Source organism: Eumetopias jubatus, unplaced genomic scaffold (assembly GCF_037043125.1).
Source record: "Eumetopias jubatus isolate StellerSeaLion01/CBP00866 unplaced genomic scaffold, mEumJub1_p1.0 scaffold_4, whole genome shotgun sequence".
Classification (NCBI taxonomy): domain Eukaryota; kingdom Metazoa; phylum Chordata; class Mammalia; order Carnivora; family Otariidae; genus Eumetopias; species Eumetopias jubatus.
Window position 1 is genome coordinate 92,979,230 of NW_028274810.1, and position 244,338 is coordinate 93,223,567.

Here is a 244,338-nt window from a genome sequence, read left to right on the forward strand (position 1 = left end):
TCATTAAAAGAAGAACAGGGGCGCCTGCGTGGCTCAGTCGATTAAGCGGCTGCCTTCGGCTCAGGTCGTGATCCCAGGCTCCTGGGATCGAGCCCTGCATCGGGCTCCCTGCTCGGCGGGGAGTCTGCTTCTCCCTCTTCCACTCCCCCTGCTTGTGTTCCCTCTCTTGCCGTGTCTCTCTCTCTCTCTCTCTCTCTCTCTGTCAAATAAATAAATAAAATCTTAAAAAAAAAAAAAGGAAGAACAAAGGTTGACCACCCCTGTTGTAATATAATCCCATTATTTTACAAATGGGAAATGTAGCCTGGACAGCTAAGTTCTCTGTCTAGTATCCCAGGACTAATGAGAGGCAGGCAGAGCAGTTGAAGGCGCTAGGGCGGAGCTGTTTCATCTACACTGTGCCGTAAGAAAATGGGATCTGGGGGTTTTGTTTCCCTAGGAATGTCTTCTGGATCTATGTCAATAGCTCAACTTCTTGCTGGCCGGACTAAAAGCTGATTGTGCTCATGAGCTTTGTACTCCTTAGTGGCAAAGGTCATAAAGATGCCACATCAAGGAATTGTGTTCTCTTGTCCCCTGAGTAGTGGAGAAGACTTTGAGCAGTCTGGATGGTATTCCTGGGTGCTAGAACCTGCCCTAATATCGATCTTGGGCTGGCTTCCTCCACATCCATTACATCCCTCCCCTACTGATTAACAGCTGTGAGACTCAGGGAATGGATGCAGCTCCAAGCCTCTGATCACTCTGTGCAATCATGGCAATCCTGTGCCCTTTGCCAATGATTGGCTCCAGGATGGCAGGTCTAGGGCAATATGGGTCCATGAGACATCAGAGAATGTTTGCCAGGTTCTCAATGTCTCAGTCCTGTTCATTGTGAACTAGAAACACCTTGTTCTGGGATCTATGGGCAGCCCTCATGCAGTCATGAACTAGACCATGTGTGTGAAGTAGGGTAGAGAAAAATCCCGGAGTCCTGACTGCCCAGTCTGCAAGCCTCCATTGTCCAATATGGTGGCAACTAGCCCCATGTGGCTATTGAGCACTTGCCATGTGGTTAGGCCAAATTGAGATATGGTGTCAGTCTAAAATACATGCCAGATTTTAAACGACTTAGGATGAAAATAAAAGAATGTAAAGTATCTCATTAGTAATTTTTATATTACGTGTTGAAAGGATAATATTTTGGAAATATTGGGTCAAGTAAAATTGTTATTAACATTGATTTCACTTGTTTCTTTTTACTTTTGTTAATTTGGCCTAGAAAACTATAACTTACATGTGTGGTCTGCGTTCTGTTTCTATGGGAAAATGCTGGTCTAGACTTGAAGTTTTGTGAGCTGGGAGAATCTCACTGGATCGTAATAATGGTTCCTTTACAGGAAGGTGAGAGCATAGAATAAGGAATGTCTATGCTCCAAAACAGGTAATTCTTGAGGTTTACAACAGCGAGTTCTCATTCTTTTGGCTGGAAGTAGAGGTCAAAAATTAGACATTTTAATGGAAAATGTGAAACATACACAGAAGTAGAGAGAATAATGTAATGATCCGCCATCTCCCAGCACCAATAAATGTCAATGTACGGAAGACCATTTTCACCTATACCTCCTCAAAACGTGCTGAGTTATCCTAAAGCAGAGCTCAGATGCCAAACCCTTCCATTTGTAAATGCCTCATTACATATTTCTAAAAAACAAGATCTCTTCTTTTAGAAAATATAACTATAATACCATTAACACATTAAAAAAACCCTTATTTTAAGATTTTATTTATTTATTTGACAGAGAAAGACACAGCTAGAGAGGGAACACAAGCAGGGGGAGTGGGAGAGGGAGAAGCAGGCTCCCCGCTGAGCAAGGGAGCCCGATGCGGGGATTGATGCGGGGCTCGATGCGGGGCTCGATGCGGGGCTCGATGCGGGGCTCAATCCCGGGACCCTGGGATCATGACCTGAGCCGAAGGCAGACGCTTAATGACTGAGCCACCCAGGCGCCCCTGTGATTAATATTTTAATCGTTGAGTAAACAGACTGCCTTCCATAGTGTGAGTGGGCCTCATTCAATCAGTTGAAGGCCTGAATAGAACAAAAAGACCAGCCTCCCTACACAAGGGAGAGTTCCCAGCAGACTGCCTTTGGGTTGGAGATGTGCCATCAATTCCGCTGGGTCTCCAGCCTGCCAGGCCATGCTGCAAATTTGGGACTCACCAGCTTCCCTAGTTTTGACAGGCAATTCCTTAATAATCAATTGATTAATACTATTGATTCTGTTTCTCTGAAGGAAACTGATACAGTGTCACAACAAATTTTTATATAAAAGGTTTTCTCCCGTAATAAAAACAATACTTGCATTTTTTTGTTTGTTTGTTTTTGTTTTTTTTGGTGCAAAAAGGTGGTTTTATTAAAGCCCAGGGGCGGGACCATGGGCAGAAGGACCTGCTGCCCCGGGGTTGTGACGGGTGGGAGTGTTTTGTTTTTGTTTTTGTTTTTTTTTACAATACTTGCGTATTAAAGGAAGCACCCCAAGACAACCACTGCTAACATTTAGGTGCATTTTATTCCTGCCTTTTCAAAAAAAAATTTTTTTTTTAATACAGGTGTGCTCTTTCTACGTAATTCTGTCCTCTGCCTTTTAATTTTAACATCATAACAAATTGCATTTCCTTGTATTATGACTAAACTTGTAAACATTATTTTTTCTGATTGTAAAATAAAAGTAATACATGCTTATTGTAGAACATTTGAAAAATATAAAAAGTAAAGAATGCATGAAAAGTCTCCTATAACACTACCACACATTAATATATATTTTTTTAATACATTCTAGTCTGCTTTCTCTTCGTGGAAACTTTATAATAATAAATTTTTCTGTTTTTTTTTTAAATTTTATTTATTTATTTGACAGAGAGAGACACAGCGAGAGAGGGAACACAAGCAGGGAGAGAGGGAGAAGCAGGCTTCCTGCCGAGCAGGGAGCCCGATGCGGGGCTCGATCCCAGGACCCTGAGGATCATGACCTGAGCTGAAGGCAGACACTTAACGACTGAGCCAGCCAGGTGCCCCACATTTTTCTACTTTTTTTTAACTTTACAATCTGATTTTTAGAGAGCTTCATAGTAAAGTATATCATATAAATGTACCATGGTTTCTCTTACATGCATATTACCCCGTTTTTGAATTGTAAATGTAATTTAAACTGTAAGTATATAAAACATACTAAGCAGAGATTTCATACATCACCATTACCCTCTGGTTGGACATTTAGGAAGACCCAGTAAATATTAAAAATACCAAATGGTTTCTCCTTCCTATCAGGTTCCTGCAAATCTGGTTCCTTTGTCCGGTTTACCCCCAACCTCCTTCTTTCTAGCCCAGCATTCCATACTCACTTAGCTATATATTTGTCTTCGGGTGCAGGATGTGTGAACGATAACAGCGGGGGATAAGTTGGACGCTTGCCTGAGATCTCGGGTCTCAGACTTTGTTTTACAGGCAATGGGGAGCAAGCAGAGATCTTTGAATAACAGAGGGCCTTGAGCAGATCAGATCTGTTTTTCAGAAAGATCGGTCTGGTAGGAAATTCACAGGAGGTGCACACAGGAGGTGAGGAAGGCAGGAAGTCTAGGTGAGAAGTTTTTCCATTAAGTTAAATCGAGAGTCAGCAAACAGTGCAAATAGAAATAAGACAGATGGAAGAAAGACCTTGCAGAGAAAGAAGGGACAAGACTTGGTCATCAATGAGGAGAGAAGAGTTTGGTAAGGAGGCCACTGGCAATTGAGGATGGTGAAGCCATGTAAGTAAAACCCTGCCCTTCTGCCCCACAGACCCTGCAAGGCAGACAGCTAGAATCTACTCCCAGGAGGTTCCCCACCTTACTATAGGCAGCCAATCACAAACAGCTTACAGTCAAGGGGATGGTGTAAGACATACTATTCCTGCACTCTCCACGTGTACCTTCTCTTCCACTTTGCCTTTCTTTTTCATCTTCCAGCCCTCAGCTCCATCTACCGCAACCCCTTGTGACTGAGCCTAAGAGACCTATTTCTTTTTTTTTTTAAGATTTTATTTATTTATTTTGAGCGAGAGAGAGAACATGAGCAGAGTGGAAGGGCAGAGGGAGAGAGAAGTGGACTCCCCGCTGAGCAAGGAGCCCAATGCAAGGCTCGATCCCAGGACCCCGGGATCATGACCTGAGCCGAAGGCAGATACTTAATGGGCTGAGCCACCCAGGTGCCTGAGACCTATTTCTGTCCAACCAATACTGATAGGTTCTTGCAGATCTTTGGGGCAGTATGTTAAGAGACCTGCCTTCTCATCTCTTTCCAGGGTTGACAATGGGAAGGAGCAGAGAGAGTGCAGAGCCCAGAGAAGCCCACCCTGCCACATAACCAAGAGAGGAAACATATAAAGGACCCCGTTTGAAATTCACAATGTTAATCTCCACTTGATGCACTGCCCTTTTAGTGACACAGGTCTTGTCTGCTGTTGGACAGAGGGTGGCGTGTTCTCAGCAGGTGACATCATCGCGGTGATGGAAGCAATAATGGGGACGATATTTGAGTCTCCGTTCTTCTACTTACGCTGTGTGTGGCCTGAGGATTACCAGCACTGTTGCAGCTCTGCCTGAGCTTTCTCTTCAAGATCAAGTTCTGCTTTCTGATTCAAGCAGTTGTCATCTTTGCCAAGAGGCTGTGTCTGGGGTCGGGGGGGGTGGGATCCTTGACCAGATCCTCACCTTCGTCAAGGTGTCTGTTGGTGGAGATCGTCCTTTTCTCTGGCTTCACGATTCTATGTGGTAGACACCACACCAACCTCTCAGTTGCCCTTGGTCCCGTCTTACTGTTTCCCAGAGGAGGAGGCTTCCTTGATGGGGGGCTTTGGGAGAAGAAATGGGGAATGCTTGGCTCAGTGCCATCCTTCCTTTCTTCCCGCTGTCAACACACGTTTTCTTCTGTTCCTCCATGGGTCTCCCCCAGTCCGGCGCTATCTCACACTGGGTGGGTAAGTCTGCCTCGTTCTGGAGGGAGGAATTAGAAAGACCTGAAGTCGTATACATAAAGCCAACATCTCCATAATCAGCTCTACTGATCATAAAATGATATTTTCATCTCCACCTACTTGATTCCTGTGTCTTCCCTTCGTTTTGTTCCAAATTCAAGCAGGGAAAAGTGGCATGTTATTTCGTGGGCTCTTCCCAAACCCTAAGAGCCCCTGTAGAGACACATCTAATATGCCTATAATCAAATTAGAGAATTGGACCTCCCAATAAATAGAAATAACACATAATTCATTTTAAGTCTAACAACAGAGACAGCACATAATTCATTATAAGTCTAGCGATGAAGTGATGGGATTTCAAAAAAAAGTTGTGTTCTTCCAAACTGTAGCTAAAATATTTACACGGGGCCCTGGTGATATGCAGGCGGTGGTTTACAGAGCACAGCCTGTTCAAACCAAACAGTTGCTCTGTTCCTGATTTTGGAAACTCGTCAAGGAATCAGTGTTTACTTAGACAACTTGGGCCCCAAGCGGCTCTTGTGTAGGCTGGATTCAATCCAAGGAGAAGCCATGGCCCGGGAACATTCCTCCTTCTCCCCTGACCATTGAAACTCAGACCTCTCAGCTCTCCAGAGCCCTCTGGAGGGCATCTGGTCCAGCCTCTGGTCAACCCGTCCAGTTCCCTGGCTGGACTGTATAGACGGAGTTCTGTTTTAAAATTGGCCCCTTGGCACCCAACCTAATGAGTAATCCTATGTGTGAGTGTCTTATTCATTTCTCTCTCAAAAGAGAGGGTGTAGGCTTCGGGGCAAAGGATTTGATGTTTAATATGTGGATGCCTTGAATTAGTCTGGTGCATAATGCAGGGGTGGGCCAGCTGTGGGAAACAGACCACGGAGAACCTAGGAAGGTCATGTCTGAGTGTCCAGGAAATCAAGTTTCGACTCAGAGTAAGAAAACAATCACAACATTATTGAAGAACAATGTGTGCAAGTATAAGGATCAACAGTAATGCATGGGAAAAGCACATGCCATGTTACCTAGGCTCTCAATAAAAGTAGTAATTGCTATGGATGTTCCCATTGAGATAATTTTGAAAATGAATGAGATCAGTATGTGGGTAGGCCCTGTGGCAGTGATAATGGCAGGGTGAAAGTAGCAAATAGCATTTGTTTCTGTGTGCTCCATTCTTCTTTCTATTTGGCAACTATCTTTCCGCAACCTTAAATGGTTCGATCAGACGGTCACGCCCCCCGCCAGTACAGTGGTGGACAATGACTTAGGCCAGACCAATCATGGTACCAATCTTTCCTTCCGATGTGATTGGTCCCAGGACAGACCTGTTACACAGGCAGGGCCAATGAGAATCCTTCTCTGAGATTTGGAATCCTCCTCTCCCCCTGAGGTACATTGGTGTAATGGAACGTGAGACTTGGTGTCTGAAGGTATGGATTCTGGCTCATGAAGTTGGGCAAGTTTTTGTTTTTGTTTTTGTTTTTACTTCTTTGAGCTTCAGTGTCTTCCTCTTAGTATATAACGGAGTAAAACCTATCCTGCAGGGTTGTGAGGATTAACGAGAATAAAATACATACATACAGTGCTTGGCACATGGTGGACATCAATGAACGACTTCTGTTGAGAACATTCATGATAAAAAACAATACTCTAACCCTCCCCACTCTCCCATCCTGCCTGAGTGATCTTCACTCTGTAAAGCACTTCCAAATAACTGTAGTTGGGGGATCCCACTTTTTAGTTGGGAGGGGCCATCCTTAATTTTCCCTGACCCTTGAACTCTCTGGAGAGTACAGATGGGATGAGAGAGTAAAACCTTAGGATGGAAAAGTCATAGTCCAGCCAGTCCATTGATAACAGGGGCCAGGATCCAGAATTCAAGAGATTGTCTTCAGTCTAGACGCTAGATCCCTGCTACCTGATAGAACTTTCTGCTATGTTAGAAACATTCTATATCTGTGCTGTCCACTACAGTAACCACTAGCTGAGTGTGACTGTTGAGCACTTGGAATAGGACCAGGAGAGCAAGGCACCAAATTATTTTATCTAAATTAATTTAAACTTAAACGCCCACACATGGCAATGGCTACCATGATGGACAGAGCAGCTGTGGATGGAAGCTGGCTTTGGCAGACACCGAGGTGGGTGAGAATGATACCCAGTGTTTGCGCGGGCAGGAGCTTGAGCGAGAAGGGCTAAGACTTGGGAGCATGTGGGTCTCCAGGGTTGGGGCAGTGGGTAAAGGCAAGTCATCTATCTAGTTAGCAACTGAGAACTATACATGCTGGTTTCTGGGCTCTGTGTGCCAAACTACAGGACTTCTGAACACTATGTCTGATAATTGTCTCGTTAATCTGTAAATTGCAAAGGAATTTATTTATTTATTTATTTATTTTTTAAAGCTTTTATTTATTTATTTGGCAGAGAAAGAGCGAGAGAGGGAACACAAGCAGGGGGAGTGGGAGAGGGAGATGCAGGCTTCCCACTGAGCAGGCAGCCCGATGTAGGGCTCGATCCCAGGACCCTGGGACCATGATCTGAGCCGAAGGCAGACGCTTAACGACTGAGCCACCCAGGCGCCCTGGACATATATTTTCTAGTCCACATCTTCTGTGTATCATAAAAACTTTTCTGTGTCATCATATTCCTTGTATCGTTTTCAATAATTGTAAAATATTCAACTGGCCGCACTCACTGTTATTCATAGGACCATCCCCTAATTTTTGTATTTTTTAGGATGTTTCCAACTTCTTTCAGAATGATGCTGGGATAAGTGTCCTGGTGCACATAAGTCCCCAATGCCCCCCACATATTTTTGTGTGGCAGGCAGCGGAACATTAGCTCTGAAGGCAGGCAGACCTGGGTTTAAATCCTGAGCCTTCTTCACTTGATAGCTACATGACCTCCAGTGACATCATTCATCTCCCTGGGCTCCAATTTTTTAATCTATAAAATGGGAACAATAATATTTGCCTTTCTGGGTTGGGTATTTGTAAATTGCCTCCCATACTGCCTAAGACTGAGGAGATGTTCAAGGAATTACAACACTATTATATATTTTAAAAATTATAATTATTTTTGGGGCACCTGGGTGGCTCAGTAGGTTAAGTGACTGACTTGATATTGGCTCAGGTCATGATCTCAGTGTTGTGAGATCGAGTCCCACATCAGGCTTCATGCTGGGCGTGGAACGTGCTTGAGATTCTCTCTCTTCTTTTTTCCTCTGCCCCTCCCCCCTCTAAAAAAATATATATATAATTATTTTTAGGAAGTTCACTTACTGGTATTCTTTTTTTTTCTTTAAATTTTTATTGTTATGTTAATCTGGTATTCTTTATAGTCTAGTCAGAGGACCTCCAAATTTCAAGAAGTTTCCTGATTTGTTTATGCTAATGAGTCTCTTGGCTGGTTGCTCTTGATTGGACCAGGATCCCCAAGGGCTTAGATGCTGGGATGCCATGGGTCCCTAAGTGGGGGCTGTGGGACACTTGGGGAGGCACTGGGGGAAGCTGCAGAACAGGCTAGGGAGGTGGGTGGGAGGGAGATCTGTCCTTCACCTACTAACCAAATGCACGATCCTCCCCTTAGGCTGACTTCCCAGAGCTCTTCTCTTCCCAAGGCCATGGGTGGTGTGACAACTGAAAACAAGAATGTCAAAGTGAGGGCAGAGGAGGAATTTGGAGGTGCTGGTAAGATGCACTTTCCTGCCGGAGTTGGCAGCTGTGGGCATACAGATAAGGCACGGCAATTGGAATTCTGCCCTCTGGGTGGTTTTAGTCCCACCTGAGCTACTGAGAGCAAATCATTAAGCCTCTGTGAGCTCTGTTTTCCTTGTTGGTTAAATGGCAAATAATAATAATAATGTCCACATGGAATTATGAAGCTCACATAATAAAGAAACCATAGCTTTCCTCCCCAGGCACAGAGCACCTGCTGCGTACAAGGTTCCAGGGCGCGTGGTGAGTGCGCATGCCCTTCTCCAGATGTCACAACAGTTCCCAAAGGTAGGCATCATTATTTTCACTTTACAAGGAGGAAATCAGGGGGGCGAAGGCCCCTGCTTACCTCCCGGGCTCCCCCCTGCTTTATAGACTGTAAAGCCCTGGACGTGGTAATTTGTTGTTTTGATTCTCTGGAGTTCTTCTCAGCCCATTCCCTGGAGATTTCTGCTAGAAAGTTCTAGAGGACTGCACAGTACATTGAGCAAATTGATTTGACTTATCCTTGTTGAACACCTGCTGTGTGCTAGGCATGGTGCTGGGGATTCAGCAGTGAACACCACATACAAATCACCCTCAAAGAGGATACATTTTTATGTGGGAAGACTAACAAATAAACCAAAAACGAATATGCCCTGTGATAAGTACTGGGAAGAAAAATTAAACAGGGAAGGGGGTTGAGTGTGGTTGTATGTCCAATGGTCAGAGAGGGTTCTGTGATAGGGTGACAGTTGTGGTCAGCAGCAGAGCATTAAGGTCCATCTATAGAACGTAATCTGTGTCAGGACAGACCCTGAGCTCTTGCTCATTCCTGTAGCTCCAGTCCCCAGCAGAAGTTCTGGTTCCTGGTAGGTCCTCAATAAATATTTGGTGATTGAGTGAATGAACAAGCAGCCATTGTCTCAGATGTGCTGGGGAAATGTCCACTTTAGGCTAGGCATGGGCTTTTCAATTCGGTTCCTACCAGCCAGAGCATACGGAGGACCTTCTGTATGCCAGGCGCTATTCCTGCCTCCGTGGCTGCACAATGACCCTTTCCCTTGGAGCTTCCAATTTAGCGGTCTAAAAGAGGAGGGAGAGAGAGAGAGAGAGAGAGAGAGAAAGAGAGAGAGAGAGAGAGAGAGAACACAAAAGAGAATAAAGGAAGAACAAAGGGTTAAGTGCAAAGAATAAGGGTTTCAGGATCAGGAAGGACTTCAGCAAATGTATTGCCTGACTTTTTTTCTTGGTGCAAAAAATAGCTAGTTCTGCTTTTTGGACTGGGACTCGCTGAGTCAGGGGTTCAAAGAGAACAGCATGAGGATGGGAGTGGCAGATGTCATCTGCGGCAGATGGTGATACCCCAGGGACTGAGTGTGGCCTTGAAGATGCTTCCCTCCACCCCCTCTGGCTCAGGAATCAAGGTCAGGGGCAGACAACCAAGCTCAGTTCCCTGGGGTCCCCATCCCATCCTCTCAACCAGGCCAGCCCTTCCCGACAACATCACCCGTGTTCCACCCTTGGACTCCACACCAGGCTCAGCAAAGTCTCAGAGGCCAAGGGTGTGAGAAGAATCATCCCAGCATCTGTTATTAACTATTATTTCCATTCTTTTGGCCGTGCTTCCTCCTTAGCCCTGAAGACGCTGGGTCATTTTTTCTTTCTGCACAAATGACCGACCGATCTGCCCGGGCCTTTGTTCAGCCTCACAAAAGAGGATGATTATGAAAAGAACAGATTTTGAATTCCATCTTTACCCCAGATGACATAGTCTTGATCCCTAAAATAACTCCAGATCTCCTGGGTGGAACTGGTTCGTTCCTTTTCATCTTGCTATTTTGCAACTGTTTATGGAGACCATCACCATAGTGATATTATCAGAGCAGGTCAAATGAAACTCCAAACCCTTGGGTTGTTATTGGTTTTTCCTTTGTACCTCGGAACATGACTTTTTCACCCCAAACCAGCTCTTTCATTTCTTATAAACACTTAAGTTTTCAGCTCCAAGTCAGAAGCAGCCCCTTCTGACTGATTCCCAGCAGTTAAAATCACAGAGGTGGTCCATACTGGGATGACGGGTGGAAGTACTTGAGCTGAGTTTCCAAATTGGAAAGCATATTTACCAGAAATCTCCTTTCCTTCAGATAAAACTTGGGTCAAAGTTTCAGGGTGTTGAAAGAGGCACTAAATAAACTAAGAATCTGAAGGATTCTTTAGTGTTTGGTCCAAGGAACATGGCTACAGAGTTCAACAAATAAACACAGCTGCTGTGGGGTGAGCTTATAGCAAATGCTTATCTTCTTGATTATTTTTTTTTAATAATCATCATCTTGGACAAAAGCCTTTATTATAGCATTCTTATGCACTGCCGGTGGGGTTGTGAATTTGTATGACTTTCCTAATCGAGAACTTGGCAATGGGTAGGAGGGGCTTTGACAATGTGCCCTTCCTTTGATGCTAACTTCTACTCGTGAGTTCTAAAGAAATAATGAGGGATGTGGCCAGAGGAGTACACACAAAGATGTTCATTGCTAATAATGGTGAAAAATTGGAAATGACCTAACTGTACAACGTGAGGAGGTTGCTTTTAAAAAAAATCATGAGCTATCCATACAATGGATACTAAGGCACATTAAAAATTATGCCGTAGGAGAATCTTTAATAATGTGTGAAATATTTGTGATGTGTTATTAGGTGGAGAAAATGCAGGTTGCAAAAATATGCCATTTTTGTAAAATATTTATATATGTGCAACAGACAAAGATAGGAAGAATAGGTTCTAAAGAGACAGCAGTGATAGTTTCTTGGGTATTTTTCTTTTCTTTTTTTTTTTTTTTGGTGCTTTTATCTGTAGTTTTTCTACAATGAGCAGGTATTTCTGTAGCCGGATGCTTAAAATGATATTTGAAGAATAATAAGCTGCCATGCCTTCTCAAATCATCTCTCTGATGGTCCTACTGGGCAGAAACAGAGTCTTATTCCTGGAGCCTCCTTGCATAAAGCTCATGAGATGGGAGGTCCTCAATGATCTGTTATTGTGGTTGGAATAATGAATTCACTATATGGTCGTGGAACCCATAAATATTTAGCCACCATGGGTTTTCTGCCTATTCGGAGTTTAAGGTCACAGATCTCCATGACTGACATAACTAGGTGTAGAATGCGTGGACACCATAATAAGACTGGCAAATGTGTTTACAAAATACCCAGACTCGTTTGATGTTTGGTGAGAACAATGAAGATTGTTGGGGGATATGGGATAAATATGAAGAGCAGAACTATGAATATCATACTATATGCCACAAGCTGATTGCTTATCTTATTTAAATCTCACAACAACTGTATGTGGTAGGTATGATACCCTATTTTATAGCTGTGGAAACGAGGATATGGAGGTTCAGCCACCTAACCTTTCAACATCACGGGGAGAAAGAAGATGCGTTTATTCAGCAGAGAGCCCAGTTTATGATTGGAATGGCGGAGGTAGAAAGGGAGATGAGGATGGAGAAGGAAGACCTCTACATTTATAGCATGGTCCCAAGAGTCTTTTACCAGACTGGTAAACATTTAGCTTGCTGGCTAGGGAAACGGAGAATAATTTTAATTACCCACCTTCGAGCCCCTGGGGATGATGTTGATATAAAAATGAGGATTCTAGGGTGTCCTTATAAATCACCCTATAATCAACCTCACTCGCTTTGTGGCAAGTGGTGGAAGCTTTGCAGTAATATATAGCGCGGATGTGCCAGAGAGTAAATTATACAGAACCCTAGAATCTATCCTCCTTATGATCACCACTCAAAAACATCTAGACACTTCTTTGTTTTGGGGTGATGTGGAAGAAGGAGAAAAGCAGAGACTTTGGGGTCGGACAGACCTCTCTTCAAACCCTGGCTCACCATCTGTGTAGCTGTGTGATTTTTGTCCCTCATCCCTGGCTCTACCTCGAGATACCTATGGAACTTTCACACTTTTAGGGAAATCCTGCTTAAATCGGTCATCCCAAACACCACCTGCTATACTGGAAGCTATCATGGGGAGCTCTTTAGACCTGTATTAGCCAGGATAATGCTAGCTGCTGAAACAAACAGCCCCCAACTCTTAGTGGCTTACAACCATACAGGTTTATTTTCTCCCTGAGACAGTCTGATTGGATGTTTCAGTGGACTGTGCTAGGAGGGGATTCAGGCTTCTTCCACTTTGGAGTCTTCCCTCACATCCTCTGCGTTCAGCTAGCAGATGAACAAAGAGAGAGAGATTGAGAGTATGGCACAAGTCACAAGTGGCAATTTATGGCCATACCTGGTGCTGGCTCAGGTCACTTCCTCTCACATTCCACTGGACCAAACCCCATCACATGACCACAACCTCTGTCAAGGGGAGCTGGGAAAGACAGACTATGTTTGAGCCCAGGAAGAAGTAGAAAAGGTGGACGTGTGGCCTGCCTGTCCCACCTACCTGCAGCAATCACAGGTAGTGTAGGGCAGAGAGTGGAAAGTCATCCAGATGAAGCCCAACAGAACTGTAATGGCAGCTGTCCAGGGATTGGTGCCTGACGGAGAAATCTGGCAATCAGAGTTTTCTTGATCCCTACAGGTTTTAAATGGGGCCAGACCTTATAGGATCTTAGATCAAGTATATCTGATCCTGTCTGGCTGTTTTAAGCTGTGAAACGGGCAGCACCAATGAATGTTAGAAATGGACAACATCGCGACTGGCATTGCTCTGGGCCCCTGTGCTGAATCAACCTGACACACCGTGCCCTCCGCTTTCCTCCTTTGCATTTTGTCCCACATCCTCCTGCTTTCAGACCTCGTGATTCATTTTCCCTACTTTCAGTTCACTTTACCTGCTGGGCCAGATACTTGCTGTCACTTCTCCGCCTTTGACCTTTTTGGCCAGAATCTGGAGTCTTTCTGACTATAGTGGCATGAATTGCCTTAGATAAAATAGGTCACCAGGTCTAGCCTGGTCCTAGGAGTCAACAATCTCAGTAAAGGTCCTCTTATGCTATGCACTCCATTGAGTCCCCTGAACAAAAAAGAAAGCTAATATTTGTGTTTATGTATTTAGGAGGATTGAAGCTTGTGTTAGTGAAGAGAATGTCATTTTCTTTCAAAAAGATTTAAGGTCCTATATGAGGTTAAACAATGCTTTTACATGGCTCTGAAATCCTTTTCTTTTTTTAAAGATTTTATTTATTTATTCGAGAGAGAGAGAATGAGAGATAGCACGAGAGGGAAGAGGGTCAGAGGGAGAAGCAGACTCCCTGCCGAGCAGGGAGCCCGATGTGGGACTCGATCCCGGGACTCCAGGATCATGACCTGAGCTGAAGGCAGTCGCTTAACCAACTGAGCCACCCAGGCGCCCTGAAATCCTTTCCTTAAATGGTATCTTTGGGAAAGCAGGATTGTTTTATTTTATTTTTTAAAGATTTTATTTATGTATTTGACAGAGAGAGACGGTGGGAAAGGGAACACAAGCAGGGGGAGTGGGAGAGGGAGAAGCAGGCTTCCTGACAAGCAGGGATCCCGATGTGGGGCTCGATCCCAGGACCCTGGGACCATGACCCGAACCGAAGGCAGATGCTTAACAACTGAGCCACCCAGGCGTCCCAGGATTGTCTTATTTCAATCAGGTCTGATTTATTGGGTCTTTTGTAGCTAGTGCACTCTGTATCCTGAGACACTTTTGCCTACCAAATGTCATGAAGTCTCTCTCATGCTTTCTTCTAGAAGTTTGATACTTTTAGCTTGTCTTTAAGATTTTATTTTTAAGTAATCTCTATACCCAATGTGGGGATCAAACCCACAACCCCGAGATCAAGAGTTGCACACTCCTCCAATGGAGCCAGCCAGGCGCCCCAGGTCTACGGTGCATTTTGAGTCTATGTTTATGTATGGTGTGAGGTATGGGTCAAGGTTCATTGTTTTCTGGGCACCTGAGTGGCTCAGTTGGTTAAGCATCCGACTCTTGGTTTTGGCTCAGGTCGTGATCTCAGGGGTGTGAAATGGAGCCCCATGTGGGGCTCCAGGCTTAGTGGGGAGTCTGCTTGAGATTCTCTTTCTCCCTCTCCTTCTGCCCCTCCCCCTGCTTGCACGCGTACGCACACTCTCTCTTTCCCTCTCTCTCAAATAAATAAATCTTTTAAAAAATGAAAAAGATTCATTGTTTTCTACATGGATCTTCATTTGATCTGGCATTGTTTGTTGAAAATACTGTTCCTTGCCGCTTGAATTACACTGGCATTTTTGTCAAAAATTATTGGAATGTATATGTGTGGGGTCTAATTTTGGATTATTCTATGTCATGGATCTGTGTGTCTATCCTTCTGCCAATGACACACTGTTTTGATTTCTGCAGCTTTATAGTAGGGCTTGAAATCAGGTAGTGTACATCTTCTGCCTTTTATTTTTCTTCCTCAAGATTCTAAGATCTTTGCATTTCTATACACCATTTTTAAAAAATCTGGTTGATTTTTTTTTTAAAGATTTTATTTTTTTGACAGAGAGAGACACAGCGAGAGAGGGAACACAAGCAGGGGGAGTGGGAAAGGGAGAAGCAGGCTTCCCGCAGAGCAGGGAGCCCAATGCGGGGCTCGATCCCAGCACACTGGGATCATGACCTGAGCCGAAGGCAGACGCCCAATGACTGAGCCACCCAGGCACCCCTCTTTTTTCTTTTTATTAAAAAGATGTATTTATTTTAGAGAGAGCAAGAGAGCAAGCACGAGTTGGGGGAGGGGCAGAAGGAGAGGGAGAGAGAGAGAATCCTCAAGCAGATTCTCCATTGAGCGCAGAGCAGGGCTTGATTCCGGAACCCCAAGATCATGACCTGAGCCAAAATCAAGAGTCAGATGCTTAACCGACTGAGCCACCTAGGTGCCCCTCCATATACATTTTAAAACTGGCTTGTCAATTACTAGAAAAAAAAAACTGCTGGGATTTTTAATTGGATTGCACTTAATCTACAGATCATCAGAATGAACATCTTAACAATACTGAGTCTTCCAATCCATGAATAGGGTACATCTATTTATTTAGCAACTTAATTTCTCTCAGCAATGTTTTCTAGTTTTCAGGGTACACAGGACTTGTGCATCTTTCATTAAATGGATCCCTAAGTATTTTTTGTGTTTTGATGTTATGGTAAATGTTTTTTTTTAAAGATTTATTTATTTATTTGAGAGAGAGAGAGAGAGAGAGAGAGAGAGCACCAGGGGAGGGATAGAGGGAGAAGAGAATCTTAAGCTAAGCAGACTGCACTGAGCATGGAGCCTGACATGGGGCTTGATCTCATGACCCTGAGATCACAACCTGAGCTGAAACCAAGAGTCAGTTGCTCAACCAACTGCACCACCCAGGCGCTGCAGTAAATGGTTTGTTTGCTTGTTTGTTTATTTAATAATTTCTATGCCCCATGTCGGGCTCAAACTCACAACCCTGAAATCAAGAGTTACATGCTCAACTGACTGAGCCAGTCAGGTGCCCTGGTAAATAGTATTTTTTAAAAAATTTGATTTTCAATTGTTTGTTGCTCTGATTCATTATTCCAACATTTCACTAGACTGGTCCCTCAGTCCTGCCACTCTACCAGCTCCTGCGTCATTTCTGCATCTGGTTTAGTTTAATTTGCAACACTGCAGTGTCTGATTGGAATGAGGGATGAGCACTTTGGAGGAGTTGAGGTTTGCATCCTGGATGACTATGCTTGGAGGTTCTCTGGCTCACCATCTGACAGGATTCATTCACAGAGTACCATGTCCGGTACTATGCTAGTTGTTAGTGAGAGGACTCACAGCCCCTGCCTCAAGGAACCCAGAAAGTTGTAGGGGCAAACTGAAAGTATAAAGGTGTTCAAAGTATAAGGTTTCCAGATGAACAGAGAGCAGGAGGTCCCAAACTCAGCTTTTGAGGGGATTGTCAGGGAAAACTACATGGAGGAAGGGTCAGCCTCAGACACATTGTAGAGGCCCATCCCAAGCCTGGTGGGCAGCTGGCTGGCCAGCTTAATAAACTAAACATGAATTCTTCCAAATATGCATATAAAAACTCCAACAGCTGGCCCACATGTGAGAGGCCTTTCTGTAACTCTGAGCAAGACCCCACAGATGGTCAGAATACAGATAGTTCTGGTCCAGCAGAAGGCAGCTGTGAGTTCTCCCAGGTACCTACCAGAAAAGCCAAAAAAAAAAAAAAAAAAAAGCCCTAAGATGATGGTGTCTAACCTCAGACTAAGATATCCTCTTGGCACTGACTTTGGGGATGTATTAAAAAGAAGTGGATTGCTAGTGGTCTGTTTACCTTCCCACTTCTTGCTACATGTTCCTTCAAGATGCTAAGGGGTGGAAAAAGTTGATCTAAGCTGTTTAACCAAGACTGCCTCCTCTACGAGTCACACAATGTCGTCTTCAAAGGAAATCAGGATTTTGTTTTGCCTGTACCCAGTCCTGCTTAGGGTTCCAATGACTGGAAATTTCTGAGACCCAAAAGGAGCCTTATTGTTTTGCACGAGCTTACCCAGAATGCATGGCTGTATGACCGTCTTCTGGTTGCCTTTTTTTTCCCCCCTATTCTCCACCATCCCTTTCTCTTTCTTCTTGAAACAGTACCCAGATTTCCCCCCATCATCAGGGACAGTTCCCCTCCCCCATGATCCCTGCCAGCCTCAGGGGTGGGCTCATGACTGAGGCCAAGAGCATGGTTGAGACTGCTGAAGGAGAGGGCACAAAATAGGAGATAGCCCACGATTGATCCTCAAGGGACCCTGTCATTTAGTGGTTGTGTAGAAGACAATGAGTCTGCAGAGAACACAGGAAGGAACAGTCATAGAGGTAGGATTAAGACTAGGAGAGTCACGCAATGTCATGGAAGCCAATGGAAGAAGGTACTTCAAGGAGAAAGAAGTGACCAATAGTGTCAAATGATCCTGGGGAGTCAGAGGGAGTGAGGGTTGATCAAAACCCATGTTTTTTTTTTATTTTTAAAGATTTCATTTATTGGGTGCCTGGGTGGCTCAGTTGGTTAAGCGACTGCCTTCGGCTCAGGTCATGATCCTGGAGTCCCAGGATCGAGTCCCACATCAGGCTCCCTGCTCAGCGGGGGGTCTGTTTCTCCCTCTGACCCTCTTCCCTCTCATGCTCTCTGTCTTTCATTCTCTCTCTCTCAAATAAATAAATAAAATCTTTAAAAAAATAAAGATTTCATTTATTTATTCATGAGAGACAGAAGGAGAGAGAGAGAGACAGAGAGAAGCAGAGGGAGAAGCAGGCTTCCAAGGAGCAGGGAGCCCGATGCGGGACTCGATCCCAGGACCCTGGGATCATGACCTGAGCCGAAGGCAGATGCTTAACCATCTGAGCCACCCAGGCACCCAAAACACACGTGGTTTTGACATGGAGGTATGGGTGACCTTGGGGTCATTTCAGTGGAAGAGTGATGGAATAGAATAGGAAGTTAGGAAGTGGGGAGAGGAAATCCTGACAACCGTGTAGCTGTGGGAGGCAGGAGATGGGCAGTAGACTAAAGGGAGTGTGGCATTCACGTACGCTTTTCTTTTTGTTCCCTTAAACATAAGATGGGAGACACTTAGGTATGTTTAGAAGCACAGCAATCCCCTAGTTGAGAGGAAGTAGTTGAATAATCTGGGAAGAGACATCATGATTGAAGTGTAAGTTTCCTGCGAACAATAGAATCCCCAAGAAGGAATATTGTCTATAGCATTTCCCAAAATTACTTGATGGACCGGAGAACTCCCTTCATGCAGAGTTTATTTTGATTGTTGTTCTGCAGACAGCACTGAGGCCCAACTTAGGGTAAGGGCCCATCCCCAAATTGATGAGTATGACCAGGGCCATACTTTGGCTTCAGCCAGTCAGGACCCTCCCCTCTTGAGCCGGGGATGGACTCAACTCTACCCAAACTAAAGGTCTGAGAATGAGAAAGGGCTGAGTTGCAGAAAAGAGAGAGTATGCGTAAGTGGGAGATACCCCAGAGCCAGCTGAATGATGGGGAAGATGGAATCACCAGGTGGAGTTCCTTCCTTCTGATACTCTTGGTAACAACATCCTTGAATCCCACTGAAACTGTAGTATATGGAGTTAGAATATTCAAGGAATGTGGTTTACACCCCTTGTCTATAGAATTCAGCGTGGCGAGGGGTTAAAAGCTGACTAATTCTAGGGTTCTCTTGTGACTCCAAAGACACGGTAAAACATCCAAAACCCTGTTAGTAATCCAAGAAGATCCCCAACTCAGGAAGCAGGCCCAGGCTTGTTAAATCAGAGGTGATTTAGTTGCTGAGCGAGCCCCAGTCCCCTGGGATAGTGTGCCTTTATGAACCCCATTATTTCCAGCTGTGGGGACTTAATTGAAGAAGGAAAGAGAGAAGCCATGTTGGGCAAGCTTCTGGGTAATGCCTCCTTTAATGTGTCCTGTATTAGCTGATGAGCATCACAAAAGATTCAGTGTACAGTGGAAGGCGGTTTCTCTGAGGTCCTCAGGATTGCTTCTTCTTTCCCTGGGTCATGGTACAATTTGGCTCAGGGCTTCCCTCCCACTCTGCCTCAATTCAGCAAACACTTACGGACACCTACTATGTGTAAGTTGCCTTGCTGTGTGCTGGAATGTAGTAGCATCATCTTTTGGCACTGACAAAGCACTCTCCTACATTGGACCTCAATTTAGTGATTCTCAGAATACACTCTGAGTCAGAAAGACCAGAGTGAGGACAGATTTATCCACGCATTATCTGTGTGACCTTAGGCAAGTCCTTTCTGAGCCTCCGCTTCCTTTTCTATAAAAGAGTAGTAATAGAAGCTCCTAGCTCAAAGGATTGTTGGGAGGAATCAGTGAGGCAATACATGGAAAAAGCTTAGCACATAGTAAGCACTCATTTTTAAAAAAATATTTTATGTTTATTTGACAGAGAGAGAGAGATAGCGAAAGCAGGAACAGAAGCAGGGGGAGTGGGAGAGGGAGAAGCAGGCCTCCCGCCGAGCAGGGAGCCCGATGCGGGGCTCGATCCCAGGACCCTGGGATCATGACCCGAGCCGAAGGCAGACGCTTAACGACTGAGCCACCCAGGCGCCCCAGTAAGCATTCATTTAAAAGTAACCATATTTTGTTGGTCGTTCTTGGTCCACGTATTCACACAATAATCCATCCTATGATGTCGATATGATCTCATTTCTTAGACCTCCACTGAGCACCTTTTATGTTCCAGGTGCTGAAGACCCATAGTATCCAAAAGAGCATTTAGATACAGAAAAGGAGGCGTCAAAGGAAACTCAGAGGAAGCGAGAGCACCAAGAGAGGTGCGTCAAGGAGAGTGGCCAATGCAGCTAATACCAAGGAGTCAGCTGAGAGCTGAGGCCCCATAGTGACCACTGGCTTCCGCGAGTTGGTGGGTGGACCCAGACTGATTTGAGAAATTGGAGCTGATGTGAGAACAGCAGCTACAGAGAACTCTCACAACATTTTGATGTGACGAGGAGCAAACAAATGGGGAGGCGGCTGTAGGGAGACGTGGGATCAAGGAGATTTTTGTTGTTGAAACTTTTTTTTTTTTTTAGGATACAAGATATTGGAGCGTGTTAAGCAGGTGGGAATGATCCAGTACAGAGGGAGACACTGATGTTTAAGGAAGGAGGAATCCAGGGTGCAAGTGGAGGCGTCAGCTCTGATAGGTGCACAAACCCTTCATTCAAAAGCCGGAAGGCGGAGAACGTAAGGTGCGCAACAGGTGGTAGAGCAGAGGGTTCTGATGGATTCTGTCATGTCTATGAAGTATGAGGCAAGCGCATCTGCTTCGAGTGAAGCATGAGAAGGGGACCGGGGCGGAAGACTGAAAGATCACGCTTGCAGGGTAGCAAGGGGAACTGAATACAGTGCGGAATTAGAGGAGGATTGCTAGCCAGGGCTCATTTGAAATCTGTGGACATCAAATTAAGTGACACCGGTCACCTTCCATTTTCCAGCGATGCTCAGATGTTCCGATGCAGGCAGAGTGTAGAGGGACTAGCGGGGCTTAACTAGGTTTGCACAAGTTAGAGGAAAAGAGAGGGGCAAAGGGTTAGTGGTTTTTGCAAGGAAGTGAGTGTAGTGATCATTACTAAGCTGGGTGAGGAGGGAAGTGAGCATAAGACGGAGGATAAATACAAGGATCTGGCAGGGTCAAAGGTTTGCAGGGCTTGACGAGGTTGAAGAAATGCTTGCAAGTGGTACCATAGTAATGAGGTTAAAGTCAGACTTGAGACATTTGAGATGGAGTTTTCTGAGACAGTGCAATTTTGGGTTAGAGCAAGTCCAGGGTAAGACCGTGGGAGTGGATACGCAGGGTGGAAGGAAGGAAAAACTCATTGGTAGGGAAGAAATCAGTGGGGAGTCAATACTATTTCTGATGGATTATGCATATGGATGCTGAAGTCATAAAAAAAGGTACTGGAGGGGAGGAGGTTAGTTCATGAGAGCAAAAAGGAAGGGTGGCAGGTGGAAAATACTATAGCATGAACTTCAAGGGGGGTTGGGTTTTTGAAAGAGGAGGGGAGGAGAAACTGTACTAAAAATATTTATGGTGCTTGTCTGTCTTGGATTCTGTTGGGATTTGAACTATGAAACACAAAAATAATTTGCCATTTAAAAGAGCAAGCTGATGCAGAGAAAGAGGGACAGAGACCACCAGGATGGACCCCAAGCAGGCTGAAATGTTGAGGGAACAGGGCTATAAGCAAGCTGAGGATGAAGGACCGCAAAGAAGGAACATAGCAGATGCATCCAAAGAAGCAGAAGTGGGGCTGCATGAGAGAGATGGTGTAGCCTGCCCTCTTCTATAATATAACTTAACTTTCAGAGCAGGGGCAGGGACTCCGTGCAGGGAAACAATGGGATCAGACCTAGGGTTATGAATGTGGGCTTTGGCTGGCTTTGAACTCATTAGTTAAGATAAGTTAAGATCTCGAGCAAGTGACTTAAGTTCCCTCATCTGTGAAATGGGACTAATAGTACTGACCTTACAAGGTTACAGTGAGGATTAGATGAGAATATACAGGTAATGCATTTTGAACGGCAAGGTTCCCTGTCAATCTTATTTTCTACAAATAAACAATTCAGGGTTATTTCTTTCCCAAACCTTTCCCTCATGCCCTGATCCCCTGCCTTCAAGGAGGGATACCACCTTCTCTTGGTCCTCTTTCTACCTCTCCGGTCACACCTTCTCCGTCTCCTTGCTGGTCCCTCTTTACCACCTTTACCTCTTCTCTCTAAATTCATCTCCTAAGTCAACTCACCTAGCTATCTTGCACCTTAAGTACCTTAAAATAGCATTTATTAGCTGACAGTTCTTATAGCAACTCCAAACTCTTCCCCAGCTATAGACTTCCATGTCTGATTACTTACTAGACATTTCCATTTGAACCTCCAATAGGCATCTCAGAGAACTTGCCCCAAACTGCCTCTTACCCTCCCCCACCAAAACAAAACCAAACCAGACCCTGCTTCTCCTACAATCTTCCATAGACCAATAAATGGCAAATCTTTTCGGTGTTGATCATCTTAGCATCATGCCTGACTCCTTCCTTCTCGAACCCACCACCAAGCCATCAGCCAATAACCAGAATGGGATTTTCCCTTGCCCCCCTCTGCAGCTATTACCCATGAACACACCAGGGACTGTCCCCATTGGGTCTGTGCCCTTGCTGGTTCTTGTCCTTCCTCTGATCAAATGTTACTTTCTAAATTAGCCTCCCGGGGGCCTCACTTCCCTAATCTGCGGGCCAATTCCCTCACTGTGAGTTCCCTCCACATCTCTAATCACCACCTGACACTATGTTTACTTCATAGCTGATGGTCTCCCCTCCAACAGTTCAAGCTCTGCAAAAGCATGCACTGGGACTGTCAAATTCACTGCTCTATCCTTAGAGCCCAGAAGAGTGCTCAGGACACAGCAGGTGCTCAATAAATGTTTACCAAGTGCAAGAATTCCTAAGTGCCACTCTCTTCTCTGAATTCCGGTTACACAAGCCTTAAACACTTACTTGTATCGATTTTTATGCCCCTGGCAGTTTTTATTTGACTGAGGATGGGGGGGCCTAGGACACGGGTGTGTGGCCATAATTCCGCCATTTGTGCAACCCTTTACAGTTTACAATCCCCTCACAGGTGACCTGATTTGATTCTCACAAAAGAGAGTGAACAAGCCAGGCAGGGTAGGTATTACCAGCAAGGCTTAAAATCCCAGTTCTCCTGCCTTCTAGACCAAGCTCAACGGCTATGTGTTGAATGGAGAGAGTGAGAGGAAAAAGGAAAAAAAAAAAAAAAAAGAGTCACTCTGTGGAGTGAGGCAGCCCCACTGGGCAAATACGCTGGTTCTCTGTAGCACATCTCGCAAACGCCTAGCATTTATTGGTCCAGTTTTCTAATCTCTACCTGTGCGAGCCACACAGCTATCCTGCAGCAGGTAGCTCTGGGGGCATCTTCCCGTCTTGTGCACCTCTGCTTTCTTTCGGTGCCTCCAACAAGGCCTGGTATATGGTGGCTGCTCAGTGCGTGGAGTGGCCCGAGACGCCTTTTTTAGGGATGGGGCTCCGGTGCGGCGTCTTGCTCCCGGTCCTCCATGTAGCAAGCGGCAGCGCCGGGACCCCACCTCGGGTTCGCGCAGCCGCTCTCTCCGGGATGCGCCCGCCCCGCGGCAGCACCAGTTCCGGGTCCGCGCGGGAGAGCGCGCGTGCACCGGGCGGGGAGGGCAGGGCCTGACCCCTCCCAGCCCCAGAGCCTTCCGCGTCCGCGCCCGGGACGTCCGCGCGCACGGTCCCGCAGCCGCCCCCCCTTCTGCAGCCCCAGGGCCCGAGGTGGGGCGTAGGGGCGGGCGGAAGCCCCCCCTCCCCGACCAGTCCCTGCGTCCCGGGCCGGCCCGCCCACCCCTCCGGCCGCTGCGCCCCGCCCCGCTTGCAGGCCCCGCCCCACACTTCCCCCTTCGGAGCTCCTCCCCCCGCGCGGCGCTCCATACTTGGCGATCGCCGCGGCCTTGCGCGCTCATTGGCCGAGAACCGGGTGCGTGGGGGCGGGCCCGGGCCCGGCCGGGGCGGGGAAGGAAGGTGGCGGCGGCCCGGCGCGGGGGGAGGGGGGCGCTGACCCGGATGTTCACTCCTGGGCACCCGGGGAAGTGGAAGCGCCGGGCCCTGCTGCTGGGGGGAGAGCCACAGACGCCGGGACCGGGACCGCCGCCGCCGCCGCCACCATGGTAAAGGCCCGACGTCACTCTCTCCCAGGCCGGGGGGCCCCGCCGGAGCTCTCGTCTCCCTTGTCCCCACCTCCCCCCACCCCTAGCCCCGGGCCCGGGCAAGGGTGGGTCCCCCGGGTGGGGGAGGGGTGGGGTCCCGGACCCAGGTGGACACCTTCGCTGTCGTCTCAGGAGGGGGCTGCCGGCACCGGCCGCTGGTCTGGGCAGCGACCCTGCCTCCCTCTCCCAGCCCCCGCCCTTGGCTCAAGCTGGAGTCCCACTGTCCGCCAGTCGGTCAGGGTAGTCTCCCCTATAGCCCAGGCTAGACCCCCCCTGGACCGTGGTCCATGCCAGGCACCCCCTCCGCTCACCCAGGGGGCGGTCCCCCTTCCTCCTGCCCACGGCCCGGGCCAGGTCCCCTTTCCCCGTCCCCACGGCCGGGGTAGGCCGTCGTTTCTCCCTCCCGTGGCCCAGGCTGGGCTCCCCTCCCTGCGTTTCGGGTTAGGCCTCTGTTCCTCTCCGTTTCTTCTCCATGGTTTCAGTCTGGACCCCAGTCAGCCCCTACTCCAGTGGCCTCAGTCTAGATTTGTTTCCCCGCTCTTCCGTGGCTTCAGCTTGAATCTTCTCTTCCCCCTTGGCCTTGGTCTGGACCTCCCTTCCTCCGCCCGCGGCCCTGGCCTGGACGTTAACCCCCGCCATCCAATTCCCCAGACTTCTCACCGCTCTTAGTGTAACCTGCGTCAGCTCCCCTCGGTCCCGGGCTCTACCCTCCTTCCAGGGCCCTGCTCTCTGCCCTGCCTCCGACCCGTGTGGTCCCTCCCCTCTATCCCGGGAGAACCTTTGCCGCCTCTGGGAAGCGAGGGGAGCTCTCCTGCCCGGGGGAGGAGGAGGGTGGTCCCGGGGCACAGCCTTGGCAGGTGGAGGGTTGCCTCCTCTTGGGGAGGCCGCCTGGAGCGAGCGAGGGAAGGGCGGGCACCTGTGTGCCCGGAAGGCAGGAAGGCAGCGCGGCGCTCTGCAGGCCCTTTCCGCGGCCGCTGCCTCCTTGGCGAGGGTGCGGTGCCTGCGGGGCGTCGTGCTGGGGCCTGAGTGGGAGCCGAGAGATGAGGGTGGGGGGAGCCGACAGGACAGGAATGAACGCACAATCGCCCTTGTGAGGCTGCAGCCCTTGAGGGGGCCGCTGGGCCGCGAGGCCAACATAGGGCCTGGACACAATGCACCCCAGCAGGCGCAGCCTCCCTTTCCCCCTGAACTGTCAGCTCGTGAGGGTTGGAACTGCTGATTATGGAGGTGCCTCGGATCAGGTGAGCCAGATTCCGAGAAGGAGAGAGAGCATGAGAGAGCGAGCGAGCCAGCTAGTTCCGCTCGTGGTGTTTTGATAATGACGGCCTGTGCTCTAGGTTCTCTGCATGGCTTGAGGTTTCACCTAGGCCTCCACAAGTTCACTTACCTCCACTTTGCAGCCTTCTGCAGGATAGGCTCACCACCCAGATTGGAAGGGCCAGAGGGCTTCTGCCTTACATGGTCAAGGAACCTTTGGAGATGGGCTAACCGAGCTCAGGCCATCCACCTGCTCCTTCTGCTCAGTGCTGGCAAGTGTTTGCATGTGAACTTTGGGCCCCGAAGTGTTTTGAGGATCTCAGTTTCTTGTTTAATGAAGTGTTGTGGCTGCTGAACCAGGATGACTAATTAAGAGTGGCTAAGTTTTTTCTTGCTGCCTTCCTGCATATTGATTTAAAATGTGGCTTATGCCATTTTTAATGCTATTGGACTTCTACAATGTTTGTGTTGTCTGGAGGTGGCCCCACCCCAGGCCTGGGTGAGGAAGTACTCCAGGACAGTTTTGGGTGTGAACTGTGAAAGTGGAGTGAGGTTTTATAAATTTGATCTTAGGGCAAAAGCAGGACAATGTGGGTCCAGTGGCCAGGTGGGACTGCTTAGGGCAGCGTATCTGGCAGGGAGGGGCATCTTGGCTTAGTCCTGATTCTCCAAAGGTAATGGGAAATGCCCATCATGACCCAGGAGGAGGACAGTGACATATGCTTCTCAGGAGTCCTGTATTTGGGTTTCATTTGGACAGTCTGAAAACTGTGGAAGGGATGGAGGAAAAGGTCTAACATTTCTTGAGGACTGCTGGGTGCCTGGCACCATGCTGAGCAGTCCACCTGTATGAGCTCCTTTAACCGGCATAGAGCCCTTGGAGATAGTTGCTGTCCTCCTTTTACAGGTGAAGCTGCTGCTTAGGACATGGAGTAACTTAAGGTGTTGCTCGGTCGGTGAAAGCACATCTGGCAGGCTCTAACCTCCATCCTCCCCATTGTCCCAGGCTGCTTCTATGGCGAAGATAGAAAGGACACTGTTTAGAAAACAGAATAATGGGGTACTCAGGGATGGCAAGGGAGAAGCCGCGTTTACTGACTATTGGTTGTGTTCTGGGTCCTTTACATAAGAGATCTCGCCTAGCAGTGCAATAGTCAGATGGTGGTAGAGGCATATCTGGCTCTGGGCCAGGGCATGAGCTCGTTGAGGGCAGGGGGTTTTCTTTTGGGTTTTCCATGGTTGCACCCCTGGGGCCTAGAACATCACCTGACACTGAAGGAAATGGCTTGGAGTGCTCTTTTTTGGGGTGTCTATATGTCCGTGAACTCAGCCGCTTTGATTTTCATACTTGTTCTCTCAGTAACTTGTTCTTAGTATCCCCTAGGCTTATAAGTAATATCTGACTGCTTATTGTCAAATTGATCCCTTACATGGATACTCTAATAATCCAGACTAGACAGTTGCGCTGGGACACGAGTGGTGGTGTGGGGTTGTACAGTAGGTAAATGAACTAAGGCCAGTGTGGTTTTTATTTTCAGTAGGTGTGATGGTAGAGAAAACAGCTAGCTCTCTGTTATCCATGGAGGGAAATAGCAGTTTGAGAATCTGAAATGTGTTGGACTTTGGAGTAAATTCCATGATTTTTGTTGGCTTCAGTTAAGTGCACAGGCAAATGAAATTTATTTGCCTGCATTCCCTTAGTAGGTAACAGTCTTACCGCTGTAAACTCTTTACAGTTTCAGAGCACTTTTCCTTACACAGCTGTAGCTTCTAACTCGGGAATGAGTGTTTCAACTTTTTTTTTTTAAGATTTTATTTATTTGAGAGAGAGAGAGTGAGAGAGAGAGAGCACAAGAGGGGAGAGGGTCAGAGGGAGAAGCAGACTCCCTGCTAAGCAGGGAGCCCGATGTGGGACTCGATCCCGGGACTCCAGGATCATGACCTGAGCCGAAGGCAGTCGCTTAACCAACTGAGCCACTCAGGCGCCCAGTGAGTGATCTAACTTAAGAGTTCTGAGTCCCGTGCCAGCTGGTGGAGCTGTAGTGGTGAAAGGACAGGCAGACCCCCTCAGGAGTTGTGCTCCAGCTCACAGATGGTTTTGCCTGACAGGAGCTGATAGGAGAAGCCTGTCGCATTGTTGGAAGGTGAAACAATTTAGTTGACACTGATGCATCTTGGCTGGGCTCCCGGTGTGGATGAGAGACCCGTTCAGCCCAGACCCCACACTACATACAGCCTGGTTCATTTAAACCCAACTAGCCTTTTCGGTGGAATGCTTGAAGAAGGTAGCCAACAATCGATAGCTTGAGACTGAGATGATAAATTATAGTTTGAAAGCAGATATTCCTATTTATAACTCGGAAGTCCAGTGCTGCTTTTATATTCCATGGGGGAGAGAAGAGGACCCGTGCCTGACAGCCCAGAGAGATGGGAGCCTGGCAGGTACATAGACCGTCGAGACTCCTGCTTCCCAGGCTGGGGAATGCTGGCCAATAGGCAAATACAGAGGCACCTTAGCGGGGGTCCCGGAAGCTACAAGATAAGGTTAATTTTGTGTATGTTAAGTGTCTTCTCTGCACAGCTTTATGTTGACGCAATGATGAACAAGACAAGGGTCCATCCCTCCACAGCTTACATTGTTGCGGGGGGAATGTCGCTCTTACCTAAATTTAAGGGGGAAGAGCCTTGTTGATGGGAGGGCAAGCCATTTGCATGAGACGTGGCAGGAGATTTAAGAGAAAGTGGGGGCTTGTGCCAGGTTTCACCCCCAGACCTTTGGGAGTGTGTCTGTTCTTCCCGCTGCCGTAACTGTGGAAGCGAATTGCACCGCACACCGCCTGTTTGTTCCTCTGCGCACCAGCAGCCCTCGTACCCGGAAGTGTAACCTTGTGGCGCCGTGGGAGTCCTGCCCTTCTGACCTGCGTAGCTGCCACTGATGGAGGATCTACTGTGATCCAGAAACGTGGCTTAGATGATACCTCCTCCCCCATTTTACTTACACAGAACCTGAAGCTTGAGAGGTTGAGTGACCCATGTGAGTGGCGTGCCTGGGACTCAAAGCTAGGTCCCTCTGACTCCTGTGCTGGACACTCATTCTGTGTCTCAGAAGCTGTGAGCAGAAGGGTCCGTAGCACAGGATCTGGGCCCGTTGCTCTTTGCAGCAGATCCCAGCATTGAGAGTGGGGCGTGGAAGGCCAGAGGATGCAGTTGCAAGGTCACCCACATTAGGACCAGCTAGAGCGATGCCATTTCTAAACCTAAGCTTTTAGAGAGTTGTGTTTCCATGTAAGGAGGTGGAGATGTACGTTTTTAGGGCACCAGCCACATGCGTGAACTCTGCTCTGCTAGGAGGATCCGTGCCTCAGCCCCACCAGGACGGCTCAGCCTTCGGAGGGAGGCAGCACAGTATAAGCAGTTAGGACACAGAGCCAGACTGCCTTAGGATAATAACAGGACCTCCTCATAAGGCTTGTTTTGAGGATTAAGTGAGACCGTACGCGTGAAGTCCTTCCAACAGCATCTGGCATGTAATTATATACTCATTATTATTATCCTTATCACCACATTCAGACAGTGTTCAAAGGGTATGTGGTGAGTCCCTCTGTTAGCTGTTAAGTGGAGGAACTGGGTTTTCTGACTCCAGATATAGACCCCTTTCCTCTACTCCTGACTGCCTGCCAGAGTTTGCTTGGCCTTGAACCAGTGCAAGGTGTGGGGTGGTTAGCGGGAACCGTGAACGAAGAGCTTCCCTGATAGAGCCCGAGGCTCTACTTCACCCCAAATAAAGGCTCCCTGTGCACGGGACACTGCGTGTTGTCACAGCCTGATGCGGTCTATCTCCAGTTTGGATGCCTTGTCTGTGCCTGGTGGAGCCCCTTGTGAACTGAGTCCTTGCGTTCTTCCCAGGCTGGAAGAAGAGAGTCAGGGGGACAGAGCATGTGAGCTCCGTGACAGCAGGGCCCTTGTCTCTTTGGTTCCCACTAACCACCCCACACCTTGCACTGGTTGCCTGAGAGTGAATGTGTGGTGAGAGCTGAGAGTGGTTGCCCTTTGTTTGCTGCCTGCTCCTCGGAACATGGGCTTTGGAGTTGGGCGTGTGTGGGTTGGAGTCCTGCATCTGCCACTCAGCTTCTGATCTGAAGTGGGGGTTCTCATCTCCCTCGATCTCAGTTTCTTGATCTGTAGCATGAGGGTAACATTTTATAGGGATACCGGGAGAAAGATGGGGAAAATTGTAAGCACTTAATCCAGTGCTTGGCACACAGTAGGTGGCAGCTATGATTATTAAGTCTTATCCTGCGTACTGGAATTAGTAAGGGACACAAATAGCCATAATCCCTGTCCTCTAATCCAGAAAGCGACACAGGATGCTTCCAAAACGTTGAGTGCAGCAGGAAGGACATAGTATAGAAAAGGCTTAATTAGCATGGGGAACTTGTCTGCTTGGCCTGCATTCCACTTCCTCCAGGAAGCCCTGCAGACCACTTCAGCCCACAGGCAGCTTGGGTGGGGGCTGGGTGTGAAGCCCGGCAAGACTTTGCCCAGGCAGAAGGACAGGGTGGGGTGCAGTCAAGGAGAGGCCATTCTAGGCACTGCCTGGAACAAAAGCACAGTTCAGGGGTACAGTCAGCCTTGAGTTTGGAGACCAGCCACAGAGTAGACAGAGTGAGTGGGGGGTGCCTCAGTCCCGGGAGTCAGTTGGGGAGTGCCGGAGTTGCTAAGCTAAGGAGTTTGCATTTGATCTGGGACAGTGTGGAGCCAGTTAAATATTTGACAGGGCAGGTAGAAATTTGAGGAGGCTGGCAGAGTTGTGGTATTTTAGGAAGCGTCATCTGGCTGTGGTGTGCACAAAGGCCCCGAGAGGTGAGAGATGGGAGGGAGGCATCCGCCAGCACCAGTCTATGGGGTTATGAGGGTCCCAGCCCCTGTGAGGCCATGGGTATGAAAAGGAACACATGGTTGAAAAAGATAAAGATAGGAAAGCAGAGTGAGATGCCATGATTTACCGCCTCTGGAGCTGCGGGGGATGCTTCTGCCCCCAGAGCTCCCTGGTTAGGCATTCTGATAGGATGCTTATCATTGATCCAACTGCTATTTCTGGTCAGTTTAAATCCTAGACAGTAGTGTCTGCAAAGCCTTGATATCCTATTAACCACCGAGCAGGGATTTTAGTCTGGTTACCCCAGCAGTCCTGTACCTGCGGGTGGCACCCAGTTCTCCTCTCCCGCGGCCTCAGGCTCTGGGCAGACAACCTCCTAAGACAGCCAGTCAGCCGAGGGGGGTGGAGGCTCTGCATGGTGGCTGGAATTTTTTTTTTTTTTTTGAGATTTTATTTATTTATTTGACAGAGAGAGACACAGCGAGAGAGGGAACACAAGCAGGGGGAGCAGGAGAGGGAGAAGCAGGCTTCCCGCGGAGCAGGGGGCCTGACGCGGGGCTCGATCCCAGGACCCTAGGATCACGACCCGAGCCGAAGGCAGACGCTTAACGACTGAGCCACCCAGGCGCCCCTGGAATAGTTTTTACTGACTACTTTTTTTAATACCCAGAGCAACCCTTTGAGGCAGGTTCTCATGTTACCCTCATTACGCAGGTGAGTGAGAACCTAAGCCTGACTCTGCAGTCTGACCCCAGAGCCCATGCTCTGGCCCCTCCGCGCTGCTGCCTCTGAGCTTTTTTTCCATCCAGCCATTTGTTCCATGGATGCTCACGGAGCCATCAAACAGACCTAGTAGAGTATGAGTCTTACGTGGAGGAGGCAGATGGAGACAGGGAAAGCTAAGATTCTGACAGCCTGGGGCACAAGCAGAACCAGCGTGGTGGAAGTCCACAACGGAAGGGCTTGAGCTTCAGGGAGCCACTCGCTTTCCCTTCTCCCTTCTCCCTGCTTTCTCCTGGTCGCACCCCATGTCTGACATATCTGGAAACCTGTGGAAGGGAGTCTTCCTCTGCAACTTTCTAGTGATAAGTCTCCAGTCCAGTAGCCCTATTTCTTTCAAGACATCAGCCCCAGTGACTCGCATCGACCTGCCCCAGGGTGGAATGAGTCTGTGTGTGGTAAGTGTAGATGGTGCCTGGCACTCCGTAAGTACAGCAGGAGTGTTGGCCATGTCCTGATTGTTTTATGAATATGGATGCTTGCAAGGTGGTGGCTCACGGAACCTCCCAGGGTTCTACTGAGAGCCCAAGAAGTGGAGTCCCCTGCTAAAGGCTGGCGGTCTTAAGGGCTTGCTGCCTGGTGTTTTCTGGCCATGAGGATCTTACCACACTGCAGACTGCCGGCAGTCGTTGCTCCTGGCTCAGCCCCTGAACGTCCCCACTCACCGCTTCAGCTGCTTGAGAAGGCTTCCTGTTCAGCCCTGAACTCCTCGGGGCCCTTCAGAGCTAGGATCTGCTCAGAGACCGTTATGTTAGTATTATCTGGGCTTAACTGTTTCAGAGGTTTCTCTAAGATTCAGGCAGAGGACGCACTCACCATTTACCAGGTGAAATGTCTTTAAAATATTAAGGTTATGAAAAGATGCTTTTGCATGTACTCTTTCTGCTGGGCTGAGGAGCAAGCAGCCTCCCAGTGGAATTGTGTGTTTTCTGGTGGTAGCAAATGCCCTCATCCTTATCTGCACCCGTGATCAGTGGACGGAGGGTTCGGGATTGGCTCACTCACAACACAAGGTTCTCCACAGTGAGGCTTTGGCCCTGAAAGGGGTATGTCTTGATTTCACAGGGATGGGCTTCCTGCATACAGAGTTTTGTGCTAAAAAACTGAGAGGGGAAGCTTTTATCCACCACACCCTCCTGGTGAAAAATCTGATTTTAGGCACTGTGGTCACTGAAGAAGATACTCTTGAATTTCTCTCTGTCTCATCTCTGGCTTTGATTTTTTTTTTTTTTTTAATTTAAAGATTTTATTTTTATGTAATCTCTACACCCAATGTGGGGCTTGAACTTAGAACCCCAAGATCTAGAGTCGCATGCTCGCGACTGATCTGGCTTTGTTTTTATCAGTCCTTTCCTTCTCTGCAGAGCACAGCTTGTCTCCTCACCTCCTGGGCAGCGTGTGGTTGCTGGAGCTGGATGTGGACCCGTCACTGAGGAACACACACCCCTCCACAGCAGGGCCGGACTCTTTGCTCTTTCAGAATGTCCACCACCGGCTGTCCTTGCTACCTTGCCTATCCTCCAGTCCTGACAGCTCCTGTGTTCAATCTCTTTCGGCCGTGGCGGGTGTGGACCTCTGGTCACCCTGAGATTTGAGCCCTCTGGCTTGGCCTTCAGGAGCGCCCTTGTGCAGCGGGAATTGGAGGTGCCCGAGTCAGCAGTCTTCATCCCGTAGGTTATTAGGTATTCCCTCCTGGGTTCTCCATGAGTCTGGAAAGTGCCTGCCTTCTGCCGCTGTCTCTGCTGTATGCGCACAGTCACTGCCTTTAATTCTCTCAACCCAACCCTATGACGGTGGTTTTCTCATTGTCCCGATGAGGAAACTGAAGCTCAGAAAGGTTTAGGAGCTTGCTGAAAGGCCCCCAGCCAGTTAGTGGCAGAGTTAACGTCCCGCCGCGGGCCCATCCCACTCAGAAGTGCATGCTTATCGAATTCTGCCATCCCGCCTGTCCCGCATGGACTCACCAGGGTGCTTATTTTATAGATGAGGAAGCGGAGGTTCACCTGCAGGTCCAGCCATGGTGGCTGAAGTCTGGGTTTATACCTTAGAAGGTTTTGTTGGTTCAGGCTGTTAAAAGGAAAGTGGATGGATCTTTCTGAGCTGTGGTCTCTTTTTGGAAAGCTACCTGCTAAGCCTTCAAGTGGCAGGTAGGTCTTAGCCTGCCATCAGTAGGCTCGCGTCTTGGCTTTTTGCGTAGGACAGTGGTTCTTTGTGCATATCCTGGTGATTGTGACAGCCTCCCACTGACAACTCTTGGTTGAACAAAACCTTGCAGGACTCCCTTGGCATTTTCCTGTGAAGCCCCAGCCCGGCCCTGGGCGCCACACGCACGGCGGGTTGCAGGGCCTCTGAGGGGAAGAAGCATGGTGGCCCATTTCAGTAGTTAATTTGACCTTGAGCAGCTTCAGTTGGTGACCCTCACAAAGCCTCAAGTTGTTTCTTATCCTTAGGAAGGAAGATTGAACGATAAGTGCCCCCTCAGTGTGAATGCCATCGCAGTGTTCTGCTCTCCCCGGCACACGGGCCATTGCTCCATAGTGTTTGTTGAACGAAAGAATGTCTAGTAGGCCCTTAGCAAATGTGCGTCTGGCTGTGAGGAGTTAGTGTTGGGTTCCTCCTTGTCACTGTCACTTTAGGTAGAGGTGACAACGGAAGGAGCTGAGCAAGGCCCCCCTCTGAGATTGGGTCAGTGCGCCCTTCAGCTGTTCAGGCCACCCTGGTGTTGAAGGTTGTCTGAAGGCACTGGTGGGATCAAGGCTTGGTGGGAACAGTGATCCTAATGGCTCTTACCTTCGCTGGTGGCTCTGCACAGGGTGGGCACTGAGCACTTGGTGCAGAGTCACATGACCGGCCTGGAGTTCCCGAATGATCCCGGGCAGTCTGGATTCCGGAGCGCAGGGGTGGTGAAGGGCAGGGTCTGGAGCCCAAGTTCAGATCCCAGCCTGCAGATGTGGGCGGCTTCCTTCACTCCCTGACTTATTTTCCTTGTTTGTGAAATGGTAAAAATGAAAGCATTTCTGATGGATTTTTCGAGGGTTAAATGAGTTAATACATGTGAAGCCCGACACGGTAACATTATTATTGTGGATATTAAATTAGTAACGAGATGGTGGTGTTATCCATGCCATGGACTCTTCACGTGCTGTTAGAGCCGGAAGAGACGTCAAAGTGGAAACTCCCTTTGCTTTGTGTTGGAAGGAGTTTAGACTTTGTGTTGCGGCTTATCTCGCAGGGAAATGTTCCTTCTCCCAAAGCTCACCGGGAAACTCTGTCAGTTACAGTCCTTGCCCTGATGCACCTGACTATCCATGAACAAGTTGTTTGAAATGGTGCTTTTGTTCCAGGTTATAATAAAAGTCACTCTTCTGGAAAATGTCTGAGGTTTTTGTTTTTTTTTTTTATTTTCCTTTCTTTCTCATGGCACGAGTGGCCAACCATGGAGTGCCAGTCACATTTGGTATCCAGGGCCTTGAGGGGAGCAGGGCATGGTGCTAATCAGTGATGCTTGCACCTCGTCATTCCTACCCCCTTGCACCCCCACACTGTAGTTATTTTCTGAGCCATTTTCTTCTCTTCTGAGAGGTTCATAGGTGCTCCCAGCTTCTGCTAACCAGTGCTGCATTTGTGAGCTGCCACAGACCTGCAAGACTTCACTGCCTCAGGGGCTGAATGTTTTAAGGGCATTTGTCGATTTTAAGGTAGAGTGTTGGGGTTTAGGGAGAAAGGAGGCAAGATAAAAGAAAATGGGCGGATAAAACACTTGTTGGAAGGCAGCCTGGTAACGTATAGTGGAAGGAGACTCCTGGCTCTGATTCCTACTCTGACTGCCTATGAGCTGTGTGAGCTTGAACTAGTCATAGTCACTTCATCTCTCTGAGCCTCAACTTTCTGAGCTGTGAAATGGGCATAATAGCTGCCTCTTCACAAGAACAGTGTACGTGAAGTGCTGTCGTTCAGGCCTCCTGTGTAAGCAGTTAATACAGATTCATTGCTGTCTTTAGGAACTTCATCATTCATCATGTAAATTAGCACCATTCCACGGGGAAGAGAATTGAGTTGAATCTAAAAATCCCTGGATTGAGGAAACCATCTATCTAAAAAGCAGATGTAATGATGACACTGAGGGGAGGCCCTGACTTTCTGGCTTCCAGGGGCCTTGCTCTTGGACCGGAAAGTCCTCTGCACATCGGCTTAGAGGATTTATCATGGGTGGGGAGTTGCACTGGGCCAGCCCGTGTGCTGAGCACTATGGATACCATCTCAGGTAATCTGTACCATAGCCCCATTTTGATCGTGGACTCCCAAAACGTTTTTGCAGATATGGAAATGGAGGCCTAAGAAGATAAGAGGTGTCTTGTACAAGATCACACAGCTAGCAAAGAACAGAGCTGGTCTTTAAACTCGGTCTTCTGACTCCAGGTTCCAGCCGTTAGTACTCAGGGAAGGCTGGTCCGAGGATGTTGTTTTTGTGTAAGAGGAGTCTTTATGCTGATGGTTCTAACCAATGTTCTTTAGTGCTTTTGTACATTTTGCAGTTCAAAGCACACTGTGTGTTAGATGGCTGCCCCTGGTTCTGCTTTGATGACTTAGAGTTCATCTTAAGATGCTGCAAGAATGAGGGATGCCTGGGTGGCTCGGTCAGTTAAGCGTCTGCCTGCAGCTCAGGTCATGATCCCAGGGTCCTGGGGTTGAGTCCTGCCTTGAGCTCCTTGCTTAGTGGGGAGCCTGCTTCTCCCTCTCCCCCGCTCGTGCTTGCGTGCACTCTCTGTCTCTCCCCCCCACCCCCACCCTGGCCTGGCCCAAATAAATAAATAAGTAAAATCTTTTTTTAAAAAAAGATGCTAAGGAATGAGCTTGCAGTGGTTGTGGTTTTTCATTTAAAAGGGAGCCTTGTTTCCCACATAGTAACTGCTAACCTGTAGTCAGGGTTTGGAATCACTGCTGAGACCCTGAGCGCCCTATAGTCTTTCTTTCTGCCTGCCCTGTCTCCTCTGTTCTGTGCACATCCAGGTGGACTCTGAAATAATGCAATGTGGGGATATAATAGCTGTTATATATATATGACCAAGCTAGCATTTGAATTCGGGACCAGCGTACTCCATGCCCTGGCTGTGTTACACCTGCAGTGAGGGCCAGAGATGAGCAGAGAGGCTATAGTCGTCTGCTTACCTACAGAACCGACGGAATTAGTCCATCCCCAAGAGGTAAAGCCAATCAAAGATACTGGAAGAGGTTCCTGAACTCAGAAAGCTGAGAGCGCTAGGCTGTGGATGTCAGCACCTGTCTGCAGGATGGGCCTCGGTCATGGTAGGTTCTATTCCTTCTTGTCTTATTTGGCACTAGGTGATAGGCCTGGAAAATGGGTCCAGTCTTCACATTTTCTTAACAACCTTGATTTCTTCATTTTTCCTTTAAATCACTTCCTCCAGAAGTGATTAATGTAGAATTCCTTTGTCCTTTTGCCTACCATAAAACTGGTACCATAAAGCTGTAAGGCTTTCTTCCCTTTTGGCCACAGACTGTGTGGTTTCTGAGCTTGCTGAATTCCAGATGGAGAGCGCACAGGAGCATCCTGGGAATTTTCCCCAGGATCCTGCTTTTATTTTGATTCCACAGTATCTGTTTGGTACATATTGATTGTTGGGGAGGCATTTCTTGAAATAACAAGCGAGAACTGGTTGCCATGGTCCCCAAGGAAGGGCCCTCCCATCATGTGACTAATTGGCAGAACATGGACACATAAATAGAGTGTTGGACCTCCATATGATGAGCTCAGAGTGCCTTGTGAGCCATTGAGTTAACTGATAAAATCCCAGGAATTGAATTCCGTAACATGCCAGAATCTCTCAGGACAGGAAAGAAACAATTTCCAAGCCTCAGGTGCTGGGCTGTGTGTTGTAACAGTACCAGCAGATTCTAAGTCAGCGGAAGCATTCAGCAGGCCCTCCGAGTTCAAGAAGGCACTGGCATCTGTTGCTCCCTCCTTTACTTAGCACTGAACATGTATTATCCTTGTGAGTTCCCAGATTTCTCCTAAGAATGGGATCCTGTGAATTTAGGACTTTATGTAAATCATAATTAGGGAAATTTAGAGACCTTACGTAAAATTGCTAATAAATGACAGAGCCGGTATTTGAACTGGCTGCTCTGACTTTTAAGCCTTTGCATGTAACCTCTGCCGTCATGGAATTTTGCAGCTCACGTAGGGCTTGAGGCTTGTCCAAGATGCTACAGTAAATCATTAGCGCAGTTGGGTGAGAGTCCTGCGTCTGACATGCTAGAATCTGTACTCTACCAGTAGGCTCTTGTCTTTTCTGCTGCAGAAACTTGAGCGTGTTTGGAAACTCATCTTTGAACATGCTTCTCTAGTGATACGTGCAAAGATCACACTTTCCAACATGACATTGTGAGAGAGCTTCGTGGCAGTAGGGTAGACCAGCCCACAAAGCCAGCGCCCTTAATTGAAGAAGAAATCTAGGGACAGGTCTGGACTAAAACCTAGGTCCCTTTGATTTTAGCTCCTGCTTCGTTGCCGTGTCTGTAAGGGACCATGATCACAGTAGCCAGGCACTGGGGAAAGTGGATGTCCAACAGTTGGTTGAAAATGGCAGTACAGTAGCATAATGATGTATAACACAGCCATTAAAATGTGACTGTGTCTGGACGGCTGGGTGGCTCAGTCGGTTGGGCGTCTGACTCTTGATCTCAGGTCCGGTCTTGTTCTCAAGGTTGTGAGTTTGAGGCCCCATGTTGGGCTCCACACTGGGTGTGGAGCCTACTAGAAAAAAATATGTGATAGAGTTGAGTAAAGCAAAGCCCTGAATCAGTCTGTTCTGTCCTCAGCTGTCTAGAATGTTCGCATTAGAATTACCTCCTTGGGGTTTTGAGAATTCAGTAAATGACCGGCTTGCAGGCACTTTACTGTGTCTATTAGTTGCAGTGGATATTGATGATTTACATACACACATGTATGTATGTTTTCCCCTCCTTAGAGTCACTTCCTTACAATAAATCCTCAGGAGTGGGTTGTAGGGCTAAGGAGGACAAGTGTTTTTCTCCCCACACATTCTCCCTGTCAGTTCACCCTCCCAGGTGCTGTCCTGACAGCCTCTAGCTCCAGGCTGCCCTCCCTGCCTCGCCAGCTTCGATTCCTCAGCCTGACTTCCCGTTCTGGCTAAGCTGAGGGAGCTGCTTGTCTTCCCGCAGAAATGTCCTATCTAGGGTTAGCCTCCCTGGATTTTGCCACAGCCATCTCCATATTAGACCCGTTAATTAATTTTTCTTTAAATTGCCTCTTTTTTTTTTTTACCTGAAGTTATTTAAGAGAGAAACTGTGTCGTTACCATAAATGGAAAACCAGTATCCGATGCCCCACGTAGAAAGTATACACGGAAGTAGACGCCTCTAACTTCTGATATAAGAGATGCTTATCTGTGGACTACCTAAAATTGGTGGCCGCCAGAATCTGGCTGCTTTCTGCCTCTGGGCGTCAGCTTGCAGATCCCCCCCCTTCCTCCTTTCTTCTGCTGTCCATCCCGCTTACCCTCCAGGGCCTGGCTCTGTCTCATTGTGGCCACCAAGCCTTCTCTGACTACCACAGCCCTCTACATCCTGTCGGCGCATCCATCCATCCATCCATCCATCCATGCAGAAGTTTAACAGTGCTCTGTGCTCTGCTTGGAGGTGGGCGTCATTCAGGTACCTCCCGTATCTACACGGAGATCATTCAGAGAACGAACGGGGTACAGTCTGTCAACAGAACCTGTTGGGTGGAAGATAATCTTTGTGTAAGGGGGTGTGTGCAGGTGCAGTGAAGAGGGTGTCTGGCGGGGGGGGGGGGCACTGCAGGGGTCCCAGGGAGAGGCTTGTGCTGGAATCCAGATGGAAGGACTGATTTGCCAGGAGGACAAGTGGTGGGACATGGCAGGCAGAAAGAGCAGTGTGTGCAGGAGAACGTGGCATGTTCGGAGGGACTGGCACTAATTTAGTTGTTGGAGCCAGAAGGATAGGGGTGGGAGGCTTCGATGCCACCTGGCAGGGCTCACTTGTGAAGGAGGCTCTGATGTCACCCTTGTCCATTTCCGCGCCCTCTCCACACCCTGACCGGGCCTACAGCATGACTGCCCCACGCGGTTTACCAGTAGTCTTTCCCCCCTTGAGTAGTAGTCGCTGGTGGTTCGTTGCCCATCCCCCTCCCCCATCATTATTTGCCGAGTGCCTCCTGTGCTCTGTGCCAAGTCCTGGGGCACTCGGCCGATCGAAAGGGGGACCCCACCTTGAAGAGCTCACAGCCTGGTGGGGGAGACACATGGCCATCTGGGTGGGCGTGAACACCAGTGGCAGGGGCCCTGGGAAGCTTCCTGACCCCGTTCAGGGATCCCTTTGGAATGTGACAGTATTATTTTTTAAAGTTCATGGTGTTATTCCTTTTATTAAAAAAGTAATTATGTTCATTGTAGAAAAGTTGGGAAGTATAGAAAGGAAGGGGAAAAGTGGCCTACCAGCAGCTCCGGTTAGCCTTTTGGTGTTTTGCTTCAGTGTCTTTGTCTCTGCATGGTTTTTAAAGGTTTCTCATGGATTGCATTCATACTTCTGTGTTATTTGTATGTCATGCTGTTTTTCACAATAATTTTCTTGTTATAATAATGTCATGAACATTTTAGATGATGAATATTTCAACTGGCTCAGACTGTCATTTGCTTAACCGTTCCCCTTATTGTTGGATAAGTAGGGGTTAATTTTTCCTTAATGTTGAGCTGCAGTGAGGGTCTTCCTACAGGGCTTTTTTTTTTGGTCCTCCTTATTTGCTTATTGCATGCTATGACTTTGTTCCTATAGGTTGTGTCTGGGGTGTGAACTCTCTCCTTGCCTGTGTGATTGTGTCTTGAGGTAGGAACTCTCTCCCCGCCTGCGCAGTTATGTCCTGAAGTATGAACTCTCTCCCTTCATGTGTGATTGTGTCCTGAGGTATGAACTCCCCGCCCGTGTAATTGTGTCCTGTGGTATGAGCTCTCTTCCTACCTACGTATACACACAGTCAGTTGCCGTTGCTTGCAGTTGTCATTCTATGAAGTCACCATGAACAGCCAGTTAGCAAATCCCGAATCATTGCTCCTAGGAGAAATGCAGGCTACAGTTCCTGGGATCCTCTGGTCACAACGTTTTTGTCATCTGATTAATGCATAACCGGAAAGACAAATACTGCATGGTATCACTTTAAATGTGGGATCTAAACAGATAAAAGTGAAACTTAGTCGAACAGTGGTTGCCAGGGGCTGGGGCAGGGCGGAAGTAGAGTTTGGTAAAAGGGCACAGACTTTCAGCTGCAAGATGAATGAGGTCTGAGGATCCAGTGTGAAACATACAAGGAAAAAACCTCGTTTTATGTGTGTTTCTAGGTAAGGACACCTTTTGATACAGTTGGTTCTTTAACATTGCAGTCAGGACCAGACCAGCACCAGCAGCACGGTAACTCACGTCTGGATGAAGCTCCTCTAGCACGTTCTCCTTAGCGCACACAGCCTTCTTGTACTTGGGAACACTGGACAGCACTAGGCTGGGGCGCCATTTTTAGACCTCAGAATCAACAAAGAGCAGAGAAATGTGGGAAAGGTGACACTACAGAGACCACAAGAGGGACTCTTGTTGACAGTGCAGGAGCTGAAACCAGGAGGCAGAGCGTTGCATTGTTCCTCCTCAGATTGTGCACATTGGGCAGTTCAGAGTTTTTGCCATTCTGTGCATGTCTGAGAGTGACTGTGGAAGTGCCACGAGTATTGACCTGGTTTACAGATACGTTTTAGTGAGTAGGCGAATTTGCAGATGTGGAATCCGCAGATAGTGAGAACCAACTGTACACACAAAGTGCCGAACGAACCTAGTGTGTGGCCGCGTTGTGTCTACCTGGTGACATAGAGGTAGTTACGGTGACGTGTTTTTTTTATTTTTTAATTCAATTAGCCAACACATAATACATCATTAGTTTCAGATGTGGTGTTCAGTGATTCATCAGTTGTGTATTAACACCCCGTGCTCATCACATCACGGGCCCTCCTTCATGCCCATCTCCCAGTTACCCCCTTCCCCCCACCCCCCTCCTGCCCAGCAACCCTCAGTTTGTCCCAGAGTCAGGAGTCTCTCATGGTTTGTCTCCCTCTCTGGTTTCTTCCCAGTTTTCCCTCCCTTCCCCTATGATCCTCTGTGCTATTTCTTACATTCCACATGGGTGAGACCATATGATAAAGTGATGATGTTTTAAAAACAAGATTTTAGGGTTGCCTGGGTGGTTAAGCGTCTGACTCTGATTTTGGCTCAGGTCATGATCTCACGGTTGTGAGATCGAGCCCCGAGTTGGGCTCCATGTTCAGCACGGCATCTGCTTGGATTCTGTCTCCCTCTATCTCTGCCCCGCCCGACCGCACTCATGCTCTCTCTCTCTTTTGCTCTTTCTCTCTAAAATCTTAAAAGAAAAATAAAAAATAAGTTTTTAATAGGCTTCTTCCACAAATTTTGATTTTTTTTATTGTTGTTTGTTGGGAGGGGAATTGGGGGAAAGCATACTGCTTGCAAGTATTAGATCCATAGGAGTGAATCTTTCTCAAAGTCTGAGAAGAGTTGAGTGCTTGGTTGGGGGCTTCTGCCTCTTGGAACGAGTTTGACTCCAGTGTGATCATAACACCCTTGTGTCCCTGGTGGTTGTAGTTGAGCGTTTCATTCCTAGGACCTTTCAGGGTGGGTGGGTGCAACTCCAGAGCCCTGCTTCCCAGCAGTGTCTTCAGCTACACATCCAGCATCTGATGCTGGTGTGGAAACAGAGGAGGGGAAGCATAACAAGGTATTTTGTGAATCCAAATTATACTTGCAACCAAAACAGCCCGAGGCTCTGAGGGGGACCTCCCCCCCTGACCCCCGGGAGTTTAATGGAAGCATGCGGCAAAATAGAAAGGAAGGTCTGATTGTGACATCTGCATCGCTGAGGCAGGAGACCCAGATTAAACATTCACAGTTAGCTCAAGTATCAGGAGCAGAGGAAGGCTACCTTGACAGCAGTTTTGGGGCGGGAAGACTGTTGGCTCGTGCTGGATGAGCTTGGGAGTGGGGCACGTGGAGGCCCTTGGCTGCGGGTGCTCACTTCCTGTGTAAGAGCTGAGCTACTGGTGGGGCTCCACACCTCTGTTCCTCTCACTGTTTCACCTTGTCCTCTGGTACGTGCTTTAGCCTGTTGACAGGGTGAGCCCAGCGTGGTGTGGGATGGGTTTCCTTCCTTGGCCATCTACTAGCACACGGTGCCATATTTTTATGCTACCTTGATCGTTATTTATTTAATGTTTTTCTTTAAATTGACTTGAGCCTAACACCTCAGTCTGCTTTCACCTCTTTCTAAGCAGAAACATCTGTAAGGTCATGTTTGAGGTGCTAGTTACATTTTTTTTTCTGTGCGTGTTAAAAATCGGTAAGCACTGGATTCCATTTGTCCGTACCCCTCTAAAACCTCAGACCCCAGGGATCTGCACAGCACACGGGAAATGGTGCAAGGGCGGCTCCAGGACCGTGGAGCCCTGAGTGCAGGCCACGTCTTGGCCCCTAATGGGCTGTGTGATCTCTGGCAGGGGAATTTTCTTCATATTGGACTGTTGAGCACCAGGGTCCCTCCAGGTGCGAGAATTGTGGGCTGTGCTGCCCAGCCCCTCAGACAGCAGCTCGGGACTCTGACCTGGGCCTGTGTAATTCATTTGCTCAGAGAAATAGAGATTTAAAAATATTGCAGCTCAGGAACATTTTGTCTTCCCACGTGCTTCTCATTTTTATTTGGGTTTCAGCCCTCATGACTTGTTAGCCAAGGAAGCAGCTTGGTCTGGTACAAAGAGTAAGGCCTTGGGGCCTGGCGGCATCCTGAACCCTTGCGTCCTTCTGGCCTCCCTCTCGAATGCGGCAGGCCTGTCATGCTGTGGAGGAGGCCGGAGGCGCAGACCACTGTGGTGTGTGACGTGGCTGTCGTGGTCAGTGTCACCTCTCGCCCAGGAACAGAGCTGTTCTGGGACACAGATGTCAAGGTCGGCTCCTGGAGCCAGACCGCCCGGGTTTCTGTCCTTGTCCCTCCGTTTTCAGCAGTGTAGCTTTGGGTGTCCTTTAACCCTGGGGCTGGTGCCCCATCATAGTGTCTGTTGGAGGGTACACTGAATAAAACAGGTAACGTGCCTGCCGTCATACCTGGCACGTGGTAAGGGCTCCAGGCATGCTGTCATTGGCTCTGGTGTCAGATGGGTAGTGGTACCTGGGGTACAGTCAGCACTCAGTAAACAATCACTTGTTTTTCTACTAACACAGTGGCTGGAGGGCTGGGACAGGCAGTGCTGGCCTCTGGGAGGAGAGGACATGATGATTTTCTACATTCGACTCTGGTTGGACCTAGAGACTCCACTCCCCCGCCCCTTTAAGATTCCGTGCGCGTAGCTCACCGACAGGAACCAGGCATTGGAAGCGGCCATCGGATCACCCCGCCCCGGCAGAGCCAGTACCCAGAGCTCTCCTCTGAGTCCGACCTTGAAAGAATTGTAACTCAGCTTTGGAATGGGCAATACAATCCCAAGATTAAAAATAAAAACCCTTGCACACAGTTCTGTGTAATGAACAGTCTCCCTCCTGTCTTTGCCCTCATGGGCCCATCTCCCCCAGCCTGCCTCTCCTTCCTCAAATCCGTGATCCCACACTGGTAATATTTCCAAGTCTCTCTTTGTTTTGTTGTGTTTATCAAGGCATTATTTCCATGCACTGAAACTCACCTGTTTTAAGTGTACAGTTTAATGAGTTTCGGTTATAGTCATGTAGCCACCACCGCCACGTTTGTAGACTAGTTCCCTCCCCTACAAAGTCCCTTGTGCCCCTTTGTGTCTCTCCCCCTGCTCCCACCCCATCCCTGGACAACCACTGGTCTGTCTTGGCACTTTGGTTTTGTCTTTTCTGTACATTCATAGAAACAGATTCACAGTACATTTTGTTTTTAAGATTTTATTTATTTGGGGCGCCTGGGTGGCTCAGTCGTTTAAGCGTCTGCCTTTGGCTCAGGGCATGATCCCAGGGTCCTGGGGTCAGGCCCTGAGTCAGGCTCCCTGCTCAGCGGGAAGCCTGCTTCTCCCTCTCCCATTTGCCCTGCTTGGGCTCTCTTGCTCTCTTGTCAAATAAATATTTTATTTTTATTTTTTAAAAGATTTTATTTATTTATTTGACAGAGAGAGAGAGCGAGCGAGGGAACACAAGCAGGGGCAGTGGGAGAGGGAGAAGCAGGCTTCCTGCTGAGCAGAGAGCCTGATGTGGGGCTCTATCCCAGGACCCGGGGATCATGACCTGAGGCCGAAGGCAGACGCTTAATGACTGAGCCACCCAGGCGCCTCCAATAAATAAATATTTTTTAAAAATCTTTAAAAAAAGACTTTATTTATTTGAGAGAGAGTGTGCACAAGTGGGGGAGGAGGCAGAGGGAGAAGCAGGCTCTCCACTGAGCAGGGAGCCCAACTGGGGGCTCAGTCCCAGGACCCTGGGATCATGACCTGAGCCGAAGGCAGATGCTTAACCAACTGAGCCACCAGGCACCCCAGTACATTGTCTTTTGTATTTGACTTCTTTCACTTAGCATGACTTTTTTGAAATCTATCCACGTTTTGTGTATTGAGATTTTGTTCCTTTTTATTGCTGGGTAAGATTCTGTAGTATTCCATGGTATGGGTATATCACAGTTTGTCCATTTACCAGTCTGTGAACATCTGGGGTTGCTTCCAGGTTTTGGCTGTTATGAATGATTCTGCTATAAATCTTTTTTTTAAAGATTTTATTTATTTATTTGACAGAGACACAGCGAGACAGGGAACACAAGCAGGGGGAATGGGAGAGGGAGAAGCAGGCTTCCCGCCGAGCGGGGATCCCGATGTGGGGCTCGATCCCAGGACCCTGGGATCATGACCTCAGCTGAAGGCAGACACTTAATGACTGAGCCACTCAGGTGCCCCTCTGCTATAAATCTTTCTGGGTAAGTTTTGGTGTAGACGTATTTATTTTCTTAACTCATTTTTCTTTTTTAGGCATTAACCAATAAATACAAGTAAATTCTTTACCCCCCCCTTTTTGTAAATATAAAGGGTGGAGTATTATAAAAATGCTTCTGCACTCTGGGTTTTATTTTGAAAGGGCCTCACTGCCAGATGGAAGGTGCAGATGAATGTTCAATTTGGTCATATGTCCTAGGGTGCCAAGTGGCCTTCCTGGCTCCTGGAGGGGGTGCCAGCCTGCTGGGACCTCAGAGAAGGTGATGGAGGTGGGCGTAGCTGCAGAGAGGGTTACTTTCTGGGCCTTCTTCCATGTTGCAGGTCCTCTTGCTCGGTGGACCATTGAAAGGGGCGAGTGGGAGGCTGTGCTGGTCTTAGGTGGGGTCACATGAGTATTTTGGCATTAGAATTAAATTGTAAAAGAAATTAGCTTGTGCACTGAGCACATCCTGTTGCAAAACTACAGGTGCTTAGCAGAGGCAAACTACTGGGCTTTTGATGGTCCTTCTGTGTAAGTGACCCTTGGTGAGTGGACCACTGACCTATTTTGAAGCATGTTCAGTTTACTGATGCGAGTTGACACTGGTGCAAGTTATGTGTTTGCCCAGAACACATGTAATTAAACTGTTTACTTTCACCTGTCCCTTGTCCTGTGGCCTTCTAGATCCCAACACCCTCACTCCCCCAGTAACACATTGTTTGTAACTTTTTGAGGGAGATTAGGCTTGTTAAGAATATGCAGATTTGCATTAAAAAAAAAGAAGGCTAATGAGGTCTTTTCCTGATCTTCTGGTAGTGCTATTAGCAGGCAGTAGGATTTAGGAAACCAGATCCACTGGGTAAGAAATTAAACAGTGTTTAAGGATGTTTTCTGTGCTGTCCGCTGGACTTTCCATGATGCTGGAAATGTCTATATCTGTGCAGTCCAGCAGCCACCAGACACATGTGGCTCTTGAGCACTTCACATGTGGCCAGTGTGATTGAGGAACTGAGTATTTCATTTTACTTAATTTTTAATGAACTTAAATAACCAGTGTGGCTCGTGGCTTCGGTATCGGGCAGCACAGGTCCAGGTGAATGTTGACTCCCCCTGAAACGTTTCCTTTAACTTAAAACATTATTCTAGATTATAGCCATAGGGCATGCCGTTAAATGATTTAATGAAGTAGACTGGGTGGATATGTTGTTTCATCCGCAGCACTACTCACATCTGTGCGCTGTGCCCTCTGTTGATAAGGCACAGAGCTAGGTGCCGTACTGGGCGATCAGAACTTAGCCAGCTCAGCTGACCTTCCTTAGGTCTATTTCCCCATCTGTGCTGAGGGTGTTGGACCAGGTGGACTAGATTTTGTATTTTATCCTTCATAACCATAGCGCTTATTTATTGAACAGCCCCGTGTGCCAGGCATGGGATTCGAGACAGTAAATAAATGTGTTGTCTCATTTAAATGGAATGATTTTTAACCTTTGTCCCAAGGAGATTAGTTTCATAGATGAGAACATGGAGGCTCGGCGGAGTCATTACCTGGAGCTGTGTCGCCAGTGGACTGTAGAGTTCAGATTCTCACTCAGATCTGCCTTGTTCTAAGCTCGTTTTCAGTGAAAGCTTTATTTATGCAACATTTATGTTAAAAGATCTGTTTTCTTAAACATTTATAACTTTTTTTTTAACCCTTGAGTAAAAGTTCAATCAGGTTTTTTAAGAGAGAGGCTTCATAGCAGTGCTGAAGGTAGAGGTGAGTGGCTGTGAGGGTTTACGAGTGAGGTGAGCAGGTGGTGTGGGCGGAGGCTAGCCCATCCGGCAAGCTTTGTCCTCCTCCATGCATGGCCATGAAAGGCTTGCTTTGAACACACTCCCCCTGGGATGCCCATGCTCAGCTCAGCTCAGGTGAAGCTCAGCCTCCACCAGGAGCTCCAGGGGATGGCAGTGGGTTGGGGGAGAAGAGGAAGAGGCAGAGCTTGGTCCTAAAACATTCCCTTGCTCCCCCCGTATGCCATGAAGCAATAGAGGCCCATGGCAAGGCTTGCTGTTTTGGAGTCGAAAGTTGACTACCCATCTGCTTACTGGCTGGGCAACCTTGTGCAAGTCATTCCACCTCTCCAAGCCTCTGAGGTTTCACTCCCGCACCCACCAACAATCCTTGTGGAGGCTCTCCTGTGAGCCACACTGTTCTGAGTGCTGAGGACGCAGCAGTGGATAAAGCTCTGCCTTCATGAAGCTTGCATTATTCTGATTGATGGTGAGCTCTCCCACTCATCCTTGAAATAGGAGCCCTCATCTCAGCAAACTGCCTCATGGGGTTGTTTTGAAAAGTAAATGAGATACCCGACTGACACAGCTCTTGGTGCCCTTCTCCAGAGATGACCGGGTTTCCTTGAGGATTGTTAGCTGGAGTCCTTGGCTGCCTGCAGATGGCCTTTAGTAGCTATTCCCAAGGGCCAGGACACTCTCCTGCTGCTCAGAGGGCCAGGTGATGTGGGTGAAGCCCCTAGCACAGTGCTGGGCCTGGGGTGGCCTTCCAGGGTATGATGTGGCTTTCTTCCAACACCTTTTCCCTTTTTTGGATAAAGAAATTCTACCATGTGGGAACTCTGAAGTAGAGGCTGGAAGGCTGAGCCAGGAGTGGTAGGGAGTTTCAAAAAGAAGTAAGTCAAAGCATATCTCTCATTCTTTTTTTTTCTTTTTAAAGATTTTATTTATTTGAGAGAGAATGAGAGAGAGAGAGCACGAGAGGGAAGAGGGTCAGAGGGAGAAGCAGACTCCCCGCCGAGCAGGGAGCCCGATGCGGGACTCGATCCCGGGACTCCAGGATCATGACCTGAGCTGAAGGCAGTCGCTTAACCCACTGAGCCACCCAGGCGCCCTCTCTCATTCTTTTTAAAAATACTTTAACTTCGTATTTTTCTCACTACAAAAGTAATGTGTGACTTGGAAAACGGAACCATCCCTTAATTCCACCCTCCGATAGTGGTAGGACCGTGGGGTACATGTTTGTCTAGATATTTTCTGCGTGTGTGCTTAAACCTTTTTGAAAAATTGTTCCACCTCTGCAGATGGCTATTCAGTCTGCCTTTCTCAGTGTGCCTTTCTGTCCTTCAGATCCTGTTTTCTGGGCACAAGGGTTCAGGGTACTTCATTGAATAGTCTCAGTCTTGTCCCGAGGCCAGGAAAAAGGGGAGCAAACATCCTCTGAGACACTGGCCTGGAATGTGGACCCTGGTTGGAGAGGGAGGCCTGTGGAAGGCTGGGCAGAAGTAGGGGAACCCAGCATGGGTAGCCCCCTTCCCCCACCCCACACCCACTCACACAGCCTCGTACAGAAAGGCACAGCGCTTGACTTTGCATCCTGGCTTTTTCTGACCAAGTGGAGGCTTCCTGTCCTTTGAATTTATAGCTTAGAAGTGCCATCTCCACATGGTGGTAGGTGGAGAGCCTGCCTGTGTCTTTCAGAATTGGGCTTAAAGATGGTGAAATCGACGTTCATTGGCTGTTTTCTCTATCAGTTGTTGCACGTCCTCTTCAAAGGATCTCTCCACATTTTTGGATTACAGCATTATACAGATAGGCTTTCAGACCCATCAGCTTGTTTTCCCACATTTGTGGAGGTGTTTCTTTACATTAAGAGACAGTGGTGGCATAGAATAAGGACAAATGCTGTGAATGCCTGAAGTTATTAAAACTTAGTTATAAAACTATTAAGCTGAACCATATGAAATTGCCATCTTTGTGGGCCAACAATGGTTGGCTTTTAGCGGTTTCATATGGTTCAGTCTCCTAAAGTTTCATTGTGAGAAGTTTGGATCATAGAAGGAATAGTCATTTATAACAGTCTTATTTTTTTTAATACGTGCTTTCATTTCTCTTATGCACGTGGATTTTGATTAGTGATGGTCATAGGCCACACATAGTCTTTTATCTTCCTTTTTTAAAGATTAACATGACCAGGCATGCCTGGGTGGCTCAGTCGTTAGGCGTCTGCCTTTGGCTCAGGTCACGATCTCAGGGTCCTGGGATCAAGCCCTACATTGGGTTCCCTGCTCTACGGGAAGCCTGCTTCTCCCTCTTCCACTCCCCCTGCTTGTGTTCCCTCTCTTGCTGTGTCTCTCTCTGTCAAATAAATAACATCTTAAAAAAAAAAATATGACCAGACTGTGAGCTGCCCCCCTCCCCCCATTTGTTAGAACAGCCTAAATCCAGACCACAGACAACACCAGACGCTGGTGAGGACTTGGAGCAACAGGAACTTGAATTTGTTGCTGGTGGGAATGCAAATGGTACAGGCCCTTTGGAGGAGTTCAGCGGGCTTTTACAGAACTAAACATACATTCCAGCAACTGCGCTCCTTGGTATTTACCCAAAAGAGTTGAAAAATTAGGTCCACACAGAAACCTGCACGTGGGTGTTCAGAGCAGCTTTATTCATGATTGCTAAAACTTGGAAGCCACCAAAACGTCCCTCAGCAGGTGAACGGATACACAGACGGTGGTCCATCCCAATGGAACAGTATTCAGCACTAAAGAGAAAGAAGCTGTCAAGCCATGAACAGACACGGGAGTCCTACATGGCATGTGTTAACTGAGTGAGGCCAGTCTGTAAAGGCTACGTTCTGTGTGATTCCAACAGTAGGACCTTCTGGAAAAGGCACACTGTAGAGACAGTAAAAATGCCAGTGGTTGTCAGGGGTTGGAGAGGGAAGGCTGCACAGGTGGAGCACGGCGACTTTGTAGGGCAGTAGAATGACTCTGGTGGATACCTGGCAGTGAACTGTGGGACTTAGGGTGATAACGATGTCTCCGTGCAGGTTCATCATTTAGTACCAATGCACTGCTCTGCTGGGGGCTGTTGGTAAGGGGAGAGGCTGTGCCTGAGTTAGGTGGGAAATCCGTGCCTTCTGTTCAGTTTTGCTGCGACTCTAAAACTGCTCTAAAAAGTCCATTAAAAATAACTTTTGATGACCTAAGACTTTTCCCCCAAGAGCAGGAAGTCTTCATAGCCGTCCTTCCTTAACGGCTCCTTAGAGCAGAGCAGATGGACATGTCCCTAACCTCCCTGATGTCCGTCTTTAGGTTGCTTCCAGTTTTTCGCATTCTGAACAGTGTTATAGTGACTGTGGTCCCTTATGCAGTTTTCCTTGGATTTGGATTTAGATTCTTGTGTAGGATGGACCCCCAGGGGTAATATTTGTGTGTCCCAAGTGGGAATACTTTCCCAGCCCCTGACAGATACTGCCAAATTGTCTTCCCACAGGGTCAGGCCGAGTCATAATGCCACCAGCAGTACGAGGGTCCGTGCATTGCTTCCTTGCCGGCCTTGGGTGTTTTTCTCCCTAAATTGTCTGATTTCATGAGCAATGAGTTGTACCTCGTTTTCCGTTTGTTTGGCGGGGTCGGCTGTGTTTGCTGGTGGTGCACTCTGCGTCCCTTCTCCCCACCGGTGAGGTGTGTGTGTCTGCGTGCTCATAACGAATGAGAGAGTTATCAGTAAGTAGTAGTGTCGGACCAGAGCTGCCCGAGTGTATGCGGTGGGTTACATGGTGCCCTCCGAGCCTGCCTCTGAACCATTGTTGGGGGGATTAAAGGTGCCTAATTAGTGCGGATCAAGCTGGAAGCAAGCGCTGTGGGCCTTGTCTGCAGTCCCTGGGGCCCAGTGGTCATTTCAGTAGCATCTTCCACCTTCAGCTGTTCTGTGAACTCAGCCGAAATTTGATCACATTACAGTATGGCTAAGGGGCCTAATTAGCCGGAAACCTCAGGAAATTCGAAAATTAAAGAGTCCATTAATCCCAAGGCCCCTCCTTTGGTGAAGGGCTCCAATTCCCCTTTGGTTTGCTTGATTTTCCTGCTGTGCTTTAGCTCCAACAAGACTTAGATAGAGTGACAGCCTTTCTGTTGGAACTTCCTGCCTTTCTGGGGTTAAATGGGACCCTTTAAACCTCCCCTCGTCCCTGCCGAAGCCAGGGAGCTAGCTAATCTCCAAGTAATAGTCTGGAATGCTGGTCATTGTTCCATTTCCTGGATGAAAATCCTCCCGAGCACCCAGTTAAGGTGAGTGTCATGACCCTCATTAGTGCCTCTGACCCTCCTGTGACCTGGAGGAGCAGAGATGACCTGTGCAGTGGTGTCCCTTTGCCCAAGTTGTGTCAGAGACTAAGCACCCTCATTCCTTGTCCCTTTGAAATGTTGGTGGTTCTGTGTTGTGTTTTAGATTCCTGTGGTCTGAGCAGTTCTATGTTGCGGTAGACTGCTCCTCCCTTCCCAGGTTGCCCATGCAGACAGCCCGAGTTGAGATGCTCTAAGGACATCACCTGGTTGGATGGGCTGATGCTTGGCCAGGCTGGGCCTGTAAGTTGGAGTAGCCTTTCTGTACAGCGCCGTTGTGGCCGGCACGGTAGGTCTGCATTCCATCCAAGGCAGTTTATATATCAACTAAGGGCACCTGCGTTCAGGGGAACTGAAGACTGGGATCTTGAGGCTGGTATTGTTGGAAAGATGTTCCGGTATGACAGCCTCTGTATGAAACGGAGCTCTACTGTGCGTGTGTGCACGGTGTTATCTTCCTACAGAATACCTGATCCTGTCTTGGATTCACGGCTGACCCTCCTGAGAGGTTTTATTAATATTCAGAGATTACTTTTGTATTTTTTGTTTATTTCTCAAAGCTCTTCTCTCTCCAACTTGTTCCATCTACCATAGTAGCAGATTATTTGGTTGCTCTTAAAGTTATGAGCCTTGCATTTAAGAACCCTATAAAATGCAGGAAATTGATCTTTATTTTTCTCACGTAAACAGTCTGAGACTGAGCTCTCCTCATGGCTTGGAGAGAAAGAGTCTGGTAGCCTCTGTTGTGCTGGACGTGAGCATGTCCGTGGTCCTTGGAGTCAGCCAGCCCTTTTGGAAGGCTTCAAGACGAGCGGCATGTTCGGGCATCGGGGCTGTTCTCTTCTTTGTCTCTAGCTCCTCGGTGACTTTTACAAATCCAAAGGCCCACCGTGGCAAGTGGATGATAGGAGTGACCTGGCCAGGCCGAAGAGACCCAAGATGTGGCAGGGCTCTGACGGACAGGAGAGCACATGCTGTGCGTGTCCTGCTTGTAGTAAATGGCCGGAGTAGCACAGGAAAAGCCACGCATGTCGACAAACAGCAGCCCCAGCCTGACATGGCCAGATGGGGTGGGGTGGGGTGGGGGCGGCTCCTGCTTATCTGGGCTCCCGTTACCTGCTGGGCAGACCCGTCAATGGGCATGCAGAGGTCCTTTGAAATCAGCCTCTTTCAGAGAATAAAGTCTGTTTATTGAGTCAGATCATAGAAATGGAAGCTGAATGTCACCAAAGTCTCGGATCCATGAGCCCTTGGGGTCCCAGGCACCCTCCTGGGCAATTGCTGGCTGGTATCGGGCGCTTTAGCCACACTCCCCTCTCCTTAGCCGGGATCCAGCCCAGCTTTGGCCTTGGCCATTTCTTAGATGCCACCTGTTTGCTCTCTGCCCGGGTAGCCCTGCCTGCTTGCCGCTGCTCAGGAGGCGGGGGTCCCTCCGTCTGCCACTCTGTCCCTTGGAGCTGCTGGTAACCAGCCCGGAAGGCTCGGGTGGGCGGGCCCTGGGCTTCCTGGCTGCTTGGTCTGCAGTTTGGCTTCCTCTTTGGGCCAGTTCGGTGAATTCATAGTGTGAACTCGGCGGTTCAGCCCGCCTTCCTGTAGTGGGGCTCTGTCTGTTCCTGCTGCCGGCTGCCGTTTGATGCTGCGGGAGCTTGAGGCGGTGGGGGGCGTTCTCAGCCATTCATGCAGACGTGCGCTGCCAGAAATGGTCGGCCTCCACCTTGCAGTCTGTGCACTCCACACCTCGAGCGATCACTCTGAAGTCATTGGGAGAAAATTGGGGCCCTTTTCCTGAAACCCATTATCGAAGGCTTTGGTGTTGTGGTAAAAAGGGCAGGTTAGCAGCCTGGATCCCCTGGCCCGCCGCCTTGTGACCTGGGGCGGCTTCTCTCCAATCACTGAGCTCCCTGCTCCCTCGGGATGATCACGTGTGCTCCCACGTGTGCTCCACAGGGTCAGCAGCATGGAGCAGAGATTGGGCGTAAATGTGTAAGGGAGACAAAACCATTAATAGTACTTAGTAATCTTCGATAACTTTCCAAAATAAAGCAGTAGGAAACCCTTTCCAAATGTCATTTGCATAACATTTTGTGGAAAAGTTTCTCAAGATGAGGGTGTAGCTCTTACAGGGTGAAACAGGAGACCTCATAGGACCCACTTGCTCTTGGGGGGGTGCGTCTCATGTGGCTGGTGCCTCATTCCTTGTCCCACGTGCCGGGAGCCTCCTCCTGGAGTGCGGGTGCGAGTTGTAAACATGCTGTCTTTTGAACGGCTTTCCTAGCCAAGGCTTCTCTGATTCCTTCATTTGTTTCTAAGCTTTCATCTGGGACCCTAGGGAGACAGGTGCCACGAGATCCGGTGCCTGCTCTCCAGCAGCTCCCGTCCACGTGGGAGACGGTGTGCAATCCAGGGAAGCCCAGAGAAGCAGCACGCACAGGCTGGTGGTCCACAGCACAGGGGCTGGGGCTGGCTGCCTGGGTGTGAAGCCCACAGACCCTCTCTGTTCCTCACTCTCCTCCTCTGTAAAATGGCGATGGGGGGCGTTGTATGGAGGATGAATTAATGCATCTCACATGCTCCTTGCTCTGTCCCAGGAAGGGCGCAGTAACTGTTTGTATTAGCATTGTAAGAGGCATTGATTCAGCAAATAGTCACTCATGTAGTGACCAACACGAAGTCCCTGCTTTGTTGGGACGAGACAGATCATAAACACGAGCCTTTCCAGTAGTAAGTGCTGTGAAGAAACAGCCGGTGATGTGCCGTGGTGCCCTCTCCCGTGGTGCCCTCCAGGTGAGGTGACAGTGCGGAGAGGGAGCCAGCCATTGCGGACCGGAGGGGGCCAGCCGGTGCAGGGGTGCCGAGGTGGAGGAATGGAAGACGGGTCTGCTGCTGAGTTGAGCCACACAGGGCCTTATGCATCAGGTTCTATTCTAATGGTAACAAGACTTAAGGTTTTAAGCAGGAGAATACTGTGATCTTATTTATGTTAAAAAAGGTTATTTCAGTTGCTGCACGGATGAAGGATTGTGAGAGGCAAGGGTAGAAGCAGGGTGACAACAGCTGGGCTGCTCAGTGAGAGAGAGGGTGGTGTCAGGGAGGTGGCCATAACTGGGGTTGGGTCAGGGTCACATGATGGGTAGGTTGACATTGATGCCAACCAGAAGGCACCTAGGGTTTGCTTGCATTTGAGTGATGTTCACCCATAGGGCTGGTCATCACCAGGCCTCACCCCATCAGGACATGCTGACTCCACATCCAGTGCTCTTCCCACACCTCTCTGCAGCCTCTTACCATCATCCTGGCTGTATTCATGTGGTGGTGGAAGGCTCTCTTGGGACTGGGAGCCAGCTTGCAGCCTTTTCTGTTCTTGGTGCTCAAGCAGATAAGGGTCATCAGCTTGGGGTGCCTGGGTGGCTCAGTTGTTAAGTGTCTGCCTTCGGCTCATGTCATGATCCCGGGGTCCTGGGGTCGAGCCCCGCATTGGGCTGCCTGCTCCGTGGAAGCCTGCTTCTCCCTCTCCCGCTCCTCCTGCTTGTGTTCCCTCTCTCGCTGTGTCTCTCTCTCAAATAAATAAATAAAATCTTTTTTTTTTTTTTTTTTAAAGTATCATCAGCTTGTTCCCTGACTATTCACTGACCATGAGTTAAACACTGTGCCAGACCCGGGCAATACAAAAGTGACCAAGAAGAACATTACCCTTGCTCTCTTGGAGCCTACAGCCTAGTGGGGGACATGGACACCAACCAGGTAGTCATGGCGCCTGGAGGGAGGCATGCTGCCACGAGGCTGCAGTAGGGGGCTTGACGTCAAGAGGGTCAGGAGGGGCTGGGCTTGAGCTGAGAAAATAGCAGTCCAGGCAGAAGGAACCACAACGTGCAAAGCCCTGTGGCAGGAAGGAGCTTAGTGAGTAAAGAGGGACAGAAGGAACACAGTGGTGGCAAGGAGCAGGGTGGGAAATGAGAATGGAGAGGTGGGCAGGACTCCACTTCTAGCCCCCAGTGTGTGTGTGGTGGGGTGGGGTGGGGGTGGTTATCTTCTTCCTAGGAGACTTTGAAGGGTGTAGGCCATGGGGCTGATCAGGTGTGAGTCCTAAAGTTTGCTCTGACCCAGGTGTGGAGAAGGGAGGGTGCCAGAGCAAGTGTGGGTCAGGAGACTACTGTGGTACACCAGGGGACACATGCTGGCTTGGGCAAGAGGGGGGGGTTGGTGTTGGGGTTGGAGAGAAATAATACTTGTAATAATAAATGTTGCATAGCCTTATTACTGGCATATAGTAGATGCTCGGTAAATGTTCTCTATTTGCATAACGGATAGGCTTTGGTGAGGGAAAGCCCTGAGATTCCTTTTCGGTATGTTGAGGCCTCATACTTGAGAGTTGTAGAGTCCTTCAGAGAAGTGGAGGCAATAGTAACTGGCTGATGTAGGGAGGCATTATTTGCTCATCTTCCCAAACTGGCAGGTGCAGAAGTGTTCTCACCTCTGGTCCCAGCCTTGTCACTGAGTAGCTGTGTGTCCCGGGGCGCGAGCGCTTGCCTCCCCGAAGTCCACGTCCTCTCCTGTAGAGTGGGGATCTGTTGTCTGCCTTACAGCTTTGTCGGGGGGTCCGGTGCCTAAGGGGGGAGCACTTGGCAGGCTCTTAGGTGCTGCGCACATGTGAGGTGGTATTGGTAGTATTTTAGCCAGCGGTAGATATTCCTTTCCATCCTTCCACTGCATGTTAGTTGCGAGTAGGAAAAAAACTTCCCCGTTTTGCCAGTCACAGGATTGTGCCCTTGCATTCTTAAAGACTTCTTGTATGCCGTCTGTGGCAGTAAGTTCTTTCCTCTCTGCCATAGTCTTCCCTTCCCTGTTCTGGCCTCTGCACCGGCTGCTTCCCTTCTTTGTGCCACAGTCCAGCCTCCAGATCTCGTGGTGGCTCCTCCTTAGGAACTCGCGCTGACCTGGTGGGCATTTCTGAGCAACTCAACTGCTGAGGGTATTGATAAGTTCTTGGATTGAAATGTCGTTAAGACCTTAAAGTGAGACGGGAACCACTGGTAATAATGAAAGGAGCAATAACAGTCCCTCCGCATAGCTGGTTTGGGGCATATCAGCCTGCTCTGTGGAGTGACACGAATTGAGCAGTGATCATTTTTGCAAACTTGATGATTCAGCAGAGTCTCCCTGGCACCAGATGAGAGCAGTCCTGGCATGCAGGGACGAGTCATGTAATAGCAAAGAGAGTTCTTAAAAATAATAGACATCCCTTTCGGCGCACCTGGGTGGCTCAGTCGTTAAGCGTCTGCCTTTGACTCAGGCCATGATCCCAGGGTCCTGGGATCGAGTCCCACATCGAGCGCTCTGCTCGGTGGGAAGCCTGTTTCTCCCTCTCCCACTCCCCCTGCTTGTGTTCCCTCTCTCACTTTGTCTCTGTCAAATAAAGAAATAAAATCTTTAAAAAAAGATAACACATCACTTTCTATTATCCAAAGATAAATATTAGAGGTGGTGTCACTGGGGTTTTTCATAACCTTTTGTGGACTCTTGACTGGTCTTTTCCAAAACAAATGCAGTGAGTGCATTTGAGATACTTCTCTTCCTTTGCCCCTTTGTCCTTCAGAAGTATGACATCTTCCAACACAAGCCTCAATACCAGTTGGCATTGCGAAGTGTAAAAGGATGATTTTTAAGGGCGTTTGCTACCAAAGGTTCTTGTACCAGCTTGTCTCTTTCTGGGCTCTGTTTTCTTGTTTGTCAAACAACCAAGTTGATCCTTGATAATCTCCAGGTGATCTTCCTCCTGCTTCAGGATGCACCTATTCGAGGCTGTAGAGACACCCTGAAGTGTATAGTAAGTAAAATGGACTTTTTGTATATCAGATCCACACTTTAAAGGACCATATAGTGAGCTTTTAAAAAATTTTGGAAACTAAGAATTCCTTGTGCATGTGATTAACCCTGGCAGGCAGTCTGTTTGGAGGTCGGGAAGGACTAGAATGCTCCCATGTTTGGTGAGTCCGGAGGCGCCATCAAACATGGTCTTGCTTCGAGATGCCTTGCTTTCGGCCTCTTTGGAAGCGCTCCAGCCTCGTTTTGTGAACACACACTTGTTCTTCACTGGTCCAGACTGCAATCCACAGCAAAGCCATCACTGTTACCTCCCTAGGCCCCCTGAAGTTGAGCCCTGGCCCATTTGGGAGAACTGGGACTAGGGGAAGAGCATATGTCTGAAAACCACCATACCACTTTTGTCAGGATCTAGGATGCCAGAGTGGCAACCAGAGTCTTCTGAAGTAAGTTCCAAAAAATGGATTGTTCCTAGGTGTGGCTGCAGGAGGAGGGGGCCCTAGGCTTGCTCCCAGGACTGTCAGCATCAATCTGTCTATGAACTTGGACTGAGTTAGGGACAGCTGGGGGATAATTGAACCAGGTGGATCAGGTTTCGAGTGTGGACGAAGATACTGAGAACTGCCTCGTAATCATTTCAATGTGAGGCGTGCTCCCTCCCGCCTGGACCTTTAAGGATGCCGAAGTAGTTGAAAGGGAGCAGCCGAGAAAGAGGAACATGGTGATACCTTGTCTGTCTTCACCTGGAACTTGATCTGAAAGGGAAGTGGGGATCGTGGAAGGGGCATGGGCCCTGGAGTTGGGCAAACCTGGTTCCAATCTTGCGTCGACCTCTTCCAGGCATTGTGGCTCTGGGGGAGCTCCTGAACCTCATTATCTTCCTTTCACCTACTGGGGAGTGAGAAAGAATTGACTCTGTGTGTGTTACGTGCCTATCGGGGTGGGCATCGAAAAGTGGTCGCTGCTGTTGTGGGCCCCCTGGAAAGAGTGTGGTTGTTTTAATGCCGGTCCTGTGCCAGGAGCTCCACCAGGCTCCCATTTCATCCTGACAGTCTCTGAGGTTGGGTAGTGGTAGTCCCATTGCACAGGTGAAGAAACTTGCGTGCGTGGGGGCGGGTGGGTTTAAGTAACTCACGTGAAAGTTTCATTAGAACTGCCGGGGACCGGGCCTCCTGAGTGGCTCAGTTGGCTAGGTGTCCGCCTTCAGCTCAGGTCATTATCCCGGGGTCCTGGGATGGAGTCCTGCATCGGGCTCCTTGCTCAGCGGGGTGTCGGCTTCTCCCTCTGCCTCTGCCCCTCCCCCCGTTTGTGCTCTCTCTCTGACAAATAAAATCTTTAAAAATAAATAAAATTTGAGGAACTGCTGGGGACTGATTTTACTGTCGATCCCTAGGGCTAGCTAGCACACAGATCTTTTTTCTTTAAGGACTCAAAAATGATAATAGTCATGATCTCCTTCTGATTTAGCAAATTGTAGAAAATTGGAAACAATAGCAGAGTATATAAAAATAAGAATCACCTTAATCCCATTACTTAAGACAAAATACCTGTTATTTTGGAGTACTTCTCTCTGGCTGTTCATGATCGTTATTTACTGTTGTGGTGGATATATAAATAGATAACTGTTGTGTTTTTCTTCTGTTCTCTTCTGGGTGGCAGGATAGGATGGCAGTTAAAAACCTGGCTTCCGGAGCCAGGCCGTGTTCATATTCCAGCGCTGCCACTTACCAGCTTCGTGCCCCTTGATGAGTTTCGTAACTTCCCGGTACCTCGGTCCTCATGTCTAGGAAGTAGGATTAATAGTGGAAGCTATTTTATAGGCCTGTTAGGAGCAAATGAATTAACACTAAGCACTTAGAACAGTGTCTGGGACACCGTAATCAGTAGAACTGTGGTTAAGATCATCATCACCGTTTTTGTGTATTGTTACTTTTTCTTCATAAACCGGATTTTAGCTGTTTGCTAACACGTTGCGTAGACCTAGCGTGACGCACATTGAATACCTGCTGCTGCCTTCATTATTTGAGCATGCTAGTGGAGAGCTCAGGAGCAGGGGCCGGTGTCCCTGTGTCTCCAGTCTGAGACCAGATGCAGAACACTGAAGAAGGCCCTCCCCGTTTCCTCAGCTCCCGTGCCAGATGGGATTCATGTCCTGTCACACCAGGGCATTTCTTTTTCTTGGCTGTCGTCAGAATTTCCAAGCCTCAAGACCCCACTTTGCTCTCTTACCCCTGGTTCCGGCCCTGGAAAATGTGGCCTTTCAGTCCTGCTTAGTGACACACAGTGTACTTTGTGCCTGTCGGCCGCACCTCAACTCCAGGGTCAGGAGGTGTGTGGTGGTGGAGCTGCTGGGGTTTCATCTGCAAATGAAAACCACCTGGCCAGCTGCTAGGGTCAGATGGAAGCCAGATGGGGGAAGTGGGGAGGGGGCCGCGGGCGGCCTGGAGCAGCGTCCAAGTGTCCTGGCATCTCAGCTCGTCAGGGGCTTGTTTGCAACCCGGCATCTCTCCAGTGCCCAGACAGGTCCGGGCGGGGGGGCAGGATTCTCCCACCCGGGCCATGGCCAGCCTGAAGGATGTGACCCCGAACCTAGAGAGGCGACACGCATGTCAGATCAGACGGAAGAAGGGGAGCAACAGGTGGCTAAGTGGCCATAGGGCTGGAAACTGTAACTGTCAGGCCGAAGGGAGGCGGCAGGGAAAGTAAACAGCAAAGTTAATGGACTCCACATGGTACACGGGCAGGAGAGGTTTTTGGATGAGAGCAAGGCCAGTGATTAAACTGAGAGACACTGAAAACAGTCTCCCCCCCCCCCCCCTCCTGGAAATGTGTTGACTAAGTGACAGTTTGCTGCAGAGGAGGGAGTAAAGCTGGTCTGGTCTTCAGGCCACTTCTCAGGCGAATCATTTGCAGTTGAATGAAGGGAAAAAGCATTTATGGAAGGTAAGAGATAGCAGAGCACTTTGCATGTCCTTTGGTCTGGGTTGTCCCAGTTGCCGCCAGGATTTGATTGGTGGTTCAGGGAGGGAAAGGGGGGGAGTTTTTACCTCTGGGCCTTGTGGGTTAAGGGGGTTGGTGGAGTGGAAAGTGATGTGTTCATTTCAGTGTCTAAACACTCGTATCTGGGGGCAAAAAGAGTAGAAAAATATTAATTAGATACCCTAACGGGAGGACGGAGGAGAGTGGCAGTAAGCCCACCCAGATTGATTTACAGCTAGGAGTAAAAGTTCTGCCTCGCAAGGGAGAAATCCCCTCGGAGATAGAAAGTGCCAGGAGAGAAGGGTGTTCTGGATGTTTACTTTCGCCTTTGGGGCTGCCCCAGCGTGCCTTTCCCTGCCAGCAGCTAGGCTTGCTGCTGACCCCACGGGCTCTGCAGCCCCGTCTTCTGTTTGATTACTTGGAGATTATTTGGCTTCCTCTGTCTATAGACGCGGGGCCCCTTAACACTCGCTTGGCTGGTAGGTTGGCTGGCTATTAACTCTCTAAAAGGAAAGCCCACCCACACCATGCCTGGGAGGTCCTCATGCGCCCAGCACCCTGGAGCTGGAGGCTGTCTGTGTTAGCGCCGTCTCTGCCCCCTCTATCCCTACATTGAAGAAAGCTCTGAGGATAATCAAGTGACAGGGCCCTAGTTAGAGCGCTAACATCACACCTGTTCTAATTCTTAAACATTAAATGAACTTTGTGCCGTAACTACAATTAATCGCACGTTGCTTGGTGGCACCAGCTTGTCAGTGTGGCTCAGCGTTCTGGTTGAGGCCGCCAGGCAGAAGAGCGGAGGGCTTGTGAGCTCCTGGGGCTGAGTTGATGTGGGCCACCAAGCTATGCCCTGTCCCGCCAGTTCTCAGCTGAGCTCTGCCTGGACTGCTCTGCCCCTGACCTTGGGGTGGCGTCCCGGGGGCATGGCTCTTCAGGGAACCTGCCAGCTAAAATCATGGAGCTGGACTGCTGTGTCTGCAGAACACTCTTGGGAAGGCATGAAGGTCTGTGGCTCCAGCTGCCTTCTAGGTGGTATCGGGCTTCCTCAAGGACGAGGCCTGCTCCTGCCCAGGGACCCTGTCAAGGCTGAGGTTTAAATTCAGTGTGTTTTTCTCTCCCGCTTGAAGACAAAGCAGCAACAACTACAAAATCCTTATTTCTCAAAGGGTGATAGAAGTTTCACATGCTCCTAGCAGAGATTATTCTCAGTGCGGGCTGGGGAGGCGGCACATCTCCTGGGGGGCCCACTGTGATCTGGAGTGTGGTGGTTGTCATTTTTTGATCGGTGGGGTTGTCCTTTGGGAAAGCAGAGTCAGCATTAGAATTTTATGTCTGGAAAATAAAGCCTGGTTTCTACACAATACAGACCCTAGAGGGTAAAGTTAACGAAATCCACTTGGCAAATGGGTCATGGATATTTTAGAGGTTGAGGAATACCTCTATAAAAAATTTGGAAAGTTCAGAAAAACAGGTAAAAGGAGAAAAAGAATCACTTAATTTCCCTACCCAGAGAAAGACACTACTAACATTTTCATATATTGTTTCTCTCCAGGATTTTGGCATTTTTTTCCTCAGTTGAGATTAAATATGTATATACAACTGTGCTCATTTAACATAAAATACATCATTTTCCCATGTTTTAAAGGACTTTCTCTGCAAACATTGTAATGGTTACAGGCTATTTGATCATTTTCTCTTTGTTGGGGAGGTTATTTCCAGTTTTTTGCAACGTAACAGTGGGCATCTTTGTGCATACATTTGAGTGATTTCTTTAGGGTAGATTTTCCTAGAAGGGAAGGAACACTTTAAAAGCTTTTGACACATAATTGCCAATTACTTTCTAAGAGAATTGTACCTCTTTCCAGTCTTCCTTGGCACCCAGATTGCTTTTCTGTTCTGTTGTCCTTGTGCCCTTTATGTAGTGTGTTTTCTGCTGCTCACCTTCTCTTCCACATGGCTGATGTCTTGTTGCTCCTTTTCACTTTGGCCCATCTCTCTTCACCTTCGAGTACTTCCAGGGAGTAACATCGTGTCGTGGCAGCTTTAACGTTTCTGTTGGATGAGAGCAGTGTTCTCCGTGTTCGTGCACACAGCACATCCTGAACCTCGTGTGGTATGTGGGCCCTTTTTTGGGCCAGCACTCCGTCTCCGGGCGGTCCGGCCCGAGCCTCATGAATGGCTGCTCGCGGCCAGTTCTTCGCTGCGCCCTGTGCACAGGGGGACTGACCTCTGCCCCCCCGCCCCCAACTCTCACTCTTGGACGTTATCTGAGCAGCCCCGCGTGCGGGACGTTTGTCCAGTGATTCCTCAGGGGCCGCCAGCTTCCTCTGCTCCTTCCACGTGGACTTGCCAAGTGCTCTTGAGAGAAGCGGGGTGCGGAGCTGCGGGCTCTTCCCTGCCCCTCCCAGCAGAGGCGGGACAGCGTTGGCGGGGGGCGAGCCCCACAACACTGTCGGCACCTCTAGATCTGCCGCTGTTGTGTTTCGGGTTTTTGCAACTGCTTTACAGAGGTATAATTTACATATCCTAAATCTCCCTGGTTTTGAGTGTACGGCTCAATTTTGTACATTTTTTAGTAAATTTACAGAGTGGCAGAGCCATCACCACAATCCGATTTAACAACATTTCCGTCACCCCTAGAAAGATCCCTTGCACCCATTTGCGGTTACTCCCTGTCCCCCCCCTCCTGCCCCAGGCAAACCACTGGTCTCTCCTTCTTTCTGGTCTGGACGTTTTGTGTATATGGAATCATATGGATTGTTTTCTGGGGAAATTATTTGATTCTTGAAGTAATGCTTGTTGGAAAACATCTGGAAAAATGGAAGCCCCATGATTAGTGCTGGTTACCTTTGGGGAGCGATGTCCTCTGGGTGGTGGGATCGTAGGGGAGCTTTGTGCTTTCTGTAATGCTTGACTTGTTTACGGAGAGCCTGTATCCCATTTACAGTCAGAAGGAAAGGGGCAAAAGGCACATATTTCAATTGTGGAAAATGCAAAAAAGTATAAAGAGGATGAAAAACTAACAGTCCTGAGAATTCCCCCCTTGGGTCTAGAGCCGCTTTTACTTTGGTGTGGGTTTTTTTCCCCCCAGTCTCCTCTGAGCGTATTTTTAAAATTGAGCTCCCATATTTTAAATTTTGCATCCTGCTTGTTCATACTGGCATCACAGGAACCCTTTTCTCACCTAACTGAAAACTTCTGGATGATCGTGTAGGGGGTCATTTTATGGTTCACCATAATTTAAGTACACTGAGCACTAAGGTCAGTTTTCCTTTTTGCCACTGTAAATAATGTCGAATGAATGAATGTGTGAAAGCTTTGTGTCAGACCTTTGCAAAATCCCTGGGGCAGGGGGCTTCACACCTGAAAAAAAATGGTTTTTCTCCAGTTTGCAGCTGTTTTTGCAAAATTGCTTTCTAGATTTCTTCTCTGGTTTTCGCCTACTCCTTGAAATTATTTACTTGGCTCCAGGGATGAGGTTTAGATTTCTAGGAAGTGACCCCTTTATGTCAGGTTGGGGTTGCGAGGTGGACAGTGGCAGGGAGGTGAACGGAAAAGCCAAATCAGGACCTCCAAACATGGCAGTGCCCTTGGGAGCCAGGATGTAGTTTATCTTATATCTTAACAAAATCTTGTGTTTATAATCTAGATAGGGCTGAGGCACCTAGTGTTTTCTGTAAGTAATCCTCTTTTGTTCATCCTTAGTTTTCAGTAAAGGTTTGTTTGTGTGTATGGGTGAGAAAATGTCTTAGTTGTTTTAAGAGGGTCAATCCAAAGAGATTTTTGGTCCTGTTCAAGCCAGAGTTGCCAAGGGCTGGGGGGCGGGGGCGGGTGGCACATGGAAACCATCTGTGAGGGCAGCTCTGGGAGCACGTGGACTCCAGGAGAACCGAGGAGCAAGTCCTTTGATGAGCCAGAATCTGAACAGAAGTTTTTAACCTGGGACGTTTGGGGTTGGGAGGAGGAGGGTCTGTGAACCCACTAGCTCCTTATGCACACTCTTTCTCTCAGGAGGGTGTCCTTAGCTTTCATCACTTCATCTCTGGCCTCACGAGGGGCAGCACCGTGAATGCCCCAGAGGGACTGGTGTCTTCCTTAACAAGCAAGGGACACCCACACTGCAGCCCCCGCATCTGCTCTATGTGATCTTGGTCACAGGTGACCCAGCTCTCTGCACCTCTCCTTGCTCCTTGTGAAGTGCCCAAGTGCTGGGCATGTTGGAGGCACTTAGATTCACATCAGCGTTCTTATTTGAATTTGAGCTCCTAGAGTATTTAAAGGAGCCATGGACCTGAAATGGACCTCAGCCACCTTATATATCTCTTCCACCCTGAGTCGGGTGATGTTAATGTGGTTCTGTTACACCGTGTCCTATTTATTTTAAAATAAGGAATAGATTTTTAAAAAAATCATTTAATAAAAGCAAGACGTACTCGTCATATAAAAGGATATAATTATTAGGTTCTTTTTGAGGGGAGGAAGGCCATGAAACCAAACCAGTGCTGGCCATCCAGGCATTTACCCTTCTGTGCACTGACTGAAGGCTTTTTCCAGCGCAGTTGGTGTCGTTAGTTACTGCCACACCAAGGGAGCAAGCAGTATTTTTATAACATGTAGAGGAGCCAAGCTAAAGCCAGAACCAGTGGAACTTTCCTAAAACAAACCAGAGTTGGAGATTCTAGAGCGCCCGGTGGCATCTTGGCAGGAAACCAGCAAAAGCAGAGCTTATCAAGTTGAAGAGTTCTGGTGGTTTTTGAGGACCCTGTGTTTTTTCAGTCCTTTAAGCGCCTGGCTGCTGCAAAGTTTCATGTAGGGGTTCCTTTTGCTTCTTCCTTGGGGGAGGGGGGAGCTTCCCTGGCTTGAATGCAAGTGGGAGAAAGTTGCCTAATGTCCTGAAAACAGGCCTTGAAGCCTGTAAGAGCCTGGTTTAGTTGGCAACTGGGGCTTAACACACGGGGATGTTGCCTGATACAAATTTGTGTAAAAAACAAAAACAAAAACAAAAACCCATACACACACTAAAAACTTTTTATTATGGAAAATTTCAGGCATATAATGAACCTCCGATTACCTGTTGCCCTGGCCAATCTTGTACCCTCTCCACCCACTCCACCCTCCCTCAGCTTAAATTAGTTCGAATCAGATCGTCTGGTTTAAGTTTAATGAGCAGTCTGGGCAACCGTTCTGAGAACAGAATTTTCCTACACTCTGTACTGAAGTCTGAACGAAGAGTGAGTGATTGCTGGCTTTTTTTTTGGGGGGGGGGTCAGTTTAAAACTTTTTTTTTTTAAGTTTAAAAACCCTTTAACTTTTGGGGCACCTGGGTGGTTCAATCAGTCAAGCGTCTGCCTTCAGCTCAAGCCATGATCCCAGGGTCCTAGGATCGAGCCCCACATCGGGCTCCTTGCTCAGAACAGGGAGCCTGCTTCTCACTCTGCATGCAGCTCCCCCTGCTTGTGCTCTCTCTTTCTGTCTCTCTCTCTCTGACAAATAAATAATATCTTGAAAAAATAATGCATGCCCCTTATAATTGGAAATCACAGCATTTACAGAGATGATACAGCCCCCAACAGGGCCCCATCTGGAGAGACCCACGTGATGGTTTTGGAGGGCTCCTGTGCACGCCTCGCTTGTGCTCTTGTGCAGTGTGAGGCTGCCACCTCCTTTGCCTTTTGCTCTGGGGCCCCCATCAAGCCACCCCTCTCCCAGCGTCCCCATTGCCTCTGACACTTTGGAGCCTGGGGAAGGTCTGAAGTGAGCAGTTCTAGAGTTCTGAGTTCCGAGTGTGGGGGGCAAGAGGGATGAGCACGCCCATCACCACCTTCCAGTTGGTGGCTTGTTCTCTAGACACGTGATGGGTACCCACCAAATGAAGTTAAATGACTGTGCTACACCCCACTCCCACTGGGTCCACAGAGCCTTCTGCTTCTGCCTTGAACCCTGCCTCGCCTGGGGCTGGCTGGGCAACAAAACCGAGTCCCACAGGAAATGGAGTGCCCCTGAGTGCACCTCCCACACTCCCTCTACTTCCAAGAAAAGTCCCCACGCAGATGAACTCCTGTGTGCCCTGTGTCCCTGCCCTCTGAATGCGGGGGAGGGGACAGACCCCAAGTTCTGGCCGGGACACGCAAGCTGCACGAAATGAAGAACATGCATGGCGAAGTACCCGGGATTCAGTCTTTTAGAGTTTCCAAACCTGCTTATTATTTATATTATGTATATTTTTAAAATTCATTAGCTGTTCTTTGAAAGCATGGTTTTTAATGTTATAGCCTATCTTAAGGATGACCTAGAGTGGAGCTGGATGCAGTAATACCTGTTGGGACACTAATTCTGAGTCACTCCGCCTAGGGGACCTCAGTGTGGATGTCTGTAGACTTGTCCTCCTTACAGTGTTGATTGGTGTAAAAACCACACGTCCTAGCAACATGGCAGCTTGGATCCAGCGGTTGCCATCCAGAGCAGCCGGCCTTAGGCTGGATTGGAATTTACCCTTTCACTGTGAGGAAGGTTGGATTGAGCTGCCAGGGTTGGATTTCAGGAGAAATGCGCGATGTACATAAAGAAGCAAATTGTTTTTACATCATCTCTCCCCGCCTCTATTTCTAACACGTATTCGTGACAAACGTATCTTTTGTTAAAGCATTTCCTGGGTGATTATATCTCCAAGTACTTCCTAAGTGGTTTATTGGACTTGTCAATAACGGGTGTGTTTTTTACTTCAGCTGTGGGAAAGGTGGTAGCAGCCCCCGCCTGGGCCTGTCGTGCTCTCCTCTGTCTGGGCACAGGCTGTGACGGCAGCTGGAGAGGCTGCTGAGGTACTTGCCGCAGGACCTTGACTCCCTCGACCAACAGACACAACACAATAAAACAGCCCCAGGTGCTGCATCTAACAGGAGGTTTGGAACGAGTGGCGCACGCTCAACACTCCCTGAGTCGGTGCAGCGGACCCCGGGTGGCACCGGATGGAGGGGTGGTGTCAGACCCGTGTCCCAGCCGGGGTGAGCTGCTCTGTGGGCGAGGTCGCAGGCGTGAGGGCCGGCTTCAGGCATTTGAAGGGACGCCGTGTGGCCCGGACCTGGTGCGTCTTCGGCCGGTCTGGGGGGTGGTGGGCAGGCCTGTGGGTGGGTAGAAGTTGCAGGTGGAAGAGCAGCTGTGTGGACAGGTGAGTTCTCCCCTGTGGTGGTGATCAGGCAGAGGCTAAAGGGCCCAGAGCCGTGGGGGGGGGTTTGTGACGGGGGAGGGAGGCTCCGGGCTCACTAAAACTGACCTTGTGGATTCTGTAAGAACAACAGATCTTTAATTCAAAGACTTTTACTGGTTGATGTCATCGTTTCCCACATTAACGCAGATGTGGATGGTTTTGCCGTATGGGAGAGGCCGTCTAAGGTTAGTTTTATAACTCTTATTCCTGTGGAATGGGGCAGTTTCTTGCTTTATCTCACTTTTCCGATGTGGGAGTTTTGGGGATACCTTCCAGGAGACGTGTTGTTTCCCACCTCCATTGGGCTACCCCAAGGCTAGAGGACCTCTTTCCCACAGGATTCTCTTACCTGGGGTGTGCCACCGTGTTCCCCGTCTCTTTGGACTTCAGTGGTCTTGGGCAGAACCTGCTGATTTTTACGTCCTGCGAGAATGCATCCCGGCTGCTGAGTCAATCTGTGTTGCATCCCTCTTTGGAGATGGTTTCTACCCCTGCCCCCTTACTCCGCATTTAATCTTCCTGTGAGAATCGGCTAAAGCTGTTTCCCCCAATCGGATGACCTCCCAGCGTTGACCAGCTGCCTGCGGTTGGTTATAAGGGAAACTACGAGAAAGAGAGTGGGCAGTTCTTGCTGATGACCTTGAAGGCCGCTGAGGGCCTGTCAGCTTTTGGTGGGGAGCTGGGGAGACATCCGTGTTATTACCTTCTTTGAACAACACGGTGTGCTGGAGAACTGATACCCTAACTTGGACGGTCTTACGTGACCCCTTCTTGTGCTGAGTCTCACTAGTGAAGGGCACAGGAAAATGGAAAAGGGAGCACAGCTCCGCGTCTGGGTCCCCCTTCCACACATAAGTTTGGGTGAGCCCTGTGCGCTGTCTGAGCTTCATCTCCCTGGAGAGCAGTGGGAGGCGTTGATGGTCACTTTTCCAGGGGCCTTGGGGGGCTGCTCGGCACTGAGATGCCTCGAAAGGTCTCTCTTCGCTCGGCATGCTCTGGGTTTCCTTAAGCTTACTTCCTAATTGAATTTTCTCATTCAGACCTGCTTTCCTGAAGCTGTCGGGCAGCAGGGCACTTTTGAGGTGGTAGAAATGTGACCGGCTCTCTATTTTTTATTCTTTTCTCCCAACCTGATTGGGGTGTAATTGAAGTACACTAAGTGGCACATAGTTAAAGTGGACAGTTTGATCCTTGCTGTTTGTTTTATGATAACACGGAACATCTGCCTCCCCGCGCTTGCCTTCCTCCTGTGTCCAATCCTGCACTCCTGAGCTTTCCAGAAACCTCTTAGGAAGCAGGGATTCCAGCTGGCAGAGCTGCAACAAGTGTTTCCATAAGCATTCCCACGATCCTTTAAGTGAGGAGTGTGACCTCGGAACCATGTGCCCGTCCCCCCCCCCCCGACAGAGGAGGAGGTGGGAGGTGAGAACGATACTGGGGACGCCTGTGCTCCCCGTCGGGGGCACGGCCGGAGAGCTGAGCATTTGTAGGCCGTCCAAACGCTGGCGTTCTCCTGGGGCTCCGGGGTTAGGCGGGGAGGAGAGTGAATTGATTTCTACCTTCACGTTAGAGCAGAGAGAACTCGCCAAACAGCCCCCTCTGCTTTTCTGAGCTGTCTTACGGGGCCTCCTGTTCATTGGGGGCACGGAACTCATGAGCTAAGTATAAGAAATTGGCAAACGAGGGGCGCCTGGGCGGCTCCAGCGGTTAAGCATCTGACTCTTCATCTCAGCTCAGGTCTCGATCTCAGGGTTGTAAGTTCAGATCCTGCGTTGGGCTCCTCTTGAAAAGAAAAGGAAATTGGCAAACTAAGGCAAAGAGGCTTTCTCTCTGTGTTAGGAAGCTCTCTCACCAGTGAGTTTTCAGGCTTGCTTTGCTGGGGCCCCTGGTACACAGTTCCTTCAGTTTCCCCGAGCTGGTGGAATGCAGGGGATTCCGAGCTTCGGGACACCAGGAGGGTGTTGTCTCGCCGTGACCGGGCCTGGGCTGTGTTCCGGTGCCCGCTGGGTTCAGGTCCTAATCACTTCTCCAGTTGTGGAGATCCTCCATTCCGGATCAGGTCTTCGTAAGCCCGTGCTGAAGGAGCATGTGCTTCTTAGGCTGGCTGACTCTGCATTCTGGTAGAGTCAGTGACCGACGTTACCGATGTTTATTTTCTTAGAAATTAGTGAGCACCCCACCAGAAACCTTGTTTAGGAAGGTGTTTCTCCTGGGCCTCGGGGGCACACCGTGTAGCTGTGACCGTCATCTTTATCTGCAGGTGAGGAAGGGGCCGGCACTGACTAGAGGTGGTGAGGGCAGCTACGTCCCAGCCCCTGAGTTGGTCAGCGCCCTGTCCTCAGATTGCTCCCCAGCCTGCTCGGGGAAGCAGGTTGTGAGGGCCTTTGGCCTGAGCCACAGTGACATTTCTTACATTCAGGAAGCCCTTACCGACTTAGGGCTTTTATGATAAGACTCTCCGCTTTTCGTGAAAGCTCGCAGTGGATTTATACGTCTGGATGAGAAACAACTTTATCTACCATGGGATGGGAAGACCCTGGTCTGAGAAATCGAGCCTTCAGGTTCATAAAGAACTGTCCTGTAAGCCGCCTTTGGGTTTCCACGTCATGGAGGTCTGTGCTGAATTAGGCCCCAGCATCAAGCCTGAGCCAGCCCTGCTTCGATGTGACGGGGAGTCCATGGGGCTGTGCAGGCCGAGCCCTCCCTGGTGCTCACGGTTGCCGCCATGCTCAAGAAGCCCAGAGTCCAGCACTGTGTTCTAGGGGTTGGCAGGAGGCCAGAGAGACCTCGATTTTGAGTTTTAGATGATATCCTTTTATTTTTTTTCCCCCTTCCTCTTCTCTTTTGACTTGACTGGTAAAATTTATGGAGCACTGACTACATCCCATGCATGTGCTAAGTGCTGTACACGGAATACCCCCACTTGATCCTTCAGATAACAGTATGAAGGATGTGCCATTACTACCCTCCTATTAGAGCTTAGGAAACCTGAGGCCCAGGATGGTTTGGTAACTTGTCCAGGGTCATGCAGCTGGAATCTGATGCCCTCAGGATTTGAATGCAGACCACCTCTCTCGAACCTGTTCCTCAACCGGAGTGTGACACCACCACCCTCACTTGCCGCCCAGCTGGCCAAAGTGGATATGAAATAACCAGCTCCTCTTCTTCTGGAGGCTTGAAAACCAAGAGGTGGCAGGGGTCCTTAGGAACAAAGCATGGTGGCAGTAGGTGCCTGGCTGGCTGCCGAGCACTTCGGGGTGGTGCTTAGGCACACCAGCTTTGGGGTCAGAGAGACCTGTCTTTGAACCCCTGCTTTGGCACACTCACACGTGTAACCTCCCCACGCTCCCTGGGGGACAGTTTCCCCTTCTGACAGGAGTGCTAGTAGTGACCTTCTAGGATTGTGTTTTCAGATTCAATGAGATACTGGCATTATGATCGCTTGGAGCAATACCGTAAGGCGTTTTAGCTGTTACTATGAATGCATTTGAAGCCGCGGGTCCGAGCCCGCCGTGGTGTAGCTGCTCAGTGGAGACTGGTAGTTGAAGCTAGCGACTGTATGTGGGGGGGGCACTGGCGCGGGGGATGATGGTCACCGTCACGCACGCTGTCGGGCTTTAGTGGTTCCTGGTCATCAGAAAGAGATTTTGGATCTGGAAGTTGCTGCTTCCCTTCCTTTCATTCTTGGCTACTCATTGAAGGACGTTCAGCTCCTTACTAATCCACCAAGTTTCTTGAGACAGAGCACTGAGCATTCGGGTGAGGGTGGAAGGGAAAGGAGAGATTGGAGCTTATGAAAATGTCTTGGTGGCGAGAGACACACCAGCTCTAAGGAAACGTGTGTGTTGACGGAGAAATAGTTTTCACTCCTACAGATCGCTTTCATCTAGCCCAGAAGAACCAAAAAGAAGTGACCTGGCTCTGATTTGATTTTCAGGCTCTTGTTCCAGGCTACCCACTTGCAAGCGTGCGTTTTCATTCCATATAGGAACGTTTGATTCTTGTGCGCTCTGGAACTAAATGCTGTGTAAAAGGATGGTGATGGTATCTTTCTTGATGGAGTACTTAATATATCTGAGGAACTGTGCTACTTTCTTTTCAGATACTTTCTGAGGCGGTCCTCAATACTGCAAGGTAGGTACTAGTGATATTCCCATTTAACAGATGAAGGAGTTGAGGCTCAGGGAGGAAGGACTTGTTCAATCTTTTTTGCTCAGAAGAGGCAGGTGAAATATTTACACTCTTGTCTGTCTTACTTCCAAGGTCCTTTGTGCCAGCCACTGACTGGCAAGGTTGTCTGTTGTAGGTCTTAGATATTGAAGCCAGAAGGCCCTGTTTTTAGGCATCTCTCTGCTTAGCTGGTCCTGACAGCCAGAAGGGAGGAGCTTTGAGACCGGTCCGAGGTTAGATTTGCAAACTTATCACAGGTTGGTAACATGTCGCATTGTGCTTCATTGGCACGAAAGCACTTGAAAGCTTTGGTGATGTGTTTCGGGGTGCTAGGGGGCCAGCTGTTGTTTCAGGACTCTGTTGTACTTGTTGTTCCCGTGGTGGACAGTGTAGAGACTGGTCCCTAATAAGGAGCTGCCCTTGAGTTGCACAGGGCAAGCAGAGGTTGGAGAGTCTTCCATATTTATTCACATCTGAAATAGGACGTCAGGAACCCAGGATAGAAGTGGGCCAAGTGCTTTCCTTGATGGGTAAGCATTGTGTTCATCTTTTCCTCGAGCCTCCCTCTGGCCATAAGTCAGAAGGCTGCACTGCCCCCTTGTAGATGAAATTCTTGGATTGAGGGAGCCTTTATTTTTTCCAAATGCTTTAAATCTTGCTTTTCCATCAAGATTTGTCTGTTTGCACCGTTTGCAGGTCAAAACCAAGGTCTCCCCCACACCTTTGGAAGCCATGTACTCCTGTCATTGGTGCAAACCCGTGGCAAAATGTTCAGTTTCATCCAGGCCATCTTATAAATCAGCGTGGGAGAAGGCGTATGTGAATTGGCTGCTTCTGCTATGAAAAAGGGAGTCTCCTCTTAGCCTTCATCAGTGAACGTGTGGGTGATGTTTTTCTCAAACTTTTCTTTTTTTAATTGGTATTTGGAATACGGTGACATTCTGCTCTAATTGTCTTCGACTTTCATGAAAGGCTTCATGACTTTTTTGTGCCATTGAGGTAGAAATGGACAGCATGTAAGACTTCCCTTGAAGATGTCTCAGGATTGCCCCTAATTACGTGTGTAACTACTAGCTGACAAAGTGGAAGGATTAGAAGCTTGTTACGTGACACCAGTCAGGAACGTGCAGAGTGGCGGCTGTAGACATCTGTGAAGCGTTAATGATCAGACAGTAGGTAATGGCACCTCGCACACCTTCTGAACGGGTCCAGGAAACCGTCAGCCAGAGAAACTGTCTGAAAAGGTGTTAGTGTTTTCGAGAAGTCCACCCATCAGTGATCGTGTTTGTGAGAGTAGAGTCTGTAATCCGACGTGGCAGGAGATTTCAGAATTTGGTTATAGATAGAATTGTTCATAACTGGCCCAGCCTGGGAGAAGAGACTCACCCTCACTGATTTTGTGAGCTGGCAAGCCATCTCCAAAAGTCATTTGAAATTAATTTTTTTTTTTTTAGTTTGGGTTTTTTAACATTTTCTAGAGAGTGTTCGGTCCTGGGAGGCAGACCTGTGTGTGTGTGTGTGTGTGTGTGTGTGCGCGCGCGCGCGCGCGCGTGTGTGCGCACGCATGCATGCTGTGTCCTTCTCTGTCGTACAGTGCTTGGAATCTGGGACCAGTCACTTTTCTGAGACTTCGTTTACCATCTGCAAAACCAGGATGAGAGTACCGATCTCATGGAGCCGTGGTGAGGCTTTCCCAAAACCCACATGTGCAGGACCCGGTTCCTAGTAGGCCTCTAAGTTTGGATTCTTAGTGTTTTTGATAAAGAATGACTAATTTGGAAAATAAAATTATATGGATGCTATAGAAGTGTTGTTTAAAACACCATTATTCTAGGGCACCTGGGTGGCTCCGATGGTTAAGTGTCTGCCTTCGGCTCAGGTCATGATCCCAGGGTCCTGGGTTGGAGCTCCACATTGGGCTCCCTGCTGAGCGGGGAGCCTGCTTCTCCCTCTCACTCACTCGCTCTCTCTCAAATAAATAAATAAAATCTTTTTTAAAAATAAAGTAAATAAAACACCATTGTTCTAATAATACAGAATAGTAGTAAAAATAGTGGTTTTGGGGGGGGTGAATCTATCCCCAGTCTTGAATTTTGATTTAGGATTACACTGTAAGCAGACAGCACTAAACTTGTATAATGAAGAGACTTGTTTTCTGGTCTTGGTTCATTTGCTTTTTAGTTATGTGATAAGTCTGACTTCGTTTTCTAAGTCCGGGCCTCAGTTTTTCTTGTTTTTAGAAGAAGTGGCTGATGAGATGGTTTCTCAGGCTCCCTTCAGCTGAACATTTCTCTGATTCGGTGTCTTATAATCTGGGGAGGTAGAGGGAGGCACACCCAAGATACCGTGCCCCGCTTCCCCCAGCTGGGGCATTAGCAGAGCCAAGAGCAGCGCGTAAGCAATCTGGCAGACCCTCCTGTCAATTGTCATCTGACATGGGGTGTTTCCCTGCGTAAACACCCCCTCTGCTGCGCGGGGCAGTCCTAAGGATCCAGCAGCACTTGCGTTTGAGTTGAGTGTGGATCGCGAGCCTAGTTCAGCGCATAGAAGAGCGGCCAGCGAGCTTTCTGGAGTATGCGCAGGGGGGTCGGGGTGTGGGCAGGGGAGGAGGCTGCAGGAGGAAAAAGGCTTTTGCACCCGCCGGGGTGGGGGGGGTGGCGGAACACCGGCTGCACCTGGGCTTCCTCCCCTTGCTGAGCTCAGCCGTGTAGAATGTGCTCCCACGCTCGGGCCTCCTTCAGGACTCGATTGAGGATTTTTGCCATTCCACCAAGTTTACCAGATAAACTTTGATCCCTGCAGAGAAACCATTCTGTGTTCTGCAGTTAGAGGTTTTGGGACCGTACACACTGAATCCGATATCCAGAACCTTTTTTTTAACCCACGCTCCGCCTGCTGAGCGTGATCATTTTGGATCTTTCCCTCCCTGAAGGGATGTGTAAGGGAACCATCAGCTGATGGCTGTTGTAGTATTTGACACAGAGCCTATATAGAGGTTGCTAAGTTTTGCTCTGGAATTAATGTACCAAGGAGGGAGGCACTTGGAGATTCTCACTGCTGGGTGGGGAGTTGTTCCATTTGTCTGCTTTCGATGGCCTCAGGTGGGCTTGGGAACAGCAGTAAATATAGAGAAACTGGATTGGTGGAGATACTCCTTGGTGCTGTCCTGGCCAGAGGGCTTCAGAAAGACAGCCGAACAGGGAGAGAATAGTACAGAACAGAAAAAAGATCTTTTTGGGGTGAATATGGAATTTGATCCACTCTTCCTGTCTTGGGTTTAGGGGAGCCACGGGTCCCCTGTGCTCCATCCTAAACAGGGCGGGGGGCACGTGTGGGGTGAGAGTTGCGGGAATCTGCCCTCCTTTGTTGGTGCTTAATGACTTGGAAACGGAAATAACACTCCGCCTACCTTGCTTGAGACTCCTGGCAGCCTAAATGGAAAACCTGCGTCAAATGAGCAAAAAATCAGGGAGGAAAGGGCCCATGAGTCCCCACAAACTGTTGTGTGAAAGTCCTAGCAGATAAGCCATATGCTTTACACTCTGGGAAGACCCCTGCCCTTTGTGGAGGGTGGGCTGTCGGGAGCTGGTGGGGCAGACGCCGGGCCAGACACCCTGCCTCATTCGCACCCGTCCTGTGGCGTGGGGAGCGTCGTGAGCTTGTGCCTCAAAGTTTCAAGCGCCAAGGCTCCAAGGGATTAAGCGGTGACTGATGTAGCTCCACCCTGCAGGTGAAGTGGGAGAATAGGACTTTTTATTGTTACTAGAGCACATCTGTGCCTTCAGAGCCTTAGACTTCTTTGGAAAAAGGTGTGGACCCTGACCTTGGAAAACTGTGTGCACATGTGTGCACACACACCTCCCTTCATGCATATACACCTCTGCCTTCATACACACACCCTTCACACACACATGCATACGTATACACCCCTGCCTTCACACACACACACACACACACACACACACACACACACACCCTCTACCCCTACTTTCTCTCACATAGACATATACACGCCCCTGCCTTCACACAGACACACAATCACACCCCTCCACAAACTGTCAAGGTGCTCACAAGCAGCGGGGCAATGACTATACCCCAGGTTAAGAACCTGCGATTTATTCCTTCCATCAAAGTTGACTTGGTTTTGGTTTTGCTTTTTTAAAACAAGAGTAGGTTTCCAGTTTCCACACCCAAAGTAGATTAGAAGCAACATATTAGATGAGGGAGTGTAGTGCAGAAAAGAGCAGAAAAATGTAAAAGCAGACACAGGGCCATGTTCCGGGAATGGTTGCTCCTACTGGTGTCCCTCTGCCCGTGAGAAATGGTTTAACTGTGCTCACTGCTCTGTCCTCTCTGTAAACACACAGACCCTGTAAAACACCTTAGAAGGCTTCCCGTCTTTCAGGATTAAAACAGTTGGTACTCGGCTATCCCTGTAGGGGCTCCCCGCTGCTCCGTGGTCATGGGAGGAGCGGCATGGCCATAGTTCCAAGTGTTAAGCAGGGTGGTGTCATCCTTCTTTTCTGCTGCTTTTTCCTGGAGACCTTCTTCTGTGGGTCTCAAATTCCTGAGGGCAGGGACCACGTCTGACTAGTCCAGCCCTGTGTCCCCAGGACCTGCCCATCACACGGTTGCTCAGTGACTGAACGAAGTGGAAAGACAGCATGGCGTGCGGTAGGAAACCTCTCTGTGTGAAGATACGGGCTCACGTACTGACTTTGTGACCTTGCCAGACTTTCTCTGAACCTCATTATTCATCTGTAAGATGAGAGGGCAGGACTTAGGTGAACTCAAAAGGTCCGTCCTGGGATCCTAATAGAATTGTTTTAGAGCAGAGACTTAACAAAAGGCACCATGTTTCTGGAGTGATCAAGGTCACCTGGGCCCCGCCACCGAATCGTTTGCTGTAAAATGGTTTCTTCGTGTTGTGTGTTTTTTTCCTCAGTTTTTAGAAAAGGACATGGATCCAGCTGTGATGAAACACAGCAGACCCCCGACGGTTGAAGGAGGCTTGATCTGCCACACGGTCTTTCACTGTGACTTTGATTCGCTCAATAGAGGGTATCGGACTTTGCCGTGGGAAGGGAAAGTCGGCCAGAGGGAATGCCTGTGTTTGTGTCTGGTGAGCCATCTCCCTCTGTGCGCGACCCTCGCCGCCGTGTCCCTCCCGGAAGATTCAACCAGGCGGCAGTCAGTCAGCAGAAGAAACACTTTTCTTTTTATTAACCCACATGTGCAGTTTTCCAGAGTGACCTACAGATGAGTTGTGGGCTGGGCTGGCTGGTGACACTTTCCCCATGTCGCCCCCAGCACAACTCGTTCCTGAGCCACGTGGCAGAAAACAGATTCGGCTTCTACAGAGTCGCTTGTTGGGTCACAGATTATACAGGACAAGCCATGGTTACGTTAGCCTCCATAAATTGTGGGAAATCAGCCTGGGCTGCAGCACAGTTTACCTTTGTGCTGTCTGAAGTAAGACCTTGCTAAGCCTCTCGGGAATGTAAACAAGTGAAGGTCTTGATGAACTTGAGAACGGACTGTAGAGGCCTTGAAGCTTTGGGTGGTTGTTTATGTATGGACAGATGCTATTAAGTGCAGATCTGCCTCGGCCAGCCACTAGAGCAGGCCAAGCCGGACTTCTCAGAAATCCACGCAGTTTGCGTTACTGCTTATCCTTGAGATTATAAACTGTGTGTTTGAAAAGGGCACATGGAAACCATATACATGCAAATGAGGCTTTGACACTGCCTTCTAGCAGGTGGCTCTTGCTAGAAAACGGGAGTCCTCTCCAACTTCTTGGGCTTCCTCCCCTTTCCAGTAAGTTCTGTCCTCCTGTCCTGGCCAGACCGTCCTCCCACAGTCACTAGAGACGTCCTCCTGTATCAGTTACTGTTGCCAGCTAACAGAATCACCCCGAACCTAGTGACTTAAAACAACAGTAATCATTATGTCCGGTGCTTTCCGTGGGCCAGAAATTCAGGAGGGCTTGCTTGGGTGGTGGTTCCGGCTTGGGGTCTCGAGCTGTTGCACTCAGACAGCTGAAGGTGGGAGAGGGGTATCTGGGGGGCTGGCTGAGAGTCTCATAGTCCCTCCGTGTGGCTCTCCTGTGCGGGCTGGGTTGGGCTTCCTCACAGCATGGCCGCTGTAGGGCCGTCGAACTGTTTACATTGCAGCTTGGGGCTCCAAGCCCAAGTGTTCAGCAAGCAAGGTGAAAATGAATCGTCTTTTATATGGCTTGGCCTCAGAAATCACATCATCAGATCTGCTCTTCTCTGTTGATAGAAACAGTCGCCAAAGCTCTCCCATTTCCAAGGAGGGGTTGCATAGACTCCACCTCTCAGTGGGAAGGGTGTCAAAGTCACTCCTCGTGAGAGGAACATGCCGGGTGAGAGAGCTTCTTATGGCCATTTTCGGACAATGTAATCTGTTTAACCTTCTGAGATACAAGGCTCTTCCTGTCATTCATCTGTGGAAGGATATTTAGGGGCTCCTAATCCCTCTGAAGAAGTAGATTTTAAAGTTTTCAAGGCCAGAGAACATGGCACAGAAGGCTTACCTACAAAGGAGACACCACTGCTGGGAGACAGGAGGTCTTGGGCCTGGGCCTGGAGCGTACTTAGAAAACTGCTGCCCTCTGAGCCGTTTGGGGGGAAACCAGCCTGACTGTAGGCCCCTCGAGACAAGGCCCTGGTCACCTCCCACGGCCACACCTTCCTCCTGCGTGGGCCTCGCTGGGCATGTTTATCCCACTGCGCCTGCAGAGCTCCCCGCCCCCCCGCCGCCCGTATCTGTGCACTCCTGGGTGCATGCAGCCAGTGATAACCAGCTCAGGTACCCTTCTCCTGAGAAATCTTTTGAGGTTTCCTATACTCCTTAGTATCATCTTTACTGTAACTTTGTTCGCTTTGTGGATAGGTGTGTTCATTGTATTAGACTTTATCACAGGTTGGGACATGTATTTTCATTTCTACCTAGGGGCTGAATAAATTGATGAGTATTTCCAAAGTGGTCTGTGCCCTTCTACCTCATTTAATAGGGCCGGGTTTTACTGCATGCAAATGATGGACAACCCTGGCAGGTGTCTGAATTCCCTAGGAGATTTTTCAAGCTGTAGTGTTTTATTCAACTTATTATTCTGAAAAACTGTTCTGTTTTAGTCTGTTTTAACGGTGGTTTTACTTGTTGTAGGGTGATTGAAGCAGTTTTGTGCTTTTTCTTGAATTCATGTGAAAAACTAGCAGAAAGTGAAGCTTTTCCTAAATTGGTTTATATGCTTAAGTGCGCACACCCAGAACACCTGTCCCAGCCCCGGAGAGCCTGGCCTGAAGCGGGGTAACCGTCCCCTCCTGTTCTTTGATATCCTAACAAAGACTCTTCCTCGATTTTTTTTTTTTAATATGAATTTTGACCACAGCGTTGAGTTCCTGAAGACAGGGACTTTGTTTTATTCACCATTCAGTATCAAAAACCATTCAATATCAAAAACAGTGCTTATCGTGCACCTGGGTCGCTCAGATGGTTGAGCATCTGCCTTCGGCTCAGGTCATGATCCCGGGGTCCTGGGATCGAGTCCCGCATCGGGCTCCCTGCTCAGCGGGGAGTCTGCTTCTTCCTCTGTCCCCGTCTCTCTCTCTCTCTGTCTCTCATGAATAAATAAATAAAATCTTTAAAAAGAAAAAAAAACAGTGCTTATCACCTAGGAAACACTCAAGTACTGATTGAATGACTAATTGAATGGGCAGCGAACTCTGGATAGTGAAGTGAAATGGGTCATTCTTTTCCTATTTTCCTTTCAGCCTGGAAACCACCACCCGTGGGAGGTAGATTTGGTGAAGCACACTGTCCAAAGGAAGGGTCTGGGAGCAGTTCAGGGTTTGAAGGAACCATCCTGGGGAGAGAGCCCTTAGTCACAGGGATGACTGTCCACACAATAAATAGAAAGCCAGTTAGGGGCAGGAACCAGGGTGGGAATCCCACCCCCGCCTCCCACCCCCTCCATCACTGTCTTTCTGGGGTCACACCCCTGTTGTTGCCCATAGTCCTGGAGCATCTGTGTTTTCTTCACTCTCCGGTGCTGTGTCCTGTCTGGACCCCTCAGGGTTTGGGATGATTCCCAGGTGAAGGGCTCCAGTTCACTCTGATTTTAACTTTTTATAAGCTGTCATTAAGCTTCACCAGGTTGCTTTGCTTCTGGGAAGCGTTTAGTCATTTCCTAATTTAATGATAGATGTCCTTAGCCCTAGAAATTTATAATGAAACATTTCCAATTAGAATTCATTGGGATTAATGCAAAACAGGAGTTAGAACATTTTGCAATAGTATTTATTTAGTGTTCTCAAATAGATCCAGTCAGACAGAGGACTATGGGGGAGGGAGCCTTTATGCCTCCGGCGCCCTTGGGGGGAAGGTTGTGAGCAGCATACTGGTTTGGGGCTTGGCTTGTGAGCAGGCTCCATGGAAGGTGGATACAGTATCTTTTCATGTTGATCTTTCCGGCCAAGTTAGGACTGGCTCTTCCTAGATAATACACTGCTCAATTTCTAGTTTATCTCCTCCGACTCCCTGTGTGTTCTATGAAGGTTTCAGTGTAGCCAGGTTTATTTCTATCTGATTTTGTTTTTTGTTCTCAGGAAGATTATTATTATTATCCAGTTGAGAATATGTCTGAAGACCAGAAGTTTTTAGGGGTGATGAGTGGTCTTTGAATTAGAATTATATATAAAATGTTTCTGTGCATGTGCAGTTTTCTGGAGCCTTAGCTTTGATCAGAGTCTGGGAATCTGCAGTCCCCCAAAATGATTGTTTTATTTTTAGTTTTTAAAAAGATTTTAGGGGCGCCCAGGGCGGCTCAATCTGTTGAGCATCTGCCTTCAGCTCAGGTCATGATCCCTGGGTCCTGGGATCGAGCCCCACATCGGGCTCCCTGCTCAGTGGGGAGCCTGTTTCTCCCTTTCCTGCTTCCCCTGCTGTGCTCTCTCGCTCTCTGTCAAATAAAATCTTTTCAAAATTCTTAAAAAAATAAAAATAAAAAGATTTTTTTTTTTTTTTAAGTAATCTCTACACCCAGTGTGGGGCTCTAATCCACAACCCTGGGATCAAGAGTTGCATGCTCCACCAACTGAGCCAGCCAGGTGCCCCCAAAATGAGTGGTTTGTTTGTTTGTTTGTTTGTTTTAGAAAGAGTGAGAGCATGGGTGAGCAGGGGGAGGGAGGGAGAGAATCCCAAGTAGACTCCCCGCTGACATGGAGCCCAATGTGAGGCTCAATCTCAGGACCTTGAGATGCTGACCTGAAAACAAGAGTCGGATGCTTCACTGACTGAGCCCCCCAAAATTGGTGTTTTAAACCAGGGTTTTCGGACTTGACTCTGGCATTTGGGGCCAAGTTGTTAGGGTCTGTTGTCTGCCTTGTAGAATGTTTAGAAGCATCGCTGGTCCCTGCCCATTAGATGCCAGTAGCTCTTCCTCCCCCAGTGAGGACAACCAAAAAATATCTCCATACATTGCCACATGTCTCCTGGGGGTTTGTGGGGAAGGCAGAATCAACCCCAGTTGAGAAACACTAGTATGCACCCTTTTTTCAATAGACATGATTTTTTAGTTTTTGGTTCACGGGAAAATTGAGCAGAAGGTACAGAGTACCCATATATTCCCTGCCTCCACACATGCATGGCCTTCCCACTACAAAACAAGCCTTCCCCACCAGAGTTACAGCTGCGGAACCTACAGTGACACATCATACTCACTCACTCCTTAGTCTCCACTGGGATTCACTCTTGGTGTTGTGCAGACTGTGGGTTTGGACAGATTGGTAATGATGCATATCCACCGTGAGAGTAGCATGCAGAGTAGCTTCACTGTCCTAAAACTCCTCCCCTTCAGTCCCTGGCGACCACTGATCTTTTGACTGTCTCCATAGTTTTGCCTTTTCCAGAATGTCACATAGTTGGAATCATACGGTATGTAGCCTCTTCAGACTGGCTTCTTTCACTTAGTCATACACATTTAAGTTTCCTCCATGTCTTTTCATGCTTGATAGCTTATTTCTTTTGAGCGCTGAATAATATTCCAGTGTCTTGGTGGACTACACATTGTTTATCCATTTACCTGCCAAAGGACATCTTGGTTGCTTCCAAGTTTTGGCAGTTGTGAGTAAAGTTGTTATAAACATTTGTGTGCCAGTTTTTGTATGGAAATAAGTTTTCAGCTCCTTTGGGTAAATACCAAGGAGTGCAGTTGCTGGATCGTATGGTGAGACTATGTTTAGTTTTGTAAGAAACTGCCACACTGTCTTCGAAGTTGGTTGCATACCATTTTGCGTTCCCACCAACAGTGAGTCAGAGTTCCTGTTGCTCCACATCCTTGTCAGCAATCAGAATCCTGGATTTTGGCCATTCTAATAGGTATATAATGGGATTTCATTATTGCTTTAATTTGCATTTCCCTGGTAACAAATGATGTGGAGCATCTTTTCATATTATTTGCCATCTGTAAGTCTTCTTTAGGGAGGTGTATGTTTAGGTTTTTGGCTCACTAGTTTACATCTTTTAACTAGTTTGGAATCATTTAGGGTGTTCTCTTCTGGCACGGTCGTGGGGGTAGGGGTGGGGATACACAGCTGTTTATGGAGTTTGAGCACAGAGCTCCATTTTATAGCAACAGGAAAGATTTCAGGGTTGGGTTGAGTGGGGCAAATGTAAAATATATATATTTTTTTAAATGTTTTTAAAATATTTAAAACATGTATTTATACACATACACAGAAAATAGTCCCAAACACATACTGCTGTATATTAAGAATGTCATAGATATTGAGTCATTGCAACAACCCTATGACTGTCCCCATTTTATGGATACATAGAGGCTTGGAGAGGTTAAGAAATTTGCCCAAGGTTATAGTTAATGAATGGCAGGACTGGAAATCGAATATAAGTCTCTCTAGTGGCAACTCAGTTTGTCTGTGTTCTCAACCCTTGAAGTGGTGTGAGAATGTCTTCCCATGCCAGCAGGCCAGACCCGTATCACCGTGGCATTGGCCAGCATAGAATACATGGCACCGGTAGGGAATTCATGGTTGCTAGAATGTTTCACCAAACAGAACAAGTGCTACACCATTTCTGGGGTGAGTGAGTGTGTGTGTGTCTTTGTAGGGTAGTAGCCACTTTGTTGTGTATCCCAGAATAAATTGTCCCTGATAACCACCTTCAACAGGGGCAGGTTTGTTGTTTCTTTTTTAAAAAAACAGCCTGCTCTGTATGTCCAGTCAGTTACATGGGAATGAAATAGCCTCCAGTTAACTTGATGTGTTAGTTGTTTGGTGAAATAGAGTGGGTCCTTGTTCCATAGCCTGTTTGTGGTTAATACCCCTGGAGTGTAGATGGTCATAATCAAAGGTTCTTTTTCATTAGTCAATTATGACATTTCCAGGATTACTTTATGTATTTTATGAAGATTCTTTAGTGTGTTGATTTCGGTCTTTCAAAAATTTGAGATTGGTCTGGGCATATGAGAACGGTGCCTCTGATGGGCAGTGTCGGCTGCCTCAGCTATACTTCTCGGGGCGGGGGGTGTGTGCCGTGGTCTTCTCTGCTCTGCCGCGGCCACCTTACTCGCCTTTGTTGTCCTACCTCCTGAGGCCTAGCCTTTTGTGTTGCAGCCCGCTGGGTACTGAATTTACTCTCACTTTACCCCCACTCCGTTCCTTCCTCCTCCTCCCGCCTCCATTATTGATCACATGTTGATGATGACTGGCCTGTGGTGGCTCTGAGTAAATATTTGCAGCCTGAATGTCCAGTGAGACGAGTCCTGGGAGCACACAGTGTGGTCTTTATCCTCCTGGGCCCCTGCAGCAGCAGTGACCCCAGTTTGCTGCACTTGTCTGCTCTGCAGCTGGAGCCACCTCTTCACCGGAGATGCTCCGGGTCTCGGTTGCCTTTGCAAGGGACTCTCACCTGGGGATACGTCCCAGGCTTCAGTTGAATGACAAGGACTTTAACCTTAGTGCACATCTTGCCACTTGTTCTTTGCCTGGCTTTGTCCCTGGCCTGGAGCTCATCGAGGAACGTGGCTCGAATGTCCAGGACAAAGCCTAACTTGGCTCGAATGTCCAGGAGAAAGCCTAACTTGCTGCTCGAGCATGCTCCCTTGCGGGGCCGATCAGGAGGTAACACATTTGCATCTCCCGTGGTCCGTTGAGTTGGAAAAGGAAAGCCGAGGGGGCTTTGAGGTGTGGTTGGAACTCCGGCCCACTTGCCACTTTGAGTATCTTCCACACATCTCCACATGAGATAGATGGTACTGTCACAGAGCCCATCCCCCCACTCTCCAGGAGAGGTGTTGGAGGGCCCACTGCGCCCTGCTTGGTGTTAGAATATCCGGGGGGTTGGGGGGGAGAATACCCTGGGCAAGCTGAAACTGCAAGGACGCTTCCCCCCTCCCCCCCAATTTTATTTATTTATTTGAGAGGGAATGAGCACAAGCTGGGGGGTAGGGGAGGACAAAGGGGGAGGGAGAAGCAGGCTCCCTGCTGAGCAGGGGGCCCTTGACAAGGGGCTCGATCCTAGGACCCTGAGATCATGACCTGAGCCCAAGGCAGATGCTTAACTGACTGAGCCACCCAGGTGCCCCAAGGATGCCTTTTAAAAAGGTTTCAGTGTTTCTGTTGGCAAAATGGCCCAGAACTTCTGTTTCTCTTTTCACAGAGTGACCAGCAGCTGGACTGTGCCTTGGACTTGATGAGGCGCCTGCCTCCACAGCAAATCGAGAAGAACCTCAGCGACCTGATCGACCTGGTACGAGCTTTGTTCATATGGTTTCCTTTGGGCTGTGGCTCATAATTGATTGACTCTGTGTGCCTTTTTCCATGCGGTGTTCCAAACCCAGAAGAAACCTTCCACCACCACCGAGTTCTGAGAGTCCTCCTTTCTGTTGTCTCTCAGAGCCAGCTGGGTTAAGAAAGCCCAAGATGGGAGCTCGGAAGTTGATCTGTGTCCCCTTGCCCCAGCTGCATGTTTTCAAGTCTCCAGAAGCTTGCATTTCAACATGGGGAGGAAGAGGCCACACACACCCAGTGGGCATTCAGCAGTGCCTGGTGCCAGGCTTCCTTCCTTTGTTTCTTTGCTGTTGTGGAAGTCCCTCCAGCCAAGATAGTACAAAATCTACCCTATAAAATAGTTCACGGGGCTTCACTTCCACTTTGACCAGTACAAAACACAAAAGTCAGCTGTCAAAGAGCTCATCACATCTATTTTTTAAATCTATATATATATTTTTTAAAGATTTTATTTATTTATTTGAGAGAGAGAGAATGAGAGATAGAGAGCACGAGAGGGGGGAGGGTCAGAGGGAGAAGCAGACTCCCTGCTGAGCAGGGAGCCCGATGTGGGACTCGATCCCGGAACTCCAGGATCATGACCTGAGCCGAAGGCAGTTGCTTAACCAACTGAGCCACCCAGGCGTCCCTATATATATATATTTTTTAAAGATGTTATTTATTTATTTGACAGAGAGACACAGCGAGAGAGGGAACACAAGCAGGGGGAGTGGGAGAGGGAGAAGCAGACTTCCCGCAGAGCAGGGAGCCCGATGCGGGGCTCGATCCCAGGACCCCGGGATCATGACCTGAGCCGAAGGCAGACGCTTAACGACTGAGTCACCCAGGCGCCCCTAAATCTATATTTTTTTAAAATTCAGAATAATTGGTCTCAAAAGGATGCCTCAGATTAACTGGCACCGTAATATTATTTGAAATGCCTCAAAATATTTAGTAAAATCCATAAAGCTATGGAAAATATTGAAAAGAAGTAAGATAAACTAAAATCAGGCCCCAAGAGGCCAACTGAGTTACTAGCTTATTTGGCCAGTGCGTTCCGGCTCTGGTGCCCAGTCAGTCCTCTGTTGGGTTTGTTGCACCCGTCTCCTGGGAGGTGATGATGCGCGGCCAGCCATGGCTCGGTGATGAGGTGTCTTTTGCAGAATGGTTTGAAAACGTGTCCGTATGCCATAGTGACGCTTCATTCCACCGTCTGACTTGAGAGTGATGGTACTAGGAGAAGCATTCTTGCAGGAGACTCGCATCATTCAGAGAGAGGACCTCGCAGCTGTCCACGGCCTGTCGTCACAACCGCGCGCGTCCTTACAGGCACCGCCGGACGGGGTGGGGGTGAACGCGCCAGCCTGTGCTGGTGACACCCCCGCAAGGAGGAGAGGCAGGTTTCTTGAGGTCAGTGGCCCTGATGAGAAAGGCAGCCACGGGCCCTTGTGATGAGAGGAAGGTAGACTTAAAGGCGTGATGGGTCCCGGCTGACACGGCGTGTGAGGTGAGTGTGAAAGGAGAGAGCGTAGCCGAATGGGGTGAGAACCAGAGTCCGGGAGGTGCCGTCAGCGCCCGCGGCCGACGGAGTGCAGCGAGGGCTGTGATGGCAGGCCCCGTCTGGAAGGGCGGTGGCCCCTTTGCTCCAGCTGCCCGCCGTTGCCCTGTGGGAGGACGATCCTCTGTGACCTGTGTTCCGAACTTTCTGGAGAAGCCGTACTTTGGGAGTTTGAGTGAGACCTCCTGGTTTCTCAGCATCGGCCCAAACATGGGATTGGTTAGATCTGGTTTTGTATAGCATGTGAGTTGGGGGATGGGGCGGGTTAGGTGGGGGGTGTGGAGCGAAAGCAGTCTTCGCTAGGAAATCCTTTTTTTTTTTTTTTACAAAGATTTTATGTATTTATTTGACGGAGAGAGACACAGCGAGAGCAGGAGCACAAGCAGGGGGAGTGGGAGAGGCAGGCTTCCCCCCGAGCAGGGAGCCCGATGCGGGGCTCGATCCCAGGACCCCGAGATCATGACCTGAGCCGAAGGCAGACGCTTAACGACTGAGCCACCCAGGCTCCCTTCGTTGGGAAATCCTGACGTACACAGTTTGGAGAGTCGCAAGGGGTCCTTGCAGGTCAGAGGGAGGGCTTGAACTTGGGGTTGTCACGTGGTCATTGTCACCATCCCCCACTCGCTGAGCCTGGTGCTCACTGCACCGTGCCGCGCAGTTTGCTTGCTTGGCCGGATATGACTCCCAGCCCTACAGGGCAGCAGCCTGGGGAGTGCTGTATTGCTTCACGTTTCTCTTGGTCAGAGATTTTTGCTTGATCGTATGTGGCAGAGATGGGCGAAGGCCGATGGTGGGATCCGATCCCTAATTGGGTCAGCGGCAGAGGCTTCTTTGTCTTTAAACTCAGCATGAAAGCATGCTTGGCTGAGTTTAAACCTAGTGTGCCAATTTAGCTATTACTGTATTTTGGAAATCAACCAAACAGAGAAGAAATGATGAGTGAATTTTTCTCAGGAGACCCTTCTTTGGTGTTCAACGGGCTGTTTTGTTCTTATGGCAATGGAAGTGTGTTTTCTCTGTGATCCCCCTGGTCAGTCTTTATCTCGGAGATGGGCACAGAGCTGCTTTTATGGGAACCCGGTCAGCTACTGCCTCTGCTGGGTCTGGCACAGGTACTTGGGCCCGGCCGGAAAGCCGCAGCACTGATGGTGAGTGAAGGAGAACCTTGGGAGCTGTCTCTCACCTCAGCCACACACCAGGTGCTCCCCCAGGTCAGCCCTGGCATGCAGTTTGCAGAGGCTCCTTGGGCCCCGCTCGAAGTACCACACTGTTCCTGTCGCTGAGGGGGACGTGCTGTGTGACCTCCCACAGGTTACTGTCAGAATGCACTGCCTTTTCCCTTGCAACTTTGTCTTCTGCAGAACGTGGCTGGAGAGGAGGATGGAGGCAGACCTAGGTTGCGGGTTTGACAGCCAACACCTGCCGTGTGCCCAGGACTGAGCTGGACGAGGTGGTTTGTGTTAGTGCTTCAGCGGGTTTTCACAGTCCCCCTTGAATGTACCTAGGACCACTTCACCTCTTTTGTATGATTGAGACTCTCAGGAAGAAGCCAGGCAGCCCCAGGAGTCCCAGTTCCTTCTGCAGGGGTAACTCTGCTGGGCCCCTTTGCGTGACTCGCTCACACCCAGAACAACAGATTAAATGTGGTATGTCTTCCTGATGTGTCCGTCTAAACTGTTAGGGGGCAAAGTGTTAAATAATTCATTAGTAATCTGAAATATTAAAACATCTCCTTTATGGAGAATAATTTAGAGTTCCTGTAATTAAAAACAACAGCAGCAGTTCTAGAGACCTGAAAGACAGCCCCTCCTCAGAGCCGGACCACGTGGGATTAGCAGTTCACTTTTGTCCATCACTCCGTCGGGGGGCTGGAGAGGCGCCCACTGCCCCTCGCCAGGTTGTGTGGAGGCCAGCCTTGGGCCCCTTCTACCTCCTGAGGCTGAACAGGAGGCCATAGTAGATTACCGTCCTCCAGAATGGGCTGGGGAATCGGTGTTCTCATTAATATTTTAATTTGAAGTATGATGAATGTCAGAATGGAAATGGAGCATGGCTCTTCCCCGAATTAGGATCTGGTAAAGCACACCTCGTTAAAACTCTACTGACATGCTTCAAAAGCCACTTTTTGATTAAAGGCCTTGCTTCAAGGTCCCTGCTCTGCACCATAGTGTATGAGGGGCATTTGGGCTGGTTTTGTACAAGGTCCTATGACCAGTCCTAGAAATTACTTCTTTGAATGTTTTCCTTTCGTTGCTGCTATTTTTCTTCTCTTTACCCTGGGAATGACGGGGGTTTTTTGTTTTGTTTTTAACTGGGTCTGCAGAATTCCGTCGTTCCTTTCAGAGTTGGTCCATGCTGAGTGTACTCCTGTGTCTCTGAAGTTCACTTGCAGTTTTATTTCTTCCCAGAGCTGTGACTGCAGAAAACTCACACCATTCTGGGTCCATCTAGGAGCAGTGGGTCCAGGCCTTTGTTTCACGTAATCTGGGATCAGTCAGATGTTTTCAGAGCAGCGAATGCACTGCTCGGTACAAATTGGAGTCATTCCTCCCATGCTCACCTGCCTAAAATAATGAAGGGGAGGTAGTTGTTTTCAAGAAAAGTCTCCAATTTTAAGACTGACAAGAATGTTAGGATTTGCCAGCATTCTCCGTGAAGGGAATGGCCACACTTAGATGTTGGAGCCAGAGAACCATAGGGGAATTTATCCGGTCCACCAGCGGTCCAGTTACAGAGTCGTAGGAAAGAGAAATGCGGCGTATGCTTAGCAGCCAGGCCAAGGCAGCCCAATTTATCATGCCAGATGAGCTTTCCTTCTCTCTTTTCTTTCCAGCATCAGAGCTTTTGCTGCCTTGGGATTATGGTGCATGCTGGGATTGGTGGGAAATGACCTTCCTTTGCAGATGGCCAGAACATCATTTTATTACATATTAATCCCATTGTACTACAGTGAAGCCAGCTGAAATCTGTTAAGCCATTTCAAAAATACCCACTTGTCCATGTGGGCCAAGAATCATATGATGTTTAGATGCTCCCTTGGCTTCCTACACTTTGACCTTCTATGGCTTTACTCTGCACACTGGCAGTAATAGCCAAAACTTGGCTGGGCTGTATTTTGAGCCCTGAGCTGAGGAAGGAGTTTGTTTCTGCAAATTGGCATCCAGCAGGCCATCCGTCCTTTGCCCTTTTTAAGAGCAGACCAAAAATAGCCCTAAATCTGTTTAACCAGTCAGGAGAGTCTTTGCCTGCAAATGTTAGTTGTTTCATTTTTAATTCGTTCTCTCTGCTGTAGCCACCCAAAGGTCCAGCTCGTGGGTGTCCCCAGACCTTACTCAAGTGTGGGAGAGGGCATCAGCTGGGAAAGCCCCTGAACCATCCTGGCCAGGCCTGTGGGTTAGAGGTGCTTCGACCGGGGAGCTGAGAAGCGTGGTCGGTTTTCATGGCAGCATATCCTTCTTCGTAGCAGCCAGAATTGCCCTCCAAAAATAGAAAGGGCCACCTGGGTGCGGGGTTTTGCCCTGCCGGTTCGGCAGGACCTGTGTTTCGAATGGCTTGCAAAAACCATTGACCTCTTGGCAGCGCGAGGGCTGCAGGGAGCATGCGATTCTTCAGGCCTGACCAGTCAGAAGGCTGGAGTGCACGGGGTGTACTTGGTCACTTGGGGCCCAGCGGATAAGCTTTAAGTCTCCAAGAACCTGCACTACTCCATGAAGCAGCCGGGGGAGCCAAGCTCCACACATTTGTGATTGCTGAAATGAAGGCGAATATTGTATTTCACGGTTCATTAATATTGTTATCTGTCTGGTTTCTGCTAAGCATTGTTATTCAGTTTTCAGTCCTTAATGGCAGAACCAACGAGTTCTGGAAATTATTCTCCCAGTGGTAGGTGTGTGGAATGAAGTACCAAACTCAGCTCTGTCCCCAGGTGATGAAGACCGTGCTGGGTGTGGGGACCAGGGTCCTGCAGGCCAAGATGATCCAGTTTATCTGTGCTCAGCAGTGACGAGGCTTGTGTTTTCTTCCTGCCTAACTTGCCACTTGACCTTCACCATTTAAAAGTGGTCTCACACTGGCATTTTTTCCTTTGTTTCAGAGTCGACATTTAAAAGTCTTCTCCTTTCTAAAGGGGTCTCAGCTTAAGTGGGTGACAAGTTAATGGGTTCAAGCCCACATTTCCTGAGCACCCCCTCTGAGTCAGGCACTGTGCTCAGCCCTGGGAAGAAATGCAGTGTTTATTCCTTGGTGTTCTTTCCACAGGAGAAAATGCCAGGATCCTAAAACTTGACCCCTGAGGAGAATGACCTTGGCTGGGTTCTCAGCCCATTGGTCTTCACTGGCTCATCAGCTCCAAGGAGGGCTGTCAAAACTTAACTTTTTCTACAAGAATTTCACATCCACTGTTGGTCAAATGCTCTTCCAGGTGCTGGCGATGCAAGATGAAAGGCCTGGCTCCATAGACCTGGCATGTAGTGGAGAATTTAGGGAAGACTTCCAGAAGAAGGAAGACTTGGCTGAGGCCAGCTTGGCACTCTGTGTCTACCAAGCAGATACCCTGCCGGCACATTTGTTTGTCTTTACTTTTGAGTGAAGGTGGTCCAAGCTCTTTAATGGTTGTGCCCAACCAGCAGTAAGTGTCTGCCCTCTCCCCTGACTCTCTGCTGGCAACCTTCATCTGGCCTCTCCCTCTGTTCCCCAGGTTCTTCCGCCAGAGCATTCCTGACAGTTGAGCAAATACCCATCTTTGGAGTTTGGGGGGCAAATCCCAAAGTGGCTGCCTGGAGTAGAGAATTTTATGTTTCTTCTCTTTAAATAATTACATTTCAGTGTGCAGCATGCCCACATGTAAGACATTTTAATATAAAAAGAATGCTTTCTGCACTGAAGCCTTAAAATCAAGTTGAGGCTCAGGGAAGTTGGCCTTTTCCCACCTGAGGCTTGGTGAGTGGGCCTCCCAGCTGGGCGTCATCTTCCCCCCGCCGGGCACCCATGAGCTGGGCTGTGGGTCAGGGGTCCCCCACTGACATACCATGGACGCATGGGCTGGGGCTGGTGCATGGTGGTTTTGGAGCCCTGTGCCAGACCCCATTCGCTGGTACTAAGGGCAGTTAATGTTGGGTGGGGGCACTTGGCTTCCGGCTTCCATTCTCCCCGTTCGTCCTTGTCCTCAGGTCTGCCCAGAGTCTGCGGGGAAGTTTTCTCTCCCAGGCCGGATATTGTCTCTGGAGGAGGAGCAGGGAATGGATCGAATAATTGGTAATTATGCAAAAGCCCCCGCACAGTCTCTGTTGCACTGATGTTTCTGAGCATATCCTGAGCTTCCCTACAGGCGACACTGAGCTGCAGTTCCCATTTTACAAGGGGAAAAGCATTCCAGCCAAGGGCCTCCAGCAGTATTTTAATGAACTCCATTCCTTGGAAAGTTGTGGTGAGCCTTTTCATGCAAGTGTTTTTGCTCTTTGAATGGACTGCAGCTGTGGGGACTAAAAGCAAGGGAGGGGAGAAGGCAGCCCCTGGACCGAGGTGCTGAACTGGCCCCCTGTTCCCCGCCCAGGGCTGCCTCTCCAGAGCGAGATGGCCCTGCATGACCCCAGCCTGTTGTGGAGGCGAGGACCCTGACACCTAATGGCGTGGCCTCCTTGTAAATGAGGACAAAATGGCATGATTGGCTTGGAAGGGGAAGTGGGGCTCCCTGGGGTGCCCTCCCCTGACCTGCTCCCTCATAGATGCGCCCTGGGGAAGTTATTTGAAATTCTGATGAGTTCTCTTATATGCAGAAGAATGGGCCCTCATTTGATCCAATTAAGAATGAGATGGATCACCTCCTGCGCAAGCAGCCCAGACAATTAAAACTTGAAGGAGAAAAGTACGGGGGGGGGGGGCGGGGGGGCATTTGCTTTCCTTTGTGTGCATGGGTTCCTTGGGGAGCCATGACTGTTTCCAGGAGACTGGAATGACGCGTCTGCCGGTCCTGAGCAGATCTAGAGCGGTAACGGCAGATGACTCATTATGGCCAGGGGCTCAAAATGCTCCAAAACTAGGTTATTTGAAAGCAGTCTGCTGTCACGGTAGATGTCAACCACCCAGTTCACTTCTGTTGTTTTTCCGAGGAAATTCTAAAGTTCTAAATAGAAATTTTGTGTTTGGGCTCAGATTTAGAATTTGACTCTCCCTTCTTTTCATTCTTCATAAAGTCATTTTAGGATGAATGAAAGTCATTCTAAAGTCTCCCTAAAGTCATTTTCAGTGAATGACATGGATAAATAGCTTGAATGGAGCCCCATTAGATGTCAGAGCACTGATTTATACGGGCTACTTTATTATACTTTTGTCACCTGGTTTAATCTTCTCGGCCACTCTGTAAGGTGAGTGGGCAACTCCCCTTTTATAGCTGAGGACGGTGAGGATGTCCCACAGTGGACGTGGGACCAGGGGAAAGTCAAGTCCAGCTGTTGCTTCAGCGTGCTGTCCACAGGATTACGGTCTTCAGGATGAAAACCTGATAGTATGTCATTTCTTCTATGTGCTGCTAAAATTATCTTTTCAGGTGAAACTGTAAAAGAAATTTGTGATGAGGGCAGGCTAGGGGCCATGGAACTTGTAAGTGCCTCAGGAGAAAAGCCTCTGTAAACTTCTCTTCCTGCCTCTTCTGGTTGGAAGCTCCATCAGAGCTACCTGATTGTGCTTGGCCTGCTGTTGGGAGCCATGGACTCAATGGGAATAGTGATGTGGAGTGAAACCATCAGTAACTGACCTTCAGCGTGCGCACGCGCGCGCGCACACACACACACACACACTGTGCCCTGTGTGTGTGTTTGGGCAGGGGGTGCTCTTTAAAAAAGTGTTCTGTCCAAACACAAGTAGCAGGCCACTATTTCTTCTTTTAGTTAATAAAGCAAATCTAGAAATTTTAGGAAAAGCAAGTTCTTGCACTGCAGGAGTTAAAGGGATGGGGCAGGAAGGTGACTACCTTTAAATCAAATGTACCAGCATCAGCACACAACCCAGTGTAAGGCACTTGGAATATATAAGGCACCTGGGGTGGGAGGGCAGGATCCCGTTGGAGGCCGCTGGACCGCGGGAGCAGCTGGGCACGGGCTCCCCGGGTGGCAGGCGGGCCGTGTGTGAGCTCAGACCCGAGAGGCAGAAGCAAGCGGAGTCGGCTCGCTCAGCACTAGGCCCCCTCACGGAGGCGCTTAGCATGTAGTATGAGTGATATTCATGTTTCGATGGGAAGAAACAATGGATTATTCTATCAGATTGCTGAAACAACTAAAGACGTTGAAGGCAGACAAGCTAAGAATCTCTTGCTCGGCCCGTGCTCATCCGCTCACGGACTAACACGAAGCGGACAGGCAAGAAGCAGAGGGAAGCCTCAACGGTATTTGGTGCTGAGGTGGGGGAGGCCTTGTTCCTAAGGCGTAGAAACTAAAGCCAAAAGGATGGCTTATGACCACATGCAATTTTAACTTAAAGGCTGAAATCAGTGAAAGGACTGAGAACAAACTCTGAAAAGTGTTTGCCACTTATGACAGTGAATGTTCCTCCCTAAATCTTGAGAAAGTGCCTTCTGAGGCTGTCACTGTTGTTCCCATCGGACAGAAGCAGCAGCAGGGGGCGCCTGGGTGGCTCAGTCGTTGAGCGTCTGCCTTCAGCTCAGGTCATGATCCCGGGGTCCTGGGATTGAGCCCCGCATCGGGCTCCCTGCTCCGCGGGAAGCCTGCTTCTCCCTCTCCCCCTGCTTGTGTTCCCTCTCTCGCCATGTCTCTTTCAGTCAAATAAATAAATAAAATCTTCAAAAAAAAAAAAAAACAAAAACGGCAGCAGGGGCCTGGGCATCTTGACCAAGGTCACCAGGTGGCCATGGTGGAGCCAAGCTTTGCACCCAGGCAGTCCAATTCCAGAGTTCCCAGCTACTGTGTGTGGATGCCTCCACTAGTAAGAAAAGTGGGAATACTTTGGGCGCCTGGGCGGCTCAGTCGTTAAGCGTCTGCCTTCGTTTGGCTCAAGTCATGATCCCAGGGTCCTGGGATCGAGTCCCACATCAGGCTCCCTGCTCTGCAGGAAGCCTGCTTCTCCCTCTCCCACTCCCCCTGCTTGTGTTCCTGCTCTCGCTGTGTCTCTCTCTGTCAAATAAACAAATAATATCTTTAAAAAAAAAAAAAGTGGGAATGCTTTGTTAGGACATAGAGCCAGGTACATAGACAGGTGAGTCACAGAGGGAGCAGTGCAGATGTCTCTTACTCATCCTCTGTGTCCTTCTCGGAGGAGTGCAAAATGAAACAGGATAGGATGGCTGGAAAAGTGGCCTTCATGGATGACCTGGCTTTCTGCTCAGTGGATGGATCGAATTTCTTCTGGATGCAACCTGCATGTTGCCTGACTGTCGTGAAATTGGTCAGCTCACCTTAGTTGAGCCTCTTGAACAAAGACCGTGAGCAATAGGGAGAGCATGGCCCACTCTGCCATCTAGGAGCTTTGCCATCCATGTTGTGTTATTAAAGGTTCTGGGAAGTCCTGCAGTTAAAAACATTTCCTTGGACCTAGCCTTTCTCTAACTCACTTTCTTGGAATCCACTTTGGAAAACATTCGTTTCCTAGAAAGGTTTATAACCTGCATATCAAATGACCTGGATTCTAGACCCTTTTTGGCAGTGGCCGTGTGATGTTAGCCAAGTTTACAAGTTTTGTAATTGTTAGGTAAAACAGCATATAAAGAACATAGCTTTCCTTGTGGTTTCTTCAAATAGAGAACTGCTTCAGAGAACTTACAGCTCTTTTTGTAGTGGGGGAAATAGGAAGGTAGGAAGAAAGCACTGTGACATTAAGCAAATCTTACCGGAAGCCAAGGACCCGGGTTGTAGCGTTGGTTCTGCTACTAACTTCTTTGTGATCGGCAGGTCTCTCTGGGTCTGTGAAGTGAGGGCCAGATGGTCATAATCTCAGAACCCGAGTCCCATCGTCGTGGATACCGTTATGTTGAGGTCCCTCCTTTCAGGATCCCCTTTTGCTGGCAGAAGCGGCATTGATTTCTGTCAGGTCTGTGACCGAATAACTTGCCGTGTACGGTAAAAATGTAGAGAGCCGAGCAGATGGGGCCTCTGGCAGATGCCCCCCTGCCCTGGGGTGGGGCTCCATTGCTTCTGCAGCTTACTTCCGTGGGTGGATCGAGGCTGACTGGGACTTGAATCCTGATGAGTCACCTTCCAGCTTTGAGAGCACAGGCAGGTCTCTTCACCTCCAGAGTTTGCTCCAGCATACGAGATGGGGGTAAGAAAACCCCATTCCTGGAGCACTTGGGAGGGTGTGGGGATATACGTCATGTGCCGACGTGCATGGCAGGTGCTTAGTAAATGCTGGCTGATTCCTCCTTCACTGGCTTTCCAGGACCTCTTGTAACCCTGGGTTCTGGCAGCCTTCCCGTGTTTGCACAGGTGGACAGTACCAGTCCTGACTCTCACGAGGGTTTAGAACCCAGTGTGCCAGTGCAGGGACTTGGTGTATTTAAGCTGGGAAGGAGGCGGTGAGGAGGCCCTCCACTTAGGCATCTGAGATGGTCCTGAAAACCATTTCCTCACCTTCTGTGAACTCTGACAGTGGGCATGCCTCTGACGGGATGGAAAGAGAGATGCAGGGAGATGCCATCGCTCTCGACCCCAGGGTCAGCAGAGGAGGTCCGAGACCGGTGTTGTGGCCAGGAAGGACAGCTGTCATTCCGCAGAGTGGGGTGATGGAGTGTCCTGCCTCTCATCCCGTCCTGGCAGAGGGGGGCTCCCGGCCTGTGTGTCCTATCCTCTCCCTGGGGACTTTGGCGGGTACTCTGCTCCCTGCTTCAGCTCCCTGAGTTCATAATGCTCAGAGTCCTTTGGAAGCCCTGGTGGGGGAGCTAAACAAAGTGGCTGCATGGTGGGACGGGTGGGGGGTGGGATCTGTCCAAGGACCGGGCAGTGGATCCCGCAGCCTCCCTGCTCACTCGAGCTTGTCGCCTTCACTTCAGTCCTCCACAGGTGCCACACAAGCACGTGGACGTCATCCAGGACAGGCCACCTAGGACCTGGGACCCTCAGGACCCCACTCTGTAGTCCAGTTTATTGCTCTCCGTGCCTCGGCCTCCTTCCATCCCATCAGGATTGCTGCTGTCTTGTCCCAGCCTGAACCTCCATCTCCAGTCACCCCCGCTCCGCACTGCCAGCGTGACCCCCAGGCACCCCCCCCCCAGATTGAGAACCAGCCCCCAAGTCCACGTCTGCAGCTCCTCCATAGTCACCCAGCAGTGGGCCTCCCCATCCCCTGGCTCTTCCCCTTCAGCCTCCCCCGAGTCTGTTTCTCATAGTGGGGAGGCTATGTTAGCACCTCACCCGCTACCGCCTGTTCTTGCCCTGCTGCAGAAATATGCCTACGAGGGGCCACTAGCCACGGCATGGATGTTTGGGCTGGGCTTGCGGCAGAGTGCCCATCTATTCGGCACATTTCCTTGGACACAGACTGATTATTTAATGATCTCCCTGCTCTCCATATACCCTTTATGTGTCAGGCTACAGAAGCCTGTTTTAGTATGCTTGGAGATGGAGCACCTGTAAAGTTCTTGGCTGGGAAGCGTTGGGATGCCTGTGAGTCTGACACTGGGTGCCTGATAACGTCTGGAGCACCAGACCCAATATGGGTGAGCGCCTGGAAACCGGAAGGCCCCGCTGAGCTGAGCTCTCGTCTTCACCATGGCTGAGCTGGGTGACTTCTGAACCACGGCTTCCTCACCTCGGGGGGTGGGCCTGATGTCACTGCCCTTGCAAACTAGAGATGGTGTGTGTAAACCTTCTAGCACGGTCCTTGGCTTAGAGTAGGTAGCTGTCTGCGATGGGTTCTTGCCCCAAGTCTGATGCAGCCATCGTGCAAATGAATGAAAACTCTGCTGGTTGCCTGGTTTTCAGCTGCCAAAGACTTTTCTTGACCCTTCACATACTTAGTTTCTTTAGAGCACACACCACATCTTACAGATGAGGAAACAGAGAGGCTTAATAAGTTGGTCAGAGCCTCACAGCTCATTAGTAAGTAGCAGGGTCAGGATCAACCCCAGGTCCATCAGACTCAGATGCCCAGTTTCCTCCTGCCATGCTGTCTGTGCCCACGGCTTCTCCAGGAATAGCTTCCTCCTTGTCACTGCAGGTCCCTGGCTGACCTCTGAATGCAGATATCGTCACAGTCTTTAGCACCCGCAAGAGGTTATTCAGTCTTCGCAGAGTGGAACTTTCCCCTTCCCACGTTGAAAGGACAGCCTGTTCTAGCCTTCCATTGTTAGAGATGAAATGCTGGTGGAGGTGGCCATGGTGGTGATCACATGACCCCAGGTCCGCATGCCACCACCAAGTAGCGCTGTTGCCTGGTCCCTTTCTGTTTGGAGGGCAGAGGCAGGTTCCTTCCAGCCCCCGAGAGGCTTCCCATTGCTTGCATGAAGGAGTCAGTGCTCTAGAAAAGGTGCAGGGGTGAAGAATGATTCCACTCTCCTTTTTTGGGTCACTGGACTCATCAGGGGGGACACTTTTTATTCATTAGTCAGGCGGTTTGCGGTTGCCGTGTTGCCACATCTGTTGCTGCCTTCCTGGGCCTGTTGCGCTCACAATTAAGGTTCATTAGAGACCCTGTCAATCACAACAGGCGCAGAACCTGCCTTTGAGAGGCCTCGCAAAGGGGCTGTCCCTGTGCCGTCCCCTCTGCAAATGATCCCCAACCAGATTCTGGATGTATTATGTGCAGGAGAACCGGGAAGGACGGCACTTGTAAAACTCCAGACTCTCGGGTCCTGGGGGGCCTGTTACCTCGTGTGTAATTGAAACCTTCACGCCAGGACCAGAATTGATGTTACAGATGGTGCTGGTAGGAGTTGTGTCAGATGGAGGTCGTAAGTATCTTGACGGCAGGCCACTCGAGGAGAGATTTGGGGCCAAATACAGAAGAGATTTAATTATCGTTAATCTCCTTCTCTCCTTTTTCTGGAATGTGTAGGCACACTTAATTACTACTGACTGGAAGCTAAAATAACAGTCTGGGTTCAGAACGAAACGCTTTAGGAAATTTGCCCCAGGCTGGAAATGATTATTCTTCCTACAAGTGGATTTCCCCTCCTCCTGACCACGCCGAGTGTAAGGAGGGCATGAGGGATGTGCTTCGGGCCCTGGAAAGTCGCTTACTGCTCCTTCCCCAGCATTTGCACGCCTTGTTTCATTGACCTGCTGGAAGCCCCACCTCCAGGCTGCCTCACTCTGCGGGCCAAAGCGCTGCTTCATGATTCTGCACTGTTCGCGCCCAGGGCCCTCCGGGTCCAAAGCACCTGTGGAATGTAGTACCGCTCCTCCGTATCTCCAAGGTCCACATGGTGCCTGGCCACATCGTTGGTGCTAAATAAGTAGTAGCTGGACTGGCCAGTAAACCCACCCGTCCCAAGCTCTGAGATGGGGGGCTCTCCCTCTATACCTTCTAAGCCATGTAGTCTGAGGAGGGAGAGGAAAGGGGGCAGAGATGCCTTGAGAAGCTGAAACGTCACTCAGGAGGCCTCAGCCCCATGGGGTCGGCACTGGTGGCCCCAGCAGGGGCAGGGCACAGAGGGGCAGCCAACCGAGAGTCCCCCGGGTCTGGCGCCCCCTAGGGACGTAGGTGACCTTGACGAAGCCGCTTCAGCTCTCTGTGCCTCCGTTTCCCTGTGGGTGCAGTGCGAGGAGTTGTGACTTCACCTCCTTCTCAGAGGGCAGGTGGAAGGATTAAGGGGACGTGCTGGGGCATCGCGGGGTGCACGTGAGGAGCGCTCCATGGGTCGCGTCAGCTGCCGTGACGGAGCGCGGGCTTCTGTGACAGCAAGGAGCGAGTGCAGGACAGAAACAGGGACTGGGGCAGCTGGCCCATCGGCTGTCCTTCTAAGGATATCCCTCGTCAGAGCGCCCTGCGTTTTCTTGTGTGGCAGGTGGCGGGCGAGTGCTTCTTGATCGGGCTCGGGGAGGTGGTGCTGCTTTCCAGCGCGGAGCCGGGCCGTGGGGCGTGCCAGACCCACTCACAGTGACGAGGGGCTTGAATGCCCTCCCCTCTAGTACTTGACCTCTCGGGTCTTGGCAGCGAAGGCAGGAAGCAGGGTATGTGGCTTGTGGAAGAGTCCAGCACAGAGGCAGACCCCAGGAGCACTGGGTGCAGCTCGGGCTGGCTAGAGGCCGGCAGAGACATGGTTCCAGGTGCCCAGGGTAGTCGCTTCTAAGGAATGCCACCCACCCCTATCCAGCCTGTTAGCCGAAGGCATGTTTGTCATTTAGGGCAGTTCGGTGGACATTTATTGCCCCTGGGTTACTAGATTATTGTAACAGCCTCTGGACCTCCCTGCCTGTAGTCCCCCACCCACCCCTTCTCACTGTCGGCAGCCAGAGTAACCTTTCCAAAATGCAGTTTTCATCATGACCCTCCACTGGCCTGACTTCACAGTGTCATCAGGATCAAGCCCAGAGAACATTCTGGGTTTAACAGAACTCTTGATCTGGAGCCCTGCCCATCCCTCCTCCCTCCCCCAAGGCCCTTCCACTCCAACCATACTGATCTGCTAGGGTTTCCCAAAAGTCCTGTGCCCGGTATTGTTGGATCTTGGTACATGCTGTCCTGTTTCCTCGGAACACCTCTCCACACCAGCTCTGCTGATCTCTCAGACCTCTGCTTGGGCCTCATCCCCCCACCCTGTCCCTTGGTCACTGCAGCCATGGTACTCCCCTCTACTCTCGGTTGGGTTAGTTATGTGACCCTCACTGCCCACCAAGCTCTCTGAGGGTAGGGATCTTGTCTGCTCTGTTGAGCTTTGTATCCCCAGTTGTCGGCACGGATGGACACCCAGTGAAGGCATGTTCAGGCCCCTTGTGAGTGCTAGAACCTGTGCTGATGGGTCAGAGCGGTAAGTAAGGTATTTGTGTCTGAAGAGCCCACAGGCATGGGGGAGCCGGATAGCCAGATAGATGTAATACAAGGCTTCCAGTGGAGAGGAGCACGGAGCTATGGAAGCAGCATGAGGGGCACCAAGCCCACCCTTGGTGGTGGGTTTCAGGGAAAGCTTCTTGGAGTAGATGAAGCCTGAGCCAGGGTGATAGGAAGGGAGCTAGCTGGACAAAGAGTAGGAGCGTGTGTTTCTGTCCAGATTAGGACCCATGAGTTGATGCCTTGTTAGCTTTGGCCATTGGCTCAAGCCTCACGAGTCCCTTGCCAAGAAGCAGGTGATGGGTGCACACTGCGGTCTCACTGAGGATCAACTGTTAGTCGCTCCTCAGACTTCCTAGCTGCATAAGGGAAGAGACGGCGATTGATGGATTGATTGAGATTTTAAGATTAGAGCCAGGAAACGTGCCTCTTCCCTAAATTGCTCCACGAGCCTGCCTGCCTGCCTCTGGAAGAGCCTCCATCAGTTCTTTCCTGGGAAGCCTTGCTGGCTCTGTTGACACTGAGGGCTTTATGGGACGGTCAGTACCACCCGCCTTTGTCTCGTCTGATCTCACGGGACCTCGGGCTTTCCAAATCAGAGCTCTCAGGCGCTCTGTCACCTGGTGTCTAGACCCTCATGGCTCCGGGTGGTAACAGCTGCTGCTCCCAGAGGAACCCAGAGTTGGCTCCCCGATTCCTGTTTTTCCTGAGCTCTTAGCTCTTAGGTTTTGGCAGAGAAAAGGGGCGCAGAGGCTCTGCCTTTGTTTCTGAACCTTTCTTAGACTTGAGAACTTCTCATAACTTCCAGGGGGCACAGGGTATCCTCCAGAGTAGAGCTAAAGCCCCTGTTTAAGAAGACTTGCCCCAGTGCTGCCTCGGACATCACAATGTCCCGGAACAAGAGTAGCGACATGGGTGTTGGCAGTGTGGGGAAAACCACTGCTGCCTCCTTCACCACTTGGGAGTCAAACGGGCAAGTGTTCCCCCCTGGATGGAGCTGGGGGATATCATTTTTCTGTTTTATTACAGATCTTCTGTCCAAGTGCAGGACGTTTAAGTCCATGAGAAATGCTTATGAAGGTGCCATATACTAACATGCAAATGAGAAATGCAGTCCCTAGGTCTGAGGGGCTTACTAGTTTTCCCTGGAATTATGTTTCTGCCTTCAAACACCTTGACAGAAGAGCTTTCCTGCATGCTGTGGGAAGCCCCCTTAGGAAGGAGCAGGTCCAGCCTGTCTCGTCCCAGACCAGGGTGTCGTCCCCTGTTGCTCCAAGGGACGAATCACCAGAGCTGCTGAAAATGACCCGGGGCTTCACGCTCAGTGCGAGTGTCAAGCAGAATGTGAACTTGTTGGTCACCCCGCTGGTTTCCACGTTCTTTCCATTCCCAAGACCCAGGGAAAATCGGCCTTCGCTCCACAGGCTTTGCAAATCTTTCCCTAATTAAAGGGCCGCCCAGCTGTGTGCACAGCGCCTCTGCCTCACATCTCTGCCCTTTTGTGTTTGTGTTTAAAATTCCATCTTTACAGAAAGTTTGCCACTCAGCAAGTCTCCTTGCAAGCGCCCATTTTTGTTTGGGGAAAGTTTTTTCCTCTGGTTTCTGTTTTGCCTGTGTATGGGAAGTTCAGGTCTCTTGGGGGTCATTCGTGCACGTGCTCTGTCGTCATTCATGTTAGTGTTGTGTGTACTTTGCCACGGCTCTGGGAGGTGGCAGTGGGTGCTCCTGGCGTGCCAGCTGTTGCACTCCTGGATGCGTGAGGGACTAGAGTATCACTTTGGTTTCCTTCTGGGCTAAATGAACAAAAGAGCTTAGTCCTCCTGTGGTTCTGGTTAGTGGGCAGCAGTACTACAAGATCAGGGAAGTTGTTCCGGAAGAATCCGACTTAGGTCAGGATCAGGTCCAGCTGCAGGAGGCCGCGCTGTCCCAAGGTAAAGAAGATACGGGGTTCTTGTTCACTGGAGCCGGGAGGCATAATTCATCAGAAATGCACGAAGAGCCCTTCCTTGGCCTTACCTTGCCTGAAGTGTGGAGGGTCTGTCTGGCTTCTGTGTTTTGGGAACTGTGTGGCATCCTGTTGCCAGCGGACCCCAGGGAGCAGTGTTTTTAGGTAAGGTCTGGGGGGCTTTCACTGAGGAGGTCTGAAGAGTATCTCTCTAGGTTAGGTCCTGCCTTCTGGGGGATGAGAAACACGAGACAGAAAAGTGAGTTGGAAAGAGAGTCCGCTTCCCCAGGACCTGGAGAGTCAGAAGGCATTTCCTTCCTGAGAGCCGTGAGAAAGTCTTGTGTAGCTCAGTAGGCCCTGGCCCTGGGTGAGGAGTACCTGGGTCACCCCTGGAGCACACATCGGATTCGGGGAACAGATTCAAAGCCCTTGAGAGCAGTGCCCAGCCTGCTTTCCCTGACATTTGAAGTAGGTCTGGAGCCTGGGCCAGGACGTGGAACAGCTGCGCGTCCGTCAGGGGCCTGGGAGTTCTGACCTGTCCATCACCAGTCCCGTAAAAAGCCGATGGCGTGCTGACTGCTGGTGAAGGTCTCCCATGAATGAAGGGGACACCAGAGTTCATGAAGATCTATGTCATGGGCAGTAGGAAAGCCTGGGCTTCCCTTTAGTGAGTAGAATTGGGGTGGGAAGGCTCGGCGGGTGGGAGCTCACTCCTGGAAGAGAGCAGAGAGGGGGTAATGTAGGTTCTGTGTATAAAGAGAAATTTTTGAAAAACCTGGAATTGGAATTGAGGCACAAGGCCCCTGCGGTCGGGAGCCTGTTCCTTCTCCCTCGGGCTGTGTCTGGGTCCTGAGGCTGGGCACCTCGGGGGCAGGCCCAGCTCTTAGTCACTCTGGGATCACCCACAGTGCCTTGCTCAGCAGATGTTGTTAGTTTTAGGAAGAACGTCACAAACTTCTCATTAGCTCGCAAAGCCATTTCCTGGAGAGTCAGATAAGTACATAGACTGTCTTGAACTGTGAGACTTTGCAGGATCTTAAGGCTCAAATGAACCTTGCTGGTCATCTAGTCTAGCGGCTTTCAGACATTTCTTAAATCGGTGGAGCCCTCTTTCAAGCTAAATCTTACACAAAACTCTAACGAAACACAGGGTGGTGGGTGAGCCTACTTACTCCTGTCACCCTAAGTCCCTCCCGCCAGCATCCCACCAGGCATCTCTTCTCTGCCTGGGAGAACCAAAAGACCCATTTGAGTCAGTTGGTCTGTTTTAGAGATGAGGAAACAGGACCATCGAGCGATCTATCCCCATTTCATTAGAGACCCAGCTCTGACTTCCAGGCGGACGATGTGTCCCCTACAATGTGCTATGTTAATTTATTAATTTATCCTGATGTGGAAAGCTCTGGGTTGTAAGGGTCAGCAGTCCAGTAGCTACTGAACGTGAAGCAAAAGCTAACACTGTCTCTGATTCCCGGGGCCCAGAGTCACTGCTCACCAACCCAAACTTGCATTCTCTGCTGAAAACCCAAACTGATATTTTTGCATTTGCATTGAACTTGGAGTTCCCTGGGTATACCTGTCCTCTCCACCTGGGACATGCCTCTTGATTCACTTTTTTTTTTAAACAGCTTTGTGGAGGTAGAATCCACATACTATGAAATTCACCCTTTGAAAAGTGTGCATTTCAGTGGTTTTTAGCATAATCAGAGTCGTGCAGCCATCTATACCCCACGCCGTGCTCCTGAGACCAGGCGGATACCCCGTCTACACCTCAGTGCCACAGGCTTCACTGTGACTTTGTACCACACTCACGCTTCACTTTCTGTAATTCAGCTCGATGTCAGCTCCTGTCATGTCTTGCCTGGACTCCCCTGCTCCTTCTGTCCTCCTGCGGGGCTCTGGGCGGCCCTCCTCTTCGTTTCCATAGCATCCAGTACTCCCTCTCCATAGCACATGGTATGTGGGTACATTGTTTGTGCCACTCTCTCTCCTCCTAGACTTGGAGCTCCTGGAGGGTGGGAACTGTATCTAACCCCTCATACAGTTGGGTGGGTTTTCTCTCTTATGGGCCAAAGTGGAGAGGAGCTCTTGATCCAGAAGACCCAGCCAATGAAGAGGACACATGGGTGGCTCCTAAGTGGAGCTGACTTCTCCCCAGTAGGAAGAATTACAGATTATTCTTTTTTTTCTTTTTTTTGGTCCATGCGTAGCCATTTTCTCTAGATGACTCAGTGAAATTAAAACAAAACCTGATGAGACATCCATCCAATGGAAGGAATCCAGTGGGAAACGTTGTGGCCAGCCAGCCAAGATGGTTTTATGCTAAGAGAAGGGGGAAAAAGACCCTGACTTGTTCTGCGTATGCCTCCCATAACGTGGCACATCAGTGCTAGCCTCCAGCCCCACTCACACACACACAAACAAAAACAGCACGAACAATTCCACTTGAAAGGAACCAAGCGCATCACTGGAATTTTGGTAGACTGTTAGGGTTGTTTCAAAGTTTGTGGTTTGGAGAGTTTGGGGAGAATATGTGGTGGAAAGAGCCGGAAGTCTGGCATATGACTCAGTGACTGCGTGGCTCTGAGCCTCTGCTGCTGCTTCACAGGGTCTTTGGCCTCCTGGGGGGTGGGGGGTGGGGCGGCTGGAGGATCCTCCCGCGGTGAGCTGGATGGGGCCTCGGCAGGTGGCGGTGGGATTGCTTTGGTCCGCCTACCTGCACCCGCTCTGGAAATCTGCCCCTCAGCCAGGACACACGGCTGGATCTCTGGCACTTTGTCCCCTCTGCAAACCCTCCCAGCTCAGCAGTAGGGCACCTTCTGCATTTCACCAGCCTTGCCCACCTGGCAGCGCGCTTCTCACTCAGGTGGATTTCCGTGCTAGCCCATTCGTAGCTTTCAGGAAGGCTTGCACGTGGAGGTTTAGCCTGCGGCCCGGCCCAGCCCTGAACGCACAGGGATGAGGAAGCGGGCTGAGACCCTGCTGCTCTACCCTCAGGGCTGTGAGGAGGGAGGTGCACGGGGACCTAACCACGCAGAGCCCACTTGGGCCAGGTGCTTCTCTCTGCCGCCATCCCACTGGTGATGCTTTTGGCGGAGGTGTTCTCAGCCCGCGGTTGCTCGCCAGGCCCCGTGCTAGAGGCGGCACCAGCTGTGGGGCCTCAGCCCGGCCGCGTCACCCCGCTGTGCCCCAGGGTGGTCATGCAGGGCTGCCGTGGTGGTCAAAGGAGAGCCGGTGGGTGAGCTCGGAGGAGCGCCTCATGCACTGGCAGCGCTTCAGAGAACATCTGCCACCACCAGGGTCCCAGCCTGCGGGGACGGAAATGAGGCTGGGGGGTCTCCTGTCCCGCCCCTGAAATCAAACGGCCTTCCTGAAAAGATCGAATTCTAGACAGGTGGTTTCAGGTAGCTTTCACCTGGTCTTTTCCCGAAAGATCTGAAGTGATTTATAAGAATGCAGCCAGTGCGGTACTCCCTTGGCAATGAAGCCGTCCAGCAAGAGGGCCACAGCTCTGTCCACGTTTGCCTTTGTGTTGCGGGCCGGCACCAGCCCCATGGTCTCCGCAGGGTGGCCGTCCACCCCCCCGGGGCTGAGAACTCAAGTCTCTGGCCGACTGGGGGGCCAGTGGTCGTGGAGCCACAGTGCCATCCCTGTCGCCGCCGTCACTCGGGCGCACTCACCCTCGCCCCCAGCCAGCCAGTCCCCGGTCCCCCCTCCAGGAGAGGCAGGAAAGAACATTTTGGGAGCCTGCTTCCCACAGAGTCTGACTCGAACTTCCGAAGATCAAACTCTGCTCGAGGGACCATGTCAGCAGCACTGGGAGCCCTGCCAGTGCCAGGCCCCACCCCTGTCCTGAGGGTAGAGACCCTGTCCCGAAGGTGCGAAGGTGCGAGGCCCTCAGCCAGGGCCTTGTGGCCTGGAGGAGCATAGGCTGAGGAACTGCCTCCTCTTTGAGGCTTTGGGGCTGCATGGAAGAGGCAGGGGTCATTAGGTCCCCGGAGGAGAGCAGCCTGGGTCAGGACGGACTGTGCAGGACGTTGGGGCCCCGGCTCCGCTCGGGCGGTTGCCTGCCCAGGCTGCAGACACTTCTCCACACCGAGGCCATGGCGACTTCTATCTGGTGACCTTTCAGCCTCTGGCTTTGTGAGGTGTTTGTGTATTGTGCTCTGTCCTCAGGGACAAGGCCTTAATTAAGAGGAGCAGGCAGGTTAGAAGGACCCTGACTTCTCTTGACTTCCCTCTACCGGGGGAGGAGTGGTGCCCCTGGCCAGGGAACAGTTAATTTAATTAGGCTCCAAGTGCCTGGTTCATCCCCTTCGGGGAAGCATAAGGTTACATGTGGACAACAGGAGCCTTGTGTGAGAGCCTGTGGTTGACTCACAGATAGCGATTTTAATTTTTCCTTTCAATTTGCCTTCTCTTTGTTCTGCCCCTTCCTGACCCTTCCTTTAGAAAACTGTTCTTGCCTCTTATTCCAGGCTGTGAGCTTCTAGAAGGCAAAGCTTTGGAGTTTTGAGTATGAATGGCTGAAACCCAGCCCAGGAAGTTTGCCTTTATTATTTATCCCTGGGGTGGTTTGGGGCACCTGCCTAAGAAAAGGAAGCCGGGAGGGACTTGTTTCTTGAGAAAGTTCTTTGTTGTTAATGGCATGTGAAAAATTTGTTTCTAAGTAGAATAAAATATTTGTTATCAAAAATGATTTCCTAGTGTTGGCCCTGTTGGCCAGCTTCATTTAGACCCTGAGGACTGTGCCCCCAGCGACCATTTGTGAGCAGGTCCTTAGTCTGCTGTACCAGCCTCCTGAATCTGAGGTGCACACAGTTCATCGTATCATAATGTTTCCGAAATAGGGAAATTGCTTCTTACGCTTCACGTGTCCTTCAAATGCTAGTCTTAATCATACATCTTAACAATTTACAGACATCTAATGAAGGATACAGTCTGTACTTTCATTTGAAGAATGTCATTCTTAGAGTCAAGTGATAGCTTAATTGGAAGAGGGCTGGGTCTGAAATGGGAGGGAGGGACATCACCCCGTCCCTGTGTGTGTGTCCGTGTGTCTGTGTGTGGTTGGGGGTGGAGGACTGAGTAGCCTTGGGTTCAGCAAGCGCAAAGCGCCTTTCTCGCCGTGCTTGGCGCTGTGCAGTGGGCACAGGGTCCCTGCTGAGGTCCAGGCGTGGCTGGAGGGCTCCGTGCCGGCAGGGAGCTCCACAGCACAGTCCCTTCGTGTTGCTGGTTCCCTGTCCTGGTAGGGGTGGCCTTGGGACCTCCTGCCACAGAGCCTTTTGTGCTAGCTCCTATGTCAGTGCTCCCCTCTTTCCTTCCTTCCCATGTCATCACTGTGCCGCCTCCCGGACCACCGAACCCCCACAGGCCCGCCCTTGCCACCAGGATGGCTCCTTGTGCTGTGTCGGTGTCCAGTGGCCAGAGCGTGTTTTGAGCAAGCAGGCTTTGTGTGCCTGTCTTGCCTGCCACTGTGTCCTTGGCACCTAGCACATCCCTGGCTTGGGTACTCGGCGTGCACTGAGCAGAATGAATTTCCCTCTGAGACGGGTACTGTAGCCCGCATTTCTGAGGTTAAGGAAGGGTACACTCAGCCAGGAAGTGGCAAACCAAGGATTTGAACTTGTTTGATTTCAAGGTTGGTGTTTTCCAGAATGCCACACTGTACATTGTTTCTGACACCAACATGTGTGTCACTACAAACACTCCCTTTGGTCTTGTATTTCATTTTTATGTTTGTTTATTTTTATTAGGGAAAAAGGGGGAAAGTCTGTAGCCTTAGAAAAAATAAAAGGAACAAACCCAACTGTAAGCAGAGACCTCTGCTGGCCGCCCGGAGCTCCGGCATCCGGACACTTGGCTGCCTGGGAGCCTGCGCTTCAAATGCGGGGAGCGGGGCGCGGGGCCAGCCAGGCCTCTGCCCAGCCATGATTTCACCAACATTACTCATCTGAGTGTGCGACCCAGCAAACAGGTCTGTTTTCGATTCTTATCTCTCTGGTGGCGGGCGCGCAGCCAGCGGGCAGATCAAAAGATGGAATGTGTTCGTTGGGCCATTTTTTTTTTTAAGGAACCGAGCTACAGGGGTGCAATTCTTAAGGACAGGGGTGCCGTGGATTGGATTATCCATGGAGTTGAACTGGTCTGGCTTTTGTGCTTTTTAAAGGGTTCATCTCAAGTTTCTTTTTCTGGTTGAACAATTGTTTTCAACATTAATAACTAATGGAGAAGGGGAAGAGGTAAAATAGAACCACATGGCGGTGCAGACACGAACCTCACTTGTGGCCGGAAGCTTCTGATTTGTATCTGTCTTCATATGATCCGCTGTTGGGTTAGATGGTAGGAAAAGCCTTCGGTTTGGGGCGACAGCAGGAGTGGATGTAATTTTTACTCAACCGAACTGTTCTGTATCTCACATGTGCTGTCTTAGACCACTGGCAAGTAGCACTGCGACTCAGGCCCGGTCTTTCTCCGAGGCCTGGCTGACCCTTCTTTAAAACAACGGTTCTCTAACTGTTCTACATTGAGGGCTGTTTTGAAGAGTAGAGGAGGTGATGAGGGGAGAGGCTAGAGTACAGTGCCTGGCGTGCACTCCCAGGTGCAGACTGTGGCAGCCTGCCCATCCTTATCCTCATCATTATTAAAGGATCACCTGCGGCTGGGGCTCAGGACATTCCTCCTAGGGTTTTCCCTTCCTGTGCCAGTGCCCTCCCCCCCCGCCCCCGCCCGGGGAGTCAGGCGTTAGTGTCAGCTCCTCAGGTGTACAGGGCATGGTGCTCCCTGCTCTCTGGGGTGTGGCCTCAGAGGAGCTTGGGGCAGTGGAGAAATGAATTGGCGGAGCCCTGAACCCCACCCCCCCAGGACAGTGCTCCGGCCAGTGCAGTGTTGTTTACTGTTCCAAGTCAGTTAGAATTAAGTTCAGGTCCCCCCAACAGCGTGGACTGATCTCATACCTTTGGTGTTATCCGAACATTCCTCACAGAGGCTGTTAAGCAGTTCAGATGGGCAGCTTGGACAGAAACCATCCGGCCCTCGGGTGTCGGCACCAACCATGTGTTCTCGCTCAGGGGCAGTGTAGCTGATGACACATGTACCCCAGAGTGAACTCTTGGCTTTGTTTGGACCTGTCCTTTCATTTAAATTGCTCTGCAAACTCATGATCCTTGAGACTTAATGTGATTTCTTCCACTCTTCTAAGCACATGACAGAACTGAGTGGGGGTAGCCTTCGGGGTTGAGCGTCGGGAGAGTGCCGGTAACTAATTGATGACAGAGGTAAACTGCCTTTATTCTGAGTTTATAGTAGGACCTCTGATCAGTCAGCAGACCGTGCTGGAGCCCCCACCACCCCATGCGTGTCACTGGGCTGGGTCTAGGGAATGGGACTGTGCCTTTCTAGGCTCACAGCACTCAGACTCCAAGAATGTTATTAAGTAGCGAGGAAGGAGTAAAGTGATAGCTGATGGCAGGATTAGAACAGCCATCCCCAAAGCTTTTGGGATTCAGTTGACATCAGTGTTACTACAGGAATTCCAAAGAATTAGGCATCTTGGCAAAGAAGTCGGAGTTTGGTTTGGGTTCTGAAGGGTCATAGGATTTGAGAGAAGAATTGGGATGGGTTGCCAGGTTTAGCAAATGAAAACATACATCCCGTGTATTTGAGATTCGTTGTTTATCTGAAATTGAAAATGCACTGCCCAGTCCTGTATTTTCTCCAGCAGGCCTATAAGGGAGGATATTTTTTAGGCAGAAGAACACATGTGCTAACTTGCCTGCGCAGAGCGCCACGAGCAGCACTGGATGTTGTTGGGAGGCTGCAGGCAGAAGTGGGGGGGTGAGATGGCGTGGAAGTGAGACAGGTTGGTGGGTGGCGCGCCAGATTGTGATGAATGCACCCTTGGGCAGCTGCTCTGGTACCAGTCTGTGGGCACACCATGTCATCTGCACTTCTCAGTCCCCATGATGACAGGAAGATGAAAGAACACTTTATCTTTGGTCAAAGAAACAGGACTGATGGAAGGGAATACAAAGGTGGGCCCAATTTGAAAGTTTAGCCAAAAGGTGAAAATTGTACTTGCTTGGGTGAAGAACCGGCTGGCCGTATCACGTCCCAGATGCTTTTCACGGAAGGGCACATCCTCCTGCGTCTTCAGGAGTTCTCTGTGGTTTTCTGCACGCTGCCGTAATTTTGTGGTGACAGTTTAGATATATGTTCTTCTGGGGTTGGTTAGTACCTGGCCATGGACTTTCATGGGTGGCTGGATGTGGGAGCTCAGATAATATCACCGCTCAGAAGCTCGTGCAGGTGCTCTCATGATACCAGATTGGGCAGCGGTGGAGTGGAGGTCAGCGTTGTCCAGACCTCATGGGATTGAGAAGTTTCGTGACCAGAATAGGAAAGGTAGGCTGGGCGGGCAGCGAGAGCGGCTCTTGAGGACAGCTGGTACCACAGACCCACCCTTCGTGCCCTTGTTAGCTTTGTGCTTTGAAGAACATGAGTTACAAAGTGGGAGGAGTGGAGTCTCTTCCGGTTCTTTACACTGACCTTGAAAGTTACCCTGATCTACTTGGACAGGCGGGGAGGGCTGGATCCCATTTTCTAGACCAGTGGCTGCCACATTTTTTGATTTCGCAGGCCAGAAACTTTTTTTTTTTTTTTTTTTTTAAAGGCTGGGGGGAGTGTGTGGAGAGAGAAAAACAGAGGAAGAGTAGGTCACTGGGTTGCCAACTTTTAAAACAAAACCACGTGACCTATCATTTCATAAAATTAAAGGCATCTTAATACCCTGCCCCCAAAAAGCATTCTCCAGATAAAGGGTGAATACATTTAACTATATGAAGAATTTTATGTCATTTTGATTATAGTCTTTCTTTACCTGAAGTGAAGTATTTTCACAAAGCAGTGATGTTCATATCACAGACCAGCAGCATCCGGTCTCCACGAAGCTCACTCCCTGTGTTCGACACACGAACAGCCGGCACAGCGGCTAGAACCCAGGCTCTTAGTTCCCAGTCTCACCACCATTGTTGTGCTGCTCAGGGTCACATGGTAATAAACACACCAGTTCTCTTTGTCTTCGGGCTTCTCCACCACATCGCGATTCATATCTGAGAATATCTGGTTGGAACCACACGTGAACCACTGGTGTCCATCAAAGTTCAGTTCTTGATGACCAACTCTTTTGGTGAAGATCCTGACTGCACACCAATTTATGAACTTAAAAACAAAGCTGATTGGTGTTTGGGAGGCTCCACGTTGTAAAATTCCTCTGTCCCATGCACATACCGAGCACTCACTGTGTGTCCAGCACTAGGGCCATAGGCACCGGGGATGCCGCCGTGAATGAGATCGAAGTCCCCACCCTCGCAAAATCTACGTTCTAGGGAAGGGGGGGATAGACAACAAATAAATTGAAACCGCCTTTCAGTCAGTATAAGTGCCAGGAAGAAATTATTGAAATACTTCTGATCCGTGCATTAACCTTTTGGACAGCAGCGCAGCGGAGTCTGTTTTATACAGATCCCATTATCTCGCAAGCTGTCTTAGGTTGGGGGATGTAGCTGCAAAGCAGCATGACAGGTGGGGAAGGGGAGACAGCTGGTCACAGGCAGAACTGGGGTTCAGAAGAACCGGATTCTGCATTTTTATCCAGTGTCTGGAGCAGTGTGGTGAACTCAGGTGGGACCCAGGCTGACGTTGACGTCAAAGACTCACAGCAGATGATACCGAGTACTAAGAAGGGAGGGTGGGCATGTCAGTGTCCGTTATGGCGTGCATGCGTCCCCCCGTGCTGGGCGCTGGACTGAATGCCGAATGCATGGTCTCGTGTGATTTCCCAAATCACAGTGAGTTGGTTTTATTTCCCCCACTAGACAGATACGGAAATCAAGCCAATAGTGCCAGGGCCCTGACCGGTTAGAACGGGGTTCGAGGCAGAAGTCAGGGCCCAACAGGGAAGCTAAGGCAGCAGCCCAACAGAACAAATGGTGATGCTTCGGGAAAGGACTTGTCCGACAGGCTGGCACAGAGGTGCTCAGGGCCATTTCACCTGGGCCCACGGCAGGAAAGCAAGACTACTTCGAAATCCCTGCTGCCTTGGGTGGAAGCTGTTAAAGTCTTCCTTGTCTTGGCCAGGACTTTCTTCCAGGTTCTGTGGCCATTGGTTGCTGAGTGGGGAGGTTATTTGCCACCTTCAGTGGGAGGGGTTATTTGCCACCTCAGTGTGCCTTTGGTGTTCTCTGTCCTTCCTCTTCGCTGTCTATTAAATCGGAGTTACCACCAGAGGGGGAGATTTGTCTACAGTCTATAAAATGGGCGTAATACAGACCTACTTCACACAATGAGAGTTAGCTCCCAGGTAGACAGTATGCCGTATGTAAAGGCCTAGCACAGTGCAGGATACATGGCAGACGCTTGGAAATGGTAAGGGGTTGATGTTCTCATCACCAAAACTAACTTTGGGAAAAATCACCCCGTTTGGGGGCACCTGGCTAGCCGGCTCTGTCGGTGATGCATGCGACTCTTGATGCCAGGGTTGTAAGTTCGAGCCCCATGTTTGGTGTAGAGATTATTTAAAAATAAAATCTCAGAACAAAAGAAAAAAAGAGCCCTGTTTGTATGTGTGTTGGCGGGGAGGGCCACGGGCGGGCGTCCCAGGTTGTGTACCGGAGTTACTGGTGCGCATCTCTCTTGTGGGGCCAGATGACCCGCACTGGTCCTTGTAGAGGGAACTGATTGTTTCACTGAGGCCAGAGCTTTGCGAGGCAAGGTCTCTGTCCTCCAGTTGTGCCAGCCGGGGCCTTGGGGCTCAGCAGAGGGGCCCAGGGAAGCCCACGGAGGCCGGGTGGTCTAGGAGGTGGCAGTCCCCTGCCCCCACCTTTCTGGAGGCGGTCAGGGTCTTTGGGAGGAACACAGGAACTGCTGTAGCAGTCTACTCCCCCTGCTGAGAGGCTCTTCTGGGTATCTTTGCCATATGATTTAACTTTTCCATTTGGAAGGACTTTTGGTGCAGTTGGCAGCCACTGGCCTGGTAAACGATATGGTGGGGCCTCCATAAACCCAGGGCCATGAAACGAATAAGTCAGCACATTGAAAATATAGCATGGAAGTGACTCAAGCCCAAAGGAATCTGTTTCTAAAAGTACTGCCATCCCTTCCTGGAATATTTTGGTGGAAATGGATGTTTGAATTGGGAGGAGGAGGCCAGCAGCCTGGTTACTGGCAGGGCCATGTGTCCAGTTCAGCAGGATTTGCCCTGGGAGTCAGCCCTACCTGGCCCAGGCCCCCGGGCCGCCCTCCTCCTCAGGGATGCGGCTCCACGTGTGTCCACCTGAGATAAGCCAGCTGGAGCTCGGCGCTGTGCCAAGCTGGTGTGAAGCTACCTTTGCGGCAGGTAGGGTCGACTCTGTGAGCCAACCTGGTAATGCTTGGCCCGGAGCCTGGAAAGTACTGGAAACTCCACCCAGCATGGGAGCCTGTGGGAGTTCTCCAACACGGACGGGTTATTCTCAGAGTTCTTTGGATTCCTGTGTATTTCAAATGTTTACCTTCTTCTCAGGACTTGAGCTTGTACTTTGCCCACCAGAGACCAATACCAAGCACATACATACTTAAATGTACCAGACCACCCTGGCGACCAGGTAATTAAAGCTGCACGCAGATTTGGAAGGGAGGCTGTGTTGGAAATCACGCTCTGCTGTAATTCAAGAACAGGTTTCTTTATGGAAGGACACAGTCGGTATCAGACACATGTGGAAAAGGAAAGAACGGGCCCAGGATTCTGGCAGAGTACCAAGGGCCAGATGTTAAATGTGCTGACCATGATGTGGCTCCAGTTGCCATGAGCCAACCTGGGTCGGACGTGTTGTTCTAACCCTGGCTCTGCCTTTTTCCTTTCTTTCCACCAGGTCCCCAGTCTGTGCGAAGATCTCCTGTCTTCTGTTGACCAGCCCCTGAAAATCGCCAGAGACAAGGTGGTGGGAAAGGATTACCTTTTGTGCGATTACAACAGAGATGGGGACTCGTACAGGTGAGCGCCCGGCCAGAGCCAGCCACTGCCGCCCGGGACCACTGAACTCCGGCGGCCCGGCGGCCCTTGTCCTCTCTGTCGTTCCTCCCGCTCTCCCTCCCTGTCCCCATCCTCCCGTCCATCCTTCCATCCAGTCAACCAGTAGAGGTTTGTGGAGGGTCTCTTGTCAGCATTGGAGACTCAGCAGGGAACAAAGGGCCCCTGGCCCTGGCAGAGCCTCCAGGCTAAGGGGAGAAGGCCCTTGTTACAGCACGGAAACTACGTGAAGTCCTGCTAAGGTTGTGAGGTACAGGGTGTGCCCGGTATGGGGGTCTTGAGCACGAGGACGGCCTGTGTGGGCGAGGGATTTGGATGAGGCTTTGTCCAACAGACACGCGACTCAGCTTTCTCTCCCCCTCGCCGTGCTGAGGGCTGTAGATGACAAGGCTGCCATCAGTCCTTGGGCTGAGCTATCACGGTGCTAGACCAGGACGTGCACCTCGTGGCTGATGACCGTGTGTTGTGGTTCATGCCGCCAGGACCAAGCTTATTTGAAAGTTGAGGAGAGCATAGAAGAGGCTGGGGAAACTCCAGAAAAATTTCCTGAAGGAGGTGATGTGCAAGCTAGGTTTTTAAGGGTGTCTAGGAGTTCTTCCTCTTGAAAAAGATCAGGAATCCCTAAACTATCCAGCATTTCTGTGATGGATTGCTGTAGTCAGGGCCTTGGAGAATGGTGGAGGAATGCAGTCTGCTTTAGGTTTATTTAGAGGCCATAGAACCTGGGCTGAGTCTTAAAGCTTCAGCTTAATGTTCTCGGAGGTGGGGGCGGGGGCAGAGTCTGAGGGCTGGAAGCAGGGAAGTCAGCCGACATCGGCTCCAGACCAGCACTGCCCCCTCCCTGTAGCAACGAGGCCTTTGACAAATTACTTGTTGTCTCTGGTCTTTGGTTTGCTCACGTATCTGGAAATACGAGCATTCATTCTTCCAGCAGAATGCGCAGTAACATCTCTGTCAGCGTGTACTGTGTGTGCAGGGCACTAGTCTAAGTCCCTCTTCCATGGAGCTGCAATCCCAGTGAGGAGGCCAAGTCACCAGCAAATGCAGAAGTGACAGAGACTGGGAAAAGTGAGTCAGGAAAATAAAAAAGGACAGGGGGCAGGAGAGGTGGGATGGAAAGTCAGGGAAGGCACTTCTTTTAGTGCTAACACGTGAAACGGGACTGGGGTCATGTGCGGTCTGGGAGAAGAGCCTCTGGTGCTGAGCTGGTTGGGCTTGATCAAGCTTGGCAGGAAGGCTGGAGCGGGAGGTGAGGTCAGAGGGCGCAGCAGGGCCAGCCATGCCGGGCCTTGAAGGATGCCGCACGGAGTCACTGGGGGTTGCAAGAACTGACACACGTCAAGGCTGAAGGGCATGGAACTTGGTGTGAATTACAAAAATTTCGTTAATAATGACTTTTCGGAGAGACCAGACAGATGTTTCATAGTTGTGTCCCTTTGCCAGCTTCAAATGGACGTTAGGTCAGGAATAGACCAGAGACCCACGTGGAGATGGTGAGCGGTCGTCGGACTTGTGGTCGGTCCTGAGAGCAGAGCCAGCAGCAGCGCGTGCATGTGGACAGGGGTGGAGGGTGACTGCAGGGCTTCCGGCATGAGCAGCTAGAAGGTGGGGGCCACGGTGGGTTGAGGTGAGGAAGGCTCTGGGAGGAGCTGCTGGGGGCGTCTTAAGCCTGAGAGGCCCATTAGATGGCAGTGGAGATGTCCAGTAGGCTGCAGATAGCCCCGAGCTCCAGGAGCGAGGGCAGGGTGAGAATGAGGTGGACACACGGATGCTGAGCAGCCCTGGGGTAGATCGCGTTCCATCTGGAAGGGCCAGTCACTGTGCGGGCCGTGGGCATAAGCGCCAGGTCCAGTCCTTGCTGTAGAGAGGTCTGTGGTTGTCCTAAGTGGTCTGACGGACCAGGCGACATGCCACCAAGGGACAGCTGGCCCCTCCGGGCACAGGGTTCAGGGGCAGCTTCCCGGAAGAGGCGATCCTTGAGCTGAGTCTTACTCACTCAGTGTCGTCAGCATATTTCTTGTTTCCACCTGCAAACTCTGGTTCGCTGTGTATGGCAGCTGGTCCCCGGCAGCCTGGGGACGGCTGGAATTGTTTCCATGGCCAGCGTCCATGCCCAGGCCGGGCTGCCCGGGGCTTGGTGCCTGCAGCCCCTCCGGGTTGCCCCGCCAGCTCCCGCTTTCCTGGGGCATCGCCAAGAGGCCTTGGGGGACCTCAGCCAAAGAGGAGCCCGGGATGTCAGGGCACAGGACTGTTCTTTCCTTTTCCCCCTTCTCGGTATAAAACTTCAAGGTCTTCTGATTCTCTCCACACATTTCCATCCTAACTGTGTTTGATCGTTCACTTAAATAAGATCCTTATGGCGTGACCACTGCCTGCAGCACCGTTTGAAACCTGTTAGCTCAAACAAAAAGCATTCTCTGAGGGAAATGAAAGGCCTGACTTTTGAAATCTAACCGTTCCTGTCCATCTGTCTTTTTTCAAATGGCCTCCATTTAAGCTCTTAAATGTGTTCTGAGTGCCCCTTCCACTAAGAATATTCTGGGTAATGTTATGATTTTTTCCCCCAGCTACAATTACCCCGGCTCCAGGACTAACGGCTTCAGATGCTGCCGTCTGTGAGCCAGGAGAAAAGGGAGTTACAGGCTTCGTGAAACTTCCAGGCCCCCGGTCTGCAAGAGAGAGGGGCTCTTGTGTCTAATCAGGTCGCCTCTAAATGAAAGCCAGTTGGAGAGGGTCTTCTAGGCCCACGGGAAGGCGAAGGCTGTGTAGCTGGGGGAACGAAGGTCAGACCTGGGTGTATGCGGAGAAGTCCTGAACAGGGCACGTCGGGGAGGGGGGCCTCGGAGTCTCTTCCGCTAGCCCCTGGCAAGCCTAGTGGTGGGGACGGCACCCTTCCACTCAGTCTTTGTCTCGGGATCTGCTGGGAGGCCTTTGTTGTTGTTTTTAGGTGCTTAGGTTTCCCTCAGAAAAAGCAGAAGGTGGCTCCTTCTCTCTTGGTTTGGAAGACCACCAGCAGAATCCCTTCGGGTCTTTCTTTCCCACCCCGTGCTGTAAGGCTTTGGCCCATCACCAGCGCTCAATGCCCAGGAGCTTGTGGTCGGTGCTGGGGCAGGGGGCGGACAGCACAGGCTCCTTCCCCACATGCCCTTGCAGCCTCGGGAAGTGGGGGGGCTGTGGGGGCTTCTGGGGGAGGTGCAAGGATTTTGTCACCTTTTTAACAGCTTTCTTAAATGAGCGTGTGGTTGAATGCCAGGCTCTGTTCTAGGTGCTGAGCAAACCGTGGAGAAAAAGACAGGAAAGACTGGCCCTCTTGGAACCTCTGTTCCAGAATTGTCTGCATTAATTCAGATGAAGTAAAATTAATACAGCTCCTTGGTTGCACTAGTCACATCTCAAATACTCAGTGGCCTTCTGAAGCTAGTGGCTGCCATTTTGGACAATGCCGATATAGACCATTTCTGTCCTGGAGTAAAGTTCCCTGAGGCAGCACAGTTTGGGGGGAATGAGGAAGACGGGTTCTGACAATAAGAACAGACACATCAGCCGTGCTCTGAAAGGGAGAGGCCCCTCGGCGAGGATGTGAGGGTGCCCAGTGTCAGCTTCACACCTGCCTCCTAAGTCAGATGCGTCCTGGCTTACCGGACAACTCTTTCCCATGCCGTGTGCCCAGTCCAGGGTGATCACAGAGCTGGCTACTGGTCATGGGGCAGAAGGGAGCACCGTACCCCATTCTTGTAAAGTCTCTGTACCAAGTGAGGAGAATGGCAGGGTGGAGTGGTCAGCTTGGAGAGAAGGGTTTCCAAAGGCTCCTTGTGCTTCAAAGTAGTCGGGGCTACTGCTGCCTAGAGTTTTGGGAACCAGGGGCAGTGACCCTTGCCCTGCTCGCCGTTGGTGGCCCAGCAGCTGAGAGAGCTGGGACCTCTGTGTGGAGGCGGTCCTGGGGAGCGGCCACCCAGCTTACTCTGGTTCCACACTTGTGAGTTGCTGATGTAGGTGCCGGGGTGGGGCGGGGCACCGATTCCCTAGAAGAATGATGTTTGTGCACATAATTCATTAAAACGGGGGTTCTGAAGACGGTGATCCCCTTTTTCCATAACATCAATTCCAAATTGAAAGGTTCTTTTGAGCCTTCTGTGAGGCGACGTTTGCTTGTCAGCAGGGGAAATGGGAAAGGTGATGATGTCAAGGGTTTCAAACCACCCAGGAGTGGGAAGGACTTTGTGCATGGCCCACAGCACTGCCACCAGCCTCCATTCCTCTCACCTTTTTGTTCTCATTCTTTCTCTGAACTCCACCTGCAGGAATTAACGAGGAGATACTTCCCCTAGAACCCCCCTTTCCGGTACTCTCTGTCATTAAATGCTTTCCTGATGTGGCAAAATATACTTTTTTTAATGCAGCAAGTCTTTGGGCTGGAAAAACAGAGGCTGGTTCTCATTACTTAGTCTTTTTTTTTTTAGATTTCATTTATTTATTTATAGAGAGAGTGTGTGTGTCCGTTCAGAGGCACGCAAGTGTGGGGAGGGGCGGGGGGTGGGGGGAGAATCTCAAGCAGACACTCCACTGAGCGCAGAACTCGGCACGGGGCTCGATCTCCCAACCCTGAGATCACGGCCTGCGCCGAAAGCAAGAGTTGGACACCCAGATGGCTGAGCCACCCAGGCGCCCCAAACTTAGCAGGCTTTGTATTTGCCCATGATCTCAGATGGGAAGGCTCTCCCGTTCTCATGGAGAATAGGACCCCTCAGGTTCTCTCGCGTGTAGTCGGCCTGCCTCTATGACCAACAGCTGTCTTAGTCCTTAGCTCAGTAGGAAGGTCTCTGGAGTAAACATTTATCCAGAGCTGCCAGCAGGTTAGGGAGGCAAGAGGGGCATCTGCTGATCAGTACAATGGTGAAAACAAGGGGATATTAGGAAAAGCGTAAGAAGCTGTCACATCGTTGACAGTACATGCCCGGCTCTGGTCTGGGCACCTGGTGTGTCTTCTCCTTTGCTCCTCACGACAGCCCTGTGGGTAGCAAATGGTAGCCTTGTTTAACACGCCTGGAAAGGCAAGCTCAGAGAAGTCAAGACAGCTTGCTGGAATAACAGCTGATGAGAGGTGGTGCTCGAGGCCTGTGCCCAGGCCTGTCTGCCCCTGAGCCCTTCCTCGGCAAACCTCAAGAAAGCCGTGTTTGTTGCAGGGCCTGGAAACATCTTTGCTATGGGTAGTGGCTTTTCCTCTGAAATGTCAGTCTGCCGGGGCTCATGGCTCACGAGCCACGTCTCCTGGAATGACTGGTGTTATTTCCTTCTCCTTCCTCCCCTCCAGGTCACCATGGAGTAACAAGTACGACCCTCCTTTGGAAGACGGGGCCATGCCTTCTGCTCGACTGAGAAAGCTGGAGGTGGAAGCCAACAATGCCTTTGACCAGTATCGAGACCTGTGAGTGACTTCCTCCCTTCCCGCTTCGGCCCCCGCAACCTTGATAAGTAAATCACAAAGGAGAGTGTGTGCAGGCCAAGCAGCCTTCCTTGAACCTGTCACCTGGCTCACCTAACGAATAATGAATTAAAACTGAGCCCTGATGGCAGGATGATGGGCACCGGCCTGGTGACTGGGGCAGTTATGAGGGGCCTCGGCGGTGGAGCGCTACCATGCACAGACCTGCCTGTGCAGGCCCCAGGTCGTGCTTCTGATAATAGCAGGTACCCCCGGGCCAGCACCCCACTGTGTATCAGACCCAGTGCCGCACACATTCTGTGTGTTGTCTCAGATCCTTACAAACACCATAGCTATTTTAGTCCCCATTGCTCAGATGAAGAAATGAAGGCTCAAAAGATTGAGGCAAGAGGCAGAGCCAGGAATCAATCAGGCCTGTCTGTCTCCAGAAGCCCCCCTGTTGTTACCACCCTGCATGCCCCTGACCGGTCGTACCTGCAGCTCAGAGACCCCTGCCTCTGTCGGGCCCTTGCCCTCTCTTATCCTCCGTGTCGCTGACTCCTGAGGTCTTTGGGGCTTTAGCCCCTGTTTTGGAAAGGTTTTTGCTGAGTCTGCTTAGATTCCCACCTCTCTTTTCTGCTTCCATCTGGGCCTGCCGCCCACCATACCACCAAAAAGAGCGGCCATTATTCACCCACCTTACAAGGAAGGGCTCTGGAGAAGGTTAGTCCCTGAAGCATTTTTTCCTGAACCACAGTAGAATCTCATGGTAAAGTGAGTTTTGCACTGAAAATAGAGCACAACTGTAAAAGACACAGTACTACCACTGTACAAACTCGGTCATTTCAGAGAGGGGTCCACAGACGTTTCTGTGAAGGGCCAGACGGCAAGCTAACAGTTTAGGCTTCATGGGTCATAGAAGTTTCTGTCATTTACTTTGACTGTTTTCGTATTTTACGTGTATTACCTTCTAAAAATGTAACCCCCCCCCCGACTCCGAAAAATGTAAAAACCACTTCTCGAGCCTTGAGGTGGGTGGGATTTGGCCCTGGGTCTGTCATTTTTCCACCCGAACCTAGGATCTAGGCAATGAAGTGGAAATGGGAGAAGCAAAGCGTCTGAGCTGCTTCGTCCAGGAGCTGGTGGTAGCACCTGTGGTGTGGGGCTTCTGGACTCTGTTTTGCAGACAGTTGGAATGGCCTTCCAGCTCATAGCAGATTTGGTAGAACACATTTCATGAAGAATTTCTTTTAGAAGCTGGTTCAGGAGGAGAAGTGACACTTCTCAGTCTGACATTCGGGCAGAAAACCCCATGAGGCTGAAGCAGATGAGTGAAATACAGAAGCCCAGCTCTAAGGAAGCAAGATCAAATGGCCCTCCGCATTTCTGTTGGCCCTGAATGCATTGCCGTGTGGTTCAGCTTTAGCTTGGGGATCGGTCGCATCCTGGGAGTGTCTGTAACGTTACCTCTCATCCCTGCAAAAGCCTTGGGGAGGAGAATTGCCCCTTTCTTGTGGATGAGGAGACCGCCGGCTCCTGATGCTAAATGACTCACCGTAGGATGCAGAGGTGAAGAGCTAGGATTTGGGCCCGTGTTTGCCTCAAGTTTCCACAAGTTACCGATCTTCACAGTTACAGTAAGTCGCGGTGTTGAACCGTGCTGTCGGAGACCGACTGCTTGTGCAGGCAGGCTGACGTGGACGCGTCGCTGTCCCGTCATTGGCTGGTGGTGGGTTTTACTGCCGCCTTCCCCCAGCCATTTGGCAGGAAGCTCATCCGGCTCCCACCCAAGAGCTCCCGGGTGGAGTCTGTCTCATGTCGCGCTGGAAGGCTTGACAACGGAAGGGCAGTGGTGACCCGGCGGTCCCCACCCAGTGCCTTTGTCAGCACGCGGCTCTGCTTACCTTGTGTCGCCTCCTGCACAGCCCGTGTGCTGGGATCGTCCCCGTCCTGCAGGGGAGGGGACAGATTCAGAGAGCCCAAGGACCTTGCCCAAGCTCACACAGCTAGTGGGTGGTGGACCTGGGGTGTAAAGCCATCCCTCTTCCAACTCCAAAGTCCAAAATCTTCATGCACTCGAGCCGCGCTGAAGGGGCCCACCAAGTACTGAACGTGGCAGACCACGTCCCCGCCTTCTGGAGCGTCCACTGTGGGAAGACACCACGTGGGAACGGGTGTCACGATGGGTGGCGGGATGGGGAGTGACTCGCTGCTTCAAGTGGAGCGGTCGGGAAGGCCTCTCCAGGATGTGACCTTGGAGCTGAGGTCTGATGCCAGGAGGGGGCCGGCCGGGCCGCAGGCTGGGAAAGAGCAGTCTTTCAAGGCTGCTTGTGCGGGAGCCTCTTGGATTCTCCAAGGGTCAGAGCGGGAGTGGTTCTGTTGTCTTTTTATACATAAGGGTTTGAGATGTGACTTTCTGAATGAAGCGATTCGGGCGTGTGGCCTTTGTACTGGCCTTTCAGGCCAGCCCTGAGGAAGAGCCCGGGTCTCGTCTTTGGCTTCTTTTTTCCTCCTTCCTGTCTTGTCGGTTTGCATACAGAGTGATGCATGGTCATTGTTAGGCATGTCCCTTCTGTGAGGCCTTGATTCGCCAGGGAGGTCACGCTGCCTGGGTATAATGAGGCCTGGGACTCCCTCCCTAGGTGTACCTCCTTATGGCACCTCCTGGAAAGACTTCCCTTCCTGGGCAGATGTACGCTGTGAAGGTGGCGGATGTCTTTGAGCCTCTGGTCACCTCTAAAGGGAGAGTTGACCTGCTGGGGGGTTGAGAGGGGCTGACAGGACTGCTGCCAACACCCAAGTGGGAGATCAAGCCAGACAGGCCCAGAGCTTGAGGTGCTGTGGCGGTTTGTAGGCGTGGAACACGGCCCAGAGGCTGCCCACCGGTGTGCTGCTGCTCGTGGGGAGGAGAGAGTTGAGGGCCTCTGGGTGTTGGGGGTGGGGCGGGGCGCATGTCTCCCCACGTGGCAGCAGCTACAGGCCACCGCAGGGGTGGTGGTTAGAGCGGTCACTGGGGACCCAGAATCCTGTCTCAAGCCACCCAGTTATCAGAGTACTGAGGACACTCTCTCCTGAGGCCATGTGTGGGGAACATTTTCCCAGCTGGACCACACATGAGTTAAAATGAGACCCATTTCTGGCCTAAAAATTAGGAAAACAGATCCTTTTTTTCCTTTCTTTCTTTCCTTTTTTCATTATTTTTTTTTACCTTCTTGGTACATTGCTCACCTCCAGAAGTCCCCGTTCTCAGTGCCCTGAGTTGTTGGTGGCCACGTTGGTGACCATGGTACGGGGCCCGGAACGTGAGCTCTTCTTTTCCTTGTGGTTTTGGAGCAGAGGGAAGTCAGCCGGGGGCTAGGAGCCCATGTCTCTGCCTTGAGTACAGGCCAGCGGTTACCTGGGTGTTCTAGGGACCAGATTGTTCCATAGGATGAAGGTATAGTAGGTCACGCCTTCCCTTTATCCTCATCTCTTCCCCTTCCCATTAGAAAGACACATTCCAGGGGCACCTGGCTGGCTCAGTGGGTAGAGCGCGGGACTCTTGATCTCAGGGTTGTGAGTTCGAGCCCCATGTTGGGTGTGAAGACTGCTTAAAAGTAAAATCTTTAAAAACAGCAACAACAAAGATAGACATACTCGATTCCTGTGGGAAGATTTATTTGTTGTCACCCCAGGGAACAAAGCCACAGAGCTCTCCTTCCGCCTTTCTGTCATTGGCAAAGGTCTCTTTGAGGGGAGGCACTCCCTCCAACACCGCCTTGTGTCTGCTGGCTCTGCTGCTTCTGAGCTGCTTGCAGGAGGAGCTGGCGAGAGATGCCCAGAGCCTCAGGCAGACCCACCCTGCCAGGAAGAGAAAGGGAGTGCTGCCACCGTGAGCGCAGAACAGGCACGCCATTGTGCCCAGGAGGACAAGATGAGTTAGGCCGCCGTCTCCAGGGCACCCCATTCCAAACTGGAGCTTGGCCTGCACCGCACGGGGGTTAAGGAATATGAAGAGCTGACCCATCCCCTGTGCTAACCTGGTCTTTGATTCCTGATGACCCCAGATGTTTCGTATTTCTTTGATCCCGATGGGTCGCAGAGTTAGGACTGGGCTTGCCTTGTGCTTGACTTCTTGACCACTGACCCTCTCAAGTGACTGAAGCTGCCAGGCTGCGGCCTTCGGGCTCAAATCTTCCTGCGGTGAATGCTTCGGAGAGCTGCTGGTTGTGTGGACTGCTGGTGGGAAGGGCCCTTGCTGTGCTGGGCGGGCCACTGAAATCGGCTCAGAGATTTGTCTGCTTTGTCATCTGAAGGTCTGGAGATTACACACACACACACACACACACACACACACACACACACCCCAAAAAAAAGGCCTAAAGTGCTCTTTCCTGCCACCCCTCCGCACTGCCACCCCCACTGGCCTATGCCTCGACTGGCCTTGTAGGGATATTTTGTCATCTGGCAAATTGACAGGCACCCCTTTCTCCTCCTGCTAACCTTGTTCCTACTGCTGATGTTCTCTGGAGGATGACTTCCGGAGCCTAGCACTGAAGTGAAACGGTGATCCAGGCCAGGCAGCTAGAGCCGCACAGGCTTTTCCAGAGAGTGAGTGCTCGCTGTCTCCCCAGAGGCTGCTCTCTGCCATGAGAGATTATAGATTCTTCATTAGCATCCTGGGGGAAAGCCTTGGATTCTGTCCTCAGGTGGGGGCTTTGGTCCCAGCTGTCAAGGCTTTGACTTTGCAGGGAATTAGAATGAATTATGAGCCCTAGAGCTGGTCAGAATGGTCACAGGGAGGGAGCTGGAGCCTGGGATGGGTGGACCTGCAGGCCCTCCACTTGTAACTCCTATGGGAGCGTGGCACCCCCCTCCCCTGCCTGCACACCCTTTCGCCCATTGCGAAATAAATGTGCCCTCCTTTGGGGCGTGGGCAGGAGGAGGCAAGTTGGGGCTCCTCGGAAGTCAGATTGTCAAGTCCCTGCTTGCCTGACTCTCCACAGCTCCCTCACTGTGTTCTCCCCCGAGTCCCTCCCACGTTTATTGATGTCCCCTTTTTGCCATCATCAGTGGCAGAAAGGACCTGTGTGGCAACTTTCCCCAGGGAGTAACTATCCAACAACTATTGATCGCACCACCCAAGCAATCCTGGTGTTAGATTCAGATAGTCCATTTGCTGCACATGCTTAGGGACGTCAGTCAAGCCTGTCCTCTGGCTGGGTGGGGTCTACTCTCAGGCCATGCGGATTCCTCACTGCCCCTCCCCGAGCCCTCCCACCCTGGTCACCAACATCCAGACCACTCGATTCTTTTCTGCCAAGCCCCAGTGTCGTTTTCTACCTCTGAGCGCGGGCCCGGCCCAGTGCAGGGAATGTCATTGGAACATACATAGCACCTGGGGAGTGGGGAAGGGTAGCAGAAAGGGCAGGCTCATTGGTGGCTGGCTCATGGGATCGCTTCACGTTCTTTCTTGGCAAAGTTGGCTGCTTTTTTAGGCCCAAGCCTAGGCTGGCTCAACAGTCACAAAACCCCATCACTTGATCTGCGTGGTGCATCTTTCTTGGGAGAGACTCAGCCGTGGGGCCTTCAGTGTGGGGTGGGCACTTGCTGCTGCCAGAGACCCCACGCTTGTGGTGTGAGCCACCAGTTGGCTGCCGCGGACCCCAGCATCAGTGCTTTGATTTTTTTGGGTTCCCAGGGAAACCTTCCCAGCTCTGGCTTTCACATTGGGTCTCGCTGTTGCCTCTCTCGGCCTGGATTCTGCTGAGACCAGATGTTCTAACTGAAGGGGCTGGCTGGCACTGCTTTGGTCAAAAGATGATTACTCCCATCTGTGCCAGACATCTTGCCCCGTGCTCTGTGATCCTTGGCTCTTGGCTTGCAGCAGATAATACCTTCAAACATGCGGTTGCAATTTATTGGCCTTATAAGTTAATTTTAGTGGGTGTTCAATTGATTGAAATCAAAGCTTAATGAAGGCCAGAGTCTGGGGGGTGGAGGAGCAGGGCGGGAAGACATTTTGTGTTCTTCCCTTGCTTTGGGTCTGAGATAAGCTTCAAAAGATTTAATTAGCTTTTCTAATCAACCCTTTTTGTCTGGAAGAAGTTTATGGAATGAAACAAGGCTGGCGTCCCTGTGGCACTCCAGAAATGCACGAGTCTCTTCGGAGGCAGCCAGGGTGCTTGGTGGATGGGCTTGCCCCCAGCTCCCTGCTTTCTCTCCCCTCTTAGGGGCCATGCTAAGATTGGGGTTATTTCCACCTCTTCCTCCCATTCTCTGTCCCTCTGTCATTTGACATTTGGGCAACACTGGCCCCGGAAGGGCAGGGCATCCTTATTCGTGTGTGAAAAAGGTTTATTGCCATGGTTTCGGGAGTCCTTGAAACTCCCATGTTCCCGGCCGCCTTCCCAGACCCTGCGCCCTAGCCCCCCCCCCCCCCCCCGCCCGCCTTCGTTGGACGTCAGCATAGGGCCTGGGGAATTTCACCATGTCTGTCCTGGTGGGAATTGCAGAAGGCAGTGGGAGCTTTTCTGAAGAACGGGGAGCAGCAGAAGCAGGGGCAGCAGGTAGGCGATGGTGGGAGGAGCTGTTCAGACAGCAGGTGGAGACGCCCCAGGAGAAGTCTCAGGCCCAACGCTGTCCAGCCAGCTGCAGAGTCGGGAGGAGCTGGGCCTCAAAAGGGCCTGGACTTGATTCTCTCTTCCGCCATACTCGCTCACTGACTCTGGGCAAGTAAGTGAACTTTCTGAGCCTCTGTTTCCTTATCTGTTGAGGAGGTAGCCCTGCTGTCTTAGGGGCTGAGGGGGGCATTCAGTGGGGGTGCTGCGCGCAAGCCTTCGCTCGCTCTGACTCGTCATGTCCACTTGGAGGACAGGATTGTTGTCATTCTGCAGTCGTAATCCTGTGGATGTCTTATGTTCTGTGCCTTTATGATCGTGGATACGAGGTGGTTTGGGTGCACACGGGGTGAGATAGCAGGCTGGTGCGTCACTGGCCACAGTGGAAGGCTGTGCGTTCTGATTGGGGCTCTGCTCCTGGCCCAGCGTGGGACCTCAAGTAAATCCTGCCTCAAAAACGGAGCGAAGTAGTAGTGCCCATCTGTGGTGACAGGCGAGTATTTACAACCGTTGCACAAACATTGAGAACCCACTGTGCTCTGAGCACGGGGCATGGTGGGGGCAGCCCCTGCCCTCATGGGGCTCACATTTTCACAGGGCTTAAAGAGGTGCAGGTGCACATGGGAAGAAGGGAGCAAACAGACAAAGTGCTTGCATGGTTTGGGAAGTGCTGGGAGGGACACACCCAGGCACAGAGGCAGGGAGAGCAGAGGAGGCTGACTTTAGGTAGGGTTGGAACTGTGTGCGGATGACGCTGGGTTTGCCCTTGCGTAGGAGAGAATTCGAGTAGCCGGCGTGGGACTCCTGCCCTGGCAGCACTGGCCTTAGCTGGTGTCCAGGAACTTGGCTTTCTGGAGGGTTCCTACCATTCCTTGATAAGAATGGCTCATGATGCTTAAACTCTTTGCACAAACACTGGTTTATGCCGAACTCGGGCTTCTCTTCTGGGAGCCTGGAATTCTGCTGTGTACTAGGTGGAGAGTGCTCTAGCAGTAAAATCCCTGGTCGCCGTATCCGTGGGCTTCCCTTGTAGACAGAACCTCACACTTGCTGGGGGAATGAAGCGCTTCTTGTGCGGCCCCTAGAAGAGGAGTCACAAGCAGACTTGTGTCTGGGTTCTTCAGGATTTCTCCCTCGTGCCTTTCCTTTGCGGGCTCCTGCCCTGTCTCCTTCCACTCGAATACCTTCTGGTGGGAGGACTCTGTGCTGAGTCCTGTGAGCCTCTCAGCAAATCACTGAGCCCCAGTGGTCGTGGAGAGCCCGGGGTCAGCTGTGGTGCCGGGCAGGAGCAGGGGAGGATGGTGGAGGCCGTGCTCTGAGCAGTTGGAGTCACTCAGGCAGTCCCGAGGTGGTTCCCGGGCTGCGGGGTCGCTGAGGGTTGCCGAGGGACGCGGAGCACGGTGTGAGCAGTAGGGAGAGGGACCCAGGCCCTTGTCAGGTGTGGGCTTTGGCTGTCATTCTCCGTGCATTGGGAAGGGCCTGGAGGGCCCCAGGGGTACATAGGCCAGCTCTGAAGTACATCCTAAGAAACTGTACATAAGCAATTTGGAGGCTGGATTGGAGAGGCCATGAGTGGAAAGATCCTGCCCCAGACTTCCCTTAGTCTGGCTATTGGTCCTAATTACTCGTCCCTCCGTCTGGCTGGGTGAAATCTGTAGCATAAGGTCACCCGGTGCTTCCACGACCAGAAACCGCTGGCTATTACCTTCGGTCTCTGGAGTCACAACCCCGGCCCCCCTCCCCCCGGGAAGTGGGCGAAAGCACTGGGCAGGGAGGCGTGAATTGGTGGGAGATCTTTCAGGAAAGTTCTGGAGCTGGATGAAGCCTGGGCCATTTGGATTGGCACATCTGCCCTCCATCCTTGCCTCTGCAGATAGGTCTGCATGGTTCATGTTGCAGAAACCTTTTTGTTCCTGCCCAGAGGTGTGGGACCTCTTCCCGGATAGGAAGGTCTCTAGCAGGCCCTGCGACGGGCCCTGCGTGCCGCGTGTGCTGTGCTCCAGGGACCGCCAGGCGGGGACAGGGTCTGCGTCTGGCTTTCCACTTGTCGGCAGCATAATTAGTAGTTGGGTTTTCACATGTATGATTTGTATCTTCAGCCATGCGTATAGAGGGCCTCTGAGAACCCGCCCCGCCCTCTGTGGGACTCTGGCTTGCCACAGCCTCAGGCTTGTGTGAAAGTGCTGGAAGCACTTAATGGGGGAACCTGGGCCCACCCCTCCACCCCCCCGCCCTGCCTCGGTTGTGCCGTTTTAATTGACTAGGGAGATGGGTCGAGAGGGTCCTGTCGGCTTTCTGGGGGGTGGAGGAGCTGAGTGAGTCTGGGTCCTGCCCCCACAGTGTTGAGTTTCAGCTCTCCCACGACCACTGCTCCGAAGCAGTGGTGTCTGCCGCAGTTTCTCGAGCCCCTAAAGAGTGGGTCTGGACGAGCCTGCAAGTTGCCCCCAGATGGACCCGTTCGGCTGGCATCCTAAGGCTGCAGCTCCGGGTTTGGTGGCCCTGGCATGCATCGTCCAACTTGCATCCGCTAAAAGAAAGTTAAACGAAAAGCAGGAGTGTGCAGAAAACCATTTTGCTAATAAACACGGTCCCCCGAATCAGCATCAGGGACTCCCAATTCCTCCAGAACTCTTGGGTTCTTGCGCCCATATGGCACACGGTCACGCTCCGGATTGTGCAGTTCCACATGTTGGGGTGCAGACTCTGCCCATGTGGAAGGAGGGCCCAGCTCCCTCTGGTGGTCAAGCTGCACTCTTGGCTGAGCTGCCTCCCAGGCTCCTGGTGGAAATGTCTTTTCCGGGAAGCTGCTTTGTGCAAGTATCAAGGGTGGGTGGTCTTATGAAGGTTCAGCCAGCAGGCCCTCGCTGCCTCATTGAGGTGGAGGGGGGCCCTCCTTCGCAGAAGTCCCAGCGCAGGGTGCACAGTGGTGGGCCCCCGCCTTCTGGCCACTCAGTGTGGTGGTGGTCTTTGTTCTCTGACTTCCCTACCTTGAACCAGCATCGTTGTACGGCGGCGTAGTTGCGGGTGTGTGTGTGTTCATATTCGCGAGGTTCAGCCTCACAGGCTGAGCTGGGGCCCCTGAGCCCAGCTGCCCAGCTGCCCACCTGCATGGCTGCGGTACCCCTTCACACGGGGCCAGCCAGATCCCGGGGCCAGTCCCAGCGGCCCTCCTCTCAGCTGTGTGGCTGGGGCACGTTTCTTTGATTCTCTGGGTTCTGGTTTTCTTAACCATAAAATAACGTATTCAAGGCTCTTGACACAGAATGGGTTCCCATAAATGGCAGCTTTTGGATGAGAGTGGTGGCCCTATACCTCCAGAAGGCCTGGAAGGCCGACGTTCTCGAGCCGTGGACTGAGTGGGGCAGCAGGATCATCACGGGGGTCTGGAGAACCAGGAGACGGTCATGCTGGTGCCAAGTGTGGATGGCTCGCTCGGATCCCAGAGCCAGATCTGCAGCCTCTGCAGCAGCTCCCTTGTTTCTAGAGAGGCCTCCATGGTGTGTCTGCAAGTAAAAAAAACTGTAAAAACCCCGTGAAGGGACTGTAAAGGGCTGCAGCCACAATCCAGATGTCACTTTGACGTGCAACTGGCATGAAAGCCACACTTGCCTAAGCCGATTGGTATGCTTGCCCAGGGGATCGTCGCACCTGTGTGTCCCGGAAGGCATTTCTGCAGAATACCTGTCCCGTGTCCAGGGGCAGACTCGGACACGTTTCGCAAACCGTGGTGAAGACCGCTGGTCTCCACACACGCACAAGGGCAGGTGGGTCTCGGCAGGTGGGTCTCACCACACATCTGCCAGCCCAGAGCCAGGTGCCCACCATTCTCAATTCTGTGCAGAGCCAGCGGCAGCCCCCGGGGCAGTGGGGATGGGACCGTGCTCACCCGGCAAGCGATACCTTGCTTCCTGTGCAGGGCTCAGAAAAGGCCACGGTTAGGAGGAGGGAGGAGATCTGCCCTCTCGGCCCAGAGAGAGAGACTTGGGAAGACGGACGGCCACCAGTGGTAGTGAACGCCTGCTCTGAGCCTGCACTGGGGCCCCACTGTGTCTTGCGCGCTTCCTGCCGCCTCCGCGAGGTGGTCTCACCAACTCACCTGAACAGAAGCTGGGACACCGGCATGGCAGGCAGAGCCCACAGTCCCCAGACCCTCAGAGTCGTGGCTGTCGGCCTGCCTCCTGCAGCTCTCCGTGGGCTTTCCGGAAGCCACACCCGTCAGGCTGCACTCATGTCCGTCCGTTGGACAGGGAAAACGCTTAGCCTCTCAATGGTGGCTAGCTCGGAGCCAATGAGAAAGGAATGTTGGTCTGCGCTGCAAGGAAGGAGGCCAGGTTTTAGATGTCTCTCCAAGCAAATTGGAGGTTTTTCTTTTTTTCTGGAATAGAACTGAATTGTTCCCACCTGTGGGTACCAAGTGCCTTTTTAGGTTGTGAGAATGTTTAAGGATGATCAGAAAAACAAACTGCTGCTGGTAGCTGGGAACTTTAGGGGTTTTTTTAGGTTGGGAGGAACCAAGAAGGTATTGTTCTGGGGCCAAACCTGAGCCGCTGGTGGAATGGCTCTGCCTCAAGGTTTATTCTCCCTGTCTTTGCCATAAACTCAGTCTGCGCACATGGGAGTTTCTGTTTGAATGAGGGCCCACGTGACCTCCTTGTCACTGTCATGACCAAGTGCCAGGTACAGTAAAGAGTGTCCCTCAAGTCTCACTGCTGCTCCTCGTTGAGACCCCAGAAACACAATAGACTGCGGATGTGACCCACAGACACAGAGTAGGGAAGGAAGAACCTCATGGAATCTGACCATTTGGGACATTTTAAGGGACAATTTTCGCTAGCTTGCGACAGGATACCAGAAGGATTCCACTTGTCTTAAGTGGGCTGATTTTAAAATGTGTACAGTCTAAACTCCTCGTCTGGCATTTCAGCCGGTGCCTGACCTGTTCCCTCCATCCATCCCTCATCTCCCCTGATCTCCAGTCAGATCTAAGGCCATGGGAGTTCCCACCTTGAGACTGTCCCCCAACTTGAAAGAAGTGTCCAGGCCATAGGCATCCTTCCAAATTGACCATCCCTTTCTCCATAGAAGCCTCGCTTCAGCCTCCAGGACTCTCTGGTGCAGCTTGGGAGAACTGGTGCACGCAGTGTAGAACTCGGCTGTATACTCATCTGGGTTGCACCCTACTTCTGTGTGTATATTCCCACATGTAAGGATCCCCAAGGAAAGCTGGCTTGGATAACACACAGGCAACAGACTCAGAATCCCCCAAAGATACATCGAAATGGTGAAGCCATGACTCTGAGAATTGAATATAACAGATCTGAGTGGAAAATGATATTCTCGAGTCCAGTTTACCAGGTTCTTTTTTTTTTTTTTTTTTTAATTCATGAGAGACAGAGAGAGAGAGAGGCAGAAGCAGAGGGAGAAGCAGGCTCCCCGCCAGGCAGGGAGCCCGATGCGGGACTCGATCCCAGGACCCTGGGATCATGACCTGAGCCGAAGGCAGACGCTTAACCAACTGAGCCACCCAGGCGTCCCCAGTTTACCAGGTTCTTAAAAATCTAGGATGTGGGAGACAATTGTATGACAATACGTTAAGAGGAAACGTTGCGTTGGAGAGGAGCGCAAGCTCATCTGTGTCCGTGTGAGTGAGGCGTGGTGGCCAAGAACCCTGCTCCGGCCCTGGGCTCCCGGGTGGGGCAGGAGCCTCTCCCCTGAGAGATGCGCTGGTCTCTGCTGTACATTGGGTAACACAAAGGGCATTGATTTCTGTTCTCGGACCCTCACGGAAGAGTGTAACCAAGGTGCGGGGACTTAAAATCGTGTCTTATGAGCAATAATATAACAACAGGAAGGCCAAAAAAGAGAAATCTTGGGGTTTATATAAGCCATCTTTAGATATTTAAAAGGACTGCATGAGAGAAGGGCATTAAGTTCTTACTTTGTGTGGTTCTGGCTGACAAGTCAGTGCAAGTTTTCACTCCAGTCCAGAAAACGATGGCCTTGGTAAAAGTAGTGAGTTCTCTGTCACTGGAGGCGTGTAAGCAGAGTTTTGACCAACTTTGATTAAGATGTTAGTAATTGGTACTGTAGTGCTCAGGGTTTGCCTCACACAGGCCCAGATGCAGCCACTAAATCCGGGCAGTCCGAGCTTGGAAAGACCCCACTGAGCCTGTGATCCAGCTCCTTCATTTTGCAAATGGGAAAACAGTCTTCGACATAACATTGGTGCCAGATAAATACTCCTTCCCTTCCTCTTGACGTATTCAACGAAGCCCCCTCACACTCCAGCATCTAGGGGGCTTACCTTATAATGCCCCTGACTTGTCTTGGGGGTGATAGCCTGGCCTCTGCGTCACACGTGACTTCGTGCCGCCAGAGAGTCACGTCTGCTCCAGCCTCCTGGCCTAGCCCACATATGGCAAAAAGACCACCTCTGAGTGAGGCCTGCTGGGGCCTCTGTCTTAGAAGCACGGATCCGGCTCTTCTCCCTGGAGCCGATTTGAGAAGGCAGGAGTAAAAGCTGACGACGTCACAGTCCGTTCCATTCCCATCTTCCCTGTGACGCATGCAGCCCGGTGTTGGCTGAGACTGGGGATTGGATAATGCACACTCACAGCTCACATTCCCGGAACAAGTTTCCATGCTAGGTCTCCATGCACAGCCCGGCTTCGCGCACTCCATAAGGCTTCGGGAGCTGAGATAGTTTCTTTCCTTTTTTCTTTGGTGAAGTAGATCATTTTGAGTGTGAAGTGTTATGTTTTCCTTCTCCTCCCCCCCCGCCCCCCCGCCCTCAGAGGTTCTGCGGTTGAAGAGTTACGGACACAGAATCCGTATCCGTGACTGTGACATGATTCAAGAGCAGGAGTCCTTTTCCGGGAGAAACAATGCTGAACTCTTGAGGACAGGAGAACTAACTGGCATGTTGGCCTTTTAGTTGGTCCACGTTCGGGGATCGGATGATAGAGCGTAAACTTGACCGGATGCTTTGTTGTAATTGGCTGGTACAGAGTAGCCCAGCTGCTGGTCATGAACGTGCTCCTGGCTCATCCAGGACAGAGGTGTCCCGTGGGGCCCCCCGGCCTTCTGGAGTTTACGAGACCTGTACCGCCTGTTGTAATCAAGTACTAGTTTTCAGATGGACTGACTTAGGGAGCCAGCGCACAGCAGCCCCATGTGCTTAGGGCCAGCTGTCTGACTTCTCGGCCATTCCATTTGCTGTAGGAAATGGTCACCCTCGGTGCCTCGCTGACTCCTGTCAGTGGAGCCCACTGTGCTTGATCTCAGGGTTGTGAGTTCGGGCCCTACGTTGGGAGTAGAGTTTACTTTAAAAAATATTTAAACAAATAAAATTAAAAAACCCGGAAAGAAAGAGAATGTTCACCCTTACTGGGAAAGTCCTGGAAGCCCCCAAGACTGTGTGTGGAACCCTGTGGCGTGTGGCGTGTGGCTGAAGGGGTTTGCTCTTCAGTGAGACCAGCACGGTTTCTGACTCCGGTCTGCCGTTCTCCCCCTGCTGGTGTTCTGGAGCTTCCCAAGGCCCCACTGCCTCATGGGTCAAGACTTTCCAGGGGGCTTCTCTAGTCTCCCTGCATTCTGTCCCTGTGTTGTCCAGCTCACAGATCATTCACCCCCTTTACTGGCTGGATTTCAGGCCTAAAAAAAGCCTGTGCTCTTGTCTTTGGGCCTCTCTGTTTTAAAGTTCTCCGAGCTGCCCACTTGACCAGAGAGTTCACTGCAGGAGCTCCGGGCCTTGCCTCACACAGCAGTGTTGTGGCAGTCGGTGCTGGGTCTGTCCTCCCTCCCTCCCTGGATGGCTGGGGTTTTTGAAATGATCAAGCGCTGGCAGAGCCCCGGGTAGGGCCGGTCGCTTCCCCCGTAGCCCACTCTCAGTCCCAGGCCCCATTTGATCATTCACATTGACGTGCAAGGCCCAAGAGCGGGGCGCTGGTGATGGTAGAGCCGCCTTATTGAAATGGCATGTTAGCATTTAAACAATATTAATGCTATTTGACTCATTAAATATACAAAGGCCAGTTAAAGTGCTTCCATGTGTGTGCTGTTAGTTCTGGCCGGCGACTCCTCAGATGGCTTTATGTGGTTTCAGACAACATTTTAGCACATTCTTAAAATACCCACAAAAGCCTTTATGTAAAAACTCATAAATGTGAGCCACATAAAAATTATTTTTTTCCTGTTTCATGTCATTATGATCAAAGTACAGTAGGTAAGAATAAATTTTCAAAAACTTGTTGAGGTCCCTCTTTAATTAATGCTTCACTCACAGAGCAAAGCCATAAACCATGTAACGGGGGGGCTGTCTGTGTGCCCCGCAGTCACCCCACCACCAGCCTGCTCACCACGGTCCTGACGGCACTTGTCGGAGAGGCTGCTGTTCTGGGAGATCCTGAACTGGCCCTTTCTGATGGCGCAGTCCTCTGCTTCCTTTGTCTTGGAGCCTGGTCAGGTTGAGACTTGCTGCCGCCCCGGTGCCTGGAGATGCCTTTTGGTGAATGGAATGCGGGTCTGTTATTGAATTGTTGTGGTGTTGGGGCCCTGCCTGCGGAGCCCGGGTTTCAGCACGTCCTCCTCACCCTGATAAGGAACACCCCGACGACGGGAGAGGGAACTTGGCTGCCATTCCCTTATTACAAGTCCGAGCAACTATAAATTAGGATACTGCCCAGTGGAATACTACCCTAGCTATGAAAAACAGTTGCGGAGATCGTGCGGCTCCCTGGAAAAACGCTAACGATTCTGTGCCAAGCGCAGAGGCCGCACTCAACACGGCACCGTGGCTGTGCTTGTCGTTACGGAAAAGTTACGCATCTGGACAAAGACTGGAGGGGGATTTGGAAAAATCAGATTTATGGGATAAGTTGACATATGGTATTGCAGGCTAATTTTTCAATCTCCCTGTTTTATAACGTCCTTGCAATGAATTTCTTAATTTTGGAGAAAAGAAGAGCAACCCATGTAGAGGTCAGAATTAAGTTTGCATTTTGCCCTCCTCGGTCTCCAACGTCTTGGAACGTTAGGCCCGGTCAGTGTGGCCCACAAAGGAAGCTGAGGATGCCGGGGAGAAGCTGCCCGGAGTGGGAGCCGGGCCACCGGGTGGGGCATTGGAGTGGAAATGGCCAGTTCCACCTTATCAAACATGAATGTGGTTGTTTCATTTCCCGGAAGAAAACACATCTAAGGGATGGGGGACCAAGGGGATCATCTGTAGGCTGCCTGGCACTTTGGAGCTGGTCTCCAGGTAGTATCGTCGAGGGCTGTCGGGCCCTCTCCCGGTTCCCGTCCGGGGTAGCCTGGCCCACTTCCCTTGGCATCCTAGCACACAGAGGGCGCGCGGGGCCTTGGGCGAGACCACCACCACGCTCTGGTCATGGGGATCGGGCCACACGCTGTAGGTGGGATGGGGGAGAATGACCGCTGGGCATTAAGCCTTCGCTCCTCCTGGATGGCCAACGGAAAGAAGAGATTACTGGCCCTTTCTTCATGCCAGCCCAAGAAAAGCCACAGTTTTTAGAGCTGTTTGTTCCCTTTGGATGTGGGGCTGCTCTCCCTACAAGCCGACCGAAGGGGAAACCGAGTGTTAGAACCCAGCACTCTGTCCCCAGCAGGACTGGGATTAGCTGGGCTGCTCTTCCCTCAGTGGTAGTGATGTGACTCCTGGTGAACTTAGATTTCTTGGTGGTCACTTAGGATAGCACTGAGTTCTGTTCCGTCCCCCGCCAGTTGTGGGTGTGCTCTGCGTTGCGCTTTCCTGGGGCCGGCACCTCAGTGCGTCTGTCCAGCAGGCCCTCACCAGGCATCTGCTGCATCAGCCCTGCCGGGCCCACCCTCCCCTGCCTCCCAGGGTGACCAGGGGTGTGAGGGTGGGCAGTGGTGTGAATCACATTGGATGGCTTAATCACCGTGGAGCCTGTGGCGACGGAGAGGCAGGGGCAGGATGTGGTAGCCGCGGCAGGCTGGAATCCCAGCGGGGAGCGGGGAGGGTAGCAGACCTCGTGTGCACCCTTTGGGCCCCCTGCGGTGGGTTAGCACCACGGCACCCTGCAGCTCCAAGGCAGGAGGCTGTCGTTCTCATGAGGAAAGGCTGCTTCCTCTTGCTCAGATTTTTACGCTCCAGTGTGTATCACCCACTGACCTTTGTACCAAAACTTTTTAGTTTGAAATGGTTTTGAACTTACGTTAAAATGACTCCTCCAAATTTACAAAGAATTCTTGTGTACCCTTCACCCACATTCTCTAAATATTAGCATTAACCATGTATATTTTTATTATGTAACAGCTTTATTGAGAATTTACAGATGTGTTTATTTTTAGTACTTATTTTTGTTATTAAAATCAATAATAGTCTTTGGTCAGATTATTTACTTTCCTGTTTTTTTGTCTCTCAACAGTCCTATAAAGTAGGTATGAATCTTCCTATTTTGTGATGAAACGAAGGCCCAGTTCGGACAGTTGGTATCTGGTAGCACTTAATAAAGAGTTGGTGGGTGGGGAATGTGCAGCCATGGCTAGGGGTGGGGGTTGGGCCCCGTGCACCCCCCGAGCCCATGCTCACCACCACACCTGTGCAGCCAGCCCGGCTCCTCCGCGTCTGAGCCCATGCTCACACACGACACCGGCCCTCCCGGCGGGGCCCAGAGTGTGCCTACCACACTGTGGATGCCGAGGTTAATTGGGGTCAGAGAGGCCACAGACTTGCTGGTGAAGAATGCGCCTCAGCAGCGCGCTGGTAAAGAACATGCTAGGCACGCAGAGATGCGTATTTTCCAGCGTTCCGGTTGGTCGTCGGCAGAGTTGGAGGTCCCACACAGCCGCTGGTGACCCGCCTGTGCCCCCGGCAGCCCGGCCCTGCCACGCTGTCACCTTGGGTCTCTTGGATTTGGGACCCTAGCCTGATTTCCTTTTCTCCTCTGGCCTTTTCTTATATTTGTTCCTAGTTAGGAATTTTTCCATATCGACTCAAACCTGAGTAGGGAGCTCTGCCCTAAGCTCAGCTCTTCGTTTCCGGCTAGAGGGTGGCAGAGAGTTGCTCCAAAAGACCAACAGAAGCCCAGGTGGCCCGGGCTCGGGGGGCTCTTGGCGGGGAGGAGTGTGCTACTCTGGTTTTTCCCCTTTATCGCCCCTGTGAAATAGCCATCCCAGAAGATAGGAGTGCGGAACAGTGACGACTGCTCGGTAGTAATGACCCCCACTGAGCGTCCATTCCACCTCACACACTTTGCTAGGTCCTTCCTCTGGAAGCTTGCCAAAGACCACAGAGCGAGAGTCGGTGGCAGAGCTCAAACTCCAGTGCATATTTAGGACTCCTGAGCCCGTGATCTTTCTGGGACCCCTCCCCCAACCAGCAGGTGCTCAGGACATGGGCAGGAGTCAACCCTGGAACCATCACAGGAGAGGGAGGGTCCTTCATTCCAGACAGACATTCAGATGAAGCTTTGCCGAATGAACCCCTGGGCTGTTGATCTGTAATCTGACCGGCTTAACATCTCATGGGCACGTGGGCCTATTTCCGGCAGGTATTTTGAAGGTGGCGTCTCATCTGTCTACCTCTGGGATCTGGATCATGGCTTTGCTGGAGTGATCCTCATAAAGAAGGCTGGAGATGGATCAAAGAAGATCAAGGGCTGCTGGGATTCCATCCACGTGGTGGAAGTGCAGGTACACCTCCCTGGCAGATGTTTCTTGAAGGGGGGGGGTAATGTTGTGATATATAAACCCCCGGTCACTCCTAAAAATGCCCCAGAGTCAGTTAGATAAAGATCAGTCAGGATTGCAGTGGTCACCGATGATAAAGATCCCATGATTGCAGATTTGGTCCCTTTAGAGACCAGCCGGGGTTTTATAAGGTCATGTCGTGGCCCCACATCCAAGGAAGGGACATGTGAGAATGATCCCAGCTCAGGGTCACACCTGGGGTTCTGACCTCTGTCTCATCCCGCAGGAGAAATCCAGTGGTCGCACCGCCCATTACAAGCTGACCTCCACTGTGATGCTCTGGCTGCAGACCAACAAATCTGGCTCTGGCACCATGAACCTTGGAGGCAGCCTGACCAGACAGGTAGGGTCGCCTTTGCCAACCCCAGAGAGAGGTCCTGGGGCAGCCTCTGTGTCTGACAGGATCTCCCCACCAGAGATTCAGAGATTTGGTCTTGAGAGCTTTTATCTTTGGGTCAAGGTATTTACATTTTAAAATGCTCCTGGGACGGTGAGGACATACTCCTGATAACATTCAGAATGAATGAATCTCGCTGTTGTGACTTAAATCCCCCATGAGGACCCTTGGTTGCTAGTGACAAAAGTTAAGACCCTGTCATTAAGCAAAAATGAAAACAAGGCAGTTCACGTAACTGAGAGGTTCAGGCTTCCTGTGGTGTGACTGGGCATAGGACGTTAGGACTGGGGGAGCTCCACAGTGGAGCTCCTGGCAGCCTCTGGCTTAAGTCTTCTGGTCTGCCCTAACCCCAGAAATGTCTCCCTGGCCTCGGTTACTTGTGTTCACCGCAAAATCACTTCCCGAAGCCAAGGGGCATGAAGTAGTCTGGCCGGAGTGTGGATCGTGTGACTGCGGGGGGTGGTATCGATGGAAAAGGGGTCAGTTCCCTGTAGTAAAATCTGGCTGCTTTTCGCAGGAGGGGGAGGGATGCTGTGGGCAGGCAGCAGGCCCTGGGCGCTGGTGCAGAGGTGCTTTGTGCAGAAAACTGACGGGCGTTATCTTGTAAGTAGGGGCGGGTAGTACGTGGCGTGAGGCAGAGCCAGAGGGTGGGCAGCAGGCTGCTGCGGGACAGTAGCCAGCGCCTCCAAAAAGGAGAGACCAGGCTGAAATAAAAGCTGAGAACCCAGAAGAGGATGTGCCTACCTTAAGCATCTAAGCAGGTTTGCGGGCCTTCTGCGCAGGTGCCCCATGGCGACTGGTAAGCAGCAAGCACAGGGTGGAGCCTGCCGTCTGGCTGAGTGCTGGCCCCGCACAGCAGCGCTCCCCGGACGGAGCTGAGTGATGCTCACCAGAATCCTTCCATGTAGGTTCGAGCAGGGCGCTTTTCAAACTCCTCACACTCGGTCCCCTCATGAAGAAGCTGCTTTCGTCACAGGATCTCGACACTGGGAGAGTTGAGAGGTCACCTCCCAACATGACAGGACCCCTGCCGCCCTACTTGGGCAGAACTAGGGGGCTCGCCCGTTCCCTCTCCATCAGCCTCCATTAACAGTCCTGAGGGAAAGCTCCCCTCCGGCGTGCCCAGGATTGCTTTGGCGGGCACCCCCACCCCCTGTCTTTCACGTGAGCCCCCAGGGGGCCAAGGATTTCTCATTTCTCATGTGGTTAGTTTTCTCTAAGGTGAGATTTTTCCGTTTGTCCCCACAGTTTGACTTTCATCCATTCTCCCCTTGACAGTTCTGTTGATTCTTGGTTTCATTTGTCCAGGTATTAGCCATTCCTGTTGGTTTGGTTCCTTGCACATTAACTGAGATGACTCTGGCTTCATGTTAGCTCAAGGCCAAATGCAGAGCCCTCCAGCAGGGCTACCAGAGACTTCCTCAGGTGGAGGCATCAGTCTGATAATCATCTTTCTTAGGCTACTTTTTCTTTTAGGGGGGAACCTTGTTGAGCCAGCTATAAATCCACCATCTGGGTAGGGCTTCACATTTTCAAAGAAATGCCCTTAGAGTGGTCTGTGCTTGAACACCTGCCTGCCCCTTCCATCCGGCTCCTTGCCTCCGTAGGACCAGAGGGCTGCAGGCGTGGCCGCGGCTGCTTTCTCCTCACCCTCACCCTCACCAGGGCGCGCCCCCTCGCCGTAGCTCAGGCCCATCCTGTGCTGCGGGGGCCGGGGGGGGGGGTTTGCTGTGCTCTTGTTTCCCACACCTGGCCACGAACCGCCCCTCAGGCAAGCCGCGTCTGCCAGTCTTCTTCCTTGACAGCCCAAGGGCGTCTGCCTTGCCCCGCCTGCAGCCCAGCCCTGGACATGCAGAGATCTTTGGCCCTACCCTGACCACTCCCCCCCAAATTGGGATCTAAATGTAACAACATTTTCTAGGTAATTTCTGTGCACATTGACAATTGGCAGGTGATCCTCTCTTGGGTTCTGCACCCCATTCCACCATTGGCGAACGGTGGTCCCCCTCCTCCCACCCACAGCAGTTCTCCAGGCACTAACGGGATGTCCTACAGTTGAGATTCCTCCAACACTGTCCACCTGAAGATGGCATCAGATCCCACAGGGAAGGGCTCAGTCCCACAAGGCTGCCCCCCGACCCCCCCCCGCAGACCTCTTCAGATGCCAGCCGGAAGTCCTGGGTGTCCCCTGTGCTTCTCACCAACCAGCTGCGAATCCTCCTGGGGTTTGGTTACTTTGCTGGAGTGGCTCACAGAAACTCAGGAAGCCCACGGACTCATTAGATTGCTGCTGTATGACAGAAGATACCAAAGGATACAGATCAGCAGCTCTAGGAAGGGCTATGTGAGCTTCTGTCCTCGTGGAGTTGAGCTTGGGGCCCAGCATGGTGGCACTTGGAAGCATTCTTTGAAGCCCCCTCTCCCCTGCCTGGAAATCAGGAGGACTGAAAGTTCCCTGTACCACCAGCCCCCATTTTGAGCTGCTTTCTAAAATCACCCCATTAACATGAGCCCAGTTGTTGTGGGAAGGGGCTCGTTACGAGGAACAAGACCCCCAGGGCACCTGGGTGGCTCTGAAGTGACTTCAGGAACTGAGGACAGGAGACCAAATATTATTACAACAAAAGATGGTCCTGTTGTAGCTCAGGAGATTCTAAGGCTTTGGGGAGCCATGAGCTGGGAACCGTGGACCAAGACCAGTGTATGTGACAAATGTGTTTTGGTCATCTGAACGAATGTGTGTACTTCTTGCACATCAGAATGTCCCCGCTCCACGTGCCTCTCAGCGGTCTTTTGCTTCGATGTCCTTAGCAGGGCTTGTCTGTCCAAGGTGTCTCCTCCGGTGAGCTGGGAGCTGCTTCCCCCAGAGCTGACTCGTCTTACCTGCCACTTGAAGCATCTGCATCTAGGACCCCCAACAGCCCCATCCCAAGGGACGGCCTTCGCCTGGTCAGTGCCGGGCATCGGGCTGTCTCTGTGAAGGGAGGAGAAAGCACAGACCCAGGGTGTCCCCAAAGCCTGTCTTGGTGCAGAGCAGCATCCTGGAGAACGTCCTCCAGGGGGCGCCCTCCCCAGGCCAGTAGTGCCTGACTTCACGGGGGTTCCTTTTGATAGCAGACATCTTTTTATTTTTATTTTTATTTTTTTTTTTTTTAGTCTCATTGTATATATTTATTGAGATATAATTTAAAAGTTGTCTCCAGCTTTACTGAGATATAAGTGTAAGGTGTATGATGTGTTGATTTGATACATTTATATATTGCAAAATGGTTACTGCCAGTGGCATTAGCTGATGCTTCCGTCCTGTCACATGATTTTTTTTTTGTGGTGTATGTTATACAATATTACAGTTCTGTGTCTTTGGATGAATTTATACATGCAGGTTCCTGCCATCTGAATTACAACATGAAACATCCCCATCGCAATAGTTTGTTGAGCGACTCTTGCCACTCAGTTCCACCCCACGGGCACTTGTGGGTCTTTTTTTTTTTTTTTTTTTTTTTTCCACGAAGCCCGTTTCTGAAATGCCTCCATGTTGCGTAGATCCTGACTCTGTCTCTTGTCTGGAATCATGGAGAATCGTTACAGTAGGTGACCTTTTGTGTCTGGCTTTGCTCACTAAGTTCTTTGTGGAGATGAAGAACCCAAAGAATTAGCAGTGAAGCTTGTGGAAAGAATTTGGGATTCCGTAATGGGACATAGGGAGTAGATGTTAGGATCTCGGCAGCAGCCGAAATGGACTATTTTGTGGCCAGAAGGATGGTCTGAGAGAGCCTTAAAATTGGAGCATATGCTGAGTTGGAAGGAAGGTATGGGGTGATCTGTTTAAACTAGGGAAGCAGGGTAGGCACCATCGGGGGCTCCTGGAGCGGCATCCGTGTGTCTCTTGGAAGAGCTGGTCTTGACTTCCACCCCAGCTAATTGCTGTTGTTTGGCTTTCTTGACTTTTGCTCTGTGGTTCTTGAACCAAACCTGCAGTACGGTGGGATGTATCTCCAGTTTCGAGGCCATTTCTTTCTGAAGGCTGGGAGCGGGGTATGGGTTCTTGCTGAACAAGAATTCTAAATCTGCCAGTTGTTTCTCAGTGAACATGGTTCGTTTCCTTTGTGAATGTTTCTGATCCTTTCCTTTAGGAAGGTCCCCTGTGCCTGCCATCCCATCTAGCTGGATCCCCATGCTCTGGTCCTGTGTCAAGAGCTCTATTTTTATTTTTAAGATCTTACTTATTTGTCAGAGAGAGAGAGAGCGGACAAGCGGGGGTAGGAGCAGAGGGAGAAGCAGGCGGGATCGACCCCCGGACCCCAGGATCATAACCTGAGCTGAAGGCAGATGCTTAATCGACTGAGCCACCCATGTCTTTTTAAATGAGATAAAAACTCAGAATACTTTTAATACCTGTATTTGATGGAAAGAACAGATGGTGAAAGGGTGAATTCAGTGACTCAGGTGGGTCTGTAGCCTAGTCACGAAAGCGTGGCATGCACTTGAAAGAGTGCAGAGCAGGTGTTTTGTCAGCATGCCTGGGGTACACATCGGAGCCTTAGACTCTCCATGCAAAGCCTCTGCCAGGTCAGAGCAGCCTGGATCCCCCAGGGATCTTGGGGGTCCCCGTTGCTGGCCCCCCAGGCGGGGCCGTCCCCACTCCTCTCGGAGCCAAGGCTGGTGCTCACTGGGGCAGAACCCATTGTTCTGCATGGACATGGCGCTTGTCCTCCAGGAACCACTGGCCCGGGAGGGCAGCCGGGCCCCCAGGCAGCGAGCTCTACCACAGCCCGCCTCCCCCACACCCTGTCCCCCGGGCACCACTGGAAAATCCTAAATCTGTATCCAGAGATGGCTTCCTGCACCACTTACTGCTCCCAGGTGTTTATAATTCCACTGGTTGACGGTGACCTGGACCAATATTTAATCCCCAGCCTTCCTGGTAGTTTCGGTCAGAGCTGCCAGCCCACGGCCAGGGTCTGGTCCGGCTCGCCACGACTAGCACCTCCTGCCAAGCCACGCAGGCCCGATGGGGGGCCGTCCTCAACACACCAGGTGCCACCGCGGGCCTGTTTGGACGGCCTGGTGCTCTTGGGCTTTGATGAGGAAATTCATGCTTCTGTCATCCTCATGGCCGGTCGCGTAACTCATCTGAGGTGCAGTAAAGCTGGGGCTGGTTTCCAGGGTAAGTCACTTGTGAGAGGAGGGGCAGGGCAGCAGGGGAGACAAAGCTCAGTTAGTGGTGCACGGCTTCGGAGCCAATGGGAAATGTGGGTTGCGGGTTTAGCTGTGTGTCCCAGATGAACCTCGGGGAAACGTCTGGTTGCCTCGGATGGGAGATGAAGGGGTTCCAGGCAAGCTGAGCAAACCCGTGATAAAGGGTGAACATGCATGGTTGGGGCGGGGGTTGTCTCTGTGCTTAGACGTAAGCAAGGTAACATTACCTTTCCCATGTAGTGGTGAGGAGACCAGCGTTTGAGCCCTGAAGTGATTTCCTCACGAGGATTTATTTAGTAGGAGGCAGAGCCAGGATTTGAACCCGGATTTGTCTGTTTAGGAAAAGGTTTTGCTCTTTGGCCCATGTGCCTGGCCTTCAGTAGGTAACTAAACGTTTGCACAGAACTGCACAGAGCAATGAGCGCAGTGTGGCTAGGACCCCACCCTGTGGGCGCCCCTCCGCCTCCAGCCGGTGTGGGCAGCTGCGGTGGGCGCGAGGCCCCAGAAACAGACACCCTGGGGAGTCGCGAGGAGGGGACGGGCCTCCCTGGAGTGCAGCAACCCCGGCCTCAGGGTGTCTCCTTCATTTGGCCTTAAGGTCGATTCTTCTATAGGAAGCAGGTTGGCCACATGAGACATGCTCACCACCAGAGGTAGTGAGGCTTCCAGGATGTTTAGTCAGTTGAACAATCTGATTAGATTTCTGTTTTCAGGAAACGGCTCTGTGGGCTGGCGTGGAGGATGAGTTGGCAGGGGGAGGGAGCTGTTAAGAGTCTTCCAGGAGTGAGGGGACTCGGGCCACATGGAGGCAGCCCAGGAGGGCTGGAGGGGACAAGCCTGCAGCCAGGAGGTCAGTAGGAGAGCTGGTGTTGGCCTCAAGGAGGAGAAGGGTAAGGCAGGAGGGACAGGGCGGGAGACATTTCGGGGTAGAGTGGGCAAGGCACGTGTGACCTTCCACCACGTGAGCCCTGGGATCAGAGGCGGCTTGCTCATTTGAGCTCCCTCCATCGAGCAGTGCTCACAGCGACCAGGCCCAGGCTCTCCCTCTGGAAGCTAGGCCTCAGCACACAGCCACACACACCTGCGTCATCTGTGTCTGGAAGGAAGGACCCCACGTCAGCAGGCGCCGACCCTGCAAGCTGACCTGGCCAGTGATCGGGAGCACTCCTCTGCAGAGGCCCACCTGGGTTGCTTCCTCCACTCGCGCCCCATCTTGAGAAGGTCCAGGGCTCTCCCCAGGGGTCCCTCGCCAGCTTCGGAGTTTGCCCTCGGGCCTCTCCTCTCTCAGTTGAGGTGGCTATGAGCGTAAGTGCAGGACATGGAGAGCTTTCTTTAAATTGTTGGTAAATTTAACAGTGACCCGGGAATTGAGCCACATGTCACCTCTGGTCGTGACACCCAGGCTGCAGAGGGGCCCCCGTGGGCTCAGACCAGGTGCGCACTGGCCTGTGCTCCCTCGGCACCCTCTCGCATCACCTCCCCTTTGGCCCTTCCTTCCCTCCATTCCCACCTAGCTGGAAGGCGAGGCAGGTAGCTAAAGTGTTTTAGCAAATTCATGCTGGGCGGGCGGGGGGGGGGAGTTGCTGGGGAGGAAGGGTGCACAGCAGTCTTTGTGGGAGCTCCTCACAGCCAAATCCTACCGGCCTTCCAGGGGAGGAGGGCGGAAGGTGCCCTTTGGCGGACTGCCACCAGACCCCAGGGGGAGGGCTGTGGAGCAAGTAACGAATGTTGCGAGCCAAGTACCAGCATGTTGAAAAGGAAGTTGCATTGAGAGGTCACTTCTCCTGTGTGACAGCTGAAGACGTGAGAAAGAGGCAAGACCGTAAATCTCTGGAAGGAGATCCAAGGTTTCTGATCCGGGATGGGTCCTGCAAATGTCGTTTGATATTTTTTTCAGATTGTAAATATTTAGAAACAAAGGTGGAATGTTTTGTCGAGTTGGGGGGATTGGGCTGGTCCTTTGCAAGCTGAGCTCTCTCCCCACTCAAGTGTAGGCGCCTCGTGACAGATCTTCACGCAGTCAGACTCCAGCAGAGACACCTGCCTGTGTCTCAGGGCAGGGAAATCCTCTTTGACTCAAGCTTGGCGCTTAGGCCAGGCCAGGTGGTGCGTTCTAGAAGGCGGGGGGTGGGGGGGAGGCCCTCGGCCCTCGGCCGGATGTAGGGGAGCGGGACCTACGGCTCAGGGCATGCTTTCTCGCTGGGGGAGGCCCAGCTGCAGCCGGCTCCTGGTGTTTCGGGAGGTGGCCTGGACTAGGGATGAAGGTGGAGGGGCTTCAGCTTGGGGCTTCTAGGGACAGTCAGGCCAGAAAGGAAGGGACTGGACATCTGAGGGGGAGGGAGGGGGCTGAGGCGGGGATGGGTACTGCTCGGAATTTCCGAGCCCTGGATTGTGGCTTGTCTGTGATATTTCCGGTAAAGAATGTGCGCGAATGTGAGCAGAGAGGTCTGAACACAAGTTTCAGAATTATCCAGAACTGGCGCAGTCCTGGCCTACTCCCTTCCCAGCTGTATGACCTGGGCAGTTCACTTCCCTTCTCCAAAACTCAGCATTTTCACCGTCGAGCTAGTAGTGCCTGTTTGGAGATGCTGTAGTAGAGTAGAAATAAAAAACCACTTGGACTCATGGTCTGTGCTCCGTAAATAACAGCTGTTTCTGCTGCTACCACATACCTTACAAGCAGAGACTTTTCCGTCTTCTAGAATATATGTAGTTTTAGGCTCAATTAAAATTTCGCTCATCTGGGCAAACCGAACCTTTCTTGAGAGGCTCTCTGACCACTGTCTTCTGACTTGACAGCAGGTTAAGTCCTGGCCTCCAGCCCAGCTCTTCCCCGGAGCACAGGTCAGTAACCAGGAGGACAGGGCCGGAGGAGCCCCAGGGATGGAGCTGCCATTCTGCCAGGTCCCGTCCTGGGCATCATGTGAGTGGTAGCTCATGCAGCAGAAGGCTGAGGCCCTCAGGCCTTGGGCTCCAGAGCAGGAGCCATGGAGTCGGGGCTGGCTTCCCCCAGTGCACCCCGCCCCCTGGGGCCGTGCCTATCGGAAGATGCCGCAGAGCAGCCGGGGAGACTGTACCCCCCCCCCTTCTGAGGAAGATGGCCTGCTTTCTCAACACTTGCTGTGTCCTTCCATCTCCAGCCCACAGAGAGGAGGAGAGAGAGGTGCTTGGTGGGGCTGGGCGGGCTGGGCTCTGACTTCAGACTTGGTTGGAACCACCTTGTGGAACATCTGTGTGGCCACAGCCCTAAAAATGTTTTCGTCTGGCGGCCACTTTTATAAGGATGTAGTAATATATGCATTACAAAAATAGGCCTCTTTTTGGTGGGTCAGCATTTCCAGCAAGCTGACCCTGACCAGGTGTGGAGGGAGCGAGCAGGGGTGTGGGCAAGGGGGCCGTGGAAACGTCGGTGTGTGCCAAGGCCTCGGCCCGCTCCCTTGCCCATGTCTTCCTTCCCTTCCCCGGTCCCTGCCAGGCTTTCCCTTGGGTTCAGATTCCCTGCCACGAGCTTAGGGACCCCTGCTGCCCTCCCGGGGAGTCCCGTCTTCTAGAGGAAACCAGGCCTCCTCACTTTCCCCCCTGCCTGCCCCCACACCCACTCCAGACCTCTTTGGTGGTTTCACCACTTCGATTCATTGGAAGGTTGATTCTGGAGCACAAAGATGATTTCCATGAGGTTGGATTGCTGATGTGACTTTACTTACCCTGATGGCCCAGACCCCTTTGCCAGCAGCCTGGTCCTCACTTTGGGCTTGTTGAATACTCATTTAAAATGGGGCCCTCGGTGGGGCGCCTGGTTGGCCTAGTCAGTTAAGCATCTGACTCTTGGTTTCGGTTCATGTGGTGATCTCAGGGTCGTGGGATCAAGCCCCATAGCGGGCTCTGCACTCAGCACAGAGTCTGCTTGGGATTCTCTCTCCCTCTGCCTCTGCCCTTCCCACTCGTGTGTGTGTGCATGCTCTCGCTCTCTCTCAAACAAATCTTTAAAAAAATAAATGAAGGGCGCCTGGGTGGCTCAGTTGGTTAAGTGACTGCCTTCGGCTCAGGTCATGATCCTGGAGTCCCGGGATCGAGTCCCACATCGGGCTTCCTGCTCAGCAGGGAGTCTGCTTCTCCCACTGACCCTCTTCCCTCTCGTGCTTTCTGTCTTTCTCTCTCTAAGAAATAAATAAAATCTTTAAAAAAATAAATAAATAAAAAATAAAAAAATAAATGAAAAGTAAAATAAAATGGGCCCTCCGTGAGCTCAGAGCCTCTTCGCTTCCCTGAGGTTGCCAGGAGCCTGCCCCCTGCGCTGAGCTGGGGAAGACGAGAGACTGCTCGTTGTGGGAGGACAGGTTTCGTCTGGGTCAGACCCCCCCCACCCCCGGCTTCTCCCTGCCCAGAAGAGCGGCTCTCTGAGCTGCCCTCTGTCTGGGCACAGGAACCATTTCCACGTGGGGGGAAGAGCACACAGTCCGAGTGTATTGGTGTCCAAAAATCCCTTTTAAAAATGGGTGGATGGCGGGGGCGCCTGGGTGGCTCAGTTGGTTAAGCATCTGCCTTCGGCTCAGGTCATGGTCCCAGGGTCCTGGGATCGAGTCCTGCATCGGGCTCCCTGCTCAGTGGGGAGCCTGCTTCTCCCTCTCCTCCCCGCTCAGTGTTCTCACTCACTATCTCTGTCTCGCTCTCAAATAAATAAAATCTTTAAAAAAAAAAAAAAAGGTAGATGGTGCACCATGCTTCCTCCTAAGTGTGCTCCCAGCTTCTTTCCACACGCACACACTCCAGTCGTCTTGGCAGCAGGGGTTGGCCAAGGGCAGATGTTCCAACAAATACTGTGGGATGGCCCAGGATGGGGTATTTAGGAAACCTGAAGTGATGGGGAGCAGCTCTCCCTTCTGAGTTCAGGAGCACTCTCACTGCTGTTTTATAGGGACCCGGGTAGTCCCTGAGGATCGAGACTCCCCAGGAACGTTGGCCCAAGGGTGCCGGGAGCAGGGCACATACCCTGTTCTTGCCCATGTCTTGGGGTCAGGGTGTTCAGACCTTTCAAGCTTTGCCCATGGGCCTCTTCAAACCCGGCACCTAAAGTGAATCCAGCCCTGCAGATGTGGCGGGACCGGTACCTTCCTGAGCCCCGCCACTGCAGTGCCGTCGTGGGACCGGGCTGGGAACGCTGCCCCCGACTGGGCACCGGTAACCGGTCCTGTCCCTGACATTGTGTGAAAGCTGTTGGGGCTGCACGTCACATTCTCTTCAGAACCACGTGTGTCTTCACAGGACTTGGTTCCCGTTTTGTACTCGGTGAGCTTCATGTTTGAGCCCCAGAGTGTGATTCGCACTTGCCCCAGCCACCTGAGGCAGGAAGAGCAAACGTGCCGTGATCCGGGCAGAGGACATCTTTGAGCTTCCATGTCCTTGGGTTGAAAATAGCGTTCTCCTAGAGGCTGAGTAGAACAGGCGACTCTGCACTTGGCCGTGCTCTGCAGCAGCCCGCATTCCTGGGCTCTGATCGTCTGGACCCTCGCTGTCACCAGGATGCTGAGAAGGCTGAGAAGGCTCACGGCTGTGCCTTCTCTTAAGTTCCACACAGGCAGGCTGGCTCGGGGCCAGGCAGGAAGCCTGCAGGACGCCAGAGAGGCCGCCTGGGGAACCTGGCATCCCAGCCATGGCCACAGGGGATTCGGTGGGACCTGCCAGTGGTGTGTGGAGAACCCCTAGAGGAGTTCTCTGCTCCCAGCATCCCCATCAGAACAGGAAATCAGGGGTTCTCGTGGCACTTGTTCACGATGAGCGCATGTGGATTCCTAGATTAGAGATAGTTGATTTTAGATGTGCCAACAGATGAGTTTTAAACAGTCCCATCAAAACTTGTGTGGCTCGCTGTCAGATCCATGTTTAATTTCCAACTCTCACCTTCCTTGTTGCGTGAAAGCGGGGTCAGCCTCCGCCCTCCTCAGGCGTTCCAGCACCTCCTGAGCACGCGGTCGCTTTTCAGGGATGGCTGACTGCTCCGCGGAATCGGACTTGTGAAAGTGACTTGGGTCCCTCCTGCCATCTGCTCGCCCATTTGGGGCCTCATCTCGCTCCTAACTGGGTCTTTTCTACCGTTTGTGGCCTGACGGTCGTTCCCCCGATAGAGAAGTCAAGATAAGTGAGAAGCGGCAGCAAAGCCTTTGACCTCTGAGCCACCGCCGTGCTCCCCGAGCGTCCGCCCAGGTCTCCAGCCTCTGAAGCCCATTCACCTCCCTGCCTCACCCGTGCTTTCTCTACGTGCCTCAAGTCCCGAGCTCTGGCTGTCCCGATACTGCGTTCCTAGCTTTTCATCCTGTCTCACGATGACCTGTTCCAGCGTCCATGTTTAATTTTCAACCACAGTTCCGTTCTGAAACAGCGAGCATTTGTGTGCTCACCGCTCTCCCGGGCACCCCGCAGGGTGTGGACAGGGGAACCTCTCCTTAAGGGATCGACGGTCTCGTGAGGGAAATGAGCCTGATGCAGAGGGAGAGGCGGGGGGTCCGCACCTCCTGCGTAAGGGCACAGGTCAGGTGTCCTCTGTTCCTCTACCCTGCCCCACCTGCCGCCTCCTTTGAATACTTTCAGTAAAACTCGACCAGAACGTACGACCCTGCCTGAGGTGCGGATTGCTGGGTACCCCTCGGTCACAGTCTAGGAATCTGGCTTCAGATTCTCTTGCTCACACCTTCCCCAGCCACGCAGCCAGCCGTGCAGGCGGCGCAGTAAGAAGGCTCTGGTCCGGGTTCTGCCCTCACTGCCTGTGGCACCTCCCATCTGAGCCTCGGGCCCCCGTGTCAGGATCGCAGGGCAGTCGGGGCACGGTGGACGCCCCCCTGAAGTATGAGGGGATGGACAGCCTGAGCCAGTGCCCGGCCAGGGTGGTCCCCTTTGCCCTCCCCGCTGTGGCCTTGGGGCTGGGAGGGGCGTGCTCCGCTCAGGGCAGCAGGAGACCCTCCTCTGGGAACGGGGCCTCTGGGCCTCTGCCGGCTGAGCTGTTTGTGCCCTACAGCTGCAGTCCCTGTGTGCTTGGGTCCCCCACTGGCCAGGTGGCCTTGTACCACCTGCAGCTGGCTGCACGGCTGGCGGCAGGAACACCAAGCACTTCGCACACCACACGAGCGGACGGGGCTGGGGGCAGGGGCTGCCGTTCGCACCGAGCGCCCGGCCCTCTGACGTGGAGGAGCATTCTTCTCTTTGGCAGATGGAGAAGGATGAGACTGTGAGTGACTGCTCCCCGCACATAGCCAATATCGGGCGCCTGGTAGAGGTGAGTGGGGCTCTGGGCTCGGGGCGTCTCCCACAGCACATGCCGGTCCTGCATCGCCTCTCATGTTTCTTGGGTTTTGCCCTGTTGCCCCGGGCTCGTGCTCTGAGCCTTCTGATGGGCATGCAAGCAGGGCTCAGCTCCCAGGCTGCCCCCTCTCCTGCCCCCTGCCCCCCCCCCCCGTGTGTGCTCCCGGAAGCTTGCTCCCCCAGCCCACGGGGTGCCAGCAGAGGCCTGAGCTCAGGAAGGAAGCACCCCTGCAAAGGCCATGGGCTTAGGTTGCAGCTGCCTCTGCCTTCCCTTTGCCACACTCTTTTGGAAGAAGGGGTGCTGCTCTCGGGCTTCACAGGATTGGGCCCGAAATCGGTGGGGGGACAGCGGGGTGGTGATGTGGTGTGGTTTAGACCAGCTCCCATCATGGTCAGCGCTGGCCACCAGTCCCTGAGTATTGGCTTCCCAGTGCCTGAAGCCTGGGAAGCGCTCAGAATGCAAATTGTAGGGGGAATCTCGGCCGTGGGGGCCGGCTCGCCTGGCTTTGGCGCGGTCCTGCACCTCCCCCCTGTGGCCGCGGCGAGGACTGCAGGGCTGGGCTGGGGGGCCAGGGGAGGGTGTGAGCCTCAGGCCTCCTGTGTGTCGTCCTGCCTGACTGATCTCCCTTCCCAGGACATGGAAAATAAAATCAGAAGTACGCTGAATGAGATCTACTTTGGAAAAACAAAGGACATCGTCAATGGGCTGAGGTAATGTACCCCAAAGCATGAGCTTCGGAACCAGAAGATACGGATTCGAATCCTAGGTGTGCGGCGTGGTAGTTACAAGGCACCTCAGGTTCCTCATTGGTGCCCCCGGCTAAAGTACCCACCTGGTGGCATTGTTACTGCAGATCCTGAAAGGTCAGACACCTCCTGCATAGACGCTGGTTCCTACCCTGCTGCTCGTGTTTTCTGGGGGCCGCTCACTTGGACAGCCATCAGTGCCCTTGCCCCTGGAGCCCCCTCTTCTCCGTCCCCCACCGGGCCATTCCCATCTAAAGCGTCTGCCTGGACCTCACAACGCGTGAGGGATGGCAGCCCCTCGGGCGGCCTGCTCCCCTCTGCAGCCCCCGGTTCGTCTGACGGCCATGGCCATGGTCCCCAGCTGCCCCTCCCCACCCATCTTGTGCCCTCGGTTCTTCAGCATTGGCCCAAATGAAGGCCTGAGAAGGGCTCTCTGGCTCTTCAAAGTCCACAGGGGTACAGAGCAGGCGGCCAGAGCCCCTTAAAGGGGCAGGGGAGGTGGCTGTGGGATGAGCACTGGCCGTGGAGTCAGAAAACAAAGGGTTCACACAGGTGCTGCCCACCGGAGCTGCACGAGCTCTGGCTAGGGGCTCCGCTCTGCGGCCCTCATCCGGTCAGGGAGGCAGGGGTCAGATGGGATAGCGTCTGCCCGACCGCTCTGTGAGGCCAAGGTCTGGTGCTCTGCCCTCAGCCTCCAGCCCCCTGAGCCCCCGTTCCGTGGGTCAGTCTCCTTGTGGGCCAGAAGCAGAGGCAGGGAGCCGCTCTGGGGGCCCCCTGACTTGTGAATTCCCCCAGGAGACAGATTTCTAGCCGCCTCCTTCTTACAGTTTAAAAGAGCGAGGAGCCCCCTCTGGATCTTCATCTTTCCAGTTTCCCGCCCGCCCACGGGGGACTCGGTCTGGCCCCTGGTGGGTTTTATTCCCTGGCTCTGGCAACATCGCTGTCAGCTGGTCATGTGGGGCCAGCGCCCTGTCCTCCACGAGCACACTCGTTGGGGGGGGGGGGGCGGGGGCGGCGGTCGTGAGCGCCTCCAGCATCGAGCTCTGTGGCTCCCCTCTCTGTGCCGCTGCCCTGGAGTGCAGGGGCCCTGACGACACTGCTCCGTCCCTGCGTCTCCGGCGGCCACCTGCTCCTCAGTGTGTCGCCCCCCCCCTCCCGCCGCACTCATCTCTGACCACTCTCTGTAGATCTGTTGACGTAATCCCCGACCACCCCAAGTTTCAGCAGCTGCAGAGGGAACTTTCCCAAGTGCTGACCCAGCGCCAGATCCACATCCAGCCTGATAACTAAGCCGATGCAGGTACCCTGCCTGAGAGGCGTGAGCACCCTCCCCACTAAACAGGACTCACCAACCTGCCTCCACCCCCGGACCAGCCACGGCCACGCGGCCCTTTAAACCACCACTAACCCCCGTGTGCCGGCTTACGGCTGTGGGCGGCCACGTTAACGTGTCCCCTCGGCCCCGTGTAACACAGACCCGTGTCACGTGTGTGCTCTGTGTGTCTTGCTCTCCGGGCAGGGTTGGGTGTGGGGCAGAGAGGGGGTTTGGCTCTGGCTCTGGAAGAAGCCCGGTCTGGGGATTAACCCTGCCTCTCCAGCAGAAGCCGCTTGTCTGCACCGCTCCGATTGGCCGCAGAGCAGGGCTGTGTGCCCGGCCTTCCTCATGGCCCCTGCCCCTGGGCCGCCTCTCGGAGTCCACTGTCTTTGCGGCCCGGGCCTCAGACTCCCCCCGCGCCCCACCCCCCCCTCCAGCATCCCAGCATCCCAGAGGCCACAGAAGCCTTCTTGGTGGGAAATGGACTGTTGGGGGCCATGACTTTTGAAAGGGGTGTATCGCCCCGAGCCTGAGGCTAGAGCACAGAGCAGAGGCTGAAATTCCCCTGGCCGGGCTTGCTGCTTGGACCCACATAACCTGCCCCTAACACGCTGCGGCCGTCCTTTAAACACCTATGCTGACGGAAGGGAAATAGTCTTGCTTGTTGAGAATAGCCGAGAACCACAACTTGAGCATGGACAGATACAGGTGTATGAAAGCGGTCGGCATCCCGGGAGGGGAGGGAAACTATTTTTAATCGAAGGCGCTTGGAGAGCCGGCAGGGCAGGACTGCAGAGCCCAGGGCTAAGGGATTTATGCCCAGGCCCAGGGACTGGCCCCTGGGGGCATGACCCTGAAGAGGCTCAGCAGGATTTCTGGGGCGGGGTGGGGTGGGGCCATTCATGGAACCAGGTGGCTCGGCTGCTCTGCGTTCATGGGACTCCAGCACGCCTGTCTGGCCTCACATTGGGACCATCACATTCCCATCACAGCGGGAGAAAACCTCATTTTTAAGGCATGCCACGATAGTGCGGTTTTCTTCCTAGTCCCTCCGCTTTTTGGGGGGAGGGGGGTTCTGAAGTCTTCTAGATCCCTGTCCCGTGGCCACCACTGGAGACTTTCCGGCATAAACCACCACCACCACCACCCCTCCCCCGCAGCAGTGGGGAGCTGGCACTCCAGGGGTCCAGGACGTGTCCTCCTTCCCACACTGGTTTGACATGGCTTGGCAGTGACCTTTCCAAACTCTGTCCCCTAAATGAATGTCTCGGTCCTTATATCTCTAAGTCATTCTAAGCCCAATCTCCCATCTCTTACCTGATTCTCACTCTGGTTCTAACTCTGGAACTTTCTCCCTTGTGGGGGTTGAGGGCTGGGCACAGCTGTGCTTGGCTCCTCCTTCCCAGAAGAGCCAGCACCCATGCAGGCTGGGCAGCCTCCCGCCGGGAGCTTTTCCGGAAGCATGTGGTGGACTGGCAAAGAATGGAAGCCAAGGGCCACCAGGGCAGGTGTTCAGAAATGTTCAACCAGAAAGGATGGCACTTGGGAGAGTTTCTAGTGGCTCAGGGATGGTCTTGTCTGCACCCTCCTCAGAGCGTTGGGAGGCCACTTCCCATGAGGTTTCTGGGATGCAGAACTCAACTTGGGATGTTTTTCTTCTCCTAGGTACTGCCTCATGTTACTTTACCCATTTGGGGAAGTTGAGGATTATGTTTTGGCTCCTCCTTACCATCCTTCTTCATGGCTGATGCACGTGGAGCTGGGCATTCCCCTGGGGCCTGGTGTCCACAGCTTTCCTCCCGGGCAGCCCTCACCCCTTCTGTCCTCTGCTTCAGAACTGTTGGAAAGTTAATGAGTAGTTTGATAAGTCCTTGATTGGTCGACATAATGGTCAGTTTGACAGAGTGACCGTTCCGGCCATTGTCGGGGCATTTCCCTGAGCCTCCGTGTCCTCGTCTGTGAACTGCGGACACCGGTAGGACCCCCTCTGGGATGCTGAGAGAGGGAGAGGAGAAGTGTGTGGGAAGCACTTTGTAAGCCGTCCGGCCTCTGCGGAGCTCGGTGGCTCGCCGTGGTGAGGGGCGTTAATACCCGTGCCCAAGTGCACACACGGCAGCGTGTCCCCACAGACCCAGGATTTGACCCAGCAGGGACCCAGGGCCTCTTATCTCGGTCCCATACTGCCTCTTGAAATCCAGGCCGAGGGATTTCCTCGGCCAAGTTCACGGCTGATGGTGTCGCATGCAGAAGGGTCAAAGCGCCTGCCCTTCAGGCGCTGCCCTGGACGTGAACCCAGCCTGCTCAGCTGTCCAGAGGGTCTTAAACGTTCACGGAGTGGAGTCCCTCTGCACCCTGCACTTGGGGGGTGAGCGGCGGGCCGCCTCTGCTGGGCAGGGGTGTAGTGAGGGGGAAGTCCAGGAGCCACCTTCTGCTTCAGGCCCCAGAGTGGATTAGGATTCTGTTGGCTCCAACCAGGCGGCACCCCCCCCCCCCCCCCCCCCCGTGCAGAGGTGAGCACCTGCCCAGGTGGGCTGTGCGCCTCCCCTGTGGTGCCTGGTGAGGGGCCGAGGGTGTGGGTCTCGGGCGCTGCGGCCCTCGGCGCTGCTCGTGGGGGTGCCCAGTCCGGGACCCAGCCCTGCGGCGCCCTGGCCCTCGCCGCCGCAGCCCCCCCTCCCATGACACAGACTCATCGACTCCTTTCCTCCCTGGCAGGTCTGTGCAGACTTTCGCAGACAAATCAAAGCAAGAAGCTCTTAAGAACGACCTGGTGGAGGCCTTGAAGAGAAAGCAGCAGTGTTAGAGCTTGGCTCCACACTCCCCGGACACGCCACGCGCTCGTTAGGTTCCTTTCTTAGACAACTCGTCTTCTGCTCCCTTCCCTCGCCCCTCGCCTCCCCACCAGGTCACGTAACACCGGCTTCACCAGCCGCACGGCGCCATCTCTCCCTGAGAATAAAGCCCAGTAAACACCCTCCGTCTCTGAGGCCTCCTTCCCACCACGTTTTGCTATCAGAACTCTCCATATTTCCACAGAGACCGTGTGTTTTCGTTTGCCCCAGCCCCCCGTCTGCTCCCCCCCATTTATAGGCATAAAATACACTGTCTGCCTCCCCTTCCCTCCCACCTTTTTGTTACATTGGTGTAAAAAATGTAAAACAAAAAAATTTTATGAACTAACTGTGGTGTGTGAAAGAGAGAAGAAAAACTGGAAATCTGATTCCACGTGTGTTTGGGAGTTGCTTGGGGGTTGGGGCTGGGGGGACAGGGGACAGCTCCGCGAGAAAGGGGGTGGCCCCCCGTGGACGGAACCCTGTCCCACGGAGACCACGTGGTGGGGACACGGGGTGGGGCCTGCTGACCATCTGCTCTTCTGGCCAGGTGCTTTTCTGTCAATTTTTATGGAATGCAAAAGGAGTTTTTTGTTTTATTTTGTTTTTTTGTAAAGCTTAAAAAAGAAAAATCTACATCTTATACTTGAGCTTCCATACTTAAAAAAAAAAAAACAAAAACAAAAAAATAAACAAACAAACTGGGACGCAGCTAGCACTGACCTTGTCTTCTTTCTGCCCGTCTCTCTTTGCAAGCGTATGTGGCCTTGGCTGTGAGGGCTGGCCCCAGGGTGGCGGCGCCTCGCACGGTGGTGGGACCCGCATGGTGGGCGGGGAGGAGAGGGGCCCTTGCGGAGCCTGGAGCTGCCACCTGGCTCCCCAGTCCATACTCCCCGGCCCCACGTGCCCCTGGAGAGCTGGGCCACCCCCCATGTCATTCTGTCACTCTGGGTGTGGCCTCCCTAAGGCCTCTCGTCTCTGCAAACACCCAGTGTGTGCAGGATTCCTGCCCCCAGGGACCCACACCCTGGCTCTGGGGTGAACTCTGCACCCACTTAGCACCCCCGGGACGGGTGGTGGTCGAGAGCGCGAGGGCTCAGGTGGGCAAGCAGGGCTGTCCAAGGCCCTTCTGGCCCCTCGCTGTGGTCTTGACAAGTCAGCCCCTTGGAGCCTTTGCCGAGGTCCTTCTGGGGCCCCAGATTCCCAGATTCCAAGATTCCCTGTGTCCATACTGTCATTCGTTCGTATCATTGACTAAGCGGCCACTGTGTGGCACCTGTGCCACTGGGGGGCGTGGGCACTGCGGACTGGGTCTCCCTGGTGCCACCAACTCCCAGTGCAGTCACGTGGGCCCTCCCCCTGGCATGACCCATGCCCAGCCAGTTCGGTTCTTGCAGGAGAGACTCTGAGAGGAAAGAGTTTCATACCCACAGGGAAGGCTTCCTACTCCCGGGATCCCGGAGCTGACGTGGCCTGTTTTTCCAGATGCCACTGGTGCACCTTTTCCCTCCCTCCGTGAGCCCCGCACAGCCTGCCTATAGCTGTGTGTTGCTGGCTTGGCAAGTGGGCTTCTGCTCCTGGCAACCAGCGAACCCTAAGGAAAGAGGGCTCTTGGGGGCCGGCATTGGCACCGACCCATTACCCCCACTTCACAGGAAGCAGGGGGCGGGATGTGCACCCCCACCTGCTGGCCCCACTACCCCTGGCTGGCCCCTCCTGCCCAGTTTATAGAGTTCCAAGAGAAGAGCATCTTTTCCTCCTGTTCTCTTGGTGATGAAGCTTCTAAGAGCAAATGCTTCAAAATTTTAAGATTTTATTTGAGAGAGAGCATGAGCCGGGGAGAGGGAGGAGTAGAGTCCACGCTGAGCCAGGAGCCCAACGTGGGGAGGCTTGATCCCACGACCCCGAGATTGTGACCTGAGCTGAAACCAAGAGTCGGCCGCTTCACCGACTGAGCCCCTCCCCACCCCTACCAGGTGCCCAAAGCTTCCAATTTTTTAAAAAGAAACGATGTCTCTTTCCAAACAGTAAGTTAAATAAAGTTAAAAATTACCTATCGTAGAAGTAAAAATGCTTCATCATTATTTTCTCAGCATAACTAAAATTTGTAAAACCTTCAGAAGGAAAACCAGATTACTTAATCATACCTTGTCAGGTTGTTACTTCAACCAGAACCTACCAGCTTCACAGCAAATATTTGGACTGAGGGTTTTGTCACTGAGTTTGCAGTTCTCTTTACTGCCCTTAGGAAGCAGATGATCTATTAAACTAGTATCTTTAAAACGAGCTGGTGCTATTTTTGTTTCATAAAACCTTTGGTTTTAATTCGCATCACCAACACACCACTTTTTAAAAAAAGATGAAGTTCAGAATACAAACTATTTTATATAAACTCATAAAGAAATTAAGTTTCTAAAATATATTGAAATGTACAAATATTTTTAATGTTTTAACTTTCTGTTCTTATTTTCTGTCTTTCGAAATACTACTTTAGGGGCGCCTGGGTGGCTCGGTCGGTGAAGCATCCCGACTTGATTTTGGCTCGGGTCATGATCTCGAGGTCGTGAGAACTGAGCCCTGCATCAGGCTCTGCACTCAGCAACAGAATCTGCTTGTCTTTCTGCTTGTCCCTCTCCCTCTGCCCCACCCCCCGCACGAGTGCTCTATTTCTCTCTCTCACATCTTTTTAAAAAAATATTACCTCACTGAGACGCTTGGATGGCTCAGTCAGTTAAGCGTCTGCCTTTGGCTCAGGTCATGATCCCAGGGTCCTGGGATCGAGTCCCACATCGGGCTCCTTCCTGGGCAAGGAGCCTGCTTCTCCCTCTGCCTGCCTCTGTCTCTCTCTCTGATAAATAAAAATCTTAAAATAAAAAATAAAAAAGTCAAAAAAAAATATGACTTCATAGACACACACTCCTACCACTGTTCTCTACCCTTTTTATGCAACTTTTTAAAAAAGATTTTATTTGAGAGAGAGAGATAGCAACAGGAGAGGAAGAAGCGGGCTCCCTGCTGAGCAGGGAACCCAACACATGGCTCTCGAGGCCCCATCCCACGACCCTGGGATCATGACCTAAGCCGAAGGCAGACGCTTAACCGACGGAGCCACCCAGGCGCCCCATCCCTAAAGTTTCTATTTAAGTAATTTCTACACCCAGTGTGGGGCTTGAAATCACGACCCCCAAGATCGAGTCACACGCTCCACCGACTGAGCCAGCCAGGCACCCCATTCTTGGGCAACTTTTCAATGTAAATGCTCAATTAATGCTTCCTAGAATGAACAGACTGTGTCACATACATACAGATCTTCTGTATGTATGTATCTACTGAACCGGTCCAGTGAATGAAATCCTTCAGTCTTATGCATATTAGGCATTTGGGTCATTCTGTAAGGACTATAAATGAGTAGAAATGTTGCAAGATGTAATATGTTCTTATACCCAAAACTTCCATGCGAATTTAACCTTCTCTGATTTGATCTTTTTTCAAATAGTTTTATCGAGATAGATCTCATACACCATACATTTCCCCCATGTTGAGTGTACAAATTCAGTAATTCTGTGTGAGTTACATGCCGGTCTCCTTCACCAGATTGAGGGCTCCTTGAGGGACGTTGTTTCGGGCATTCACTCACTCACTCAAAACGTCTACTGAGCACCTACTGTGTACTGGGTGAGCAGGACACAAGTCTGCCCACACTGTGGTGGGGGTGGGGAAGTGCTGATGAATAAAAATAATCTTTACGGAGCACTTCTATGTGCCAGGCACAGAGATCCCAGTGGGTGGCTGTGTCCTCAGGGCTGTCACAGGGCTAGGGGACTGATCAATAGTTTTCAGGTGAATGGAGTTAGCCCGCAGCAGAAGGCGATCCCCACTCCCCGCCACGGGGCTAACACTAACCTGATCAGGTTAGCGTGTGCAAGTTGGGGCAAGTAGTTAGGTCTCGGCAGCTGGCGGTCTACCCAGCGGCCTCTGCAGTCCCTCCATTCAACAACAGTGAAAGCCAAGTCCAACAGCAGGAGAAATAGAGAGGGGGAGGGGAGTGAGCTATGGGCTGCTCCCCTCTCTCAGCTCTGGGGACTGAAGGCCATGTCCAAGCTGTGGCTTAAAAAAATCCCATGTTCGCTGAATAATCCCGGGCTGGGAGGGCCTGGGGCCACATGCTGAGGACGGGCACGCTGGGCCCTTCCTTCTGCTTTGTAGGAGACTGCCACCTGCCCGCCAGCCAGCTTTTCCTGCCCCCCAGGATTCGGGGGGGACACTGGGACCAGACGCTGTGTGAGGCGTTTGCGCACCCGGCCTCTCATTCAATAGTTAAAATATGAGCTGCCAAGGAAGGGCTCTTTAGGGGTGACTGGCCCAGCCTCCTGCTCCCCGTGAGTGTCCAGAGGGAGAATCCCTCCCGGACAAGGACAATAGGCAAGTGACCAGGGCGCTGCCCCTTTCTTGGGTGAGCCTGGGCCTGAAACCTAGACGCCGACCTCCACTAAGCCCGCGCAAAAGTCAGGCGGGAGGACGGGTCTAAGGGGGGTGCTCATCCCTTCGGGCCAGCCCCCGCCTGCAGCGAGGTAAAGAGGCGTGCACCCCGGGGAGAAACAGGGTCCGCCGGAGCGCCTCTCCCCTGCGCATGGCCCCGCCAGTGCAGAGGAACGAACGCATCCGTCAGCTGGGGAGGCCCGGGCACTGGAGAAGCTAATGTCACCCGGTGCCAGGCGCTGGGGCACGAGCACTCCACCACCTCCTCCTCCTCAGTCAGACAGGGCACTGCCCGGGCCCGGGCCACAGCCATCAGACCGGGGGCTTCCTGAGGAGGAAGCAGCCCACTGGGCAGTGCTGGAAAGCAAGAGCCAGCACCCCACAGACGACCCGGTGCTTCCCGGAAGAAAGGGATGAGGTGACCCTCACGAGGTGAGGGCTTCCGGGCAGGGCTGCGACACTCCATCTCCTCCCCGCAGCTCTGACTTGCGCCGGCCCTTGGGGCTCTCGCTGCCCTATGACGGAGCCCCCGGTAACTGGCGTCAGGTGAGGTCACGGCCCTGCGTGGGGCCAGCCGCTGCCTGGCAAAGGGCATCTGAACCAGGCCCGGGCCCAGGCCTGAGCCAGCGGGGGCCCAGGGGCACCTTCGCCTGGGACGGCGCCAGGGGCTCGAGGAAACGGGAAGGGAGCCTAAGCCCCGCAGGGTTGGGCCGCCCCTGAGAGCGAGGGGAAGCTGGGCGGCACGCAGCCCCGATCTCTGAACCCCGAGAGCCCCAGTTCCGGCCAGGTGTGGGGCGGCCCCTGCAGCAGAGGGACAGAATGGGGTTTGAAAAGCCGCTCGACCTCGAGCAAGCCGCTTGACCCCTCAAAGCCTGTTTTCCATCTGTCAACTGGCCATCCCAACCGCACCGATCCCATAGGGCACAGCCCAGCCCAGCACACAGCACGTGCTCAACAAACACCAGCCCCGTGTGGGGCTGCACACGGTGCTCCGCAGGCACGACCCAGGAAGGGCCCCGGGGGACGCTGGCCCGACTTGGCCTCACTGCCCACTTGAACCTCAGAAGAGGCTCTCCCTGGTCTCCCGGATCCCAATTCCTGCCTTCTCTCCCCCGACCTGCTGTGCGCCCTGGCCCCGGCCCCACGACCCTGTCTACACTCAGCCTGGCTTTGCAGCGACCCCAGCTCAGGCCCGTGCACACACCTTTGCCCCTTCCTGACGTCCCTCCGCCTTCAGGATTCAGCTCCCGGGCTCCTCCTCCGTGAGGCCTTCCCTGGGGAGTCTCCTCATTCTGATGGCACTTTGTACCTTCTGGTCAAAGCCCTTACCCCCGGGGCCCGGCAGCCGGCTTCCCTCCGTGAGGACAAGGACTGGAGCCGGGGTCACCGCCCCCCCCCCGCCGCCCCCCAGTGCCCAGCACAGCCTGGGCCAATCTATGCAGCACCAGACTGGGCTGCAGGCCCCACTGCCGAGCTCCCTCCCGTCCCCGGGGCAGGTAGAGGAGATTCAGAAAGCCTGAGCCACAGCTTCTCTCCCGGACCCAGCCCTTCAGGCACCCACAGGGTCATGGCCAACAAGTGGACTCAGAACGGGGTCTGGGAGACGAAGCGAGGCTGGGGCCCAGGACTAGAGCTCAGGGCTGAGCCCTGTCCTCTCCTCCCTTCCCACTGCTCTTGCACCTCCTTCCTCCTGCCTGCCACAGCCCCCCTCCCCTGCTATCTCCTGCCCGGCCTTCTGCATGTCACCTCCTCCAGGAAGGTCTCCCTGATCTGCGGGGAGATCTGGAAGTGCCTCTCCTCCAACTGAAAATTATCAAAGCGAACCTTTAGGGCGTGCTTACCACATGCCAGACTTCGGGGCTAACCTCCGCCAACTGCACCATCTTATAACATACATCCCATTTCACAGATGAGGTAACTGAGGCACAGAGAAGCAAAGCAGCAGAACTACGATCTGAACCTCAACTATTCTGCTTCTTCCTGAGCACTGAGGGGCCGGGACCCTGTCATTCTCACTGCTGTCTCATCAGCCCCAGGTGTGGGGTCTGTCACAGAGAAGCCGGTGAGAAAACCCGAGGTCCCCCCGGAGGCTGGGCAGTCCGCTCCTGCTCGGCTCTGCCATATCCCGACCTCCAGGCCCCCACCTGGGACCCGGAAGCTGGGGCCCAGATCCCCGCGCACTGCTGTTGCCCGGAGCAGCCCAGACCGCGGCACCTCGGGGAAGGAGCAACAGAAAGAGGCCTCACTGGGAGGTACCGTTTACTGGGCTGTCTGCAGTCAACGGGACAGTCCTGGGGACACCCAGCTGCAGGTGCACCCCGCTCCAGGGGGTGTGCAGGCAGATGGAGGGAGGTGGGTCGAGGGGCGCCCACTGCCTTCGGAGGGGCCGAGGTCTCCGCTGCAGCCCCTCCCTCGAGGCTCCCAGGGACAGCAGCCTCAGACTCGGGGAGGGGCTGGCCTCCGCAACCCTCTTGCTCCCCGCTCCCTGAAGAGTCAGCCAGTCAGGGTTCCTGGAAGAGTCGGCCAGGAGGTTTCGGAGGTGGGGGAGGCAGCTGGGCCGGGCCCTCAAGGCGCCCCCGGCCGCCTCCTCGGCCCAGTCCAGGGTCAGCAGCACCATGTCTGCCCACACTTGTCCCTTCCTGGGAGCGGCATCTGGAGGTCCCCGTAGTCCCGGGCTTGGCCTGGGTCCGGGTCAACTGGGGAGGAGGGGCTGACGCTCCGAGGACGTGGCCGTGTCCCTGTACACCAGGAACTGTATGGAGATCTGGAGGGGCCAACGTCAAGGCCAAACCGAGCAGAGGCTGGGAGGGGCCTTGGCTCCCTCGGGAATGCTCCCCTCTTCCCTCCCCCCCCCCGCCCTGACAGGCTGCCATGACCCCCGCCCCTGAAGGATACGATGGTGTCGAGCAACAGCACGCCCAGGCTGCCCACGAGCCAGGGCAGGTGGTGCAGCAGGTAGCTGCCCTCGCTCTGGCCCACCTCGGGGTTTTTGAGCAGCACGCTCAGCCCGTACAGCGTGTTCCCCAGCATCACCAAGGCGAACAGCGAGTAGGAGACGCCCTGCGTCGACTTCCTCAGAAACTGGGGGTGAGGGGGACTGGGGTCAGAGGCCTCGGCCAGGGTTCTTGTCACGCTGCCCCGTCCCACTGGGCATGCCCTGAGCAGGTTTGTCACCGTGTGCCTGGTCCGCGGGAGACTGGCCGCCCCGCCAGCCTCCCCGGGCCCACCACGCCCCTTTCTCGGCATCTTTCAGGACTGTCGGCCGGGCCCTGGCCTCCTCACCTGACCCGCTGCTTCTCTGAGACACACACGGGACTAGACAGGCCTCATCGTGCCCACTTCCCAGGGGCAGAAACTGAGGCCTGGAGAACTGGATGCACTTAAGCCGACCGGCAGTTTGAACCCAGACCTGTTGCACAAAGACCCCACGCCCTGACCCAGCGGGGGGCCCCCCCACCCCCGCCCCTGCCCCGGGCTCACGTTGGTGCGGATCTGAGGCAGCCGGGACAGCAGGTAGAGCGCACTGGAGACAGAGCCGATGGCGAAACCGATGATTTCCTGCTGAGTGAAGGGCTGAGAGGGCAGGGGGCTGCTCAGTGCCCGGGAGGGGCCAGAGGTGCGGCATGCGATCCCCGCTCCATCGGGACGAGCCGGTCCCCAGCCCACACCCCCCCGGCACTGACCCACACCTCACCTTACTGCCCGGCTCCACTGACAGGAGCGTGCGGCCCCGGAAGACCTCCCTCGGGGCAGCCACCGGGCCAGTGGTCCTCAGCAGCGGGAAGGCACACACCACCCCCAGGACAAAGAGCAGCACGGAATTGATGGGGGTAGACACTGGACAGGAGACAGGAGGGAAGCCAAGGTCAGGTACCAGTGGCAGCAAACAGACCAGGACTTGAGTCCTGGCCTTGCCCTTCGGCAGCTATGTGACTCTCGGCAAGGAACCTGACCTCTCTGAGCTTTAATGCCTCCTCCGTAGAATGGGTGTAGTAACAGCACCCTTCTCCCAGGGTTGTAAAGGAGAGACAAGGGCAGGAGGGGGTCACCCAGAGCAGACATGCTCATGAGACAGCCCCACCCCCAAGTGCCTCCCTCTGACCTTGACTCCCGCCCCTTCTCGATCCTCAGGGGCAGCGGTGACCTGTGTCCAAGCCCAGGGCCAGGTACAGAGGAACAGCTGAAGCCACGATTGTGGGATGCGACCCAAGGGAAGAAAGAGCAAGCCCCGTGGTCCGGCCCATCTCGGCCGCCCGGGGCTGTGGGCGCGGGGTCGCCCACAAGGCCGGAGCAGTGACCGCTGCGCGGTGCGAAGCCCACTGCCTCCCGCCGCCCCGCTCCCCACACTCACGCAGAGAGGGGCGCTTCTTAAACTTGTAGTGAAAGTAGAGGGCCAGCATCAGCAGGTCGGCCAGCACGTAGTACACCGCCGTGTAGGTCTGCAAGAGAGGCGCGGGCCCGCAGCGGCGGCATGGCCCAACCGACCCATGTCACCACCCTGCCCTCCTGTGTCCTCCTCTGTGTCCAGCCGGCAGAACTCGAGAGCAGGCTGCCAGCAGGCCCCCCGGGACACAGGGAGGACAGGGGGCGGGCGTGCCTTGGCAGAACAGAAGCCGCGAAGACGGAACCGTCCCGCTGGGGAACACGATGGATTCCTGGCACCTGTCACCGCCCCCCCCCCCGCCCCGAGGGAAACCTTTCCTCCTCTGTGGCCCCACACCCTGGCAGCTCAGTCAGGACCTCAGCACCCCAGAGCCATCCTCTGGTTTGATGTGCTCGTTTCGCAGATGGGGAAACTGAGGCCCGGAGAAGAGTACCGACAAGCCGCCTGTCACGCCGCACGGCGGGGCGGAGGGCGCGCTCTCCAGTGCGGAGGCCCTCCCTCTGCCATGGCCGTCCCGGCGGCCTGCCCCGCCCCTGCTCGGACCCACCTGCAGGGGCAGCTGGTCAGCGAGGAAGGACCCGATGAGGTTGCAGGAGTCTCCTCCGATCCAGCCCAAGAGGAACCACAGAGACAGCGCCTGGTCCATGTTGCCGGTCCTGCAGGCCTTGATGTACTGGCTGCAGCCAAGGAGGAAGAAGACGCGGGCTCAGGGCAGGAGGCGGCCCGGGGCCGGGGAAGCAGGGAAGTTGCTTGTGAGTCCATCCTGCCGGCAGGCGGGAGCAGGAACCTTTCGGTGTCCTCTGGGGATTCTTACCAGCGGATTCTCTTCCAACCAGGGAAATCCATGGCAGGTGCATCTTTCCGGAGTCATCCATAGCATTCCTCAGATTCCCCTCCAGAGCACCCTACGGTCTCCCAGTGGGGACCCGGAGTTTTGTGTCACTGCCCCCCGCCACCGCCGTGCTCCAAGAAGAGAACCACGTCACAGGGACCCGGCATTCTTTCTTCTATGGAGGGAAAGCAGTGGGGGGGGGGGAGTGAAAGGGACAGTGGTGGTGGTGGTGGTGGTAGCGGGGCGGCAGGGAGCCATGGCCTGGCGCTGCCCTATCTCCAGGAGCGGTTGATGATGATAAGATAGGCCAAACCACAGCCCATGACCTTCAAAGGGCAATGGGGCAGGGCGGGATGGCCCGCAGCTCTCCATTACTGCCCCGTGGCTTGTGGCTTTGGATATTCTGGTTGTTTTCTCAAAGGCCAAGTGTCAGCATGAGCTCAGTGCTGACAACAGGCCACAGGTAATGGGCCTCAGGCAGAGTTCTGAGCCCTTTGTGCATATTAACTCTTTCAGCCCTGCAGAACCCCCTGAGGGCAGGGCTAGTCACTATTGCTCCTCCTCGGGACTGGGCCAGTCAGGTCACAGGGAGGCTTGGAGCCAGGATCACAGCCCTCCGGACCCAGCCCCTCCCTCTCGAGTCCCTCCTAACCTTCAAGCAACTGCCATTTACTCTTTTTCTGTTTAATCTTCTGTATATTTATTTTATTTATTATTATTATTTTGAGAGAGAGAGAGAGAGAGTGGGGGAGGGCAGAGGGAGAGAAGGAATCTTTTTTAACTTTTTTAAAGATTTATTTATTTGAGAGAGAGCTAGAGCATGAGCAGGGGGAGGGGCAGAGGGAGGGAGGGAGGGAGGGAGGGGGGGAGGGAGGGAGGGAGGGAGAGAGAGAGAGAATCCCAAGCAGAGTCAGCGCTGAGCACAGAGCCTGATTCAGGGCTCGATCTCACAACCAAGACCATGACCTGAGCCGAAACCAAGAGTGGGCTGCTTAACTGCCTGAGCCACCTGGGTGCCCCTCGTCTGTGTGTTTTTAAATAAAAGGGGACTAAATGGCACCTCATCCCCCACAACACCCAAGTCAGAAACTGAGAAAGCCGGGTATGGCCCTGGATCTTCCCACGGCCAAACTTCCTTCTCCTCCTCCTGTGGAGACACCCTCCTCGCACCAACACCCCATCCACGTGCCTCTCTGTCTCCTATCCAAGCCTGGCTCCCCTTGAATCTGCTCCCTCTCAAGGATCTAAAACCCCAGGCTCCCCACAAGCACTCGGAGCCTTCCCCTGCTCTTCAGGGAGGCCCCCAGGGCCAGCTGTCCCCCGCCCTGCCCCCTCCACCAGGACTTATTTCTCTTTCTCCAGACTCTTCATTGGCAGGCAGCCAGCCCGCTCCCTCCTCTTTGTCTTTCATGGCTCAGGAAATGTCACTTCCTCCCCACGGCCTTCCTGGACACAGCCTGCCAGTGTCTCCTACCTTCTCCTTTGTAACACAGGACATCCTTGTCCCTCCTGGACTCAAGCCTCCTGAGGGCAGGGATAGTGTCCAGCTCAGGCCTGGCATCAGGGAGGCCCCTAATTAAGGTCTATCCTATGGCCCCTAAAGCCCCTTCTAGGACATGTGACTTGGCAAGTCTCCATTAAATTGCAGGGAAAGTGATTTTATCGCACCCAAGAAAGGCTGAGTCCTGAGGAGGAGCATGAAGGCAGCTGCCCTTCCTGCTGTCACCTGGGGCTCTCTCCCAGGCCTCTGACCCCCCTCACTGGTTCATCAGCCAGGCTCACGCAGGGCCAACATTATGTCATGGCAGGAAGGGGAAGCCTCAGCCAGCTCCTCAGATAGTCCTAGAGCAGGCTCTCTCTCTCTGGAACAGGGTGTCTCTCTCCCTCGGCCTCCAGCGGTCACCCACACCTGTCCAGTCAGCCTATACAGGGTGACTCCAATGCCCCCGATATCGCTTCTTGCTGGATGGCTTCCATGGCCTCCAAGGTGGCCTCCCTGCCTTCAGTCTCACTCCCTGTCCTGCCGGTCCTTCTTCCCTATGACTCCCTGACTGCCTTTTATTTATTTACTTATTTATTTTAAAGATTTTATCGCTTTTCGGCCTTTTGGCTAAGATCAAGTGTATTTTTTTAAAGATTTTATTTATTTATTTGAGAAAGAGAGAATGAGAGAGAGAGAGAGAGCACATGAGAGGGGTTAGGGTCAGAGGGAGAAGCAGACTCCCCATCAAGCAGGGAGCCCGATGCAGGACTCAATCCAGAGACTCCAGGATCATGACCTGAGCCTAAGGCAGTCGCTTAACCAACTGAGCCACCCAGGCGCCCCCTGACTGCCTTTTAAAGGTAGCGGGAACAGAAGTTCTGCAAAGGCAAGGATGGCATCTGTTTTGTTTACTTTCAACATACCTACTGTGGCCTCAGTAAAAATGTCAAGTCCACAATGAGGTACTAGGATAATTCCATGGGGGAAAGAAGGGTCTTTGAAACACATGGTACTGGGACAACCAGTTATCTCCATACAAAAGAATGAGACTGGACCCCTACCCCACACCATATATAAAATACAACTCAAACTGTATCAAAGACCCATTAAAAAGAAAACCACAACCCAAGATGGAGTCACTTAGGCCAAATCACCAAACAGGGGCATAATAACAAACCTAATCACATTTCAACCTCCCCCAGGAATGTAGTCTTAATTGGTCAGGAATTTTCTGGTCAGTAGCAATGAGGTCACCTGTCACATGGGCCCTCTCCATCCCCCACAAAGGAAGATGAGATCATCTACTAAGACCCCCTGCAGGAAAATGAACTTGCCTGATATAATCCCTTTTTTTTTCTTGCTAATAATTTCTTGCCCCACCCTCTTTCCTATAAAAACCTTCCATTTTATAAAACTCCTTAGAACATCTCTCTATTTGCTAGATGGGATGCTGCCCAATTCATGAATGGCTTAACAACACTAATTGTGTCTTCAAATTTAATAAGAGTAATTTTTTTAAAGGCGTTTTTATTTTTTTAAGACCTTTTATTTATTTATTTGACAGAGACAGAGATACCAAGAGCAGAAACACAAGCAGCGGGAGTGGGAGAGGGAGAGCAAGCTTCCCTCAGAGGAGGGAGCCCGACGTGGGGCTCGATCCCAGGACCCTGGGATCATGACCTGAGCTGAAGGCAGACGCTTAACGACTGAGCCACCCAGGCACCCCGGTAATTTTGTTTTTTAACAGACCTAAATTTAAAAGCTAACTTGTGATACTGTGATTTACAATAAGAAACATAGGGGCACCCGGGTAGCTCAGCTGGTTAAGTACAGAGTCTTGTTTTTTGGGTCAGGTCATGATCTCAGGGTCCTGAGATCAAGCCCCACTTCGGGCTCCACTCTGGGCTTGGAGCCTGCTTAAGATTCTCTCTCTCCCTCTCCCCACAGGAAGCAAGGAAGAAGGAGGAAGGAGGGAGGGAGGGAGGGAGGGAAAGAAGGAAGGAAGGAAGGAAAAGGAAAGGAAAGGAAAGAAGACAGACATATATTTGGTTTTCACCCCATCCCTGGCAGAATATCCCTAAAACTCTTGGAATTTCCTAAGTGATTTGAGCAATAAAGGTGCCTTTTGTTAATTAATGAGGTGACTTTTGGAAAGCCTCTGGGTCACCTAGAGGTGAGGGCTGGCTGCCATGATGTGATTAAACTCTTGGAACTTTCAGTCCCATTTTCCTGACCTCTGGGGAAGGGGAGGGGCTGGAGATGGAGTTCAATCACCAACGGCCAATGATGTCATCAATCATTCCTGTGCAGTGAAGCCTCCAGAAGAACTCAAATGGACAGGTTCGGAGAGCTTCTGGGTCAGTGAATTGCAGAGGTTCAGGGAGAGTGGCGCCCTGGGAGAGGAACGGGAAGCTCCATGCCCCTGTCTGCCCCCCTGCCCTGTGCATCTCTTCCATCTGGGCGTTCCCTGTATCCTTTCATAATAAACCAGTGAGTCAAATGTTTCTCTTTCTGTGAGCCGCTCTAGCAAATTAATCAAAACCAGGTAGGGGATTTGTTGGGACCTCCAGTCTATAGCTGGTCTACACCAATCAGAAGCAGAAGTGAGAACCTGAACTTGTGACTGACATCTGGAGGGGGAGGGGCAGTCTTGTGGGCCTGAGCCCTTCACCTGTGGGATCTGATGCCGTCCCATGGAAGACAGTGTCTGAATGGCATTAGATGCTTGGCAGTGTGGGAAAAAACACACAGGGACACTGGTGTCAGAATAAGGCAAATCTATAAAACTGTTAGAGGAAAAAAGATAATGCAAAAGAGCTTGACTACCTTCATTTTGACCTCAAATTTCTATATATATTTTTTTAAGTAGGCGCCACACCCAGCACAGGGCTTGAACTCACCATCGTGAGATCAAGACCTGAGCCAAAATCAAGAGTCGGAGGCTTAACTGACTGAGCCACCCAGGTGCTCCTTGACCTCAAACTTTCTAATTGATTAAGTTCTTCTTTCTAGCTTATCCCTTAACTCAGGCAAAAGACCCTGTGCACAAAGCATCCAGAAGGGAACCAAAACTACCCGCTGAAGCAACAAGGACTGCCCCATGTCCGGAAGACCCGGAGGGACTAAGCCCAAGACAATGAACCACCTGACTTCCCCGTGCCCCTGCATGTACCCACCGACCATTGTCCCTCGCTTTCCTTATATAATTCTGGAAGTATCATCAGCACTTAGGAGACAGTCTTAGAAACACCAGTCCGTGGTTTTGCCAGTGTTGGCCTCACAGAAATAAATTCCTTTCTCGTTTCACCACCACTCATGTCTCTGCCTTTGGATTTTGTCAGTGGCGAGTGGCTGAACTTGATCTGGCTGGGTGGCCCCCTACCCAGAGCCCCACGCTCTTGCGGCCCTGAACCCCGGTTACAATCAGGGTAAATCTCTGTTACTTGGATTAGGTGATGATGTTTTTTTATTTTTTTATTCTTTATTTTTTTTAAATATTTATTTGACAGAGAGAGACACAGCGAGAGAGGGAACACAAGCAGGGGGAGCGGGAGAGGGAGAAGCAGGCTTCCTGTGGAGCAGGGAGCCCGACGTGGGGCTCGATCCCAGGACCCTGGGATCATGACCTGAGCCGAAGGCAGACGCTTAATGACTGAGCCACCCAGGCACCCTGCGACGATGTTTTTTTAGATATGACACCAAAAGCACAAGCAAAAAAGAAAAAAGAGATAAACTGTACATCATCCACCCGCAGAACTTCTGTGCTTCAAAGGATGCAATCAAGAAAGTGCAAAGAGAACCCACAGAATGGGAGAAAATATTTGCAGATCATGAGGCTGTCGTATCCAGAATGTATAAAGAACGCTTACAACTCAGGGGCGCCTGGGTGACTCAGTTAAGCTCAGGTCACAATCCCAGGGTCCTGGAATCATGCGCTGCATCGGGCTCCCTGCTCAGCAGGGAGCCTGCTTCTCCCTCTGCCTCTGCCCATCCCCCCCCATCAGTGCGCGCGCTCTCTCTCTCTCAAATAAATAAATAAAATCTTAAAAAGAACTCCTACAACTCAACAACAAAAGGGCAAATAATCCAATTGAAAAATAGGCAAAGGATCTGAACAGTCCTTTTTCCAAAGAGGATATACAAATGGCCAAAATCACATGAAAAGCTACTTAACATCACTAGCCGTCAGGCAAATTCAAATCATAAACTACAACGTGATAACACTTCCAACCATTGGATGGGATATGGACACATTGGAACCTCACACAGGGCTGGAGGGAATGGAAAATGGTACAGCCTCTTTGGGAAACAGTCTGACAGTTCCCTGTGAAAAAGAAAACCACAGGGGGCGCCCTGCTGGCTGGCTCAGTCTGTGGAGCATGTGACTCTTGACTCTCGATCTCGGGGTTGTGAGTTTGAGCCAAATGTTGGGTGTAGAGATTATTTAAAAAAAAAATAAAATCTAAAAAAAAAAAAGAAAAGAAAAAGAAAACCAGAGGCCCCAAATGATGTCATTAGGGCTAGACCAAGTCATGAAACCGGGGCTTAATAACGTTTTTTAAACATCCTTAAAAGAGGGGCTCAGTCGTTAAGCATCTGCCTTCGGCTCAGGTTGTGATCCCCGGGTCCTAGGATCGAGCCCCGCATCAGGCTCCCTGCTCTGCGGGAAGCCTGCTTCTCCCTCTCCCACTCCCCCTGCTTGTGTTCCCTCTCTCGCTGTGTCTCTCTCTGTCAGATAAATCTTAAGAAAAAAAAAATCCTTAAAAAGATTAAACACAAAGTTACCCTATGACCCAGCAATTTCACTACGTAAGCATATACCCAAGAGAAGTAAAAACATATGTACCCACAAAAACTTGCACATGAATGTTCAGAGTAGAAACAGACCAAACATCCATCAGTGAATGAATGAATAAAAGGTGGCGTATCACACAGTGGAACATTACGCACAAAGGAATGAGGTCCTGACACCTGCTACAGCACAGGTAACTCCTGAAGATGTTCTGTTAAGTGAAAGAAGCTGGTCTTTCACATGCTCTACGGTTCCATTTACAGGAAATGTCCAGAGTTGGCAAATCTACAGAGACAGGAGGTAGACGGCTGGTTGCCAGGGGCTGGGAGCTTCGGGGGAAATCAGGAATGACTCATTGCTTTGGGGGTTTCTTTTTAGGGTGATGAGAGTATTCTAAAACTGATTATGGCATTGGTTACACGACTCTGCAGATACACTAAAAACACTGAATTATACATGTAAATGGACTAATTACATGGTATGTGGACTCTCTCTCCATAAGCTATTTTTAGAAAATGTTGAGCTCCTGATTAAACCCTTATCTTTCTCCCTCAGGATAAAGAGCCGATTTCCTAACAGTGGAGAAGCCTCACATTACAGGGTTCTTGGTGACCTCTGCGACCTCACCTCTCCCTGTGCCCCTGACCCCCACACACTCTGTCCAGCCATGGGATTGTGCCCACATGGTACAAAGGCCCTGAGTCCCGTGCTTTATGAACACTCCCTCGTCCCATCCTCACAGCAGCCCTGGGAGGTCGGGAACAACACTGCCATTTTGCAGATGAGGAAGCCGAGGTACAGAGCAGCAAAGTGACTCTCCCAGGTCACAGTGTGTTCCCGTTCCTCAATCACAGCAGTGGTCCCACTATCTTGTAATCACCGCTCGCCCACCCCATCACCAGACGGTCACCGGACGAGGGCTGTGTTTGGGGCATGTCAGCCCTCCCACCCCTCTGCTTCCTTTCTTCTCAGCTGTGTAACCTAGAACAAGTGACTTAGTCTCTCTGGCTTTCCGTTCCCTCATAAATAGGAACAGTAACTACTTATTTCACAGGGTTATGAGGCTTAAATGAGGTAAAAACATGTCAAGTGCTCAGAACTGAGGTACGTAGCATGCACTGAACAAACAGCACTAAGGGTTAATACTGTTACTATCATCTGTGCGTTGGCATTGCCCAGCCAAGGCGAGTCCTAGGGTGGGCTCCAGGACAGGGCCCTCCAGGGTGGGCTGGAAATCAGTGAATGGGAGTACATTTGGCCTTGAGTCTGGAGAGGCCCAAGGCGGGTCAGGGAGACCCTCCTCCAGGCAGTACCTGAAGCCATCGCCCCAGCCCGCGGCCCCCCCCCCCCCCGTCCTGGTCCCGCCCCCCCACCCCCCCACCCGGCCATTACTCACGGGAAGGTGGATGCTGCAAAACAGACAATGGAGATCAAACCCAGGCCCACGCTGGCCTCATCCCAGCCGTCCTGGGCGCATTCACCGAACACGTCCCATATCCACTGGCGGGAGCCATTGGGGCAGTCGGAGAAGTTGCCGGAGCCCAGTTTCTTCCAGACCATGGCTGCTGCGGGATGCAGGGAGGGATGCACAGGGAGAAAGAGAAGGGGGTCTTTAGCCTTGACAGGTCTGGATCCTGTGGCCCGCCCCTAGCTACGCCCATCCCCAGTTTTAATCAGACTGAGCCTCTGAACTCCGAGGGCACAATCAGCTTCAAGTACACAGACGACCTGTGCAAGGACAGGGCCGGATCCGCGGTCAGGGCCAAGTGTGTAGATGCCAGCTTTAGCACTCGTCAGTGCTGCGACTTTGGGCAAGTGCCTCAGCCTCCCTGTGCGTTAGTTCCCTCATCTGTAAAAGGGGTGATCACAGTGCCTCCTTCATAGTTGTCCTGACCGTAACATGAGCTCATAGAGTGAACCCTCCGCTCACTTTGTTACAACCCTCCAACGTTCACATTGTTTCCGATCTCCTCTTTTGTAAATTACATCTGGGGAGACCAGGCCCCATTAAGTACATTCTCTCACTGAAAGTCGGGCTGCCGGCCAACACCAGTCAGGGAGGCAAGTGGAGAATAAGGGCCAGGTGGGTCCAGGGCTTGCGCAGGTGGCTGGGATTCAAGAGCAGCGCTGAAGCACAATTCTCCAGGAGCAGCGTGGGCGGGATGTCTGCTGGCGAGGAGTCTGGAGCCATCTGCCCATTCTCACCACCCACAAAGCCAGAAAGTGGCTGGTAGCAGGAGCGGGCAGGAAAGTCCCCTCCCGATGCCCGGGCACCCTGCACAGTGACTACAGCGGTCACGGTCTGTGTGACAGTCCCAGAGAAGGGAGAGAAAGCGGAGCCAGACGGCGCCATCTCTACCAGGTGAGACTCACCATAGCCCCTGATTACGAAGCTCGTCACCAGTTCTGGGCTTAGCACCTTGCAGGTATCTTACTCATTCTGTCCTATCAACTCCATTAGGGGAGTTAGGGGGGGTGCTCCTGATACATCCAAGGAACCAGGGAAGTGACTTGCACTCAGCCAGGAAGCGACAGAGGCAGGAGTCAAAGCCAGGATGGGGACCCAAACCCCAGCTCCTGGCCACCCTGCCATGCTGCCTCAGGCGCTTCTGTCCCTGGATGTGGCAGACCCCCCACCCCACCTGTGGTCTGGCTGACTGCCCAAGCTCCCCAGCAGCCAGAAGGCAGGCTTCCGCTTCCTGCCCCATGCTCAGAGGCCTTCCTCACTGGACTGAGACTCTCTACAGCTACCTTTGGTTTCTCCCTCTCCCTGCTGCTCCCCCTGCTTGTGCGCACTCTCTCTCTCTGTCAAATAAATAAAATCTTAAAAAAAAAAAAAGCAAGTCCCTTTACCCCCCCTCCCCCTGCCACCCCCGCACAGGACCCCACCCCCCACCACCCCCGCACAGGACCCCACCCCCCGCCATCGCCCTCTTACAGATTCTGAGTGAGCCCGTCCCTTTCATCACAGTAATACACAGCCACCCTCGTATCTTCCCTGTGAGGTGGGGCAGATTGCCCCCATTTCCAGGTAAGACTGGGTCACCTTGGCCGAGTGAGGAACCTGTCTGAGCCTTGTCTGTAAAATGGGGATGATGACCCTGGCTCCTTGGGGTTGGCGGTGCAGATGAAATGCACAGAAGGAAGGCTCTCCACCCCGGGCCTGACCGAACCATGCTGGAGGCTGTTGTGAGGATGAGAGTCCAGGAGCTCAACCACCCTGCGGCCACTCTCTCGCTTCCTTTTCACCAGGTTAGGGAGGAAATGAAGTGAACACATGCCCAGTGAGGGAAGGGGGTGTCTGGAGGATTGTAGCTTGGCTCACAGGGCCCAGAACACGGGGTGGGTGGTCCCTGATCTTGCACAGGGAATATGTGCAGCTCGGGACACTCAGACACGCCTGAATCCCGACCAGAAGGGGCCTTCCTCTGGGGGCCGCTGCACACAGGGCCCATCATCTGGAGGTTCTGACCCAGCTAGGGAGCCAGCCTGGGCCCCAGGCCTGGCTTCTGGGAATGGGCCCACCTCCTGGTCAAACAGCACTTCGAGGATGGATGTCCAGGGTTGCAACAAACCTTGACTGCATCCATAGGTTTGACAAGGACCACAGCAGGGGTGGGTGCCTTGGAACCTCGCAGGGCACATGCCCAGAATTCAGGCTCAGTGTCTCTCTGGACTTCAGATCAGGAACTTTGGGTTTAAGAAGCAACCCCAGGGGTGCCTGGCTGGCTCAGTTGGTAAGGAACGCGACTCTTGATCTCAGGGCTGTGAGTTCAAGGCCCATGTTGGGTGTAGAGATTACTTAAAAATAAAATCTTAAAAAAAAAAGAAAGAAAGAAAGAAAGGCAACCCCAGCTGATTCTGATGCACGTGGCCAGGCTTTGAGAAAGCCTACAATGGAGAAGGCATCTCGGGCCACACCCAAGCTCCTCTATTGGACCCAAGCTGAGTCAGGGAAATGCTTCCCACAGAAGCTTCCCACCGAAGCGGCAGGCCTCCAGGCTTCTGCACATACAGTCTCTTCCCTTAGGAGTGTGTCCTTCTCCCTCTGGAGGGCCTGGTAAGGAGACAGGGTTCTAAAGTGCCATCTCAAAGACGCTGTACAAAGGCTGGCTGGATGACACCTGTCACCTCTTCCCTTCCCCTTCACATATCTGAAGAATGCCGTGACTGATTCTCGGGGCCAGCAACACCAGCTGCACAGTAAAGGTTCAGACAGTGCTGAGGAAGAGAGAGGAGACAGAGAAAGAGGGAGACAGAGAGAAAAGGGAGGGAAGGAAGGAAGGAAACTAGCTGTGAGCTCAGATGACCTAAGTTTGAGGAGAGAGCACTCTGGAACTGACCTGCTTAATGCCCACAAGCATAGAATTCCAGAGCAAGTGACTGAGCCTCAGAATTCCAATCTGTACAATGGGTATGTACCCGCCTCCTAGACCGACTGCAGAATTAAATGACATAATCCAGGCCAAGGGATTAGAATGGTGCCTGGCAGAGATTAAACACTCAGTAGTAAGAGCCAGGCATAGCTTATTACTTTGCTTTGGTTGTAGTGTGTCCCTCCACCACCCTCCCCCCAGTCCCTGGCGCAAAGCAGCTTCCGGTTAAGTGTTGCACGGACAAGACCCGAGCCAGTCCTCACACTTCCAAACCCAGCCTCCCCATGTACACACTTCCAAACCTGTCCCAGGCGTGAGGAGGGGAGAGGGCAATCTGGGATTCGCTGCCGAACCACGGCCTATGTGGAAGGGAGGGGAGCTCCCGCTGGTGGCTACCACCAACTCCAGGCCTCCGGGTCCTTGGCCGCCTGGTGACTAAGGCCAGCGCGGGCCGCCTGTTTGTCGGGGATAATGACAGGGCAGCTGCTGGGGTCAGCGCTCAAACGCCGCGAGGCCCCCTCCCCTGCCAGCCCTGGGGAAAACAAAGCCGTTGGAAACGATGGGGCCCGTCCCCCGGAACGAGAAGGTGAAAAGAGGACCCAGACCCCAAACCCTGGCCAGGCTGGTCCGAGAGACCATGCTCAGGAGGGGGACGTATGTTCCCGAGGGGCCACCTAATCCCGGCCCAGAGCCTCGTATCCGGATCTCGCGCCCCAAGGAGCGGACAGAAGCCCCAAGACGCTCCAGGGGCTGGAAGAGGTTGTTGGAAGGATGTGGCAGCGACGCCCAGAGTCCCACCCGCAGCCTTCGGGCTTGCCCCTAGCCTCAAACCCAACTCACAGCGTCAAGATCAGCCGCCGGTGCCGGCTTCTGGGTTCTGTCTGCACAGCCAGGGTCAGCTGACCCGAAGCCCCGTCCCGCCCCCCCCGCCCCGCCCCGTCCCGCCTCCGTCCCGCCCCGTCCCGCCCCCGTCCCTGAGCCGCGTGGCTCCGCCTCCTGCGCCGCGCACAGAGCTGACAGTCCCTGGGGGCGGTGCGAACGGTGAGAGCGAACCGAGCGTGCGTGGTGGGGAGGCGCCCGACCTGTCCTGGTTCTCTCACCGCCTCCCGGCTCCACCCCCGTGGCGTGGTGGGCGGGACTCCAGGTGCCCCAGGGCGCAGGCGCCGACGTTATGCTAAGCGCCTTGTTTCGCTCGGTGGCCCGTGGCGCGGTGCGTTGCGTTCGTGGTCCCCTGGCGCCTCAGCTTCGCGCCGCTTCCGCTGCCTCCGCCGCCATGTCCCGGCCGCTGTCGCCGCCGCGGGCCGCCTCCGGGGCCCCGGCTCGGCCCGCCACGGTGCTTGGCACCGTGGAGATGGGGCGCCGCATGGACGCGTCCGCCAGCGCCGCGGCCGTGCGTGTCTTCCTGGAGCGCGGCCACACGGAGCTGGACACGGCCTTCATGTACGGCGACGGCCAGTCCGAGATCGTGCTGGGCGGCCTGGGCCTCGGGCTGGGCGGCGGCGACTGCAGAGGTAACCTTCTACCTTCCCGTGTACCGCGCGGCGCACACCCGGCCCCAGCCGTGGCCCGGCCCGTGGTGAGGACCGACGGCTTCAGCCCCTTCCGGGAGCTGACCGCCCCTTGGACCACCCCCCTGCTCCTCAGGCCCCGTGCGCGTGTCGTCCCGGACCGCCGGACAGTGCCTTCCCCTCCCCTTCTCTTTCCTCTGGGAGTTGCAGCTCAGGAACCTTCTCCCCCCACCCCCACCCCCCCAGTCTTACCCGGAGCCTGGTCTAGTCCTTCGCTTCCTCCCACCTTGCTTTCTTGGGGCACCTCCCTGTGGCACTGGTCTCCAGAGCTATGCAGTACCCCCTCGAACCTTGCCAGGTGCCCCAAACCGCCCCTTTCCCCATTGCCCTCGCTGCCCGTGGCTCCCTGAGCACCCTCTTCTCATCCTGGTCTTTATCAGTCCCTAGCCTTTGCTCAGTTCAGTTGGCAGTACCCTGGCTCCCAGAGAGAGCTGCAACTGGGTCACAAACCAAGCTGGGGGATCAGGGGTGGTACCTGTGGAGTGGGGAGGTTTGTTATGGGGCTATAGGAGGGAAAGTGGTTCCAACCCACCCGCAGGGAGCTTAGAGTCTAATGGGGAAGGTTGAAGCCCAGAAGAGGAAGCCCTTTTGGGGGATTAAGCGGTCAGGGAGAGGCACTAGAGAAGGTTCAGAGAACACTGGAGCTGGGCCTTAAAGGACCAATAGTAGTTTGCTGGGAAGAGAATGGGAGAAAGGGGCATCAAAGGCTGAGGGCAGAGCTGTGCAGACCAGGTTTGGAAATGTAGCGTTTGCTATGTGGAGGGACGGCCAGTAGACAGGCGCGGCTTGAGTGGAGGATGTAGGTTTGTGGGAAGGGCTGTCCCTCATCAGCCTGATGCTATTGGAAATGCCTAAGAGGGTGCCTGGATTGTGGTGGCTACATGGGTAAATGGGCTTTGGAGCTGCCCGCCAAGAAAGAATTCTTGAGATTCTTGAGACTTGTTCAGTGCAAAAAGATGGTTTTATCAGAGTATGGGGGCAGGACTGGTGAGCAGAAAGAACAGCACTGGGGTTGTGATGGGTGACTGGTTATATTTTTTCAAGTTGGGAGGGCGTTAGGGACAGCACAATCCTCCAAGATGTTTTGGAAACAAGGTTTCCAGGACTTTGAGGGACCTAGCTATTGTTAGGAAAAGGTCATGGGGCACCCGGGTGTCGCAGTTGGTTAAAGTTGGTTGGTTTCTTGAGGTCGTGACTTCAGTCAGGGTCGTGGGTTTGAGCTCCATGTCGGGCTCCTTGCTCAGTTTGGAGTCTGCTTAAGATTCTCTTTCTTGCCTCTGCTCCTCCCCCTAAAATAAATAAATAAATCTTTAAAAAAAAAAAAGGAATTTATTACTGTTTAGTAAAAACTCAGTCATGAAACCCTTCAGATGTGTATCAGTGGGCCATATGCTTGGAGGATGATTACCAACATGTATCTTGCGGGGGTAGAGATAAAGGAAGTTTCCAAAGGAGTTTTATATGTTAAAGTAGACGTACAGGATCCTGGGGAAAGGCAGGGAGGAGCGTCAGGCTAAGATTACCTCTTGCCCTTAGGAAAGTAATTAACATCGAGGCGGCTGAGTTCCTAGAGGAATGGGCCGCTGTCTCTCTGCAGAATTCTCGCCGCAGCCTCTTGCCTCCCTGTTCCAAGGCCTGCTCCCTTGAGTTTCCTCCCGACCACAGACACACTGAACGTAGCTGACTTTGGTTGATGGGATTTGTGATTAGGTCTGTCACCCTTCTCTTGGCCCCCTGCCCCACTGTTCCCTACCTGGAGTCAATGCTCGTGGAACTCCGAATTGCAGGAACGGGCTTCCACGTACTATGTGTGTTCCTTTGTGACTCCATCTTCCCAGGCTCTGGAATCTGCTTCCCATCCTTCCCTGTTGGCCGGGACTCATTCTTAAGAGACTCGGCTCCTGGGTCTCACTCATAGGAAGCCCTCCCTAGAAGTCCCAGGATGGCCACACTCCTCTACTCTGGGCTCCTTTAGCGCTAGGGCTTTTCTCCATTGCACTTACCTTATCGTAACATCACCTTTAGGCTATGAGCTCCTTGAGGGGAGGGAGCAAGTGCGCCTCCAGGCAAGGCCTATCATGCTGACTAACACTAGTGATTATAACAGCTGTGAACATTGAGAACTTGCATATTTAATGCTCATGAGCTCCCTATGAGGACAGTTCTGTTGTTATACCCCCATTTTACAGATTAGAGAATGGAGGCTCAGAGAACTGAAATAATTTAGACAGGGTCACGTAGTAAGCCTTGTAACCATTGCATGCTCCCTTCAAAGTGAAAATCGCTACCAAGGCCAATCCCTGGGAAGGGAAGTCACTGAAGCCTGACGGTGTCCGGGCCCAGCTGGAGACATCCCTGAAACGGCTGCAGTGCCCCCGGGTGGACCTCTTCTACCTACATGCCCCTGACCACAACACCCCCGTGGAGGAGACGCTGCGTGCCTGCCACCAGCTGCACCAGGAGGTGAGGCGGGCCCCCAAGCTCCAGGAGAGTGGAGGCACCAGGGTCGTCCCAGAGCAGAGCCGGGGACAGACCCCACTCCCAGGGTCCCCACCCCCATCTCCCCTTTGCAGTGTCCTGGGCCGCGGTGGGTTCTGACCGAGGCCTCTCCCCTGCAGGGCAAGTTCGTGGAGCTTGGCCTCTCCAACTATGCCGCCTGGGAGGTGGCCGAGATCTGCACCCTCTGCAGGAGGAACGGCTGGATCCTGCCCACTGTGTACCAGGTGAGGGCCAGGGCTGCGGGGGGGCCCGGCTGATCCCCGGTTCTCTCGGCCCCTCCCACTGCCTCCTCTCCATCGCAGCTGCCGCCCCGCTGACAGCCTGTGTCTTGGGGAGGACGCGCACGCTCGTCAGCTTGGCCAGCAGGCACCTACTCGCTCTGGCCTTGGCTCCCCTTCCTACCGGCACGTGCTCCGCGGGCCCTTCCTTCCTGCTCGCTGCCTGTGGGCGTGAGCCTGGACCGTTCTTCCCCTCCCCCCCCCCCACCGGGTAGAAGTGCTCAGGCCTCACTTAGATGGCTTGTCCCCTGGAAGCCTTTCCCGATGCCCCAGAGGAGCCTCCAGTATTGACTTCATTTTCATGCACTCAGCGAGTATTTGTAAGCATCTGCTGTGATTACACAGCCCACCTCTATTGTGATCGTCTTTCTTCTTTCTGTGTGTGTGTGTGTATCTTTTTAATTGAAGTAGACTTGACGCGCAATGTTAGTTTCAGGTGTGCAACATAGTAGTCTGTGTGATGCTGTGCTCACTACAAGTGGTCGGCCTGCAAGCGGCTACATACAGTACCATCTACTATATTCCCTCTGCTGTACCTTTCCTCCCTGCTCGTTCCAACAGAAGCCTGTAGCTCCGATCCTTGTCCTCCCTTTTTGCCCGTTCCCCAACCCCTCCCTTCTGACTACTGGCAGTTTGCTCTCTCTATATATGGGTCTGTTTCTGCTCTATTGTTTTTTGGGTTCCACGTGTAAATGAAACCATACAGTATTTGTCTTTCTTTGGCTTATTTCACTTACACTCTGTAGATTCCTCCATGTCATCACATAAGGCAAGATCTCCTTTTTTATATGGCCGAGCAGTCCCCCATTGTGTATGTATACCACATCTTCTCTATCCATTCATCTCTCGATGGACACTTCTTTCTTTGTTTTTAATTTGGCTTTAACATCTGTGGGAGGCAGAAGCAGAAACCTGGCTGGACTTGCTTGTGTTTGGCAACAATAGATATCTGGGGAATGATATAGCCAGTCCAGTTTCCCTACCTTGGGCCCAGCACCATCTCCCCATCCCCTGCTACCACTAGTGATTTGGGATATCATTGCTGAAGTCCTGGGCAGGTTTTTGACCGATAGTTTTAACAGAAGCCTGGGAGGGGGTGGGGCACCTGGGTGGCACAGTCGGTTAAAGTGTTCAACTCTTGGTTCCACCTCAGGTCTGATTTGGGGGTTGTGAAATTGAGTCCCACATTGAGCTCCATACTCAGCGTGAAGTCCGCTTGAGTCTCTCTCTCCCTCTGCCCCTCCCCCTGCCCTCCTCCCCACACACATGTGCTCTTTTTCTCTCAAATAAATCTTAAAAAAAAAGGTGGGGATAGCCACATGCAGAAGAATGAAACTGGACCATTTCCTTACATCATACACAAAAATAGGCTCAAAATGGATGAAAGACCTAAATGTGAGATAGGAATTCATCAAAGTCCTAGAGGAGAACATAGGCAGCAAACCCTGTGACCTCGGCCACAGCACCTTCTTGCTAGACACGACTTCAAAGGCAAGGCAAGCCAGGGCAAAAATGAACCATTGGGACTTTGTCAAGATAAAAAGCTTTTGCACAGCAAAGGAAACAGTCGACAAAACCAAAAGACAACCGACAGAATGGGAGAAGATATTTATAAATAACTTATCAGATAAAGGGCTAGTATGCAAAATCTATAAAGAACTTACCACACTCAACACCCAAAGAACAACTAATCCAATCAAGAAATGGGCAGAAGACATGAACAGTCATTTCTCCAAAGAAGACAGCCAAATGGCCAACAGACGTACGAAAAAGTGCTCAACATCACTCAGCACCAGAGAAATCCAAATCAAAACCACAATGAGATACCACCTCACACCAGTCAGAATGGCTAATATTAAGTCAGGAACAGACAGATGTTGGTGGGGATGTGGAGAAAGGGGAACCCTCCTGCACTGTTGGTGGGAATGCAAGCTGGTGCATCCGATGAGGTTTTGGAACATAGGTGAGGTTCAGTGGAGTGAGGTCCAGAGCTGAAGACCAAGAAAGAATTCTTGAGACGTCTTCGGTGCAAAATGGTGGTTTATGAAAGCACTGGGGACAGGACCTGTGGGCAGAAGGAGCTGCTGCACCGTGGTTGAGGGGTGGCTGATTGTATACTATGGGGTTGGGGGAGGTAAGGAAAAGGGAGGTTTTCAAAAGGATTTTCATATGTTAAGAGGACTCACAGGATGCCAGAGTCCTTGCCATTGTCAAGTTAAGGTCGTTTTTCCCTCTAGCAAGGCATTAACAGGAGGGTAGTTGGGAGCTTCCTGGAGGAACATTACACTCTGCCCCCTTCAAGTATCTGTCAATGGGCTGCAGGTTATAAGGACATTTAATTTTATCTACATTTCCTTCTGGAAGCTAGGTTATTGATAGAAATGCTTTGTTCTTGTAAATTGCTAAGACATTTGTAAACTGAGGGAGACTCAGGTCTTGCAGGATTGTGATCTCTGTAAGGTAACTTTGTTTTTCCTTTCCTTAGCTTTAGGGCAACCAGGAGTGCATGAGGAATGTCACATAGATCCCATCTGGGGTGGGGGGTGTTGTGGGGTGTCAGCGTCTGCTTTGTCCTCAGCTTGCCTTCTGTTCCCTCATCACATTCACTCTGGAAGACAGTAGGGAGGTTCCTCAAAAATTTGAAAATAGAGCTACCCTACAATGCAGCAATTGCACTACTATGGATTTACCTCAACGAATCAATGTAGTAATCCGAAGGGGCAACTGCACCCTAGTGTTTATGGCAGCGATGTCCACAATAGCCAAACTACAGGAAGAGCCCAGATGGCCATCAACAGATGAATGAATGAATGAATGAATAAAGAAGATGTAATACACACACACACACACACACACACACACACAATGGAATACTACTCAGTCATCAAAAAAATGAAATCTTGCCGTTTGCAACAACATGGATGAAACTAGAGGGTATTATGCTGAGCAAAATAAGTCAGAGAAAGAATTATATGATCTCACTCACGTGGAATTTAAGAAACAAACAGAGGATCATAGAGGAAGAGAGGAAAAAATAAGACAATCAGAGAGGGAGACAAACCATAAGATACTCTTAATCACAGGAGACAAACAGGGTTGCTGGAGGGGTGGGGGGATGGGATAAATGGGTGACAGGCATGAAGGAGGGCTCGTGATGTAATGACCACTGGGTGCTATATAAGACTGATGAATCACTGACCTCTACCTCTGAAAGTAATGATACGTTATATGTTAATTGAATTTAAATTAAAAACAAACAAACCAGGCTGGGGTTCCTTCCCTTGACACTAGCAACCTTCTATGTACAGGGCATGTACAACGCTACCACCCGGCAGGTGGAAACGGAGCTCTTCCCCTGCCTTAGGCACTTCGGATTGAGGTTCTACGCCTACAACCCTTTGGCTGGTACGGGCTGCTCTGGGGCAGGGGGGCGGGCTCCCCCTGGGGTGGGAGGCCATTCCTGGCCCCGTCTCTGCCTCTTCCTGACCCAGTAGATGCCTGGCCCAGGCCCTGGGAAGCGGGAAGGGGTTTGAAAATAGACTGGGCTGTGTCTTCCATCCCTTCTTCCATCCTCCCCCCCACCAGTCCAGAACAGCCTCTTGGGGCAGGGTGGGCCTGGCTCTGATGGCAGTCTCCCCACAGGGGGCCTGCTGACGGGCAAGTACAAGTTTGAGGACAAGGACGGGAAACAGCCTGTGGGCCGCTTCTTCGGGAATAACTGGGCTGAGACCTACAGGAATCGGTGAGCGGGGGATGGGCTGCGTCAGGGTTGGGGGGGCAGGGTCCCCTTTATCGGACATGGAGAAATTCTAGGCAGCTTTCCTGGGGGTTCCAGGTCTTCCCTGCTGCCTGGGCCCATGTCTTGATTCCTGCAGAAATGACCAAATTCTGCTGCATTTCTTGCTTTCTTGGGAGCTCTGTGAGCAAATAGTGACCCCTGGGTTTTATACTGGGTCTTCCAAGGCCTAGCACTTCCCTGAGAAGGGCTTACCACTTGCCAGGAAAGAAAGAGCAAGCCCTGGATCCACGCTCAGGAGGCCTGGGGCCGAGTCCTGCCCCCCGCCCCCATCTTGTTACCTTTGCTTCACTGGGTAAAATGGGCAGGCGTTATGAGGTCTTAAGAACTCATAAAGAGGTTAAAGATGTCTTTGAGGTGTTCGTTGAGGCCCCTCTGGCTGCCTCCTGTGCCCGGTGGTTCTGCTGCCCAATCAAGCTGGCCCACTGCTGGAAGAACGCTCAGCGCTCCTCCCCGCCGAGTTGGGTGGACACAGCTGCCTTGCTTGGCTTTGTGGATGTAGCCCTGATGTGACCCCCCCCCCCCCAGTTTTTGACCCTTGTGCCACCCCGTTCACCTGCCCAGCTTCTGGAAGGAGCACTACTTCGAGGCCATTGCCCTGGTGGAGAAGGCCCTGCAGGCTGTGTATGGCGGCAGCGTCCCCAGCATGACCTCGGCCGCCCTCCGCTGGATGTACCACCACTCCCAGCTGCAGGTGAGCCGGCTGTCCCGGGGGGAGGGGGCCACTGCTGCCCTTGTAACAGAGCCAGAATTATCTTTAGGTCATTTCTAAGTCATGTTTTCCTGGGGGTTTTTTGCCTCCAAAGATTTTACTTGGGGGTGCCTGGCTGGTTCAGTTAGTGGAGCATATAGAAAAATTTTATTTATTTATTTATTTATTTGTCAGAGTGAGAGAGAGATCACTAACAGGAGGAGGGGAACAGGAAGATGCTGAGCAGGGAGCCCGATGCGGGGCTCCATCCCAGGACCCTGGGACCATGACCTGAGCCGAAGGCAGAGGCTTTACCAACTGAGCCACCCAGGGGTCCCAGCTTGTGACTCTTGATCTCAGGGTTGTGAGGTCAAGCCCCAGGTTGGGCATGGAGCCTATGTCTAAAAAAAAAAAAGAAAAAGATTTTATTTTTAAGTAATGTCCACACCCAGTGTAGGGCTCGAATTCACAACCCCGAAACCAGGAGTCGTGTGCCCCATGACTCAGCCAGCCAGGCACTAACACCTAAGCAGTTTTCCCCTCTGAAGTTTCTCCTGGTGAGAGCTGCGGAGCAGTCAAGCAGTCGTTCCGTTGTTCTTAGTAGCTGTCTGAGCACCAGGCCCCGGATGAGGGCTTCGCATACGTGCATTTAGTCTGTCTTCCAGCCCCATGAAGTGCCATTCCACCGAGGGAGGAGCTGGGTCCACACAGCTGTGTGGGGGGTAGAAAATTTCTCAAAACTCCTCAGCCTCACTCGCTCCTCGGTGGGAGTTGGGGGCCCCCCTCGCTCTTCGGCGTCCCCGGTCTCCCTCGCTAAAACGTGTCTCCTGCATCAGCCTGACACAGTTGCCCAGGGTTTGACGGACATAGAGTAGTTTCTCAAAAACCGGGGGCGCGCTGCCTGACATAGTTTCTCATTCCCGTCACCACGCCGAAGACAGAGAAGATTGAGTCACCAAGAGGAGGAAGAACTAAGCCAAGCGCACCCAGCTGAGTGGCCGAGCTGGGCTCTGAGCACAGCTGTGTCTGAGGACGAGCAGAGGGAAAGAAGACAGGGTTTGGAGTCACATCGTTAAAATCACTGAAGGCATCTCAAGTTCCTTAGGGAACTATATTCGGCATAAATAAACATCAGAGCCCGGGTCTCGGCAGAGGCAGGGCGGGGATGGAGGGTGTGCGCCTGGAGCCACCACGGTGCATAATGTGTTCACATCTGGCTGTCACCCCTTGCAGGGTGCCCACAGGGACGCGGTCATCCTGGGCATGTCCAGCGTGGAGCAGCTGACACAGAACTTGGCGGCGACCGAGGAAGGGCCCCTGGAGCCGGCTGTGGTGCAGGCCTTCGATCGAGCCTGGCACCTGGTCGCCCACGAATGTCCCAACTACTTCCGCTAGGGCCAGTCCTGACTCCAGCTGCCAAAGGTTTCTCTCTTTTCCGCCACCTCTTCTGTTCTCTCATCCTGACCAGGCTGCCTTAAGTTGATTTAACATGGTCTTTTTTGATTGTCTGGCTCAATGCAATATTTTTCTAGATTCCCTCCTGGCTCCCAGATGCCTTTGTGGCGTGTAAAGCCTGGGGCTGTGGTCCACTTGGGACGTTCCTGTCGGAATAAAGCCGGCACTTGACCGGGCTGTTGCCTGGGCCCTCAGTAAACCCCACGAACCTGTCTCCTTTACTGTCTGCGGCCTGTTTTTATCCGGCCTGTTTTTATCCTGCCCGGGAGCTTACTGCCAACAGGGCAGAAGCACAAGCTGGAGTCTCCAGAGGGCAGAGGTAGAGCACACACTGCCCTCAGGAGGCTCTCTCCTGCCTTCTGTCCTGAATCCAGCCTGAGCTCTCAACAGCAGGGCTGAGGTGGCCCTCACTCAGCTGTGCACAGGAGAAGAAAAGCAGGCCACGCACCCTGAAGTATACTTTCTCTTATTCAGAATCACCCCAGGAAATAGAGGCATCTAGAAATAGAATCCTTGGGGCCAAAAAGCTCCCAATAGCATCCCCACTGAGAAGAAGAACAATGTTCCTGGGCACCTCCTAAGATGCTGCATGACATTTTTAACAGACTCAATGTCAGCAGTGGCTTTACTCTTGTCCTGGTGAAAGCCTCCTGTCTCCTTGTCATCTGTAGGACTCTCAGCCTTGCCCTGGGTCTCCTGCTGTTGGAGCTGGAAGGGTGGCCTGGGCAGCCATGGTCCTCATTTCCCTTGACAAACCCCCACTCCAAGCAGGGGGCACCCAACGCTGGGGAAGAAAAATCCCAGGTTTGAGGGTTGCTTCTTGACCATTCCCAGTGCAGAAAAATCAGTCTAGCCCTGGCCAGGGGGCTGGGGTATGGGCCAAGCAGCAGAAGTCAGCACTTGGAGCTTGCTTATCTTGAAGTGAGGAAGGGGGCTCAGCGTGGAAATGCCAGACCAAACCACCAATCAGAAACATTCTTTGTGGGCGCCTGGGTGGCTCAGATGGTTGGGCGTCTGCCTTCGGCTCAGGTCATGATCCCAGGGTCCTGGGATCGAGTCCTGCATCGGGCTCCCTGCTCCTTGGGAGCCTGCTTCTCCCTCTGCTTCTCTCTCTCTCTCCTCCTCTGTCTCTCATGAATAAATAAATTAAAAAAATAAAATCTTTAAAAAAAAAGAAACACTCTTTGTTCTAAGAAATGTCCCGTTTACCATCTAGAGGGAGACACCTTGCAGACAAAATTGTATTCCCTACAGAAACAGTCACCCTCTCTTGTCTTCATCCACAATAAAATGCATTCTTCCCCTGAACGGGATGGCGTATCAGTTACCATCGTACGATTAGCTATCCTAAAATTGAGTTGCTTAAAGTGACAAAGTCCCCCAAATTATAAAGATTCAAAGCAGTCCCTATCAAAAGTCCAACCGGTTTTTTGTTTTATCTTTTTTTTAACAGAAATTCATAAACAAATCCTAAAATTCATATAGAAGTTCAAGGGACACAGAATAGCTATAATCTTGAATAAGAAGACTACAATCTCTGATTCTTGATTTTGAAATTTACCAGAAGCTATAGTAATAAGAGTGTGGTAGTGGGGTAAGGGCAGACATACAGATCAGTGAAATAGAACCGAGAGTCCAGAAATAAACCTTTATATGTACTTTCAATTGATTTTAGAGAAGTGTGTAAAGACAATTCAATAGGAAAACAATAGTTTTCAACTGAAGCTCGGACAGCTGGATATCCACATGCAAAAGAATGAAGTTGATCCCCTTCCTCACACCATCCACACTCACACAAAATGAACTCTAGGATTGTAGACCTAAATGTAAAAGCTACAATTATAAACCTCTTAAAAGAGAGGAGTAAATCTTCACGCTCTTGGGTTAGGCAATGGTCTCTTAGATGACACCAAAAGCACCAGCAACAGAAGAAAAAAAGAATTAGACATTATCAAAATTTTAAATGTGTGTGTTTTAAAGGATACCATCAAGAAAGTGAAAAGGTGGGCGCCTGGGTGGCTCGGTTGAGTGTCTACCTTCAGCTCGGGTCATTACCCCAGGGTCCTGGGATCGAGTCCGGCATCGGGCTCCCTGCTCAGTGGAGAGTCTGCTTCTGCCTGCCACTCTGCCTACTTGTTCTCTCTCTCTCTCTCTCTCAAATAAATAAAATCTTAAAGAAAGTGAAAAGGCTGGGACTCCTGGGTGGCTCAGTCAGTTAAGCATCAGCCTTCGGCCCAGGTCCTGATCCTAGGGTCCTGGGATTGAGTCCCACATCGGGCTCCTTGCTCATTGGGGAACCTGCTTCCTCTGCCTGCCACTCCCCCTGCTTGTGCTCTCTCTCTCTCAGAAATAAATAAAATCTTAAAAAAAAAAAAGTGAAAAAACAACCTACAGAATGGGAAGAAATATTTGCAAATCACATATCTCATAAGGAACTTGTATCTACTACTCTTACAACTCAATGATAAAAGATAGAAAACCCAATCTAAGAAACAGGCAAAGTACCGGAATAGACCTTTCTCTGAAGTAGATATACACAGGGCCAATAAACGTGAAAAGCTGTTCAACATCATGACCCATTAGAGAAAGTAAATCAAAACCACAGTGAAGCCACTTCACACCCAGCAGGATGGCTAAAGTAAAAGACAATAGCGAGTGTTGACAAGGATGTGGAGAATTTGGAATCTCCTACACTGCTGGTGGGAATGTAAAATGGTGCAGGCACTCTGGAAAACAGTCTGGCAGTTCCTCAGAACGTAAGACCTAGAGTTACCATATGACCCAGCAATCCCATCCCTTAGGTATACACCCAAGAGAAGTGAAAACATCACACAAAAATTTGTACCTGGATGTTCATAACAGCGATACCCAGAAAGTGGCAACAGCCCAATGTCCATCAGCTCATGAATGGACAAATAAAAGGTGGCCTATTCATACGGTGGAAAAGCAATAAAAAGGAACGAAGTAAAGAAACATCTACCATGTGGACGAACTTTGAAAACACACTAAGTGGAAGAAGCCAGTCACAGAAGCCCTCCTAGTGGATGATTTGGTTTATATGAAATGTCTGGAACAGGTAAATTGACTAGAGACAGAAAGTCTATTAGCGGTTGCTGAGGGCTAGAAGGGGTGTTGGAAGAAATGGAGAGTGGCTGCTAATGAGATCAGGGTTCTCGTGGGGGGTGATGGAAAGCTCTAGAACTGTGATGGTTGTACAACTCCAAATACACTAAAAACCATTGAATTAGACACTTTGTATGTGTGATGTGCAAATTATGTCTCAGTGGGGAATGCTTATCTCTCCCCACTGTCTTGAGAAGGGACCTTAAAGCTGGAGGTGCTATATCACCCGAAGGCCAGGGCTCCCACACGTCTGGCAGTTGATGCTGATCGTGAGCAGGAATCCCAGCTGCTGTGGTCAAGCGGCACACTTACCTGGGACCCCCTCCCTGTAGCCTGGGCTTCCTCAAAGCGTGGGAGCTGGCTTCCAAGGCAAGCATCCCCCCAAAACCAGGCAGAAGCCATCATGCCCTATATGTCCCATCTTTGGAAATCCACAGCCTCACTCTTGCCCCATGGGGTGAGTGTCAACATTATGTTGTAGAAGAGAATATGAGAGAACAGATGGTCATTTGGGGAAGACAACCTCTGCCACAGGGAGCAATGGTCCTGAATGGTCAAGTCAAGAAGATGAGCCTTTTGGGGCGCCTGGGTAGCTCAGTCGTTAAGCGTCTGCCTTCGGCTCAGGTCATGATCCCAGGGTCCTGGGATCGAGCCCCGCATCGGGCTCCCTGCTCAGCGGGAGGCCTGCTTCTCCCTCTCCCACTCCCCCTGCTTGTGTTCCCTCTCTCGCTGTCTCTATCAAATAAATAAATAAAATCTTTAAAAAAAAAAAAAAAGAAGATGAGCCTTTTGACTGGCCGGGTGACCTTCAGTCCCAAGTAAACCCATTAGGGATGTGTTCTCTAGGTCATGTTCCATCTATTAGAACTTTTGGGTAACGCATCTCACACATGTTTCATGGTTGCTTGAATTCAGCCATTTTATACCCAACGAGCTTTTTCAAAAGACAGAGGAAGAGAGTTAGATCTGGAAAACAGCACATACTTAAACTTCAAACTAAGGAAACTGGCCCGTGGTGTATAAAAGACTGGAGAATGGCGTGGGATAGATTTTGTATACTCGAATTAATGTGGCAGAAAGGCGGCTACTGAAGCTAGAGCCTCGAGGGAGGGCATCTGTGCTGATATACTTGCTTACTTCCCATTCTGGTCTGCTTGTTAGCATCACCAGTGTCGAAAGTGGGGGTGAGGGCGCCTGGGTCGGGTCATGATCCCAGGTCCTGGGATCGAATCCTGCATTGGGCTCCCTGCTCTGCAGGGAGCCTGCTTCTCCCTCTCCCTCTGCCTGCCGCCCCCCCCCACCGCCACCCCTTGTGCTCTCTCTCTCTGTCAAATAAATAAGTAAAATCTTAAAAAAAAAAAAATTGGGGCTGGGGCACCTGGGTGGCTCAGTTGGTTAAGCGACTGCCTTCGGCTCAGGTCATGATCCTGGAGTCCCAGGATCGAGTCCCGCATCGGGCTCCCTGCTCGGCAGGGAGTCTGCTTCTCCCTCTGACCCTCTTCCCTCTCGTGCTCTCTATCTCTCATTCTTTCTTGCTCTCAAATAAATAAATAAAATCTTTTTTTAAAAAAGTGGGGGTGAACATTATCAGTGCCTCAAATTTGCCTTCTGAATACCTTTTAGAAGCCATAAGGAAGAGGGGAATTCAAGGAGCCATACTACTTTTGAGAAAGTGCATTTCTATTCCGTAGATTTTTAATTTAACAGGACTATTTTTTCTTTTTTTTTTAAGATTTTATTTATTTATTTAATTGACAGAGAGAGAGACACAGCGAGAGAGGGAACACAAGCAGGGGGAGCGGGAGAGGGAGAAGCAGGCTTCCCGCGGAGCGGGGAGCCCGATGCGGGGCTCGATCTCAGGACCCTGGGATCATGACCTGATCCAAGGCAGATGCTTAACCAACTGAGCCACCCAGGCGCCCCAGGACTATTTTTAATATGACACCATGGTGCATCGAAATTTGTGTGTGTTCATTACAAAAACATTTCCATCTTCAATATTAAACTTTTTACTTTTTATGTTGAACTTTGTAACTGAATTTAAAATGGCCTTCCTGGGGCATCTGGGTAGCTCAGTCAGTTAAACGTCTGACTCTTGGGATACCTGGGTGGCTCAGTCGGTTAATTGTCTGCCTTCGACTCAGGTCATGATCCCAGGGTCCTAGGATTGAACCCTGCATCGGGCTTCCCGCTTGGCAGAGAGCCTGCTTCTCCCTCTCCCTCTGCCTGACTCTCCCCCTGCTTGTGCTTTCTCTCTCTCTGTCAAATACATAAATAAATACAATCTTTAAAAAATAATAAAAATAGGGGCACCTGGGTGGCTCAGTTGGTTAAGCGACTGCCTTCGGCTCCGGTCATGATCCTGGAGTCCCAGGATCGAGTCCCGCATCAGGCTCTCCGCTCAGCAGGGAGTCTGCTTCTCCCTCTGACCCTCTTCCCTCTCATGTTCTCTGTCTCTCATTCTCTCTCTCAAATAAATAAATAAAATCTTTAAAAATAAAATAAAATAAAAAATAATAAAAATAAAACAATATATGTCTGACTCTTGATCTCAGCTCAGATCTTGATCCCAGGGTTGTGAGTTCAAGCCCCACGTTAGGCGTGGAGCCTGCTTAATTAATTAATTAATTAATTAGCATTCACAAGAGTGTCAGATGTTTTACCTTTGACAAGATGAACCTCCAAGAGAGGTGCCTGGGTGGCTCAGTCAGTTAGGCCTCTGCCTTCAGCTCAGGTCATGATCCCAGGATCCTGGGATCAAGTCCCACATCAGGCTCTCTGCTCAGTGGGGAGCCTGCTTCTCCCTCTCCCTCTACCTGCTGCTCCCCCTGCTTGTGCGCTTTCTCTCTCAAATAAATAAAATAAAAAGATGAACTTCCAAGAGCTTTACTTTGATTGCATGAAGTAGATGGAAGAAAAGTTTAATGATTATTGGAATTCACTGATTTTCTATCTGAAGTGTCTGTCACTGATAGAAAACTGGCAGTATTTTCTATTTGTGAAGTGTTTCTATTATTGATACCAGCACATCAACAACTACTGCTTGACTCTTATGACATGCATAAGGAAACTTGGGATGACAAATGAGCAGATTTAATTGAGAAGGACAGTTATTTAATCTAGATCAAGTTATGTGTCATAGTGATAAGAAAATGGACCTTCTGGGGGCGCCTGGGTGGCTCAGTCAGTGCAGTGCCTGACTCTTGGTTTCAGCTTGGGTCATGATCTTAGGAGTCCTGAGATGGAGCCCATGTTCAGTGGGGAATCTACTTGAAGATTCTCTCCTTCTGCCCCTCCTCCCACTCATGTCCTCTCTCTGTCTCATAAATAAATCAATCTAAAAAAAAAATGAACTGGATCTTCTGCATTGCACGAGTTAAATCATAATCTCCAGACAGTATTCTAACTTCAAAAAAGAGCAATTATTTCAAGATGCTCATGCCAGTTGTCTTAGTCTGTTCAGGCTGCTATAACAAAATACCATAGACTGGGTGGCTTCAACAACAAATACTTATTTCTCACAGTTTTTGGAGGCTGAAATGTCCAAGATCAAGGGGCGAGAGTATTCAGTGTCTGTGAGAGCTCTCTTTGTGTTTTGCTGCCTTTTTGGCTGTCTACCCTCACATGGTGGAGAGAGAGCGCTAGTCTCTTGCTCTTCTTATTAGGACATCAGTCACATCATGGGGCTCTACCCTCATCACTTTGATGAGGGAACAGAAGGCTAGATGAGGACAAAGCACAAGCTGACACTCCTGGGTGGGATTTGTGGGACATTCTTCCAGGAAGCTCCCAACTGTCTTTTTTTTTTTTTAAGATTTTATTTATTTATTTGAGAGAGAGAGGACAAGCAGGGGAAGGGGCAGTGGGAGAGGGAGAAGCAGGCTCCCCGCCGATGCAGGGCTCCATCCCAGGACCCTGGGATTATGACCTGAGCCCAAGGCAGACGCTTTGCTGACAGAACCATCCAGGTGCCCCAGAGCTCCCAACTGTCTTAATGTTATTGCTTTACTAGAGGGAAAAACAACCTTAACTTGACAATGGCAAGACCTCCAGTATCTTGCAGGTCCACTTTAGCATATGAGAATTCTTTTGAAAACCTCCCTTTTTCCTTACCTCCCCCAACGCCGTAGTATAGAATCAATTCCTCCTCACAACCCTGGGGCAGCAGCTCTTTCTGCCCACAGGTCCTGATTAAAAATGAGGGTTATTATAGGGAGAAATTATGTTTCAATAACACATCTTTGCGGGTGTTAAATTCTAGCTCTGATTTTATTTTTTTATTTTTATTTTTATTTTTTAGTTTATTTATTTGTCAGAGAGAGAGAGAGAAAGCATAGCAGGGGAAGCAGCAGGCAGAGGGAGAAGCGGACTCCCTGCTGAGCAAGGAGCCCGATGTGGGACTCGATCCCACGATCCTGGGATCATGACCCGAGCCGAAGGCAGACGCTTAACCGACTGAGCCACCCAGGCGTCCCTCTGATTGTCTTTAAACGAATGTTGTTTACCTAAGCTAGACTACTTGAGATAAACTTCAGAGAAATTGCCACAATAGCTCGTGTATTAGACAGTCTTCTTGCTTGTTATTCTGTGGGGATAAAAACAGGACCTCATGGGCGTATGATTATTTGAACAGCTGAAAAATGGGATTAATCCCCCAACAAATGTATAGCTCAACTATCACCTTGACCAATTCTGTGTGGTTGGGATGACAAAATCCTTCCCTAAAAGCCAGAGCATACTGCACTCCAATGGGTTAACTATGGACTTATGGAGATAATGGATGACCCCACTTTCTTTATGATTGGATTGGATAACGTACTTGGAGATGCCCTTAACTCTTGACAAGTTTTCTCCCGCTTACCAGTGATTCTTTGTAATTAGGATAAATCGCTCATTGGGGAGCCTGCTTGAAGATTCTCTTCCTTCTGCCCCTCCCTCCACTCTCTCAAATAAATAAAAACATCTATTAAAAAAACTGATAGAGACACCTGGGTGGCTCAGTTGGTTAAGCGTCTGCCTTCAGCTCAGGTCATGGTCCCAGGGTGCTGGGATCGAGTCCCCCATCAGGCTCCTTGCTCTGCGGGAGCCTGCCGCTCCCTCTGCCTGCTGCTCCCCCTGTTTGTGCGCTCGCTCTCTCTCTCTCTCTCTCTCTGACAAATAAATAAAATCTTTAAAAACAAAAAACAACCTGATAGACCAGAAAGTAGAAATAGATAAATCCGCCATTACAATTAGAGACTTCAATATTCTTCTCTCAACAATTGATAGACCTCCTACCCAGAGACTCAGCAAGGATATAGAAGAACTCAGAGGAAGCATGAACCAGCATGATCTAAGTTAACATTTGTGGGACATGCCGCCCAACAACTACAATATTTTGACTGTATCAATGTCAGTATCCTGGTTATGGTTTTGTAGTATGGCTTTGCAAGATACTCCTTAGGGAAAACGAGTACAAGAGTACAAGGAATCTTTCTGTATTATTTCTTACAACTCCATATGAATCTAAAATTACCTAAAAGATTAAAAATGTAGTGAAAAACTACTTCTCATTTTAAAGTACTCAGAAAGGTTATACATGTTGCTTCTAGTCCTAAGACCAGTATTTAGAATGTGCACAACATAATCTCAGACTTAAAAACTCTGTCTTCATAGATTTAGGCAAAGATCATTCATTAGTAGATGAAACCATAAGAAGACGGATGGAGAACTTTATGTGGAGGGAGCAGGCTGACATCACATGAATGCTCTGCTTGATCTCAGCATTACTAGGAGTGAGTCAACCATGCTATTTGTGCCTTCCTGGTGTGATGCATCAGGAAGTACACAGCACACACACAAAAAATCTTTTTTTAATTTAGATTCAATTAGCCAACATATAGTTTGTCACTGATGAAGTATTCTTAACAAAGAAAAGAAAAGAAAAGAAAAAGAAAAAGAAACGGAACTAGAATGTGAACTTCCATTTGACAAGAATTATGACGGGATAGAGGAACAAGTTGAATAAAACTGTGACCATGCAAACCTAATGTGGGACATATTGCAGCCTGATTGATGGGTCTTTTCAACGAGGGACTGGGGGGTGGGGAGGGTTGTGGGGAGCGTAGAGAAGGCTGAGACTCCTGAAGTTTATTTTTTTTGTAAAGATTTTATTTATTTATTTGAGAGAGACAGACAGCGCATGCGCAAGCAGGGGGAGTGGGACAGGGAGATGGAGAAGCGGGCCCTCCACTGAGCACGGAGGCCAACGCAGGGCTCAATCCCAGGACCCCAGGATCATGACCTGAGCTGAAGGCAGATGCTCATCAATCTGAGAAATTTCTTCTTTTATAATATGTCCTTGTGGTACTATAAATTTCCCTCTTAGAACTACTTTAACTATACCTCAGAAAATTTGATGTGTCATATTTCCACTTTCAAAATTATTCTAATTTCCCTGGTGATTACTTCTTTGATCCATGGATTGTTTAGAAGTGTTATTTAATTTCCAAATAGTTAGAGATTTTTTTCCAGAAATAAATCATTCTTTTTTTGTGTGTGTGTACACATTTAGTTTTATTGTAACAAAGCAACTTGTACACTTTTAACGTTTAAAACTGAGCATCATCTTTCCTTTCCAGTGAAACAAAAAGAAAATTTAAAAATAAACAGGAACAAAATTACAATAGAGAATGTCAATTCCAAATAAGATCCTACAGGTTCTGCTGATTCTCCCATCGAGTGGCAGGGCTCAAGTCATCATTAGGAGAGAGCTTTATTTTAAAAGTGTCATCTTAAACTGCAAGGATGTCCGTTAAACATCACAATTAAACATGCCAAAGGAGAAGCCATGTTGTCAAAATGCCCACTTAACCCACCCAAACATCTCAAACCCACCCTTTGCTGTCCTTCTATAACCCCATTTTTTTAAGTTTTTTTTCTTTTTTTTAAACAAGAGAAAGTAGACAGGTACATGTTGGTAAATGCTAACTGTCCATATTCACATAGAGACACAGTGTAATCTCTGAGCCCAATATACAGAGAAAGGAGGAAAAAAGCTAGAATTCTGTGCACTACTACACAGGGGCCTAGCACCCTCCAGCTTCCAGCAGAGCCAAGGGAGCAGAAGGTTTTTCTTTTTTCCCACAGAGCACGGTGGTGTTGATTCCATAAAGTTTTTGTTGAGACAGGAAGGGATAAAAATGAATTTGGAACAGAAAGGGGTAGAGATTCTTTTCCCACTGTATTCTGCTCAAGGTATTTCCCCCCAAAATAAGTTGAGAACCATGGTATAAAGGGAGAGAAAAGAGACTTCAAAAAACAGGGCGAATGAGCACAAGAGGAGGAAAAAAAAAAAAAAGACAGCAACTTGCTCCCAGGGACTGAAGAAAATTAAAAAAGGAAGGTTGGAATCCATCAGTGTTCCATTAGTCATCTTCTCCTTCATCCTCCTCTCCTTCCTCCCCCTCATCATCATCTTCATCTTCTTCACCTTCATCCTCATCTCCTTCTTCATCGATGTCTTCCAATCCTTCTTCTTCTTCATCATCATCATCATCTTCTTCTCCTTCCCCTTCTTCATCATCCATATCGGGAACCAAGTAGTACTGTAACGGATGTGGCCAAATACCATCTTTGATGACCTCTCCTAACTCATCTGCACCTGCATCAGAATGGTCCGTAAACCAGGTGAAGAAGCTCTCTGGTTCCTCATGCTGTCTCTTCCTGCTGGCTTTATTCTGTGTTTGACTTGAACGTTTCGTCAAATCCTTTCCAGATTTCCATTTGATTTCCGTGGATTTGAAGATGGATCACCACTCTCATTCAGATGAAATTCTTTGGAGAGAACTTTATTTTCGAAGTAAGGGTTTTCATCAAAATAAAAATCTATTCTGTAACCTGATTTAATATCTTCAAATTCTGTCACTTCAACTCTTGTCAAATAATGCAGCGCCTATTCATCCTCCTCCCCAAGCAGTGCAGACACTTGTGGATGGTTGACAAATGTTGTTACCCAAAAATTGGGGATTTTGGCGATCAATTCCGACCTCTTCTGAAAAAATGGTTGGCGGAGTTTGTTATATTTCTGTTCTACTTTCAAAATCTCCTCACTGGCTTGTTCATTAAGTCTGTCTATTTCATTTTGTACTTCATCAATATGTTCAATTGCTTCTTGCTGTTCTTTTTCTCCCTTAGGCAAGTGCTGAGATGTCGAAGTCTCCTGCAGCTTGGGGGCAGGAGGTAGTCTCGGTTTCTTCTTCGTTTGAGGCAGGAGTGAAGACTGGCGTTTGGGGGCCATGCTGTGAGGAAACTCCACGAAACCAGGAGAGAGTCACGTCTGGAAAAAGCCCCGCTTGCCAATCATTCTTTTTAAAAAAAAAAAAGATTTTGTTTATTTATTTGACAGAGAGAGACACAGCGAGAGAGGGAACACAAGCAGGGGGAGTGGGAGAGGGAGAAGCAGGCTTCCCGCGGAGCAGGGAGCCTGATGCGGGGCTCAATCCCAGGACCCTGGGATCGTGACCCAAGCCGAAGGCAGATGCTTAACAACTGAGCCACCCAGGCACCACTGGAAATAAATCATTCTGTTACTGATTTCTAGTGTACTTTCATTATGGTCAGAGATACAATTTTATGCTTGAATCCTTTTATTAAGACTTGTTTTATGAACCCCAAAATGGCATATCTTGGTGAATGTGCACTTGAATAAACGTTCTGTTTTGGGGTACTCTATTTTTTTTTTAAGATTTTATTTATTTATTTATTTGAGAGAGAGAGAATGAGAGATAGAGAGCACGAGAGGGAAGAGGGTCAGAGGGAGAAGCAGACTCCCTGCTGAGCAGGGAGCCCGATGTGGGACTCGATCCTGGGACTCCAGGATCATGACCTGACCCGAAGGCAGTCTTTTAACCAACTGAGCCACCCAGGTGCCCTTGGGGTACTCTATTATGTTAAGTCAGTTAATAGTGTTGTTCAAGTCTTTGTATCTTTACTGAGTTTCTGTCAACTATGATTAGTTACTGATTACAATTACTGAGAGGAGTGCTGAAATCTCCAGCTGTAACTGCATGTTTGTCTATTTCTTCTTTAGTTATATCTTTTCATGTACTATGATGCTCTGGTATTAGGTGCATACACACTTAGCGTTGTTATGTCCTTTTAATTAATTGACTTCTTTGTCCTTGTGAAATGTTCCTGTTTGTCTTTGGTAGTATTCTGCAATCTCCTTTGACATTCAGCCATAGACAGTCCAACTTTTTTTTTTTTAATTAATTAATTTATTTGACAGAGAGAGAGAGAGACAGGGAGAGAGGGAACACAAGCAGGGGGGATGGGAGAGGGAGAAGCAGGCTTCCTGTCGAGCACAGAGCCCGATGCGGGGCTCGATCCCAGGACCCTGGGATCATGACCTGAGCCGAAGGCAGACGCTTAACCATGTGAGCCACCCAGGTGCCCCAGTTCTGAAAATTTTGACAAAGGTATACAGTCATGTAATCAGCACCACAATCAAGATGTCGAAGAGCTCCATCACCCCCCAGAACTCCATTTTGCCGTTGAGGGAACTTTCGGGTGTTTTCAATTTTTGTCTATTACAAATAAAGCCTCTAAAGAACACTGGTGTATAGGTTTTTGTGTGAACATGGTTTTTGCTGAGTCACATGGTAAGCTTATGTTTAACTTTATAAAAACGCAATGATCTTTTTATTTTTTTAAAGATTTTATTTATTTATTTGAGAGAGAGAGAGAATGAGAGAGAGAGAGTACATGAGAGGGGGGAGGGTCAGAGGGAGAAGCAGACTCCCTGCCAAGCAGGCAGCCGGATGCGGGACTCTATCCAGGGACTCTATCCAGGGACTCCAGGATCATGACCTGAGCCAAAGGCAGTCGCTTAACCGACGGAACCACCCAGGCGCCCTCTTTTTATTTTTTTTAACTTTATTTATTTAGAGAGAGAGAGCGCACAAGCAGGGCTTAAGGGCAGAGGGAGAAGCAGACTCCCCACTGAGCAGGAAGCCCCACAGGGTGCTCGATCCTAGGACCCTGGGATCATGACCTGAGCCAAAGGCAGCCACTTAACGAACTGAGCCACCCAGGCGCCCTGTTACAATGATCTTTTTAAAAAGGTCAAAGATGAGGAGCACCTGGATGGCTCAGTTGGAAGAGCACCCAACTCTGGATGTCTTGAGTTGTGACTTCAGCCCCACCTTGGGTGTAGAGATTAATTAAATAAATAAACAAACTAAAAACAATGGTTAAGGGATGCCTGAGTGGCTCAGTCAGTTAAGCGTCTGCCTTCGGCTCAGGTCATGATCCCAGGGTCCTGGGATTGAGCCCCGCATCGGGCTCCCTGCTCAGCGGGGAGTCTGCTTCTCCCCCTGCTCATGCTCTCTCTATCTCTGTCTCGAATGAATAATAATTAAAAAAGGTTAAAAATGAAAGCGTTTTATATTTATCCACCTTGACCACCCCCAGCACTTCATTTTTTAAAATAATTTTTATTGTTATGTTAATCACCATACATCACATCATTAGTTTTTGATGTGTTCCATGATTCATTGTTTGTGCATAACACCCAGTGCTCCACGCAGAACGTGCCCTCTTTAATACCCATCACGAGGCTAACCCATCCCCCCACCCCCCTCCCCTCTAGAACCCTCAGTTTGTCTTTCAGAGTCCATCGTCTCTAATAGTTCGTCTAGCACTTCATTTTTTTGTGTGTAAATTCAAATTTCCTTCCGTCTAAAAATACCTCTAGTAGAGTGAAAGTTTGCTCCTATGAATGATCTACACCTCTGCTTGTCTGAACAAAGTCCTTATTTTGCCTTCATGTTTGAAGTATTTTCGCTTGGGTATACCTAGTTGGAGGCTGACAGTTCCTTGTTTTCATACGTTACCATGTCTTAACACCCGGACCCCGGCCGGAGCCTTTGGAAAATCTCTGACCCGAGAAGCAGAGAAAATCGCCTCTGGGACCGCAGGGCGGCGGGACAGCCCGAGCGCCTCCCCCCAACTCCCCCAAACCAAGGCCTCATTTCAAGACTTTTGGCAGGTAGGAAAGCCCCCTCCGCAACGACCCCGGGACCCCGGGACGGTTCAAAGCGAGGCCGAGGGAGGTGGGGAGACGTGGCAGCGAGGCTCCTGGAGTCCCAGCCCTCAGCCTTCGCGCTCGCTCGTTAAGCCTCGCACTAGCGCACCCTCCCGGCCTGCGGCCGACCCCGGCCCACCTGCCAGGCAAGTGCGCGGTCCCCGAAGCCCCGCGTGGCGCGTGCGTGCAGCAGGGCCGGGGTGGGGGGCGGCGGAGGGAAGGGGGAGGTGGGCACACTGCCCCGCCCCCAACGCCGTCCGAAGTCCCTCCTTAAAGCGGCGATGGCTCGCGCTGGTTAGTGCCTCGCGCCCACGGCAGAGTGCGACGCCTGGGCCACCAGATTCTGCCGCCGCCGCTGTGTCCCGGCCGTTGTCGCCGCCGCGGGCCGCCTCCGGGACCCCGGCTCGGCCCGCCACCGTGCTGGGCGCCGTGGAGATGGGGCGCCGCATGGACGCGTCCGCCAGCTCCGCGGCCCGTGCGCGCCTTCCTGGAGCGCGGCCACACGGAGCTGGACACGGCCTTCGTGTACGGCGACGGCCAGTCCTAGAGCATCCTGGGCGGCCTGGGCCTCGGGCTGGGCGGCGGCGACTGCAGAGGTAACCGCTCCCTCCCCGTGCACCGCGCGGCGCCCACCCGGCCAGCCCCAGCCGTGACCCGGCCGCGGTCAGGACCGACGGCTTCGGCCCCTCCCGGGCGCTGACCGCGCTTTGGACCACCCCCCTGCTCCTCAGGCCCCGTGCACGTGTCTGCCCGGACAGCCGGACAGTGCTTTGTCCTGACCTTCTTTCCTCTCCTTTTCTCTTCCGAGAAGGTCTCCCAGGACCTTCCCTCCAGCAACGTCACACCCCAGGTCCAGTCTGGAACGACTTGGTTAGGTCTTCTAGGGGGCCCTGAAAGCTTTAGGATCTGGCCCCGTGCCGCCCCTACCTCCTTTCCCGCACCCTGGCAGGTGCCCCGTGCAGGCCTGATCCGCTGGAACCCTGCCCGTACTGCCCTGGCGTTCCCTGGCACAGCCGCGGATCAGACTTTGGAACCTGTGGGGGATCTGCTTCCTCCTTGCTCTTGGGCCCTAGACTTTGCTCCGTGGGGCTCCGGGTGTCACGCTCAGTGGCAGCGCCTCAGAGCCGCAGGGTGCTCGGTGGGCGGGGATGGGGGGGGTGCGGGTGGTAGGGTGTCTAACTGCCTTCTGGGCTAGTCTCTGAGGACCTAGAAGGGAAATTGACACGAACCCACTCCAGGGAGCTCGGATTCTAGAGAAGGCTGGGGAAGCCTGGAAGAGGCAGCACTTCTGGAGGGGCCACTGAAGAAAGCTCAGAAGAGGGAGCACTAGACACTGAAGAACCGATTAGTTGGCCAGGGGGACAGGTGTTAGTGCTGTGGGTGTGGGCAGTGGGCGTGCCAAGGCAATGAGATTTGGCAATGCCAGGGGTGTTGGAGCAGGCAGAGCTAAGTGGAGGGTTGCATAAGGGCAGAGGACCATCCATCACCAGTCCGATGCCATTTGAACAGCTTCAGCAGTGCCTGGCAGGTCCCTAGAGTTCAGCAATGTTGGCTGTTACTGTTCCGGTTAGGAGTAGTAATGTTGTTAGCACGAGGCACCAGTCTCTCCCTTGGGCTCTTCTCTCTCCTCGGCCAGAGTCTTGCTTGGGTTCTCCTGTGAGCCACAGCACGCTCGATCTGGAGCAGTAAGACAATGTGCCTGCGTCTCAGTGCTCGCCCTTTCTAGATCACCGGGCTGCTTCTCTGACCACTCTAAGTCTTATTTCTCAGTGTCTTTTTTCTCCAAGCCCTCCTTCGCTTCCCTCCTGGTCAGAGCTAGCAGGGCCAAAGTCCTTAAACCTCAGATCCGTAGTTTAATTCACAGGAAGAAGAGCTGGAGGAACGGAACAATTCCAAGTGAGCGGTCCTCCAGCCTGCTCGTAAGTCTCAAGGAGTCAGGTGACTTGCCAGGCGCCGAGTGTTCAGGGAGGGCCAGATTGCACGGGGTGCTCCCAAGGCCCTTTCCGTCGGGTCTGTGGCCCTTCTCTTGCCTTGTGTACCCCCTGACCCTGGTGCTCTGGATCCCTGGAATTGCAGTCATGACTCCCCTCACGCCATGTTCTTTTCCTCTGGGTTTTTGCCCTTGTCCTCGCTCTCTGGAATGAACTTCCCACCTTTCCTCAACTGGCAGCCTGTGACCTCCCCCTGGAGACCAAGATTCAGATTCTAAAGAAAACCTTCCCTGAGCTCACAGGGGCCTCCTGCCTCTATGCCCTGGGCTCCCCCAGCACCTGGTGCATATCCCTGCCTTGCTTACGGTAATGCAGCCCCTTAGACAGTGAGTTCTCGAGGGCGGGGATCACCTGTTGGGTCTACCAGCCCTTAGGGCCTGGTAAATAATCCGTCATACTGATGACATTGGCGGTGATGACAATGAACAACACGTCCATTCAAGTTCTGATCAATCCCTGGGACCAGCACACAAAATAGTACCATCGATGCTATCAATTTATAGTTGAGAGGATTGAGGCTCAGAGAGGTTGAGTAACTTTGGTCAAGGTCACAGAGGTGGTAATGGCAGATCTGGACTGTGAACCCAGGTCTTTCTCTGAGTCATTATTCTAGACTCTCTCCAGTGTTTGGTAAACTGGCCTGAACTCTCATTTCACTCCTCCTCCAAAGCGAAAATCGCCACCAAGGCCAATCCATGGGGTGAGAATTCACTGAAGCCTGACAGTGTCCGGGCCCAGCTGGAGACATCCCTGAAACGGCTGCAGTGCCCCCGGGTGGACCTCTTTTACCTGCACCTACCTGACCACGACACCCCCGTGGAGGAGACGCTGCGTGCCTGCCACCAGCTGCACCAGGAGGTGAGGTGGGCCCCCGAGCTCCAGGAGAGTGGAGGCACCAGGGTCGTCCCAGAGCAGAGCCGGGGACAGACCCCACTCCCAGGGTCCCCACCCCCATCTCCCCTTTGCAGTGTCCTGGGCCGCGGTGGTTCTGACCGAGGCCTCTCCCTTGCAGGGCAAGTTCGTGGAGCTTGGCCTCTCCAAGTATGCCGCCCGGGAGGTGGCCAAGATCTGCACCCTCTGCAGGAGGAACGGCTGGATCCTGCCCACTGTGTACCAGGTGAGGGCCAGGGCTGCGGGGGGGCCCGGCTGATCCCCGGTTCTCTCGGCCCCTCCCACTGCCTCCTCTCCATCGCAGCTGCCGCCCCGCTGACAGCCTGTGTCGTGGGGAGGACGCGCACGCTCGTCAGCTTGGCCAGCAGGCACCTGCTCGCTCTGGCCTTGGCTCCCCTTCCTACCGGCACGTGCTCCGCGGGCCCTTCCTTCCTGCTCACTGCCTGTGGGCGTGAGCCTGGACCGTTCTTCCCCTTTCCCCCACCCCGGGTAGAAGTGCTCAGGCCTCACTTAGATGGCTTGTCCTCTGGAAGCCTTTCCCGATGCCCCAGAGGAGCCTGAGATCTCAGGCTCTACTTTGCTCCTCCTCATTCATTCAGCAAATGTTTGTCCTCCTACTTGGTGCCAGACACTGCTCACAGAACTTCCTGGTGGACTAGGATTGCTTGTTTTCTCAGTTATACCTGTTGACGCTCTACCTTGCTATTAAATCTCCCAGGGCAGGGGCCTCGTCCTGTTGGTGTGTGGATGGAACTTCTGTGTCCAGCCCATAGCTGGTGCTCAGAAATGTTGGCTGAATGAATGAAGTTTCCTTCCCACTAAAAATATGCTCCAATTGTTAAGGTCCTAGGATTGTTAGGGTCTGAACCGAGGGCTCTGCAAGGGAAGACTTGGGGCCGCTTCCTTTGATATGTGCACACCCTGCAGCCGGCCCTTCTTCTCGCAGGGCCTGTACAACGCTACCACCCGGCAGGTGGAAACGGAGCTCTTCCCCTGCCTCAGGCACTGCGGATTGAGGTTCTATGCCCACAACCCTTTGGCTGGTACGGGCTGCTCTGGGGCAGGGGGGCAGGCTGCCCCTGGGGTGGGAGGCCATTCCTGGCCCCGTCTCTGCCTCTTCCTGACCCAGTAGATGCCTGGCCCAGGCCCTGGGAAGCGGGAAGGGGTTTGAAAATAGACTGGGCCGTGTCTTCCATCCCTCCTTCCATCCCCCCCCCCACCAGTCCAGAACAGCCTCTGGGGGCAGGGTGGGCCTGGCTCTGATGGCAGTCTCCCCGCAGGGGGCCTGCTGACGGGCAAGTACAAGTTTGAGGACAAGGACGGGAAACAGCCTGTGGGCCGCTTCTTCGGGAATAACTGGGCTGAGACCTACAGGAATCGGTGAGCGGGGGATGGGCTGCGTCAGGGCAAGAGGTGGTATAGGTCCTCCTAGTCTGAAATAGGGGGTCTCTGGGGCTGCTTTCTGGGGGCCAGCACCTCCTCCTGGTCTCAGACTTAGGTCCCTGGAATCTCCAGGGCTTTACCAACATCCACACCCCGGATATTCTGTGTCTCTGGAGAGGGCTTAGGGGCCTGGATTGGGAATGTGGATCCCTGTGCCTTCTCAAAGCTTCACAGCTCTTTCCTGGGAAGAGCTCACCCTCTGTGCACAGTGGGGCCGGGGCAGGGGGTACCCTTGGATCAGAACTCTGGAAAGCTGGCCCTTCCCCTCAGGCAAAGGAATCTAAACTTTGTAAACTCTTGGCAGTAATATTTTCTCAATGTCTACAGTTATAGTTACACAGCTGTTGGAATCAGCCTTCTTCCCTTACTTTTCCACTTTCTAAAATTTGGAAACGCTATCAAAGGAATACAGGCCCATGGCTCAAAGCAACCCGTTGCCAAGTTGCACTCTTCAGAGGTGATGATTTAAACTCATGGCTCTTTCCCTCTGGCCTCTCCTGCGACCTCCCCCAAAGTGCACTTTATTGCTATTCCTTCATTTATCCACTTTATTTTTTTAAAGATTTTATTTGACAGAGAAAGACACAGCGAGAGAGGGAACGCAAGCAGGGGGAGTGGGAGAGGGAGAAGCAGGCTTCCCGCGGAGCAGGGAGCCCGATGCAGGACTCGATCCCAGGACCCCGGGATCATGACCTGAGCCGAAGGCAGCTGCTTAACCGACTGAGCCACCCAGGCGCCCCTATCCACTTTATTTTTTAAAAAGTTTTATTTAAGTAATCCCACCCAACGTGGAGCTCGAACTCACAACCCCGAGATCCAGTTGCATGCTCTTCCAGCTGAGTCAGCCAGGCGCCCCTCCTTTATCAAATTTAGATGTGCTCCGTGGACTACTGGCAAGCTCCTAATCTTTCTATGTTTGTAGAAGCCAAGTCCACGGTTAATTTCTGTGTCTAATTTATTTGCCTTTTTGCCCCCACCCTGGGAGGAGGGCAAGGAGGAAGTTTTGTGCAAGTCTCTGATGTTAGTCTTGTTGAAATGGCCAAGGACTTTTAAAGCAGGGGAGTGTCTATGGAGCGTCTAATATTTGGGATCACCTTGTGTGCACTGCTGTGATTTCAGTTCTAATCCAGCTCCCCCCCGACCCTTGCCCACCCCGTTTCTGATCTTCCTGGCCAGGTGTCCAGGTTTAGGAGCCAATGCCCCAAACAGTGTTCTCAAGATTTCTCACCGCCAGGGCCTGGGCTTCACCCTGCAGAACTGAGGCCTGATGGTTTTGAGCTTGACTGTTCTTCATGGTTTACAAGGCACACACCATCAGGTACATTATCTCCTTTACATTTGGCACTGGCTGTAAGGGGCTGGCCGGGGGCATTTGCTCTCCTCACGGAGCAGGTAAGAGAAGTGGAGGCAGGTGGCTTTAGGCAGGATCTGTCACGGGTACAGTAACAGGAGGCACGCTAGTGCGGTGTTGTGGCTGCTCCTGGGTCCCGATCTGGGGCTTGTGTTGTTCATATCTAGTGAGCATGATGAAGGCAGGCATCCCTGCCCACTGCATCCCCCTGCCCCCCTCACCGGACTGAAAAGTGCCCAGCTAAGGGGCCCGGAATCCACCTGCATTCTCGGAGGACGCCAGCCCCGTGGGGCCTCAGGGACCGGGGTGGGACATCTGCCCTGGAGCGACCTCACGGCACTGACCGCGGTGCCACCCTTCCCACCTGCCCAGCTTCTGGAAGGAGCACCACTTCGAGGCCACTGCCCTGGTGGAGAAGGCCCTGTGGGCTGTGTATGGCGGCAGCGTCCCCAGCTGCAGCGGAGCCGGCCGTCCCGGGGGGGCTGCTTTTTTCCGTGGTGGGGTGAGGGAGAACGTGGAAGAAGGGAGAGGCTACACAGTTACTTGATAGTTTCTGAGATGATTCCTTTTCTTCTGGTGTTTCTCCATGCGAATTCTCTTTTTTGGGAAGTTTCATTAAGTGCCCCGTTATGAACTCCACGGGCCCTATTAAGTGTGATTATTCCAACTTCACAGATGAGGAAGTGAAGTCAGAGGCGCTTAAGGCCCCACAGCTACATGTGACAGGGCACGAGCATCCAGTGGACTCTGAAACTTAACATTTCTTTTTTTTTTTTTTAAAGATTTTATTTATTTATTTGAGAGAGAGAGAATGAGAGATAGAGAGCACGAGAGGGAAGAGGGTCAGAGGGAGAAGCAGACTCCCCGCCGAGCAGGAAGCCCGACGCGGGACTCGATCCCGGGACTCCAGGATCATGACCTGAGCCGAAGGCAGTCGCTTAACCAACTGAGCCACCCAGGCGCCCTGGAACTTAACATTTCTAACCATTAGCCTTTGTTCCGCCCCAGGCCGCACACTTGCAGAGTCGGGCCCTGCGCCTGGTGGGGTCGCCCTCTCTGCTGTCCCAGGCTGCCCTCACACCTTCCACTGGCTTCAGCATGATCTACTGAGGGCTCCCCTTTCCTGAGCTGTTCAGGGCCAGGCCTGACACAAATACTTCAGAAAATTTTAATTCCTGCAAAATAAACGAAGTTTGAAGTTTGGGGCTGTCAAGTGACTACCCCGGGTTTACCCAGCTGTGGAGGGGCACAGGGGAGTGGCTCTGAACTCACGTCTGCCTGCTGGGGAGTCTGTAGAGGCTGGCCTTTTAAGCTGTTTGCAGGCTGTGTAAACTCCTGAGGAACGTAGGCTCTAAGGAGACATCAGAGCCTGGGTCTTGGCAGAGGCAGGACGGAGAGGGAGGGTGTGCGCCTGGAGCCACCACGGTGCGTAATGTGTTCACATCTGGCTGTCTCCCCTTGCAGGGTGCCCACAGGGACGCGGTCATCCTGGGCATGTCCTGCGTGGAGCAGCTGACACAGAACTTGGCAGCGACCGAGGAAGGGCCCCTGGAGCCGGCCGTGGTGCAGGACTTCGATCGAGCCTGGCACCTGGTCGCCCACAAATGTCCCAACTACTTCCGCTAGGGCCAGTCCTGGCTTGAGGTGGCAGAGGGCCTCCTCCGTCTCGGTCACTTCTTTTGACACTCTCACCCTGGGCCTTGAATGGCTTTATTTGGCCTGTTCTTTCTCCACAGTGTCTGCTCACGAGCTGTTTATTTCCTCCATTCCCACAATGCTCCCAGCTGCCTTCACGAGAGAAGGCTGTGCTGTGACCCACTCAGGCGTGTCCTGCTTGGACAGAGCAGGCGCTGGACCCGGCTGCCCAGCTGCTCTGCTGCCTGTCCTTCCCAAGGGCTTGTGGGGGAGGAGGCAGGAGTGCAGGCTTCCCAGCCTCCCGTCCGGAATCCAGCCCGACCTCTGGACAGGGCAGCTGGAGGTGGCCCTCTCTCTGCTACACACAAGAGAAAGGGCCGTATGCCCTGAAGGTTTACCTACCATTAGAGTCACTCCCAAGAATACAAGTTCCCAGGATGCTGTGGAAGTTTTCTTATCTGCTCTGGGTTTCAGCAGTGGCTTTAGTCTTGTCTTAGTGAAAGCATCCTGTAAGACCCCCGGCCCTGGCTTGGGCAGGGGACAGGACGGGTGGGGGGAGGAGGAAGAGAAAGAACGGGGTAGGAAGGGTGGCCAGGCTTCCTTTATTCCTTGGCAAACCCCCATTTCCAGGAGGCACAAAAGGGCCAGAGGAGAGAAGCCCCGGCTCTGGGGGTGGCTGTCACGTCCCCAGACATCATGCGGGAGCCAGTGCTGGAAGCTGGCTCCAGGCAAACAAAAGGAACCCAGAGAATCCAAATAAAAGTCCAAAACCAAGGCCTTTTTTCTAGGAAAAGTCCTCTTTGCTGTCCACAGGAGCCACCTTGCAGACAGTTTTATTCCTTAGAGAAAAGCAGTCCATCCGTCTCGCCCTCCCTGCCGTTCAGCGAGCGGGGTGGTGGTCCCACAGTCCGTCCCCAGTATCGCTCAGCCGTCATCTTCCCCCCCTGATTCTTCTGCCGACTCGGATGTGCTCTCGGGCAAGTCATCTCCCATCTGCTGGAACCTTCCAGACTGTGCATCCCACATGTATTTGATGGTGACCTTGAATTCAGCCATCTCATACCCGAAAAGCTTCTGCAAGGGACGCATAAAGGGAATCAATGGTTAGGAGGAGCAAGGGTTGGGACGCCTGGGCGGCTCAGTTGGTTAGGCAGCTGCCTTCGGCTCAGGTCATGATCCCAGGGTCCTGGGACTGAGTCCACATCGGGCTCCCTGCTCAGTGGGGGGCCTGCTTCTCCCTCTGCCTGCCACTCCCCGGGTTTGTGCTCGCTCGTTCTGACAAATAAATAAAATCTAAAAAAAAAAAAAAAAAAAAGAGGAGCAAGGGTGACACGAACCGGCCAGGGGCCCTGGTGCCACAGCCCGCCGACCGTGGCGGGGGTGGGGGGGGGTGGGGGGGACAGACAGACTCACCAGCACGCGGGCCTGCTCTGGGCTCAGCACGTCGCCCTCCTTACACACCTCGTGGTCGGACAGCAGGGTCACCACACCTACAGAGAAAGGAACCCCGCACGGTGACCTTGGCACAGAGGCCCACGCACAGCTCTCTGCCCGCTGCCCAGAGCTGAGGGAGCCGGCTGGCCCCCCGCCCTTCCCCCCCTCCCCAGCACACTCAGGCTAAACCCGAAAGTGCTCAGCTGCCCAGGAGGGTCTGTGGCGGGGGAGGACGGCCTCCCTCACGTCCCTTAGCTGCTGTGTTCTGGCTGTGAGTTCCTATCCACTCTTGCCCCGACCAAGAGGTGGTCACTCAGTCCCATTTTCACCTGAGGAAATGGAGACTGGCAGAAATGAGCTGCTCAGCCACAGAGGCCAAAGGAGGTCTGTCAGGTTTGGGAAATTGTGTTTCCGGCAGCTAAGCTGTGACCTTTCAGCTCCAGGGGTTTCCCCATACCTCTCTTGAGGGCAGTGGGCAGGCCCAGCTGCCTCAGCTGTGGCTCCATGGAGTGGGGGAACTGCTCCAGGGGCCCGGGGTCCAGGGTCACAGTGAAAGTTGCTTTGTTTCCGGCTCGAGCGAAGTCCATTTCCGTGTATTTCGTAAACCACCTCAGGAAAAGACAAGTGGTGGGGGGGCGTTCCTGAACGGCCCACCAGCCGGGCATGAAGTCAGGCTCCCCTGGCCTCCCCTCCCCGCCCACGTTTGCGGCAGACCGCTTGGAGCACGATGCTGCCCAGAACGAGGACTCAGGAGCACTGTTCCAGGAACCAGTTTTTACTTGATATCTCCGTACTGTACAAAGTACCCGGATTATTCCTTCCCTGTTAGTCCTCAAAAACACTTACTCATTCACTTCCTCCTTGGTGCGGTTGGTGAAAAGGAGACCGACCTCACCCCTCAACTTCTTGCTGACCTACAGAACAGAAGTGGGGTCGGCCCAGTCCCATTAGACATCTGGCAATATCTGCAGATGTTTTTGGTTGACACAGCTGGGGGGGGGGGCACTACTCTGGGTCTGCGGGTTAAAGGAGAACCGAGCTTTAAGCCACGCCTTGGTCTCCCCGATCCCTCCACTGGCCAGAAGGCCAGAAACTCACCTGATGCAGGTTGTCTTTGTACTCATCAGCTGGGCTTCGACCCAAGGCCACCATCATCACCTTGTTTTTGCCAAAGAACATCCTAGAGAGAGAAAGGAGTCCGTGAAGGAAGGGCCCCCTCCACCGTCCCCCAGTTAAGGTGTAAACCTGCTCCAGTCCCCAGGAGCCCGAACTCAGGCCCAGGCTGCTGGGCTGCAGGAGGCTTGGCCAGAGGCTCCTACTTCTTCCATGCAGCCCTGCCGGCTCTCTGTCCACAGCCAAGGACCCCCTTCATTTTTTTCTGCCTACAGACCTCAAACATCCACAGTATTTTGTCTACTGGCCCACTGTGGGTGTTATGTGATCCCCTAGACCCCCCGATCTGGAGGTATGGAAGAGGCACATTCACTGGTCTGAGGCAGACCAGAGTCATCACTTGTACCATCACAGATCCAGCCCAAGGACGGGTATCCGCCATGTGGCTCACGCAGCCTGCTCTCGGGGCACCGTGTGCATCTTGGAGTACACACCAACATTCTAAAACTGATGGGATGTTCCTAAAAGGACCAGATCCCAGGAGTTAAGGGAGCCCTTTCTCCTGAGGGATTGCTGCTCAAACATTCCCTGCCCAAAGACCCAGTCCTGCCCAAGAAGCTCAATGCAAGACCAGTTATAACAGTTAAAAAGTGCCTCTGGAGAAAGTGAAGGTTTGTCCTCAGTAAGGTGGTATCTGTGTGACCCAGATACCCAAGGGTCAATAACTGGCCCTGTGCTTTCAGAGCATCCTGGCTTCTCCACGCAGGAAGGCCTTCTTACCGGCTGTGCTTCCAGGCGTTCCGGATGTCCTTCAGCTTGCTGTTCCTCATGTTGGCCACGGAGAAGATGAAAAGGTACTTGTACGTATCCACACATTTCCGAAGCTGTGGGACAATTCAATGGGGTTCTGGAGTTCAAGGGGCACCATGGGTTGGGCCTCAGATGGGGAAGAATCTGGTCTAGGTCCCTAACAACCATGGAAGTTTAGAGCTGGAGGCGTCTAGCTGTTTCCTCCTCATTTCTGTTACTGAAGCCAAGATCATGGACTACAGGGGCTCCCCTGAGGCAAAGGAGGTGTGATCTCAAAGTGCAGGTAAGCTGAGATCCCATGGTCTTCCAGGTTTCTGACTTATCTGTGCCCGGAGTGGAATGGATTGCTTTGCTCTGCCCATTAACTGACAACCCAGAAACACTTAGCTACGCTTGGAAGGCTCCTGCTAAATGGAAAATATAAAGTCTCATTCTCTACTCACAAGGGAAGGTGGCTCATCGGCCCTGCTCTGCCCACACTGCTGGTTGCAGCCATGATGACGTGGTCTCAAGGAAAAGGAGTAATTGTGCTGGAGGAGACTCTCCTCTCACCCAGCCTGTGGCCTGCAGCAGTGTAGACAGTAGGCTGGCGCATCTACTAACATCTGATAACATCTGGTAAGATTTTTTTTTTTAAAGTTACTTTATGTGGGACTTGAACTCATGACCCCGAAACCAAGAGTTGCCTGCTCTACCAACTGAGCCAGCCGGGCGCCCCGTGTAACCCCACAGCTTTTTGACATTGGGCAGGCTACCAAATCTCTCTAAGCTTCCGTTACCCAGCTGCAAAACAGCACTAACTCCTCCCAGGTACGCTGTAAAGATGGAGTGGAACAGCACACGGAGTACTTAGTGGGGTGCCAAGTGCAGAGTAAGAGCTCGGTCAAAGCTGGAAATCATTACTACGGGAGTTATTGGTGCTGCTGCTGGAGAAAAGGACAGTATCAGCACCTCGTGGTGCTTTTCTCTTCCCTTTTTTTTTATTTTTTAAAACGATGTTTCCCTGCCAGCCCTCTAGCCACCTTTATAAACCAAATACAAGGTCTGGAACAATAAAAAGAATGAGCTCTTACCTCTTCTATCAGGTTCTGTTTCAGTTCTAAGCCTTTCTTGGCAGTTCTGGTTAAGGAAACTAATACAAAGAAAGAGAGAGGTGATGAGAGACAAATCCAGAGGCCCTGCAGACTCATTTCCATCCCCCCTTTAGCAGCTCAGCTGGCCCAAAAGCCAGGGTGAGGAAAGGCAAGGCTACGTGTTCCCAGGGTCCTCAGAGTGCCTACTCCAGTGTTCCTGAGCCTGGACATCCCCTGACATATCTCCTATTACGTAGACAAGCCAGATGTTCCGGCATCCCTCTTAGTTCAGCTAGACTAAGAATCTGTACTGCAGTGTGGGGGCAGGGCTTGCTCCTGTTATTGGAGTGCTTTCAGTGGCTGGCTCAGGCGGGTCCCTTTCTGCTGTCTGCCATGGTGCACAGAGAAAATCTTTGGTGGCCTCTGCTGGGGAATGATGAATCTGGGGACTCTATCTCCTCTGCTTCATCTTGTTCTGCAGTTTGGACTCATGGATAAAGCACTGCCTCTCTGGGGAGGGCAAGCACGTCTGCCCAAGAGCTGGGGCTCAATTTCCTCTTATCCAGAAGGGTACGGCATTTGCCAGATCTCACCAGGGCTCCCTCTACAGAACCCAATCATTCCACAAACACTTAACAGAGCATCACATGCAAAGCTGAGGGTACCCCCAGTAATGGGGCAATTTTTATTCATCCTGCCTGGCATATACGTGCAACAATAATCTCACTGGTCAGGGTGAGGGCAGCACAGGAGGGGAAACACAATGCCCTTGTCCATTTCCCACCACTTCCACTGCTCCAACTGTGGACCAAGCCAGTGCTACCCTCTCTTGGATTACTGCTGGCCTTGCTCCTTCCAACTTTGCCTTCTCTCCCCACTTTTCCCAGTCTATTATCAATAAGGCAACTAGGGTGATCTTTTTTAAAGCTTTTTTAGAGGGGGATAGGTGGGGGGAGGAGCAGACGGAAAGGGAGAGAGAATCTTCTTCTTTTTTTTTTTAAAGATTTTATTTATTTATTTGACAGAGAGAGGGAACACAAGCAGGGGGAGTGGGAGAGGGAGAAGCAGGCTCCCCGCCGAGCAAGGAGCCCGATGTGGGGCTCAGTCCCAGGACCCTGGGACCATGACCTGAGCCGAAGGCAGACACTTAACAACTAAGCCACCCAGGCACCCCTGGGAGAGAGAATCTTAAGCAGGCTCCACCCCCAGCACAGAACCTGAAGTGGGGCTCGATCCCACCACCCTGAGATCATGATCTGAACCAAAACCAAGAGTCTGACGCTCAACCGACTGAGCCGTCAAGGTGCCCCTAGGGTGATCTTTTAAAATTTAAATCATGTCGGGGTCCCCGGGGGGGCTCGGTCAGTTAAGTGTCTGACTTTGGCTCAGGTCATGATCTCAGGGTCCTGGGATTGAGCCCTGTGTTGGGCTCCCTGCTCAGCATAGAGTCTGCTTGTCCCTCTCCCTCTGCTCCTCCCCCCCGCTTGTGTTCCGTCAAAAGAAAAAAAAAAAGTAAACCATATCATCCATCTCTGCTCAAGCTCTCGGATGGCTACCCACTGCACCTGGGTGTGAAAGCCAATTCCTTGGGAAAGTTTATAAAGCCCAACCTACTCCCTCTTCTTCGTGTACTCTGTTCCAGCCACACTGGCCTCTTGTCCCAGAACATGTCAAACGTGCTCTCAATACAGTCCCTTTGCACTTTAACTTCCCTGTCCTTGGAACGCTATGCTCTGGGGTAACTCCATGGATGGCTCATTTCCTTTCTTTAGGTTTCTGCTTATTTGTCAGCTCTTCAGAGACCTTCTCTGGTTGCGCTAAACGAAATAACATCACTTCTTTATCTCACTTAGAGTCCGTGAGACTCATCACGATCTGACCTGATTCGACTTTTGGTGTTTTGGGGAGGATTTATTTCCTATGACTAAAACTTTAAGCTCAATGAGGCTTCTAGGCTTTCCTTACTGTAACTGCTGTATCGGCCCAACGCCTAGAGTGCCAGGCCCCTAAGTATCTTGTTTCAGCCTGGGTGAAAGAGACTACCACACAGTAGGTCAGGAACGGTCTCTCAGGAGGTGCCTTATGAACTGACAACTGAGACAGCCCAAACCACATGAAGATCTAAGCGTAAACATGCCACGCAGAAGCAACTGCAAGCAAAAGGGACAGAGCCGGGACTAAACCTTCCTAAAGGAAAGGCGGCCAGGGTGGTGGGAGTGCAAAGAGCCAAGGGAGAGTGGCTGAAGTGGGAAAGGTGGGCCAAGGCGAGATCGGGCGTAGCCCGGGTGCTCAAAAGCTGTTTTTCGGCCTAGTAAGCCTTGGAAGGGCACCCGAGGACCCGCAGTATCCGCTCCCCTGACCCGACCAGGTTCCAACCCCCTCCGGTGCGCCAGCGGCCACGAAGCCCTGTCGCACTTTCCAGAGAACCGCGGAGTTCCTCGCGGACGCCCCGACGTCCCACTCGGTGCCCCTCAAGTCCCCACCGCAGCCGGCACCATGCCGGCGGAGCTGCCCATCGGGTCTCGAAGCCCCCTGGCTCACCTTTTTTGTCGCGCTTGGATTTGGGCATCGCGCTGCAGGCACATGCGGCGGAAGGCGGTGCTGCCTGCTAGGACCCCGGCGGCGCGGGGGCCTATGGGACGGCCCTCGGGGACTGCCCCCGCGCGTGCCTGACCCAATCCGCGCCGCAGCCCGCCTGTCCCCGCCCGGCTGTCTCCAGGGCGACTTCCCGCGCGCCCGGGGGCCTCCGAGCCCTGAGCGCCTCGGCGAGGGCTTCGCGGGAGGTCCCAACTCTATGGTCTGCGGAGGCGGAGCCTGCGGTCGGGTGCCTGACGGGCCGGCGGCGGGCGGGCCCAGGCTCCCATCATGGCGGCGGCGGCGGCGGCGGCGCCTCTCCGGCTCTGGCTCTGGGCTGTACTGCTTGTCCTAGCGGCCGCGGTTTACGAAGACCAAGTGGGCAAGTTTGATTGGTACGTGCGTGTGGGGCCTGTTCGGGAAATCTATGGCTATTTTGTCAGTACCAGTCTTGTGCCGGCTACAAGGAGGTCGGGGTTACAGGCAGCAGGACTGGCTGCAGAACCTGTGGGGCCCAGTGCAAAATGAAAATGTGGAACCCCCCGCCCGTTCAAAAGTTAAAGAGGTTTAAGATGGCCACAGCAGAGCATTAAACGGAGCGTCAGGGGCGCTTCTAAGCCAGTCTCTGTGTGACAGGTTGCAGGTTCGTGAAACGGGCCCTGACATTCAAGCGTGCTTGGGGTTCTGGTCAGAGGTCACCGTTCCTTCCTCCCCGTCAGGCCCTGTTTCTGTGACTGTCAGGTTCCTGATCTACTGGGTGTCGAGGGTCGACGGCCCCTCAGTGAACTCTCATTCTTCCTCGAATTGGCATCTCTTGGGTATGTGAACAGGGGCTTGGGTCTTACTACGAATCCTAAGCCGAGTGCCCTTTCTCCTCTCTTTCAGCCCAGCCCGGTCCTGGGCTCCGAACAGGGCCAGCAGGTCTCACACAGCCGGAGGTGCCGTTCATAGAGATGCCATTTACTCATTCACTTAGTTTTCCCTCCCTCCCGCCCCCTTCCTTAAGGCCCAGCAATTAAGAGGTGTACTTTTGTTGGAGACTAAATTTTGGAACTTAAGGGTTGTGTGACTTGAGAAAGTGACTTATCCGCTCTGTGCCAAGGTTTCTTTATCTGTAAAATGGGCTTATTCATAGTTCATTATTACCTACAGTAGTTGTAAGGATGAATGAGATCATTCTTTTAAGTTAGCACAATGCCTGGCTCATTGAGTGCAATTAGTGTTACCCATTGTTATTTCTATTCAGAGAACAGTTCATTCTTCAGAGCCTAGCTCAGATACCTCCTCCTCTGTGAAGTCTTTTCTGTATCAGATACATTGATTCCGTATTTGTTGCTTGCCTGTAATACGCCAACAATTGTTCTAGGTGCTGTGGACAGAGAGATAAGAAGGAGCTCAATCTGGTGGGGCAGTCGTATATGTATGTGATGTGAGACAGTGGGATAAATGCAGCATAAGTCATATTTTTAATGATGTGGGCAAATGCTCACAATGTAACGTGCGTATTACACATCTATAGCCTATATGCTAATGTTGTATGATTCCAACTTAGCGGAATACTAGGTATATATAATTTACAAATAGAAAAATAAACAGAAGGAAATATCCTGAAACATTAAAAAGTTTATGGTGGTGGCATTTAGGCATTTAAAATTTTTAAAAATACATTTATGTTTTTCACATTTTCTACAATGAGCAGACATTAATTCTTCTTCTTCTTCTTCTTTTTTTTTTTTTTTATTAGAGAAAGAGCGTGAGTGGGGAAGGGGCAAAGGGAGAGGAAGAGAGAGAGAGAGTCCTAAGCAGGCTCCATGCTCAATGATACATACAGGGCTTGATCTCACGACCCTGAGATCGTGACCTGAGCCGAAATCAAGAGTGGGATGCTTAATTGAGGCACCTAAGCGCCCCTAGCAGGCATTACTTTTACAGTCCAGATAAAAGATTAACAATATTTTAAAAGAGAGCATGGGAATTAGAGTCAGAAGGTCTTAGTCTTGTGTTTTATTTCTGACTGTAATTACTTGACCCCAGCAGACCTTACTTATCTGTACAATGAGAGTAATAATTTTTCTTGTAAAATGAAGTAATAACGCTTGTCCTCTGCGTTTCATAGAGTGTTAAATGGATATAGCGAGAATTAAGTATGTGAAAATACAGATAGAAATTGTCAAACGTCCTCTAAGCCTGTGTCTCTACTCTCTGCTTAGTTTCTTTCCTTTTTTTTTAATCAGACCAAACAACATCACAAGAGAAATTTCATGTAGATGCCACGTGTGTTTAGTTTGCCAGAGATGAGAGTACTTTTTCCTTAATGACAGTGTGCAAGCACCTCCTGTGTACTTGGTAGTGTGCCATTCGACGCTAATTATATTCCCTTTATGCTAAGAGAAGCGTGTTGAAAGTGATGGGATGTATTCCAAGGAAAGTATGAGTAATGATCAAGTGGATCCTGAACATGGAGTGGGCTTGAAAAGGCTGTAGAAAACAGAAGCTTGACCCAGTCTGTTTCTGTAGAAACAGAAACCCAACCCAGTTTCAGTGAAAAATTTGCATGATTTTTTTTCTCCAGGGGTCAGTGAAAATAGAAGGGCAAGTTGGATTGTATGCTTGTAGACAATAGGCTTTGTGTCTCTTCCCTCGTGTAATAGTCCCACTATTAATGAATACAGAGAGGACTAATGTTTGTTCCAGTAGGATTTAGGCCAGGTGTTCTTTTGGGTGGCACTTGAGATAATACGTGCTTGCATTTAGAAGTAAGGTTTGTGGGGGCGCCTAGGTGGCTCCGCTGGTTAAGCATCTGCCTTCGGCTCAGGTCCTGATACCAGGGTTCTGGGATTGAGCCCTGCGTTGGGCTCTGCATTCAGCACGGAGTCTGCTTGTCCCTCTCCTTCTCCCCCTCCCCCTGCTCACTCTCTCTGTCTCTCTCTCAAATAAATAAATAAATACATAAAATCTTAAAAAAAAAAAGAAGTAAGACTTGTGCTGCTTATCTTTTGGGGTGTATTCTCTCTTCTTGTTCCCTTGGCTTCTGACTCCGTTGCATAGAAATCTTGCTTTTGGTCAGATCTCATTAGCAGACATTCCTCACATGTCCTAAGATAGGTCTTTTCCCACAACATTTTGTGCAGGGATGATTTTGGCCCCTCACATTTCCCTGTCCTCTTCCTTAGGAGACAGCAGTATGTTGGGAAGCTCAAGTTTGCCTCCTTGGAATTTTCCCCTGGATCCAAGAAGTTGGTTGTGGCCACAGAGAAGAATGTGATTGCAGCATTAAATTCTCGGACTGGGGAGATATGTGAGTGACCTGCGTAGACCGGTTAGCTTGGGATGGAATGGCTGACCATAGTGAATCCAGAATGGCCCATGGCTTGTGTAGTCTTCCTGGCTGCTTACCAAGTAAGGGACATGTTGGCCAAAAGATGCATCTCTTACTGGATTCTTTTTTTTTTTTTTTTTAAAGATTATTTATTTATTTATTTTTGAGAGCGAGAGAATGAGAGAGAGAGAAAGCACATGAGCGGGGGAAGGGTTAGAGGGAGAAGCAGACTCCCTGCCGAGCAGGGAGCCCGATGCGGGACTCGATCCAGGGACTCCAGGATCATGACCTGAGCCGAAGGCAGTTGCCCAACCAACTGGGCCACCCAGGCGCCCTCTTACTGGATTCTGATACTTGTTTTTCAGTTGTGTTGTTTTTGGATATCAACTATTTTCCTATAACTGGCCTTTTTAGTTTAGCCTCTCAGCCTGAGTCCTAAGAGTTCTTAAGATATTTCAAAATACTTTTCTATTTCTCTTTTCTACTCTGCAGTAAAGATTTGGATGCCCCCCTTAAATTACTTATGCTGCTTTTATGGATGTTTTTAGGCACGAAATTATGGAAATATAATTTACGATCACTATTTTTCTTGTGAATCATAGAGATTCTGTTAGTTTTGTCTCATTTATAAGTTTGGGGTGGTAGAGGGTATGGGAAGTGAGGAGACTTCAGACTGGGACAGGAGTGGCTCCTCTCAAACATTCCTCCCCTCATTACCCAGTGAGTATGAAGGGATCATTGCCAGTTAGGTGTAATCCTTCTCTCCCTCGAAATAAAATGAGATACCGCAGTGCAAAGGCCTCTTTGGTTCTCTCCTACCTGTCTTCTTGGATCCCTCGCTCCAGTTTATAGTAACGTCTGCCTCATGTCTCTCAGTGTGGCGCCATGTTGACAAGGGCACGACAGAAGGGGCTGTGGATGCCATGCTGCTCTACGGACAAGGTAAGCACAGTCCTCTTTGGTCTCTGTCGTGATGTTGGCTCCATGTCCCCAGTTCTCGGTTCCTTCCTTTGTACCAGGTCTGTAGGGAAACCAGAAGACGTGTTCCCAAAAGAAAAGGACAAGTATTGCAAATAACTTCTATTCGCATCCATACCTCAGATGTACAGCCATTGCTCCCAGACCATCAGAGGAGGCCACAGAACACCAGTTGGGATAGGTGACTTCACCATGGTCTTTTCTCTTCCAGATGCAATCACTGTGTCCAATGGAGGCCGGATCATGCGTTCCTGGGAGACTAACATTGGGGGCCTGAACTGGGAGATTACCTTGGACAGTGGCAGGTAGAGGGCAAGAAGCTGTATTTCATCTAGGCTTGGCTCGAGGCTTTGCTAGAACACAGGTCTGTGTGGACAGCAATTCAGGATCTTAAGTTTTCTTGTTTATTTTTAAGATTTTATTTATTTATTTGAGACAGAGGATGAGAGACAGAGAGCGTGAGAGGGAGGAGGGTCAGAGGGAGAAGCAGACTCCCCGCTGAGCAGGGAGCCCGACGTGGGACTCGATCCCAGGACTCCAGGATCATGACCTGAGCCGAAGGCAGTTGCTCAAGCAACTGAGCCACCCAGGCGCCCTTTTTTTTTAATTTTTAAAAAACTTTTTTAAAGATTTTATTTATTTACTTGAGAGAGAGAATGAGAGACAGAGAGCATGAGAGGGAGGAGGGTTAGAGGGAGAAGCAGACTCCCAGCGATTCAGGATCTTTTGACTTTTTTTTTCGCATGGGCCACTGAAGAGCCAAAGAACATCAAACACCCCGTGTTTTGATGCTGAGGCCACGGAACACGTGGTTACTCTTGCCAGTGTTTATTGAGCACCTATTAGGTGCAGAGCCCTGTGCTCGGTGCAGTATTTATTCTTGCCCTTGAATACTGCTCCTAATCATACCGTGACGTGAGAACTGTGAATGTGCTAGGTATAGGAGTGTAATATAAACCTTTCAGCATTTTCATTTTATGTTGAGAGAACAGCTTGGGCTGCTGCTACGTCTTTGCTGGGGTTGTTTCAATTACAGGGTCGTTTGCAGTGGGGTACACCTCTTCTGATAGTAATTTATAACACTTGGCACGCCCCCAGGCAGTGGGAACCCACATGTGACCGTGGGAAGGTTTCTGTCGTCAAGAAACATATGGTCAGCTGGGGGAGGCAGGCACGTAGGCTGTAATGACAGTACGGGGTGAAGGATGCCATGGTGGAGGGACGGCCTGCCTGCTGGGAAGTCCTCGGGGAAGGAGGGGCTTCACGGGGCTTCAGGGAGACAGTAGAGCGGAGTGGTTGAAAGCGCAGCCTCCCAGGTCAGCTCACCAGAAGCAGAGCCAGTATGAGGATCCTGATGCGTTTGACCCCAAGGCCTGTTTTCTTACCTACCAAGCTACAGTGGTGGTGGTCCAGATTGCTCTAGTCTGAGACCCTGGAGGTGCCGGGCAGTGCTTACCCCTGTACCTGTGCTCAGTTTCCAGGCACTTGGGCTGGTAGGCCTGCAGGAATCAGTGAGGTACATTGCGGTCCTGAAGAAGACCACTCTTGCCCTGCATCATCTCTCCAGTGGGCACCTCAAGTGGGTGGAACATCTCCCTGAAAGGTAAGGCCACCTTCCCACCGAGTGATGGCTTCCTTGTCCTGCTGTCCCCAAGCTCCTGTTTCTCCCTGAGGGTTGAAGTGTTTGTTCTGACTCAGGCTCTCCTTACGTTGGCATCGCGTGTTGGGCTCACTAGATGTAGGCCGGCACTCAAAGGCTGTGCTCCTTCTGGCATTTCTTTGCAGTGAGGAGAAAATTCTCAAACGGGGCACTAGAGACAGTCCAGCAAGAGAGATGGCTCCTTGCTTACAGTCATAGCACTCTGGGCTTTTTGACTTCTAGTTCAAGTCCGACTGAGCCTTCATTTTTCTGATACGAATCAGAACAACTCAAGAAGAGCCCAGGGTAGGGACTGAGGGAGGTTTGAGATGGTTTCCAGAAGTCCTAGTTGTGGAAAGCATTGGAGCTGGGAAGGATCAGGACAGAGGGAGGATAGGAAAAGATTTGCTCAGATCTGTGGCCATTTTCAGGGTGTAAAAACTCAAATTCGAATGTGGCCAAGTGCGTGGCACCCCTGAGCAAAGCAGGCCCAGTGGGGATTGCGGGCAGCTGCAGTGTGCCTGGCTTACCTCCAGGGGGCAGCCGTACTTAGCCACTTGGAGCCCTATAGGTATGCCTAGCGGTGCCTCTCCTACTTTTTTTTTTTTTTTTAAAGATTTTATTTGTATATTTGACAGAGAGAGAGACAGTGAGAGAGGGAACACAGCAGGGGGAGTGGGAGAGGGAGAAGCAGGCTCCCCACTGAGCAGGGAGCCCGAGGCGGGGCTCGATCCCAGGACCCTGGGATCATGACCTGAGCTGAAGGCAGACGCTTAATGACTGAGCCACCCAGGCGCCCCGCCTCTCCTACTTTTTAAGGAGAGCTAGAAATCTGATTTTTACATGTAAAGTCTCAGTTCTAAATGTTGATGACTATTAGAAAAACAAAACAAAACTGGGAGCTAAACAAATCCTACTTGGGGACTGCTAGATTGTGACTAGAGGACCCCTGAGGGTGGGCCTATGGCTGAAGCTGTTGCTCCTTGCTTTTTCTTCCCTCTCTTAGTGACAGCATCCATTACCAGATGATGTATTCCTACGGGTCTGGGGTGGTGTGGGCCCTCGGAGTTGTTCCCTTCAGCCACGTGAACATCGTCAAGTTTAATGTGGAAGATGGAGAGATTGTTCAGCAGGTATGGCCAGGCGTCTGGCTTGAGGAGCCTTGCAGATTGTGGAGGGGAATAGATGGAGCCCTTCTTTGCCTCGGGGACCAGGGAACTTGGCAGACGCGAAAGCCATCCATGGTCCCTGTTTCTGGTCACTTGGAAGCTGCTTTCTCCCCATGGAACATTTGTTTAAAGCCCTCACATTCATGCATGGTGCTCTCCTGGGGTGGCTGGAAAATTATGTAGGTTTTTTTCATTGCCTGCGAGTTTCTTAGGAGGAAGTACTCTGAAATAGTGATAGGAAACCCCGTATGTCAAACACAGGAGAGAAACGGTTGTCTGAAGTATTGGGTCTTAAAAATGACCTGGTATATTTTTCCAGTGACCAGAAAGGAAACCCTGATTTTCCTCAGTTTTGGAGCTCGCAAGAAGTTGGGAGGGATGGGAAGAAGTCCTTTGGAACCAGCCATGGAGAACCTTTGAGCTTAGCCCCCATGAGATTGGTGGGGACCTTGCTGATGAGCAGGGAGGAAGATGTAAACATTCTCACAAACCTCCTGCTACGATGTCTTTCCTGTAGGTCAGGGTGTCAACCCCCTGGCTTCAGAGTCTCACTGGAGCCTGTGGTGTGGTGGATGAGGCTGTCCTGGTGTGCCCTGACCCGAGCTCACGGTCCCTCCAGACCTTGGCCCTGGAGACGGAGTGGGAGTTGAGACAGATCCCACTGCAGGTGAGAGGTAGTGTTGCTGCTCCCTGGCCCAAGGCCCTGCCTTTGTTGCTTGGAAAAGTCTCCCAGTGACGCTGCTTCCTTCCTGAGCCTTGCCAGTTGTTGGGAGAAGGTTAGGCTTCTGGCTGAACTGGTGTATGGGAAATGGGCCACTCTTCTCTTTAGGGAGCCTGGAGGGGGGCTTCTGGAGCTGCACGCCAAGGCCTGGTTACTTTCACTGGCAAAGTGGGGCTGAGGAAGGAGGCCTGGGACGGATCAGTGGATCAGTGACTTGCCTGAATGGAGCCCTGATCCTCTTTCTTCTTGCCCTGCAGTCTCTTGACTTAGAATTTGCAAGTGGATTCCAGCCCCGGGTCCTGCCCACACAGCCCAACCCAGTGGATCCTTCGCGGGCCCAGTTCTTCCTGCGGTTGTCCCCGAGCCACTGTGCTCTGCTGCAGTACCGTCGCGGAGTCCTGAGTCTGCTCAAAACCTTCCCACAGGTAACCGCAGGCAGCATGGCGCTAGGATGCGGGAGGATCTAGCCAAGGCATGCTACTGGAAAGCCCTGCCTCTGAATCTGTAGGTGTTTGCTCTGGATCCAGACATCTCTCTGTGTTTGGTTTGAGATGGGTTCACTTTAGCGCAGAAACGGAATACGTTTTCTTCTGAGAGTCACAAAGGATCTTTAGAGTAAAAGTGGCGCCTTCTCTGAGTCCACAGGAGAGTGGGGATGTTAATTCAAGCTTCCCTATGGGTACTAAAAACAGTGTGAAATTGAGGGCCAGCGTGTGCCTGTGTTGGAGGTAGGGGAAAGGCCTGTTTTCAGCTATAGATGCCCCTTGGGCCTCCCTCTGTTCTCAGGTGCCCTGGCTGCTGTGCTTCCAAGTCAGGAGCACTTTCAGCTCCAAGGCTGAGGGACCTCCCTGTAGAGATGCTCCTCTGTGAGGCTGCTGCTGGCTGGTATAGGCCCCATTTAGGAACTGACACTTTGCTTTATTCCCAGGCTGCCCTCGTGAGCTTTGCCACCACTGGGGAGAAGACAGTGGCTGCAGTCGTGACTTGTCGCAGTGAAATGGTGAGTATCGAGAGTAACAGCTAGCGCTTGGGGGTTCTCCTTCCTTATGTCTCCCAGGAGCCCTGAGAACTAAAAGTCGGGGCAGTTTGAACCCAGGGGGCAGGAAGCTGTTGAGAAGTAAGTTCTCACTTGCTCTATAGCGCTTTCAGCATCAGCAGCCCCCTTGTCCCCAGGAGTGGGACCCTCATAGTACAACCCACTTTCATCTGAGGCTGTTAGGAGCTACATAGGCTCTGTGAGCAGGAGTGAGGGGTGACGTTTGCCTTCTCCCAGGTGCTAAGATGACACAGAAGGGAGGACTTCATTTCGGTGACTGGGGGGTGACCCTGTGGGTCAAATGTTCTCTTCTGTCTTTCTCTTTTCCCTAGCAGAAGCCTAGCAGTTCTGAAGACGGGTCACTGGGGAGCTTTGCGGAGAAGCCCAGTGCTCAGGTACGGTGTGGCATTGGGCAGTGTGCTGGACCTGGGCCTCCGGGGAGGCTGGGAGTGGGTCTTCCGGAGTTCTCGGCCTCAGATGGGGTTTGCTGCTCGCCGTAAATCATGCTTGTCTGGATCCTTTGTAGTTGGGATGTCTGAAGTAGAATCCCTAGAACCTGTTCTTAACCACTTTTTCCTCCAGCTCTGTTGCCCCGTGTCTTCCGCGCCCCTGGCTCGTGTTGCTGAGCAGTGGTCTGTGCGGTTGGGCTGGAGCGGAGCATGGGCCCCCGGGCGGCGCACATCTGCTCTGTTTTCTGTGTCCTGAGCTCTTCTGAAGAGCTTTGTGATTTCCTTGCGGGGTCCTCCTTCTTTTGGGGAAGTCTGCTGTGCTGCACTGACTTCCTTCTGAAACAAGTATCGTGCTTGTTATTCTGTTTACTCACATACCTTGTTTCTGCCTTGGGATTTAGCTTTCTTTTTTCCTTTTATTTTCCTTCGTGTATATTTCTTCTCTTGGCCTGGTCCTTCTCTAGGGTAGTTAACCCCAATTCTTGGACTTCCTTTGTGGGGCTCGGCTTTGGGGGATCTCTTTATTGAGCCCTGCTGTCCGTACCCGTAGGACTCACTGACTTGCTTCAACCAGACCTACACCATTAATCTCTACTTAGTGGAGACAGGTCGGCGGCTGCTTGATACCACCATCACCTTCAGTCTGGAACAGAATGGCACTCGGCCAGAGCGGGTGAGTCAGAACCTTTGTCTTCAGGCTCCGTCCCGGGGGCTTCTCAGCATGGACCTCCCTTTCCTCACGGCCAGGCCTTGGGTCCTGGGTTAGGACTCTCTGGACATGGGCTCTAGTTCTTCCTGAGTAGCTGACTTGTTATAAGGCCCCGTGAATAGTAGTTGAAGCAGGTATCATTTATTCTAAGTGGTGAGTGTGCCAGGCACTGTGCTGAGCTCTTTGTTTACTCCCTAATTGATTTAGCTCTCTCACCAGCCTTGGTAAGTGCTTATTACTGCCCTTGTTTTACAAATGAAACTGGGCCTTGTGAGATCCAGGACCCTGTCCAGAGTCACAAGGCTCATAAGATGTCACCAGTGCCCCAGCCTGCACTTTCAGTCGGCGCCTATGTGGCCACTGTGCACATTTAGGGTGTTCTTCAGCCTCTCTGGGCTGTGGCTTCTTCGTCTCCAAAACGGAAGCTCTCACCCTGGCCTCCCCTCGCTCTGTGGGCTGTGACTGGAGCACAAGGGATGACGCGGTGCCCGGGAAGCACTCAGGTTCCCCCTTGGAGAGGTCTGAGCTGCAGTCTCGCACCACTGCCCTGGCTCTGATGCATTCATGTTACCTTCTTGGGGTCTAGATAGTAAGCTGTGTTGCTTAGACCTGTGTCTAAGACCCTGTGTCATGGGCCTTTAACAACTCCTGATGCCTTGAATTTGGGGGTCCGGTGCTCAGAGGCATTTGGATTCCGGCTGACTGCGGTCGTTGGGACTCTGCTTACAGCTCTACATCCAGGTGTTCTTGAAGAAGGACGACTCGGTGGGCTACCGGGCCTTGGTGCAGACAGAGGATCACCTGCTACTTTTCCTGCAGCAGCTGGGTGAGCAGACCTCATTCAGCTCATTTTTTTTTAGGCTGGCCCAGATTTCTAGTCAGACTATATTTTTGGGGCCATGGATTGGCTTCTGGGAGAGATTCCAGTGGAGTGTAGGCCTGAATACTTTTTAGAGCCATGTGCCATCTGCTTTTGAACAATCCCTTAGCATTCTAGGGTGGGGTCTGCTTCTCTGCCTGACAGGAGAGCTTCTGGAATCCCTGAGCCACAGAGAAGAGCCTTCAGGCGATGGGGGAGGCAGGCATGGCTTTCGTAACCAGGGTTTCTGTAGCAGGGAAGGTGGTGCTGTGGGGCCGGGAGGAGTCGTTGGCGGAGGTGGTGTGCCTGGAGATGGTGGATCTGCCCCTGACGGGTGCGCAGGCTGAGCTGGAAGGAGAATTCGGCAAGAAGGCAGGTATGCACAGAGAACGCTGGGACGGCACTGTGGCTGGGGGTGCTGCTCTGGGAATGGGTCTGGTAGTTAGACCGCAAGGGATGCTGGCTCACGTCATCCCCGGCTTCCCCGGGCGCAGTCTTTTTGCCCATGTGCGTGCAACTAGCTCTGCGACCAGTTTCCAGTGCCTTCGTGGCCACGTGGTTTGGGTAACCATTCTTTTCTCTGAAAGGAGCCACTTAGGAACCCCTCTGTGGAAAGATCCTGAGGAAAAAGAGTCTTAACTTAGTAGTATCATAGCTACCACTGCCTCAGTACCTCAGATCTGCCAGGCAGATGTGTCACGCCTTGTTCCCCAGGCACCAGCCATGTCTTTCTGGAGAGGCGTGACTGGGTTGATGGGGTTGTGGTAACCGGCGGTGCCCTCTGGCGCCTGCCAGTCCCAAGCCCAAGGGTGGAGTCGGTTCCTTCCGTGCTGGTCAGTCCTGCCTCCCGCCTCTTCCTCCCTTCCCTTCACCTTGCTCTGCAGCCGTATTTACTGAGGGCCTCCTCTGGGCCAGGCACCCCGGTAGGCATTGCGGGTTTTCTTGAGCTGAGGATTAATTTGACTTTACTGTTTATTTCTGCTGCCCGGATCCAGCAATTCAAGGTAAAATCTGCTTCCTGCTGCCTTGTTGTTCGTTGCTTGCCCACGTGGCTAGCTTTTGGTAAATTCTTTGTTTTTCCTGACCTGCGTCAGTGAGGTACATAGTGTGTGTGCATGGACCGCTGTGCCTGTGATTTGTCCTGTTTGCCCCTCACTTCTCTTCCTTGAGCTGAGGTTGCCGGGGAGTAGAACACACAAAGGCACTCCTTTTTAGTGAGCACTCACTGTGGACCCCGCATGGTGTGAAGTCTTGTGTGCAGGTCATGTGGTCTTCGGACTACTTGCGATTTTACACACGGGGACCCAGAGGCCAGAGGTTACGTACGTTTCCGGGTCATCCAGCTAATAAGTAGTAGAGCTGGGATTTTAATCCAGGCTGCCAGACTCCAGACGCCATGCTGTTTACTCATGCCGCCTCGTTCTGGTGGCCACATTGACCCTGAGGGGGAGACTTGAGGGTGGCGTCCTCATTGACAGTGTCAGGGGTGAATGATAGCCATGGGGGTTGGTGGCACATAGGTCTCTTGGGTGTAGGGTTAATAGCGGACAGGCTGGGAGTAGAGCCGTGGGTAAGGGAAATGCCTGTCTGTGGCACACTTACCTCTGCATCCTGCACCCCCACACGCCCCCCCTTCTGGTTTTGTTGTGGCACTCGGATGCCTTCCTCTGACCATTCTGGATGTGGGCTGTGGTGGAGACATGCTCAGCATGGCCGCGTCCTGCATGGCTGATCCCTGACCTCCTGGTCTCCTCTTCCAAGATGCCAGGAGGTAGGGGTATTGTGAGCCAGGAAAATAGGTTTTGGAAGTTCCTGCATGGCTGTACCCGAGTGTGAGAGTGGTAGCTTCAGATAAAGGACTGCCCTTTGGGCTTGCAGCCTGGTGTGTGGATGACTTGAGTGCTCCACAGGAGTGGGAGAGACCCCTCATTAGAAGAAGCCCCTTGCTGGAAACACCTAGTCTGATGAGGGGTGACCCTCAGTTGTGTTACCTTTTCCTTGACACCAGACGGCTTGCTGGGGATGTTCCTGAAACGCCTCTCGTCCCAGCTCATCCTGCTGCAGGCGTGGACTTCCCACCTCTGGAAGATGTTTTACGACGCTCGAAAGCCCCGAAGTCAGATTAAGAATGAGATCAACATTGACACCCTAGCCAGAGATGAATTTAATCTCCAGAAGATGATGGTGATGGTGACAGCCTCGGGCAAGGTGAGAGGGTTTTAAGCCCTGGGTACCGAACCTTCTGAGGTTCCGTGAGTGAGAAATAAAAAGTATTTGGTGGGGGATAGCGCTGGTTCTAATTTCTAAGGACAGAATCAGTTCTTCGGTTTGTCTTTCTAGTAGTGAGCCAGTTATTTGTTTATCTTGCAGCTTTTTGGCATTGAGAGCAGCTCTGGCACCATCCTGTGGAAACAGTATCTCCCCAATGTCAAGCCAGACTCCTCCTTTAAACTGATGGTCCAGAGGACTACTGCCCATTTCCCCCACCCCCCACAGTGCACCCTCCTGGTAAAGGACAAGGTGAGGCTGTCCTCCTTGGATTTGAGCCAGAGTGGGTGTGGCTTTTTAGTGTTCTGTAAGTTGAATTTCGCCTGGGCCTTTGGAATTCTGGGAGGGCTAGGGACAGGTGTTCAGGGGTTAGAGCTCTGTTTGTCTGAGTGGAGGAAGCATCCAGGACCGATGGGGGTTGACTCTGGAGGGTGTGTGATGTCACCAGACCTGTAACGAGCCAGCTCTCCTCCTTCCCAAATACAGGCCGCTGTTACCAGCTGAGCGGCTACTTTCCCTTTAGACGAGGGAGAGCAGGACGCAAAGCTATTTATTTCTGCCTCCCAGAATTAGCTGGATTTTTGTGGATTCACTCTAGCGCCATTAGAAAGGGGCACTTTCTCTCTCTCTCTCCCTCTCCCTCTGTCCCTCCCCCTGCTTGTGCCCTCTCGCTCGCTCACTCTCAAATAATAAAAATAAAATCTTTTTTAAAGAAAGGGTGGGGGGCGCTGGGTGGCTCAGTGAGTTAAGTGTCTGCCTTCGGCTCAGGTCATGGTCTCAGGGTCCTGGGATCGAGCCCCACATCAGCCTCCCTACTCAGCGGGGAGCCTGCTTCTCCCTCTCTCTCTCTGCCCCTCCCCCTGCTTGTGCTCTTTCACTCTCTCTCTCTCAATTAATAAAAATAAAATCTTTAGGGTGCCTGGGTGGCTCAGTTGGTTAAGCGACTGCCTTCGGCTCAGGTCATGATCCTGGAGTCCCGGGATCGAGTCCCATATCGGGCTCCCTGCTCAGCGGGGAGTCTGCTTCTCCCTCTGACCCTCTTCCCTCTTGTGCTCTCTCTCATTGTCTCTCTCTCAAATAAATAAATAAAATCTTTAAAAAATAAATAAAATCTTAAAAAAAAAGAAAGGGCACTTTCTAGGCTTGGTAGGCACCACTGGAATGGCTGCCCGGGGTTAGTGAAATGGTACTTGACCGTTTTTTGGTTTTTTTTAAATAATATTTTATTTATTTATTTGGAAAGAGAGACAGCAAGAGTGAGAGACAGAACACAAGCAGGGGGAATGGGAGAGGGAGAAACAGCCTTCCCGCTGAGCAGGGAGCCCGATGTGGGGCTCGATCCCAGGACCCTGGGATCATGACCTGAGCCGAAGGCAGATGCTTAACGACTGAGCCACCCAGGTGCCCCGGTACTTGACCGTTTTGTTTGTTCCTCAGCGTGTCCGGTACTTGGGTAGCTTTGGAGCCACAGGGGCAATTTAACTGTTTCCCTTCTGACACGTTAGCCTCGGTTCACCTTCAGGCAAAACTATTTTGCGCAAATAGGGAATCCACGCAGAGGGGTCCCGGGAGTTTGTCACGGTTGAGCTAAAGTCCCAGCTCTCCAGATTTACCCTTAGCACTTGCGTCCTTTCCCTGCTGCTGGAGTCTGACAGTTTGCTTGTCTGTGTCAGGAGACGGGAATGAGTTCTCTGTATGTCTTCAATCCCATCTTTGGCAAGTGGAGTCAGGTGGTTCCCCCACTGCTGAAGCGGCCCATCTTGCAGTCTTTGCTTCTCCCCATCATGGATCAAGACTATGCCAAGGTGCTGCTGTTGATCGATGATGAGTATAAGGTATGAGTCTTGAGAGTGGCTGGAGAGCACCTGGGGGGGGTCGGGTGCGGGGAGGGTGGTCCCGCAGCAGCTCGTGGCCAGAGCTGGAGCTCTGCAGTCAGCACGTGTATGGGCTTGAAGGGCATCATCCTGCAGCTGTGGAAACTCAGGCTCTTAGCAAAAGTAGATTTGAGCCCTATTTGGGTTCAGTGGACTTTAATTCTTTTAAGACTGACTTTTATTCTTAAGGCTTTTTGATGGCGAATGGTAATGAAGCTTGAGCAACTGTGCACAGAGCACCCTTTTCCTTTAACACTTTCCTCGGCCTTTCTGGGGTTTTCAAGGTCACGGCGTTCCCAGCCACTCGGAATGTCTTGCGACAGCTACATGAGCTTGCCCCTTCCATCTTCTTCTATTTGGTGGATGCAGAACAGGGACGCCTATGTGGATATCGACTTCGAAAGGTAGGGAAGGCACCTCTTGGCAGGACCTTCCGTGGGAGGGTTATAAGTGTTTTTTGACTATTTGGCTAAGAAGTGGATTATACTATTCATTCTGTTGTAAGTGTGGATCACTATAGTCCTGATGTCTGATTCGTAGTCCTTTTCGTATTGAGCAGCAACTACATGGCAGGCAAGATTCTACTTACTGTGAAGAGAGTAGTGCCCAATAGAAGACATTTCTGTCCCATGGAGGGGTTTTGTTTTTTTTTTTAAGTTTTATTTATTTCAGATCGAGGGAAAGAGAGCATGTGAGCGGTGGGAGGGGCAGAGGGAGAGGGAGGAGGAGAGAATCCTTAAGCAGAGTCCTTGCTAAGCATGGAGCCCGACATGGGGCTCAATCCCAGGACCCTGAGATCATGACCTGAGCTGAAATCAAGAGCCATCCGCTTAACCAACTGAGCCACCCAGGCACCGCCCCCTTGGAGTTTTTATTCCATGTTCCTTTTCTATAGCAGAGAGAAGGGATGTTGTTGTCCATTCTTGAGAGGGTGGGAGGTGGGAATGGGGATTGAGTAATGAGTTGTACTTTCGGTATGAAGATGACGTTATTGACCCATTCTTGACAGAATGCTTTGAATCTTATTTTTAGAAATGGGATTGATTTGCTCTAATGCTGATGTACTTGAGTCTAGCATTAGCAAACAGTGATAGACGCTGGCCCTGAGGGCCAGCTCTGAGGTTCACAGGGGGCTGGCCTTCCTGCAGACAGGAGGGATTGGGGCATGTACTCACCAGAGGCCCTGCATCCTGTCCCACAGGGCCTTTTGAGAGACAATGCAGCATAGAGCTTAAGAGCTTGGACCCAGCTGCCTGAGTGTGAAGCCAAGCTCTATCACTTATTAACTTCGTGACCTTGGGCCCATGACTTCTCTGGCCCTTTGTTTTCTTTTTCTTTCCTTTTTTTTTTTTTTTTTTTTTTGGCCCTCTGTTTTCTTGCCTATAAAATAAGATGATAGAGGACCTACACCGTAAGGTTGTCGTGAAGAGTCAGGGAGTTAACATATTTAAATCACACGAAGCAATGCCTGGCACATGGCAAATGCCATCTAAGTTTTAGCTGTTGTGGTCTTAAAAATGCAGTGTCCTTTCTTGATATTTTGTAGCAGCTGGCCTTTCCAGGAGCAGCATGGGAGGTAGTCTCCCCAGAAAACATGTTCTTTACCCTTGTGGGTGAAAAAAAATTGTCCTCTCAAGTTGAAAGAAGAGATGGCTCTTTGTGAATAGAGGGGAGCAAGCTCCCGGGTGTCATGATCAGTAGAGTCCTGAGGACATGGGAAGAAACAGTGGCCAAGGGAAGACAATACACATAGACACAGTATGGATGGATAATAACATTTTTTTTTTTAAAGATTTTATTTATTTATTTGAGAGAGAGAGAGAATGAGAGATAGAAAGCACAAGAGGGAAGAGGGTCAGAGGGAGAAGCAGACTCCCCGCTGAGCAGGAAGCCCGACGCGGGACTCGATCCCGGGACTCCAGGATCACGACTGAGCCGAAGGCAGTCGCCTAACCAACTGAGCCACCCAGGCGCCCCTGGATAATAACATATTTAACCATGGGGTGCCTGGGTGGCTCTGTCCGTTAAATGTTCTACTCTTGGTTTTGGCTCAGGTCATGATCTCAGCATCATGAGATTGAGCCTGCATTGGGCTCCATGTTCAGTGTGTGGAGTCTGCTTAAGATTCTTTCTCCCTCTCCCTCTGCCCCTGCAGCTCATGTGTGCTCGCATGCTCTCTTTGTCTCAAATAAATAAGTTTAAGAAGAAATAATGTATTTAACCATGAAACTTTGTGAATTGGTTTTCTTTGACTATAAAGAACATTTCATATAATGTTTCAAGGTCCCTGCCAGCTTAGTAATTTACTGCTGGCCTCAGATACAGGAATCGTAGCTATTAGTAGTAAGTGGTAAACTTTCCTTGGATATTTCCTACTCAAATAAACAACGGGATACCACGGAACATTCCTCTCTTTTCTTCCTAGCTCTAGTATCTTGCCTAATCAAACTGAGAGTTCTAAAACGTCTGCACAAACTAGATCCTTTTTGCTCTTTTCCTAGGAGCTCTGATTTCTGTTTCTTTGGGCACAAAGCCCCCAAATAAAGGAGTGTGGGATGTATCCGGCTACAGCTGTCACAGGTCTAAGTGTGCCCTCCAGATTATAAGTGTTGGCTCTCTTGCCCTGGCCCTAGGATCTTACCACTGAGCTGAGTTGGGAGCTGACTATTCCCCCAGAAGTGCAGCGCATCGTCAAGGTGAAGGGAAAGCGCAGCAGTGAGCACGTTCACTCCCAGGGCCGCGTGATGGGGGACCGCAGCGTGCTCTATAAGGTATGGTTCTGCAGTTTGGTGCCAAGCAGAAGGGCAAGGGTTTGGATTCGGGCTCTAGGATTTGGTAGCTACTTGATCTTGAGTGAGTCATTTCATTCCTTTGAGCCTTAATTTATTGTCTGTCAAATGAGTATAACGTGCCCTCCTCATGGGGTTGTAGTGATGATCATATGATGCTCATGCGTAGCATAGTACCTGGCCTAAGGCTGCCACCCAGTAGATGTTAGCTCTTACTGTTAGTGATAGTGCTGATAGAACTTTCTGGGGTTAAGCCTTCGTTGATCCATTAGAAACTCCATCTCTGTGATCCAGCACTGGTTAGTGGTGAAGGAGGGGGACAGAGAGGTGGCACTGCAAGATGTTGGGAGAGAAGGCAGTCTTGTAGTGGTGCGTGGTCATTCGTTACCCCCTCTGCAGAGTGCGGGCTGAGTTGGAGGAGATGTGATGGAGCAGGGTAGCATGGCCAAGGCAGCTGATGGGGAGGCTGCTTCACAGGGCGTGGGGCAACACCGCAGGCTGCCGGCTGGCTGGACTGTCTGGGTACAGACCTGGCTCTGTCCCACACCAGCCACTCATCCTGGGTCGTTTGTCGCAGGATTGCTTTGAAGATTAATGATAACAGGTAACTTGGTTAAAACAGTGCCATCTGCGTAGTTAACATTATTAGTGCTCGTGATTTGAAATCTTTAGTGATGGATGCCTTCCATGCTGCAGTCAGTTTGACTTATTCAGAACGGCCAAAATAATACAAATTCTAAAGTACATTTGATTGTACTAGAAAAAGTATGTTCTTTATGTAATTTTACCTTTATGAGTTAAAATTTACTAAGAGTACTTGTGTTTTTCTATGTTGAAAAAAATAGAGTAGGGCTTTTTTGGATTTGTATTCATCACACACATTTTTTAGTTTAGTTTTTTTTTTCAATAAGCTTTGTTTTGGCCTAATTTTAGATTTACAGGAAAGCTGCAAAGATGGTACATTGAATTTGCATGTACGCATTACCTGGTTTCCCCTGGTGGGGCTGTGGTACATCTGTCTGAACTAAGAAACCAGCATCAGTACAAGACTGTTAACTGAAGTCCACACTTTCTCAGGGTTTCACCAGTTTTCCCACTAAGGTCCCTTTCTGCCTCAGGCCCAGCCCCGGGCCCTACACTTCACGGACATGCCACGTTTCTCTAAGTCTCCTCTGTCCTGTTTAGTCTTTCATGACCTTGATAGATTTGAAGGGTACTAGACAGGTGTTTGGTAGACAATTTTGGTTTGTCTGATGTTTTTCTCATGGCTAGACTGTGGTTACAGGTTTAGGAGGAATACCACAGAGGGGAAGCTGTACTTTTTTTGGTGGGGGGAGGTTGCTAGCAGGATGTCAGGCACTCTTTTAGAGTCTGGGATACATCAGTGAACAAAATAGACAAAATTGAGGCTGTTACTATATTCAGGAGATGCCAAAAACAAAATAAATAGATAAACATACAGCATATCAAAGGGTAACTAGTTCTATAGAAGAACAAAACTGAGAAGAGGGGAGGGGAAGCCGGGATTGGAAGGGGTGCAATTTAAAATAGGTTAAGGAGGGTCTCACTGAGATAGTGACACCTCAGGAAGGTGGAAGGTTAGTGCGTGACATCAGGGGAAGAGCTTTCTGGACAGGAAGGCTGGAGTGGACCTGGAGTGTTCCAGAAACAGCAAGGGGGACAGTATGACTAGAGTGGGGTAAGCGGGGACAGTCCAGGTTGCTGAGGTCAGAGCGTGGTGGGACGTATCACGGCCACCACTCTGGCCGTGATGTTGAGTGAGCTAGAGTGCCCGTGGGAAGTTGGGAGCATGGGGAGGCCTACGGGGAGCAGGCTTTAGGTAGAGGCAGGACAGCATTCCCTTTGGGATATATCAGGTTTGAGGTGGGACATTTAAGAGATACTGAGATGGCAGCCTGTTAGAGTCTGGAGTTCAGGGAGGGTATAGCGTGGGTATGTAACCTTGGCCACTGCCAGCACCCGTGGTTGGTGTGTGACCACAAGAGCGAGTGTAGACAATGTCCAGGAGACTGGGGAGATGAGGAGCCTGCAGAATAGACTGAGGAGGAGGGGCCAGTGGGGTGGAGGAAAACCGGGGGCCATGTGTCCTAAATGCCAGGTGGAGAAAGTGGTGTTTTTTTTTTTTAAAGATTTTATTTATTTATTAGAGAGCGAGCACAAGCAGGGGGGAACGGCAGGGAGAGGGAGAAGCAGGCTCCCCGCTGAGCAGGGAGCCTGATGCCGCGCTCAATCCCAGGACCCTGGGATCATGACCTGAGCCTAAGGCAGACGCTTAACCCAGTGAGCCACCCAGGCGCCCCGAGAAAGTGTTTTGAGGAGGGGCCATCACCTGTGTCGCCTTGTACTAGCAGGTCAGGTGAGACGAGGACTGAGACTCGTCTGTTGGTTTAAGGGTGGGGCGGGTACCGGTGCAGAGAACCCACATTGCCGGAGCAGTGGCTTAGCTCAGTGAGTGGGCAGGTTGGATTGTATCTTGAGTTAACCATTTGCTGCGTCTGCGGCGTGAGCAAGTTGCTTTACGACCTGCAGCCTTTCCTCACCTACCGCCTGTGCGTGACCAAAGCTCCATTGCGAGGTTGTTTGTGGGAGTCCGTGAGGTGAGGTGGGCAGAGCACCGGGCGTAGCACGTGGCACCCGGGGGACTCTAACCAAGGGCAGTGATGACGAGCTCCGAGGACAAGCTCTTCTAGCCAGGAAACCCGATTCCTCCGCCAGGCCAGTGGGCTCCAGGTCTGCCTCTCTGCCCAGGGCTCACAGCACAGCGGAGCTTGTGATTGGCCATCGTGGTGCTGAAGGCGCTCTTCTCTCCTCCCAGAGCTTGAACCCCAACCTGCTGGCCGTGGTGACAGAAAGCACAGACGTACACCATGAGCGCACCTTCATTGGCATCTTCCTCGTCGATGGCGTCACCGGGCGCATCATCCACTCCTCCGTGCAGAGGAAAGCCAAGGGCCCCGTCCACATTGTACACTCAGAGAACTGGGTGGTGGTAAGAGTCGCAGATGTGTGGTGTCAGTCCCAGGTTCACGACCCAGCCAAGACCTGTGTCTCAAATCCCTTCCTTGCCTCTTGTTCCAGAAACCAGGGGCCTCTCTGTGTTTCTGTAGGATCCAAACCCCTGGATGGCAGTTGAGGTGCTGGTTAGGAGGCTCGGCTCAGGAATTAGACCGCCTCAGGCTCGCGGCAGCCCTTCCCTTTCCCCACTGTGCGACCTTGAAGTGGTTATTGAGCTCTCTGTGTTGCATCACTCGTGAAGGAGGGTTAGGAGAGCGTGCTCTGGTCTGGGTTGGAACAACCCACGTGATAAGCACTCAGACCCTTGCTATTTTTGTTTTTGTTTTTTTTTTAAGATTTTATTTATTTTTTTGAGAGAGAGAGAATGAGAGATAGAGAGCACGAGAGGGAAGAGGGTCAGAGGGTCAGAGGGAGAAGCAGACTCGCTGCCGAGCAGGGAGCCCGATGCGGGACTCGATCCCTGGACTCCAGGATCATGACCTGAGCCGAAGGCAGTCGCTTAACCAACTGAGCCACCCAGGCGCCCGACTCTTGCTATTGTTATTTTGACTTCTGAGTATCTTGAGAACTCCTTTGTCTTATGGTGAACTTCGGGTAAAGCTAGTTAAAACTACCCTGAAAGTTAGTAAACTTGGTAGCAAGGAAGAAAACTGTGATGCTGGGTGGCTTTCTTTCCTTCCTGGACGTGTAGCTCATGCATGGAAAGAAAGGTGCCTTCCCGCATCATACCCCTTTCCAGCCAAAGTGGCAGCTAAGTCCTCAGCTGCCGCCCCTCTCTTCAGTACCAGTACTGGAACACCAAGGCCCGGCGCAACGAGTTTACCGCGCTGGAGCTCTACGAGGGCACCGAGCAATACAACGCCACCGCCTTCAGCTCCCTGGACCGCCCCCAGCTGCCCCAGGTCCTCCAGCAGTCCTACATCTTCCCCTCCTCCATCAGCGCCATGGAAGCCACCATCACCGAGCGGGGCATCACCAGCCGGCACCTGCTTAGTAAGTGACCAGGGGAGGGTCTCCGAGGTGACAGTCTCCATAGGGTGCCACACTGAAGGACACAGCTGGAGGTGCATCGCTGGCACAATCCTGTTTTAACCACTAGGGGAGGCGAGGGAGGAGGGCTTAATTTCAGCAGGAAAAGATCCTTAGTCCAGCTTTGCCGCCTCTAAGAGATTGACCTGACTCTTATTTCTTCCCTTTTTGTTTGTTTGTTTGTTTGTTTGTTTTTAATACTTTTTTATTGTTAATCACCATACATTACATCATTAGTTTTTGATGTAGTGTTCCATGATGTTTGTTTGTTTGGGAGAGAGTGCATGTGCGCAACATGGGGGGCGGTGGGGGGAGGGGCAGAGGGAGAGGGAGAGAGAATCTTAAGCAGCCTCCCCGCTGAGCAGAGCTGCACATGGGCTCGATCCCATGACCCGGCTTGTTTCTCTGCAGTTGGGCTGCCTTCCGGAGCAATTCTTTCCCTTCCTAAGGCCTTGTTGGATCCCCGCCGTCCCGAGATCCCAACAGAACAAAGCAGGTGAGACACTTGCAGGTGGTACTGAAGGCTCTGACCCTAAGGAATGTGACCTGTTGATGAAGTTTGGTCCTCAGCCTGCTGTGTGCTGGGGGCTGGGGCCAGGGCTGGGAACAAGTCTGATGAAAACCTCTCCCTTCATGGAGCTTAACATGCTGTTGGGGGGTTGAGATGGATGCCACATAAGATAAGCAAGAGAAATGATACTACGTTAGGTATTTGTAAATGCTACAGAGAAAAAATTAAGGGCCCGGGGCTCTGGAGGGGTAGGAGGGTATGAGGGGGTGTAACTTGAGAGGGTGGCCTGGGGATGCCTCTCTGGGAAGGTGACTGTGGAGTGAAGACTTGGAGGTGGTCAGAAGCCAGCCTATGGCTGTCCGGGGGTGGACTTCTCAGGTAGCGGAGAGCCGTGCCCGTGCCCTGAGACCATGGCTGGCGAGCCAGAGGCAGGGAGGAGGTCACACTGGCTGCAGCAGCTGGTGGGGGTGGGGGGATGTGAGGAAGGGAGGGCGCTAATGGGGCTGGGTCATGTGGGGAAGCCAATAGCTCGTCACAGTTAGCATTCAGTTTTGTATTGCCAGCCGTCATTTGCATATTTTCTCACCTCCATCCCGAATTATGTTCACTTAGGGGTGTGGGGAACTGAGCAGTGTGGGGAGAGAGCAGATCTATGTTTGCACAGGAGGTTTCGGGGGAGTGTGGTTTGGAGAGCAGGGTGGCTGAAGCTGGGGAGCACGTGGGGTGAGCCCAGGGTTTTCTGAGGAGTGTGGACCGAGGTACTCTGAGCCAAGAGCAGGAATTGGCCTAGTGGCTCCACGTGCGGGTTTTAGAATGGCCCTGACTTCCACCTCTAGTGTGAAATACTGGCTATCATTAGATTTAGAACAGGGTAGGAATCCAGATCTACCCTCTACACAGGTTTCTGTCTTGTAGCCCTTGCTAACATTCAGCTGCTAAATTTTTAACTACCTGATACAAGTAGACCTTGAAGGAAAATTTGAGGCTAGATATGTGGCCTGGAAAGCTCCCAGGACTCAGAAAGGGCAGCCAAGAGATCCCCTTGCCGCAGTTTGGAATGCTGGTCCTGGCTGGTGTTTTGCAGGGAGGAGAACCTGATCCCGTATTCCCCAGATGTGCAGATACACGCAGAGCGATTCATTAACTACAACCAGACGGTTTCTCGAATGCGAGGTATCTACACAGCTCCCTCAGGCCTGGAGTCCACTTGTTTGGTGAGTAGAGCCCCCAGCCAGCATGTGCAGCAGCTGCTCTTGGGTTCACGCTTGGGAGGCAGCTGAGGATTCCGTTTCCTTTCTGACCAGAGTGTGGGGTCGCGGTGGACCCTTGGCTACCTCTCCTACGTACTTCTCGTTGCCTCCGTCTTCCAGGTTGTGGCCTACGGTTTGGACATTTACCAAACTCGAGTCTACCCATCCAAGCAGTTTGACGTCCTGAAGGATGACTATGACTATGTGCTCATCAGCAGTGTCCTCTTTGGCCTGGTGTTTGCCACCATGATAACCAAGAGACTGGCGCAGGTGAAGCTCCTGAATCGGGCCTGGCGGTAAGGACGCAGGACCCCACTGCCGGAGAGCGGAGAGCTCGGGGCAGCGAGGGCCGGACGGGGAGCTCCAGCTGCGGTGGGACGGGTCAGGCGAGGACGGGTGTCGGGTGTCCATCTCAGCTGAGTCGTGGGAAGAAGCTGGACTCTCGCGGAGCCTCCTTGGGACAGGTTTGCCGCAGCGTCGGTTGCGGAGGGAGGCTGGACTCTCCGCCGGGAATCTCAAAGCATCTCGATGGACTTGCCCTCAAAGTCTGAAGGCCGTCACCCTGTTTGCTTCCTTTGCCCATCCGTGAATGTTGTTGTTTCTTTACTAAGTCCCCTGGCAGATTTTTCTCTTTTGTGAGGCCTGCTTCAGTTGATTTTGGTTCGCCTTTTGTGTTTCCCAGGCTTATCCAGAAATCCTTCTGACTATTTCCCTGCCTCATGTTTCAAAGTCAGGAGGGAACTCTCATTGATAACTCCACCTCATAGGTGCTTTTGCTCTTTTATGTGTGGGAGAAAGAAGATACATGCTTAGTTGAGGCTTAAAGACGGATCCAGCCTCTCATGGATTCTCTCCAAAGAGTTGAGGAATCTATATGGCATCAAAATTTACTTTAAGCCTCTAGTTTGGAGGCTCTCATTCATCAGGTGGGGCCACCCAGTTCTTGCTGCAGTTTATCACAAGTCAGGCACGTCATAGTTTTCTGGTTTGTCAGTCATTGCCCACCCTTTGCATCTAAGGTGTGTCCGAGCCAAGGCCGCCTTAATACTACTGAATCGCCTGAACCTGCAAGAGATTTTAAGGGAGGAGAGACTCTACCCGTTTCACGGTACCTCCTAACCTCTCAGTTCACCCTCAGGCTGGTCTAGCCCTCTTCTGGCCTAGTTAGAGCCAGTCGTCTTGTTTAAGAACTTCATTATTTATTTTTTACTTTTAGATGTAAATTCATGAGTGCATCACATTTCTACTAAAGAGAGATTTTAAATGTTAATGCTGTAACCTTCGCAACTTTAAAAGAGGGGAGGGCTGGATGGGGGTAGGAAACTGACGTGTTGTGGATGAAGTGTTGCCAAGTGGCTGGGCTGTTGTCTCTGTGACAAATGGAAAAAGTCCTAAAAGTTTCCTCTGTGCCCAGATCTGGGGAATGATGGCGTTTTTCTTTCCTGTGAAGGATGAAATGTGCAGAGGAGACCATCTCTAGCCTTGTGGGGAGAGCGGTTCGATCAGGTGTCTCAATAAAGCAGATGATGAATGTTACGAATGGGCAGTCCTTTTTTGTGGTGTGGGACTTGGAGGTGACTTCTGCATTAGAGGGGGCCGAAAGCTGTGCAGACACAGAGTTTATTTTAATAGGAAAACATGCCAATTTAATCATACAAGAGTTGTGTTGTTATTATTTTTAAGATTTTATTTAAGGGGGGAGGGGCAGAGGGAGAGGGACAAGCAGAAACCCTGTTGAGCAGGGAGCCTGACACGGGGCTCGATCCCAGGACCCTGAGATCATGATGTGAGCCGAAGTCAGACGCTTAACTGACTGAGCCACCCAGGTGCCCCGAGTTGAGTTATTTAAAAACAAAACTTTGAAATCTTTTGTGCTGCTGGTAGATGATGCTAGTGGAAGGAAGAAAAATGAGAGTCATTTTATTTGAGTAATAAAATTGTGAAGTTGATCTTAATGAGTCAGTGAGCATCTAAGTATCTCCAGAAAAAACAGCCATCGATTCATCCTGACTCAAAGCATGGTTGGTTTAAAGTGTCCTGAGAGAAGGGAACATGTACAAGTTAAAAAAGATTCTGCCCTAGTTTTGAGGAAGCCCGGCTGGAGTCTCGACTGTCCCAGAAGAAGTACGCTCAAGCAGCACAGCCCCCCAGTCTGCTAGATGCTAGTTTTTATTTACCTATGTATGTGCCAGAATCCGAAAGAACAAGCTAAGTGGAGGGAAGTTACCTGCCTTTTTGTAAAAGGCCCCGTATTTTGGCTTTAATCATTACCATTTTACTGAAAGTTCTCTCAAAGCAGGTGCTTGGAAGAGCCAATGCTAACGGCATCCGTGGTCCTGTGTCTGCCTTGTCATTTCTCCACCTCTCCTCGTCTTAAAGCCACACTTGGTTGACTAGCTTCGCTCAGCCTCTACCTGTGGCTTTTGACCCCGTTGCCCGCCAGTGCGCTGATCTGTTTTCCTGTCTTCCTCTATTTCTGTGCATCTCCCTTGAACCATCTGTTTCCCCCAACTTCATTAATTAGGTTCACTTGGAGCCCCCTGCAATGTGTCACTTAAAAAATTAAGTTCTTCAGTATTTTTTATGTCATCTTTTTTATTGGTCAATATTCAAGATCTTTCGGTGTAAAAATTTTCAGCTAAATAATATTTAGTGATTCTCAGTCCCTGTTGGGAATAATGTAAAATGGTTTGTGGCTTTTGTTACAGTTTTCCCCTAGCCTTTGACTCTGCAGTGAGTTATTGGGGAACGTGTATGTGTTAAATACAGAATTTGTTAGAACGTTCATGGTCAGTAAGAACCTTTTTAAAAATTTTTGATAGATGAGGGGTACCTGGCTGACTCAGTTGGAAGAACATGCGACTCTTGATCTCGGGGTTGTGAGTTCAAGCCCCACGGTGGGTGTAAAGGTTACTTAAATAAAACTTAAAAAAAAAATTAAAAAAAATTTTTTTGATAGATTACGTTAGTCTTTTGGAAGGGGGTTAAATAGTAATGTGTTATGCCCCACCGTCCTTCCTCTTAAAATTGTAACTTAGTGATTTAATACCACTTTGGGGAGAGATTACCACCTGTTCCCCTCCCCTCCTCCCCCAACAAAGAAAGGTGAGTAACTTAACATTGCAGATAACATGGTTTTACTGTCATAAACTGTGGGTGGCTCTAAGAGACAACTGACCCTGCCAGTTTAATAGAACAAGTTAGAGGTAAACTTTCCTGAAACCCACATAATATTTGTTACCAGTCCTCTATAATTTAGTTTGCTTACAGTCCACAATTCTGAATTGTGAGTTCACTCCTTTGCCCTTTTTCTGGGGAGTACAAGGCCTAATTCTAGGAGCCCTGGAGCACCTGTAAAACTGACAGGCATCCCTGTGGCCATCTGTTTAGCCATAAATCCTGGTCCGACTCTCTCATTTTCATTCGAGGATGTTCCTTCTCTCACCAGCTTCAATGATTGCTCAACTAGGTAGCCCCTTGCTTATCTGGTCCCACAGAATAGCTGTGGTATTCGGCATCTCACCCGGTCCCCAAAAGCACTGGGCACAGCTGACACAAGGCAAATGATGGACCGTATGATACAAAGAAAACTAACTGGGTGAAAGGACAGCAACGAGGAGAGTAACCAACAGCTCAGGAGATGGGTTGAGGCAGACTGGCGGTGGGCACCCCCATATATATATAATCATCTTCAAGCTACTTTGAACTCGATCCCTAGATTAAGCCAGGCCAGCAGAGAACTAACTGTGCATCTAGGCTGAATTTGGGGGTCATATTTTGTCATAGCCCATCCTCAGAAATGGATTTTACAACTCGTATTGAGTCTAAGAGATGTCGCTAAGGGGACTGTTGATCATATTACTTACAGGGCCAATGAGAAATTCCTCTCCGGTCGCAGCATCGGGAATAATTGTCAGGATCCTAAGTCACTTAAAAAAGTCTCTGTTCCTTGATTTTAAATAGAACAGGCTTATTATAGAAAGAGTTAAAATACAAAAATTACTGTGGCCTAGTACCGACATTACTCATATGGGCACTGATAGCCTGAGTTTAGTGTTCTTGTGTACAAACTCTTTAGTGGCATCATGCTATTTAATTGTTTTTTTTTTTTTTTCAACGTAATGCATTTTGAACATCATGTATTCAAAAGGATGCCTTAAATCCTTTCTGGAACAAAGTATGACAGAAAAAAATACTCAGTTCCTGAAGTATGTGTTTGAGACATTTATTTATTGAAAGATTTTATTTGTCAGAGAGAGAGAGAGAGAGAGCAAGCGCACAAGCAGGGGGAGTGGCAGGCAGAGGGAGAAGCAGGCTGAGCAAGGAGCCCGATGCGGGACTGGGATCATGACCTGAACCAAAGGCAGGCCCTTGAACTGACTGAGCCACCCAGGCGTCCCATGTTTGAGCCTTTTAACGCAAGTCACTTCAACTCTCTGAATGTGTTTCATTGCTTTTGTAGGGGGACAGGTTCACAGTCTGTACGGTGTCTGTAACTCAAAAATTTCAGAGTTTTTAATTTCACTGCCCTTATAAATTGCTATTCTTTGTCAGAGCCCAGGACATAAGCTACAATGATCAGAATCATCCCAAGACTGACTGACTGATTTCTGCGCATTAAAAATTTAAGTCCTGAATCTCTTCTTTTTCTATAGGCTTTATTTGGAATGCTTTCTTCTCTTCTCCAGATCTGGAGTGTTTCATGTCTAAACTCCAGAAAGCCTCCTCTGTGGATCCTGGCTGCCCAGGATGCCTGAGTTGCCTGGCTGCTAACCACACAGTTGCCCCCACAGAGGCACCCTTGCATTTTATTGTTTCAGTCCTTCTGTGTCTCTCAGAGGTCGTTAAACTGTCTTCTCAACTCCCCACAGTCTTAAGCGTGAAGCTGCTCCCTGACAAGTAGTTCCCCAAGTGGGTACAACACCTCTTCGTAGAGGAAGCCATAGGACATTTGTCCCTAGTCATTAAAATTTCTACAGTGCCTTTGGTGACATAGGAATTGTATTTACTGAAATGCCAAGAGATAGACCTACTCATCTTTTTCTGGAGGGCCCTGGAACAAGCTCCAACAAACCGTATCTAATACCTAAAACAAATGCTTACAAGATCAATACGGGAAATGAGCTTTACGATACCATAAATTCTATTTTAAAGGGAAAAGTATCGGGGCACCTGGGTGGCTCGGTCGGTTTAAGCGTCTGACTCTTGGTTTCAGCTCAGGTCATGATCTTGGGGTCCTGGGATTGAGCCCTGCATTGGGCTCTGCACTTAGCAGAGTCTGCTTGTCCCTCTCCCTCTGCCCCTCCCCCTGCTCACTCTCTCAAATTTAAAAAAAAATTAAAAAGGGAAAAGTGTCTTTTTGTTATTATATGGGTATGTACTTATAGAAACAAAATAAAGTGATTACATAGGCTCAAAGTCCAAATAGGCTTTGGAAAACACTTTTTTTTTTAAAGATTTACTTATTTATTTGACAGACACAGCAAGAGAGGGAACACGAGCAGGAGGAGTGGGAGAGGGAGAAGCAGGCCCCCTGCGGAGCAGGGAGCCCGATGCAGGGCTCGATCCCAGGACCCTGGGACCATGACCTGAGCCGAAGGCAGACGCTTAACGACTGAGCCACCCAGGCGCCCTGGAAAACACTACCTTAATATTCAAAATATTGAGTTATTCCATAACTCAACTCAAAAAGTTGACAACATCCTGTGCACTTTTATTGTTCATAAAATGTAAACTGAGAGATACCATCTACCTTTCAACTATGAAGGAGATGCTGATACTTTGTATGAACTGCTTCAAATTGATGTAGTTTTGGAATATAGGTGAGGTTGATGGGGTAAGGTCCGGAGCCAAGCACCAAGAAAGAATTCTTGAGACGTCTTTGGTGCAAAAAGGTGATTTTATTAAAGCACAAGAACAGGACCTGTGGGCAGAGAGAGCTAAGTTTGTTTTTCCCTCTAGCAAAGCATTAAGACAGTTGGAAGTTTCCTGGACGAATGTCACATAAATCCCACCCAGGAGTGGGAGGTGGGTGGGTGGGTGGTGGTTGGGGAGGTTGCAGGGTGTCAGCTTGTGCTTTGTCCTCAGCTAGCCTTCTGCTCCTTCAACAAAATTTGGTCTCCAAGTGCTTTATTTGAAAAGACTATTTAAGAAAAAAAAAATTAATGCCCAAAACAGTAAGATGAATCTCTCCTCAAAATCTTCCCCCATTCTCTATTTCTCGGAGGTCACCACTGAATAATTTGGCATGTATCTCTCCAGATCCCATAATATCCTGCAACTTGATTTTATCACTTAATGTATCATGGAGAGGTTTCCATATTAGCAATATGGATCTCCCACTTTTTTTTTTATGGTCACAAGGTTGAAATTCTCAAGTGTTATTCTATTAGAGATTTTTATGAGATCAATCGAATGCTCTTTCAGGCAAGTCTGTTTTGTATTCTTTAGACCATCATTCCAGTAAGGATTTATAATAACGTAAAGGATGTGTGCACACCCTCTTCCACTTAAGG

The 244,338-nt window shown here is 51.3% G+C and overlaps 7 protein-coding genes and 1 pseudogene across 13 annotated transcripts; 4 read left to right on the forward strand and 4 right to left on the reverse strand.

The window, feature by feature from the left end:
- The first annotated feature begins 23,839 nt into the window (after positions 1-23,839).
- Positions 23,840-155,762, forward strand: CAPZB (capping actin protein of muscle Z-line subunit beta). 3 transcript variants are annotated; one of them, XM_028108362.2, is made up of 9 exons: positions 23,840-23,944; positions 83,910-83,999; positions 113,364-113,485; positions 118,833-118,946; positions 137,074-137,215; positions 137,499-137,615; positions 150,070-150,135; positions 150,796-150,872; positions 154,936-155,762. In XM_028108362.2, exons 1-9 carry the CDS (start codon positions 23,942-23,944, stop codon positions 155,021-155,023), a joined length of 819 nt encoding a protein of 272 aa, XP_027964163.1. In that variant the 5' UTR covers positions 23,840-23,941; the 3' UTR covers positions 155,024-155,762. The 3 variants fall into 3 exon arrangements, with proteins under 3 accessions (XP_027964163.1, XP_027964161.1, XP_027964164.1); XM_028108360.2 differs by lacking the exon at positions 23,840-23,944 and adding an exon at positions 25,120-25,224; XM_028108363.2 differs by lacking the exons at positions 23,840-23,944; positions 154,936-155,762 and adding exons at positions 25,120-25,224; positions 152,096-154,924.
- On the reverse strand, positions 141,279-141,824 carry LOC114213281 (divergent paired-related homeobox-like). Its single transcript, XM_088022586.1, is given in 1 exon segment — positions 141,279-141,824. A coding segment is annotated over 1 exon segment (537 nt). The 3' UTR covers positions 141,279-141,287.
- A 6,014-nt stretch (positions 155,763-161,776) lies between the features above and the next one.
- Positions 161,777-176,297, reverse strand: SLC66A1 (solute carrier family 66 member 1). 3 transcript variants are annotated; one of them, XM_028108561.2, is made up of 8 exons: positions 176,238-176,297; positions 172,418-172,586; positions 164,462-164,591; positions 163,882-163,969; positions 163,225-163,367; positions 163,011-163,103; positions 162,426-162,611; positions 161,777-162,294 (listed from the first exon to the last, which is right to left on the reverse strand). In XM_028108561.2, exons 2-8 carry the CDS (start codon positions 172,579-172,581, stop codon positions 162,223-162,225), a joined length of 876 nt encoding a protein of 291 aa, XP_027964362.1. In that variant the 5' UTR covers positions 172,582-172,586; positions 176,238-176,297; the 3' UTR covers positions 161,777-162,222. The 3 variants fall into 3 exon arrangements, with proteins under 3 accessions (XP_027964362.1, XP_027964364.1, XP_027964366.1); XM_028108563.2 differs by having other exon boundaries at positions 172,418-172,583; positions 176,238-176,271; XM_028108565.2 differs by lacking the exon at positions 176,238-176,297 and adding an exon at positions 164,729-164,819 and having other exon boundaries at positions 172,418-172,494.
- Positions 176,298-176,560: 263 nt separating this feature from the next.
- AKR7A2 (aldo-keto reductase family 7 member A2) lies at positions 176,561-186,983 on the forward strand. Its single transcript, XM_028108307.2, has 7 exons — positions 176,561-176,908; positions 179,241-179,428; positions 179,584-179,688; positions 183,051-183,147; positions 183,385-183,484; positions 184,103-184,232; positions 185,463-186,983. The coding sequence occupies exons 1-7, from the start codon at positions 176,569-176,571 to the stop codon at positions 185,622-185,624; spliced, it is 1,122 nt and encodes a 373-aa protein (XP_027964108.2). The 5' UTR covers positions 176,561-176,568; the 3' UTR covers positions 185,625-186,983.
- An 8,777-nt stretch (positions 186,984-195,760) lies between these two features.
- On the reverse strand, positions 195,761-197,085 carry LOC114213232 (protein SET-like). Its single transcript, XM_028108308.2, is given in 2 exon segments — positions 195,761-196,587; positions 196,590-197,085. Coding segments are annotated over 2 exon segments (870 nt in total). The 3' UTR covers positions 195,761-196,213.
- A 1,341-nt stretch (positions 197,086-198,426) lies between these two features.
- Positions 198,427-207,174, forward strand: LOC114213262 (aflatoxin B1 aldehyde reductase member 4-like; annotated as a pseudogene).
- A 588-nt stretch (positions 207,175-207,762) lies between these two features.
- On the reverse strand, positions 207,763-214,244 carry MRTO4 (MRT4 homolog, ribosome maturation factor). Its single transcript, XM_028108309.2, has 8 exons — positions 214,155-214,244; positions 211,614-211,672; positions 210,511-210,614; positions 209,716-209,797; positions 209,464-209,531; positions 209,075-209,226; positions 208,597-208,673; positions 207,763-208,257 (listed from the first exon to the last, which is right to left on the reverse strand). The coding sequence occupies exons 1-8, from the start codon at positions 214,180-214,182 to the stop codon at positions 208,108-208,110; spliced, it is 720 nt and encodes a 239-aa protein (XP_027964110.1). The 5' UTR covers positions 214,183-214,244; the 3' UTR covers positions 207,763-208,107.
- A 220-nt stretch (positions 214,245-214,464) lies between these two features.
- EMC1 (ER membrane protein complex subunit 1) lies at positions 214,465-239,359 on the forward strand. Of its 3 annotated transcripts, none has more exons than XM_028108461.2 (23): positions 214,465-214,582; positions 217,361-217,485; positions 218,383-218,448; positions 218,696-218,789; positions 219,959-220,087; positions 221,130-221,256; positions 221,810-221,959; positions 222,271-222,438; positions 222,942-223,013; positions 223,382-223,444; positions 224,049-224,171; positions 224,937-225,033; positions 225,320-225,442; positions 227,075-227,274; positions 227,437-227,586; positions 229,008-229,169; positions 229,493-229,612; positions 231,842-231,979; positions 234,834-235,007; positions 235,816-236,026; positions 236,474-236,558; positions 237,658-237,787; positions 237,944-239,359. In XM_028108461.2, the coding sequence occupies exons 1-23, from the start codon at positions 214,479-214,481 to the stop codon at positions 238,121-238,123; spliced, it is 2,991 nt and encodes a 996-aa protein (XP_027964262.1). In that variant the 5' UTR covers positions 214,465-214,478; the 3' UTR covers positions 238,124-239,359. The 3 variants fall into 3 exon arrangements, with proteins under 3 accessions (XP_027964262.1, XP_027964264.1, XP_027964263.1); XM_028108463.2 differs by having other exon boundaries at positions 225,323-225,442; XM_028108462.2 differs by having other exon boundaries at positions 223,385-223,444.
- Positions 239,360-244,338: the final 4,979 nt, after the last annotated feature.

What these genes read in the sequence shown, in the direction of transcription:
- CAPZB (XM_028108363.2), top strand. Translation starts at nt 25,135, where the DNA reads ATGCACCCCAGCAGGCGCAGCCTCCCTTTCCCCCTGAACTGTCAGCTC. An exon ending in GAGGCAGCCTGACCAGACAG is followed by an intron (nt 137,616 to 150,069) that starts GTAGGGTCGCCT and finishes TCTCTTTGGCAG; the next exon opens with ATGGAGAAGGATGAGACTGT. An exon ending in ATATCGGGCGCCTGGTAGAG is followed by an intron (nt 150,136 to 150,795) that starts GTGAGTGGGGCT and finishes CTCCCTTCCCAG; the next exon opens with GACATGGAAAATAAAATCAG.
- SLC66A1 (XM_028108561.2), bottom strand. Translation starts at nt 172,581, where the DNA reads ATGGTCTGGAAGAAACTGGGCTCCGGCAACTTCTCCGACTGCCCCAAT. An exon ending in CTGACCAGCTGCCCCTGCAG is followed by an intron (nt 163,970 to 164,461) that starts GTGGGTCCGAGC and finishes CCTCTCTTGCAG; the next exon opens with ACCTACACGGCGGTGTACTA. An exon ending in TGCCTCAGATCCGCACCAAC is followed by an intron (nt 162,612 to 163,010) that starts GTGAGCCCGGGG and finishes CCTCACCCCCAG; the next exon opens with TTTCTGAGGAAGTCGACGCA.
- AKR7A2 (XM_028108307.2), top strand. Translation starts at nt 176,569, where the DNA reads ATGCTAAGCGCCTTGTTTCGCTCGGTGGCCCGTGGCGCGGTGCGTTGC. An exon ending in GGGCGGCGGCGACTGCAGAG is followed by an intron (nt 176,909 to 179,240) that starts GTAACCTTCTAC and finishes CTCCCTTCAAAG; the next exon opens with TGAAAATCGCTACCAAGGCC. An exon ending in GCCACCAGCTGCACCAGGAG is followed by an intron (nt 179,429 to 179,583) that starts GTGAGGCGGGCC and finishes TCTCCCCTGCAG; the next exon opens with GGCAAGTTCGTGGAGCTTGG.
- MRTO4 (XM_028108309.2), bottom strand. Translation starts at nt 214,182, where the DNA reads ATGCCCAAATCCAAGCGCGACAAAAAAG. An exon ending in AACAGAACCTGATAGAAGAG is followed by an intron (nt 210,615 to 211,613) that starts GTAAGAGCTCAT and finishes ATTGTCCCACAG; the next exon opens with CTTCGGAAATGTGTGGATAC. An exon ending in ACAAAGACAACCTGCATCAG is followed by an intron (nt 209,532 to 209,715) that starts GTGAGTTTCTGG and finishes TCTGTTCTGTAG; the next exon opens with GTCAGCAAGAAGTTGAGGGG.
- EMC1 (XM_028108461.2), top strand. Translation starts at nt 214,479, where the DNA reads ATGGCGGCGGCGGCGGCGGCGGCGCCTCTCCGGCTCTGGCTCTGGGCT. An exon ending in CAAGTGGGCAAGTTTGATTG is followed by an intron (nt 214,583 to 217,360) that starts GTACGTGCGTGT and finishes CCTCTTCCTTAG; the next exon opens with GAGACAGCAGTATGTTGGGA. An exon ending in CATGCTGCTCTACGGACAAG is followed by an intron (nt 218,449 to 218,695) that starts GTAAGCACAGTC and finishes TTTCTCTTCCAG; the next exon opens with ATGCAATCACTGTGTCCAAT.